Source organism: Pholcus phalangioides, unplaced genomic scaffold (assembly GCF_987345545.1).
Source record: "Pholcus phalangioides strain wild (caught in Gottingen) unplaced genomic scaffold, Ppha-v1.0 ptg000008l_1, whole genome shotgun sequence".
NCBI classification, from domain to species: Eukaryota; Metazoa; Arthropoda; class Arachnida; order Araneae; family Pholcidae; genus Pholcus; species Pholcus phalangioides.
This window is the reverse complement of record NW_028301601.1, coordinates 43825795-44114152: the sequence shown is the minus strand read 5'-3', so window position 1 is coordinate 44114152 and position 288358 is coordinate 43825795. Positions and strand designations below refer to the sequence as shown.

Genomic DNA, 288358 nt, shown 5'->3' with positions numbered 1-288358 from the left:
AAAGTTTTACTGCTTATATGTTTCTTAGCATGAAAATTATACAAAGTCAATAATATCAATCATAAATTTCAGTTTGAAATCATCACACACCCACATATACATACAGGATGTTGCAAATTGTTTGCATTGTGGATAGCTCTGCAACTGTTCACTTTAGTCGCATACTTTCAACTACAAAAAGTTTTCAAATCACGATAAAACTTACCATTAGTGAAATGTAAATGCGGCTCGGAGAGATCATTTACAAAAATTTCATATTTTCAAATGCAGTACTGACAGAAATATTTGACTTTGAAGCTTTCAGCATTTGTCGCCAATGATTGAGGGTGTGGTTCACAAATTTTAAAACAAATGAAATTCAAAGTTGTAGAAATTCTGTAATTGCCAAAATAATTGTGAAAAAATGTAATTGTTATTTATTTGCGAATAAAAAAATAAAATAATAGAGTTCATACTATTTATGTACAGTTGCCAAAAATAGAAACTTTTTAGTCAATAAAAATTTGCCAACATGAACAGTGATAAGTTACCAAAACAAAGTGATTTTATATATTTAATCTATCAATAAATATTGCATTTAAAAATATGAAATTTTTTGCAAATGAATTTTTGGAGGAGGGTTTACATTTCAATAATTAGAACTTTTAGCACAAAGAGACCATAAAAAAGTTAATTTCTTTATTTTTTCATGTATACGGCCCCCTCAAAGAAATGTTGAGTGAATGCATGTCATTTGAAAACTTTTTGTGATTGAAAGTAGGTTTGTAAAGTCAACGGTTGCAAGATATCTGCCGTGCAAACCATTTGGGGCAGCCTGTATATAGAAACAACATAAACATACAAACTAAAAGAAATTTCATGATATGAGAGGGATTGAAAAAAAAACTAGTTTAAAAATTGAACAACAATACAGCTCTTTTGAAAATAGATGTTAAACAAATTCAACAGTTGCAGGGCTCCCACTCAAAAAATTAGAAAAAGTAGGAAAATGCAGGACTAAAAAGTAGGACGTGGTGGGTAGTCATCGCATAATGAAAAAATTACAAAATTTTTATTTTTTATTTTTTAATTTTGAATTAACTTTTTTTTCATAGCACTATTTCAGTATCCTACAAGATTGACTCAAGCCAAAGCCAAATTAAAAAAACAATTTTTGGCCAAAACAGTGTACTAGCATCCACAGATAATTCTTTTCTGTCTCTTATATAGTATGAATTACGTTCTTTTTTTTTTTTTGGAGTCTTTCAAAGTGCAGAGTTTGTCAACTCTCTTTGACAATGCACACCAAATTTTGACAACACATGTTTTTAAGAATGACGCTCTTTCGAGACCACTTTCAAAAGCACAGTGCAAAATGTGTAAATTACAAGATCCGATATAAATAAGGCAAGGTGAACCAGATTATTGAGGAAACCCCATCCTTTTTTAAAGGGATTTGTTCACATTTTACTGTTCAATGCCAGTGTAATCATTTTTGACAAATGTAGCACTTTCATTTCTAGTGCTTCGCTGAGCATTGTAAATATTGTTTTATGTCTCTTCATGCCTTAAAAATACAGAAGACAATTGACAATGCTATTGGGTAGCATCGAAATCACCAAACCTAGAATAGGCCTATGTATCGAACTGCTTTGTAATGCAAACTGTTGTTTCACCTATTTGCACCATAATTTTGAATGCTAGTCCAAGGCCATGAAGTAATAAATACAAAATTATTTTTTCCATCCAGACAGAAGTTTCTAATGACTACTATATTTGTTGAACCCTCAAACAAAGCAAATGAAAAATTAATAAACCAAATGGTCCACATACCCCCCCCCCCCACAAATAACCTTAAAAACGATACAATTTATGCTTTGGCAGAATCATTAATTGCTATCTCCAATATTGGGCAATATATCAATGATTCCCTGCTCAATTAAAATCAATTACACAAATTTTGTTGATAAAATTTTTTAAAAAGTAGTACAGAAACTAGAAAGTAGGACATTTTACCAAAAAGTAGGAAAAGTAGGACGAGTGGGGCCCTACAGTTGCTTTTATTGCAGTAAAAACAATCTTGGATTTCTTTGAAGAGGCGTCAAAAACAAAGTTGGAAAGGTTATGCCTGGTAATATGCCTTAGTAGCTATGAGTCACCTCGCCAGAAATAGGTTTTTTTTTTATGATCCAAAAATTATTTCATTTATGCTTCTCCAATGTAATTTTATGCACACAACAGATTATTAGACCAGAACCCACAGTTTATAGCTGATTCTGAAAGTTTTCCCCCATGTCTCTCACTGAGAGACAGGCGCACAAACGACTGAGTGTGGGAGCTTATTGCAACAGCCATATGCTTATGAGGTTGTCTTGGTGCTTTCTAATCTTCTACAAGTAAAGTGTGCAAAGAAATATTCCAACAAGGACTGAGTGAGTTTTGAACTCACAAAACTTCACGACATTCTTTGGTACATTAGAAATATGTGTAATGAACCCCTGCTACTTTGCTCACTCAAATATTCCCTCGTTATGTTTTCCTTTTTAACTGAAGTAGCCGATGAGTCAATAAAAGTGTTAAAGTGTTTCAAGTATCCATTATACCCGATAAAACAAATATCTGTGGATTTGAATTAAACTAAAATTCAAGATAGGTTTTGTCCGCATTTGATTGATCATACCACAAAGTATTGTCATGAACGAAATATTATATCTACACATAATTTATGGATCTATTTGGTATTTGTATGAACTCTACTACTCGATATTTACAAAATTTGGACACATAAATGATATTGCTTGCACTTGTTCTGTGAGAACAGCATTGCAATGGCAGGTGAAAGTGATTTAACTTCAATCTACGTGAACAAATCCAAATTAAAATTACTCAAGACTATACACCAGTGTTCGAATATTGCACAATATAATATAAGCACCAAAATCAAACACTTAAAATCAGTGTTTTTAGAAACATGAGTGAAATGTGTAAGGTCGGTATGACTAAATGATGCGAATGTAAGAGTTATCAAAACTTCATCCTTTGACCCTGTGACAACCGGAACTCATTGATTGCAGTAAGTGACATTATACCAGTTTTATTCATTGCAGGTTTCTTCTTCCACGGTATCATGCTGTCACATTTTGGATGTTCTGAGCATTTGTATGAATGATATGCTGACAGTTCAGCACCCGGATACTTCCTTTTTATTGACTGTCTCAATGATGTCATTTGCTTAAATGTTTCTGAATGGATCGTTCCACGTGAGTGGTAGTAAAATTTAGAACTTTCAGAACATTTTGTTGTTGTTGGAGGAAGCATACCAGAGGAACTTATCTCGCAGAAATCTATGCTAGTGCTTGAGGACTGATTCTTCTCTCTTTGTTTGAAGTGAGATATGCTTAAAGCATTCTCATTGGAACTTGATTCTGGTTGCATATAAAATGTTCTGTGAGTATCTGGAAAGCTGAATCGGCGCCAGCTCACCAATTTGCTCCAACTAGCAAGCTTCAACAGACTCGTCTGTCCAGAAGCACTTTTGCTCCATCTAGGAACTGCATATGGCATATTTTCTGATCCCTCTGCCTCGTTTCTTAGTTGACGACTAGAAATGAGAGGGAGATCGTATGAAATGTTCAGTGACTGCAAAGGACTTGAAGTCAATCGCTGGTGGCTAGGAACATCAAATGTAGTGGTAGTATTATTATTATTCTCATTTGTCGAGCTGCTTTGGGATGTAAGTTGTTTCATCAACCCTAGAATCGAAACAAACCATGTTTTAAAATCTTTATGTTCATTTATAAATGAATTCAAAAATATATATATATACTTGTTTACATAAACAAAGACATGCACAAATTTCTACATGAACAGTACCTGAAGAGATACGTGATTCAGGATCCATAACACCCCCTAAGTTCTTGCGGCTGCATAATTGTTTGTCATCACATTTATCAGTACAGACAGAGCAATTCTTGCTTCTTTCACAAGAGTTGCAGTGCAACATTGCTTTTGCAAAATCTTGTTCAGCATGTAGAGCATTTCTGAATGATCCCAAAGGTTCAATAAGCACTGTTATAACACTAGTATTATCAGCCCTCATGTTCAATTTATTCCAACGTTCAAGGGCACAGCTAACTAAAACTTTCGAGGGATTGCTCAACAGTGGATCCTGTTAATAAAATAAAAAATAAATATTTAAAAACGATCCACAACAAATATCTGAGATGTTTTATAATAGTCAAAATGATGCAATGTTTTGCATTCAAGTTTAGTAGTTGTTTTGAGTTGAGTAGTTTCATTTCAAGACATGTTATTTACTATAATTACATACAAGCTATTAGAGTTTCTCTGAGCCTTTCCTCTTAAAAAAAAATGCCTTAGTAGATCACAACCGAAAAATACATAGAACTCTCATTCATTCACCTTCTGATTTCAAAGATAGATGGCATCACCAGTACACACATCATTTATAACACAAGACATATACTACACTGTAAGATCGCGCAATGACACGTGGTGGTGCACCTTGGTTAAATCCACCACACTTTGCCTGCTGTGGCTATAGCCTTTATGGTTATAACAATGAAATTCTCATTTGCAGCATCTCGATTTTTTGTCCATATCAAACTATTTCTCATTTGATATTTCTTATAATATATGGTCCTAAGGCCGGGATTACACTATAAAAAAGTCTTATAAAAGATCTTTTACAAAATATGAAAAAAAAGGAACCAATAAAAAAATTAGTTACATTTACTCGAATGTAACTAATACGCTTATTGGTTGCATTTTCCAGTTTTATAAAAGAACTTTTATAGTGTAATCCTGGCCTACCAAAGACTTATCGAGTGGGTCCACTGTAAATTCTATTTTTTGTAACATCAAAATTTATGGATATAATGTTTCATAGAAATTCCACTGTGTATAAAGAGTTTTAGCATGTTACTACTGTTTTGATTTTTAAAATCTAGCAACTGAATTTTGGATGATCAAGTGTCATCAGTACAAATTATAGACTTAACTAGTCCTAAATTTTGTCACTTGTTTTTAGAAATAGTTAAATAATATCATTCAAGTTAGGCATATAAAAACATGAAAAAAAATCAAACAAACATTTTCATTATATACCTTTGGATTTGATATGCCCAGCTTTTTCACCACTTTCTCATTTTCTCTCTCAGCATCCTGAACAAATAGAACGGCGTCACAAGGGGTCAACATATTCCACAGTCCATCGGATGCAATAACCAAACACTTATCTCTTTTTGGATTGAGAGTTATGACATAAACATCTGGTTCAGGGCTGACGACAAATTCTTCACATAGATAATCATAACTCCACAAGTCCCCTGAAAAAAATACAGGAAAAATAAAAATAAAATTTTCAGAAAGTTTATTCAAATTGAACATCAGTAAAGTTAACTGAGTTACTGAAAACTAATAATAGCACTGAAAATATACAACAAAATATACAACAACTGAAAAAACATACAACCTGATAATGGGATTATAACCATTCAATTTGAAGTAATTTTCATTGTTGATATATTCAATAAAGGTTTTTTCCATTTGTATGTAACGACTTATTTTAACACTTTTTAAAAAAAAATTTCATTCACTTCATTTACTTTAGCTTCTTTGTTTCATTGAATGATAATCTTCTTAATGAACAGCTTTTACAATCACACACAAAAAAAACCATCATATATATTTACCCAAGGAACGAGCAACAGCCAAAAATGGTATTCTGTCAAAATCTGTGCTTCGCCTAACTGGGCCTTGGTGACCAGTCTTGGGTCTTTTCCAGACAACTCTATCGATGCCCGATTTCTTCATGATAAGTCCTCCACAATCATAGATACGTTTTTTCTCCTCTGGAGTATCGGGTTTGTGATCCACAGTCAAGGATTCTGCTTGCCATGTTTCTTCACCTGGAGAGAAAAATATGTAAATTATTGCACCAATCACATAAAAAAAATAAACCGTGGTATCAAACCTGATTTTGAAAATAAGAAAGAGGCAAAAACTTTCCAAGTAGATAAGAATTTTTTTTTTAAGTAAAGATTTTATTAATGAAAAGGTGATCTTTATCACCATTTATTAAATTTTAAGGAGTGGCAGGAATGTTTGTCAAGGTTATTTTACAGAAAAAAATGTCAATTCTTTTACTTGAACCAATATGGCACTATTTGCTGATAATCAAAATTTTTTACATAATAAAGAGAACAATTTAATGAGAAAATAAAACAGCACATGATGTTGTTATTAGTTTAAAATAACATCATCATGTGCTGTTTTGTAATTTTTTTACTGTTTATAATGTATTGTAATGAGAGTTTGAAAAATCACTGCGATTTAATGATTACCTTCAGGAGCATGACCAAGAACAATTTTGGAGTCTCCAACATGACCAATATAAAGTTTTCCTTTTCGAATGAATCCAACACTAGCTGTTGTACCTGCCGTACTCGGTAAACCAGTAGGTGTTTTTGGCCATGTGTCTGTAATAGAAATGTAATATGAAAACTTCAGATTCATATTCATTTTGCAAACATATCACTCACATCCTAATGTCATGCAATGTGTGAAAAATGCCTAAATATGATAATATCTTTAATATAAAGAGGAAATTTTTTCATTTGATTTTTTAAGTAAAATAATTTTACAATAGAAGAAATGAAAATTGTTTATTGTAATCAACAGTGACACCATTTTTTGTTAAAAATAAGAAAATACAGACATAGCTGTGCCATAGTTTACTGAAGCCATGCTATTAGCCTATATGGGCAAATAAATGCTTATGAACTATTAACTGAGAAGAATTTCATTGAGAAGCTTCTTAATTCAGATTTTTGAAAAATATTTTGAAATGCACAGTAAAATCTCATAATGACAGACTAATAGATGCTGAAGCATGGGCGAAGATACGGTGTGGGGGGGGGGGCCCACCACCAGCGTCAAAGAAGGAGCCTACTGATCTAATGTATATGCGACATTGTGTGCCCCCCCCCCCCCAGACTTTCACATCTACCTCCACCTATGTGCCGAAGGTTCTGTTTTGATGAAAGTCTGGTTTATAACAAATATAATTCTGATAGGGTACAATACAAGAGTGCATACATCAAAATGGAAGTGCAGTAGTTAGTTAGAAAAAACGTGTTTATTATGTCAAATAAAAATCTTTCAACATAGGTTGAATTGAAGAAGATGTGTACAAATGCTTAAAACAAGTTTTGAACTCGTCAGATATGGAGCATTAAAAATATTCTTTATTGTTGAATAATTATTATTTATTATTATTGTATGAAATTATTATTACTGTATTAAACAAAATTGATATATTTCCATTTTTTTTAACTGTCCATTATAATGAGATGTTCTACTGTAAGTCATATTATTTAAACTTACTTGACCTGCTCACAATATAAAAAACTCCAAATATATGCATAAAGTACTTTTTTTTAATAAAAATCGTGCCACTGATAGTAAATATAAACAAGAAAAAAAATTTGATTTATAAAACCCCATACAGTGGAATCTCCCATATCTGAAGCAAGAGGGGTAGGACGACTAAAGAGACAACTAAAGTGCACCTCATTCATACATTCCTCTAAGAATTTCTAACAAATTTGTACATACAGGGGTATGTTGTGTGTGTGTGTAGCACTAGCATATTTGAGACATTCCCGTGAAATTGGCCCGAATTATGTCCTCAACAGTTTGCATTTAATTTGACACAGAACTTTTTTTCATCACTTCCTATTTACCTTCCTGCTTCTAAAAAAAACTGCCACTCTATTTATAATTCTTTCATCAATAGAGTTTTTGAATTTGCTCGAACACATTTCCATTTGTTAAGGAAATGTCCTTCTCTTGACTGTCTCCCAGTCAATTTTTCAAATTTTAAAATGATAACTTTCTATCCTAAAAGAACAATATATTCTTCTTTCAATAATACATATTTTTAGGACCAGTATATATAGTTTTTCATCAGTTTTGCAAAACTTGTAAAATGTCTTTATCCTCGCATCAGGTAACCAGAGGTTTGATCAAAAGTTAAGGGGGGGGGGGGGGGAGTAAAAAAATCCAAATTTCTTGGTTGCAACATCAAACTGCAGTTTTGTTTCATTTAAAGACTTTGCTTTGAGAATGCAGCTTGTGCAGGTAAAAAGAAGTGGCCTCAAGAGTTTTTTCAATTTTTTCATTGACATTTTCTTTTTTGTGCGATTTCATGAGAATGACTCATTTATGGTGTCAGAGTTACGCTTGTTTTGTTTTATAATGGTATTGCCATAAATCTTGCATATAAGTGAAAATAGCAAATCTTCAATTTTCCTGTTATGTAAGTATTGTGTTGAAGGCCTACTTTACTCTCTGTGGCGAGAATTTTTCGAATGGGAGGCTGCCTCACATTCACACCTCGAAGTAAGAAAATCCATTATCTTATATTGAGTATAATTCTGTTAAGCAATGGCCACCATTTTATTGGCACAGAGGGCCGCAGTGCTGGCCTAACACATTGGTCCATCAGAACACAGCCTGATGGGAGCCTCATAGTAATGTGATCTAGCACTAATTGTCATTTCGAACTGGTAATATTAGAAAATAAAGAATTTCTCAATTATGCTAGTCTGCCAGGATCATCATTGTGAATTGATGATATAATATGGCTTCAGAAGCAGATTTATGCTGCTTGTAGGCTACACAAATTTTGCTGTCCTTCTCCCATAAAAATCGCGGATTTTTTACCACTCATCCCTCTGATTCGTCACCCAGTGCTATAACTCCACCCTATAAATATGCCTCTAAGTCTTTCTTTCAGTCATTTACAAGCTTGCATATATTCTTTGGTTACACACCACTGGGTATCACTGGTACCACTCATCCCTCTGATTCGTCACCCAGTGCTATAACTCCACCCTATAAATATGCCTCTAAGTCTTTCTTTCAGTCATTTACAAGCTTGCATATATTCTTTGGTTACACATGCTAGCATTTTTTTAAGTCACTCCCACGTTCACACATTCTTTTAACAATTCACATGCTTGCACACTGTTTTGGTTGCTCATGCTTTAGGTAACTCTTTTGGCCATTTACATGCTTGCACACACTTTATGCCGAAAGATACCCAGGCCACATCGCCATATGGCAATATCGGCTCACACTCTATGCCACTTTTTCACACTTTTGGATACTCACTGACCTGGTCACTCCCATGCTCACACACACTCTCTCTGGGCCCCTCTTTTGGTCATACACATGCTTGCACACGCTCTGGGTCACTTACTGACCTCGTCCCTCACTCTCTAGGTCACTCACAAATACCACAAGAGGCAAATTGTCCAATGAGGTTGCTGAACAAAAAACAAATGCTCATAAAAAAATATGGATGTCAAATATAACTCCACTACAGCAACCAAAAATAACAGCATATATCATGGGAAATAGAAAAGAAAAAAAAATGCTTGCAAACTCTCTAGGTCACTTACTGATTTAGTCCCTTGCTCTATAGGCCGAGTTATGGTCTTATACCCATCTAATGGGCTATACACATTTTTCTACATTTCTCCAATTCTACTGATTTTCTTTACCACTACTTGCTGCCCCTCTGTGCTTGACACCCTGGGCTATATCCCGCTATATATATAAAGCCCCTCCGTAAATAATGATAAAACCATTAAATTAAATAACCATTTAACTATATCAAAGCACTTTGACGACTTTTACAATAAACTAGAAGGACGTTTGTCCATTATTTGCCTTGCCTCACTGATGATCACCACATATCTTGAAATATGCGTAAATAAAATGGTTATTTGATAGGACATAGGAATTTTCACAGTATGCCCATAATTGAATGATATTAGTAATTAAGAGGAGATAAATACCTAATTCTTTCCACATAGCGAGATGCGTCATGAGGAATCCATCTCGAATAGCCTTGAGCACGAGATCGTCGTCGTCGGACCAAAAATTCCTCAATCCGATGATGTTGGCCATCAGGTGCTGTTTCGCGAAAAGAGCGGCTTCTTTGCCCCCGTGGCCATCGTAAACGGCGAAAAAAGCGTACTCCAGGTCTTGGCCATCTTCAGTCTCCTGGGCAGCAACCACCAGAGCATCTTCCATATATTTCCTCCCGCCCTGGCTGCTGTAACCGCTAACGCGTAAATTCACACCTAATAACGTCATTCTTTTAAATTCAAAACAAACCTTTTTTTTTTCTCACCCCACTTTAATTAAATGAGGGAGAAAAAAAAAAACAACGGGCTCTCGAAACACTCTCAAGACAACGCCATTACGTGGTGTGTCTGCCTTCCCTGCACAGCAAGGAAACTGCGGACAAAAAATGTCAATCAAGATGCTGATGGTGATGATGATGAGATTTCTTCTGGAAGCAAACTATCTTATTCTCATTAAAAATGCTAAGAGAATTATCGTAAGTGCAAAGAAATCAGGGTCATGCAGTGCTGCCATCTGCTTATCGTAGACGGAAACGAAAACAAGCATGAATAAAACAAGCAAAAAAATATATATATGTACTCATGCTGACCATTACGGGAAAATACGGGACAGCCAATTATTACCAAAAAGGATGCCAAAATTGCCAACCATTGCTAGAAACACTGAAAAATACACACAGTGAGAAATGAAGCACTACTGCAAATTACAGTGGATAAAATGAATTTTACGAAATATAGCATTCAACATTACCAAACTGACCATATTTCTTCGAGAAAAATGTGGAATGTTCGTATCACAATATCTATCTAACTATTCTGAAAAGCCTCAGATGAACCATGAATTGGGCAAGGGAGTAGCTGGTGAAAAAAATTTGACAACCACGGGCTTAACACGACAAATGCGAGATGAATATTCTTATTCATAATCGTATAGTTATCATAAATTTATGAAATGAGAAGATAATTTCCACTCTTGGTTTCAATAAAGAACAAATATTCAAGTAGGCTTCGGTGAAAATAAGTTATAAAAAAGTTTGGATGGCCAAAATTACGTAGAAATGCGGAGATGTCCCTGGAAATACGAGACGCATGTTCTTCACCCTGTGTGTTTGTATATTGGGTTTTTTTTTCAACTCGGAGAACGAAAGCAGGTGCGAAGAGTGTAACTGCTTCGGACCGCAAAATATGCTAAAATAACTACTATATTTTTCTGCGTATATAATCCGCAGATCATAGGTACGATGAAAACAAAAATTTTTGGAACAAAAATCGGAATTTCCCCCTACGGGAGGAATGGCATGGCTCCAACCCAGAGCACAGGACGTATCCTATAATCTTTTATTGTTTTCACACTATAAATTTTCTTTCTCTGTAGTGGCTGTGAGTAATAGTGACATGGGGACCGCTCATATAGCCATAAACATGAAGATGTGGACATTCACTCCCTCTCCCGTTCACTAAGCACACACCCTCAATGATTTCCCGTTCGAGGAGTCTATCAACTTTAAGTCCCACGAATTGGGTCCGGAGTGGGATTTTTTTCGGGGGGCAAACGTAACTTTGCGGACCCCCTTCACCTTAAATTCGATGATTCCCTCTAGTTCCGATTCTGAATTTCAACAACTACAAGACAACTATAGTCATAGCTTCATTCCCACACAACTAAGGAACCTAATATTGTATTTCTCTCTCTCTCTCTAGGGCTCTAATCAAACTTCACCTTTCCCATGCTGACTACCTTTCTTTTAGAAAAAATACGGGAAATTGGCGTCCCAAATGGGTAATGGCCAGTTTTAACAAGGAATTATGCCAAAGGAAAGCAAAAATGCTAATTATTACTTAAATCACCGCAAAATTTCTAACTGCGGGGAAAGAAGCTACAGTAAACTTGGAAAAAGTATAAAAGACTACTACTTTAACTGTACACACATCTTATAAACATTCCTCTACGGAATTTCTAACGAATTGGTACATACCGGAATGTGCATGTCCGCGTTGTGAACCTAACGTTAAGTCTGCTTTATGTAATGCTTGTTATTTGTATAGTGCCCCCATCTGTCCTGAATTTGTCTAATCATGAGTGAAATGTAATGATTGAATAATTGTACCGTTGTATGGTATGTATAAAGACTATTACTACTAAACCGCACATGCACCTCGTCCATATTCCTCTGCGGAACTTCTAACGAATTGCTACATGTTGGAATATGTGTGTACGTGTGTGAACCTGACGTGAAGTTTGTTTTCTGTGAAACACTTGCTATGTGTAATGCCGCCATTTGTCATCAGCTATTCTAACTATGAGTGAAGTGGAATGATCGAATAATTGTACGCCCGGTGTAGGCCTGTTGCTCTCTGTGGCGAGACTTTTTAACGGGAAGATCGGCTCGAATTCACGCTTTAAAGTTGAGAACCACAGAAAACCAACTTCAACCGACCACCATTGTGGTGACGGTGAGGTTTTAACTCGGGTCCTAACGATGCGAGTCCGTCACTATGACAATACGATCACCTCAGTGGCGGGTATAAAAGACTGCAGATCGCACAACAGAGAGGCTCAGAGGGCTTTTAAAAAGAATTGCATGCAAAGTTGTATTCACGAGGGGGGGGGGGGACTCTAAATGGACTGCAGCCCAGGGCATCAACTTCGTAAGGGTTGAAAATTATACTAATTGGTGTGCAAAACATTGAAGTCTACCGGAGAACTGAAACAAACATTGAATGGTCCCACGTGGAAAAGCCGCAGAAGCGAAATCCGTTTCTGCGCCTCCTATCAACTTCCTGCTTCACCCTGGAAATCTCCCCCCCCCCCCACACACACACACACGGCTTGAATTGTAGGGGCCGTAAAACGGGATAAAATACTTTGTGAATACATTTTATATTTAACTTCTGTTTAAGTACTTTGCTACCAAGACAGGGAGCCTTTAATATTCAGACATTGAACTCTCAGGCCTAAGGTTCCTACTGACCCTTTCCCTCAATATGAAGAAGGACGGAGAGGAAGGGGGTCGTATCCGTACGCCAGGAGAAACCCCCCCCCCCCGAACCAAGATTATAGTGCTATTTTGCAGGAAAAAAGTAAAAACCCCTTCCTCAGAAGGAAAAAAAATCCGACTCCCCCCCCCCCGAGAAAATTCTGCGTACGCCTATGCTACAGTCGAATCCCGTTTTAACGAATACCGTCATAGCGAAAATCTCGTTTTAACGAACACTTTTCTAATTCCTCAAATAAGTTTACATAGGAACAATGCAAACAACCTGAAATTTCATTATGACGAAGTGATTTCTCCTGTCTCTTGGAGTTAGTTATAACGGGATTCGACTGTACTATTAAACCAGACATGCACCTCGTCCATATTCTTCTGCGGAACTTCTAGGCATATAGATACTGTAGAGCAGTGGGCCCTGAAGACAGAAAATATTACAGGACAAACCTGTAACATTTTTGGTGGGCAACGGGAACTATTGTCCAAATTTATTGTCAAATGGCTTTCCTTATTACCATGAAATAGTAGTTTGATAGTGATTCTCGGGTGCTAGTGTGCAGTGTTGTTTGATTCTTCTGAATTCCCGGGTATGGAGCGCGGGGCCTCACGAGCAGAGAAGGCCTCAAGAGCAGGTAGCCAGGTAGGGCCTCAAAAATATCACTTTGTCTGAGAGAACTTGACGTTTTTAAGACGGCATTGCCAGTGTGAACTTGGCACACACCAGGATGCCCAAGGACACTGGAGGAGAAATGGGAACCCCTTCCCCCAGTTTTAGAGGGCCGCAAAATACTTAGGTGCGTCTTTGCCCCCACATCCTGGAGCAGGACCCCTATAGGCTGAGATCTTTAGCGAACCTCCAAGCCAGACTTTTTAAGGGGTCCTTATATACAGTGCCGTCTTAAGGCATGGGCCATCCGGGCACGGCCCGGTGGCCTTAAGCGAAGAAGGATCTCACAAAAATGAGATCTGGTTGAAATTTTTGAGAATTCGTTTGGTAGGGGCTCAGAAAAATCAATTGGCATGGGGGCGCCCATGATGCTCTTAAGACGGCCCTGCTTATATACTGAATTTATGGCATGAAAAAAACAAAAAGAATGATTGTAATTGTCCCGGGCAAAAGAGCTGGAGCCCTGTCAGCCCCACCCTTGTAGAGACCATGCCTAGACACCCTCATGTCAAAGGCGGGCCATGTCTAGAACGTTGATTAAAAATATTTACTGAAGAGAATTATTTATGCGTATAAAATTTGGATATTAAAAATCCCCAGTGAACAGCCGGATCAATCAAAGATATCAACAGATAGCCATACACTTTTGTAGTGATTTTGACTTATCCGTCAAGATTGAACATCAACAAATGGTTTACTTCCGCTCATTGTTGACAGGATATAAAAGGCCTACGCCAACCATTGTTACTCATATTTGAGAGAATTGCGGCGCTATCTAAGTGATTCTCTTGCGATTTTTTTGTAGCAATGTTTAGGGGAGTTGAATTGTTAGAGGTAAGTGTGTGCTCGTTCTCCGAAACTAAAAACTTTTAGTATTAGTATTATATTCCCGGAACCCCCTTCATAAATCTCTTGGTACTATATTAAATATTAATAAAATTATTTATTCATCTCAAAAACGCTGATATGACTCTGTACATTTATACTAAATAGTCTTAGTGGTATTAAAAGGACTGAACCATTGTTTCAATTTTTCTAATTAGGAGGTCGAGCAGGTGCTCGAGTCACTGGTAGATACCGTGACTGTGGTATTGGGTTTGATCGAGCGAGCCGTAAGTACTCCTTTTGGTGTTACATACTTCTCATTTCTTTGAATACTTGTTTTCCCTCGTGATTTTTCAACCTGGCCGTAAGCTATGCCAGTGGTTCAATCTTTTTAACCTTTTTTCAGCCCATGCCCCCCCCTCCCCCACCCAGGAGCGAAATCCTTTTAACTCATTAAATTTATTCAAAACTAAATTTATAACGAACAGAAATTGTATTTATATGGTGGATCTGAACCAGAAGCGGGTCCGGGAGAGGGGTTGCGATCATCAGCCCAATTAAATGGGAGAAAAGGGCCTGCCCCATAAAATACAGAACGAGTGATCCGATGAGCATACACAATTTATCGCCGCTCCCGACCCGTGTTACAACCTTAAGTTCAGTGAGCTTCCTTTTTGTGGACGTTCTATACAGGTCCATCGGAAGTATCCAGGTAAAATGATGTTCTGTGTGGGACCTCATATTTTTAGCAGGAAGCAACAGTTAATATATTTGCCTACTTACTCGCGAAGATCACCTAGATCTCATTATGCAGGCCTTCTATGGCCGTGATGTCCCCCGGGTTATGTCCTGATGAGCTCATGCATTAAGAAAGTTCTGGGCAGTTCTGCTGAAATTAGTCACAAATTTCACACTTGGAAGCTGAAAAGCACTTAGAGAAAGAGTTCACAGCAGATTTTTTTTTTTACAGCTCTCGGTAGCTGTCATTAAAAACCTTTCGTGACTCCCCTTTCACCTTATTTTCATGTATGCGTCGCGGTATTAATGGCGGTATTTAATCACGCGCCACCTGATTTTTTAAGGGCATCGCACCAAACTGAGACCATGAGCCTAGAGTGGCCAGATCATGCAACTGAGAAACAGACAAATCTCTGAATTCATTTATAAAAGCCGGGACAATGCAAATTCCTAAATAAAAAATATCATAAATTTCACTGTTAATGATGAAAATAAATCCAATAAAATACTTACTCGAAAACTTTTGACACTGATATCCTTCCCTGATTATAGAAGCAAGTCTTTGATGTGATCGATCGATCGTATTCTTTAATAAATTAAAATAAGGAAAGTCTCTCTCTGCCTCTTGGCATCCATGATAGGCACGATTAATTAAAATTAAAAAAGAATATATAACACAAAAATAAATTTTAAAACGTATCTAACAACTTTAAAAAACACTAACACACCAACAGATAAAAAACACGTGCAAACAATGGCCGGTGGTTCACGGCTTCGTCTTCCTTCGGCCTCCACCTACCTAAGACGCCTTCATATACTATATTAAGGAGTGTATTAAGGAGTTCTACACCTACCTACGACACTAGTTGTGACGTCAGCAGTGTGAAGGCTTTCTTATCTAAGACGCCTTCATATACAGTGTATTAAGGGGTTCTATTCTTATCTATAGGGGGCAAAGCAGCACCTCCCTCAGAATCTATAGATAGATATCTATCTCTAGGAGGTGCTGAGCAAAGCTGCTTGAAAGTTAGTAAAACTATGCCTTGATGTATGCAGCTTTGATAGAGGGTGTTGGCAATACTCGAAAGTCTGTACTACTGCCTACTGTAATACTACTACTACTTATTACTTAGGCAATGAGCCCATCGCTTCATATAACTTTGCTATCAAAATGTGCAATGGTGTCATATTTTTTGCCGTTGCAGGGGGTGCTCGAGGAGCTCGAGTGGCTGGTGAACCAGCACGGTGTACCCGACGACACCGTCATTGATAATGACGAGAACGAGGAGGACAGGGATTCCTCTGAGTCTGTAGAGGAGACGAAAGCCGCGGGGCTCTTGGAGGATGCAAGCTCGAAGTCCTCGGATGCTAAGGTATGAGAATTCTGTGTATTGGTTTCTAACAGATAATATTATCTTCAATGACGCCAAGAATTATGTTGTAATCGGTGTAAGAAATCAGAATTGGTTTACGAAATCAGTGATTCCTAACCTCTCATGTTTCACCTACCCCGCCCCTTCCCTGGAAATGCATATAATGTATTACTTGCATACATTGGCGTACGCAAAGGGAAGGGGGGGTTTGGGGTTCTAACCCCCTTGAGCCGAGATTAAAGTGTTATTTTGCAGGGAAAAAAAAGTAAACACCCCCCCCCCCCCAGAAGGAAAAAAAAATCTGAACCCTCCCCCCCCTCCTCGAGAAAATTCTGCGTACGCATATGCTTGCATACCCTTGTGTATAGCTATATAGTTTTGCATTCTCTATTATTTTGCTTATTTTCCCGCCATCGCTGATTATTTCCTCGGGTACCATTAATAACTATTAACATAACACAGATTGGGCATCACTGTTTTAACCCTTTAAGCGACACAGCAGAAATCACTGAACATTCCCTTCTCCCCTTCAAAAATGTAATATCGTTTTTATTTGAGTTGGCATTCTGCCAATTTTCAGCAGGTGCAACGTAAGGAAAAATGAATTGTAAAGAGGGTGCAGGAAAAAGTGTTCCATTGAGAAATCAACTTTACAGGCTTTTAAAAGGGCGAGATATTTCGTTAATGACGCTACCATTAAAAAAAATTGAAGTGATTTATACGTTATCACACACACATTCTTAAAATGATGCGTGTTATGCTTTGTATTTCAGTCGGTCCGAAGTGTCACCTTCAGCGATCGTCTTGGCATCTGCTACTTCGTAAGTAAATACACATTTATATACATTTATGAATCAATCTCGCTCTAGAGATTCATTATGCAATACCCATTACTGGGGCTACTGTCCGGAGGAGCGATTTATTGTGTAGGTTCGTTGGATCGTCCAGTATTTTACGGGACAGACCAATTTTACCCATGTTATTTGCGGTGCTTGGGAGGGGTGATAAGCCCCATTGCTCTCCCCGGATCCGTACCTGCCTTGAGGATATGTAAACAGGCAATATTTAGCGGGCATGGCTGACACTTGGTGGTAATTAGCATGACGTCCAGATTTCGTAGAGAGCGTGTTCCTTTTTACTCATTACGCACATGCAGCTCTACATTTTGAGCAGCCATATAATTACTCGTAAATTGGGAAGGTATGCTTACAAAGCATTTTATGGTGTTTAACAAGGTACACACAGGTACCTAAACATCCCAACATTTTAACGATAACATTCAGGTTGCATTAGAATAACCATACGTCCCGTATTTTCCGGGACAGTCCCGATTTTTTGTTTTTCTGGCTGTCCCAACTTTTTTGCAAAAATGTCCCGGTTTTTCACTTATTTTCAACGAAGCCAATTTGACGTTTATTCTTCAAATCGACGATTAAAATTATCTTCCCAACTCAAAAATTACATTACGATAATTACGACTGGGAATAAGAATATGTATTTTACATATTGCCATGGTTTTTTAATTCACTGGAATGTGTGAAGTGGTACTTCATTTACCTCGATTGGCGACTTTTTTGTGATTTTAGCACGAGTAAGCAACTTTGTTCACTTTTGGCATCATTTTTAGCGATTATTGGCAATGTTTTCCCGTATTTCGCAGTCCATTCTCATGTATTTTTTTGGAACAAATTATGGTCTGTCTAGGTTGCATGAAATTTTATGTGAACTCTCTCACGTCTTTACTACAGTCGAATCCCGTTACAACGAACTCCAAGAGACCAAAGAAATCACTTCGTTATAAAGAAATTTTAGGTTGTTCCTATATGTAAGCTTATTTGAGGGATTAGAAAAGTGTTCGCTAAAACGAGATTTTCGCTATAACGGTACTCGTTAACACTGATCCGATCCAAAGAAAACACACATCCTTTGGTCGCACGAGTACCCTCTATTCCCATTACTAGAGAAAAAGTACTCATATGACAAGTATATGAGCTCAAACTCGACACCATAATGTTAATATGCTCATGCACATGCCCCTTAAACGCACACCCCCTTTCTTAAAATGCGTAGGAAATACGTATTCCTAGAAATATCTAGAAGAAACGGGTTCATATTTAAAAATGATTCTTAACTGGACTAGTCTGGATTAACGATGAAAAGCCAAGGGAATCGAGGGTGGAAAAAGTGTGAGAACCACCGCTACATAAATAAATAGGAAGCTCACGTGTACGTCTTTATATATATTATGCCGTAATATTAAATTTGTTTTTTTAAAAGTTCACTCGTTTTTTCTACCGTTGCTGCTCATTTTTCGCGTACCCCCGGATGGCTCATCACGTAATTCCGTACTCCCCACTTCCTGGAGCAGGGCTCCTAAGTTCAAATCTTTGGCACCCCCAAGCCAGACTTTGCACGGGTCCCTTTATATTAAACTTATAGCATGAAAAAAACGAAGAAATTGTCTCAGGTGCCAGGCTGGAGCTCTGTTGGTCTCAACCTTGGGAGAGGCCATGCGTACTCCCAAAGATACGCGCACCTCCTGACTCGACCCAAAGAACCGTGGCTAAATCAAATGAACTAAGGGTGAACGGCGGGCGATGAATATTTTCATCTCAATTTAACGACTGATATTCGGTGCCGTTTAGTTCATCGACAAAGTCGTTTATATACAAGTCGAAAACGTTTATATATATATATATATATATATTTTTTTTTTTTTTTTTTCACTTCCCAGGAAGAGTCACAACCTCCGAGCAGCCTCGAGACTCTCGACATCGAAGCAATCTTCATGTCGAGTAAGTAAACATTATACTCAATTTTAACGTTTATTTTGTCCGTTCAATAATTGTAGTTTTGAGTTAAGTAACGGTCAGTTGCTGTCATGTACAATGCACACACCCCCATCTCTTAGAAAACATAAAAGCAGTTTCTCAACCCATTTCAATATTCATTTACTCATCCTGAATATTTGATATATCTATTTGCAGGTGAACCATCGGAAGAGACTCAGCAACAGCCAGAGGAGGCTGGGGGACCACCCTGGTCGGGTCTCCGCTATGGCACAAATATCGAGATCGTTCCGGAGCCTTTGAGCTACCGCCTCGGCGAGTGGCTCAAGCTCCAAAGGGCTCGGTGCCGTCGTCGGGTACGTAGGGGTTGCCTTACTGTACGTCGTTGTCTTAGTCGGTTATCCAGGTGCTGTCGGGGGGATTGATTTTTTTTATTTTTTCCTTTGTTATCGTTTGTATATGTACGTCTATATTCGTTTGTCCGCGTGCTATATGTTGGGACTCGCGCAGCCACCTCCTCGTGGTGAGTCCGGGGAAGTTTCGTGAAGAAACTTGCTGAGAGCTGCAACATTCATCCGTTTGATTATTATCAACCACGGAAAAACAAAATTCCATTTCACGCATGACATTTTATATGATGTATCGTGCGACATTTATACCAATCTCTGTCTATTAGGTAACTATTTTATAAACTATCAAAAATCTATTTTGTAACACTGAAAATGTACTGTACCATACTTTGAACTGCCCATGGCTCGTCACTAGGTGCCCATGCACCCCTCGCTGACGCGATTTTTCTTTCAGTATGTATGAGAAATGAACTGCAGCACTAGTAAATGTACTGCACCATATTTTTGTACTGCACATACTAGGCCCCCATATCGAAATGGCTAAAAAAAAGCTTTATCGACAAAAAAAAAAAAAACAAACGCGGTCAGAAGGCGCCAAAAATAGGCCCCTCACGGGTAGAGATTCTTTCATTACGCCGCCCCTGCGACTAGGACTTCCTAGGCACCCACCACAAAGTTGGCTATTTTCGACCAATGTGTAGCCAGACGAATTGAAGATCGGAAATTGTAAGGCGGCTCCTTTGACTTGGGGTGGGGGTCTAGAAAGACCTAGTCGCAGGGGCGGCTCGCTTGAGAAAAAAATCTCTACCCATAAGGAGCCTATTTTTGGCGCGTATGCGTGTGTGTCGGCGTCTCTCCTCCAGCGGCGCACTAATCGTACGACCCAAGAACCTCGCCGGCCTGATCATTCTCTTCGACCAGCCTTCCAATACCTTCCAGCCTCCAACATTTGACGATTATATCGCCAATTGTAAAGCGGCCACACTACTCACTCATGATCAACCTCCGAACGTATTAAGCCAGGATAGACCAACACCACCTATATAACAAGACCTCCGCCCAAAGCTTGTGACGTAAATGAAGACCATTTCTCGTATTGCCATTTACTGAAAATTTACTGGAAATGATACATTTACTGCCCATTCAAGTATTACGTAAGCATATTTTAGCCATTCCCCCCCCCCCCTCCTGTCAGCAAAATTTCGTCAGCAGCCTAGAATATTTCATATTTTCATAAAGGGGTGGTTGATGACGTAAGAAACCTTCAAACCCCCCCCTCCTTGTCAACAAATCCGAACCCCCCCCCGATGCTAACGTAATACTTGAATGACCCCTAAGCGAATGCCTAACCTCATTCAGGTAGAATCATATGGCACCATGACGTAATAACTCGATCAGAGTCGGTCAATAAGAAAGATTCATTCAACTATGCACCGGCGAATCACAAGGCTCATAATAGAATGAGCGACCAAGTGCGTAGACTTTACGGAGTTGGAAAAAATAGGGCCGAGCTGGGTTCCAGGTTAGAAAGTGCACGCCGTCGCCGTGAATTTAAAAAATAATAATAAAAGTGAAGCCGTTTTCAAATTATAAAAACTGCGGCAATAAATACCGCGTGTTGTTTTTTGTTATTGTGATACCGCTGTTGCGTTTCTTTCATTTTCCTTCGTGTGTAAATAACATATCTTTAATTTTCGTTTTTGTTGGGGCCATGAAGCTTTTGAAACCTAACTGGGTGTCACACGATGGCAAGTCTCTCATTGTTTTTTATTATTATTATTATTATTATTGTTATCTTCTGTGAAAATTTAATGAGCATCGATCACCCTTTTTTTTCACCATTAAATATGCGAAGAGTTAATTCCTCCGTTCCAATTAGTAAAGTTGTGGAATGCACGGGAACTCGCATTAACAATTTCTTGAATCACAATTGTTATAAGCAGGATCCCGGGGCCGCGATCTTTAGTGGCCCACAGGCCCCTATATATATAAAGTAGAGTTATAGCGTAAAAGGAAAGAAGAATAGACGAGCCCTGTTGGCCTCCACATCCCTTACATGCCAGGGAAGGCGATCCGGCTAGGTTACAATTAATTTTCTCAGCATTATTTTTTCAGAACATTGAGCTGTAGATGATAACACAAAAAGTCTACAAATTTTTTTACTTGAGTGCATCACGAAATTCTATAAGTACACTATACCATACATTCCATAGGCGCCGTGAGCCTCCCCCCCCCCCAATAATTTCTGAAAAAACAATGCAATGCACCTTACATCTCCTGTGTATGAGCTTGAGTCCCATATGTATGGGGCGATTATCGGAGTCTCCCTCAATGTTTTCTTCATTCAATTGCCTGTGATACATGCTCAACCTGTAGCTCAGGATCTCAAACTTAATTTTGTAAAAAGAACAGCTATAGTATAATCCCGATATTTCCTTGGCGACTTTTTTTGGTGGATTTTTTTTCCCGGACTTCTATCAATTGATACTGGGTTGCCATTTCCTCTTTTTCCTCCAGTGACACAGGTGGTGCTGGTTTGAATACTTCTTTCATAACCTGTTCACTTAAGTGGTTTGCGGCACATTTTTACCTCGCTTAAGTGACCCGCAGAACATTCCGAGACAACTGTGACCCACGGCGTACTCCCAGACCACTTGAGTGCCCCACAATAATGCCCAGACCACTTAAGTCACATGTGGCACATGTACAGATCACTTACGTGGCCTTTACATATTTTCAAACCAATGAAGTGACCCGCACTCTTTAAAAGGTTGCATTTCTGCACCCTTGCAGAATATACATAATCAAATACTCTTGGGGGACCCCATAAAAATGTCACTGAGTTTTTTTTACATATCAAGGGCTGGATTTTGGTTATACCTAAAATTATACTTATAGGGCGGGGAGAAGCTGTCTAGTCCCTTTCAAACTGAAATCACTTCATTACATGTGTACTGCGTAGTATTCCTGGGGAAAAAAGGAAGTCTGGTTCTTGGAATGAGAAAAGAAAAAGGAGTCTCAAGGGAAGGAAGTTTAAAAATTTTCATTGCCTGGTATTATTTGGGAACTTTCAAAGGTTGGATTTTCACGAGTCTACTATAATTACATAATATGAAGATTCAAGCATTTACCATCCTTGCTTCAAAATATGGAAGACAGATGACAGCACGAGTAAGAACGTGAAGCAAACTCAATTCGGACAACTTAAATATGTTGGGGACACACACACTCAGAACATGCATTTCAACATGTACCTGTTCATCAGAAATTCTCTAGAGGAATGTTCACAAAGAGCATGTACAGTTAAGTAGTAGTACTGCCACTTAAATGATTCATGGCATGTTTCTGTGTCATTCAAGTGGGGGCGGTACACATTTGGATAATTTAATGTGGCACATTTTCAATTCACTCGAGTCACCCGTGGTACATTCACAAATCATATAAGTGACCCATAGCATATTTCCAGATCACTTGAGTGGCCAGCGGCACATATCCAGATCACTTAACTACTAAACCAGACATGAACCTTGCCCATATTCCTCTGCGGAACTTCTAACCAATTGGTACATGTTGGAATGTGTGTGTACGTATAGTGAACCTTCCGTGAAGTTTGTTTCTGTGTTATGCTTGTTATGTGTAGTGCTGCCATCTGCAGTCAATTTTTTTAAAACTGAAAAGACATTACACCTACCATTATAGGCCTGTTGCTCTCTTTGGCGAGATTTTTTAACGGGGAGATCGGCTCGCGAATTCGAGCCTCAAAGTTTGAAACCGCAGAAAACCAACTTCAGCTGACTACCACTGCGCCAACAGTGGAGTTTTAACCCAGATCACTTAACTGGCCTGCAGTACATTTCCAGATCACTACAGTGACCTGGGACATGTTTCCAAACCAAGAAGTGGTATGCACTCTATAATAGGTTGAACACCCTTGTGCTATAGCATGTAATACATCCAAAATTTTGGAGAAGGACAAGTAAAAGTTTTGATTCATCCTTCCCCATTATTCATTTATTATACAAATGGGTGGGAGGGGACTGTCTCTCATTATACGAGTCTACGAAGAGCAGGCAGACCTGACCTCCAACACAATTCTTACATAAACACTGATATTCAGACAATCTTCCACTTTCAGTTCTAATATGGAAGACTGCAGCACTTCTCAAACATAGCACTGACATAATAATTACAATCACATATTCTCCGCAAATATAAAAAATTATTGGATGTCAATAAGATATGCAAGTTATTCAGTCCTAATTTCTTTTGCTAATTGAGAGTTTTGATATGTTTTATTCAATTTTAACACTGAGTTGTGATCTTACAGGACATCCAATTTTCTCTGTGGACATTCATCCTGATGGCTCCCGATTTGCTACAGGTGGCCAAGGTAAGATAAATGAAAAAAACTGTCATTCATTATTATACTGTTACACTTCTCTTGATAGAGTTGAAGCCCCTTGAAATGAACATCAATATTAATAGAGTTTTTCTGTGTCTCTTGGATTTTCTATTTGCTCACCTATTTGTGTCTTTATAATTTTTTCCCTCTCTCTGGACCAGCAGCAGCATAGTTTAGACCTGGTGCCTTAAACTATTGATACAGTACAGGCCACACACATTTGACAATCTGCAAGTCATTAACCGCTTTAAGCGGCAATGACTAGATATCTAGCCTTGATAAAAGCCTCTTATTTTAGTATTGACACCCAGATATTTTGTAAAGCTGATTCCTCAATGGAATGCCTACTTCATTAAAAAATATATGGCATTTTGAAGGGGTGTTTAGTGATTTCTAATTGCTGCTTAAAAGGGTTAAGCTATACTACACACGTTACTAAAGATCTCTAAAGAGAACGGCCATGCACTGAAGACACCCCCCCTCCCCCGGTTTAGGCATTGTTGGATTTTGTTTTGTTTTTTTGTGCAAGGACCAGTTTGGTCAAACTGTACCAAAACTTAGTCTTTATTGCAGTAATTAAACTGGACATAAGTCTCTTCATATTTTTGAGTTAGTTATTGTTAGATCATCTTTGCTTTGTTTTTTTTTTTAATATTTTACTATTAGAGAGCAGATAAGAGTTTTCTCTTTGAAAATTTAACCTTGAAAACACATTTAACTACTCTTTAGACTCGAATGTTGGTAGTTGTGTTGCCATCCTGCATGCTTAAGTGTTAAATACAATGTATTGCTTGTTAAAACTGAAGCTATAGGCCTACAGTTGGTAAAAATTGCAAAATGTGAAGTGTCTAAAAATTTTTGTACTCTGCACAGTTCATTATCAGTTATATCATTCATTAATTTATTGCATTAAAGAAGGAAGGGCAGCTGGGGTAGGTTTCTTATGTCAAGGTGAATACAGTGTTTTGCATTTGTATTTTAATTTTGTGTCATTGATGGTGATTTACTTACATTGATGGTGATACTTTTGCTTTACAGGTGCAGATACAGGACGCATTGTCATATGGAACATGTCACCTGTTATTGATGAATCTGATGAAAAAGATGAGAATATTCCAAAGTTATTGTGTCAGATGGACAATCATTTGGGTAAAGCTTTTTATGTTTGTCATGTTTGGAGTTTGCAGTAATTTCAAGAAACTGAATAGCATTATAAAATAAAAAAACAAACAAACGTGTAGGCATGAATCCAGGATGATGGGTTAGGAGGAGCAACTTAATGAAAGCAAATATCAAATACAAATACAACGCCACAACAGGCAAAATGCCCAACGAGGTGGCTGATAAAAAGATGCCCATAAAAATATGGATGTCATATGTTTCAAAAATACAGCAACCCAATTAAAAATGCAATTAACACTGCAATATCATAGGCCTACAATGTGTTATAATTTAGCATAAAACTGAAAATGTTTATTTAAGCTCTACATATGAAAAAACTACAATTAACTATTACATTGCGCCATTAAACCTAAAATCCAATCCAATTAACTATTACTAATAAACTACTAAAAATTCTGTGCTCCAGCGGCAAAATCTTGTGTCACTTTTCCCAAAAAATTGAGTTGTTCTCATTCCAGTCTCTCATTCGCCAAATTTTTGGAAGATGGCAGAATTTCATCTTTCTCTTTCAGTTTATGAGGAAAGTTGCTATGGTGGTTGAATGGCATAGTGACGGGCTTGTGTCATGAGGACTCGGGTTTGCACCCCCACTGTCACCATTGTGGTGGTCAACTGAAGTTGGTTTTTGTGGTTCCCGCCTTCGAGGCGTGAATGTGAACCGATTTCCCCATTAAAAAGTCTCACCACAGGGAGCAACAGGCCTACAACATTACAATTATTCAATCATTACACATTTTGGAGATATTTTTTTATCTCACTGGGGTTTTTTCAGTTTGGAGGAAACATTGTAGACGTCTCTTGATATTTATCATAACTACAAACATTAAAAGATAAAAACAGTCTAAATAGTTGCTTTTGTCATTTTTAATCAAGTTTCTTTTTTGTGTTTTTTGTGCAACGGCATCGAAATTCATGTGTTCCCTTTCCTCTCCATACACACTATGGTTTTTGGCCTAAAGGCCTGTGTGTTAAATAATTTAGTAGTTAACTAACTTTAAGTTGACAAGTACTTTAAATGCAGAGGAACAACATCTTAGGGAAAGTCTTTCTACAATGCAATTAATATTTGAATTTCTTTTAGCTTGTGTCAACTGTGTTCGGTGGTCTGACAGTGGGAAATATTTGGCTTCTTGTGGCGATGACAAGGTCCTCATGATATGGCAGATCGGAAGGTAATACAAACTGTTCTATTAGATAAATATTATTTATTTTATAATTACTTCTTTTTGAACCAATAGAGTTGTATTTAATGAAGCTACCATACATGCTATCCAAATCCAAACTTGGCAAATTTCCAACATATAAATCTAGATAAGCTGTGTTTATTTCAAGTGGTCAGTACCAAAAGTTATGGTATTCATGTTACCGCTAAAGTGCAGAAATCAGTTATTCTACAGATTATCCAGGTATTGTGCAGATTAACTAGGGTGATCCGTAAATGTGCTGAAAATTGTTTCATTTGTCAAATTACCTAGGTAATCTGCACATTACCTACTAAGCACTCGTTAAAGTTAGAATAAGATCTTTGCTAGAAAAACAGCAACGTTTCTGTACGCTTAAATTGGTTTTTGGCAAAACGCGATGGCTTTTTTCATTAGTCAATTGTTACTAACTGTGCAATTTTTTCTACAAGCATTACGTTATACGTAAAAAAATATTTTTCTCAGAGTGAGATTGGCAAGAATCGGCCATACCTTACTGAGGCCGTGCATCGATACATTGGTTAAGAGGCTTTCGTTGTCATAGCAACACGTGTAAAAGTGGAGGGAGAGGGGAAGCAGTAGAGAAAGGAGATGAGAGAAATAAACTTTTGAATTTTAACGATGCGGAAGTCGTTAATGTGCACATTACCTCGGTAAAATGTGGAAAACTTTTGATTCTGCACATTAACAGAACAAATCAGTTAATCTGCAGATTATCTGGGTAATTTGCACATTAACAGCTTTCAAACTTTATCGGTAACATTGACGTGGCATAGCCCTGTGTTGATGTAATAAAATTTCTTTCTTCATAAATAGTTTGATAATTAACTAATAAATATATAAAGAAAATATGAAAAATCTATATTTGTTAATTTTTTTGTGATTTTTTTAAAAATTTGCACAGTTGACTCTCGTTATAATTCCCATGTGTTATAGTCACCATTCCATTACAACGATAGGTATGGTAATTCTCAAATGTTCCATGTTACAACTATCCTATGTTTTCATTTCAATATAACATGTTTTTAATGGAAGGATGAATGTCATAACGAGCATCAACTGTATTATGGTTTTCTTAGAGTTCATTAGAAGCAATACATTTCTTTGTGTTTCCCCAAGTTAAAAGCAATACCCACACTGGCTGGAGTTGCTGGAATAGACCCAGTGGTGGAAAACGCATAGCATCCTATGTTAGAAAGTGGTGGGGGGTGTGATAATTTTTTTCTGAGGATAGGTAAGACAGATAAGTTTGAAAAACTCTGGTGTAAATTGATTAACATATTTATAAGCCACTCAAATTTTGAAAATATTGAATTGGCATTGATGTATATTCAATACTTAAAAAAAAATTAGTTTTCTTCACTTAAGTAATATGAATTCAAAGCATATCAACACACTTATGCTTTATTAACATTTTCTTATTGAATCTGTGCAAAAATAATGGGAGAGGGAGAAATCTGTGAAACAAGGCTTTTTATTTTTTGATCTGTATCACAATTATTCATTTTATACTTATTTATACAGTCGAATCCTATTTTTAACGAATATCGTTATAGCGGAAAAAATCTTGTTTTAACAAACACTTTTCTAATCCCCCAGATAAATTTACATAGGAACAATGCAAAAAAACTGGAATTCTTGCATAACGAAATTTTGTTATAACAAAGTGATGTCTCCATTCTCTTGGAGTTTGTTATAATGGGATTCGACTGTACTAAAAATATGTGAGAACCACTTGTTGTGCATAAGCCACCCACCCTAACATGGAAACAATTATTTTTTCATATATGTCCAAACAAATTGAAAATGACAAAATCAAATTTGCATGTTGATCAATGATTGTACAAAAGAAAAATTAAATGAATGAAAAACAACATGGCAACACTATTGAACTGGTTGCTTGGCCAGAGCAACACAACACAGCTTTAGGCTTATTGTCTCATATTTTCTGGATTAGGATTTCCATGAATGGTGCACATATCCATGGAAAGGTAAGAATTGTTAAAAAAAATATATATATATTTATAACTCAAAAGTTATACACCCAATGTACATATAACAATATACATACAACCAAATATAGTAACAAATACACAAAAAAAAGGAAATTTATTGGCAGGATTGACTTGGCCTTTCTCCCAAGGGTCCCTCTCATTTTCTGAAACAGATTTCATGTTTGGGAATCATTGCTTTGTAAATGTTTTCCTGAAAGTTTAAGTGAAATTTTCCTCTCCAACAGATATGGTACTGCTTCTACAACTTTTGGCAGTGGTGGTAAGGCAGTGAATGTAGAGCATTGGAGATGTGTTAGTACCTTGAGAGGACACTCAGGAGGTCTGCAGCATTATATAATTCTTCTATGTATAGGTGGATCTAGCATAATGTGTAGAGTTTTCAATGTTTCATAATACTTTTATTATTTTTCTTTCAAACATAGATGTTTTGGACTTGGCATGGTCACCACGTGATGCTTGGTTAGCATCTTGCAGTGTGGACAACACGATTGTCATCTGGAACACTTTAAAGTGGCAAGGTAAATAATATCATGAATTATTTACCATTTGTACTTAACTGATTTTCTTAATGATTCATTTAAGGTTTTCAAAACATATTTTTGAATTATAAATTACTATTCAGTGTTTCAATTTTTCGAAATGCCGTAGTTTCACACAACTATGGTACAACATAACACCATTTTCTAGATTCATCATCACAACTTCTGTATTCCAGCTATTCAAAAATGTTTTTTTTGCTCATAATGCTTGTAGAAAGATCAAGCATTAATATGAAACTTTTTTTATTCCTTATATAGCTCAAATATGGATTTTTAAAAAATTAAGTTTGGGATCATAGTTGTGTAACCATAGTAGTCCATAAAATATTCTGTGTTATAAATCATTTACGAACCTAGTTGAGAGAATGTATTACAACAATCATACAATGTTTAGTAGTTACCAATAAAAAAAACTCAGATTTTCAGGAAACAGACAAATTACATATTTACTTCAATGCAACCACTTATTCTTACAAAAAAAAAAAAAAAAAAGCCACAATTTAAATAAAAATAAAATCGATGAACATTCTTTAAATTACATAAAATTTACATTGCTAAGATTTACATTTTTTTTATATTTTTTGCTTAACTCCATATGTCCATGCTCAGGAACATGGAAGAGTCTCTTGGGGTGCTTTGTTGCTTTGGTTTTTATATTGATTGTTTAATACCCTTTTGTAAGATGAAAAGGCTTAATTTTCTGGCCACTTCCCTAGGTTGCCCGATCTTGTCATACATTTTACATGAGCTCCATTGGCCTCCACTGTCACAACTTGCCCGGGCCAGTATTCTTCATAATTTACAGTTACAAATTCATCATTTGCAGGCATATAACCATCACTCGGGATCTCATGGTTTGTTGGGTCCTGAAAGGCCTCATCAGTGTTTGACAAGTTCAGTGAAACATCTGAAACCCAAAAGGAGTGTCCATCTTCATCTCCTTCACTAGAATTTTCTAAAGGCTTTGATTTCCGAGAAATTTTCTTTTTATTTGGGGAAGTTGAAACTTGCCCTCTACTTCTCAAGCTGCAATCTTTTCTGCTGAAATACTTTTACCTGGCTCAACATCAAGCTTCTTCTTTCTTCTATTTACGGATGTCTCTTGTCCTACTGCTTGTTTTCTCGTCATTTCAATATATTTTATAAAAGAGTTTGAAACAGCACTTTCATCTTGTGACTTGGGAAGAACTTTATTCTACAGCTTATTTAATAATGAAGGAAATACATTTCTGGGGACTGTTGGCATGGTGATTAATGACATTTTCCATTCATCAAGTATTTGCTGTGAATGGCATTTTAATGGCCGAAAATAAGCTATTATTGTAAAGAACTGGAACAAAAAGTTGGAACACAACTATGGTCCTTAAAAATCATTGGACGATAGTTGAAAACAAAGCACTATTTTCTATTATATTTCCTATAAATATGGTAATACACGTGCAAGTGTAAAAATATTTATTAAACATATGTAAATACTAAATTACCTGTAACGTCAAGGGTTCAAAACAGCTTGTTGTAGTAGCTCGTAGCTGAGAAAGTGTGCAGCTGACAAGGTAACGTGAAAAGCATAACCCTAGCTGATTAGCTGGGTGAAGTATCGGGAACAGAATGTGTTCTAACCACGTCAAAATATACTATCTATGCTCTTTGCTTTAGTATTTAAATAGTCGACTAGATGTTGGCATTTCAATTATCGATACTTCAGTGAGCATGAGTGTTTGTATAAATGTAAAATTCTCAAGAATAATATATCTCTTATAAGAATATTCTCTTCTTCTTTAGAATATTCTCTGAAAGAACTACTGCAGTAGAACATTGATTATCCGAACACATCGGGACCGAAGGGTGTTCGGAAAATCTATTTTGAAACTAATTTGATAACACAAAGGAATAAATTGAAATTCTGCAACAAAAACCTTAAAATAATTAAAATTAACCGACTTATTCTGAAAAGTAGATGAAAAAAAGCAGTGCATCGCAAAATAAAAAAATGAATCCATCTTTAATTGCTTCAAAAATTGCTTTTACATTTTGCCGTCCCATCCCGTGATAGTTTCAACATTAAAAATTGAAGCGGATCAGTGTTAGGCCGTGATTTTAAACACGCGAGACATTTTGTGAAACACTATTCTGCCTCACTGTGGTTATTACATCTGCCTTTGGTTCATCTTCATCACTTTCACAGTCCTGATCAACTTGATCGTTCACTTTCGTAATTATTTCTCCGTCATCCAAAAAAATGATATCCCAGATCGTTACTATTAATTTTCAACCACTGTGACACATCCTTTCATGACAGGACTGGAATACAGGGAATTCCTGAAGCATATCTAAGCATTCTTTTGAATCTGGAAGATTTCAATCATCTTCAGTGGTTACGTTAAAATCATGAAAATACGGGCATAACTTTCTAAACCTTTGCGAGACTTTAGTCCATCTGCTGATTTCAAACTGGCTACAAAATTTTCTATTTTATCACAATTTTTTTTAAATCACTGAGGGTTGCCACACCTAGTCCGTATTCAGCTGTAAATTTCCACCATCACCCACTTTCAATATTTTTTTCAATATTCCCACTTTTTTTCAATGTTTAAAACAACAGGCTTTTGTTTTGTCGCCATTCTGCACTTGAGAGAGATGAAAAGTATTGACACTGGCAAAGCTGAAGAAAAATTGAAAAATATCTGTTTTAAGCAAACTAGGAAAGATACTCCTCCCACCCCAGACAAAACCGTGATAAGAACTGTTTTGTTGTCAAGAAGACCCTTGGCTTCCTTTCATTAAATCACACCCACAGGATTAAGATGAATTTGTAGACGAGAAAAAAAGATGACAGCTAAATCTGCCCCTATTCACGCGTTTGTTTGCTTGTCAATTGTTTGTAACTGCATAGACTCTACCCAGGTCCGCCATTGTTTACATCTATAGCTCACAGGTATGGTATGTACAATTGTTTGGAAGTGGATTATTGTATAATAGTGTTAACGGGTGGCCTATTCATATATTGTTTCATTATTTCATTTCACCAACATGCGATGTCTTGGTTAAATAACTGCAACATTGAATCTAATCATACCTCTGATGAAATCTTCCCTACTGCCGTGATCGAATTAATTTATAAACATTTGAATTTTATGCTCCATAGATACAATTGCGCTGTGAACTAAAGCTGCTACGCTTTGTGCTACGCTGCAAATTTATAGGTTTCTTTCATGATCCATATTTTTTGGGACTAATATATGAAGGTGATTGTATAAAAATTGCTTCCTTTATCAATCACCTTTTGGTTTAATTTTTTGTTCTGAACCTATTTCTGAAAATTTACTTTATTTTAAAATAATTTTTTAAGGTTTTAATCTCAAGATTTCAAAAATCTCCATAACCAAAATTTTAAAACCTCTCACCATGACCAAGAGAATATTCTTGAATTAAAAGTTGCTATATTAAGGGTGATTATATCAAAAAAAAAAATTTCATGTTTCAGGCAATGAAAACTAATTTATACTAATACTAGGGGGGGGGGGCAAAGCCCCCCCGACACCTACGGCGTCCAACCCCCCTCCCCCAACTCCTCCAATGGAGCTAACTACTCGTCACATCTTTAATTATAAAGCAAAATATTCCTCATGCACTCCAAATGCCTGCGAAATAGTTATTCATTGCCAGTTTCCCATTCTGATTTCGATAAGCAATGCACTGCCATCATACATACAACAGAATACTCGATGCACCGCACTACATACGTGATACATACATACACCACGATAGGCACTACAGCACAATAAGTAATGCACCACCATATCAACAATACAGCAAATTAAGTAGCGATTCACTATATGCTGTGTATCACAACACGCAAAGCACCAGTATCGGCAATAAAGAACAATACTCAATCCACCACTATATGCAGTGCACCACAATACAACACAAAACGCATTGTACCACCATCGGCAATGTAGCCATTAGCAATGCACCAACATCAGCAATACTGCAAAATAAGTAGTGTACCATGATAAGGAATGCACCACAATACGCAATACAACGCAATATGCGATGCATCGCAATAGGCAAAGTACCATAATATGTACCACAATATACCGTAAGCACTGCATTACAATAAGCAATACAGCACAATATGCAATGCACCACAGTACGCAATGTATCACATTCAACAAAACACAATAATACGCTATGCACCACAATACGCAATAAGCACTGCGTTGCAATAAGCATTACAGCACGCGATGCACTACAATATGGAATGCACCACTATCTGCAGTACGCCACAATAAGCAATACAGTATAATATGCAATCCACCACAATACGCAAACGCGATGTATTGCATCAAGCAAAGCAGAATAATACGCAATAGGAACTGCATTACAATAAGCAATACAGCACGTTATGCACTACAGTACGTAATGCATAACAGTAAAAATCAACAACCAGCAAAATCCGCAATGCACTGCAATCAGCGAAACATCGCAGTAAGCAATTTACCACAATACGCAATACAGACTGCATTATAATAAGCAATACAGCATGCGATGCACTAAAATCAGCATTGTATTGGCAGTGCACCGCAATAAGTAATATAGCACAATAGCAATACCCACTGCATTACAATAAGCAATACAGCACAATACGCAATACAGTGCACCACAATAAGCAATACACCACAATAGCAATAACCACTGCATTAGATTAAGCAATACGCTACAATAAGCAATACAACACAATACGCAATGTATTACAATAAGTAATACAGCACAATACACAATGTATCACAATACGGAATAAGCATTGCATTATAATAAGCAATACAGCATGCAATGCACTATAATACGCGATGCATAACAATACGCAATGTACCAAAATCAGCAATGCACCCTATTGCAGTGCACTACAATAAGGCCTACAGCACTATAAGCAGTAGACACGGCATTATAATAAGCAATACGGAACACGGTGTACTACGTAATGCATACAATAGGCAGTGCACCACAATACGCAATACGTACTGCATTATAATAAGCAATACAGTACGCGATGCACTACAACACATAATGCACTACAACACGTAATGCATAACAATATGCAATACACACCATAATAAGCAATACAGCCCAATACGCAATGCGCCACAATACGCAATAAGCACTGCATTGCAATGATAAATACGGTACGCGACACAATATAATACAATTAGCAACACACCACAATAAGCAATACAGCACGTGATGCACCACAATACATATAACTATATGCACAATACAGTACAATACGCGATGTACCACAATACATATAACTATATACACAATACAGTATGCGATGCATAACATAAGCAATGCATTAGAATAAGCAATACAGCATGCGATGCATTACAATACGCAATGCACCAAAAATAGCAATATACCACTATTTACAGTGTCCCGCAATACAGCATAAAACGTAATGCACCGCAATACACGATGTATCGCAATAAGCGAAGCACCATAATATATGCAAAAGTACTGTATTACAGTAAGCAATATATCATGCGATGCGCTGCAATGTGCAATGCACCGCAATAAGTAATACAGCATAATACGCAATGCTATGCCATCTGCGATTTGGTGCAATAAGCAATGCATCATTTTAGGCAATGCAGCGCAATAAGTAGTGCAGTCTTATATTAAGGGTACCACAAAAAACAATGCAATACTATATCAGGGCACCACATTTAGCAATACAGCACAATAAGCAGTGCACCACAATATGCAGTGCACCACAATACGCAATGAACCACAATACACCATAAGCACTGCATTGGAATAAGCAATATGGCACGTGATTCACTAAAATACATAATGCATAACAATGCGCAATTGGCCAATATTTACAGTGCCCCACAATAAGCAATGCAGCACAATACCTCATGTACCTCATAATATGCGATGCATCGCACTAAACAAAGCACCATAATACGCAATGAGCCAAAATAATCCATAAGCACTGCATTACAATAAGCAATACAGCACTCAGTGCACTACAACACGTAAAGCATCACAATCAGTGATGTAGTAATGTGTGTAATCAGTAATATTGTACACCACAAATAAACAATGCAGCATAGTATGCGATGCATCGCAATAAGCAAAGCACTATAGTACACAATGCACCATAATACGCATTAAACACGACATTACAATGAGCAATACAGCACGTGATGCACTACAATATGCAATGCACCATTATTTTTGCCGTGCCACAATAAGCAATGCAGCACAATGCGCGATGAGAAGCAAGTATTCATCCTCGACTCAAAATGAAACCTGTCAGTTTTCCCATAAAGAGATCTGTCCAATGTCCCGCCCTGGGTACCCGGACCCTGTGTGTTGGGAGCACTGGTGATGTATACATACCTCTGAGTACATGCACAAAACGTGATCCCTACAGGTCAAGCGGTTCCCGATGTCCTCAGGTGTTAAATGAAAACTCAACCCAAAATCGTAACCGACTTCCGTAACACAAAAACGTAACAGATTTCCGTCACTCAAAAATTTCACCCACTTCCGTCACTCAAAAATTTCACCCACTTCCGTCACTCGGTTGCTTAGCAACAGGCCTCTTCGAGTTTGTGATTTTATATTAAAGAAAATTAGTAAAAAATGTTTCATTATTCACAAGAAAAATGAATATTCTCAATTCTCCAATTTTTACGAGAATATTCTCACCTCATATCTCTAGGTGTTTGGACCATAGTTGTGTGAAATTATAGTACATGAATTCATAATTAGTAAATTGATTTTTATTAGTTTTTCAGTTTATTTTCGATTTCCTCATGCTAACATTGTATGTACAGTAGATTCTTGACTATCCATCTCTATACTATCTAGCCTAGTTTATTAATTAATACATAATTATTCTCCATGATTCCAAGCTGCACAAAAACCAGATTTAGGGTGTGGTGGAGAGTGAAATATCCCATGCTATGCTAGCCACCTCCTCAAAACCAGACCAATTTTTGCGTGGGTTAGAGTGTAAGTGGATGGCCACTGCATCGTGGAAAAGGGAGAAGCCTTCAGTCATCTACATCCGTGTTTCTCAACCATTGGGCCGCATCCCAGTACTGGGCCTTAACACTAATCACACCGGGCTGTGAGTGATTTGCAGTTTCATTTTTCCCATTTATTTCTCATTAGTTGTGTGTATGATCGGGTCTTTCACTCACGCAAAAAAAGATTTACCAGGCCACACGCTTCCAAAGGTTGAGAATCACTGGTCTACATGAGAGACTTTTAAAAAACTGGAAACTGTGAGTTTTGACTCTTTCATTTTAGACCTACCTTTTGACATTTGCATCATTTATTAATGAAGAGTGAAATAAGTTTAAATAATTGTTGTAAGAATTAAACTTATGCTTTATGTTAATGTTTTGTTTATTTTAAAAGCGAATGGTATGTGTTTATAATGTAAAGTGTGCATAATTTTATGTTTCCTCCAATAAAAGATAGACATAAAAAAAATTACCCTAATATCTAGGACAATGGCAAAAATATTGTCCAATATTTTTATTCTTCAACCATTAATTCTGTAATTAAATTTTTAAAACGTGTAGTTAGTTCAATACATAACAAGCATTTATTAAGTAATCATCTGTACTTAGAGGTCAGAAAATATGAATAGGAGCAGGTTTTGGTATAAAAAGGGTTTTTTTTATGGTTTGGGGTGGAGGTAGGAAGTGAGCATTTATAGACTCCTGGCTTTTCTGTTATCAGGCCCACCCTTCTGCCACATCAGGCCAGATAGCCCAGTGTATACTGTACTTGATTTATTATTCTGTAATATATATATATTTCAAAATATTTACTTTACAGAAATAATAGCAGTTCTAAAAGGCCACACAGGATTGGTCAAAGGTGTTTCTTGGGATCCTGTTGGAAAATACATTGCTTCCCAAGTAAGTTTATCAAATTAGCTGATTTATAGAATTTCATTTTTACTTTTTTTAAAATTATTTTTACAAAAAAAGACTTTAATTTGACTTTATTTATAGTCTGATGATAAAACATTACGAGTGTGGAGGACTCATGACTGGGAGCAAGAGGCTATAGTTACAGAGCCTTTCCTTGAGGTGAGAAATGTCTGTTTATGCTTTTTGAATTCATCGTAAGGTGCCGTCTCCGATTTGAAGGTTGGCAATCATGGCTCTCCATTCTACTCAATCTTGAGCTTGTCTCTTTAACAAATGATACTGTTGTCCACTCTACTTCTTCAGGTCCTCTGTCCACCACATTCTTGTAACCTCTCATGTATCTAATATCAGTGCTTTGTCCTCTCCTGTAGACACTCTTAGAATTCAAGTAATGTAACAGATATAAGAAGAGAACACGTCACAATTTTTGTTTTTTTACTTAATTCATTAACACAGATTACCTGTTGTGAAAGATGGCATTAGTATCTTCCCACATAAACTAATTTTCTGGTACAGATATAATATGCACTCCTTTTATGTATAAATTTGCTCAAATGCATTTGGTTACAGTGTATAAGATTTTACATATATTTTCAAAGAAAAAGTTTGTCTTTAAGAAGGTAAATGTGATACTTTTCTAACATATAATAGCAGTAGCAAAAATAAAAAATAAAAAACTGCTTTTCAAATTGGAGCAACTTGCTTTTTTTTTTATAAACATCAAACTATTAAAAAAAACTCTTCAAAGATGCTGGAAGGTTCTCTGGAAACATAAATATTATTAATATATTTATAATACTCATGAGGAAAGCTTTATTTGTAGTTTGTTCTGAAATGTCTAAATAAAGTATAAATGATAAAATTCTGTACCCGATGAAGAAAAGATTCATAGAGAAATTAATATTTATTTTTTTTATTTATTTTATTTATTTATTTTTTTTGAAAAGAAAAATAAATAATATATATTTTATTTGGTTTTTGGTTTATAGAGTTGGGTAAATTTTACAAAAAATATTATTGGTGATTATATTACACATTTTTTTTAGTGTGGTGGTACTACACATGTTTTACGCCTGAGCTGGTCTCCCGATGGCCGTTATTTGGTTTCTGCCCATGCCATGAATAATTCAGGCCCAACAGCCCAGATTATTGAGAGAGATGGATGGAAAGCCAACAGGGATTTTGTAGGTCACAGAAAAGCTATTACTTGTGTTGTAAGTGGTTATAAATTCCTTTTTAATTGATTTTATATTACAAATTCATAATTATGAGTGATGTGACTTATTTTCATTAAAGCAACATTATGCGCTTTTTTTAATTCACAGAATTTATGGAAAATAACTGATTTGTTTAGTAGTATGACAGTAATATATGTTCTTATAGTTAAGCACTCTATGCAACCTTAATATTTATTTTCAGCAAACATCTTAATTGCGTTTAAGGAACTCCAGTTAGTGTATCTTCAACCTTTGCTTTATTATTTGTAGAATTTGTGTTGGACTATGTCATTGGAACTAATCTCTCATTAAATAATGTTTGAAAATATTGCTTAAAGTAAATAATAGTTTTGCTATGTTTTTAAACATTGCAAAGTACTAAAACATGTGGGAAAATAATTTCAGTTTAAAAGTATCTGATCTCATACAAAGTACATGGTTTTATATTAATGCTTTCTTTTCAATTAAAATGAACTTTACCTCTCTATCGAGCACAAAATCCAATTTAAAGCAATGTTAAAAGCAATCACAAAATATTATAAAATAGTATTTATTTAGGTCAGTGTTATTTGACTTTATGATTAGTGTGTTTTTAATTCTGATTTTTATATTTTACATTAATCATGCAATGCATACAATTTATTAAGATTTAATTTTTATATTTTCAGCGATTCAACCCAAACATACTCTGTAAAGTTAGCAAAGACACAGAAAAGGTATGCATTTTTTTTAATGAATCAAATGGATATTTTTCTGAAAAAAAACTGTTGAAAATAAAATAATAAAAGCACCAGGGGAAATGACTGGAATACATTTACACAATACGTATATACAAATACAACGCCACAACAGGCAAATTGCCCAACTGTGTGTGTTCAAGACTGTCATGATCTCAATGAAAAATGCAATTTTAGCAGCAAATTTTATCACCAATAGTGATATTAAGTAATAAAAGGGGGTTGTATTGACTACAGCTTTGGGGGGGGGGGGGGGAATTTGATTTTTGACAAAAAGAGATTTGATATTTGAGATTTGATACATTTTTGAAAGATTTTTTTTTTCAAATGAAGTTTTTAAAATATTTATTTCTGTTCCAACCTTTCAAAATAATAATAAAACATGATGGCATATAATCTGCATAAAGAAATTCAGATGTTTTTAAAATGTATAAATAATGGATGATAAGCCGGAAATCATATGACACCACTAACAACCTACTAAGGCTATGCAAACAGAAACAAGGTATCCTTACCTTTAATAAGAAATATTTTAGGTATTTTTCCCTGGTAAAAAATGTAATTAAAAATTGTGGAAAAGTTTTTAATTTCTCCCCAAAAAAGTTTATGGATTTGTTTTACTGATAATTGACGGACAATTAAATTTGAATCATGAATAAGTTGTGTGGGCAGCTACACTTTCTGTCTGTAAAGTGGTGTGAATATTTAAAACCTAAAATTTTGTTTTTGGAAAGTATAGAAACTGGCAAATAACTTTGTTATGCAGTTTCATGAAAAATATATGTGTATATGCAAAATATCTAGTTGCTGTTAACTCGTGATTATTTTTATTTCAGGTGGAACATTTTTGTTGCTGTGCCATTGGTAGTCGGGACAGATCTCTTTCTGTCTGGGTGGGTTTTTGTCCTGTGTTTGAAATACGTATTCTTCCATATAATTGTGTTTTTTACATAAGTAAAAAAAAAACTGAACTTTCAGGTTAACTTCTTGGGATTTATGCGATATAAGGAGTCCAATGAAATTAGGAATTCTATATATAGTTTGGTTTGGCCTGAAAATGCTATATTAATGCATAATATAATCAATGTTGATAATTATTAGGATTTTTGGAATTAAAATCTGCTTCTCTCTCTCTCATATAAGTAATATGAGTATGTGTAAATAATTGCCATAATTGCCCAAATCATATTGTTTATGTACAATTGTTTAATTCTGTAAATATCATATAAGCTGTGTTAAAAATAGATAAATTTTATCGAATTTTAATATTGCATTGAATTTTTTCCCTAGTTGACTTACTTGAAGCGCCCCCTTGTTGTTGTGCATGATCTGTTTTCAAATTCGGTTTTGGATATTTCCTGGTAAGAGCATTGATTCTTTAGCAGAGAAATACATTGTGCTCTGATAATGTTGTGTTCGAGTTTAAAAATAATTGTACATTTTTGAAACTTCAAGGAGCCAAAGTGGAAAGCAAATTATTGTCTGTTCATGGGATGGTACAGTTGCATACATTGGCTTTGGTGATGATGAAATAGGAAAGCCGGCATCTGTGGATGAAAAAGTGTGTATCTAATCCTGTATAAGTCTTTTTTTTTTATTTAAATGATTTTGCCTCATTAAAAACAATCACAATTTATTTGCTTCATTAAAAGATTGTCATGAACTTGTCAAAGCTGTTGTCAGAACTGACAACAGCTTTGAATGATTGGTATAGAAGTTTGAATGGTTCAATTGTAATTCTTATGTTGAATCAGGATTTGTATATCTTCTGCATTATTCCTTATTGTATTGTATTTTTGCCACATTGCTTATTTTTGTTACATTAAATTTTCTTTTTAAATTTCGGTTTCTCAGAATCATTTACATCAGTCCCTATATGGTAAAAGTATGGCAATGACTAACCACACTGTATCATCTGCACTAACTGTGGTAGAAAATCCAGAAATTCTCAAACTTCAAGAGGAGATGAACTTCAAGCACGACGAGAAAGAAATTGAAGAAAATAATTATCACAACAATATTTCCCCACCATCTCCTATCAGAAACCATGACTCTTCTCTGCCAAAGCTTGAAACGCTATCATCCAGTCCTCAGAATAGCAGGTCCTTCCCTCATGCTAAGGTAATGAATGTGTTCTTAGATTAATATTTACTTATAGCTTCATACTTCTCTCTGTATCTCTTGTCATATTTCTTATTTTATGATGGCATGGAACTATTGTTATAAAAGCCTTTAATTTATACAAGGTTGAACTTAATCCATTCATGTATAAAGTAAAGTTTCTCTCTGCAGGGTCCTATCGACAAGCAGATAGAGACTAGATTGGCTGATGGTAGAAGAAGAATAACACCACTTTTCATTCCACCACCACCAGATATTGGGTACATATTTTTTCCTCCCCTCAGATAAATCCTTCAGTCAAAATTTTGTAATGTCCATATTTGTTTTTTCTTGAATCTTTTAGCAGCTATACATATTGAATACCAATAATAGTTGCTTAAATTACATCTGTTCACTTTCATAAATAAATTTTCTCACCAGTGTTGATAAGACATTATATTTAATCTGATACCTTGAATAGTGAATGACCCAGTGCAGTCATGTGAGTATCGCAGGGGTCGGCACGGGTCACTTTTTTAGAAACTAGTCACTTTTATTACGTATTTTCAGGCCCAGGTTACTTTTTCCACTTTTTTTAGCAAAAAAACCTCGGTCTCGCGCGCTTTTCTGCTGTCAGTGTTTTTCTTTTCTTCAAGGAGGAACTTTACCGGTTCCAGGTCGCTAATTTTCTCCCTCCCTTCATTGAATTATGATCGTTAGCTCCATTCCCGTATAACCCCTATACATGAAGGCGTCTTAGGCGACTAGATAAGGATTATAGTGGCTATAAAGGCATCTTATCTTCCTCATAGCCACTAGAATAGGGGCTTATCAAGTTGCCATAATCTTCCCGGGAGCATACCGTGTGACGCCAGCATAACTTGATTTCAAGGCGCTTGGAAAGAAAGCTCCTCGGTTAAAGAGTCATTTTATGGAGAAGCCGGTCGGAAAAAAATAGCGTAAAAGGCGTACTTATAACAAAAAAATGTTTTCCCCCCCCCCTCTACTACCATTCTTTCTTATTTCCCCATGCGTGCTCACTCGTTCTTTCATTTTTATCTTATTTTAAAATTGATCCTTTATTTTATTTGTTTTAAAAAGTTTTAGTCCTAAGGGCCGAATTCCTTTCTTGGAGCATCGTTACTTTTTTTAATATTTGAAATGACAATTTAAGAGAGCCCGTGCAGAAACTAACTTACGCGCAGCGGGAGAATACCAAAGCGCGCGTATTAAAGATGCGTATTATTAATATGTATTAAGTGTATTATTAATATAACTTTGGAGAATACTCTTGTAGCTGGCCAAGGTTAAAGAAGCGCATAAGTATTTTGAATTTACTTACAATAAAAAAATAATCCGACTGAAAACTGCGATCTCTCTAGAAATAAAATTTGTACTATTTTTCTAACTGGATTTAAATCTCAGCAAGAAACCATAGCCCCAGGTATGATCGAAAGGAGAAATGTTTATGAAAAGATCACAGAATCCTGCAATTCAACGTTTAGTTTAACACAAGGATTTCTAAATCAGATGAAAATTGGTCATCAGGCTAATAAAAACTCAGTTAACGTGCATGCGAGCCGCAAATAGAGGCGGATTTAACGGTGGGCACACCGAGCGCACCTTTGCACTTTACTTTACACTTTTTTTCCTAATTTAAGGGGCCTAATATTAATTTTTTTTATGCCCGGAGCCATCAACAACTGACCTTTATCCGCTTCTGGCCATAACTTAATTTATTAGAGCATCTTCACGATACTGATTGTTGACTTAATATCGACATATTGCGCTCCATTCTTGGTGTTGTGTAAAAAAATCCCCTTTTTAGACCTCGGAAGTTATTAAAACATTTTTGTCTCAAGTCGCTGTTATGGCCGCAATAGGAGAGGGCGGGGTCTGGTTCCACGGGTTTTGAATGAGGAAGGGTGCTGAGTTTACTCCTTTTCCGTTAAAAAAAATGGATACCGACCCCGGGTGATAGTAAATTTTTGTTTGTACTTGTGGCTCGGATTGCTACATACCGTGATCAGATCCAAAACTGGGAAAGGGGGGGCAATGCCTCGAACGGCATTTTTGATGGAATGGTATATTTAAGAAAAGGCAATAAATTCCTTTTTCAAACTTATCGAATTTCACAGTCAAGGGGCAATAAAATTACGTTTTCCCTCCAGAAAAAAATATTGTATCATGGCCATGGTAAATTGGGTGCCCTGGGTGGGGGGCGAATTCACTGTTTTTGTTTGTTGAAAATTACGGGAGGAGTCAGAGCTAACTTTTTTTCGGGCTAAAATAGGTACCACTGACAACAGCATCCATAAACTCAGTATCAACCGCATTTATAAAACCTGTATGTCGTTGATTCGATTTTTGTGTTCATTTTATCTTAATTTTCCGTATTTCCCGATATATTTCTATCGATTTTCGCATATTAGGTTGATTTATATTATAAATTATATATTTTTTTGTAATTTTATGTGCCCTTTTTCAGCCATCTTGAATTGACCACCGCAACACGGTGATTGATGGGCACGGAAAAAATTTGCCACGTTGGTGCTTGCAAGGTTCATGGGAAATTTACCGGGGAAGGCCGCGGAGTCTTTTTCTGTTAAAAATTTCGGGGGGAGGGGCCAAAATTATACTGTTTCTGGGTAAAGGAGTAAATGTTTTTTTTGCAGGGGTGTATGTTATGTGTAAAAAAAAGAAAAATATATATTTACAAATTTTTCTCTCAAAAACCAACAAAACTGGTTTATTTTCTCCCTCACCCAAGGGCAATATTATTTTGGTGTGTCTCCCCCCCCCCCCTCCGCCTGTAAAAGAGCAGACTCACCCACCCTTCCCAGTCCAGCCATAGGTGGAGATAGACTTGAAGGTCTTAGGGGTTCAGCAGATAACAATTGATATACATCAGTAGGCTCTGCCATTGACGCTGGGGGGAGGGTGGATTGCCCTCCCTCAACGTATAACAAAATAATTTAGTTAATTTAATAATTAAAATAATTTACTTAATTTAATAATTAAAATAATTTAGTTAATTTAATAATTAAAATAATTTAGTTAATTTAATAATTAAAATAATTTAGTTAATTTAATAATTAAAATAATTTAGTTAATTTCATAATTTAAATACTTTATTTAATTCAGTAATTTAAGTAATATTTTAATTTAATAATTTAAAATAATGTTAAAAATGTAATTTTATAGTTTTTTTTTAATCATTATAGTAAATTTCTTAAAATTTATTGGAGCGTATTATGCAAACCTAGGTATGTAAATAAAATTTGTACTAGTTAAAAAAAGTTTGAGTACATATTGCATACTGTCATTCATAGCATAACATGAATGAAAAATCCACTAGAATGTAGATGGGACAAATTCTCTCATCAAATTTTGTGTTATTTCATTTTTTCCCCTTCTTTGAATGTGAAAACTTTTTTCCGTTTTTGAAGTTTTTCCTGCTTAAATTGATTTTAAGATGGGTTGTGGAATGCAGCATGGGGGAAAGGCATTGCTACTGTTACTTAAAAAGGATGTAATGTACACATAGTTTTTGATAAATTTGATAAGTTATTCAAAACTTTTCTGGTTAGCAGAATGCATTGGGTTTGATTTATTTCTCTCTCTCACACTATTATGTAAAAAAAAGCAATTTTGATGAGTTCCATTGAAATACAAAGTTTAGTAAAAACTAAATTCAATTTCAATTCATTCAATTTGGTAATAATCAAAATTCAATGTCCATTTGGTCTCTTTCTAAAAATATTTTGGTCACTATTTGGTCACTTTTTTAAACATTTTGGTCACTAGTTTTGAGGCCATGATCCGTGCTGAGCCCTGGTATCGGGATGGTCTTTCATCACTTCAAAGGCCCGGGTTTGGATCTGCCATGCAACGTAGTTGCAGTCAGCTGAGCTAGTGTTTTTTTTTATGGTTTTCCAACTTTGAGGCATAGGACATCAGACTTTCAAAGACACACTTTCCACAGAGAGCAATCAGGTCAACACCATTTTAATTTTATCATTTATGCATACAAGTAATAACCTGCTGCAGCATGTAGTTTTCAAATTTGGAAGATAGATAGCAGTACTTCTTAAACACATAACAGGTGCAGCTCAAAACAATCATGTTTGTATATTAGAGACTACAATATCTACAACACTCTTCAACATGCACCAATTCATTAGAAATTCTTCATGGTAGGGGTTCTCAAACTGTGTGCCTCTAACCTTTGTCAGGGGTGCCGTGGAACATCGGCCTGACAGAGGTTTTTCGAAGACATTCTTTATTAAACTGCTCTGAGGATCCGCACATAAGCATTAATTAGGATAAGGGGTGCCACACGGGTGGAAAAAGTTTAAGAACCCCTGCTTCAGGGGAATGTTTATGAGTCACCTTATGATCAAAACCTTGTACATAAAAATTCCCGTAAGAAAAAATACAGGAAGAGCAAAAAAGAAAAAAAATATGGGATGTCCGATTAAGTAACACGAAAGTTCTTTTTTTTCTCTAGAGAGCAGATTGTTGCTAATTTTTTTTTTTAAAAGCTGCAATAGGTGAGATATGTTCTCAATCCAACTGCTAAAAAGTCATTTTTGAAAGAAAAAATTGATGTACAAGGTTTTCATTATAAGGTAATAATATGCAGTTTGGTCGTAATGAATCCTGCCTAATATGTCAATGTCATCAATACTGTACAATATAAACTTAAGTGGGAAAATTTTAACATGAAATATTATTTAAAAAAATCGTGACTCAGGAAATAAGACTTCTCAACCCTCTGTAAAAGGCCTTACCTGTTTTTGTAGTAGGCTTCCGATTTTCAGCAAGTGCAAAATAGGGTAGGAAAACATACTCCATTGAGAAATCGGCTTTCTGTAATATTTTGTCTTGTTGGCTAAATAAAAAGCTGGTAAGAAAGTAAGATATCCTGTCAGTACCTGAGAAAGGGTCAAATGAAGACTTTTTCAAATGTAAACTAAAATATAAGTGTTACTAGCTATAATGCCCAGCTCTGCCCAGATTTTCTTCAATTACTGGGAGGATTGAAAAAATGACAAACCATTATAAAAGAATGAACTGTTGCACATAATACTGGCAGGATTAAAGAAGAGCCCAACCATTGTAAAGGCATATATATGTCTGAAACACATTGCTTGAGAACCACGGTAACCAAAGTAAACATTCCAATAAGGATTGTTGATCCCAGGAACAAGTGTTGCATGGCAGTTTTTTGCCATTTTGGGTATTTGTCCAGCTCTGACAAACTTTTAAAGTAGCCTATTGTTCAAGTCGGGTCCCCAAATATATGCAAAATTTGGTGACGATGGACCTAAAATTGTAGATTTGTATAGAGAACACACGCAGACAGAAAATCAATTTTATATATTTAGATATCACTTATTCTAGCAGTGATAACCCCAGATATTTTGTGAAACTGATTCTTCAATGGAACATTTCTTCCTTCCCCTTACTTTGCACCTGCTGAAAATCAGACAAGAGCCTTTATTAAAAATGGCGTGTCATTTCAAAGACGAGTTTAGATTTATACTTATTTTTACATTTTCAATGCAGAATTATGCTGTATAAAGAATTAAAAGAGATGAATGATTGGAATTTCTTAGTTGGGGAAATATCGGCCTTGTGACTATCATAAATTTAATGTTTTGACAAATCATAATTTTTTTTAATCTAGTTGTTGAATGTAATAGGAATTTAATGAAAATATGTATTTGAATTACTTTTATAAAAAAAAATTGATTTTTCAGGGAAGTCCCACCACCATTCAACAGTCGAGCCCCGCCAACATTTAGTTCATCATCAGAGAGTAAAAGCAAGATCATTATTGAAAAACGTGAAGAATCATCTGATGCTCACAGCATGGGTAGCACTAAAGCAGAACCTACTGTGAATTCAACAGCAATAACTGTTTTGCCAAAGCTTGAAGCAGCTAACGTGTCAAGCACATGCATAACTTCTACTAATCCTGTGCCTATAAAAACTGAAAGTGTCACGGCAGCTGTTAGTACATCAACTAATACTGTGTTGGTCACTGCCACTTCTACAGTTTCTTCATCAAACACTCCAACATCAATTAAAACATCTGTTATTTCCAGTGTGTCTACAAACTGTGTTGTTAGTACTGATAATTCTGTAGCAGCTGTTTCTAACAGTGATGTTAAGCACCCATCTACAGTGCCATCTGTTTCAGAAATCGCTGCAGATGAAAAAACTATGGTAACAATTTCAAACTTATTTTTGCCATAATACAATATGTTGAAAATGGGGTGAATAAATTGGAGAAATTCACTGTCAAAAATTCATAATATTCTAACCTCAGAGTTATGAACTATTTTTAATAATAGCAATTACTAGAAATACTATAATAATACTAAAAAGTTGATCAGCTATATAATTGTAATAGAAAAAACATAGGTGCCAATGTTTCTGACTAACCTGGAAGCTTTCCCGATTTTTTTTGCCCTATTAGAATCTCCCAGTTGGAAACCAGATTCTTTCGATTTTTTTGTATCATCACAGGGACATTGCTAAACATCTTCAAATTGCAACCAACATAGTGAAAAACTTCCCTAAAGAAAATTCCTCACTTCTGGCAATTCCAGCTGAACAATTAGGTGATTATATTTCCTTGAAAAATACAGGTAATTGCCAAAAATTATACTAAAAGTAAACAAAGTTGCCAATTATTGCAAAAATTGCTAATGGCAAAGAATGAAGCACTACTGCAACTTACAGAGGATTAAAAGAATTCTGTGGGGAGAACATTTAACATAACAAATGCTTGAAATAAATATTTGTATTCATAGACATAATTATCATACAGTGGTGTCTCGATAATCCGAGGTGGAATGGAGCCGAAGTTACCTCAGATCATCAAAAAACTTGAATTTTCTAAAAAAGAGTTAAAAATACTTTAAATGTTTTTATTTTTATAAAAAAAGAAAAAAAACAGTATTAGCATACTTACTGTATTTTTAATTCTTGAATGAGATATAGATGCCATGCAATGTGTTTCGAAAAATAAAGAATGTGAAAAAAGCGCAAAGATGAGAGAGAGTGATTGAGAAGAGTTGGGGATGGTAAACGACGCGGAGACACTTATTGATAGCTTTCAAGTACTTTTCGAATGATTTTACATAAGCAATTAGGGAGACAATATCATAGTCCACCATCACAAAGGAAACTCACGATCGAACTTGCTCATCTTTTTCAGCAGCTGCCCCCCCTCCCGCCCGAAAGTTAAAATGGTCTATGTCTATTCAAGGGGAAGTCTAATATTTTATCACACCAATTACCCATTATAGGGTTGGGGGCTTCCTAGTCCCTTTCAAACTGTGCATTATGTACGTTCTATGTAGTATTCCTGGAAAATAAAAATGAGGTTGGGTTTTTGGAGAAAGAAACAAAAGGTCTGAAGAAGGAAATTTGAAATTTTTCAATACTTCAGATTATCCAGAAACTTGAACTTTAGTTTGGGGCGCAGATTTTCGAGACTACTGTAATTTATAAGTTGACAAAATAATTTTAATCGCCTGATTTCTATAAAGAATAAAAATTCACGCACACTTGAATCAACAAGGAAAAAAAGGTCATTATTTTTTTAAAAAGTCAGAATGGCCAAAATTGCAAAAAAAAAAAATCCAGGAAATATGGGGTCATATGGTCACCCCTATGCAATCTCCAAAAATCCCTAATTTTTTCTGTTCTTCAGCAGTGGAATATTTCATCTCGTGACATCTGATTTTTCAGGTCTGGGAATTGGCACTGAGAAAAAAGTAAATTTTTTTTTTCCGATTTTGGATTTTTTTCTTTGACATTTTTGTGGTGTGATTGATTTTGGAAAATATTGATGTTTAAAAAAAGCTTAGAATATTGAATTTGTACATTAAGATTTATCAAATTTTCCAAAAGGAGAAAGTTTTTTTCTCTCTCTCTCTCTCTCTCTCTCTCTTTAATCATTGACTTTATTTTAGGAAGAACCAATTGTTAATGCAGATGTCATATCAGAGCCACCATCTGTTCCACAGCCATCAACGACGGACATGCCAAAGTAAGTTTACACTTGCATTTTCCATTCTGCCAATGATGATTTTTCATTGAGCAAAAAATGTATAGGAAATTAATTAATGGAGTAATAAAAATAATTTCAATGGGTCAAGGGCCTGTGTGCGGTTTTTTTATTTTGTCAGGTTGGTTTATCTTTTTCTGCTTTGTTTTTTCTTTTCTGCTTTCTTTCACACCCATCGCACACATGGTTTATACGGTCCTTGAAAAAAGTTAATTTTCAAGGAGTTGAAAATCCACAAGAGTTATTGAAAAATAATTTTTTTTTTGAAAGCCTTAAAATTCTGCGAGCGTCTTTAAAAAAAACTTGTTTTCTGAAATAGCTTTCTCCCCCCCCCCTTTTCTTTACTTCGTAAGTGACGTCCTTAAAAAAGTGCAACGCACAGGTAAAAAGCTTCAGCAGCCAATAACCCTGGATAATTGGATTTAAAAATTGAAAACACATTTTTTTTTCCTGTTCTTAAGCCATGTTCCCCTTGGAGCAGGTTTTCTGTGCTGCATGCAAAGTGAATCACCCAGCACCATCCACTCACCAATAAGGAAACAGGTTTGACTGTTTTCCTACAGAGGCGAAACAAGCCTCATGCCAGTGTTTTATGTCGAGCGTGATTGGCTGACTGCTTCTAGAGGAGTCAAATGCGCCATTCGCCACACGTTTCGCTGATCTTCTCTTCATTTTTGTTTTCTTTCACTTCCCTTGCGTTCAAAGCGGAGCATGCAGACAACACAGTAGCTGATACCAGGGCTTTAGGCTATATACCCGTCATGAGCTGATGCACCACAGTAGGAAACCACAAACGCGTAACATGATTATGTAACACGTTTCTGTCGACATGAAATAATTCAGTTCGATTCATGAGGCTCTAAAAATTCATGTTGGAATGTTTTTCCCCTTTTTGTTCTCTGTGCACATGGAACCAGTTGGCCTAGACAGCGGCGCTAGAGGTGAAATTCTTGGACCGGCGCGAGACGAACTACTGCGAAAGCATTTGCCAAGAATGTTTTCATTAATCAAGTTGGCCAGATACTGTGTAAATCGGCAGTGGCGTGCTCTCACCCTCACGGGAGCATGATTTTATACTGTATAGGCTAGTTTTTCTCTGTGTGTCTGTTTTTTTCCGCATGTATGTCGATTGTTTTTTTTCTCCCTGAGATTTGCTGGTTGTTAGAGTTCGAAATGAACTACAGATCATTGTTTTGTTCTTCAACTCAGTCGGCACGCTCTGCCCCCCAACAACCCACTTTAGGAGGGCATAAAAATATAATAGTCATGAAATATATAAAATTTATGAATATGAGATAAATTATAATCCTTCAATTATATATTTATGAGATTGAAAAGAACTGAACAGATAACATAAACAATCTGAGTCATTGGCAGGATTGTTGAATTTTTGGTTTTTAAATAAATTTTTTTGATTTAAATCAAGATTTTTTTTATTTTAATGATTTTTTAACAAAATATATATTTAAACCAAGGTTGGCAGGTTTTTGACACATGGCAGTTTTTGACGGTTTAAACCGCTGTTACGTCAAAAACCTCAAATATTGCTTTTCGATATAAAAATTTCCATTGGAAATGCACACGTTAATTGCATGTAATGTTTAAAGTGACTATGTTTTACAAAGAATAAATATTTAATGATTCCAAAATAATTGTCTACTCTCTACAAAATTATTTTGCACAATATATATATATATATATATATATATATTTTTTTTTTTTTTTTTTTTTTTCTTATAAAATATACAATTTGAATAAAGCATAGCATAAACACGGGAAAACTATGGAATGATTTGACATTCTCTGATTCAAAATGATTCTTAACCTTCCAAAATTTCTTCAACTGCTTATATATGTGTGCATTGATATAAACCATCTGCTGTACTCGTTTTACAGCAGATAAGAGTTTAAAAAAAGGTTTATTACATCATATATGTATGGTGATTTTTGTTATTAAATTATCTAGATAACCACTGATACTTAAAGCTACACTCTTCTTGTGCATAACATTGAAATATATCTAGTGATCAAAATACTAAATTGTAGGACTAAAATGTCATTTAATTTGGCAATGCTAGCTTGTATATGTTAAACTTGGTTTATTCTTATTTTTTCACTATGATATGGTACATTTACTAGCATTTATAATGCAATGGTTTTCCAATTGAAGCTGTATTCAAACGTGCAAAACAAATGCTTTGGGTATCAAGTCTTGTCAGCTCTGCTTTGGTTGAAAATACCCTTTAAAGCTCTGTGAATTTATACACCCTGATCTAAGAAATTTTTAGATGAAAATAAATGAGTTTAATTAGTGCATCAACAGATGCTGCATGAGAATTTTTATATGGAATAAAATTTTGGGCAGATCAGAAAATTTAAAATAACAAAATAGATATTTTTACCCAGTAATTATCATTCTGAATATATAAAACCCTTTAATCTAAATAAAAGTGAGTGTTTTGTTATTTAACATATCTATCAAGTTAACAAAAACTATTTGGCATCATTGACAGTAAGATTTTGATAGTTTTAATACCAAGTTAGTTTCTGGGGTCAAAAACGTAACCCTGATGCCCTATTATACATATTTTGAATAAGTAGCTCTATTCCACTTAGCAAATTGAACACAGGTAATGAGTAGCTTAGATAAATAAACCATAAAATTATATTTTATATGTTCTAGACTCTTATGTTGAAAACTTCAAAATTGCAAATTATAACTAATAATTTGTTTTAATTATTGTAATAAATTAATGTTTAAAAATAAAACATTGTAATATGCCAAAAAGTAAGTTTTTCATCATGTTGTACACCTATTGTGTTCAAAACATTATCAAAAGGCATTCATTTAGGTTTTTGATGGTTTTCACCAGTTTTTGATAGTTTAAACCAGTTTTCGACACTTGTCATGTCAAAAACCCAACCCGGATTTAAACATATAACTAACACACTAGTCATTAATCTATATTTTCTTGGAATATATAATGAAAGAAATTTTAATTTATAACTACTATTTAAAAATTAGTTGCAAACTAAAGATAAAGAATCATATACTTGTGAGATATATTGGAACATTTTGTTAAGAAAAAGAGAAAAAAACTTGCATTTCTTGAATAGATATCTTGCATATATCATATTGAATAATTTTACCCTCAATAATTGTTCATTTGCTTCATTAGAAAATTTAGAATTAGAATTACATTAGAATTTTGCTTCACTGGTTTTGATGCTTTGCCTACTCCCAGGGTTGTTTGGTTTAAACCACGTTGGTTTAAACCATGGTTTAAACCTTGGTTTTAACCAAGTGGTTTTTTTAAAAAAACCACTTCGGTTTTTTTCAAAAAATCAAATAAAAGTTGCCTAAATATAATTTTTTTCCTTGAAAAATATCATATTGGTTCATTATTAGCCAAAATGCTTCATTTTTACCACATTTTATATCCTTGGGGTACATTCTGATGGTATATCTTTAATTGACATAAGATTTTATAAGTGGTTTTTTTTAAAAAGTCTCATAAAAGTGGCCAGAATATATATATTTTTTTCATATGAAGTATCTTAGTCATTTAAAGTTAGATATAAAAGACATAATTTCTCATTCTTACAACATTTTCTAACCTTTGGCTACATTCTGATGCTCTATCTTTAGCAAATTCATGAATAAGGATTGCATCACACATCTAAATGTAATGGTGTAGGGTTTCTTTTTCCCCTTCACAAAGAAGCAGCTACAGTAGTGACACCATCATGCTAGGGGCAGGTGGTCCTATAATCCAATAAAGACACCAGCTGTCCTTAAAGGACAAAGACTAGTGTACTAGTTGTTACATTATCTCACATACATTTTCATTCCCATAAGAAGTAGCACATCTCCTACTGTATATCTCCCAGTCTTAATATTCAATAGTTGTTTTTTTTATACTTTCACACACACACACACTGTTAAGCCCAGTTAATCAAGGTTCTACTGTATAGTAGTAACAGAATTTTAAAAAATAATCAGCTATATACAGGGTGATTATAATTTAAGTTTTGATTCCAAAACTATACAATAAGTACTGATCAGAATGACTTGAAAATTTGCATGGATACTCCTGAAGCAATGGAAGTTTCTTTCGCAAAAGAAAAAAGTGCAAAATGTGCAAGTAGACGATGCTGTACTTGGCCCACAGTATAATCTATTTTGTGCAACCACATCATTTCGGCACTTCCACAGCATCAGTGTGTGATAGAACTTCTATCAAGATGCACATTGCAATACCAGCAAAGCAGCTGCTGAAGACCCATTTTGACAGGATGCACCTTAACCCTTGCAACTCCTGGCTGTGGGGGAACCTCAAAATGTTATAAACAGTGGTCAGATTAAGTGGTTTAATAAAACTGAATTGCAAGAACATCCACATTATGACCATGGCATACTCCGATTTCATTGTTGAACAAGAATTTTTGTGCTTTCAACCTCATAGCCAGAACACGTGGTGGACAACATATTTAACATTTCTTAAGTAAGTTGTAATTATTTGTTCAATTACTTCGTTTTTTGTGATGTTTCCATGAATTATGAAATCGTGAAATGCTATAATTAAGTTACCATTTTGCCATGACTGGCTATCGTTTCAATTCTGCAAGCAAATTTCCCAAGTGGTGGATGATGTCATTAATTTTACATTTTTAATTCTCTTTTTCCCCTTTACCAAATAAAATTCCATTTTTTCAGGAACATTCATGTTAATTTTCAAGTCATTCTGACAATCACTCTGTTTTTACAGTGCTTTGAAATCCAAACCTTAGTTATAATCACCCTGTATATAGTAAATCATCGCTAATTAATCTGCATTATTTATGCTTCATTAAATACATTATATTCACCTAATTTTTATTATAGTTTTTATTCTGCCATGACTGTCTATTGTTTCCATTCTGCGGGCAAATTTCCCGCATGTTGGATGATGTCATTAATTTTACATTTTTAAGTATTTTTTCCCCTTTATCAAATAAAATTGAATTTTTTCAGGAATATTCATGTCAATTTTCAAGTCATTCTGACAATCGTTCTTTTTTTACAGTGTTTTGAAATCAGAACCTTAGTTATAATCACCCCGTATATCGTAAACCATTGCTAATTAATCTGCATTATTTATGCTTCATTAAATACATTATATTCACCTAATTTTTATTACTTTTTGCGAAATAGCTTCCTAATTAAGCATACTGAAAGTAACTGGAGAAAAACCTTTATATATTATATGATTAATAATAACATTAAAATAATTTTCAAACACACAGTAATCCATTGAGTTAAGCAAAAAATAATTAAATTGCAAAAGTTGGTTTTTGTTAAAATGTAATAAATATTTATTGATTAATTAGCATGGGAATAGTGTTAATTACATTAATAACCATTTTATTTTAGTTAATTATTGGAAGTTTGAATGATTTTTCAGAAATTTTATTGTTTTTAATGTTAATACTATTTAAAACAAAAAAACCGGTTTAAACCAAAAAAACCTGGTTTAAACCAAAAAAACCCGGTTTTTTGGTTTTTTTCAAAAAAACCGGGTTTTTTACCAACCCTGCCTACTCCTAATGTTTCCCTATCTGGAATGAACTACACCAAATGTTGAAAAAATTCTTTCTACATAGGCAGTCGATGCTTTGGCTGTAGTTAGCGGGTTCAAAAATCGCATATCACTCTCCGTAATTACATCTTTCGAAAAAAATAAATAAAAACTATTCGACTACTCAAAATCAGACATTGTACCAACCACGTTAGGGTAAAAAAACATTTTTGGCATGAAATGGTTCCAAGTTCCCCAAAAATTTTAATTTAATTACCTGGAACCTAGAGCCACAGTTTTGTTTGATAAATTCAAGGCCCTTATTTCTTTCTTCTTTTGTGACATTGATTCCCATATTAGAAATTAATACTGATTAGCTTAGAATAAGTGCAGCAAAGTGTGCGTCTATTAATATGATTGTTCATATCTATTTTTATATGCTGAAGACAAACATTTTTATTGTTGGATGTTGATGGTTCTTTTATCTTCAATTGCAGCTTTTTCCATGCTAGTTAGGAATATCCATTCAGCTAGGGAGCAGTTGTTCCTTTGTACAAAATCAATAGTTTTGACTATGGATTTCAGAATTACAATCGTGTCCTCAACATTTCTTTTTAAACCAATATTTACAATTTTAATGGAGATGTCACTATCTATTTGAGATCTGTGGTCTTCACAAAATTTGGTAACAACTGACCAATTTTAACATAAATTCTAGAGAATGATAATAAGTTTTCCATCATGCACTTCCACCTTCTGCATGATACCATGCTTTCGAGAGATGATGATTGTGAAAATATTTAAATATACTGTACTTGTGACATGCTTTGTTAGATCAGTTTTAACCAAATCTTTGGCTAGCAGGTTTAAAATGTGGGCACTGCACCCATATGTAAGTCCTGTAAAGCTAAGCTCTTCATCCAGAGTCTTTCGGGAAGAAACCATATTTGCAGTTATTGTCTGTAACAAAACTTGGTATTTTACATTTGAAGTTTTCTTCTGTTGATTTCACTGAACTAAAAACTAAATTTGCTAAATAATTTCCGGTATGTGATGAACTGTGCCCGTGTGGTGCAGTGGTAAGATCTTCCACTATGAAGGTCCATAGATTTGAATCCAGGCATAGAACGTCAGAAGCAAGTATTTTACTCACCAAACCTGGGGCAACCACCGATGGACGGAGCCTTCATTTCCCACCCAACTCTCCTGGTTAAAAATTGCCATATGGCAATATATGACTGGAGTTGGTGTGCGGTACAGTAGTATGTGATGAACCAGATGTGTCAATAGTATCAATATGGATGACTACCACAGTGTTTGATAACACACACACACAATTGGTTCATTATGGATATTCATCTATCCATTGATTGCGGTGCAAACTGTCTGATTTTCTGTCAGCTTTACATCTCATAACTTCATTGTAAATCTTCAGCAATCATTTGTCAGTTAAATTGGCACGACTATGGTATCTCTGATACATAATACAAATACAAATACAATGCCACAACAGACAAAATGCCCAATGAGGTGGCTGATAAAAAGATGCCCATAAAAATATGGTTGTCATATATTTCAAAAATACAGCAACCCAATTAAAAATGCAATCAACATTGTACATATTACAATATACATAATTATGCAATACATATTATGCAGTTAACATATATATACATAAATACAACGCTATATACATACAACGTTATATACATAAATGTATATATAAAGTGCAGGGGGAACATAGGATTATCTAATTTGTTAAGTGAAAAATGCTTTTGTTTCAAATTGGGACTGGCTTAATTTAAACATCAAAGTGTTTGAACCTTAGAATATTAAACTAGTAGAATTAGTTGAAATAATAGATAAAACAATTTTTTTTTTTTCAAATCTAAAGTGGTAGAAACTTTATGAAGTATGTTTTTGCACAATGCTTTTCATTTTATGAGATGCCAGTTTTTTTTTCTCATTGGATATTCTGTTTGAATTTTTATTAATCTTATTCAGTATGGTACAAGGAGATGATGTGAATCCTTATCTCTAGATTTCTTCTCTGAGATTATAAAAGGCGTTCATTATGGGGGTACTAGGGTGCATTATATTTTGCAACATCATAATTAATGAGTAGACATTCTTTTTGTAGAATCACTGGGATTTAAAAATAAGAATCTTCAAAATATTAATATTTTGATTTTCTATTGATTATTTTGAAGGCTTGACGAAATAGTCGAATTAGAAAAAGAACAAAAGCCAAAAGAAAATTCTCAAGTGCCAGTACTGTCTGCTGTTACAGCTGTGATTACAACAACATTATCAACAGCAACAGCTGTATCTACAATTACAACAGCTGTATCTACAACCACCACAGCTGTATCTACAACCACAGCAGCTGTATCCACAACCTCAACGACAGTTTTAACAACCACAGCAACATCAACAAACTTAACAGCAACGAAAGAAAGTGTTGTAAGAGAGAATGTGGTGCAAAAACCCAGTGTCATCAGTGAGACACCCCTGACTCCAACACTCCAAGTGAAAAGAAAAGCAGACGTTCCCATTCCGAGTCAGAGACCTGAGAAAAAGAGGCCCGGGCGTCCACCACTTAGTCAAACGCTTCAACCATTACCCAAAGTTGTTAGTAATATAGTCAATTTCTATTTCAAAATTCTTATAGATCTTTTTATCCTTAAACAGTAAATTAATCTAAATCAATGTTCTGTCTGAGCTGTGTGCACGTGCTGTAAAAATATTTTTACATATGTAAAATCACCATTGTTGCATATGAAATATTATTTTACTGCAAAGTGGAAAAATAGTTCTGTGCAAGTAAAATAAAATTAGTGAGTGTTGGTCATAATTATGACAATCATTGTGTATTTTTGCCGACAGATTTAAAAAAAAAATTATATATATATATTTTTATATAATGGGAATAACACAAATTCCCAAGAGATGTTTATGATCTGCCCAGGGAATTTGTTAGGGTTGGTAGACATCCATGCCGAATCAGAATTTGAACCCAGACCTTCACAGTGAGAAGCTAGCTCCCTAACCACTCTACTGTCAGGCAGCTGAAATCAAGTTAAAAAATGGGTAGGCTGTGTCGTAGACACGGTCACAAGTTCTGATGCGAATGCGTTCTTTGTGCCTTGAATCGCGTAGTATAGTTAAGCCTACTGACTTGGTAAAATGTGTATCCCTGGATTTGTCTCAATATGTATAAGATGACATCATTGGCTACTATTATAATGTGTTGCAAATTTCTTAAGATATAGTGTAAAACATTTTCATTGAAAGCAGGCTGTGCGTCTTGTGCCTAGACCAGAAAAGGTATTAAAACCAGTGTGATAGCATTAGGTTTGTCTCAACGAGATCTATTCGCAGACATCCAAAAACACGGGTATATTCTGAATACTTCCTGAGATATAAGCATTCAAAGAAAGCATTTGGTTATGCAACTTTTTGTAAATGCATCCAGTATTATTAAATGATTTAAAAAGCGTATTTTCACATCAAAATAAATAAGGCCAGGAATGTTCAGTTGCCACCAATTTCTAGCACTTGAACTTGGATTACCCAAAATTCTATATCTCAAATTTTGAATGAATTGAATTTCTATGGGGGGGGGGGGGGAATTTTCAATAGCTTGAAGCAATATCAATTTCTATAAACACTTTGAGATATTGAAGTCTGACACTATTGCAAACAAATGATGAGTAATAAAAATGAACCAAAAAATCTTTTTGTATAATATTGTATGTCGAAAATGCTATTGATGAATTTTGATTAGATTGGGAAACTTTTTTGATGACAGTTATTTGTGAAGAAATATATCTACTCTATCATATTTCAATAAACTTTTTTGTAACACAACAATTTTGGTTTGCAATTATATCCTTGAGTTGTCTGAATATATTCTTTTTGTGAATCGCTTGATTTTCATTTGCTATATTTTAGGTGCCACAATCTCCTGAAATAATGGACATTCCAGAAAGACTTGTTCCACGAATGGAATCACCTATCAATTTACCAGTATTAAGGATAGATAAGACTGCTAATAAAGTGGTAAACATTCTTATTATAAGATACCTGTTATTGATAGTTTGTTTTTTCTATACAGAAAAATGCCCTGTAAGTTCTGATTCCCCCTTTTTCCCATAAACCATTCGTCATATAGGCATGGTTCTAATTTGAAAAATGCTCAAAATGTGTTCAGAAATTCCTCTGCACCAGTTTCAAGAGTCAAAATACAGTGTATGTCATAAAATAAAAGAATCTTAATTTTTAAATGGTCCCCTTTCAACTTCATCCTCCATCTTTCAATTAGAAAGTTGTCTGGTTGAGAGCAATATTAGCCAAGGTATTTGAATTGAAAAATCAAAGAAAAGGTGGAAATGACCGCATAAATGAGGGAAAAAAGCAGTCTGTTAGTTTATGATGTTCTATTCCTAACTTTTCTCCAATTTTGGAATTGAAATTTCTCAGTGAATATTGCACATAGAAACATGAAAATTCTTTTGTTGGCTTCAGAAAAGATGGCAACAACTTTCTAATTGGAAGTTAGAAGACTGGGAACCATATAATAATTTAGATTTTTTTTTATTTTATGACACTGTATTTTCACTCTCGAAACTGTACAGTGATTTCTAAACAAATTTTCAGCATTTTTTAAATTGGAACCATATCTCTATGACAACCGGTTGAGATAAAGACTGAATTAGTACTTGCAGGACACCCTGTATATATTTACAGTATATCCCTAGAAATATTGAAACACTTGAATGCAACTCTTTTTTTTTTTTCCATTTTACAGAAATTAAAGAGTGAAATTATTATAAACTTTCTGGTTGTATTGTTTTTGTTAATTTTTTCCCTAGATATATTATGATAAAAAAATGACTGTGCCCGTTTGTCTGGAGGTAGAAAATAATATTGCAGCAGGAGCTGGTATGAGGGTCCATAAATTAAAGTGTCTTCATGGGTCTACAATTTCTTGGGAAGTTGTTCTGTCTAGTAAAGGTGCTGCTATAAGTGGAAGCAGGTGACTGATGCTTTAATTTATGATTTTGTATACTAATGTTTCCTACTCTTGATGATTTTTGTTTGAAATGTTTTTTTTTTTGAAATTTTCCCTCTCTTTTATTCACATCACAGTTTTTATGCGGTTTATGGTCTGCCGATATTCAGGTTTTTTTTTTTGCCATCTCAAAAACATTCAAGTGCAAGGTTTAGGGTGAAGATGGTGAAATTATACTGAATTTTTTTTTAGCAAAATGACCTGTTATGTGTTTGATATTTCTTTATTTTTAAGTATTCTTGGTCAAGCTTTCATTTTAAAATAACGTATTCATTTCTTTATTATGTTTCATGTGTTCCATTTTTTTTTTTTTTTTTTTTTGTAAATATTTTCAGGAAAGTAGCATCAATTGTCTGTGATGATAATACAATGTCGTTATTTTCTCCTTTGGGTCGACGTTTATATCCTCCAATTGTTCTTAGATCCCCAATTGCATGTTTGACCTGCAGCAATCAATATGTAATGGTCATAACATCTAAAGGCTATGTATCTGTCTGGTAAGTTTTCTTTGATATTGTTATGCAGGGTGATCCAAAAATCATGCAACCCTTTCTAAAATATTTTATTTTTAAAGAAAGAAAGAGAGAAGGAAATAATCAAGAAATAAATGAAAAACTGTATTAATTCTAATGAAACAACAGTCATGGATACAAAAAAAAAGTTTGTTTCAAAATGTCAACATATGCTTAAAATCCAAGACTTTTTCGTGAATGCAAGTGCATATTTTTTTGCCAGGTTTCTGGTCACTTTTCTCCACACACCAATTTTTATTTTTCGTACACCACGCACCAATTTTGATCCTTCAAGGCTCTGTGAGCAGTCCCATCTGACATATCCATCTGTGACACAAACTTCCTAACACTGTTTGAAGGGGATTTTTCAATTTTGTTCTTTAGTTCATGAATTCCATGCTGGATCAGTAGAGACAGTCACCCACTTCACCTATGATCTTCGAAATTTCTAGTTTCTCAAAAACGTGATATCAATCAGAAGATTGCTGTCTTATTGAGCACAGAAACATTTGAGAATTTATTTTTTAATTCCTCAATAACGGTTTCAAGCGAATGAGTTGAAAAATATTGTTAAATCACAACATTTTTTTCCTTCTGACAAAAAAAAAACAAAAAACCAACGTCCTCACACAACAAAGAACCACTGAGAGTATTAGTGTGCATGGAAGAAATGAAGAATTCATATCTTGAGTATTATAGTGCTTCTATCTATAAAAAACGAGTTTTCAGTTACAATCAATAGAATTTGATAAATTAATTATTTTATATTGGGTTGTGTGACTTTTAGATCGCCCTGTACCATCTTACTGCCAAATACTGCTACTATAAAGGGTGTCAAATGTCCTATTCTTAATCAGGTCCTACACTTTACGAGAAGTTGGAAGGTATGAGAAAAGTATATAAATCAAAAGTAACACAAAAAGTTTTGGAAAAAAAATTGGTATACTTCCACTTGTACTCCCTTTGTTTGCCCTAATGAAAAATGCCCTATGACCACACATCGCGTGAAAGTGCCCACCACACATTGATTTTGGGATTGTTTTGTTGCACTTAAAAAATTATATGGGGATTTTCAGAGTCTCTAATTTGGTCATTGTGCTAACTCTTGGACACATGGAAGAATGTTGCCTCGTCTGAAAAAATTATCCTGGAGTACAAAAATCAGATTGACCATCAATACATCTCCACAAACCATTTTACCTTAAGTGTATGTGACACAATTTATCAGTTTCATTGTAACAATGGCAGAGTACAAAATGATGCTTTCAGAAAATCGTCAGCCTTTTTGACATTACTGATTTTTAATCACTGTGTTAAATTAGTAAGTTTGAAGTAAGTTTGTACTCAGAGTAAGTTTGAAATTTACTTACTATTTTGTTTACTGTAACTGCTGTGCTCTTCACAATGAAATTAAAGTTTTGCATATAAAATAAGCTTAGGGAGGTTGATTTTTACATAACTTTTATGTTTGCAAGTATCATTTGAGGGAAGCGGGGGGGGGGGTTAAAGTCAGAGTAATGTAAATCACATTTTCAAAAATTCTGGCATAAGTCCATAAACACAATTTAGAAACACTAAACTGGTGAAAGCTAAAATGAACCAAGTCTCAGCTTTAGTTTGCCACTAGATTGTGAAATCATAAAAGTTTTAACATAGGACTCAATTAAAATAATTCTAGTAAAACCTTTTTGTGGAAATGAGGATTAATCGACTTACACCACTGACCTTAACCCCCTCATTTGCTGTCCATTATTTTTTTTTTGTTTTTTTTGGCATGACTCCACAGATGGGATGATAATCCTCTCTTAGCACTGTCTGTATATGACTCGGAGTCTTTTCTTTGAACAAGTCTCTACATTCTGTCTCAACCACATAAAGACTCCACCCACGCTTGTCAAACACTGTAATAGAAAGAGGAATCAAGTCCACTCATGCCAATGATCAAAACATGTGATCCCCCTCATGCATCTGTTACTGAATGTGACAGGCTAAGATTAGGTCTTTTGTTATCGTATATTTTGAGATTATTATTTCCTCTCCAATAAACATTTTCATTCTTCTGATAGATGCAACAGAGCAGCTATCAAATGACTAGTCAGACATCAAATGACAGTAACACTTCGTTATATGTGCATTTTAAGAGAGAAAAAAATGCAATGTAGCTGTCTATTTTATCTAAGTTCTAATGTTACTTAAATTTTTAACGGTGGTTCTGATGAGAGGTGCAAAATAACCAAGATGCTCCTTATAACAAAGCACTGTGAAACAAGGGGTTACTGTATATGAATTTTATGCATCTAGATCTCTCATTTTACTTGATTTATGAAATTCTAAATGTATTTTTTTGCAGGGATTCTGCCAAATTCAAGTGCATTGTGCAAAATGAGTCACTTCTTCCAATAATGCAAGGTTAGTCTTGTGTGAAAAAAGAGAAATACTGGTTTTGTGTATGTCCACTGTTGAAAATTAAAAATATAGAAAATATATGCCTAAAATGCTTACATATTTCTTGAAAAAAATAGCAATGTGTTTGAGAGTTTTATTTGAAATAGAAGAAAAAATCTTCAGAAACATTCAAATAAAGCGTTTGGCTAGATAGTAGTAAATGTATCATTTTTGCAAAATTCGTTTTTGACAATGTTTCATGTAGCTTCTGTTACATGTTTCTTAATTAGTTCCCCACGTATAAGAATGTGAGCCAATCTCTCAGTTAAAAGTCTCACCACTGAGATCATCAAGCCTACAACAGTGCAATTATTCAATCATTACACTTCGTTCATAGTTAGAAAAATTGATGGCCGCACTGTACATATAACAAGCAAATAACAAATACAGTACAGTAACAAATTTTGCGTTAGGTTCACAACATGTACATTTCAGCATGTATCAATTCATTAGAAATTCTGTAGAGGAATGTGTACGAGGAGCGTGTACGGTTGTGTGTGTGACAACCTACATATATCATTGCTATGCCATTTTAAGCAGCTGCAATCATGAGTTCTATGATTAAACAATGGTCTATGTCATCATTGCCTCTCAATTACCTTCCCAGACAGAATAACTACCTGTTACTTTCAGGAGAAAAATTTCATTTTTTCAGGGATAACTTTCATCCCATCCCCTCTAAAGTTTGAGAAAACTATATAGACTGTTGTTCAGCCAAACATTTCAAATCTGTATTCTGAAATTTTACATAATTTTTTATTGTTTTATTTAAGAACAAGATCTTGTGGAATATTTGTAACTTTTGTCTTGAAAAAAAATTCCTTGTCTTCTGTGGTTAATTATAGAATGCCAGCAATCAATAAATGCCTGCTTCTGTTTTTCGATCAGAGCCTTATTGTACATTAAAACTTAATTCATTGTTATTTTCTTCCTTCCTCTAGAGGATCCTAATGGGGATCTCACCGTTAGAAGCACAGGATTAACTGATAAAGGCATTCCAATGATCAGTTTATCAACTGGGAGGTCTTATATTTTTAGTCCAGAAATAAAATCGTGGTAAGAATATATATATATATATATATATTGTGAAAGGGAAAACAATGTTTCATTATTTTAAATTCTTTTATTAATAAATTCTATCAAAATGGAAATTCCTGAAATACACATGTTGGCCTGCCATCAAATAACTCTTACCAAAGGTTCATGAAAGAGTACACGAAAAAGCCTTTTGCTGTCAGAATTGCCCCCGCTCTTCTCCAGCCAAAGTTTTTACACCCCAAAGTTTTGCTCAGTTCAGCACAGCAGTGCACAGTTGATCTGGACTTTAAGAGCAGCATTTATGATTTTTTTTAGAACTGAAAAAAAAAAAACACCACAATGTTTGGTTTGGGTAATACATTGTGATAAATGTGATGAGAATAAGTATTGCAAATATACTATTGGTAAAAAAATAATGCACCAAGAAGAAAACTTTGGATTTGAATGAAATTAGGCATGTGTGTAATTGTGATAGTAAAATGTGTAAATTATATCACAGAATCAGAGCACTGTGACACTAAAAAGAGTAGTACCCCTTGTCGAGCTGTCTCAAGGGTGGGTAAAAGAAAAGATACGATCTGGCATATTGATGCTGGGTTCTGAAAGTTGATCTGAGCCAGATTCATCTATGTTTGTTCTAAATGAGTCTCTAATTCCTGCAAGTTTGCAGGTTGGTGGAATTGGTCTTGTATCACGATGAGTTAGTTGAAAGCCTTACTATGAGTGATAGAACATGTGTTCTGCTACTGGTGAAGGAACTTCACATAGTTCCGAAACGCTGTAATTCATTGCTGAAGATGATATGGGGGCCAGTCTACAGCTGTCCAGGTTTTTCCTGATGCCATGACTTGACTGCTGCGAATGAAGTTGACGATGTTGTGCTGGAAATGGGAGAAGTTGAACAGGTGCTGTGACAGCAAACCTCCTCCTAATTGTCTGAAAATGGTTTGTATGACATAAGCAGGGGTGGGAACTCTGTGCCAATTGTGCCAAAATTAACATCTTGCACCATCCTACTCCAATAGTGGATTTTCGTATTTTTCTGCACCAAAAAATTGAAAACTTATAGAAAATTTTTTCAGGCCATTTGAACTGCTGCTGTTCCAGACAGCAAATAGTGCTCTCAGTAAGCAAAAATCATCTTAAATAGACTGGTGTGAAAATTTTTATGGCAGCCGCTCTTTCAAACAAGGTGTAAAAACACCAAAAACAAAAATTAAGCTCATGAAAAGATGTTTGATAACAAAAGTCAGTGCAGCTTTATTTTGAAATTGGTTAACGAAAATATTCTTGGAAATTAATTTCGCTGTTCCAATTTATAAATATCTGCTCTGAATCGTATATTTTTGCTGCTCCAAAACTTACTCCGAAATGAACTTTGTCACTTCCCACCCCTGCATAAGGTTCTTTGACAAATGTGGCATCTATGATTTGATAGTTGGTTCAGTCATCATTGGCTCTGCTCTGGCTTGCCTACAGATGAAGCAATCCTCTCTACTGTAGGGTGACCTGGAGCCTGTTTGATGCATGTGCATACCTTCAATGCTTTCCATCTCCTAACAGCCTGGTCAAAATGACCAAGTTGATGACAAAATATTGATTTATCCACCCTGCTTGGCTCAATCCTTAGCAACCTCATTTTAAAACTTGCAGTTGCAAAAGAGGTCCTTGAATGTATCTTAGAGGCATCTTCAGCAATCAACAATACTTTATCAAGCGAAAATTGATGTACAATTCATAAAAACAAGTCTCTAAGGCTATTTTGAAGAGCAGTAAGAGAAACACTTTCATGCCTTCTGGTGGTGGAAATATTGGCACAATTCTTTTGACACTAATCATTTGGCAACATGTAATATGTATACCTGCCTGCCAATTTTCATAGCGATTTGACTTTTTTCTTGGTGTGCTATTTCTTTTGATAGGAGAGTATATGAAAGATATTGCAGCAGAACCTTTCTTTAGTCACCCATAAATTAACCCTGTTTTAAATGCAGTGCTTGACTGTCTCCCTCATATGCAGTCAGACATAATTTTCATCATTTGTTACATTAGATTAGAATCTGTCTGAACACAGTATTTGATTGTACCTTTTCCTTATTATTAATGGATTTCATAGACATTGCAAAAGGGATTTCATTGTGTACACAAGTTCTCTTAGATTTAAAAATCTGAATTTTATGTATAGTGATTATTTTCAAAGTGTTGTTCTTTTCAATCTTCATTATTTTTCTACCCTTTTTAAGGCTACTTGTTAGTAGTATTCATGATGGATTGCAGCAGTGTTCAGATCAGCAGTTGAAACTATCTTCTCGAGATATTGCTAGTGGAGTAATTTTACCTCTTGCCACATTGCAAGGGCAATCGCAAAGGTAGAATACAAATAATGTGTATATATTTTTCTGTGATGTAAAATATCTATTAAATGTACAACATAATAATCCCCTAGTTATACAAAGTATAATGGCCTTGATACCTAGTGAAGATGAATTTTAAAAAATTTCACAATTCATCATTGTTTGTATCCAGGCAATTGTACTTAGTGTCTAGTAAATGTTTTTAATTTGAAATTAAATGACTTTTTTTATGGGATTTTTTTTTTCCAGTTAAGGTTTTAATCAGTGTCAGTCTTGAACACTGTAGAACTTTTCTATCAAAACTTTATCTCAAAGAGAGGAAAATAAAATTCCTTGTATTTTTAATGTGTTGAAGCAATGCACTTTCATCTTTATTTTGGAAGTCAAATCATGTTGATAGTGAAAAGAAACACAGAAATTTGTGATGGAATTACAACCCTTCATGGTGAAGAATATGCCACTAATAGGTATGCAATACTTGGACCTGCCAACTTTCTGGATTTAGCTTGGCAATGCAGTATTTCAGAATGTTCACAGGGCTTCCAAATTCATATTCCTGAATTCTTATTTCTGGTTGTCAATCATTGCCATCAACATGAAAAAAATAAAACTTGAAAAATGAAGAAAAGTAATAAAAAGTAGCCCTCTACCCCATTGACATGAAAAGCTCTTGCGACATCACATGAACTTGTGGTGCAGTACCCTGTATGAACACTGGTCAAAGCTGCCCAAATCTATGAACAAAAACAAACATGGCAGCCTGTTTATGTTGAAAGTGGGTTTTTTTATATATGTTTGACTGCAACACAGCTGATAAATAATTTAATAGGCTTAATACTTAATATTACACTATGCTGGCCAATATTTCATAGTGAAAATTATGGAAAATTAAGATCTGGACATCAGTCGTTTTGGGCAAAATTCCTAAATTATTGCTAAGAACTGCTGAGGGCTTCTATAAATTTGTGCCTATTAGAATTTCACAGAAAAATATTTAACACAATTAAAATATCCAGTAAACGTCATTTAAGGAAGCATCATTGAAAAAATGGACATTCTTTTAGAATATTCGGATGACAAATGCTGTCACAAAATATTGGGATGTCCTGTAAAAAATATGGGTAACACAGTCAGATCATGTATTACTTATGTTGGTTTTTATTATCACCAAAAAAATTTGGAATGTAAAGTTACGTTTGCCAGATTTCAAGTAAATTGCTGGATTTTCTTTCTTTAGGGAAGATTTTTACCTTCTGAAGGTTGGCGGGGTCTGGTTACTGATAAAATAAAAGGGGATATGAAGTAAAAATGAGGATTAACTCTGAATAAAACAATGGAAGTGAGACACATACAGGTCAGGAATTGTGATGCCATATGGAGGCAAAAAAGAAATCAGCCATGTTTCATTTTTTAGTCATCAGCAGATGCATTGTTACAAGTACACAAACATTGAAAAAACAGCTGAAAACTACAAACCCAGGGTGTGTCATGGGGGAAAATTGAGATTTCAAAATTTTTAGGCTTAAATTCTGTCATGAATTGATAAAGTGACAGCAAAGTTTGGAATTCCCTAAGGGTATCTGACAACAACAATACAGAGAAACCATCTGAAACAAGTATGAAAAAACCCCCACAACCAAGAGATTTTCCTGTGTATAATCTGTACACACTGTGGAGTTCCACTTTGGTGATATGCCAGCAGATATATGTTTGGAAGAAAAGGGTTCTGCAAAGTCTGCTCAATTATCAGTGTGTGATTAAACTGCTGCATTACCTGGAGAGCAACTTACATCTGCTGTATGATAAAAAAGGTGACCACCGACTAATTAAACTTTCTGATGCCAACTACATGCCATCCACTCACGTATTAAGATCCACAACTGCGCATACTCATTTGAGGTCATGCAGACGTAATTAGCAGCATTTTTGTGGCTGGAACTGACTAATCGTTTACAGCTGTGGCAGTGCATGAATGTGGTGGTCTATCAGTTGCTAGTTGTGTGTCCCATACGTTGGGCTTGACTGTGTTCGATATTGAGGCAATTTATATTGCTTTTATCAATAAGATATCCAGTAAGTACATATATTTCTACATAAATGCAATCAGCGTATGATTTTTATTTGTATTTACAATGATTACAGTGATACTCAATTATGCCACTGAGATTCCAGATTTTCCACTGCTAGAGTAGGAGATCTGCTCATTGTAGTTGTCTTTTTGTGATGAATAAAGGAATGAAGACCTTTCATCTAAACGAGGACGAACAGCATAAGCGGCGGTGCAAGAACCTGAACTGACTATATAACCATGAGTGAAATGTTGACATACTAAGTAACACAAGATGCCCACTGAACTTCAGGATGCTCCCGGTGCCGAGAGACAATCTACATACGTTATACGCAAGATTTCTAAATTAATCATTGTTATTGGGCCTGATTGCCCTAAATCTATAATTATGTTTCGAAGTGCATCATTTTGTTATGTGGATGATTGCTGAAGACACTAATAAATTTACTTTTGTTGCCTTCGTCGCAAGTAGCTGTTACTTGTTATTCAATAAAATTTCCAGACACGTCTACCCTTCCGGAACACTTAGATATCTCTCTGAGAGATGTGAAGTATGGTGTGTCCGGCCCTTCAATATCAATGTGTATAATCTGTCAATTATAAGTTGAAAAAAACATCTTTCGTGTTCCAAGTTATATACCTCTTCAGACTAGCTGCGTTTTTTTTCTGAAAAAAAATATTTTTTTAAATAATGCACTGTGGATCTCTGTTATAATATTCCTACTTAGAACATTTTCAGATTTAGTATGACTTCTTTCCAAATGGTCCCAACTCTCATTAACACTCTTCGATATTTCCCATTCCCTTTGAAGTGTTTTCCTGTTAACAATGATGGTTTTTTGAGAAATGTTTTAAGCAGAATTCACTGTATTAAAAAAAATTGACGTATGTATGTGAGTAGAAGAATTCTGGTATTTTTTTTCCAAAAACCTGTGACCAATAAATCCTTTCCGTCCCTTGAGATTTCATAATATGAGAATGAAATTTGCCTCATTATATTTTCTCTAAAAGCATTGAAATTTGCACATGTTCATTACGTAGAGAAAATTACAGTATTTGTAGATTTTTATGATCTTAAAAATTAATTTTCATTCTATCTTCTCGATTGATATTACATTTAATACAACTTTTATAAAAATTAATGTTGAATCATATGTAGTTGCTAGTGCAGCAAAATGTGTTGTTTAGTCTCACAAAATAATGAAATTGGTTATTTAACAGCAAATCAATGAAATCAGCGAGAACAATATTCAATATGGATCCCAGCATCAGAACAACAGCTACTTTAGGACATTTAGACATGCAACTTGCCTCATCGTTATGCTTGAGTTCGACCAAAGAGTATCATTTCTGGTTGCTTGCACTTGTTAGATATCTGGTTCAAGAAGGTAAGTTGAGAAAAGAAATTATGAATGGAAGTAAAAAGAGTTTCTCTTTTCCACAAAAATGCATAAAATAAGAATCTTAATTCATGATTTTCTTTAGATTTTCTTTATTCAATGTCAGTTATATCAATCACCTTAATCTTTGTTAATTACCTGATATTGTGAATTGCAGTATAATTGTTCCTCAGTAGCGAGGTTTCCATGTGGGTGGGAGGGGGGTGACAGCAAGTGCAAAAATTTGTGAATAACTAACCATAAAATTGTTTTAGGCCTTTTGTTTGCATCTGCTTTGTGTGACAGAGGCAGAAAGAGCATCTAGTGATTCTTTGCGATGTTTTTAAAAGAATTCTATAATGTCTGTTAGCTGTTTAATATAATTGAATAATGACAGATGACAGTTATAATGCATAACTTGCGTATCTTTTTCATCACACTCACGGAAAAACCACTTTCTACATGAAGGACATGTGGATATAGGGGTATATAGTAGCAGGTATAGCTATAGCAACCGTTAATATAATTTTGAGTTCTTGATATATGTGGCTGCAAATTCATAAATGCAGTAATAACAGGGAACAGCAGCAATGAAACCATCCTTTGTAATAGTTTGAGTTTTCCTTGAAAGTTTTTCATTTTCAGAAACATTGAAACAAGTCTTTTTATAAGTATTTCTCTACACAAACATTTTCAGAAACACCAGAGAAACTTTCGAAAGTGGTTTTTAAAACATTTGTTTAAACATGTATAGCTTATATTTTGTTCCGATACGAGAATTATCATTACAACTGTTTTCCAGAATGCTGGAGAAGAGATCGCGAATGTGAAATCTGTGAATAGTGACGGCAGACTGTATTTGTTGGTAGTTGTAAGTCTTAGTTACTCGAACTATAGAATTTTTACTATTTTTATTTTGTTTTTGTTCTGATATAGGGCTAGAATCGAGATTGCGGGACTTGTGTAATGAAATGCTGGGACCCGTTGTAGAAACTATTGGTAGTTCTTGGCATTCCAACATTCTGGTAAGTTCTGATGTTGAGGATGAATTGATTTAATTTTTCATTGAATCGTGCGAGTGAAAAAATGAGCAGTTTAATCTCTTGTTGCATAGGATGGATTTCTTTGTCAACAAAAAATAAAATTTAAATGCTTATTGTATGTTATTGATTGTATTGCTTAAACATTCTACAACCTATGGTATGCTTGCTAAGTATTGCAAGGAAATCAATTGTCAATGGTGCTGCTTATATAAGAAGAATTGAACTATATTATGAAATTAAGTGTTGATTATGGTGTTATATGTATATAATACCAAGAAACGTTGTAATAATACCTGATATAACTTCTACAACAATATTATTTTTATATCTTATCTGTATCTGCCTTTAATGTTATGTTAAACTCCTTTAGATTCAACAGTATATTTTACTACAATGAATTTTTTATGAGCATATTCTTTTATAAGAAGGTATTAAAGTTAGTAATATATAGTAATACCTCTGAAGTTATGCTATAGGTAGGACTGAAAACAACTGCATAAGTTGAATATCCAGGTATTGATGTTGTAACATCAATATATGTCTTAAAACATATAAATATTTAATTGGGACCAAATTTTTGGAAGAACACCTGTTTTTTTGTTTGAGCTACTTGTGTTCGATGACGATGCATCTGCCTTTTCTTGTTTCCAAAGAGCATCACATTAAACAAATTACATACAGTGCAAGACATAATTTCAAGACACCATGAATATTTACGAAAAAAAAATGTAGAGAATATTTCTATAATAAAATGAAACTTAATTAGTTTAAAAATTAGTCTAAAATTAATTTCAGACACGTTGTACTCCAGGTATGAAATTGTGACCTGTGTAAAAATGCCAGGTACCAAACAAGCCTTGGGATTCCATTTCCGAATCCTGGCAAAGTTCCATCCTTATATACTGTAATCTCTCAAAAATCAGTGCAGGTTCATTATATATTACGTTCTGATCAAGTAAAACAATTTTTTACTCTATCACACTTAATAATCTCTATAATCTTGTGTGCCATAATCATGATTATTGCCATTATGATTGAAGTTCAGAAATGTGAAGTGAATTTTTCAAAGAAAATCATGAAATTCGAGTTATTGCAAGTCTGTATTGCTGTACAAAGAATAAGGCCTATTGGAATAAAAAAAATATAGGTGGGGAAGAATATATATATTGTATATGTATAATTTATGTAAACTTAATTGAGAAAAAAAAAGAGTTGAAGCAAAAATAGTTATTGAGTATTTATGAGCAACTTCATTTTTTTTTTGCCTGATAATTTTATAAAAAAAAATTGAATTTTTTTGACACAGGGTCTCAAGAAAAGGGATTTACTTGCAGAGATGCTGCCAATTATCGGTTCGAATCTACGATTACAAAGGATTTACAAAGAGTACAAAGATCAATTAGATATGATCAATGGAATGCCTTGATGTAAAATGTGATTCTTTTTTATTATTTGTGTTTGTGTGCGTGTGTGCTTCTTGCCATACTTTGTACAGTATAGGAAAATGAACTGAAAGAAATAATCCTGCAGATGCCTTGACATTGATAGGATTTCGCTGCCAAAGTTATACCCATCATCATTTTGTGGTTGAATTGCTCAAATTAGAGAAACAGCAAGATATTCGTACATATATGCATATATATATAGATAAGTATGAACATTACTTATATTACATTTCATGCACATTTCTAATTGTAGTACTGCTTTTTTTTAAATTAATTTTTTTTCCAGTGAACCCCAATTTTCATTCGATTTTAGCTTGTCAGCAACGATTGTACAAAGATTTTAGCCAGTATCTTTTATATACATATTATATAATTGTATAATCTATATAGTATGATGTATCATAGCAAAAGAAATGTATATATATTTCATATGGACCTCATCTCTCATCAACATAAGCCATGATTCAGATGTAGTGAAGATGATGTTGCACTATGAGGAAAGCAAAAGAATATCATCAATATCTTGAGAATAATTATGCACATTTCTTGTTCCTACTTACTGTGATGTACAAATGTATATAGAGATTATGAGCACTTTTCAAGTGTGTCCATTCAGTCTAGCTTTTTTTTCACATGCGAAAGTTTTCATTTCTGGTATGTCTTCCACCATGTATTTCCATTGCCTTGGATTTCTTTTAATTGTAGTAGTAGTGTCAGCTTTATTTTTATAATTATAAGCATAATAACTTTTTCTGTTATGCCTAAAGCATTGAAAAAGAGGTGGATCAATATAGAGAGCTTATAAGGGGGAATGACTAAAATTGCATAAAATATAATTGTTTAAATGTTTAAATTCCTGACTGAATTCCAATTATTTTATAAATTATTCTATCACAGTCTGAAACTGGTACATGTTTTGGTAAAGCACATGATTGCAGTTAAAATAAAATTTTCCGATTTGCAGTTCTTGTTACATGTCAACATTTACTAAAATTATTTTTCAATAATGGATGGTACATAACAAACCAAATAACATTGCATTTAGGAAATATATTTATTTGGATTCCCATAATACTGGGATGCTGTAGTTAGCAAAGATAATTTTTTATGAACCGGGTTTATTAGTAGAAACAGGATTTCCCACAGTAATCCCTATGTAAGCTCATTTAATTTGTTCCAAGTATGGTCTAAATTTTAAAGATACATTTTATAAAACTTCAATAAGCACTATAAGGAGGAAAAGAAAAAAAACGACGTCTGCATTCTTTTATGTCAGTTGTTCTTAAAGTGTGCATCGTGGCTCCTAGGGGCATCTCAAACCTTCAGCTTTTTGCCATAAAGGCATCGATGTGAGCTAGCAGGGTTAATATGTGCTTGAAGCTTATTCTATCTGCTACTTCGGGGTGGTTTTTTGTTAGACTATTAAAGAGAGTCACGGATGGATGTGGTTGCACAAAATAGATTATACTGCTGGCCAAGTACAGCATCATCTACTTGCACATTTTGCACTTTTTTTTGCCAAAGAAATTTCCATTGCTTTGGGAGTATCCATGCAAATTTTCAAATCAGTCTAATCAGTACTTATTGTATAGTTTTAGAATCAAAACTCTTTAATTATAATCACCCTGTATATAGTTGTATGTATATATTATTTTCCATAAATCTGTTACTACTATACAGTAGAACCTTGATTAACTGGGCTTAACCATGAAAGGTTATGAAAGTATACCATACCATGGAAGTATTAAAAAAACTATTGAGAATATTAAGATTGGGTAATATAGGCCTACAGTGTGAGATGTGCTACTTCTTATGGGAAAGAAAATGAAAATGTCTGAGATAATGTAACTACTAGTGTGTACACTGGTCTTTGTCCTTTAGGGACAGCTGGTGTCTTTATTGAATTATAAGACCACCTGTGTGTGTGTGCGCACCCCTAGCATGATGGTGTCACTACTGTTGCTGCTTCTTTGTGAGAGAAAAACCCTGTGAGATAATACACCACTACATTTAGATGTGATGCAATCCTTATTAATGAATTTGCTAAAGATAGAGCATCAGAATTTAGCCAAAGGTTAGAAAATGTGGTAATAATGAGACTGGTGATTTTGGTTTCTGTATATAACTTTAAATAACTAAGATACTTCATATCTGAAAAAATATATATTCAGGTCACTTTTTTTATGAGTCTTTTTGGAAAAAAACCACTTATATCATCTAAAAATATACCATCTGAATGTACCCCAAGAATATAAAATGTGGTAAGATGAAAAAATTTTTTTGGCTAGTGATGAATCAATGATATTTTTAAAGGAAAAAAAATATTTAGGCAACTTTTATTTGATTTTTTGTGGTTTAAACCAAACAACCCTGCTGAAAACATTCAAGTCTTGGCTCTTTTCTCCTTTTTTTTTGTATATTTTCTCTTAGCTTAATCATTTATTCTATATAAAACTGCTCAAAAGCTTTCTGTGCGTGGAAGAGAAGTAGATGTATATCTAGGAGTGGTTCCGAGACACAAATAAATTGATCATACTCAAGTAACGGTAAATCTGAGGATAATTGCACGAAAGTGCAGCTTGCAATGCACGTGGGATATGTTAGTGATTACATCCATATCACCTAAAATCAACTATGAAATTTCTACAAAATTTGAACTAAAACATGCATTTAGTGTTTGTTAACCAAGGCTGAAAAAACCATAAATCACGTAGGTTCAGATGTTTTTTGGGGAATTAGATTCTTATCTTAAAGCTACCTCTTGGTCCACCTCCGGCAAAATGTTATCTCTATATTTTTGACCTCACTACTCTGGAAATAGTTTCTTTCTGGAAATAATTCTTTTGTGCCTTTATATTCATTTGTATACTATAATTAAATGAATTGTATCTTGTTCTTGTACCAGACTTCAACAATCACAACGGCTTATTTCAATTTTAAATAATATAGTCATTTTTGAAGCATAAAAATTAAATTATTAGTTTTAACAAACTAAATGTACCAATTAATTTTCAATCAGATTTTCATAATTTCCTGTGTAAAATCTAGCTGCATGTAAATCACTCATGCAAATTTTGCTTACTTTGAGAAAAAAAAATTCCTATATATGTAATTTGCAGGAATGTATAATCCACATTTGTGATTTCTGCTTATTTGGAGGTTGAAATTCCTTGTATAATCTGCAACAGCATTTAATTGCCACCAAAATAATGAAAAAGTGAATGTTTTCTAGTTCAGTGTTTTTCAACTGCTGGACCCCCAACATCAGTCAAACTGGACAGTGAGTGATTGGCTGTTTTTCTCTTCGTTCATTTCCCATTAGTCGTGTGGGAGGCTAAGCCTTCCACTAACAAAAGAAATCAACCAGACTACAGACTTCCAAAGGTTGAGAACCACTGTTCTAGTCTATGAACATGTTTTATTTTGTGAAATGGAAACACTACCAACATTTGAATCCTGGTAGTGATTTATCTGTATTGTCACTAATATAATCTCAAGGAATGAATGGAAGATGCTTTTGGTCTTTTTTTTTTTTTTTTTTTTTTTTTTGTTGAAAAAAATGTTTATTCAAACTTGTATCTATATAACTTTTTTCAGGGTTATTTCACAAAATATTTACTCTATATATATTTCAGCACATCAAGAAGAAAAGTTATAAATATATTTAGAAATTCAGATGGTTTTTAATTAAAATTCTTGCATTATAGGTAGGAAATGACTATAATTAATTAAAATATATTTAATCATTTTAATTTATTCAATTATATACAGTCGCCCCTTGGTATTTGAAGGGAAGGGGTTGTTTTCATGGGGCCACCGTGAATATGGAAAATCTGCAAATAACTCAAACCATCAACTTTTGTTTTTTAGGCATCTTTTTACATCTGCTTTGTGCAGCAGCATTAGAAGGGGAAGTCCAGTGATTCTTGGCGATGTTTTCTGAAAGAATGTTTGCAATATAATTGTCTGTTAGCCGTTTCTTCTTTATTTTTCAGTTAATTTTTTAGAATATGGTAATAAGACTTCTTGTATTAATTTTTCTAGAATGTACCATAGATGGGTCTATGTCATGGAAACAATTCATTACTGATTTGAACTTACAAAGCCCTTGCATTATGCTACTCATAATGAAATTGTCCTCTACTCGTTGATCTTGATCATTGCCTGTGCAATCATCATTTATTCAATTGATATATAGTTGACTTATAAAGTGAAGTATGTGTATAGCAAGCCATAAATGTTTGTATTCTATCTGTTCAGGTAGCTGAATGCCAGATGTTGAGTTAAGAGCATTTAAACCATATGGTGTTGAGGGACATTACCCAGTATCCAAAGAGCTATGAACATTTCATGTCTTTACTGTCAAGGTACCTTCTGACTTCTGGAAGGAAACACCATTTAAACTTTGAACAAATCCAGGAAAAGTTTTCTTTGTCCAAGCTTTTTTTCTATTTATATATTCTCTCTTGTTTGCGGAGCGGATTTGCAGATTTTACCAATAATCTTTATAGTATGCAAGTGATCTAATACATAACTTTCATATCTTTATTACACCCATAGAAAAACAGAATTTTAGATTATTTGATCATTTTTGTCGCAGTACAGCCATTTTCTGCACACGAGGGCTAATTAGACTGGAACCTACAATTTATTTTCGATTTCGAATGGCAGACTTGTTTTTATAATCATCGAGAGATTGGTGTGCTAACCCCTTGACGGGGATTACTATAGATATAAGGAACATGTGGATCCAGGACTATATTGTAGCCAGGTGCAGCTACACCAACGGCTGATAAAGTTTTGAGTTCTTTTTTTCTTGAGAAATCTTATTGTATTGATATCTTTGATATTATTGTCTATGATAATCTTACTGCAATAAAAGAGAACCGCAGCGATGAAGCTGACTATATTGTCAATATTTTAATTTTTGTTTTTCATTTTCAGAAACAACACATTTAATTAAGGTTCTAATAAAAACATTTCCAAAAGCACTAGAAAACCCTCAAGAAAAGGTTTTTAAAACATTTACCACACACAAGTTATATTTTGTTCAAATACAAGAATTGGCACTGCAACAATGTTTTCCTGAAAAATAAGGAGACCATCAATACAGAAACCAAGAGAAACCAAAAATGAATGCCAAGGGCGACTGTCTTTTCAAATGTAAAATAAACAATTTTTCCAGTGAAAAACACACCTTTATATTTTCTATATTTCAACAATGAAAACCGTGAGGTGAACTTGTTGAGGTGTTGACCCATTTTATTGAATGTTGACCTGTGTTTTTTTATATTTGCCTCTGACAAGAGCTATAATTTTCTTGTTTGCCTTTCACAAGAGCCTCTAAACCAGTGTTTCCCAAAGTGGGCAATATCGCCCCCCTTGTGGGCTATGGAATGGTCTGGGAGGGGGGGGGGGGAAAGATAGAAGCTACGGATATAACATAGGATCCTATGCGTTTGCTTGAGTTGGTGGGGGGGGGGGGGCAATGGAACAAAAGGTTTGGGAAACGATGCTCTAAACATACCCATTTCCCTCTAACTGGATTTAAGTATTGGCTGACCTGAATGCTAAAGGGTTAAACAATTATTGTGCATGTTAATTAATTTTCAGTTCCATGGTATGGAAAAAAATTCTTGAAGTAAGTAGAGTTATTATCAGTGTAACCCAGTGAATTAACATTTGGACATTTTGGTCACAAATATTTCATACTAATGATTGTTTTCAGAATATTTTCCCTTGATGCATATTAGCTTATGTACTAAAACCAGTGTTTCTCAGACAGGTGTGGCTTTCTTTTTTGCCCAGTGATAGTATACCAGTTTCCGTTATAGCTATATCAGACATATCTATCAAACTTTTGATTCCTTATAAAACAAATATTCTAGGCTCAGAATAACACCCAGGACCAAGTTTGATATCCCAAGAAACCGTGACACACTTTGATGAATAAAACTAGAAATGCTAGTTATTGTTTTTAACTAGTGCAGGGCTTAACAAATCGCAAAAAAATCTAGGCGCCAGAACAATTTTTTTCTACAAAATGCAGGTCAAAAATAACATTTCTTTCGACTTTTCCAGGACATAGTTACTGTCTTCGTTATTGATAGATATGTTGATATAAATTCCAAAAATTTTGTATTGTCCTCAGATTGCAATTTAGTAACCACACATAGAAAACTTCCGCCGCCAATACTAAGTTCTTAGTCTCCATGATGCCATAAGTTAATGTATTGTTTTTAGTTAAGGCTGTTTTTCAAATTATTATATTTTGGCAAGTAACCAGAAGTTTTGTTATCCTTCAAATGGGAAAAAAAGAATCTCTATGATAATGTTTTTAAATTATCTTTATATAGGTGAGTGAAAATCTGATTGGAATGTTGATTCTATTCTTGGTAACTTAAGATTTATTTACAGCCTTGTTTTATTTCAATGTTGCGTTACCATTTCGAAGAAGTTGGTCAAATTTCCCAAAAAAGCCTATTTCAAAAGTCATTTACAATTAACATCAGTTTAATTTCTTCTTAACCCATTTTCTATCATGCTCGAACAGGGAAAGTCGATGAGCATTAAAGGGTTAATTACTGAAAATCCTTGTGAAGTACTGTTCATGAAAGTATAATTGTTTGAAATTACGAGATTATAATACATAATAATTTTCCGTGTTATTATTGTTGGTGGAAAAATACAGGTTTGACTTTCATTACCATTATTAGTATTTTCCTACCAAGTGTGATTATATTACGTTTTAACACTACTATGCAATGTAAGTGTATGTAATATATGTGCGTGTGTGTCAAGACACATTATTCATCATATAAATATCGTACCATTTCCGAACAAATTAAGGTGATGGAAACTTGTTTATTCATTTGCTACAATGAAGAAATCAATGTGCTTTATATTTTTTCCAGTCCCTGTTTAATGCTCACATACCGAACTTTGAAACTTACTAATTTGTTTTATAAATTTATATGCATGAATTCCTGTTTTCTAGTCATTTTCTTACATTGATTGATGTTTTCGTGGTTGTTTTTTTTTTCTTATGCACTTATAATCTTTTTGTATTTAAAATAAGTATTCATGTTTGTTTTTATTTTTTTTTAATTTGTTTTTAGTTGTGATTAGGCAATTGTTAATGTAAGCAGCTTAAAATACCTTTATGCTTTGCTTTCCTAATTTTAGAAAAACAGTACAAAATAATTTTTTTTCTACCATATATTCATCAATTCTAAAAAAATAGGCTGCCAATTTATTTAATGCCAGTCACCTAATGGTTATTCTGTTTTGACTGTGTTGATTTTGCAACTGCCTAATCAAGCTAAAAAATGTGTGTATATAGGTTTTTTTTTAATTTTGTGAATCAAGTTTCCTAATTTGAGATCGATAACTATATAGAACATTCCATTTATGCTCCAATGAGAAACTTTCAATAAATAATGAAGAAACACCAATCAGTGAAACAATTTTACTATTTATTCCTGGAATTAATGAGAAATCGGGAAAATTATGAACGAAAATTACATCAAAATTCTGTTCAGCCTTATAAGAAAATGTATCAAATCCTTCGATTTATGAAAGATCATCGCACTTCCCCCTTCACCTTATATGGGGGAGGGGATCTACAGAATATCTTATATGTGCAATCAGTGTGCATTGGCACGTTGAATAGATCCATAGCTGCCAGAATAAAAGAACATGAAAGATTTGTAGGGGACTCTGCATCTCTTTTGTATCACATCCTTCTAGATATACAGATGATGCTCATGAAAAATCAGACCCACAGTGATGAGTCAGGGCAAGGCAACACCTAAGAAGATGGGTGGGGGGGGGGGGGGGTACCATTAGTACGCCTTGTGCTCATTGATCATTCAATTGTTGAAAATATTTGGACTTTCAGCTAAAAGTGAATCTTTGTTCAACAACCATTAATGCAACTGACTAGCATTGGGAAAACATTGAGAAGGAAATTAACTCATACCGATGACTGTCCTTTGCCTGGAGAAATTCTTTCAATTGACAACATCCATGAAAACTCTCAATTCTATGCTGTGTGTTAATAATAACTTTCCATAGTAATTCAATCAGCTTGGAAGTTAAACGGCTATTAATGTTAGAGAATTAACCAATATGTTTGTTGTAAATGGTAATTCTTATTGTACTTTTAGCAATTTGTCCCGTTGATAATTTTAATTTGCAATCATTTGCTCTGTGGTTTTAAGAAACTTGGTTCATGTGCATCTCTTTCAGTAAGTTATGTTTACTGTTCATTTTTATTTTTCACCGTTTTGATACTGTATTGAACACTTTCAAAAGCACTAATTGTCAATTTTGTGTTTTCTAAGTTTTTTAATGTCATTTCCAGGCACGATTATTTATTTGTCTTTATTAAAACTTTTTTTGTACTTCACTCATGCTCCTATAATTTATGATGTGCCTAAAAAAATTTGAATTTTTCACTATAATACTATGAGCACAGTTGATATGGGATATGTTACATGTCATTGGTTTTTTTTTTTAAATTTTCAAGTGTTAGTGGTTTTTTGTGCTATATTCTTCAATTGAGTAGTGTGAATTGTCATGCATATTTAACAATGGTTCTAATTCAACGTTTTCCATGGTAAAATTCCATTGTGTCAAATTCTCTGAACCATTAGGAAAAAGTAGGAATTGTCCTCTGATTAGGAAAAAGTTTTCTGCGACCATTACTTTAATGCAGCAGTTCTCAACTTTTCTTTATTAGGTCAAGAACTTCACACCCCCAGTCAATTTCAATTCAATTTCTCATTCCCTCTCTGAAGAGTCATTATGTGGTCACCTTGTACATCAATACTTTTTGAAAATAGCTTTTTGACAGTTTTGGATTGAGAGCATATTTCACCCAATTATAGCGTTTTAAAAAAATGGCATGGATCTGCTCCCTCTTTATGGAGAAAAAATTAACCCCTTTTATGCGTTACTCAATGGAATGCTCCTCCCCATGTTTTTTTTTTTTGCTCTTCCTGTAAAGTTGAGAATTTTTTATGTTCAGGGTCTTTATTATAAGGTGACAATATGTCTAATCAATTCAGGTGTTAGTCCAGCCAAAATTAGTGCTGAGACTTTTCTTAAAATTTCACGTTTAGAAAACAGGCCCTTCACAAAATACAAATCAATGAAACCATAAATTAGACAATTCATTGAAAAATTAACTTGATTGTTTCACTTTTCAACAAAATTAGCCACCATCTTCATAGAAATAAGAAACATTCTCACAAAAACAGGACCGTCTGGACAGACACGTATCATGAAGTGTTGCCAGCTTTCACCCTTAAAATTGCTTTCTGAAATGCCTGGTTAAACAGAGAAACAATGTTGCTCTCTGCTGTTCATATGAAGTATGAAAGACCAGCTACCAAGCAGAGATGGCTATGAAATTCAAAAAGAAAATTCACATATCTTTATAGAGAATCAACCACCAACCTCTTACAGTTTGGGTGAGTGCTCTACCGTTATACTATGCTACAGAGGACTGACAATTTCTTCTTCTAGAGCAGGGGGTGCACAACCTTTTTAGTACGTGAGCCAGAATAATTATGTACAGTGGATGAGGCTTATAATGTTTTCCGAAAAAAACTGCTATAAAAAAAATTGTATGTGGGAAAACTCTTTAAAAATGGGAAATCTTAATGAGAATTAGTTGAGGGGCTCACAAAAATAAATTGTACTAAGTGGAAAAACATTCTAAACAAGAACATTATAAGCAGGATTGAATGTAAATTATCTCGCGTCTTTGTCAAGCATATTTTTGGTGAATTATATTTTTACCTATTGTACTTGCAGTAACTTTCTATTTTCGGTGATTGCCAATTTTTCAGCAATTTTAGCAATAGATGCCAACTTCACTTGCCTTTGACAATTTTTTTTTTTTTGCTATAATGGGCAGCTTTACTTGCCTTTGACTATATTTTCAGCTTTAATTAGCTCTTTTACTAGCAAATGCAATGATTGGCAATAATTAGAGATATCTTGTATGGGGCCTAATTTCTTGTGTTTTTATGAAGAATGTAATGGTCAGCTTAGGTATTCATCGTGTTGCGTGTTGATACTTTTTTTACCAGAACACCTTTCATGGACAGGAAGTTGTGCATGCCTCCGCTTTAGAGCATATACGTATGCTGAATGGAACTACACATGGTCAGCCTCCTAACTTGGCTAATAGCACTTAATGACAATAGCCTCTTCCCTGGACTATGAAAAAAAGAGGTTGGTAGTTCGATTATCTGCTGAAGCATGTGAATTTTCTTTCTCATCTTCATCTTTGGTTGGTATCCAGTCTTTTGTACTTCACCTGGTTAACCCTTCAACTATGCAAATAGTCAGAAATATTCCTTTCTGCATACGCGAGGAAGAAAAATACTTCCCCATTCACCGTATCGTAAATCATCAGGAAGCAATTCAAATGGATACTATATTCATCTGTTTTTGATAGAACCATATGTGAAATAAAAACAAAACAACATGTTTTTTATGTGAAAAAAAATATTGTTTCTAATATTGTATGCAATGCCTTTGTTTGATTACTGTGTGCCATTTTTCTTGGCCTGGCCGCCATGACATTTCCCAAAAAATATGATTTTGGACACGTGGAGGGAACATTTACACTGATGTGATGCTTACGTTAATTTTGTGTTTTTATGAATGCAATCTCCAAGACATTGACTGTGAAAATTAGTGTATAATTTTTACTTGCCAATAACTGTATTTTGACCATTCAGAATTGGTTCCCAGCATCTAGCAAGCAATTTCGGTCAAATATTTGTTTGTATAATGGAAGAAAACAGTATTTACATTAAAGCAAAATTTTATTCTGGAAAAAAATTTGCCAATGTGGCGATTACATTATACTCACAAATACATTTTTGTTTTGTTTTTTTCACACTGTAGTGCTTATTCCAACGAATTTTAACTTTTTAAAAGTAATTTACATGAATAAATGCAGTAATTTTCATTGATTTTTGTGTTTCTAGTCATCTGAATGCAAATTGACAGTTTTAGTGACGAGAAATGTCAGATTTTCATGAGCATATTTCACATGAACAATGATGTGTGTGTGTGTGTACCTTGTTGAATGTTCCATTCACACCATGTACGATTATTCAATTGGGCCAAATTCATTGTAAATCACATTTTATTGTTTTTTAATTCTGTAGAATTGTGTACTTTTTATTTTGTATTTTGGTGCCTCTGTGAGGTAATAAACCATGTAATTTCCAAGCAAAAACTAACCAGACTCCATAATTTTTTCATGTTACAAGGCTTGATGTTTCTACGTTAGAATTTTATGTATGTGTGTACAATTCATATAGTACAGTAATTTGATTCCTGCGGCTATAAATTGCTAATCACATGATAATATATGGAGGTCGTGTGTGATCTAATAAAATCTGTTTGAGTGGATTTATTAACCCCTCTCAGTACGTGGTACATTATGGGATGATGGGTCCTATTTGTGGATCACTGTATGTCTCGCCCCACTTACTTCATTGGCATTTTTTTGCTGGGCCATTGCACTTTTTCAATATCTATGGCTAGCCTTGGCCTCTTAGAAGATTTTTTAAGTCATTGTAATGACCTTTGACCTAGCAAAAAGATACTCTCTAAGCAAGATAAGTCTAACAGATGAACAACTGCTGCCAAAGAAGAAAGAAAAAGACAACGAAGGAGGTGAGTGGGAGAATCGCAACTGACCGAATAGAAGCCAGTGGATGGAGATATTTATGTTTCTTTAGGATTGATAATGCTGATGGGTGTAGCGCAGAAGCCTAGCATTTATACTTTTCAACAAATCTACTTCTGGAAATAAATTTTTCCTAAAACTAAGTCTTTCACACTGTGAGAAAAGCATCTGTCATTCAGGCAATACATCCCTCTGGCCATCAAAATTTGGCATAAAAGCCTTTTAAATTTGTGAATCTGACATTTTGCTATGTATGGATTTTTATCGTTTATTCCAGTGATGATTCAAGATTTTCAGTTACAAAATCCAGATGGGCTCAAGTCATTTTCAATTGTCATAAAATCAGTTTAAGCTTCATTTAGAAATGGATATTAGATGGGCAATCATATCCATCTAATTTGGCAAATTTTAATTGAATTGCAGTAGAAATGCTGCTGGAACTTTATGGCCATCTAGAAATTCTGAAATAGGTTAAAAACCACGAAACTGAAAAATTGGGAGTATATTTCAAAAGTTTGTGACAAAATTATGGTTAGAAGTTGATGGATTAAAAGCCAGTAGCATTTATTTTAATCTTGCTTCTGCAATAACTTTGGAATGAAAAATGTAAACCAGAATGCATTTTAAAATATAATGAAGCGATAGGAGTTGTTGATTTGGAAGATCAAAAGCTTCAGCCGTGCTTATTAAAACTGAAAAAAAGAAATGGTACATGAAATTGTTTTGGCAAACTACTAAATGTCTCCATTCATAACGTACTAGTAATATTCAATAGCTGCCACTGTGATGGTCGAGTGGTCATAGTGACAGACTCGCATCGCGGGGACCCGGGTTCAAGCTCCACCATCGCCACAGTAATGGTCGGCTGAAGTTGGTTTTCTGTAGTTCCCAACTTCGAGGCGCAAATGCAGCCGATCTCCCTGTTAAAAAGTCTCGCCACAGACCTACAAACAGTATAAATATTCAGTCACTAGACATCACTCACTTCACTTCTGAGATGTGAATGGCAGCACTCGGTTTGGAAAAAAAAATATTCAATAGCTGTGAAAATAAGGTAGATCATCTAAACTTTCACCTTGGGCTAATTTGACAGCTCCTTGAGAAAAAAAGAACTACCACAAACCTCTCAAGTATTAGGAGGCCACCCATAAACCTGTCACCACACCATTTGGTTGAGAGGCACTTCCTTGAGAAGATACCACTGATCTTGAAGTCCTGGTCTCGAAGATGCTAAGTGTGCTGCTCTGCCAGAGGTTAAGGGGAGTGAGACACTATGTACTGGTGCCCGGACTGCAATGTAGGCTTATGTTTAGAGGATTGCTTCAAAATATATCGCAGAAACTTCTGGAAGTTCATGTTCCAAGTTAGGTACTTGGAAGCGAAGGAAGAAGTGCGATTATGAAATATGATGCAAGTAAAATTTTTATTGCATAAAGTAGACATTTTACTATAACTTTTTCTTTACAATTTTAGAATTAGGATCGAGAAAGATACGGAACCGCACAAATTTAATTTTTTTTAATTTAGTTACCGCGAATAGGGTCTCTCCATTTAAATTTCTGAACCTGCTGGAAGGGTCAAGATATGAAAATGTATTTTTAATAATGTGAAAAATTAATATGAGGTGGATGGATTCATTCATCAGAAGTCACTGCAGGCCTGGATCCAATTTATTGAGAAGGTAAATACTGTCTGGGAAGGAGGAGTTTAGGCCCTTCTGCTATAGTGATAAATTATCAAGTTGTATAAAGCCATCAAGATTAGGCTAAGCCACTCAGAAAATTCTTTCCTGTGGTGTGATTTTTATTTCTTCATACTCTAAGAAAGTTCCAGGGCTGTCTCATCCCTTTGTTGCTCTTGTCGCCTTGGCTCAGTAGAGGTGGTCTCGAATCAGGTTCGTGATGTCATTGCTCTAATATTTTTTAACTAAAGCACGACTATGAAATACCAGAATAGCCAATGGTAGTTAACTGGTTTTGTCAGTCTTTATTACAGAATTTTAACATGTATAAGGAACCCCTCTTTGCCAAAAATGGGAGAGGGTTTCTTATACATAGATAGTATTATAAATATATTTTTTTAACTTTTTTCCAAATTTTAAGCCCAAAAAAATCGGACTTCCTTACACGTTAACTTTATGATCACTGGCTTAATATTACGTCTAAACACAGTGTTTTCTTTCCTCTCTCTTCTTCATCATGAAACTTTATAGTAACCCTATCTCTACGAAAGTTGCTCTTTCTCTCTATACGGAAATGTTAAGTGATTTTTTCCCACACATATAATGTATCTTGCTACTATACATATGAGCAAAACAAAACACACAGAGTGAGGGTGAAAATAAGACTATAAAACTCTCTCGTATCTATACCTTAGGGGCCGTTCAAGTATTACGTAAGCAAATTTTTAGCTTTTTTTTGACCCCCCTCCCCTGCCAGCAAAATTTTGTCGTCAGCTTTACCCGTATTTTCATAAGGGGTGGTTGTTGACGTAAGCATTATCCAACCCCCCCCCCCATCAAAAGACAGCAAATCGGAAACCCCCCTCCCCCCCATCGATGATGACGTAATACTTGAACGGCCCCTTATCTATTATACTTTTCCCTTATATTATATATATATATATATACTTTTTTTTTTTTCGTTTTCTTCCTTTTGCTTTTTATAACATGTTAAGGTTATATAGCTCAAGGTTGCCAAATTTATCACTGATTTATCAAATAGAGATAATCCAAATTTCTTGAAAAAACCTTTTACATGAAGTGGTTATGGCTCTGCAATGTTCACCTTATCATCTTTGTATTTCTTTAGAGCAGTGGTTCCCAAATACTTTTAATCATGGATCCCTGAAAATGTTTGTGTCTGCCATGGACCTCTGTTTATAGTTTCAGAAACTACAGCCATCTATCAGTGAGAATGTTCTCAAACAATAAAGTACATTCTATCCATTACTAGTAAATGTGATGGGACAGCAATACCTGGGCATGCCCTAACTAAAACAATGGTTCACACATTTATCGAGAGATGTGACCACAAGTAAAATTTTTGCAGAATCATAATATTACTGCTGTGATCCATCAACCTTGCAACAGTGTTTTTGCATGTTAATTTTCTTAAACGTTTCTTTTTCAATCATTCATTTTATTTCCACTTCGCAGTAATTATGTTTTTTATAATTCTAAAATTGGGTCGTGGCATCCCCAATTGAGAACCGTTGCTTTAGCCTAAGAAGGAAATTTAGAGTAAGAATGGGTTTTTACTGCATGACCACCACCAGCAATACAAAACATGTGGGATGCTTAATGTTGATTGTTTTACGTAATTTGAATAACGAGAGTTCTATGTAGCTAACTGATCAAAACTCTTCATGGATTGTATTTACTTTCTTCTCACAATAAATTGGAATTTAAAAATGCTTAGTGATTTCTTATGAACACAAGTGCAGTGATGCCTTATTGAACTGTTCTCACATCACTAACAGATGATGAGCTGAAAGAGGAAATAGTTTTGTTATTTATGCTGCAAGCATAATCTTATACAACCTGGAGGGGAGAGGAAAAACATCTCCCTTCGGTTATCAGCAGACTTTGAACAGAAGCTGACTCTGCCCACTGGCAGTTGATTGACAGGACGGGGAGAAGGAAACTTACAATGGTATCTTGGCTCCAAGTTGCCGATATGAGAGTTCTAAGAACCTTAGATATCTCATGATTGCCGTGGTAAAGGTTAATTTTGTACCACTACATTTAACAATGACAAGCCACCTGCTCCTAACCAGAACAAGGCCCACTACAATGAAGAAATATAAGCATTTGTCACAAGGGCGTAGGAAAAATTACTCAGTGACCTATTTTGCACTTGTGGAAATATAAAAAGAGCCTACTTTTTGTAAAAATTGTATATTTTAAGAGTGTTTAATTATTTCTTAACCTATAAAATAAACCTACTTGAAGAGGTTAAGCAGTTGAAGTACACTTGTACAATCTAAAACCCAACATTAAACGTAGTGATAAATTCAAACACATTTAATTATTGCAACACAATCATGTACAACAGGATTTTAGTTATTCAAAACAATTGTTACATGCCTGCCACAAAATTTTTACCATGCTGAAAATTTAGTTCTCCAACAGAACATGTGATTTGCGATGCAAACACAAAAATGACTAGGTTGTTGCAACAGTATTCATATGTAAATGCAGTGTGATGTGTAGAATGTACAACTAGATACAATAAGATGAATTGTTGAAATGAAAGTTTACAGGTCTCCAGGGGGGGGGGGGGGGGGTAAACCACCATCCTTTGCAATCCAGTTGAATGTGCTAACCACTACCAAAGCATTGTTTTTCTCCCTCCTTGGAGTATATAGATATGTTCTTGTGTGTGTTACCAGGTATGGACAGTCTTAAAACGGGAGAGAGGAATATGGACAAGGTGCATGTCTGGTTTAGTAGCAGTGGGTCTCAAAGGAAACAAATAGTTCTGTGTAGTGTAGCGGTTATTACTTGCCAGGATTGCAAGATGGTGATTTAGTTCTCCCGGGGGAGGGGCTGTAAATTTTCTCTTTGCTTTGATTCTTCAATTTGCATGAATAGTGTAGAGCAATATCATTTCTCAATATAGTGTGTTGCGGAAAAGTAGTTTGGTTTAACAATAAGAAATGGCATTCTTGGAGGCAAAAATATGAAAATTTCTTTGCTGTCACATTTTGTTTTCAATTTTGATTGATGATAACAAGTTCTTCCTGTTCCCTTTTCTCACTGAGAGTGCTCATGAGTCTCTGCAGGAAAGCGTTGAATTCCCTCCTGAGCATGGTCCCGTTCTCTTCTATGTTGGTGCGGATGCAAAGCAATTTTGAAAAGAGTCCTGATAACTGGACGCTGTGGCTATGAGCGCCGTCGGGCTTCTGATGGCAGAAAACTACGCACTGGGCTTCTCTGAGTCCCTGGGACTGAACAAAGTTCGTGTACCACATGTCCATCTCTCTTTCGACGTACCTCGCTCCGCCCCCACCGGTGGTGTTGCTGTAAACCAGGACGACCCCGTTCGCGTCTTTCATCATCGCCGGCCAGCAGTTCTCGAATTTGGTGTCGCCGCTGCAATCCCATAACTCGACGTCCGCCTTCACTACTCTACCGTTGACGTTCAGGTTGTCGCTCTCGAACTCGAGTATCCTTACGCCCTGGGTTGGATGATATATTCCAGACGATATATCCGTCGCTTCCGCTAAAAAGTTCGAAATTATTGTCTTACCGCTGTCCGTTGGCCCAACTACTAATACTTTTACTCGATACATGATAGGTTTTAATTGGAAATCGTGATGTAAATATAGCCGTCTTTGACTTGAAATCACAGAACAGCCATCCACACAGTTGCCAGACCCTTAAAAAATTTTGACAAAATATTTGACCTCTATATGGTCAGCTCATACTAAAGCGATTTGGAGTCGATGTCGAAATACTGTAGCTTTTGCTGCCATCTATGTAGGAATTGAAGAGCTTCATTAATGAATCACAAAAAAAAAGGATTGTTTGCTGCTGTCTATTATCTAAAAAGCAAACGAAACATTATCAACTAATATGATTTTTGAACCATAGGTGGCAGCAAATAACTAGATGTAGAATATTTTTCTTATTATCAGTAAAGCCGTCCAGATGCAGGTTGCAATCGATGTAAGACTCTCCCTGAATACAGTCACTTCAAGAAAAAATGAGCCAATAGTTGTCCAGACAACCGACAAGTACAAAATAATCTATATGGACATCATCGAGCTTATATTAATAATGTGTAGGCCGACCATATTTATTCCAGAAAAATACGGGAATTTGAGTTTCGAAATACGGGACATCGCCGATTATCGCCAAAAATGATGCCAAAAGTACGCAAAGCCGCCAACTCGTGCTAAAATCAGAGAAAAGTCGCCAATCTCGGGAAATGAAGTACAACTTCAAATTGCAATGAATTTTAAAAAAAAGAAAAAAAAAAAAAATGTGTGAGATGCATATTCTTGTTTGTAGTCGTAATTATCGTAATGTAATTTCTGTGTTGGAAAGATAATTTTAATCGTTGATTTGAAGAATAAAAAGTCAAGTTGGCTTCGTGAAAAACCGGGACATTTTTGCAAAAAAATCGGGACTGTCCCGGTGTCGTTTCCGACGATAATTGGCGTATTTTCCGTATTTCTCTCGAAGAAATATGGTCAGCCTACTCCTAAGGAACATGCACTGGATGATCCCCATAGAAATCAATTTTAAAAAAATTGCCGATTTTAGCGTAGAAATGTGGAAATTTAATTTAATGGGGTTCTCCGCTACATCAATAATTTTAAAAATTGAATTGAATCTTTGGTTTTGGAAATATTGAGTACGAGGTACGAAGCCTAGAAAATTAAATTTTAAATAATGAGCCAGACCCACTTTTGAGGTGGATATTCATGCAATAACATTGATTTCAAATTTTTATTTATATCTTCTCAAGCGGGAAAATGAGAATTAATGTCTCCGTATTGTCTTATATTATCCAATTGCATCAATGCATATAGTTTAGGATGTTTTTAAATTAATTATGGGCCCATATAAATTAGAAGTAAAAAAAAACACTATTTCTAGCTGCCATTAAAAAAAGAAAAAACGATTCAGTTCTGTTTCTTTAATTTCGATTTGTTTCTTTCATGAATCTCACAGGAAGTCGCCACATTGGTTACCTTGTATGTCCCTCAAAAAAAAAATCACGTGATCCAAAAAACCTGATATAAGCTCGATGAAAAATATACGTCGCTAAGGTAAATGTCAGTTTTTGCTCATTGTAGTTTCCCCCGAAAACTATGGCTCTGACCTACATGATTTTATAGTGTGAAAAATATTCGACGAAGATTTAACTGCCATCTAGTTTTCAAGAATAAATAAGTTTTATTTTCTATTTTATAAATATCAGATGGCAGCAGCTGCTGCATGACGTGTTTCATTTTGCTGATGACGTTTTCGTCTCCCGATAGATGGCACTAAGACGCCTTCATATACGTCTTAATATTCATGTATTAAGGAGTTCTAGATGGCACCAAAGGTCCCGATACTTAGATGCTAAATTAATATTTAAGAACTGAGCGAAAAAAGAAACTATTAGTGTGTTACCTTAAAATTCAAGTGGTCTTTTAATTTAAACAGCCAAAATTCAAGGGTGACTAACCAGACACCTAGGGAGAGGGCACAGGTAGAAACAGGGACCTCTTTATTAGGAATTAGGTCAATGATTTTGGAGACAAACTACAGGCACCTTCAGGCTAGTTAGAGCTCCTAGTTCTGTTTAGAGGGTCCTCACGGTTACGGGGGACCTACTAAGGCTCTAAAAATAGTCTCATGTTTTCTTTTTTTTTTGCCTCAAATGCTTCACAGCTGTTTCTTTCATGTCCTTCCCCCATCCTGCAGCAGGGCCCCTTGACTAGAATTTGTGGCGGGAAACCACCCTATAGGGCAGCACAAAAAGTGTGGGAAACTGCCAACCCCAAACTTTTTGTTCTACCACACTCTGCTTTTTTGAAATTTTGTTCTTCTCATTGCCTCCCACCAACTCTTAAGTCAACCCATATAGTATCTTATGTCATACTTATAGCATTCTTTGATGCCAACTTCACTTCTGTTGCCCCCTTCCCCAAAAAATTATTTAATTTATCTGGGAGGGGGCGATATTGCCCACTTTGGGAAACACTTTACAAATAGTGCACCTATAAACAATGTGTTGGGATGAAAATTCTATATACAGTATCCACGACTTCCATGCATAACGGGGATGGGTGAGCTGCAGGACCGCAACTAGCTGGTTGCAATCAGCTAATATGGGCAGCTTGGGTAAGTATGCATTTTGCCCCCCCCCCTTATAATGTTTAAGGACAATTTAAAGGGGGAAATTTGCACACCTCCACTTCTAATCCGGGGCACCAAACTCACCAGCTCCCTTCTAGTTGCGACCGTGGTGGGCTGGGCATCTCCCCTTTGAAAAGAAATGCCACATGAAGTGAAGTATAAGAAAAACTTGTTTGCTTTCACAAAAACAAAATAGAATTCTGCCACAAATGCTGTTTGCAAAAACAGCACAAAAACTTCCACCCACCAAAGCCATAAATTTCCCGCCGAAACTTTTTTAAACTTGCCCGATTTGGCAGTGAAACCACTCAAACAAAATCATAGAACTGGTGACCAGACGTTCGATTTTTCAGATGTTTTGGAAGATAACAGGGGATTGGAATGTTAGGGGATCCCATTCAGTGATTTTTCCATCCTATGGATGTTATGAAACTGGCTATAAATATTTATCTTGGGATTATCTAACGCAAGGTGTAGTAAAGTTTGAAGTACAATACGATAGGCATAACTAATTATTAACTTTAATTATAAAGTGAAACTTACATATAAACATATAACTTACTCTCCGCGAGTACAAATTTCTACTGCAACAAAGCGAACCGCTGATTTGGGGGGTACAACCAACACCTTCTAGAGCACCTTCTGCTTTAGAAGGTATTGGTACAACTTACGCGGCCGCCAAGGTTGGCGAGATATCGTAATTCACACAACACTCCTCCCCCGATATGAAGCCCAATATTTTCACGAATGCAATTGAATTTACTTTTGACAATCGTTTCGTCATAATATCCGCTCTTTGAAATCGAGACGGTATATGCATCACAGACATTGCGTTACTTTCACATTTTTCACGCGCTGAATGAAATCGAACGTCAATATGCTCTGATCTGTGATGAAATTCGGATTTTGCACCAGCTTTATAGCACTTTGGTTGTCTACATAGAGAACTGGAATGCCACAGAATCCGATTAGCTCTTTGAACAACAGCTTCGACTAAACCAATTCATTAGCAGCTTCACCTGCGGCTACATACTCAGTTTCCGTCGTGGAGATGGCTACATTGTGTTGAAGTTTTGACCACCAGGTGATAGCAGCACCTGAGTACAAAGAGACCATTCCAGATGTTGACCGTGGAGTTTTCTCATCACCAAGTGATGATCTCAGAGAATACTTCAGGCGTAAATCAGTGGTACTACGAAGGTATCTGTAAATCCTTTTTACACAAATCCAGTCATCTTCTGTTTGTTTACACATAGCTTGAGACACAAAGATTGTAACGAAAGCTATATTCGGACGAGTAGCTACTGCTAGATACAGTAAACACCCAACTGCTTCTCTATAAGAAACATCGACGGGATCAGCTCCCTCCTGAGCTTTAGCTCATGTGGGTAGCTATCGCCGATTCCAGCATCGAGGAGCTTGCTTTTGCCCTCGAACATATAAGACGACACACTCTACCCGAGCCACTCGAACATATAAGACGACACACTCTACCCGAGCCACTCGAACATATAAGACGACACACTCTACCCGAGCCATCACCATATCCCTCTGGTTGTTCACATAAAGTGATGAAGATACAATTTATGTGTGAAGCCACATCACTGAGAACAGTACGCGGGGTAGTACTGTTAGTAGGAACGAGCAACATGTGGAAGCAGATCATCGTAATCTTGACCTTTTCTTTGAGCAAAACCTCTTGTGACAGCCTAATTTTCACTTCCTCAAGTGATTCGTCTGCTTTTGTTTGATTCGGTACACTCACTTGTGTCGAGAGCTCTTTTCCCGGTCGAAATTTTTTTCAGTTCCCAGGTTCGATTCTTTTCGTGAGACCTCATCTCTTCTCCCGTAACATGATACCACATATTCGCTTCATATGAACTTACAGCTTCGCTATAACTGGTAGGGGTGCTAACACCAGTGCAGATGCTGACCAAGAGCACATAGTTTTCCATAAAAAAAGGAGGTGGTCTGCGTTCTCGAAAAGAATACCGCCTTTCGCATAGGCTTACGCAGAATTTTCTTAAGGGGATCGACTGGCGAACCGATTTGGTGGTAGAATATACGCTCAAATCGGCCCAGCTAGGGGATATGGGTATGTTTTGGTGGGCTTTTGTCACCTTGGAAGAAGATGAAAGCTCTCGTCAGAGGCGGGAACGGAAAAAACAACTGCAACGCCCTATCAATGGGATTTTAAAAGCTGATGTACTAGAATGCTCCTTGAGAATGAACTGATTATATCCAAGTAAAGTTACTGTCTTCCTTACTGACACAGTAGACCCTCTCACACAATAGACCTGTACGGATCCTCCTTTCACTCACACACATGTATACCAGTCTTTTCATTTATAGAAAGATATATATATATATATATACATATTTTTTTTTACACACACTCACATACATACAAATTATCTCTCGAAAATCCATTCAAATGAAAGGGTAAACGTCAGTGCAAAGGATGGCATGAATATAAACTCATGGAGAGAGGGAAAGTGGCCGAAATTTGGACGATTCCACTTCGAACACAAAAAACTTGGTATTTTCACGAACCTCCCCAGACAGGAAAATATAGTAGAGTTACGCTAATTATCGTAAAAGCTGAAGCAACATGAATCATGTTACATGATTGACTGCATGGAAAAAAATTACGGAAAAAATCGCGGAATAGCAGTGCATTTTTACGAAAAATGCTGTCCATATTTAAGATCTGAATTTCCACATTTTTTTTCGTATAAATATGGTCAGTTCATCAATAATAATCAAAATCATGTTGATTTATTTACATGGACTTTATTTTGATGCACAAAACTGAAAAAAACTTTTAGCAGACTATTTTCAAGTTTATATTTTTACCCTCAAATTAATAGTTAATATTAAAAAAAACAAAAACATTTAAAAACGGGGGGAAAAAAAGCCATAAGTCATTGGTTAATATCCATGGTTCATGGGAGTTAGCTCCTACAGCTTGACCAATCACTACAAACCTATTATTTATTATGTATCATTCATAAATATGAAATCCTCTCCAATTGGTTATTGCGACATGGCATTTGTCACTATGCGCTGGTAACTCAGCAGTTGTGTGTTAGCTCATGCTTGTTGTTGAACAACTTCTGGTTTTTCATTTCGCAGTCTTATTATTGCGTATTGTACAATTCGTCTGTGTTAAAATCGATTGAATCGGGGATTGTTCAAATTGTTTCCGGCATTTTTGGGCGAAATCGGATCCGCGAAACATCCTCCGAGATGATGTGTCACAGTTTGGCCTTTGGTAAATGTCAACAAATGTTTTTGATTGTTACCCCGTAAACAAAGCACCACAGTTATGTATTGATTGCAATTAATCGCCTACACGGAAAAACTGTTGCTATTTATATTCTCAATGGGTGTGTAATTATTCTCTTTTAAAAAGTATTTTTCGTATCCACAAAGGCCCACACACACTCATTGACTCCCCAAATGTGTTGCAAATTGTAAGCGTTCTTAGTTAAAGATATAAGATGTATCTGAGATAGGAGTCATATTCATAACAGCGTTAATCAATTTTATTTTGTGGTTTTGTATGAATGAAACAAATTTGAAGGGTCTGTTTTTCATCTCTGGAATTTTGTTTGACAGACCCTTGGGTAAATAGCCCCGCTTAATAACCGTAGACCCTTGGATAGACCCCTCATGTCAAAAAGTCGGGCACTGGACGAAGCTTTACCCAAGTGTCTTTGGAACAGATATGAAAAACGGACCCTTCACGAAATACAAATTAATGCAACCTTAAATTTAGAATTTCATTTCTTTTTTGTGATAGAACTAGATTATTTCGCTCCCCTCAAAATCACTTACTTATTTCTCACGAAATTAATGACCCTTTTCAGATTAATAAGGAAAATTTTCATAAAAACAAGACCCTATAAAAAATGTCTGGGCAGACCCCCGCTTTACAGCAGTGGATGTAAAAGTGGGCGGCACTGTCAGACTAGAGTAGTTGTGAAGGGTACGGCTGAACCGGGCAGCTAAATTTTAGGGGTCGCCAAATGTGATAAAAAAATACTTCAGTTTTAACTGACTTCTTAAACTAATAGGTTAAAAGGCTAAGATTCCATAATTGGGGTTGCAACAAATTTTACGACTTCCAATTTCACCAAGTGTGAAATTACGCCTTGGTGTAATAGATTTTTTTCCCACCAAACATATTCAACGTGGTAATTTCCAACATTTACTGATGAAAAATAAATTCTGTAATTTTTTGCCAGCTACAACAGCGTGAGAAGAAATTCTGGAACCACAGAAGAAAGTATTGGCCATTGGATGTAAATCGACATCAATCATCATCATCACTGGATCTAATAACGACCCATTACATTTGGATTTTGTGTTCCTATTTTGGCAAACCCAATGCTGATGGAATTTCTTAACAAAAGTGGAAACCAACAATAATATTAAAAATAATAGTACAAATAAATATTCTCAGTATGAAAAAAATAAAACCCGGACTCTGTTCGAAATAATAAATCGATCTAGAGAAATCTGTTCCCCGAGAGGGAATTGTTGTTTACCTGTGGCCTCTCCAAAATAGTTTTTGCTTTCAAAAATGAGCACAGCTCTGGTCTATGACCATGGGCAACTAGTATGGACACTTATTACAGAATGAGTTGTGCCAGAAGTGTGCAAGTGTACCTAAAAGTCTGAGTGCATATCTAGTCAGGCATCTGTCCAGATTTTTTTGCGGTTTTTTTTTTTAAAAAGGTCCCGTTTTTGTGAAAATTGTCCATATTTTTGTGAAAAGGGTTATTAATTTTGTGAAAAATAAGTACCGTGGGAAGCAAAATAAGGGAGTTAATTAATCACAAAAGAAATGAAATGTTTAATTATGATTTCATTAATTTGTATTTTTTTGTGAAGGTTCTGCTTTTTTCAGATCCAGAATTTTGTTAAGGGTCCAGAAAACAGACCCAAACTTTTGGCTGCACAAACCCCTGCTAGTGTTGTGCAAAATACACTAGAAAAGCATGAATGGTACAAATCATTACATCAACTCTTCGCGATGCCCCTGACAGAGGTTGGTGACACCAACCAGGGAGGGGGGCTTAAGTATTTTGCTGCCTGATGCAAAAACATCTTTGCAGCCCTCTGAAACGGGAATTCCCATTCTTTAGTATCCCTGGCATGTCAAGTTTGCATTGGCACCTGAGAATGACTAGTAAAATAGGGCGCGGTGGCCCGGTCGATAAGATGCTTGCCTAATGTACCAAAGGATGTTTAGAGGTATCGCGAGTTCGATACCCAGTTCATCCTTGTCAGAAAACTTTACTGACAATGGGGTACAACAAAAAACAGCGACTTGACCGCAGGGAGTCCCCATCGAGGGGTTAGCGCATCAACCTCTCGATGAATATAAAAAACAAGCCTGCCGTTTGGAATCAGCCATAAAGTGTAGGTCCCGGTCTAATTTGCCCTTGCGTGCAGAAAATGACTGTGGTGGGACAAAAATGATCAAATGACTAGTAAAATAATATTTCATTGTTATTAAAAAAACTATTCAGTAATAAATTTAGACATTAATGCCCACTGCAAAAATTGTCAGTGTCCCATTAGAACCACTGCTTTAGACTATCTATATGCAGGGAACCACTTAGTGGAAGGATTCATCTGAGCTATAGAACCAAATATCTACCCAGGGCTGAAACTAGACAGTATTTCAGCTGGAGCAAGCATGGATTTGACCTCTTTCAGGTAATTTTGAATAAGTGGTTAAGGCAGAATTTAGAGCCCTAGCTGCTCTGAATCCTGAATTTTGCTGCTCCAAAATGGACTTTGTCACTTCCCATCCCTGAGTAATACTTGCTGGGGTCAAAATGACTCCACGATGCCAGTTATGCACAGCATTTTCACAGTGCTAGTTAATGGTTAATAAGAAATTTAAAATACTTTTCACATATATAACCAGAGCTGGGTTTCGGACATGATGCGTCAAAAACTTGTTTTAACAATCAAAGACCTAAATGAGTGCTTTTGGATAATATTTTGAACACAATTAGGTATATAACACGATGAGAAACTTACTTTTTTTATGTATTGAGCTTTATTTTTAAACATTAATTTATTACAGTAACTAAAACAAAATATTAATTATAATTTACAATTTTGGATTTTTCGACATACAATCTACACTGGTGTAAGAATTTAAGAGAATTTGCAGACTTGGTCGATTATCTCTAGAACTACTGTACCGATTTTAATGAAATTTGACATGTACATACATTGATACAATACAAAACAAATAATCATTCAATATCTGTAATACACACGCATGATCGTGCATAACACTCATTGGAGTTGGAAGGTATGAAACAGCGGTTGCAGAATAAACAAAAAAATGAGTTAATGGGGGGTATGGTCCCCTCTTACAGATATACAAAGGTCTCGCAGCGTGATTTCATACTTGAAATAAGGCAGTTTATCATTTCCTCTGGCAATTGGTCCCACTCGTTCAGCAATGCTGTTTTCATTCCCTGGATGGTTCCTGGGGGGGGGGGGGTTGTGAGTTGCAATTGCCCTCCCCAGATCGTCCCAGACATGCTCTATAGAGTTAAGGTCTGGAGATCTGGCTGGCCAATCCATCCGGCGAATATCCTCACTCTCTAGAAAATCGTCGAGCAGAAGAGCTCCATGTGGCCTCGCGTCGCGTTATCGTCCATTAAAATGAACTCAGGGCCAACTGCACCCCTGAAAAGATGAACATAGGGCTCCAAGACCTCATCCCTGTACCTCACACCAGTCACAGTGCCTCTTTCAAAGACATGGAGAGGTGTGCGGCCATCCAACATGATGCCTGTCCAGACCATTAAACCTCCTCCGCTATAATGGTCGATTTCGCGGACATTGGAGGGTAGGTAGCGGGTCCCTGGTTCTCTCCATATGAACGTACGGCGAGAATCGGTGCTTAGGCTGAGCCGGGACTCATCAGTGAAGAGAACGATCGCCCATTGATCCATACTCCAATCTCTATGCTCTCTGCACCATGGTAAACGGATTCTCCTGTCAGTAGAAGTGAGCGGGACACACACAGCAGGTCTTCTTGCAAACAACTCTCTCTCATGAAGTCTTTTGGAAACAGTCACCCTTGATACACGGGTTCCTGTGGCTGCATACAAGTCACGAGAGAGCTGAGAAGCTGTAGCACTCCTGTTACGCCTCACTATAATCGACAAATGGCGATCTTCTCTGGCTGTCGTGGCTCTTGGACGACCTTGCCCAGGCTTTCTCTCGATAGATCCGGTATCCTGGAACTGTTTCCATAAGTTACACACGAAGCTGGGCGTTAAATTGAACTCTCTACAAATCTGGACTTGAGATTGGCCTGCTTCTAGCCTCCCCACAATTCGCCACCTCATTCCATCATTTAAACGTTGGTGGTTACTCATTTTTACTGTTACAATTTGAAATTAACCGATTGCTGCAAAATAACGCCAAGAAATTCGCATAGGTGTGCTAGCGAACGAAATGTGTCTTAACTTACGCGCGCTTATAAAGCCTGTTTCTCTACTGGCTCCGCTTACACACACATGTACGCTTACGTATTCGACGTACAAGATTTGCATTTTTGTCTACAAGCAGTGGTTTTACATTCAGTTCAGTTCTTTTCATGAAATTTGATAAAATATGCAAATTCTCTTAATTTATTTCACCAGTGTAGAACAAATAATACGTATTACTTGGGCAATTTACTAAGCGAAACAGAGCTGTTGGTCGAATTTATGTTGCATGAAAGGTCATTGAGCCCAAATTAACTTCATGGATTAAAATTTTTCTTGTAGAGAAAAGTACTTTTATTCGTGAGAGTCTCTCCCGCCATTGAAGTGAATGCCTGGTAGCAACTCAGTATCACACATATGGTGTAGGTTTCTTGATTTACTCTATGTACAACCAAAGGATCATTCAGCATCAACCAAATAAATGAATTTTATTGACAAGATTGTTTATTGCTTAATTGATAGAATTGATAGATGCATTTATTATGATGTGTTTTCAACTTGCATGATGTTGCTAAATTTGCTCGTTATTCTTTTCCAGGTTTAATGAGTTTTGGTAGGAAAACTTGAAATTTTAATACGAAAAGTAAAAAAGTCTAAAGCTTAACATTATTTATGTTGGTACAATATCTATTAGGCTATTATTTTGAATCGGTAATTACGGCATAGAATTCAAGGCTTTACATAAAATGGGTGGAAAATCTGCTACAATTGCTACAAACTACTACAATTTCTGACGTCTGCTACATTCTGCTACAATTTTGATAATTTCTGACATCTACATTCTGCTATAATTTTGATAATTTCTGACACCTACATTCTGCTATAATTTTGACACTTTCCCCTTGTTTGTTACATTCTGTTATAAAAACGTTGAAATTCTTCAATTCTTGCGGCAAAAAAAAAAAAAAAATTCCCTTAAGAAATTTAAATTGCATTACAATAGAAGCTGACTTTTTTTTCAATGACATCATTTGTCCTCCCCACAATTTTATTTCTTGGGGCTGCAAATGGGATTAATTTGAGGCTCCCTTTCCAGGACTCTGTGTCTTAGGCTTCTGACAACGTATAAAATGGGGTCAAACTATGCGAATTGTCGCTCATCCTTAGAACAAGAAAAAAACAAAAACCCTTCAATCGCTGTTTTAGCTATTTTTCCAAGAAAAAGTTGACTCTTTTGATTTATTTTCACAAAAAATTCAATCCAAATACATCTGTTTTCACTCCCTATTTTTAACTGATTTGTGATTGTTCCATGTAGTGTATTTTCCAGCATCTTCAACAGATTTTCATTCTCTCGGTTTTACTTTCAAGTTTTCTATTATTCTTTTCTACTATACATTCTCTTGATATGCTATTTCCTTTCACGCCATTCACCAACATGTTTGGTGTTCAATGGAAAATGGTTTCCAGAGCATTAATTAAAATTGCTTTGTCTAAACAGTAGTCGTGGTGGTTTTAAAGGAACGAAAAGATAATTCATGTGAGTGTTGTGCTTGTGGAAAATGGAAATGGAAAACCATTTTCCATTGAACATTAAACATGCTGGTGAATGATGTAAAAGGAAATGGCATATCAAGAGAATGAATAGTAGAAAATTAATAATAGAAAACTTGGAAGTAAAACAAGAGACTAAAAATCTGTTAAAGATGCTGGTAAATAAAATACATGGAGCAATCACAAATCAGTTTAAAATAGGGAGTGAAAACAGATGTACTCGGATTGAATTTTTTGGAAAATAGAATAATTCTATTAAATTTCTAATAGTTTAATCATTATTTTATAGTTTTTATTTGTGTAATTTGAATTAAAAATAATTTAATTCTGTAGTTTAAGTTGAAAATAACAAGTCTACATAGTTTTTAATCACTATTAAATTTAAAAGTAAAAATGAATCCTGTGTACATGTTACCATATATATGTATATAAAAACTGTGTATTTTATTTACCACTACAAAACTGATAAATGCTGCTACAACAACAACATTTTTGCTTCCACGAAAATTATTTTTCCTGCTACAAAAATCAAATTTCCACCCCTGCATAAAAAGTAATTTCTGTGGTTTTTAATCAGGGGAACCCTAGTGTCACATTGTAATGCACTAAAAATATTAAATGCAGATCTAAGTTTAGCTCCCCATATTTTTCTGTAATTTTTCCCACGTACAAAATCTAGAAATAGGCCAGCTTTTTTTCTGCACTGTATCTAGGGATTAAGTTTAAGTCTATATTTATCCCAAAGATTTTCTATATTTCTTTTAAATCACGAACTTATCATGTATCAATAACAACGTGCCTACCATACCAGGTTACTTTTACTTCAATATCATTAAAGTTGTGTAAAGGAAAAATGGAATTTAAATTTTGTGATTTAAATGGATGATTTAAAAAAAAGGTAGAGCTGATTTAAATTTGTGTACACTGTATATCGACTGATGCATATCAACAAACCCTTGAAGGTCCTATGCTTTTTTGAAATAAAAAAGTTCATCGAAAAATAATATCACTGCATTGTAGCCTGATTTTGACACCTTCTATAGTGGTTCTATACTACACCTATCCTAGTGGTAACATGATCTATCCTACAGTTTCTGAGAGTTTTTCTTATTTGTATACATCAGTGTTTCTTGAAGTGGAAAATATTGCTTGTCATATATATAGGAGTGAACAGAATCAACTAGGGATGCAGTATGCAGTGGATACTATAGGCTCTGTCAATAAGGAGGGGGGGGGGGTACTACTGGGATTTTTCTTTCTTTCAAGAAAGGGGGTGATGTAATGTTGTGGCATATTAGTATACAGTCATACCTCAGTAATCAGTGCTGCCAAACTTTTTGAATTCACAGCACGCTAGATTTTGATGAAAATAATAGCATGCTCAGAACTTATCACCCTATTTATAAGGAAAAAAATACTTTTGGCCTTTGTTATAAGATTTAGAACTAATTACAGATAATTGCTGTATTTTAAAATTTCAGTAAACTAAATCAGTCAGCGTCATGTTGTTTTTATCTGTATTTATTTTCAGGGAATATCTAGACTTTGCATGTAAATCACCAGTATTCAGTGAAGAAGACTAAAAAAATGGCTGCTGTAGGTCACCAATCTCAGCCTCAACAGCAGAAACAAAGAAATCGAGAAGGGCCCCCGGTTACACAGCTGGAATTCCATCAAGCAATGAATGACTTTAAAGTAATGTTTCCAGAAATGGATGAAGATGTCATTGAAGTGGTGCTCAGAGCTAATAATGGCGCTGTTGATGCTACCATTGATCAACTGCTTACCATGAGTACGGATAACGAGAATGAAAAGTTGCGAGCAGAACTGGATGCAAGTGAAAATGACGAACTTCCGCCTTGTTATTCCCCCGCTACTCCACCTCCCTCATATCACCAAGCTGTCCCGTTTGGTCGTAGTCCATCTCATCTAACTGGTGTTGGTTTTGGGAGATCGGGTCATAAAGGTGGACCCCAGCAGTCTGTTGCTCTCCGCCATCAGCAAGTCTTTGGTCCAAGACACCCATCTCCCCAGCCCAACACATCGCCTCAAGCATCTGCTTTGAAAAAAGAAGAAAATCTCACGAAACCGACAGGAGTTCCTCTTCGTACTCAGAAAAAGTGGCACCCGCCATTAATTGGACCTTTGCCTCCGATGTTTTTGAGATTAGAGGGGTACGAACATCAAAAAGAACAAAACAAAGGAAAGGTAAGGAATTGAAATATTCATTAAAACATAGGTTAAGGGGTTTAAAACTGAAGTAAAAAAAACATTGCATGGGTGAATAATTTGCATAACTTTGGTAATCCATTTATCTATATATTCAGTCAAAGCTCGTGATAATGGTGTCTACCATCATGGAAAAGTCATGAAATGAGAAAAAGTTCAATTCCAATTAACTTTAAGTAATATTAATGATTTTACTAATTGTCTATTGTATTTTTGTAACTTGTTATTGAATATCTAGTCATTAAAAAAAAATAATTTTTTTTTTGATGAAAATTGTTTGCTCGGGTTCAAAGACCGTCGTCTGTTTGAGTTAGTTCTTACTGTTTCCCCAACACTAGTGGTTGGCATCATCAGGAGAATTGATAAAACTGGATCAAAAGTAAAGTTTTCCGGAGTCTCAGGTTGTATTTACGTACATGAGTAGCTTGACATACACTATTGTTTTGTGATTGGTCAGTCTGCCTATGGCTGGCAGTAAATTGAAAACAGTTCTTATGCTGGGAGAACCTGATTGGCCGTGAGATGTGGAGTGATGCCAACCACTAGTGTTTGGGAAATGTTGAGAACTAATTAAAACGGACGACTGTCTTCAAATCTGAACAAACAATTTTCATCAAATGATGGCCGCGAAAACCTTATCAACTATTCACATTTTCTTTTTGTTTAAATTAAACATTTGTGCTGATATTAATTAAAATTGCATGTTTTTATTTTGTAGTATGTGACGGTCTTAAGCTCCGCCATATTGCAGCAGCGTATGGCTGAGAATGAACGTCAGCGAAGAAATACCATTGGTGCTGAGGACCCAGAATTGGCTCAATACCTTGAAGATGAGAGGATAGCTTTATTTTTGCAGAATGAGGAATTTGTTCGTGAGCTGATGGGTAACAAAGAATTCATGTCGACTTTAGAGAAAGGTATTTTCTCAATTCTTTTTTTATTCTAAATAAATGGAGTTCAGTTTGTTGCCACCACTAAAGCATGTTTACTTTCTGAAACATGAAAATATCAAGAATTTTTTTCATGTTGTGTTAGAAATCATAAAATGTAATTCAGTTTTGTAATCAGTTTTGATGGTCATGCAATATTTACTTACTTTTGCAGAATTTTTTTTAGTTAGAGAAGTTATTATTCTTCATTTTTCATGTATATATTTTCAGATAATATTTTTGATGGCAACTCGACCATTAGACCTCAACAGGGTGATGGTATGATCAGTTCTGGTTCTTTTAACATTATCATCAATACAGTTGATGTTTGATTTTTTTTGAACTGCACGTTTCTACAAACTAATTTTCTGTGGTCCGAATTTTTTGATATACTATTCCTTTAATTCATGAACTAGTTTTTCTCATGTTCGTAGGGGTTCATAAAAATGAGCATCAACCTCAATATTTTATTTTTATTTTTTTGGCAATAATGTGGATCGCCCTTTCTTCTAATGTAGATTATCAGAAGAAGTCATTTTGGTTATTTAATAGATCCAGTATGCTCGATTTTTTATTGATGATTTTGCTTGAATATTCTATTTATTGCATGTACATTTATGTAGATGCAAAACAGCAAGAGAAAGAAGAGGACTCTGAACTGCAAGAGAATTCAACTCTGGCTAATTACATGCGATCATCTCTAACTGATGATTCTGATGCTGCTTTCAGAGAAAAACTGAAGAACATGGGCAAAAGTCAGTTCATTTTTATTATACAGTGAAAATCCCTTATCCCTTTATTATCATAATCGCTTGTGTAATGCTATTACTCTCTGGTCCTGATGTATTGACGTCCACATCTACAGTGCTAACTTTTTTATAATGATATGTACAAGTATCTCGAAGTCCCTTGAGTATCGTTATATAGGGGTTTCACTGTAGTAATTGTGAGTAGTAGTGTAGTCATTGCAGAAATGGTAGTTTGCTAGTTTATGCTGTCTTGACCTTTTAACATTTTTAATTATTAGACAATTTTTTTAATGGTTTTAATTATTGGACAAAAGAAATTTTCATATATGAAAGCACTCCATTTTTTTTCTCTTGAAGGGGTGAGATACCGAACTTAGTTTACAAAACAAAATTTTCATTCATTAAAGCACTTACACCATAAATTAAAAAATCTTTAAATTGTCTATTTTCAAGGATGAATAAAATTTAATTTTTTGTTTTTAATTTTAATGTTTCAATGGACATGCGCAAGTCTAGAAGACATGATAGAAAACGTTTTTTCGTCAACTTTGTGGTTGATATCTCTAAACTGAAGGATCAGAAGGGGAAATTGAAGGAAATAATTAAGAAAATCAATCCAAATCTTAATTCAGCCAATAAAAGGTTAACATTCATATTAGTTGCCAGTGATTTATAGATCAGCCAAAATTTTGTTAAGAATTAGATAATTAACAATCTCTTTTGTGATCGCATTAGTTTAATTAATGTTTCATTTTGTTTTTAGTGTCGCGGAGGAAATTTGCTCAGTTGGCCAGAATATTCTCCAGGAGGAAGAGGCCTTTCAAACCCATGTATCTTTTTTTATAAGCTTGTACTGTGATTGTAGCTTGTTCTCATGCATCTTGTTGTTTACATTTTTTAATTATGGTACACCTATATTTAAATTATGCTTGCATTTGTTAGATACATGGTATTTCAGCAAAACAAAGAATGGGAACTCTAAGAATTCATGAAGTTAAGAAAAGTTATCAATTATTCTTGATATCTAGAATAATTGATAACTTTTCTTAACTTCATGAATACTTAATTAATGCTATCTAGTTTTTGTATGTAATTCTGGGAATTAAAGCAAAACATTGAGTTTTATATTTTGCTTTAACTTGTTAATTTTTTAATTGTCAGATTTTATTGGTGCGAGATGTCATCAACTAAATTCTTGTATTTTATTTATGTAGTTGAGTAGGTTTTTGTTCAAAGATTCTTTCTTTCTAAGGAGCCATTGCGCGTTTGAGCATTTGACTGCATGATATTAGATTCCAATTTCCATTGATGATGCCAAACTCTGGTGTTAGAGAAATGTCAAGTTAGTACTCAAACTCATGACAGCTTCTTAGCTTGAAAGACTTGTATCAACATATCCATATGCTTTTCATTTGGATCTAGAACAATATTTTTGCTTTATCATCAGTAGCCAACATAATTTCTTCGTTCATTATTGAAATCATAGATTTTTTTCATCAAACTTTACCTTATTCATGTCTCAATTTTTTAATATGTGCTAAAATTAAAAATTTGTGGATGATAAATCAGTTAATGAATTTTTTTAAACGTTTTAGGAGCATTTAAGGGGCTTCGTATCTTTTAACATGGTAGCAACAAACCCAGTTTTCTATGCTCTAGTAGAAATATCATTAAAAAAAATATATATATACACTCATGTCCATAAATTGAAGATAATGCCAGCTCCGGCAAATAAAGGTTCAGAAACAAGACAAACGTTACTTATTCATAAAGCCCATTTATTAAACAAAAGATAAACAAAAACGATGGTGTATGTATGATACCGTTCATAAAAACTATGATTTTTGCTCCCTGGAGCAATTGTAAAAAATATCTCCTTTACAAAAACTTACTATCACATGGTTGGTATGATGGTTAATACATTGTATGTCTCCCATGCGATGAAATACAGCCCGTACAACGCCTAGGCATGCTCAGTATCAAATTATCGATCTGATCTTGGGGAAGATCACTCCACTCAGCAAGTAATGCTCTCCGAAGTTCCGGTACACATGTAGGAGGTGGTTGACGGGCTGCAACTCGTCGGCCAAGCATGTCCCACACATGCTATATCAGATTCAAGTCAGGTGAGAATGCTGGCCATTCCATACGGGTTATATCCTCAAATTCAAGGCATTCGTTTACAATGTTTGCTCGATGAGGACAGGCGTTGTCATCCATAAACACAAATTCTGTGCCCATGGCACCCCTAAACAAACGTACATGTTGTTCCAGAATGATGTCCCGATAAATTTGGGCTTTCATGGTTCCGGTTTGAACATGCCGATCTGTTCAGGAACCCAGTATAATTCCACCCCAAACGAGCAATGCTGCACCACCGTAATGGTGTCGTTCAATGATGTTGTCTTGGTGGTAACGGGTACCTGGCGTTCTCCATATGAAAGTCCGACGTGAATCAGACTGCAAGCTAAACCTGGACTCATCGGAAAACATCACACAAGCCCACTGTGATGATGTCCACATTGCATGTTCTCTACTCCAGGCTAATCGCTGCCGACAGTGAGTTGCCGTGAGCGGAACACATCTGACAGGCCTTTCGAGCATATAGACCAATATCTCCCAAACGTCTGTACACAGTTTGCCTTGAAGCTGTGGTACCCGTGGCTGCAGATAGCTGACGAGACAGGTCGGATCCTGTGCTCCGTCTGCTTCTTTTGGCAGTTACTGCCAAATACCGGTCTTCATTCGGCGTTGTAACTCGGGGACGACCTGTACTGTAACGTCTACTGACATTTCCGTTATCTTGGAATTGTTGCCAAAGCCTAGAGATGACACTTTGGGTAATTCCAAGTTCCTCGGATACTTCCATCTGAGTACGCCCACATTCCAGCCGGCCGATAATTCTACCACGTAAAAAATCATCCACATGCGTCCTCTGTGTCATAACTATTCGCTTATGGCACTGAGCGCCTTACAGAACTCTTGTGAACAATTTTACTTCTTTGCCACCATTCCTTATATACCCCCCCTCTTACACTCTCGTCATTGTGATGTACTATCGGCATCATCTGGTGGCTTCCTGAAATTTGCATATCATTCTTGCAGATGTGTATGATAATTCTACAGGTGAAATTTTTACTTTAGATTTCGATTTCCGTGTGATTCTGAATTATCCTTAATTTATGGACATGAGTGTATATAGCTATATCCGAATATCTCGTTTTTCTTCCCACTTAACTGGTTCCAAATTCACAGACATTGTGAATTTTTTTGCCGAGTTAGGTGCTACTGTCCATATGTACGGACCCGTTTGGCGAACACAAGTTCTAGCTTCTGCAGCGTACCTATCTATGTATCACTCTCGTCCGGCATGCGAGAAGACATGGGGTTCGATTACCCGTAGAGACAGTTGAATTTTCTCTCCTGAATTAATATTCGCATCAGCCAGATGTTGAAACCATCGTAAGAAGGAGGATGCCATGTAAGTAAATAAAAACTGGTTGGGTTGTTATACAAGGACAGACGAGACAAGCTGTATAAAGCCCAGCAGAATTTCGCGTGGTATGATTTTGTTGCATAATAGGATGAAGTAGGTGAAACCAAATTTACTCCCTACATGTAGAAAAACCTAATTTTATTTCAAGTCTAGGAGTCGCTTACACTCTGTAGGACTTTATATAGTTTAAAGTCCTAGAGTAAAGCGTTGTCGTGAATCAAACAAAGACTTTCTTTTTATTCACGGATGGTATCAGCTTTCGCTTCAAGAAACTGAATGGTTGAAAGAAACTAACACACACGAACACGATTGTCATCACTGCTCAAGTTGAATCTCGATTTGTCGCTGAAGACGACCTGGTTCCATTCCGTTGCAGTCCAATCCCGTCGTGCTCGACACCACTCCAAACGGAGGCGTTGGAGGGTGGGTGTCATTGGCAGCACACGTAATGGGCACCGTGATACCAGATGTCCTTCAGCCAGGCGCCTTGGGATGGTTCGGGAAGACACGGGGCCCGTAGTGAAGCTGCTGCCTGTGTCTGGATAGCGGCCAATGAGGTAGTTGGCTCTAAGCGTGCGTTTCGGATGATGTAACGGTCTTCTCGACGACTGGTCTGTCGAGGGCGTCCTGAACCTGGTCGCAGTGTAAATGACGTCTCTTCTGTCCACTGGTCCCAACACCTCCTCACAGTAAAATCAGAACGGCCTAGTTGACGAGCTACTCGCAGAGCTGACCACCCAGCTTCCATCATCCTGATGATTCTTCCCCTATCGAACTCTGACAACTGCTCACATGGTCTTCGACGGCGGCGTAACAGCATGTCTACCTCAGCATTTCCTTTGCAAATGATTAAATACACTCCAGCAAGCTCTGCTTACCTGTTTTATATTCCAAGGAGAACAAATTTCAACGCCCTCTAGTGGCATTATGCAATGCGCAATCATGCTGCATTTCTAATCATTTGCATATCTGCCCGACATGTACCTTCAGGCCAACTTTCGTTTCGATCCCACAATTATTTCTTGGTGCGCAAATTTTTATGGCAATGAGTGTATATATATATATATATATTGATTTATTTCAAAATTTTTTATGCATATTTTTGATTGTATATGCTATCCTGTGCCAGCATCAAGTGTTACATATCTTTAATACTAAATTTTTTTGTAAATTAAAAAAAAAAGAACAACATTAAAAACAGCTTGTGCGTATGATTAAGTAGCATGACATCAATGTAATTGAACAAGAACTGATTCAAAGTTAAGAAGACTGTTCAGTTCATGAAATGAAGCAAAAGATTGAGATTTCATTGACTGTGATTGAACTTCAAATTTTAAAATTCTTGTTAATTTTAAATCTTGCTATGTCATGCTATTTTATTATACGCACAAGCTGTTTTTAATGTCTTTTGTGAAAATTTGCAAAAAATTGAGTATTAAAGATATGTAAAACTTGATACTGATATAGGATAGCATATACAATCAGAATTATGTGTAAAGTATTTGAAATAAATAAATAAATGGTTAAATAGTGTTTTTAATATTCTTACCAGAGTAATATTAATATTCTTACCAGTTTTAACCATGTTAAAATGTACAAGACCCCTTAAGAATCGTCAAAGTATTAGGAGGGCTGGGAATTTCAAACAGTAAATTTGTGTCTAAAAAAAAAACTATTAGAAAAAGATCTAGAAAATCTAGCCAAATCGATTGAGAGACCTCTTTATTTTTTTATGTATAGATTTTCATACTCACAATTGTGGGAGTCGCCTTATGGAAAATCAGTAATGGGTAATGGGTTCATGAGCATGACTAGTCTACACAAGTTTTTGCATAAGTTTAGCATGTACCTGGGCAGCACACATCAATGTATATTTTCATGGACAACTATAAATTTTTTGTGAATTTTAATTTTAAAACTACTTGAATAGTAGCATTTACTCAGGGGCTAAAGTGAATCTGATAGTTTTGAGTACAACTCATTTTAAAGTGTTGGGGGGGGGGGGGGGACTTCTGTTATATGAAATTGAAAGCAGTTATTGAGAAATGATTATAACAAGGTCTGACTGTATTATCCTTGACCCAAACATTCACAAATAGGTTGGGAGAAGGTGGTTCGAACCCATCTCGTGACAACTTGCTGCTTCACGAAGATGAATACTCCGAACTTTCAGAAGATGAATCAGATAATGATTGGAGCAAGAAAGATACATGGAATAGTCATGTATGTATTTTATTTATTTTGCATTCCTAATTCATGCTAGAAATGCATTTAATATTTGATCATGGAAATTCAAATTTTATAAATGGGGAAGAAGTGGGTTATCAAAATTTGAGATAATGTGATCTCTTATACTTGTGGCGCTACTTGTATTTTACAATTTTTATATTTTTATTATATTTTTTATGCCACTTACTAGCTAGGCATTATCTAGTGTGTTCTTGTATTGGAGTTCAGTCTGGCTCCAACTGTCGACCGAACATGTCCTAAAAGTCTCTCTCTCTTCTATTAAATAACTAAAAAAAGAAAGGAGTCATGACTGTATGTTTCCGAAATAACAACCAGACACATCCACCAGCACTAGCATTACCACAGAATTGGTGACCCACGTAAAGCAGATGTTTGACAGCCACGAACTCGAAAGCAGACGAAAACAAGTACTCTTTCTCGCTTCGTAATATGTTACTTGCTGCCTTTCTTTTTTTTTCCCCTGTGTGTGGTGCGTTTGCTGACTGATTGAGGGGGCATCTCCTCAGTTCTCTTCCTGGATTGTGCTGAACTTTTTTTTTGGATATGCCGAACGCTACCGAAGAAACAGGTATGTCTTCTGAATTAGAACTTTCGCGTGTTTCTTTTCGCGCGCCTTCGATTTGGAAATCCGATGTCGATCTTTGGTTTCTTCAGATTGAATCGAACTTTAAAATTGCCGGAATTACTGATCCTAAAACGCAATTTCACTGTGTTGTGACAGCTCTCGATGTTGAAGTGTTATCATATGTTAGCGATTTGATCAGAGCTCCTGTTACAGACGATTCTTACAACCAGTTAAAAACACGCATTTGTCAACAGTTTTCACTGTCGGAAACTTCCCGCTTACGAGTTCTACTCCAAGAGCTCACTCTTGGGGATAAGCGACCTTCTCAGTTGTTTCATGAGATGCATACATTAGCTGGCAAGAAAATTTCAGATGAAGTGCTTAAAACCCTTTGGTTACAACGTTTGCCTATCCATACACAGCAGATACTTTCTGTTAGTAAGGATACATTGCCGGATTTAGCAGAAATGGCAGATAAAATTACCGAAGTCACTGGGCACACACCGACTATTTCTGAGATCAGCCGTAATGAAACCATCAGCTTGCAATCACTTCAAAGTCAAATTTCGACTTTGACCGTTGCTGTTGACCGCTTATCCCGCTATAGAGAGAAAAATTTTAACAAAAAGGGAAGAGTTCGTTCAAATTCTTGGTCTAGAGAGAGGTCTAGTGGTGATGGTACACCCAAACGCAAACCTTATTGTTGGTACCATTTCAAATTCGGTCGAAAAGCATCAAAATGCATTAAACCCTGTGATTGGTCGGAAAACTAACTGGCCCATCTGTTTTGGCGACAGCAGGTGATGGCCGGCGTTTAGTTCGCCTTTTTGTTCATGATCGAAAATCCGGTACTGGTTTTTTAGTGGACACAGGCGCTAGCATTTCGGTTTTCCCACGAGATACACAGGTACATAAAGCAGCAAATACAAACTTTTCGCTATACGCAGCTAATGATACTAAAATTTCTACGTATGGTTGCAAATCTTTATCAGTGGATTTAGGGTTACGCAGACTATTTAGATGGTCCTTCGTTATAGCTGATGTTAATCGCCCGATATTAGGTGCTGATTTCTTAGAACATTATGGTCTATTAGTTGACGTAAAAAAGTCTCGTTTGATTGACAGTTTGACTTCACTTTCAATCAAATGTAGCAATGCCAGTTGCCCTACATTAGGCTTAAAGACCATTAGTGGAGATTCGCCCTACTTGAAAATTTTATCTAAATTTCCTAATCTAACGAATCCTTCTATGCTTGGGGCTACTTCTAAAAAACACTGCGTTACACATTGCATTACTACTAAAGGTTCTCCTGTCTTTACCAAAGCCTGCAGACTTTCTCCAGAGAAACTTGCTATTGCAAAGCGTGAAGTTCAAACGCTAATGGATCAGGGCATACTGAGACCTTCAAAAAGTCCATGGGCAAGCCCGATACACATTGTTCCTAAACGTAATGGAGAATACCGTTTATGTGGGGATTACAGAAAACTTAATTCTATAACGTGTCCAGACAGATATCCTATACCACATGTACATGATTTCAGTTACGGTCTGCAGGGAAAAAACATTTTTTCTAAATTAGACTTGGTTAAGGCTTATCATCAGATACCTTTAGATCCCGAGTCTGTTGAAAAAACTGCCATTATTACCCCATTCGGACTTTATGAGTACTTATATATGTGTTTTGGATTGTCTAATGCGGCACAATCATTTCAACGGTTCATAGATATTGTCTTAAGAGACTTGAACTGTTATGCATATTTAGATGACGTACTAGTTGCATCAGCAACAGAAGAAGAACATCTTAAAGATCTAGAATTGGTTTCTGAACGTTTAAACAGTTTTGGTATAATTCTTAATCCTGATAAATGCATATTTGGGAAATCTGAGATAGAGTTCTTAGGATTTTTGGTTAACAGCAACGGCATTTCTCCTTTGCCAGAAAAAGTCGACATTCTTCGTAATTATCCGCAACCAAAAACGGTTGATGAACTTCGAAGATTTCTAGCAATTCTCAACTTTTACCACCGTTTCTTAAAAAACGCAGCATCTGACCAGGCTCCCTTACACGATTTGTGCAAAGGAAAGAAGAAAAAAGATAAATCTCTCATCGCCTGGTCGGGGGAAACTATTGCTGCTTTCGAAACGTGTAAACATGCTATTACCAATGCCACGCTTTTGGCTCATCCTAAACATGATGCTCATCTTTCGTTGACAGTCGACGCATCAGATTTCGCTCTCGGAGCTGTTTTACAACAAACTTCCGATGGTGTCGTCGAACCACTCTCATTTTTTTCTCGAAAGTTAACGACAACTGAAAAGAACTATAGTACTTATGATCGCGAGTTGCTTGCGGTTTATAGTTCTATTAAACATTTCAGACACATGTTAGAAGGCAGACCATTTACGATCTACAGTGATCATAGGCCTCTAACTTATGTTTTTCACAAAGTTAATGATAACAGCTCTCCCAGACAACGACGTCATTTAGAGTATATATCACAATTTTCTACGGACATTCGTTACATTCAGGGTGAGCGAAATGTTGTAGCGGATGCTTTTTCCAGATTATCCGAAATTAATTTACCTGACTCGATTGATTACGCAGCTATTGCTACTTCACAGAGTACAGACGCTGAATTAACAGCCCTCCGACAACCAGATGGGGTGCTCGATATAAAACCTATCAAATTCGGTCCTCAGGGTACAGAACTTTTTTGTGATTTATCCACTGGAATTATCCGTCCCTACGTACCAGAAAAACACCGATATCACGTGTTTACGGTCCTTCATAACCTCGCCCATCCAGGCGTTAAATCAACTGTAGACCTTATTCGTCAACGATTTGTGTGGAGTTCAATACGCAAGGATGTCACACGATGGGCCAGGGCGTGCATCGAGTGCCAACGCTCAAAAGTGCATCGCCACACTCGATCTTCCATCGGTGCATACCCTTTGCCCCAATGCAGATTCTCACACATTAACATCGACATTGTTGGTCCTCTTCCTCCTTCTCGGGGTTTCACCTACTGCCTTACCTGTGTGGATCGATACACCAGGTGGGTAGAGGCTTTCCCGATGGAAAACCAAAAAGCAGAAACTGTCGCAGAGACATTCTACTCTGGCTGGATTAGCAGATTCGGAGTTCCGGAATCGGTTACCACCGATCAAGGGAGACAATTCGAAAGTGATTTGTTTCGCGCATTCGTTCGTTTTCTTGGAACTCAGAAAACACGCACGACAGCGTATCATCCGTCCTCCAATGGCATCGTTGAAAGATTCCACCGGCAGCTCAAAGGCGCCATACGCTGCCATGCCACGGAACGTTGGACTGAAGTGTTACCTACCATACTTCTGTCCATCCGAGCCAGCATCAAACCGGACATCAACACTTCTGCTGCTGAGATGGTTTACGGATCACCATTGCGCCTACCTGGTGAATTCTTCCGTAGTTCCGACCCTCAGCCAACACAGCCGGAATTTCTACGTGCTCTACGAGATCACATAAACACTTTACGTCCGATCCAAACTTCAAGGCATGGGACTCACAACGTTTTCGTTCATAAAGAACTTGCTGTTTCTTCCCATGTGTTCGTGCGGCTGGACACCGTACGAAAGCCCCTTCAACAACCATATTTGGGGCCATATGAAGTGATTGAACGATCTCCAAAAGTATATACAGTGAACATGAAAGGCAAACTAGCGAAAATCTCAATAGACAGATTGAAACCAGCATTTTTGCTTGATTGCACTTTTAATGAGCAATCACCGTTCACTGAACCGAAACAGCCTTATGTAACTCGATCAGGGCGTACGGTTCGTATAAGAATTCCTTGATATTATTCTTATTTGCATATTTTTTCAAATGAATAACATAATTTTTTTTTTTGCAACATTTTTTGAAAATTAGTATTATGTTTTGCAAAACATTTTCATTTTTCAATGTTCTTATATGTATATTATATATGTCTATTATCTATTCTAGTAATCGTTTTTGCATATACATACATTTACTAATTTTTGATCATTTGTAATTTATTTTTTTTTGCTCGACTATTAATTTGTGCATAAGGTATTTTCGTATTGCGTATTTTTTGAATTTTTCGAACAAAAATTTTTTTTTGCACATGTCAATGCCATATTAGTTGCCGTAACTATATTGTCAAATCATCGTAACTATACTGTCATATCGTCGTAACTATATTATCATATTTTGTACATTGTGCCATATGCCGTCCTTCAGACTCGTGGGGGAGTACTGTGGCGCTACTTGTATTTTACAATTTTTATATTTTTATTATATTTTTTATGCCACTTACTAGCTAGGCATTATCTAGTGTGTTCTTGTATTGGAGTTCAGTCTGGCTCCAACTGTCGACCGAACATGTCCTAAAAGTCTCTCTCTCTTCTATTAAATAACTAAAAAAAGAAAGGAGTCATGACTGTATGTTTCCGAAATAACAACCAGACACATCCACCAGCACTAGCATTACCACATACTTATGCAAGAGTTATTGTGCATATTACCACGATTTCTTTGTTTTTTCCCATTGCATTTCAGGGAAACCAAAATATAATGATACCCTGCTCGGAGGTTATATGAAACAACATATATTAAGAATGATTTTCACTGCCCAAATACATAAAACAAATAAATTATTTTGCAATGTATTATATAAGAAGGTCTTGTCTTTTGACTCATATTGCATGTGCATTTGTTAGATAAATGGGCTTTTCATAAATTACAAGGGAAGTGAATGTCTTTCCATTTTTCTTGTAATAGTTAGAACCAAATCATTTTTTATGGATTACAATACTGTTTTATGTACTATCTATTGGTCTCTTGAGAAAGTCTTTCAGCGGAGAAGCTTCGAATCTGGTCAATTGAAAGGAACCGACTAAGAACTGAAGGAAGGTTTTTTTTTCACCTCTTATCTGCTTTTACAATAATAGCTCATTACGAAAGATGCTCCATGTGTACAAGGATCATAGTGGCTGCTATGGTCCAAAATGCATATTAATCGAGCACTGATATGCTTGTCAATGTCTGACCTTCTGCATAGTGTTCATGTTCGATAATTTATGGGGGGGGGGGAAATAAGTCTGGTCCAACCTTAGCTTCAAAATGCACAAAATAAAACACTTTAGACTAAAAAAATAATCTAAATTAAAATTCTGATAACTATAAACAAAGTTTTCCCATTTTATGATATAAGCAGTGATGCATGCCTTGGCAAGAGCAGTCGGACAAGAATAACTAAATGATAACATTCTCCACGATTCCAATAAGTAATGGTAGTGTATGTAGATATTTTATTTGCCTTTGCATGTTATACGTTGTACAATGCTATTAATATTGTTGTCATTTCAGTACGGTGGACCAGGTGAGAAGTCGAACAATCCAGATCAAACCAAAACAGATCAGTCATGAAGAGAGTTCCTTTGTGCAGTGAATACTTTTTATGGGAAAGAAAGCTATGTATTATTTGTTTCTTTTTCCCCAGCATACATTTATACTATTCTACTGAATAGCTCGAACTTTGTTCCTCCGTAAGCAAAGTAAGAATTAAGTTGAGTGATTTTTACGCCTGTCTGTGTAAATATTTATATATTTGAAATCATTATTTATAATCATTATTAGATGTGGTTTGAGCAGTATTTAATATTCGTAGTGCCATTTATATTATTTTACAAAAAATTTCAAGTGTTCATGTTGGAAATCCAGTTTTAAGAGTGATTCATATTTTTTTCAATTATTACTTTTTTTTGCTTAAAATGTGTTTTTACCATTATACGTATTACCATTTTGGGCATTGTTGTTGATGATTTTTTAAATTCATTTTGGCAGTTAATTTTTTTTGTCTGATTAACATTTTTACTTGTTGATTTTTGTTTTGTTTTATCACTTGAATCCAGTATTCAATTTTTCTATGAATGGAAATCGGGAAGGGGGGCCTTAAAAATACAAGTAAATTTATAGTGCAATAACACAGAAATTGAGCAACAATCAGCTTTTAATTATTCTTCCCAGTGTAATCAGTCAAGTCTTGTGTGTAAAAAAGACTGTGGTGCGACCAAAATTGAGAAAACCGTGCTCAAAAATTATTTATGAATACTTTTAAGTTTTATAAAATATGTTCCATAACTTTTGAAATGGAAAGTTGTATTAACATGTAAATTATTTATTTAAACTTTCAAAAATCTTTTAAAAATCATTGTTCCAAAAGTATTGGAGACTGACTTCCAAGAGTTACTTGAATTGTACAAATCTTAAATTAGACTTGCCCATTTTAAATAATGGAGATCTCATTAATTTGATCTACATCCTTAAAAATTAAGTGAAGCTTATAAAACAAAAACAGTACACAATGTACAATTCAATGACACTGTTGGTTGTGACTTGTCTAAAGCATTTGAGCTTTTTCTCATATGTTTGATTATCATGAGTGAAATATTTGCTTTTTTGAAAGTTGTAGTATCATCACCACATTTTGCAGACAAAAATCCAACTAAAGACTTTCTTTGGGATCATGTGAGGAAAATGCATTTGCCACAGAAAGTTATTGAACCAAAAAAAGAGAGAGCATTTACGTTTTACATCCATCAAATTGTGATAAATTTTTCGGATTTAGTGTTCTTGTAGGAGGTATAGGAAGAATAATGATTCGTGACCTTTAATTATTACTTTGAATTCCTCAACTAATGGCTTTTTATTTATTGATATTATCATTATCTAATAATTTGCAAATATTGTTAAAAATGATTGAAAATTTTAATTCTTTTATTCATGAATGAACTCATTGCAGAATTATTGATTTATTTACTTAATAAATTGAAAATTTGAGTATCCCTCTCTAGTTTCTCAAATTAATCAAAGCAATGTAATTTGTGTGAGTTTACCACAATGGCTGAGAAATTTTTTCTTATTGCACCCTCTTTTTCTGAGCTATCTCGTAACATAGTTGCATCTCTTAAATTTCCATTCCATCTCCCTCATTCCCAAAAAATTCTTATATTTCTTCTGAATTTCGATGAAGATTTTATAAAAAAAATCCATATTGTTTTAGGGGAAAAATTATGTTCAAAGAATTTACTTGGAAGAAGCCTTGCTTTTATTTTTTATCCTCTAAATGACATCACAAGTGTAATGTAAACTGTAGCCATTGCATCTAATCATGAAGAAATATCTATTTTTCCAGGGAGAAAGATAAAATTCACCAAACAGTAAGGTTCAATCAGGCCTCTCGACACAATTGGCTTGCTTGTGTTTGCTTTGACCATATGTCCCATTTTGGGCCCGCTGGTCATTTTTTTTGTTGGTGAGAGTTGATTTGAGAGTAGTAATGGCAGGTAGTTTAATCTACTGGTTGGTGATGATTGGTGACTTGGCGCTAATCAGCGATGGCTTGCATGATGTCATGTTTTTGAAGAGGAAAAAATTCTTGCAATTTTAATTTTTTTTCAATGGAAAATTATCTTTATATTCATTTTTTGTATGGAATTGGCATCCGCTCGAAAACCTCCCTAAGTATTATTCTCCAAATTGGTAGCTATGTCATAAGATCTTATATTGTATTCTCTGATTATTATCACCCCTCCCCTGGTTTTTCTCATCGGGGAAAAAAAAAGGGGGTGATATTGCCTAGTTTGGGAAACCCTGCTTTAGATAGTATTCCAGTTGCTCTCAAACATTTGCCACCTGCAGCTCTCTTACTCCAGTGATCATGTCTCAATATCAAACATCTCTTAGTGAAATCTAAATCATTCTAAACCAGGAGTTCTTAACTTTGGTGTGTCCACAGACCCTTTGAGCCAATAAGCATGAAGGCCAGGGACCTCCTTCAATGAGATGAAATCCATGGATCATTTAGCATATAACAATTCAGAACAATAAGTTATTTGTTTTCTTATCTGAGCTGAAAGATCTCCTGAAACCTCTTTATGAACCCTCTAGAGGTCAGTGGGCCCTTGATTGAGAACCACTGTTCTAAACACTGAAACACTGACTAGGTGTACATCAATATCCTTGGTCCTGCGAGGAGCTCTTGATAGAGCATGGCAATAGTCCTTTTAAGCTATAATATGTACTTGCAGTACCACTCAGATGTGCAAACACAATATCTGGGTTATGGCAGTATAAATGTTTTGAAACTTCACTGCAAGATGTTATTGATGACTGTTGGACTTGCCCTCTTCCCATATTTTTTATATTGCTGGTATCAAATTCTAATGTTTTAGTCTAGTTGTTTTTTTTATTATTACATAGATGAAAATGACTGTGGCGCGATAAATTAGGCTCTGCCACAAAGCCAGGCTAGAAGGGATCTCATCAATTTGATAGATACAATGGCAGAGTTCTGACACTATTCGGCACAAAAAAGTGAATGCTTTAGTTAAAGACTTCTTTGCTCTCACTTTTTTTCATAAATTGAAAGTAGCAGAATACATTTAAATGTGGACTGACTCTGCTCTTTAAGCACTTTAAAATTTTTTAAATCAATCAGGGGGTTACATAGTTCTTCCACAATCTGATCAAAATATATGCTCTAGTTATAATCATAAACAATGTGTGACACATTGTTTGTGCTCTTGACACATTAGCCCAGTGCAACTTCAATAAAAGTTTTCAAGGTACTCAATGATCTTTTTGTAATGCCTCTGTCTTTTCTTGGATCATAAGTACCATATTTTAATGTTTTTTAAATTTTGATTTCTAAAAATTTGCAAAAACCTGAAGACAGATCTCTTGTATTTTTCTGTGTCATATCGAAGAAAGAACAGACATAGATGCGAATAGTAATAAGTAATAATGTACATAAAATAGATTAAATTGTTGGTTACTTGACTTTTGTACCTACTTATTTCTTCTGATCACATCATATTCTGTTTCATCAGATGAAACAAATGTATGGAATCATAGATTTTTTTTTTATCAACTTGGGTGTGCTTTGTAATTAAACACAGTTATGTATATAATTCGTTGTAATACTCCTGTGCCTCCTCCAAAGCGACAATTTTTGATGCAAGTTAATACATATACATTACCTTGACACACACACACGTGATATGAAATATAGATGATACTGTGAAGTTTTTTTATGAAATGGCAGGGGGTGTGGTATGATATCGTCTCTACACACTGGCTTCCTAAAGTTAGCACATAGCTGTACAACAAAAGAAAAGTTGAAAGTGAAGCTTTGATTAACACTAAATTGCCCATGAAAGTAGCAAATGTGTTTATTTGCATCAAGAGAAAACAAGAATTATGTATAAAGAGATGAAAACAATATATGATGATGTCTCACGTGGGTCATTAACAAATGTATGCTTAAAGCCAAAAACAAATAACAAAAAACTTAATAAAGCAAGTGACTACCCCCAAACCTTCACACAAACTGTACAGCTATGGCGCCTATTCTTTTAGTGAGGTGATCAACCATTGCAGATAGTTTGGTCACAATGACCATTCTTCCATTAGGGCAGTTTCCAACATTCAACTGGTTGGAGGAGATAACCACGCATAGAAATCACACTCGAAGGCATCCCAAAGATTTTTAATAAGAGTAAGGTTGGGGGAATACACCAGCCATTCCATGTGAGAAATGCTCTCACTGTCCAGGTACTCATCAATGATGTTGGCTTGATGGAGTGAGAATTATCGTCCATAAGGAGGAAATCTGGACCAACTGCTGTAGCATAGAGTTTCAGGGGGGGGGGGCGGTCTAGTACTTCATTTTGATACCACGCAGCCATCGCAGAATTGCCTTTGAAGATGTGTAGCTTGGTGGGATCCCCCGTTGAAAATTCCTGCCCACACCATGATGCTGTCACCTCTAAATGCGTAATGTTCTATGATGTTCTTGGCCTGATTGCACGTGCCTTTTTCTCTCCAGATCCGTACATGCTTATCATTTGATTCCAGGGCAAATCTGTACTCATCCATGAACAGGATGTTCTGTCAATCTGGGACAGTCTAATTCAGTGGTTCTCAACTGGGGGCCCTTGGTTATTCCGGGGGAGGGGATCACAGATGAAAATCTCGCTAAAAGGGAGCCATGGCTGCTGATAAGAGGGCCACAAAGGAATTTTTGAAAAGAGTGACCAAAAGTGTTGCATACTATCTGGGTGGTATTACGACATACTTTTGGGGCTGACAGTAGGCCCTGACACAAACTATAGAAGAGGCTTCAGCAAAATTGGAGCAAATGTAATTAGACAGGAAATAGTGTGTGTGTGTTGGAAAACTTATCATACAAAGAGGCTGCCATTAAAAAATCAAAGATTTTGTGACCATTCATTGACATTCCTTTGAGTGATGGTAGTAAATCAATCCTAGAAGTTCATGGGGGAAAAATTAAACTTTGTCAACAGCATAACAGTTACAGACAGATAACCATTTACTATAGTTCAAAGCTATACTCAGCTGAATAAAGTCGTCTGTCGGGGGTCAGGAAATCGAATAAAGAATGATTGCTGTGGGGCATTTTTTATGATTTTTTGAGAGGGGGTGCCAATCTATTGCCTCTGTTGCAAAGAAATAGTGTGCTATTACTGCTGGAAAAATAAAAGAATGGAGGATGATACCACCTATTTCCTAGGGATATTTATTAACCTCTCTCTCCCCCCCCCCCCCCCCACTTTGTGCTGAGGCTGGCCAATACGCTTCTTAAGGCAGGGTCATAAATACAGATTAAGAAAAATAATTTTGATTTTTGATTGGCGGGCAGGATATTTCAAGGCCTGCCATAGGATCTGAGTAGTTGAAAGATGAAATTCAGAGATTTCAAGAGTTTCACGAAAACAAGCATATAATGTTTTTTTTTGTATTTATCCTATTTAAACTTACATCATTATAAGATTTCGAGACCAATTTATATACAGGGTGCATTGGTAGCAGGGCTATACCTACTTACTACAGTAGTAGGTAGGGCCTCTAAAAAATGGCTCGGGGATCCATGATGTTCTTAAGTCAGCTACCTTGTTGGGCAATTTGCCTGTTGTGGCGTTGTATTTGTATCTTCCAATTATAAAAGGTATCCAAATAACTTGTACTACTCAGATATGTCATTCATGTTACAAGGGGTTATATAATTATTAAAATAAAAATGCTAACTTTTTATATGAACACCCTGTGCTTAATAACCCAGTTACAAAGTTGTTGCCCTGTCTCCTGATACCAAAAAAAGTCATGTTTCGAAGTGCAATATTCACTGTGATATTCAAAAGCGGGAGAGAGTTGGAAAAAAATAGAATTAAACATGGGTAAACCATTTTTTTTTATCTGCATGTAACACTGATTTTCCCAACTGTTCTTTGTTTTTCGAATTCAAATACCTTCGCAAATATTACACTTGCAAATGTGGAATTTTTTTGTTGGCATCGGGGGGGGGGGGGGGACAACCACTTTTTAATTGGGTTCTTGAGTATAGGATGTCTTTATAAAAAGTTAAAATTTTTATTTTAATAATCATGCAACCTCTTGACACATGAATGACATATCTGAGTTCTACATGATATTTGAATATTATTTTAAACTAAAAGTATGCCTCTAAGGATCAGCTATTTGCCAGTAAAATACCATGTCCGGTTATCTATGCACCCAGTATATACAGTGTCACTTTAATGAATCTGATATAATATTTTGCAATCTAAAAGAAGATAAGCTTTTTTCCTCAATTTTAGTTTAAAATAAGTCAAAAACTTATTTGGTTACTGCTGGCAAAAATTGAACAAAAAATTTGCAAGCTTTGTTTTTTTTAATTGCAATGATAAATTAGTGCTGTGTGTTTGTTCTGAGCCTGAATAAGGCAGTGTGGAATGTAGAGCTTGATAATAATTTGGGAACCCTATCCCATCTCTATACTTGTATGGAAAATGCTCAGCTATGCAAAATATGTATATCATTCATTCATTACATATGTGTGGTATGCCAAAATTCAAAGCATACTTCAAGGCCCTAGAATACTGGTTGGCCTTAGTCGTAGCAATCATCATTGTATTTTGTGTATGTATCATTCAGTATTTAAACCACGTGTTCTACTCAGCTACTTTCCGATGATTCTTATATCCACTAAGTAAATTTTCAGGCAATTTCAATGAAAATGACGACAAACTTCTAATCAGATCATTTATTCAATTACTAATCATAAATAGTAAGTTACATTAAATTTGTTAATTCAATTTTATCATTAAAGTACGTTAGCCATAATCTTGATATGTTAACTAATAATAAAGAACGATCTCACCCAATTACGTCGATGACAATCCACGTGACCTAATAGATCATCATAACTTCTTTGCTGAAGACAATTGAGGAATCAAATCATTCCAGTGGGCTAGAGTTCTTGATCTTAAGTGCGAGATCAATCCAACAACGTTGAAGACATAGACATTAGCATCTTAGTAGATCAGCAAGATAAATGTATGCTGGGGACCTGGGAATCTCTCTCACACATTTTCCAAATAATCTTATTGGGTGATGAGCATCATTACCTGTGCAAGTAGTTCTAAAGAGAATCCTGGATGGCCCACATAACAGTTAGACATATGTCACAACGTAGGAGGACGTCACTTATCCAGGTCGAATTGCTTCATCTCAACTAGAACATTGATGAATTGATCAAAGAAAACACTATTACTAAAGACAAACCACCCGGACCAGCCAGAGCAGTAACTTGCTTTTCACCTTGAAGATATTAGTTTCACATAGTTGAACTACAGCAACATTACATATTGTTAGTAAGTTCAGTGAAGAGCATCTACCACTCAATACGCGAAGCTACCACCAAAGCGAGATTGGGTCGAGAGACAAATGCAATTGCTGTTTTCTTCCCAAACTGTTTATAAGTGACAATAAAAATTCAATTGTTTTAATTGCATGTTAAACTTTGTGATATAAAAACCATACATGAGAAAAATACCACATAATTTAATTGTTTAAGACTATATTGCTGTATAAGTGTTGTAATTGGCATAAAATTACTGTTTCAATCTCAAGATCTGCACGAAGAGAATAAAAGTAATAAAACTGTTTGCTACCACTTTTTGTGATTTTATCAATATAAGAATAAAGCTATAAGCATTTATCCAAGAAAAACTAATTTGTAAAAAATATAAATTTCATGTAGTACAGTAACTTGATAACATAGTACCGTCTTCAAGCACAAAGTTCACATTGATTAAAAATAATTAATTGTATTATGTTTATTTCTTTTTCATAAATTGAAAATTAATAAATTCAAACATATTTGTATTTTAAACAACAATATTTGAATAACTATCTTCTCTTCTATCGGGAAAAGTGGGGGATTAGTAAATCAATCATGGTCGCAAGGGAGCCACTGGAATGGGAAACGGTTGAATTGGGGGGGGGGGGGGAAGAGAGAACCACTGGTCTAATTGATATGTTGACAACACCACATTAATCTTGCCTTTCTGGATTTGATGATTAGTGGAACACAAACATGTGGTACTCCATCATACAGTACTCGCAAACGGATTTCGTTTGGCTACTATAGCAATATACCGATTATTGGGGGTGTGACGCTTGGTCAACTGGGCACAGGTCTGTAGACAACTGTTTGACCATAATGAAGAAATTACAGAATGATTAATGCTGAAGAAAAGAATGACATCTTTGATCGACTGTCCTGCTTCAATGCATCTGTCAGCATTCTAAGTGCTTACTATCTGCTATTCGTTTTCTTTCAGCTATAGAAACATAAATATAATAAAAAATTGTCAAAAATTAAAAACACCAAAATAGTCAGCATTTAAAATGCACCTCCTTAATCCCTTCAGGATGTTGGCATCTTCAACGACTGTCTAATTAGCATATGCGTCCAGATAGTTAAATGGTTGATGGCTGTAACATACAATATTTGCATACTGCCATCATCTACATCCACAACGATTTTCAGCCATTCAAATTCAACTACGCTTTTGAAAATTTGCATTGTGTACTTAACTTTTGGAAGCCAGTGTATCCCACAGGGTTTACATGAGATTCACCTGATAAATTTTATGGGTCATGATTTTTCTCCTTACTGTGTTCATATGAGATCTGCTATAATTTTGTCAAATTTTTGTTTGATCTGATGCATTTAATAATGAGTGTCTTTTGTTTCTTCTGATGCTTTTGATATTCCTAAGAAATCAATATCGCACTAGAGTTTTTGTGTGCAGCCAAAGTACGTTTTTAATGCTGGGCTGTTACCATGTGGATGAAATAACGTATTTGAAACTTCATAAATATTTTATTGATGTAATATTGTAATCTTGCTGTTTTCTGTTAAATTTTTTTTTTTTGTCGAGTATGTATCTACATTGCTAGTCAAGAAAGTGCTAAATAAAGATGTATGCTACTTACCACTGCTCTCGTTCTTGTTATTGTACAGTCTATATTAATATATTGGAACTTTGGTTTTATGAGCATAATTCATTACAAAGTAGTGGTGCTTTTATTCAAAATGCATATACATTGAAGCAAATATCCTCATGGAAATTATTTCCCATTTTTAGGATTCAATAATCATTCTCCTCGTGTCAGTCATCATTCTTTTCTATGATGCACTTCAGGTTTATTTATTTATATTGAAGGGATAAAATATCTCTGAAATAATGTAGAACAGCAATAGGTTTCACTTTGGAATTCCTGCTTTTAATGCCTAATAGGGTTAGGCTATCTTTTAGTGCTATGAATAAGTCCAAAGGGATACAGAAGAGGTATCCAAGTCAAGCGAGTAGATAGAATCACCAGGCTTCCTCTTTTATGATGCCATTTTAGGCATCATCTTACGTTTGGAAAATTTGTTCTCCTTTTCAAGTTTCCAAAATTTTTTTTTCACTCTGAAATCTCTTTATTTATTTGTGGGTTTGTTTCTTCCGTTTACAGGCTTTGACCAAATTGTTATAATTATAAATTCCCAGAATATAAGAACCCCAGTTTCCTCTAAGCAGGGCATTTGCTATTGTAACCATGGCTTAACTTGTTCCAGGATAATAATTATAAAAAAAGACATTCTCCAAAACAGCTCTACTCTGGAGGAAGAAAACTACAACATCCATTTTGAGAATACCATTGTTTACTCATCAACAGCTATTGATCTATAAGTGGGAAAGGATGGGGGCGAGTGTTACCTCTTTCATTCAGAAATGAAACGAATAGGATGTAAAAATACTCTGTGCCGATTCGTATGGTGATTTACAAATCACCTCTGGTAAAAAAAACCAACTCCCAAAAGAAAAAAACCCTCAGGAAAGAGTAATAAAACTGACCAGAGAGTGGGAACAATTCTTTATATAAGAGAAGGGAGACAAATATTGTTATTCTTTTTTAGTTGGGAAAAATTATGTGGTAGTGGGTTTTCTTATCAGTATAATGGCACCATTAGTGGAAATTGCAGAAAATGGCATTATTAAGGGTGCGTGCAGGCATCCTCTTTTCTCAGTTTTTGAATCTGGTAAACCTATACAGGCCTAAACTATTGAAGGTTTTGTTAATCCACATACAATACCTAGGTATATATACATATATTTATTTCAATTTGTTCTCTCATGGATTAAGTATTTTTTTTTCTCTTTTTATTTTATGCCCTGCCCTGAACTCGTTAAAATGATTCCACAATGAGAAAAAACAAACTGTCTACTAGTTGTAATCACGTGACGCACAATATGAATATGCAGCCTCTTATCTGGGAGGCTTTGGTATTACCCACGATGCAAGATATTGTTATCACTCATCCAAACAAATTTTCAAAATTTTTGCTTGTTACTCATTAACCTACTTATTCTTAATCCACTATATATCGAAGAGATATTCTCTAGTTCTAATGAGAGTGCCACTTATAACAATGTCACTTTAAGCTCAAGGAGCTTTCCCACAGCAATAATTGCACATTAAATTTGATTCACTCAGTAAGGATAAATCCCTTATTACAATAATTTTATCTGGGGTAACAAAAATTACCATACAGATGTATTACTTTCTCAATTTATGTTTTGTATAAATGTTGGTAATTTTGTATAGGAACTGTCTCAAGTGAATTATTTTAAACAAGCATCCCATACTTTTGATCCATATAAAATTTTATTTCACAGGCAAAACTTTTCAGGGGACACATTCTGCACATTTCACATAAATATCAGTTCTGTTTCTTGTCTGGTCATAGTGACAGACTCGCGCCGCAAGGATCCGGATTCGAACCCCACAGTGGTGGTTGGTTTAATGTGGTTCCCAACTTCGAGGCTCAAATGCAAGCCACAGAGAGCAACAGGCCTACAACGATAAATTATTCAATCATTACACTTCACTCATAGTTAAAAAACTGGTAAAAGATGGCAGCACTGCACAGAAACGAACTTCACGTCAGGTTTCACTACATGTACATGCACGTTACTGCATGTACCAATTCGTTAGAGGTTCCGCTGAGGAATATGGATGAGGTGTATGTGTGGTTTAGTAGTAGTTCTGTTTCTAGTCGAATCCTCTTGAATGTTTCAAATTGAAAATCTATGTATATAAATTTGATTTTCTGTATGCATATTCTCTAGCTGCAATTTTAGATCTATCGTCACCAAAATTTGCATATATACCAAATGGGATTGACTTGAACAATAGGCTACTTTAAAAGTTCCGCAGAGTTGGGTGAATGCCCGAAATGGGTAAAAATCTGTCGGGCAACAATAGTTTCTGAGCCTTAACAATGACTTTTAGAATGTTTACTTTGGTTACCGTGGTTCCTAGCAATGCTCTTCAGACATGCATATGCCTTTACAATGTTTTGTCACTTTTCAATCCTCCCAGTAATTGAAGAAAAGCCAGGTATTATAGCTAGTCTTAAATAAATGAGCTCAGTGTTTATACTGGATCCCAGATTATTTCTTTTTCCTTCCATAGTTTTGATATTCACTCATATTAGGCGAAAAAATATGTTTAGAAACCTGGATGAGATTATGCTCTCTCATTATATTACAATTTTCTTTTGCACCATCGCAGCATTATGCTGAAACAAAATCAAATTTTCATTAGCTTTAATAGCTTCCTCCTTTTAACGTGTTTTAACAAGAAAATATTTAATATCCATTGATTTATTATTAGTATTGATTTAAAATTGTTCGTTATTGATTAAAAGTTCCGCAGAGTTGGGTGAATGCCTGAAATGGGTAAAAATCTGTCGGGCAACAATAGTTTCTGAGCCTTAACAATGACTTTTAGAATGTTTACTTTGGTTACCGTGGTTACCGCCGCTGTGGTGGTCGAGTGGTTATAGTGCCGGACTCGTGATGCGAGGATCCGGGTTCGAACCCCCACAGTGGTGGTCGGCTGAAGTTGGTTTTCTGTGGTTCCCAACTTCAAGGCGCAAATGCGAGCCGATCTCCCCGTTAAAAAGTCTCGCGACAGAGAGCAACAGTCCTACAACGGTAGATCATTCAACCATAACACTTCACTCATAGTTAGTAAAACTGGGGGCAGATGACAGCACTACACATAACAAGCATTACACAGGAACAAACTTTACGTCAGATTGCACTACACGTACACGCACATTCCCGCATGTACCGATTCGTTGGGGGGTTCCGCGGGGGGGGGGGGTGCATGTGTGGTGTAGCAGTAGTAGGTAGGGGCTCGGGGATCCATGATGTTCTTAAGTCAGCCACCTCGTTGGGCAATTTGCCTGTTGTGGCGTTGTATTTGTATTTGAAGCTTTTATGGAAATTATTTGCTAGAATTCAGGTGATAGTCAAGGTATATAAGAAGTGATCATTGGGATACATTTTGTTTTTTTTGGTGTGGTGAGCACATTTACTTCAATAAATTAATTTTTGGTAAACTCAACTCTTTTTCTATTTTTCATTCTGTGCCTAGTATATTGTGGTGAACCTGAAGAAGAGAGAGAAGGGTAGACTGGGTACTCTCTTTTGAAATTTCTCTAAATGTTATTTTTTATACATATCTTCCCCCCGCCCCCACCCATGCTAGAAGCACATATGTGCAATGTCTTTGGAAAGAAAATAATTTGGAAAAGGTTTGACTATCTATTTCACCCATATACTCTTGTGATGTACTGTAATTTCACGCAACTATGGTCCAAAATAACACCATTTTCTAGATTCATCATCATAACTTCTGTATTCAAGCTATTAATTTTTTTTTTAAATGATATTGCTCGTAGAAAGATCAAGCATTAATATTGAACACTTTTTTTTATTCCTTATGTAGCTTTAATATGGGTTTTTTAAAAATTAAAATTTGGACCATAGTTGTGTGTTATGAAGTCCCAACTATAGTCCAAATCTTTTGTGTTATAAATCGCTTTCGAACCGTAGTGAGAGAATGTACTACAACTATATCATATATCCATCTTTATCCTCTTCGCTAGAAGATGAAGGGTTTTTCTAAATTTTTTCATGAATTTTTTGGTTTCATTTCATGATATAATGTCTAACTATGAAGAGCTTTTTTCGAAATTAGACCACTAAGGGGGGGGGGGTGTAAGGGAAATTAAAGCGGGGAGGTCATATGGAGAAATCATGGCAAGCTGAAACTGCTGAAGCTATAAATATGAAATTTGGTCAGTGTTTTTGTATTGTAATGTAGAGATTCACTGAGAAGGGATTTTTCAAAATTAGACCCCCTTGAGGGAAGTGGGGGTTCAAAGGTTATATAGAGTAATCATCACTGAGCCGAAATTGCTGATGAAATAAATATGAAATTTAGTCTACATTTTATACTGTAGATACAGGGTTTAAATGTGACATGGGGAATCGAGTAATTGTCAGATTACCAATTCATGCAAGCAAAGTTGTGGGTAACAGCTTGTGGTCCATAAAAATGGTTGGACCATAGTTAAGAGCAAAGTACAATTTTCTGACATTTTTCCTATAATTATTTTTATATGCAAGCAACAGTAAAAATGTTTATTAAACATGTAAATACTAAATTACCTATAATACAGAACATCAATAGCGCAGAACAGCTTGTTGTAGTAACTTGTAGCCAAGAAAGTTTGCAGCTGACAAGATGTGAAAAGCATAATCCCAACTAACAGCTAATCCGCAAGAAAGTGTCAGGGAGAAGGTGTCCTAACCACATCTACACATTACATTACTATCTGTACGCTTTGCTTTAGTAATCAAATAATCCACTAGCATTTTGATTATCAATGTTTTAGTGAGCACGGGTGTTTGGACCAGAGTTGTGTGAAATTACAGTGCCTTACTTAGTACTGTATTATAAATAAATTAACTAAAAATTATCTTGTGTTTGAGATTATAACTAACTTTTCAACTTCAATTGCTAATATTATGGTTATGAAAATATAGTACAAATATTCAATATCATTACACTTCACTCTAGTTTCCATTTCGGGAAAATAAGCAGCATCCAGATAAGTAACAGGAAGCAATTTTTTTTTCAAAAAACTTTGCACTTATTACAGGCTGCAGCTTTGTGTAACTTCCATGTTTTTCTTTCAATCAAGAACTAAAAAAAAAATTTGAGCAAAACTAAATTTTGCATATATCTTTTGAGAATTATCTAATATTAAACATTAGACAATATCCTGAAGTGAAAAATTGTTTCAACTGAAATTTTTTTTAAAGTAAATGTACTGTTAATTTTGTAATTTCAAATACAGTGGTACATCGCCCAATGAAGATAATTTTAATAATGTTGGAATCATTTATGTGTGTGGAATATCATTTATGTGGAATCATTGTTAGCTGAAATGCAATTTCACATTGGTTAAAAGAAACTTGTAGGTACTTGCATAGATATCAAAAAGCTTTAAATTCATTCCAGCTTCTTCCCAAAATTTAAAGATAAGTTTTTAAAACCAAGGAATGCTATATAAAAAAAAAACTGATCGAAGGCTAAAACGAAGTTTCAAAATTGAATAAATGAGAATTTACAGGAAGATGAGAGATATTTGACTATACGTGAATTCGGTATATGTCAACTGAGTAATTTTTTGTGTTTGTATTTATATATATACATGTATGTTTTCTTTGTTCAACTAAAAAAAAACTAAAAATATGTATGACTTAATGTACTAATTAGTTAAATATTTTATAAACAAAGCTGTTGCATAATCCAACTCTTTAATCTAATTTCCATTGACCTACTGGAAGGACTTGCAGTCACAGTTGAGTATAGAAATGAAATTTTTCCAAAAATCGGTATTTCCCCCCCCCCCCACATAAACAGTAAGTTTTTAGTATATCTTGTATTAACAAATGGAAAGTACATACATCAAAATGTGTGTTCAAATGTTGAAGATAAATTTAAATGATATTACCATAAATTTGCATAAGCGTTACATAATTTTTTCTACCTTGTTGCCCTAGGTTCTACCCTATTCATTGCATTAACTGATTTCATACAATTAAACTTCCTCTATATTACTTGCAAAAGTACTTAATCGTACATGCACCTTGTCAACATTCTTCTGATGATTGACTAACGAATTTGTGCATGCAGGAATGCATTGTGTGTGTGCACTTGTATATAAACAAATATGAAATTAAGAGTTGACATAGATGTACACAAGAGTTGGGATGGTTAAATACCTTCTGTATGCTTGCTTTCTGTTATACTGGTGTGTACTGCTATCTGTTTTTCATATTTTGAGGTGAAAATGACAAAAATGCCTGAATTGTTTTTGGAGTTTTTTTTTTTTCAAATCAGAGACAACACACATTCACACCTAAAAGTTGAAAACCATAGAAATGTGTTTAACTTTACAACTTGTGACAAAAATCCACATTTCGCCATATTTTCTCACACACACACAGCCCATATTTATACTTCCTCTCAACTTGAAATGCACTACCATGCTGGAATTGCTCACTGTACTGAGGTTTGCTGTACTTGTAAATTTGAAGCTGGGCTGGAAGAGATCTCGGCAACGGGATAAGACCAGTGGCATTCTTTCATTCATTGTACTTGTATATTGCAATCCGGATTATCATCATAAGCCTCTCTTCTATGACCAAAAGATCAATGTTAACAAAATCAAAAACCTGTGAGAAATCACTGGTTCAGACAGAGGGATGTGGGAAATAACCATGAGGTCAAATATTAAAGAAACCAAAGTGCTAGCAAACAGATGGTTTTTCTCCCTTACATACACAGGGAGGCGATAGAAAATTTCAAAACACTCAAACTGCTAGAATAAGAGAAGTGACCATTATGGATTCTGACATTGAAAAGCATAAGACCCTCCCTATTCCATGGTCAAATAGAGAATGAGGGAGGCCAACCAATCTAGTAAAGGTCTATTTACATACAACTGTTATGGCCTATCTCTCTGACAGATCCGTCAAATTGATGTTTAATAATCTGTTCATTCACACTAGTCAGGAGCAGTTCAGAATCAATTTAAATCACACTGGGGCTTAGTATCAAACAAGGCTTAAAATCATTGCAAATTTTATTGAAAAAAATTGGAAACAGGTTTATATAAAAAATATTTATTTCCAAAGAAAGTCTTTCAGATAAACAACAAATCGAGGTCATAAAAAATGTTGACCAATTGTTACAGAATGATGCGAGCTTTAATTGCAACATGCACATTGTAATTCACATTTCCCAAAATATTTATTAAGTCATTTTATATTTAAAAAAATGAGAAATATGTTCATTAAAAGCATGAAAGCAAATATATATATAATCAGAGTTGGCTTAGTATTTTTACAATGTATTTCCACGTTGAATTGTGACATTAGTATACAGGTTTGAGATTAGATATTTATAAATGGTCCCAGAATTTTCATTTACACGAATTCATTGCACTGTAAAACTTCAAAGGTCGAAGATAAATTTAAATGATAATATATACCACAATATATATTACATAATTTTTTCTACCCTGTTGCCCTAGGTTCTACCCTATTCATTGCATTAACTGATTTCATTCAATTAAACTTGCTGATTAATATAATCTCAGATAAGATGCAACAAGAAAGAATTTTCTCAGGAATCAATAAAATTTCATAAACATAAATACAGCATACCTACCATAGTATTGATTGCACATATTTTGAGGACAGCAAAACTAAAACTAATAAAAATTACAAACAATAATAGTTTGAAATCAGTCCTTTTTATGCACAAAAAACATGCATAAAGTCCGTAAGAAATACATTAATAAAGAATATCAAAATAACTTTCACAGCTTAGCTAAAGTTGGTTTTGGTACAGGCTTTTGCAAAAATTCTTCCCACCAATGAGGTCTTTCCATTGTTCCAGGCGTGCTCATAATGGCTTCCTTCAAATTTTTGTAAACCTGTAAAACCAAAAAACACTAAGTAGCTGCATGCAAAGAAATCACGAAAAAAAAGATAAAAATTATCTTTTCTATCTGCAATTTCAGATATGTACACATGTTAAATATAGATTAACTCTTTGAGGCACACAATTTTAAAGAAAATAAAAACCCTAGTTGCACAGAATTTTTTTTATTATAAAGAAATGGAAAAAAAAAACCATTTCGATTATTTAACATTACTCAAAATAAGAAAAAAAAATTTCAATAAGTTCTTTTTTACAGGGTGGGACATATATAATTCCACCATGCAACTAATGCTTTAAATGATATTCATTGAAATAACTTTTTACAACTTTTCGAGGTGGGTTAAAATATATCCTACCAATGCATAAAAAGCTGAGCAAAAGGTGGGACAGTTTTTAACCCACCTAGCCCCAAAGAGTTAAACAAACATACAGGGAAATCTCAATACAATGATATTTTCTCTCAGTATATAAAGTACCTATTGTAATAGAGGGATTAACATTATATCGAGAGACAGCTGTTTTACATTAGAATACAGGCATTTCCAAACAAGATTTGAAAAATTTTGTAAAGGGATTTGTCATTGTATTGAGTATCATTGTAGTAAGGTTTCACTATTTTATCTTCAGGTCATAAGCCACAAATATAGGGCTAGTACAAAGTTTTGAAACATACAATAAAAGAAAAATTGGCATATACTAGTACTGAAATATGTTTTCTACATGCGCAAGAAAAGCAAAAGAAAATCATAAGTAACATCATAATGCTTCCTTCAATGTGTTAGTATATCACTTTCAAGGGGTGGTATCTGATCTAATAGGACAGGATAGGAGTGACCAACTGTTGGCCTGTGGGCCACATGCGGCCCATGACAAGATGAAAAAACGATTATATTTTTTACATTAACCACAATTTTGTCATTCGAAACTACTGTAGAAAAAAAATTTGATTTGACAAAAACAATATGTATTTTCATCACACAAACACAAAACCTCTTTAAATACACAGGTCACATGATTGATTTCAAAGACTTACTATGGGAGTTATGGAAGTAGCAGTAGCAGATTTTCCTGCACAATCATCAGAGGTCAGTAATGACCTCGACGAGTGAAATATCCCCAAAATGTTTTTTTTAACTAAGTGTTCCATAAAAATTCAAAACTAACGCGCTGTTGTCTATTGGTAAAAATATTCGGTAAAGTACAAACTAGAAAAGCATTGCACAAAATTCAGAAAAATTTCAAAATATCAATTTGTTTTTGATACACTTTGTGTTTCATGAAGTAACATTCTCGACTCTAGTTACAGCATTAAGATTTATAATTTGCAAAAAAAAAAAAAGAAAGATCAATCCATTTTATAGACAACTAAGAAATCGCAGTCAACACAACTGAAAAAAAAACAATGAGGCACTGAAAAAAAGATTTGGTGGAGCAACTGACATCAACTCAAGGATTAAAAAACCAGAAAAATCTCAGGAGAAGATAAAAGTTCATCACGTTTGAAAAATCTGGAAAAGATCACTAACACCACATTCTTATAGCGAAGTGCTTGAGAAAAGTTTTGCAACCATGAAGAAAGCAAAGTCTAAAATCCAGCCATCAAGATATTTATAAGATAATTTCCTGAATAAAAACATTTGACAAAAAAATTTATTTTCATCTTTTAGAATGCGAGTATAAAAAATACATGTCCCTAGGTTCCTAATACATGTTTTAATAGATACTGTCGCACATTTCATTTTTTCAGTAGAGTTCAGGGAAACCTGCATATATAAAATCAACAGAAATCAAATCCAAAAACTATTTGGAAAAAGTTATAGTGTCACTTTTAGTTTGAATGAAGTTAATTATGGCAGAGGGAGGGGGGTCATTGATGAAATTATTTTAGAAGAAAAAGAGTGGTCCCATTTCAAAAAAAACTTAGGAACCACTACTCTCAAGAGATATTTTTTTTAATTCAGAATTCCCTTTGTCCAATCTGCTTTTATATCTTCAGTAAATTTCTTCTGAAGATAGTTGCAATTTGAGCTATTCGCTCTCTTCGCAATGGTCAAAGTAACATTCTGCTCTCACACATCATCATCTAAATTCCTACTTGGTCATTTAGCATCTTTTGATAAATCGGGGAAGAGGCTTCCACACAAGAGTGGAAAAGTTTAAGGTTAAGTTTTGGCACCACTCTCTTGGTGGTTGTTATTTATGATGGACAAATAAGGTGGAGCTCATCGTTACATTCCAAAAATGGTCTTTAATTCAGCAGCAGCAAAAAAAACAAAACAAAAGAAACATGGAAGCTTCAGGCTACCAAAGATGATGATGGTAGTGAATGTGGCATGAGGTTGAGCAAGTTCTCTATTTTGAGATATATTGTTTTTTTTTTTCATTATAGCAAAAACATCTGAATGTTCCTCACCTGTCCATCTGATTTACCCAGAGCTGAATTCAGAATAAAATCGGGAGGTGCTATGACATCCACTAATGTGACAGCCTCGTCTTTCAATTCCCCGCACAATTTGAGAATGCCATCTTTTATAAGGAAATTCAGCTCTTTGCCTGTGCAGTAACCACCTGTATAGGAAATAGAGTATGCTATTATCTTCTTTGACAAATGTCTAAATAAAAAATCAGGCATTTAGTTCTTTTTTATTTAGAAGACACCAACGAATAAGGCAAATACACATGTGTATTTGCCTTATTCGTTGGTGTCTTCTAAATATTCTTGGGCAAAGTGGATCAACTCTTCTATTTAGTTCTTTACAAGAAAAGGCTAGGATTGGGAATCCTAAAAGAAAATAATGATGAGATTCATCCTAAAACTTCATGTACAAAAAAACACACACACGTAGTGGAAGAGGGGGAAAAAATAAATACAAATATTAGCTTGAGAGCAAATAATGCCCATTAAATGTTGCAATATAATCATTTCCTAATGAACTACTCCATGTCATTTAAAATTCTTTCAATATCATTGGATAATCTAGCAAACATGGTATAATTATTCACCTTCACAAACTGGACCACTCTCACATAAAATTCACTGTACCCATTTATAAAAACTTGAAACAAGATATGTGCTATATGAATATAAATTATTGATATATCAGGGAGTCTGTCCAGACTTTTTTATGGGGCCCTGTCTTTGTGAAAAATAAGTAATTTTTAAGATATACAATTTAGTTAATTTCATACAAATGATTTGAAATTTTGAATTCATTGTTTTGCTAATTTGTATCTTGTGAAGTGTCTGGGAAACAGACTTAAATTTCTGCTCTTGACAGGCCTGATAAAACCTCCCATACCTGAATATGCAAAATGAACACATTTTCAAAGGAATGTGTGGGCTGATATGGTGTAAACAAGATCAGTAACATAATAAATAGCGAAAATAATTTGAAGTTAAACTTAGAAATATTTGAGTACAAGCCATACATACCACTGTACAATAATGCCAAGTGCTTGTCAATAGTCCATAATCCATAAAGTTCACCCAATTTGGTCAGCACATTTTTAATTTGTGGATTATTCTGTTCAGAGATGAATCTGACAAATCTTCTTATGGCTGTCAACTGAACAAATAAAACAGGATTATCAGCAAAAAAATGTGACTAAAAACACAATTTTAATGATTTTCAATCAAGTGATCCATTAACCCTAGGGAAATGTGTGAGGTCTGAATTGAAATTTTATACCTGTACAGTAGAAAATGATTGAACACTGAAAGTTTATGATTTAGTGTAGTTAAGTTTATAGTTATATTCAGCATGTTTTTGAATGATTTCATGTGAAAGTGTATCCACAGCTATAGCAGTTAGTCATCTAAAGATGCATTGCTCGCAGAGAGAAAAGTTTTTATAACTTTCACCATTTTTCATTTGCTACATCAAGTAAAAGCTTTTTACATGACAAACTTTTTGTATTACGCTTGAATGAAGATTTCCTCAATGAAAGTGGGTACTTTCTGATTTTTTCCCTCACAAAAACCGAAAAAAGGACCTCGTGACTGTGAATCAGTTAATGTAGAGCACCAGACCGAACAAGGGCCTACATTTCCATCATCTTGAGGATCACTAATGGTGTGATCTCTGAAGTATGATAATTAGAAAATTTTAATCTCTGTTAAACAACTCCAAGAAAATTTTGAAAATGCCCTCCCTCATTGCACACCCAGCCATGACATATAGGACCAGTCAATCACTCTCTTCCATACTTCCCATCATGGCAACAATAATCATCATGGTACAGAGAAGCCCCTCACGAATTGTGCTAACAGATCTTGTGTTTCAGCTGCACATTCAGAGAAATTAATGCATGAATATGTGTGTGTGTGTTTGTTGTTATTTTTCATCCTAAATATGGTGTTTCAAATATAAGGAATCAAATATTTCTTCCTAAGTTTCTCTGGTCTTTAATTTCTTTTTTTAAAGGGAAAAAACAAGGGTGTCAGCTGTCATGCATATTCTGATGCTATGTTTCTAGTACACATTCCTACGAGAGTCAAATGTTTTAAAAAATACATATATATTGGTAAAATAGAACATCAATTATCTAAATACCGATCAACCGAAACATCAGGTAACCTGCAATGTGGCCGCTTAAATCTTACTGTTGCATTCCCGATTCAATTAATTTATTAAGAGTTATCCCAATATAGATTTCGCACCACAGATGACAACAATGAAATAACAACAACAGTTATAACTTAAAACATTTATTTGAATTATACTGAAACTAGATCATACACAGTTAAAATTTCGTTTTAACGCAGTTATCAAATCTTCGTTAGACTTTTTTTTTAACAAAAAAAGTTCAAAAATATGGTTTGCATCCATTTCTGGATGTTGAGGGACCTGTTAGCTATCTGATTGCAACTTTGTCACCTAGAGGTCAAGTTCACACAGGAGCTGCGATAGATTGGAGGAGGAGGACCTCGACAGGCATTGATACGGCTGCACCAGGAATTCCGGTCAAACCACTGGAGAATAAATAATTTTTTCCCGTGAATGATCGGTTAACCGAACACCCCAAGTCCCTAATTGTTTCGGATAATCGATGCTCTTATTGGTAAGATATCTGTGGCGCTGCTTGTCTTGTACAATTTTTATATTTTTCCTATGTTTTTTATGTCACTCACTAGCTAGGCATTATCTAGTGTGTTCTTGTATTGGAGTTCAGTCTGGCTCCAACTGTCGACCAAACATGTCGTAAAAATCTCTCTCTTCTATTAAACAACTTAAAAAAGAAAAGAGTCGTGACTCTGTATGTTTCCGAAATAACAACCAGACATCCACCAGCACTAGCATCACCATCGTACTGGTGACCCGCGTAAAACAGATGTTTGACAGCCACGAACTTGAAAGCAGACGAAAACAACTACTCTTTCTCGCTTCGTAATATATGTGACTTGCTAAGTTAGATATTATGTAATTATAAGCTAAAAAAAATGGACCAACTTGAAAAATTAAAATCAGTTTTTTTTAAATGAAATTCTTCAAAATATTAGAAAATAAATTATAGGTGGTCATGTGCAACTGCAATTAAAACTGAAGCACTCACATGATAATAAGCGATGGACAATGTGTGGCAGAAGTAAACCTGGGAATCACATCTAGCTGTGAATATACATTCACTCTTGTCAAGTTCGGATTGATACTTAGATGCACTCTCTTTTAGTAAGTAACAGACCAGCCACTCGTACATTTCAATGAGCACTGCAAACATGGATAAATACATAAAACAGTAATTATCATGACAAAACACATAATATCGTTGTTTATCAATTGTTTTCAAGTAAATTCAAATAAGAAAGCTCAAAAAGCATTAAAAAAGAAACTCACTGTTCAAAGTAATTTTACTCATAGATGCTTTAGTGAAATGAGAATTTAGGATTGCATCAATATGTTGCAAGAATGTAATGTCCCTCAAATCTGGCAGAGGTTGACCTGTAATGAAAACATCAATTTTTTACATAGCATGACACAAAAATTAAATGATTTCAAAATGATATAAAAGAAGAATTAAGCAAATTCAAATTAGCTTTCAGCTCATCATATTCAATTCACTTAATCTCTTTATTCCAGAGGTGCACTTATGTGTACCTTCAACGGTTTTATCATTTAGGTGTTATGTCAGCATCAATGGGGGGGGGGGGGGGAAGGTGTGGAGGTGCTCTGGTTTGCTGACTTTTGATGACAAGGAGGAGGAGGGGTTGAATGATGGTCCATTATCAACCACCCTTTATAAAAATACGAAATATTCTTAATGGCATCTTTACCAAAAATGAGAAAACCTTTCCCTAATTTGTGGACACCTGAACTAGCATTCTCGCTATTGATAAGTCCTCTACAGAGCTACTTTAGTGATCTCTAAATGTTCCGTGGATCCAATAAGTGCTCTGGAAATGTGTCGCGGGCTGCTTAAGTGCTCTAAAACTGCCATAAGGGATCTTTAAATGTACCCCAGATCACTTAATCTGTGAATGTGCTGAATGAACACCAGAAATTTGCCACTGGACTTATCCCGTTGTCGAGATCTCTTCTCCTGTGAATGTGCTGCAGGTCACTTAAGTGATCTGTGAATGTGCCATGAGCCCTACTTCAGTGATCTGAGAATGCACCACAGGCTGCTTAAATGTTCTGGAATTATGCCATGGGTCACTCAAGCAATCTGTAAATGTGCCGCTTAGTTCATTTTTACAAAATTAGGTTTGGGGATGACTGGTCAAGATTACCCAGAAGGCCATAGGTTGAGCATATATGGCTTAGAGGGTGGGTCACAATGAATTTCTTAAAAATAAATTTTGAGTTCTTAGCTTTCAAATAGCATTGAAATTAAGAAAAACTTATCATAATAACATATAATTATCCAAAAAAAATACCTTTATAATTTTTTTTTTAATTTTTTTTAAATTATCAAAAAATAAAATTTTGATCTGGGGGGACATAGAGGAGCTTTGATGTGCATTAGGTGGTAAGGGGACAGAGTTGATGAAATTTTACAGATAAGTGGGGGGGGGGGTTCACTTTGAGATACAAAACCCAGAAAATTAAGTATGAAGTAATTAGCCGGATCTACTTTTGAGTTGGATATCCATGCAATAACATTGATTTCAACTGTTTATTTACATCTTCTCAAGCATGAAAATTAATGTCTCTGTATTGTCTCTTAATATTCAACTGCATAAATTGATATAGTTTAGGATGTTTTAAAATTAATTATAGGCCCGTAAAGTACATCGAAGAAATTCCACAGCTTTAACTAAGCATTTTTTGAAGCAGAAACAGGCAGATGGATAACTTGAAGTTCAAGTGAGGGGATCGCAATACCTAGCGCCCCTTAAAAAATGAAAAAAATGTATTTATTTCTACATCTCTTTAAATCCAGATGTTTCTTTCATGAGTCACGCATGAAGTTGCCATATTGGTTAACTTAGACACGGTATGTATGTCCCTCAAAGAAAGAAGGGAGAAATCACGTAATCAATCACAAAAGCCTCATTGAAGAAAACCCAGGCAACGCCGGGTATTATAGCTAGCACTATATAAGAAATACGGGCCACATTGATGTATATGCATATAAAAAAAAACATAATTCTAGGACTTGTGATATCTAAGCCAATGTAGGCAAATGCAGGTTTTTATTTTTGGAAAACACAATTTTAAAAGAAATTATATCAAATATCAGTAGAAAATAATGAGATATTTGTCATTATCGGTTGATTGAATTGCTATTCAATAATCTAGAATTGATACTGATCATTCAGAAAATATTCTCTAATAAATACTTGCTTTTTAGAAACAGAGAAAACAGACACTATGTGGAAATTGTTATTTTATTATGGAAATGCATCATTGACAATGATGCAGACACTTATTTTAAGTCCAAAAAATATTTCTCAATATTTTTATTTTGTTACAAATTACAATTGCCCATTTAATCAAATGAAAAAATAAAAAATAAATAAAGTATGGGCTATTTTCCTTCTTATTGCATTATGTTGTGAAAATACTTGCCTGAAATTTGCTTCCTGTACATGGCGAGTAAGTAGTTGCTAGTTTGTTGCAAGATGACGTTATTGTCTCCCTCATATGTACAATTAGCATCATTATCATTCCTTGAAGTTCCAAAACCAGAAGCTTTATGTTTGAAGAAAAAAAAAAATCTAATTGCTACAAACACAATGCAATAAAGAGTGAAAATTATTTTTTATTTTTATTGCATCAAAGTATTTTAACATCCAAACCTCTTCAATTCTTTATATAGAGGATTTTGGCTACAAATATTGACGATATACAGTTAAACTAGTAGAGATAAGTGTCAAAAACTGGTATCATTGTTTACATATGAGAAATGAAGGAAAAATATGAGAAGAAAGCAGCTTTCTATCCTTTTTAAATTGAATCCATATTTGTTAGCCAAAGCAGAAAAATCTTTTTTAACCAAATAATTCATAAGCAAAGCCTTTGTTAGCCAATTTATCACTGTATACCAATAATCACTTGCATATCACTATTAATGTCTGGCCCCAATGAACTTTCTGTAGTATAGTAATGAAAGAATTGCTTTGCGAACAGGATAAAATTCTTGAAAGGGCCAGAGTTAATGTATCTGTACATACAGAAACATTTTAAAGGGGTTAAATGGGTTAAACATTAACTATTGAATTTTAAGAGCAAATGATGTAAAATTTGTTGATAGAATCAATTTATGGTTTCTTACTTCCATTTTAGCTGAATAAATATCATTCATTTTGATTTAGCTTCGAATCCCAAACATTTACCTTTAAGGTAACCATGGCCTCCACATGCTTCACGGGACTCCTGTATACAATCCCGAGCAATCCAGCCGCAAACAGCTTTTCCACAACAACTTAATGCATGTATATGAGCCTTCTGTTCAGCCTTGAAGAGAAAAGTTTTGTTTTGATGTTAGCACATAAAAACACTAAGATATGAAGCTTGTTTGGATATAAATCACATAGAAAAAAAACACAAACAAATATTTTGTATCAAGTAACATACCATTCTGGGGGATTTCTCACCAAACAAAGTTGCAATGAAGTATTCAATGAAGTCTTGACGAAAATCTCTTGCAAAATTATAACACACGTAAGTTGCAGCAACATAAGGCAATAATCTCCATTGCTATAAGAAAACTTTCAATAAGATTATTCAAGCATCTTTATTTAAACAGCTCTGATTAACTATCACATGATACACTTCGATCACAGATATTTGACACTGAATGAATAACATCTGAGCAAGATTCATTTTGATCAGAAAGAAATTAATATGCAGGGCTTTAAGTTAATTTATTAACTTTTTTAATGCATCATAATTTAATTTTTACATATTAATCACATTAACAATCTGTGAGTTAGCTAGAAGAGAGTAAGATTAATGTACTTGCATCAAATTTATTTAGTGTATACATTCCACAGAAAAACAACAAATTTTATCAAAACAACAAAATTATCTACCTGAACTTGATATTCTATAACTGGCAGCTCTTTGTCTGGTGATGGTCCAAACTGTCGTCTTACTGCAGAATATCTCACAGAAATAGGAATGCTCAGTCTCAAAAAATTAACACAGAGCATGATAATGCTCATTCGGCCCATGGATAAAGCACCAAACGATTCACCAAATCGTTCATTCACATTCTGAAATTTTATAATGTAAAATTTCATAAGCAATTATTCAAATAAGTTATTAAAATGTATTTGGATAAAAAATGTTATTCAATTTTTTTAAACTTGGAAATAAAATTTCATGCATCCAAAGCAGGATTTTAAAAAAAAAAATAGATCTAGGAACTGAAAAAAAAATCAGATAATGTTGTCAAATCATTCAAATAAAGAGAGATATTGGATATGAACCTTCTTTTTAATGGAACATTTTTTTAAATGTTTTTATTTTTATAACAAATTAATATAAAGTTTGAAAAGAAGGATAAAAAGTCATACATGCCCTCCACTCCCAACCACTCCCAAGATTATCAAAAACTAAAAATATTTAACCACTTGATGCACAGGGTGAGATATCTCGGCAGAGTAGATAGGAAAAATATGTTTGAGCTCTCCCCCCCCCCTTCTCCTGAAACTCTTGATCGGCGACCCTGTTAATGGGATTTTTTTAAAAAAAATATCGCATACATAGGGAAAGAATAAAAATCACCTTAATTTCCTAAATGTTACAAATAATATTTGAGATTTATCTCTGGTACTTCAACTGTATATCGCACAAATTTATTGCCAAAAGTCTGTACATAAAGGGGTTAATGGAACTTGAGAAATGAGAGATTTATTATTGTCAGCAAATGAGGTGATATTTAATATATACATAAACACCTTAAGTATCCTCAACAATAAATTACAAAAAACATGATTAAAATGAATATTATCATCAATACTGATAATTACTTTGAAAGGTGATACATATTTTCCTTCGGGAGTCACATCACCCGTTTTGTTTAGAAGACTGTCACGTGGTATCCTGTAGTGATCAAACATGAGGAACCTGGCAAGGGCAAAAAATAAAATAGTTTTTATCAAAAATGATAATGTTTTAAAACAAACCAATGTTTTAGTAGTTTACCCATTATCTAAAGTTGAATTTTTCATACAAATAAGAAAGTGCACTTGGTATCATGTGTATAAAATGTAGTTGAGTCTTTAACTGAAATCATTACATGGAAATTTCATCATAGAGAAATAATCATAGAATAAATAAATAAATTATAGAAATACTTTTCATTGTTTAGTGAATTTTAAAAAATGAATAATTCAATAAAAATTTTATGAAATGGAAAAATTTCTTAAACAAGGCTATCAACTTGCATATAAAAAAAAAAAACCACAATTTATTTTAATGAGTATAACTGCGTATTTGAAAAGAGATGGATTACTTACCCATTATCTACTCCATTTAAACCTAATTTAGGACCGAGGTCTCCTAGAGTAATTCCTTTAAATGGAAGTAAGGTCTTTGGATCTCTCAAAGGAACAAGAAAAGAATGTAAACCGTGGCACTCGCCATCTGGAGTGAACAACTGAGCATAAAGAATGGCATGTGTTGCAAGTTGCCCAACGTTTCCAGCCCAAGCTTTACTGGCTTCGAAATCAGGAGTGTGAAGGACAAATTCCTGAAAAATTAAATTCACTGTAAGATTCAATTATGCATTATAAATTTGCTAAAAAATCAATAAAAGGGGCCCACTAAAAGTCCTGGCCTAAGGACCTCCATTCCAAAATGTAGATGGAGAGGTAGGTAACAGATTACTCTATATTTTGGTTGAAAGAAATAGGGATAAAATATACATCAGCCTCTAACTATGAAACATAGTGGTATGCTACCAGACAAAAGAAAAAGAGTTTATAGAATAGATTATACTGAAACTTTCGAGAAACTTTATGAAATGTATAAAAATAATAGTCAAAACTGTTTTGATGCTTTCTGACGATAATATTTTCTCTTGAATGTCTTGATAATATAATCCAAGCATAAAAATGAGTATTTACTTGTGTTTCTGGATCATAGGTTGCTCTCGTACGCATTCCTTTTGTGTTGGTCCCATGACTGATTTCAGTAAGAGCAAAACATCCAATGACCTTAACAAAAAGGGGAAAACATAGAGATAATTATCTAGTTTGACTCTTTCGGCATACCTAGAACTGCAGACTGGGTCAAATTGACCCAAACTGTGAAGAAACGGTATTCTGTAGCGAAAACATGAATTTTTTAATTTCCTGGGTTTCTCCCTGTCCTCCTCATTAATGTTGTTTGTGTATTCAATAACAGAAAACTATATTTGTTTATGAATGTAAAATGGGCTTCAAAATTAGCTAAAACATTATGTAAATCAGTAAAAATAAGATTTTGTATACAATATATACCATTCAATACAACTTTTTTCAGTAATCCCATAATATGACGAAGATGTAAAATAAGCGTGCCAAATTAATTGTCAAATTAAATACGAGATAGTCTATAATATGATTCGGTCAAATAAGCATTGATTTCTCCGATAAATAGAATTTATGTTGAGCAGTTTGGAGCAAATTTTCATGATTCTCGTACATTTCCCATAAGTTGAAGTTGCACAACCCATGCAAAAATTATCAGTTTTGTTTCCACATTTTGATGCTACTTAAAATCAGACTCATTTCTTTTTTTTTAATGGCTCATGAACAGTTACATGATCAAGAGTGCACAGATGTTCCATCTTGTGCAAGGGCAACATGTATGATGAATGTAGCTCTTCAATAAGATTTTAGAGGAATTGTGTTTGGGAATTTGCTGTTCTGTACTATTTACTACAAAACCCAGAAATTTCTTATAGTGAGAATTAGGGTGTTGTAGAAAACATAGACAAAGGCCACCTCCATGATGCTACCTTTATTGAATATTTTTTTGGTAATTTGATCAGCTACATCTACAGTAAATTTTGTTGAACTGTAGTGTGAAATAACTTCTGGGAAAGCTTTTTGGGGTCGATATCGACTGTCAAATGAAGAGTGCTGACATAAAATATTTTTATATTTTCTTCCTTGATAAATTTTCATTATGGCGTCATTGTATTCCAGTAGCGATGTTTCATGCAACTGTATTTTCACTATTTCTATTGTGTCAGGTTGAGTTTTCACTACTTTTCCGAAACCTTTCTTGAATCCCGTCAGAATACCAGATAGTCAAAGGAAAAAATATTTAGTTCTACTTGCCATTCCTTCATTGAAAAAAAAGATAATCTCTCCTGGGACAATAAATTTGCCTTGAAAGACCTGTATTTTTCTCTATTCAGAAGTGCGTTTTAGGAAGGGTAAACACTTCCAAGAAAATTATACACCCCTTTTTCCTATAGAATAGTATGTTGGGTCAAAATGACTGAAACTGCGGTTCTAGGTGCTTATAGCTCTGAAATACGAAATGTGAAAAAAATTAAATTTTCATGAATTAATATTCATATGATATCATGAAAAGTCTCGAAATTCTTTTATCACCTGTGCTTAAGTTATCGAGATAAATGAAAACAAAGTTTGATTTGGGTCAAATTGACCCACTTCACGGTTCTACTGTCAACATCTATGTGCGCACGCACACACACACACACACACATGGTATAATTAATTTTAACTATAATGAAAATGCTTCAGTGTATTCAAAATTCCAAAATTTACTATTGCCATATATGTAGAACAGATTGCCTTACTGGGAGAAGAAAAAGAAAGCAGGTCTGAGCTGATAAAAAGAAATTAGATAAACATTGCAGTGCACCACATCAGGTTCACAACACATCCACACACATTCCAACATGTACCTATTCATTAGAAGTTCCACAGAGGAATGTGGATGAGGTGCATGTGTGATTTAGTAGTAGTATACTTTAGTACATAAAATTCTAGGTTTTAGCTTTTACTGGTGAAACCTATGAATTACAAATCCCTAGACTTCTATAAAAAAACCCATTCTACTATGAATGGATGCATATATAACTGATTTTAGAAATACAGTTTAATAATTTTCTAAAAATTCATTTTTTGAAATGAGGAAAAAAAATCGTAAAGAACAGATTTATCAAATTATCTCAACATTTTTATATCAAAAGAAGAAATCGAATGAGATATAACATATTAACAAAACAAAGCCAATATCTCATAGACAAGATAAGGAACAGAGAAAAAATCTTTTGAAATACGAGATAAAGATATAGAAGAAAAAAAAACTGTTATGTCAGCAAGGGTAAAAATATTAGTCCTAATCAACCTTATGTACATAATCAGTTAGCAATTGATACATTCTTCCAGCTTATCTGCAAAAGACCTGGTATTGTATGATAAATTTTTGAGTTATCGTGATTAGATTACAATAATGCTTACTCGTGATGCTCATCATTTAAGAGCAATACCCTAAAAAAAATGTAAAAGTTATAAAGAAGAAAAACATAAAAATATTGTTTTACCTCGGCCTTATTGAAAGATGGTAATAGTTTGAGATGCTTTGACTTCCCATTTGACCTCAATGTATGAGTGATATACTGTAATAGGGAATAACAAACTTTTAAAAAACTGATACACAGGATCCATAAATCTGCATTTTGTTCGTGAATGATAATCAGTACTTGTTAAAATGTGAAATTACCTCAACAGCAAGAGACTTTTTAATGCTCAGTGACAGATCATACATGGCTATGGAGTTATGAAAAGCTGCTGACAAATATGGTTTTTGGGCGATGAGTTCAGGGGTTATAAAATCATACTCAAAAAGTCTCATCATTCTTTTGAAAGTCAAATGATGTTCCTCTTGCCAAGTTCGCTCTTCAGTCCATGATTTCTTGAATAACGGATCCTTTTCTAAAGTCTTCCATACATGAGCCTATCAAATAAGGAATTTTTATAATATTGTTGTATCGTACAGGAGAATTTATTTAAACAGCATACAGTTTCAGAAAAAAAAGTTGAAAAATTCAATCGCTTTCAGTTAAACCATACTTTCAAAAACAATACAAATCAGCATTTTTCAACTTTTTTGATCTTGTGAAATCCTTAAAATAATTTCCATATTTTTGAGCAATGCTTGACAAAAAAAAAAATTACACTTTTGAAAATTGAGAGCCTAGGTTAGTAAACGTGCTGACATAAATGGCAAGAATTTTCTGTTGTCCTCAGACAATTAGCAATACAGATATAAAAATTTAGATGCCACATTTCAGGTTTTTAGCTGGCATGATGGATTTGTTTTGAACCAATCTACAGAACCTTTTAAAAATTATTTGTATTCTAAGCAGGTGCAGATCCAAGGCGATATGTCAAGAAGGGTGATTTATTGTGTAGGTTTTTTGGATCCAGCATTTTATAGGATGGGACAGACCATTTTTTTCCATATTTATTTGGCTCTTGGGAGTGGTGATTCTAGGGAAAACTAACCTTACATATTCTAGGAATTAAGCAGAAAAGTTGACCCATAATCTAGGAATCAACCCAATAATAATTTATGATCTAAAAATCCCTGAAATAAATCATATTCTCAATTCTACAGTGTAATGCGTAGGAGGTACATGAACGGCCAAGTAGTAGTTACTATTACACTCCCATTCATTACTACGTCTTGCAGCACCTCTAGCAATGATTTAAGGAACCTTATGGTTCTACTACTACTTAACCGTGCATGCACCTTGTACATCATTCCTCTCCAGGATTTCTAACCAATCAGTACATTGTAGAATGCATGGTTTCTCAGCTTATTTGTGACCCCTAATGTATTTATATAGTGGGAGTTGCGCTTGTTTAATGTTCTTGCTAGTGCAGCCATCTGTCTTCAGTATTTTGAAATAAAGATGGTAAATTCTTTAATTTTTCAAGTATATGTAAGTATCATGTTGAACGCCTGTTTGCTCTCTATTTTTCAAATAGGAGACTGACAAACCAGTCACGGCCCAGGCTCTGTTCCTCCAGGGATATAAGCCTTTTACCCTTGCGGGTTGGGAGGAGACCAGCTCACATCTGTGCCTTGAGGTTGGAAAACTACAGGAAACTAACTTCAGCCACCCACCACTGTCATAACAGGGTTCGAACTTGGATCCTCAGGATGAGAGTCTGGCATGATGACCACACAGTAGCCAACAATATGGTTCTGAAGAACTTTGGTAAATGTGAGCTGGTCTCTCATTTGAAAAAGTATCTCCTCACAGAGAGCGGGCAGACTTACAGCACGATACTGACATAACATGAAAATTCAAGCATTTCTATCTTTACTTCAGAAAATGGGAAACAAATGGCTGCACGAACACGAAACAAGCACAACTCGACAATATAAATACGTTACGGCCACACATACACTCAGAACTTACATTCTGGCATGTGTCGATGTATTAGAAATTTTGTAGAGGAATGTGTACGAGGTGCATGTATGGTTAAGCAGTAGTAGTAGAACTTTGGTAAAAAAATGTTAATATAAAGACATGGCTTTATATATTTATTTGCAACCTCCTCCTAACCAGATCATGGCTTACCACTCTGTCTCCATGAAGGGATATAGACAGATTGACCAAGGCCATGTTGGAAGCTATGCATGCATGTGTTGTGAACCTAACTAATTTTTTTCTGTGTAATGCTTGTTATAGTGTTGTCATCTATATTCCAAACTATGAGTGAAGTGTAATGATTGAATGTTTGCACCATTGTCAGCCTGTTTGTCTCTGTGGCGAGACTTTTTAACAAGGAGATCGACTAGCATTCATGCCTCAAAGTTGGAAGAACCACAGAAAACCAACTTCAGCCGACCATCATGGTGGCACTGGTAGGGTTCAAATTGGGTCCTTGTGATGCGAGTCCGTCACTATTACCACTCGAACACCACAGCAGCTTGTGAGTAGCCTGAATATGAAAACTTTTGTTTGTATTAATACATTAAACAACTATTACACATGGTCTAGTGGTAAGAATGACTCTAGTGAGTCCTGAATAACTCAGGAGTCTGGTATCAATTCACTGCATGGGAAGCTAATATTTTCAACTTGATCAGTAGTAGATTGATGTATGGTGATATGACCAAAGTTGTGGTGTGAAAAAGTACATGTAGCAAAGTAGTATATTAAACAGAAAAATAATTATTGTACGATATGGTTTTTCTTTGCTGAATGAACTAGTAAAAAAAAAGTTTTTATATACTTGTATTTACTTGGTGACTTGATAAATTATTTTTATTCAAAAAACTTCAAAAAGAAAGGAAATTTATGTGCACCTGTTTTATTTTATATAATATAAATTAATGTCTTTAAGACTAACATAGAAGGAAACAAATAAAAAGCCATAAAAAAATAAGCATATGTACATGCTATATAAAAGAAAAATTACTACCTGTAGTCGAGCAACATCTTCTCCTTCTAGAAGACATTTCATTTCACGCCAATCAAACGTTGCTTTTTTTCTATATTCATCCAGAGGACCCGGGGGAAAATCTGGAAAAACTTCATTTAATGGTTCCATAGTTGAAATTTGGTACAGCTAAAAGAGAATAAGGATTAATCCCATGAGAATAGTATTCTTTTGTATCAAAATATTTTCAGCTTAACTTTCCTGAAGCAACATAGGTAGGGTGGAAATGGTATGTTCAAACTGAGGAAATGATGACTACGATTCCATAAGCAAGGTGAATGTCAACTTGGGAAGTTGCAATGACGCCAAGATTTTCTCTTTGGCGACCAAAAAATGTGTTCTGCCAGTGAGAAACATCCTCAAAGAACATTAAAAATGGCAGGCAGAAAGAATAGTGTTATAAATTATGAAATATTTTAATGTTCACAAAAATAAGAAAATAAAATTTAACCAAAGAAATAAAAGAAAGCGGCAACTATAAAGAAGACTGACTGATGTCACAAAAACAGTATAATGCTGTGGAAATCGAACGATTTAAATTGAGGATGAAATCGATTATGAATTTTATAACCGATTTATTATTGATTTCAATATGCAATTTAGGATTTTACATTTCGAATTTTGATTTAATATGGATACAGGATTATATGCTTGATTTCTGATTGTATACGTAGATTGTGATCTTGCAACTGATTTTATACTTAGATTATGACTTTATACTTAGACTATGATTTTATACTTAGATTATCATTTTATAGTTATGATTGTGAAACATATTTTGTAATGTATGTTTTTTGAAAATAAATAAATTGCCAGAGGTATCCAGTCTGTGAGGACAATGAGCCGATATTGCCATATGGCGATGTGGCCTGGGTATCTTTCGGTTTGAGGGTATACTATATTGGCATTTGAGAAATTTCAAGACCATAACAGCCTTAAAAATTTCACTCCTCATTTGATATTGCTCAAGATCTAATAATCTTACCACACTTGTGGGTGTATACAGAGTAACACTTATGGTTTTGCTGCCTGTGGGCTGTACAAATTTTGCCGCCCTTCTCCCATTCTAGTCTATTTTCCTTGACTACTCTTTCCTTGAATTCGTCAAATGTGCTGTAAACCTGCTTCGCTTCCCCCACTCCTGCAAGTATATCTGTGCCTCTAAGTCACTCTTTTGGTCACTCCCAGGCTCTCTCTCACATACCCTCAAATTCACTCTTTTGGTCATTCACATGCTTGCATAATGTTTTGGTTACTCACATGCTTGTACACTGTTTCGGTCACTCATGCTTGTACACTGTTTCGGTCACTCATGCTTGTACACTGTTTCGGTCACTCATGCTTGTACACTGTTTCGGTCACTCATGCTTGTACACTTTTTTGGTCACCCACACTTTTTTACATTGTTTTGATCACTCACCTGCATGCAAACTATTTTAGTCACTTACATGGCTGCAAACTGTTTTGGTCACTCACATACTTGCACACACTCTAGACCACTCTTATGGTCACTCACTGACACAGTTTCTTTGTTTATAGGTCACTCTTTTGATCATTTACATGTTCACACATGCTCTATGTTGTTTTTTTGTTTTGGTCATTCACATGCTTGCATGTGCTCTAGATCAGTCTTTTGGTCATTTACATGGTTGCACACACTCAAGGTCACTCATGATCTAAGTCGCTCTTTTGCTCACTCACTTACCTAGTCTCTCACTATCTAACTCAAAAGCACTCTAATAATGAGATACTTCTTTAAGCAGGCTATGCAATAGATTCAGTATAGTTCAACAATAAATTGTATGTAATTAATTTTATACTGGTTTCAATCAACATTGTTTAATTTCACAATCACCATTGTCAACTCATCGACAACTCAGTCCCAGTTAAGAGAGGTTCCATTGCAGGTAGATCAATCTACCCATCAATGTGATGTTAGCCAAGAAAACCAAGAATTCATAATATTTGCAAAAACTGCTTGAATAATCACTTTATTTAAAAGACTTAAAATTGTCTTCTCTTTTCTTTTATGATTTCATCACCAAGAAAGGAAATACACCATGCAAATTATGCTGCTCTTTTCAATGCTATCTTGAAGAAGAAAAAATGCTGTACAGGTATACCTCACTTTATGCCATTTCGCTATAACACAATTTTTAAAAGCTAATTTTAGAAATTCCAAGTAACTACAAAATTTGGCTTGGAGTTTAACTTTCATCCTGAAAATTAACTTGCAAATTCATGATATAACATAGTTAAATCCTTTGATGATGAAATATGTTAGATCTGACAATGTAGCTGAGACAAATATGAGAGAAATTTCCGATACAACTCATCAGATCTCTGATGAACAATGTTTATAACATATTGACAATGCCATGAGAAATTTAATTGGCAAAAGCAGTTCCAGTGAAACATCATGTTTGCAAGAAATGTGCAGAATTCTCTGGCTTTCCGCTACTAAAGTTTTTATAAAGAGAAAAAATGTTGCTTGTCAGCCAAATTGCGACAGTTTCATTAAAAAGAGTTATCAGTCCAGCATACTACGCTCTTCAGGAAAGAAAGCGTTCACACTCACTAGAATCAATCAGAAGTAGTGAAGACAGAAAGAGTATTAATTTAATTCATTCATATTTGCTACATTTACAGGATTTATTCATGTTTTAATAATTAATTCCTTAGAAAAGAAAGTTCCTCTGTCGTTGGGTTGAATTTTTTTAACACTTCTGAAGGAAAGTAATCCCCCTATCCCTATCTTTTCCATGTTAAATTCAACTCACTTTACACAATTTCATCTTACATACATGACTATTTTGTGGAAGAAATTAATCATGTAAAATGAGGGATGCCTGTAATTAATAAATTTTAAAATTACTGAGTATTCAAAGATGAAGAAAGATCTATAAAGTTCACTTGAATTACTAAATTTATCCCAGAAGAAAGAAAAACAGTATGTTTAAAGTTATAAAAAATTGTTTAATCACAATGAGTTACATAAAATATATAGCACTTAAAACATAGAAAATTATCTTCACAGTAGAAATAGAATAGTCACCTGTACTAGGGTAGGAACCACTGCTTGTTTATAACAAACTATTAAGATAACCAAGTTGATAAAAATACTTATTATATTTGCCACTCTTGATCCATAATATACAATATATCAGTACTCCTTTCTCCAAAGTATTAACATACATCATTTAAGTCTACCTGCCTAAAAAGACAATATCTCTGGGATTTTGTCACTAAGAAAAAAAGTCATTTATACAGAAATGCCTTTTGTAAAGACTCTTTCCCTCAACTTTATCTGAAAAAAATTATTATTAGAGCGAAACAGTCACTCCAATAATATATTTTTAATTACTGAACTATGATTTCAATGATAGTCAATATCATTGTATACAAATACAAACACAAAGGCCACAACAGGCAAATTGCCCAACAAGGTGGCTGAAAAAGATGCCCATGAAAATATGGTTGTCATCAGACTACAATTACATTTTACGCTCTTGATTGATAACAGTATATTTCTTTCTTCAAAATATTTGCTTGCATTCGCATCACTGAAGTCTATTTGTCTTAAGAGATGGCTTTAATTGCCTCTTTATCAAATAATAAAAAAAAATTATTAGAGCAAAACAGTCACTTTAATAATGAATTTTTAATTACTGAACTATGCTTTCAGTGATAGTCAAAACTAAAAAAGTTATTAATTTATACTAGATTTATCTCGTGAGAGAAGCAAAACAGTGCGTTCAGAGTTACAAAAATCTTGATGCATTAAAAAAAGATTTAGTAACAATATGAATTTGAATAACATTCAAACAAGTGAAATGACTCAAAACAACAGAAATTTAGAATAAAAACAGGTAAACACACATATACTAAGATATGAACCAAGGAACCACAGAGTGTTTAACAAAGAGAGACATACTTAGATCACCAAGTTCTATTTAAATGGCTTATTATCAAACTTTTCTTTCTTATCAGTCATTCCTTTTTTTAAGATATTTGCTTACAAACCACTAAAATCTACTTGTCTTCATGGCCATTTTCTATGATTTCATCACTTAGAAAAAGAATAATTTCCACAAAAATTGCCTTTGCGTCAATGTTACTGAGAAAAAAAATATTAGAGCGAAACGGTCGCTCCAATAATAAATTGTTAATTATTGAACTGTGCGCAATGTGACGGCCAATAATAAAAAAAGTGTAAAGTTCACTTACTAGATTTATCCCACAGGAGAAAAACAAAATAGTGCGTTTAAAGAGTTACGAAAATCTTAATGACACATTCGTAAATGATTCGAGTCACAATAGAAAGAACAGAAGGAAAAAACCCCTTGACCAATACCTGTAGGGTAAAAAGAACAAAAAAAAAATCCCTGGTCCTTCAAATGATAGCCATCGAGTCGACTAGTGAATATCGAAATGTGAAGAAAAAAAACAAGCTCGTCAATGATAAACACACAATTCAGCGGGTTTGCGAAATTCCCTATTTTCCTCTCTATCATTATCGAGAGATTTCCCTATCCTATAATCGGTCACACAGACCCAAAGCCGCTTGATGCAGTTTTGCACAGACCTGACACAGATTTGTTTTTCCCTCGCACGTGGGTACTATTCCCTATGAAATTCCCTGTGTGTGCCCTATACGATGGTAAACAAATGATGCCATTTAAAGCGCACGAGTAACTTTTGGGGGAAAAAACGTGTTTGACCGGACGGGACTAGGACCGCAAGGTTGAATCATCATTGCTTTCATTTTTCATACAGGAAAGAAAGAGTTGTTTTGTGCGAAGCTAATTAATTAAGCATAATTTGTTCATGTTTGACTAGGTTTCGATCAATTACTTTCGATAAATTATGTGTTAATTACAAGTGTTAATTATGATTTAATTTCATAAATTTATTGATTTACAATTTACGTGGCCAATTTTTTCCTAAAGGAAAATTGAGAGAATGGAACTTCCATATATATATATATTGTGTACTAAGAGAAACATTTTTTTAAGTTCTCCAATTTTTTTCTTCCCATGTAAATTTTAGAAATACAGTCGGATCCCGTTATAACGAACTCCAAGAGACTGAAGAAATTACTTCGTTATAACGAAATTCCGTTATAAAGGGATTTCAGGTTGTTTTCATTGTTCCTATGTATACTTATTTGAGGGATTAGAAAAGTGTTCGTTAAAACGAAATTTTCGCTATAACGGTATTCGTTAAAACGGGATTCGACTATAATTTATATATATAATGGGGTTTTTTAAATAAAAATCCATTTCAACAGTTTTTGAAAAAAATGATTTTTAATATTCCAAAAAAATTTTCTTCTCTTGGAATAAAGAAAAAAAAAAATCATTATTACAAACGATTTATTGTTATCATTAGCCAGGAAGGTCCGGCCCCCACGAAATGTGAAAAAAAGGACTAATATGCATGTGTATATAGAATTACATGGTTAAATATATTCTCTTATTACTGAAAAAAATAAAAATATCTTCTTTCGATATTTTAATTTTTTATACGAAAATATTTAAATTATTTTCAATTTTGAGAGGCACGAGCTCCCTACTCCGCCCACTCCCTCACCTTCCCTGCGTACGCTTCTAAAACACGAGTGCAGTAAAACTTCGATTAACCGTCATCGTCCGGACCAGGCTAGCCAACCAAATAGACGGATAACAGAAATCATTTAAAGGAATATGTGTAGTAACGTGATTTCACTGCGGGCTTCACTTGCGAGAAAAATGAAAATAAAATACTTTAAAAGTGAATAACACATACATATTTTGTATTTAATTTTACTAAACGATCAATATAAACTTCAATATAAGATCAACCCAGGCACTGGTGACATTGAAAATACAGTCCTTTATGTTCAGAGCCGGACTTAAGCAGGTGCAAAGGGTGCGGCCGCGCACCGGGCAGCTAAATTTTAGGGGCCGCGAAACGAGATAAAAAACACTTTGATTATATTTTTGACGTTAATGTTCTTAACAAAGCAAAGCTTAAATTTTGTCCAAGACCTCTGAAATTCCTACATCGAACCCTCTGGGGAGGAGGATTTTCACAGAATCCTCCTCCCCAAAGCCAAGGGAAGGATGCCGGGGGATCTCGCACTCTGGGCGCTGAATTAGAGGTGGAGTTGAATTCTGTTTTTAAAATGGTTCAAAATAACACGAGAGAAGCATAATGCATGCTTTTCCGGCTGAAAGAGTGTCCAGTTGCGGCTCTGGGTAGATAATCGGTACTCTACCCCCGGCAGCCCTCCAACATTCATACAGACCCTAGCAGTGATCCTATATTTTTGGACTTTAAAATCCGGGGTCGGTTTTACCGTATTTTTTTAGACGATGACGGTTAATAGAAACTGACGGTTAAGCGAGCGACGGTTAATCGAAGTTTTACTGTTTAAAGAATTCCGACCTTAAGTTATTGAAGTTTTTTTTTTTGAGGAACCGAAACTGTTGCCGAAAGTGATTGTGACATTTGTTTTGGAAAAAAAAGGGGCAATACAAAATTGCGTAATATATCCCAAACGGAACTCTCGCTTCCCGTAACGATCGTAATTTCCTCCGCGGATGCATATTTCACTATACTGAGGAAAAATACAATTGTATCATCAGTAATGAACTCTTTAGAAGCAATGGGGGTTGCCACTTTTTTTTACAGAAAATGTCAATTTTTCTACTTACATCTATCAATTGCATATATGTCTTTAAAAAAACCATTTCTTACAAATTAATTTCAGAAATATTTATTTTTTTTCTAACCTCTCAGGGGAGAAAAAAAAGATGGAGAGAGAGAGAGAGAGAGAAGAGGCAAGAGTGGCACACACACACACACACACTAACCTAACTCCTGGCTAATTAGCATAGCTAACCTAACTCGCTACAAATTACTACCGAACCGTTGATCCTAGTGGCATGTTTCCTGTTAGAAAAAGTATCCAAATAACTGGCAGACCTCAGATTAGTGATTTATATTACACAAGGGGTTGTAAAGTTATTAAAATAAAAAAAATTAACTTTTTATATACCTTGTGCTAATGGGCATCTTTTCATCTTATTACCCGATCGAATGCCTTCTGGAAATCAAGGTAAACAACGTCGACATTTTTGCTCTTACCCAAAGCCTTAGTCACGTAATCATAGAAGCAAAGGAGGTTAGTTACACATGACTTCCCCTTCCTGAACCCATGCTGATTATCCGACAATACATTATTCTCGTCTATCCACTTCACAAACTGCCTTTTGATGATAATTTCCAAAATTTTCGAGAGGGAGCTCGTCAAACTCACTGGACGATAATTAGACACCACTTCTCTACTACCCTTCTTAAATATCGGAACAACGTTAGCCAGTTTCCAATCTCTCGGGACGATACCCTCAGCAACACTACTCCTGTATATCTGTGCGACTGGCCCCAACAATTCATTAAGCACCTTCCCTGAGAACCCTGGGATAGATATCATCTGGTCCTGGTGCTTTGCTTGCACATACATTTCTTAGAAGATTTAGGACCTCCACGTCTTCCACTTGAATATCGTTGAGCGTTTTATTACCCCATGCAACACCCGTATATCGAATATCATTATCTCCATTAAAAACCGACGCGAAAAAGTCATTGAAAGCACTACACATGCCTACATTGCTCTCTACTTTTGAGCCTCCTATCGAGAGGGGGCCAACTGTCCCCTTACATCCATTATTGACGTATCGAAAAAATGATTTTGGGTCAGAGCCAATGTTATCTGCCAACCTAGATTCAACTTGCTTTTTACTATCCCTTATCGCTTTCTTCAACAGTCTTCTTTTATCAGTAAACAATGATAGGTCACCTCGTCCACTTTTATACTCTCTGAATGCTCTTTTCTTTTCAAGATAAAGGTTCCGCACGCTATCCGTGAACCATAGAGGGTGTGATGTACAAACACGCTTTTTTCGAACAAAGGGTATGACGTCGATGCAGGATGTCACAGATTTATTGCACAGAACAGCTATTTACACGTATTCGCAAGCAGAGATATTGACGGAACGTGACCTATGAATAGTGTGCGATCGACAAATAAGGTCTCGTCTTCCCGATTCAATTTTACAACTCCTAGACATCGTTCCGTTGTTTTAGTGGCGCCACTTTATATAGGCAAAAGAGACCTTCTATAATAATTTCGATGATTCACGTGACATCTTTACACTTCTCGTTTGATCATGACATCGCTAACTTATAGCCGTCGCCGAACGTGCCAACTCGACGATGTTTACAGAGAATTCCATTAATGGTTATTTACAGGCGAAAAATGACGCGTAATAAATGATAAATAATTATTATTTAAATCATTTTCGTAACAATAAAAATATAGTAGCCTACTTAGTTTCACCGTATTTTCAACCTATTTTAGTAGAGTTTTTGTTCTGTACTTAAAAAATTGGTATTATTTTCATAACTTATAATAATTATAATATACAGTAGTTATATTTTATGATTGTCACCATAAGCACACTACCGAAATTTAAAAATGTAGCACCTTGAACGCGTTGCGTTATATGTTTGAAATTTTCATTAGAGATAGTATTAACATATGCACTGCTCAAAACAATTAGGGGAGCAAGCAAAAAAGTGAAGAAAACCTTGCGAGACAGCCACGTATTGGCATACAATGGATAGTACACGCGTATCAATGCGCAATACAGCGCAATACAGAAAAAAGACGTAAAAAAATTTGGAATTAAGCTTTAATTCTTTGAAAATATGGAAAAAACATGAAAAGATGATTTAGGGCAACAATTTGGTTACACGTAAACGATAAAAAAAAGTACTGTTTAGACATGATGCATGAGTTTTAATAGGGCGTGTGGTCTCCTCGAACAGCTAAGACTGCTGCACACCTGTTTGCCATGGATGCGATGAGGTTATCGATCAGACTTTGGGGAATACTGTTCCACTCCTCAAGAAGTGCAATCTGCAAGTCTCGGACAGTAACAGGCGGCCTTGGTCGCGCAGCAATGAGGATTCAGGTCAGGAGAGCACGCTGGCCATTCCATACGCTGTATTGTTTCAGCTTCAAGCATGTTCTCCACCAGACGAGCTCTATGCGGTCGGCCATTATCATCCTGGAAAACAAAGGAATCTCCAATGGCTCCAGCGTAAGGGATGACATGAGGTCGCAGTATCTCGTCTGCATACCTTCGGGCCGTCAAAGTGTCATTCCGAATGATATGCAGGTCTGTACGTCCGCCTATGCTGATTCCACCCCACACCATCCAACCAGCTCGTCTGTATTGTGACCTTTCATTATTTCGAGTGCCCTGTCCCTCCATACGAGAACACGTCGGGTGTCACACTCCAGACTGAATCGGGACTCGTCTGTAAACAGCACTTGGCTCCAATCACGTTGCTCCCAATCTCGATGTTCAGCAGCCCATCTTCTTCGGGCCGCACGGTGGCGTGGGGTCAACGGAATGCAGACCATTGGCCTACGTGCATAGAGTCCTCCCTCATGAAGCCGATTACGTACTGTTTGGCTGGACACCCTTCGTCCTGTTGCCAAGAGCAACCGTCTTTGCAGCTGCGTAGCATTCTTTGTTCTGTTTCGACGGGCTGTTAACCGTACATACCGGTCATCAGTTGCTGTAGTGGCGCGTGGCCGACCTTGCCCTGGTCGACGTCTAACATTTCCTGTTTCTTGGAATCGATTCCACAGCCTTGCAACAACACTTCTGGCGACTCCAACAGCGTCCGCGACACTACCTTGTGTTTGCCCGGATTCCAGTCTGCCTATAACACGCCATGCCATGGATTCCGGTAAATCACGTTGTTGAGACATCCTCAAGTCACCTTGTCTCAAAAAAAAAAAATGCGCAATCGAATTTCACAGTTACGGCAGTAAAACAGACGTTTCTGCAACATCCCGATTTCTGCCCTTATCTCCTTTTTCTGGTTTTTGACGTCATGAACTTTAATTTGCGTATGAAGTTTTCTTCTTCCGTTTCCTGCTAGGCTTTAAATTATGGATGATTCATTTAATGTTACTTATCGGTATACATCTTTGCGTAATTTTGTTAAAACCATGTGCTCCCCTAATTGTTTTGAGCAGTGTAGATTTGAAAATGATCACAAAATAAAATATTCTTTATTTAAGGTTTTACCGAGGGGATTCTTTCTCTCCACAACAAATACACCACAAAATTGAAAGTCAGTAGCATGATCGACTCGGATGTGTTTTTCATATTCGGAACACGTACAGGTGCTGTGGAGTTGTGAAAATGCCCAAATTTTCAATGACCTGCTCAACATGTTTGTGGAGCTACATGAATTAAAATTTTGCTACAAAAAACAAAACCATTGAAAAAAAGGGAGTTTTGAAAAAAAAGTCCGTCATGCTATTGACTTTCAAGTTTTTTGGTCTATTTGTTGTGGAATGGTCCCATCTGTAATCAGGGCCATCTCAAGACCATCATGTGCCCCCGGGCCAAGTGACTTTTGTGAGGCCCTACTTGGTCAATTCTCGAAAATTTCAACCAGCTCTAATTTTGTGAGGCCCCTTTTTCGCTTGAGGCCCCTGGGCAGGGCCCGGGAGCCTCAAGAGAAAGGCCTCACAAAAATGAGATCCAGTTGAAATTTTCTAGGATTTACCGGGTAGGGCCTCCGAAAAACCACTTGGCCCGGGGCCCATTATACTTCTAAGGTGGTCCTGCCCATGCGTTAAGACGGCGCTGTCTGTAAGACATGAAATAAAGCATATTTCATTGTGATTTTGTGATCATTTTCTAATCTACATGTTTACTCTCTCTGGTGAAAATTTGAAACATATAGCGCACCCCATTGATCATTTTTGTCACACTACGGTCGTTTTCTGCACACGGGGGCTAATTAGACCGGGACCTATAATTTATTGCCGATTCCGAACGGCAGGCTTGTTTTTTTTATACTCATCGAGAGATTGGTGCGCTAACCTCTTAACGGGGGACTCCCTGCGGTAGCAATTTTTTCTGTGACCATGTCACCGTTTCTGTTGTACCCCTGTGTCAGGAAAGTTTTCTGACAAGGACGAACCGAGTATCGAACTCGCGACACCTATAAACATCCTTTGGTACTTTAAGCGAGTATCTTATCGACCTGGGCTACTGCGCCACCGCATTCAAGATGTGGTGTTGAATTTTAAATTTCCGGTAGTGTAAAAACGCAGTATTCAACATATTTGCTATGCTTTCGTGAAATTTTAATTCAATTGCTATTTGCAATAGCAATAGTGTTGATAGTAACTGCTAATAGTAATTCATTTTTCGCCATTGTTTATTTTTCAATGATTTTAGCCAAAATTGGCATCGTTGTCGTCCTTTGACAACTTTATTGGAGACAATTGGCGATATCCTGTATCTTCTTACATTTAGGATCTCTTCGTATTTTTCCTCAACGAAATATGGTCAGCCTGTTTTGGACGAACCAGCCTTCATTCATACTTAGGGTTGGGAAAAAGGTAAAAAAACAAAACCAGTTCCTGTGTGTTACTTTAGTAGTTTCCCCCTCCTTAAAATTAGCTGCCAAAAGATGAATCGAGTTGAATTGTACCGCGCAACAATGCAACTAAATTCATAAAATAATGGGAGGGGGAAAGTGGAAAAAGGAAAACACAAAGATTTTGAAACATGGTCTGTGGGGGGAAACAATTATTTGCTCAAATAACATCCGAATGAAACAATAAATTACACTGATGTTCGAGCAGATAATTTCTTTGTATTGATTTAGAATTATACAGTGAACTAGAAAATTTACATATAATAGGAAACTTCATTTCATGGTGAGAACAAAGGGTGTGTCCTCTTTTCCAGAAATATAACTAAGGAAAAACTTTTTTTTTTAATAAGGACTACGTAAGGATTTTGTGTTTCGAATTGATTGTTATCATGCACGTGTACCATTGTATCAAGAAAGGGAAATTTCTTAACAACCGCCTGTTTCTTTACCTCGACCTGGCGCATTATGAGCATTGAAATTCGGATTTTATAAATGTATAAGTATTTATAAGTATTACTACTTAATCATATATTGCACCTTGTGAACATTCATCTGAGGAATTTCTAACGAATTGGTACATGCCGGAAAAACGTGTGTGTTCTGAGTGCATGTGTAGTCCTAACATGCAATAATGTTGTCAGAACATCAGACAGCATGTCCTGTTTCTCTCTTTTTTTGAATTGAAAATAGTAGTATTTCCGCGTTGAAGGTCTGCTTACTTTCTGTGGAGACATTTTCAGATGGGAGACCAGCTCACATTCGCGCTTGAATAGGACTATTAGATGCAAGACACGCGGGGGGATGTGACGGGGCAGTTGCATCGGATGCATAGGAGGATATAGGCTTGGAAGTCTGGTGGAAAGGGGGGGGGTGCACGATGATGATTGGCATGAAGATTGTCATTTTATATATCATATAAATGAGATGAGTCGGCTCTGACTTTGACGCTGGGGAACCACCCATGCCGGTATGGCAAGCTTGAGTTGGTGAAAGTTTTGGGGGAAAAATAAAGCCCTAAAAATCATCGATGTTTACTGTGAAGTGGACTGGGACAAAATTACGTTTGACCCCCCTCCAGAAAAAAATCCTCAGTTCTGACCACAGAGTAATAATACTATAGAGTGCGCGCGAGGGGTTACAATGTGAAGCAAAGATCCGGAGTCACGTGACTCCGGTCGAAAGGCTGGTCAGGGAATCTCGCTGGCAATGCTTTCCTTATGGCTACTCGTATGACGATCTACACGCGCTGTCTTATTTTTGATTAGAATGGCCAACACTTGCGCAGCTTTCGGATGTTCTGAGCGGTTTAGGAAAGGGGGACCAGTATCCTTTCACAAGGGAATACTTTTTTGCTTATTCCTCTTCTTATAAATTAAAAATTGGAATATTAAATTGACGATGCAATGGATTTCTGACGTAATCTCAGTTTTTAACGACTCCATTTTGGATTTAATTCAATTAAAGTTCCAAGTTTTGGTAAAATTCAAATGTCATGAATCATTATTAAATGTTTTAATAGAATTTTTGGCAATAAATGATTGAAATTGTGAGTTTTATGAAGTTTTAACTGAAATATACGTCTCCGCAAGATATGGCGAGATTTGGCGAGCTAGTGAGTTCATTCGAGTTTTGCTCAACTTGGAAGAAAATATGCTTTTCAGAAGGAGAAATTTATGAAAAATATTCTATTTAAATAGAATGTGAGCAAAACTTCCCCCCCCCCCTAGACAATTGCAGTTTTGCATAAAAATGCATAACAACCTCTAAAAATAATAGTATTTTTACCCCTCTTCACACCTGAGATAAAACTATTACAGAAAAGAAATTTTTTTATTCATTAATTTATGTTTGTTGTATGTGAAATTGCCTCTTCAAACAAGAAAATTAATTATTCAATTGATTTTTTGAGTCAATATCTGTACTAAGACCTGAAGTCATATATTGTGTACCTCAGATGTTATCTTGAAAAAGAATCATTCTAAAAACGATTTAATACCTTAAATTAAGATTAACATATGCATACTTTTGGAGCGAAGAGATTACATATGTCACATATATATATATATGTGACATGTGTAAATATTATATTATATATATGAAATATTATATCCTAAAATATTATATATATATATGAAATATTATATCCTAAAATATTATATATATATATATATACACAATTTAAATTATTACATATATACTCTACATGGAATTTTAATTCTTATAATTTAGAGAAATTGATGATGATATTCTGTAATTTTCTTGAGTAAAATCTATTTTAATCCTGAAATATTATGTAAGTGTTTACAGTTTTGTGTGATGAGGTTATAAAAGGTTTTTCAGGAATGTTAGGAATGAAACTTTTTCTTATTGTTTGAATATTATTTCATGACTGAATATGGTATGAGTGTGAATGTGTTACATTACATAACATAATATGATGCATTATAATTAATTATACATTAATTATGAGTATATAGAGTAATTGTAATGTTCTGGAAAGATATATTTTTGTTTTAATAACCCCTAGTATAAATAAATTTTCGAAATTAAAAGCGACAAAGTGAATGAAGAGAATATTTAAAAATATAAATGAATTAGGCTTTACAACATATACGTTGTTCCGTTTTCCAATATTTGTTTATTTTATAGAATTTATTTTTTCAAATCTGATACTCCCTAAATATTTCACATAAAAATGAGTGAAATTCATTGAAAAAATGAAGGAAAGTTTTCATCAACTTGATCGAATTGAGTCAAATTTCGTTACAGCAACATCCTAGCTTCTGCGAAAACGCGCCAAATGTAATAGCGCAGAACCTGTTCTTTCCCCGACAATACTGCTCATCTTTTCTTCACGTTCGACAAGTTTTATGAATAGCGTGCGCGGTCTATTTATATCTTAAGTCTATGGTTCTGACCCTGGCCAGACGTCCTATGTAAGACGTTGTACAGGATATCGCGAGGGCTCGGGTTCGATTTCCACCAGCGTTCGAAAATCACTTTGTTTATATCCATTTATATCTTCACGAACAAACTTCCTCTACTGTAGCAAGCATCACATTTTCATACTAGTGCTTGTGACGGAAACTAGCTGATCCCCCCACTTTAATCCATACATAATGCATACAGTACTTCCTTCTTGAATCCTGTATATGCACGGGATGGCTCTCAACTATAGTATTTGTATCAATGGTTTCTTCGTATCAGCTCATCTACAACTCTGAAATACCACTATCGGGGTCACAACTAGGGGTGAGCGGGGGGGGGGGGGTTCTGGTGTCCCGGGTGCCGGAGCAAAGGGGAGCACAAATTTCACCCTTTAACCTCTCCTTCAATAACAATAGGGGACACCAGATGTCTCAATTCGTGTGTTCCGCATTTCGCCATCATCATCTCTCTGTCTGGATAAAAGATTAATATTTCATCTTGTTTTAAGAAATGCACGACTAATTTGATGCCATTTTTTTTTTCTCGATTGTGAAGATTCGTGATTTAATCGCAATAAAGAGCTGGGGGAAAAAGAATCGCTTCAATGAAATGAAACTGGGGAAGGGGGGGGGGGTAACTTTTATTATTACGTATATCCACAAAAATCATTGTAGGTTGCATGGAGACAAAACGTGAATTCGGGGGAGAAAAAGGTAAATTTATTTTCTTGTCAACAGGCAGAACCGATTTTAGGATTATGAGAAACGAGTTCTTTATTTTTTTCCACTTGTGTTGCCCAGAATTCTTTGGAGTTGAAAGGAGAAGAAATATTCATGGGCTCAATTCATTTCCTTATTCGCTGCCAGTGTGTTTGTTTCATATTCTTGGTGAAAGATCCTTGACTTGAATACCTTGGACATAGAAAACATTGTGAGTTTGTTTTCCTCTTTTTCTTGTCCAGGTAAAATTCACCTGCAATTTGATAAAACAACTCGTAAAACTTCCTTGAAACGTTTTTCAAAGATAAGAATAAATCTGGGTAAAAATCGAATTGCTTTGAAAACAATTAATGTACGTGTAGGTAAGTAATTAAGGTGACTACATGACGTTTGTTCTACTGGACCTTTCAATATTTTTCGCCATTCTTACTTTGTTGGGGGAAAGTTTTTACAAGAAAGCTTTTTCTCAGCCACCTCGTTGGGCATTTTGCCTGTTGTGGCGTTGTATTTGTATTAATTGATTTTTCTATCTTCACTGTAATCAGAAGACATGAAGAAAATATTAGGGGAGGTCACTGAAAGTTGGTAGTTGACCCCTATATATGAGGCTTAAGCACGTGAGGAGGAGGAGGGTGCATTGCATTGCATTCATTAATTATTGGTGGGATAACCCTCTCACAAAATTTATTGAGGTTGGGGGGCAACTCAAATTGCTTTAGCCCCCAGGTTCTGGCATTCATGACTGTAATTACGGGTGTAGAAAATTTGCACAACACTTTATATCTACAAATATATAAATACTGTATATTTCACATGAAATACATTCTAATTCAATGCAGTTTAGCTCCGGGATTTTGCTTCAGTAAGTAAAACAACTGGAAAATGCCAATCATACTCACAGATATAACGAAATATTAAAACGGTTTCCGGAGTTAAATTAACAATTCAATTGTATGCCAAAATGAAATTATTATTTTTTTTGAAATAGAAGCTTGAGGTTTCGATATTTCAGACACATTTTCTTCTAAGCCAAATTAGAAGTTTCACATGTAATGTCTCATTACATTGCAAAGTAAATGCAAAGTCGGGAGTTAAAAGAAAAACAAAATACACCTGTTTATGCAATCCAAGGGTGTCGAAAAAACCTGCGGTCCGTCAGCGGCTCAGAAGAGATATAATGCGGATCAACAAGCACTTCAAGTTTATTTTACCGTCAAAAGAAATGAAAAGAGCTGTCATTTTTCCACACTTGGAATGGTGATTTCAGCTTCCAAATGCTTTCATCTAGTGTCATTTTCATTTCAAGTGTTGCTCAAAACAGTTTTTCCTTCTTCTAATGTGGTCCCGGAAACGAAAAAGGTTGGGCATCGTTGATATAATCCATAAAATATATCAGTTCAAGCAGGGGAGGGAATTTACATGGAAAACAATTAAGGCCATCTTCGGGGCATTTTTACAAGAAATTCAAAATTGACTTCTTCATAAAAAAGCATTCAATCGGGATTCCACTTTAGTGTTTGTGAATTATGCAGTCAAAAATTTTTTAGTTTATTTTCTTTTCCTGGGAATTTATTTTTATACAATTTATTGGGGTTGTCACCCACCAGATCAGATAAATTGAAATGAGGGACACGTTTTCCTCGAGGTAATTACATGAAAAACAGATGTTAACATCTATTGAGATACATTTTTATTTTATATATGCGTATTTTACAATAACCCAGAAGGTATGAAATGCACTTACACTGGAAAATTAATAATAGAATAATAACAAATAATAAAAATAATTAGAAATAATAGTCAGAATGGAAAGTACTTCGTATACGGAGCCAAGTCGAAATCCTCAATAGCGGAAGAAAATATTGCGTAAGAGACGCATACAAGTTCTGATGGCAGACAGTGCCGTCTTAACGCATGGGCTCACCCGGGCACGGCCCGGGGCCTCACAAAAATTAGATCTGGTTGAAATTTTTGATAATTTGTTTGGTAGGGCCTCAGAAAAATCAATTGGCTCGGGGGCCCATGATACTCTTAAGACGGCCCTGATGGCAGACTGTTCCATATTGTCGCCTCACGGCATCCGAATCCGTGGAAAAAGCAATCTCTTCTTGCCTTCTTTGTTATTATTGCCTTACTATTATTTCTTGTATTCTTATTTCGAAGCGATGCCTCCGTAGGTTAACTTGTCTGTCTATGATCTCGAAGAAAGATTCTCTCGATGGTAGATAAACAATTTGGTGGACTAGTTTGTAGCACATCTTCAGATCTGCAGTGGTTCTACGCCATTCCAGTGAATGCAAACCCAGAAATTGAAGCCTCCCGCAATAAGACAAGCCGCTCATGCCATCTATTCGTTTTTGGTAAAGGACCTCTGTGCAGGGCCGTCTAAAAAGCATCATGAGCCCCCGGGCCGAGTGATATTTCTGAGGCCCTACCTGACAAATTCTTGAAAATTTAAACCAATTCTAATTTTTTTGAGGCCCCCCCTTTTCTTTTGAGGCCCTTAGGCCGTGCCTGGGTGGGCCCATGCCCTAAGACGCCACTGCCTATGTGGCTTTTCAAGCAGCTTCGTGTCCTTAATTTTCTAATGGCCCCATACTTGAGAACAGAACTCTAGAGTTGGGCGAACGCACTCACAGAAAGCATACGATATGAGCATCACACTTGCGGTATGCCGTACATAACATGTATGAAATTCTGTTAGCTTGCAGACAATGCCATGATAATGGTGAGCAAAATCCGGGATGCGGCTCTATTGCAATACCTAAATCCACTCATGTATCTAATTGCTGTTATATTTCATTAGGTAATATAGTTGATAATATTCAGGATCGGTGCACCTGCTTAAATGCATTGATCCGCTTTATGATGTCGAAATAGGGAGTTTGAACTGACAACTCCATTGGAAAAGATGTTGGCATGCAATTCTTAGAGCCCTATTGTTTTCTATCGCAGAGAAAATAAATGGGAGAGCCCAAACCTAATATTTCTATAGTACTATAGAGATGGTGGTAAATGTTGGGGGGGGGGGCTCAAGCCCATGGGCCGGATACAAGTTCACGCTTATGGGAATATTTAATCATTTTGCGAGTTACACACCTTTTCATAGATCCAATAAATTATTATCCAAGAGGGGACCTTTTCTATTTTTCCGAAATTAAGATCATTCTGCATATAGTAGGGTTACCAACCGTCCTCCTTCAGGAGGACATGTCCTCGTTTTTGATACGACATTTCAAGGGTTCTTCTACGTTTCGGAACATTCGCCTTTTTGAGGTTTCCGGAATTATTTTTCTTTTTCCACTTTGAAACATATATTTTTTCATTGATATGAGTGTTTTTGTTTTTTTTCCCCACACGTATTCACTAATAGCCATCGAAATCCTGTTTCTGCATTTTTTTAGCGGTTCTATTTTGGACACTGAGCTATAAGTAAACTTTAGTTATAGCTCAGTGATTTTGGAGTTGGGGAAAATTATTGTTGTGCCAGGCTTTATTGGTTGGAATAGTGGTGCCATCTATTGGGGAAATAAATGGCACCGTAATGTTTGTTAATAAATTAAAAACACTATATAAATATATTTATGTAGTGTTTACCATAACTATGGCTATGATCGGTGAAAAACTATCTTATAATTCTTATAGGCATTTCCCGCTTATAACGTGTTTAGTTGAGATTTTTGAAAAACGTTATAAGTGGGATCGACTGTAAATACACCTCATATATCGTGGAATCAGTGGGCTTTTAGGCCACATACCCCCACCCAAAGCGCTCTGCAAGCGCTTTGCCCCCCACCTCCCAAGCAACTTTGGGAGGTCGCCGAATTCCTTAGTAATTCAGGAAGAGTCAATGGGCCATCATACGCCCTTATTGGGGGCGTATATACGGACGTGCAGCAACCCTAGAATTCCCCTGTTTTAATCGTATCAGGGCACCTACGCCGAAGCATTCTCTCCGTAACAAGTTCGGCGGATTTGATCAGTACTATCGGTCAGTAGTGTATTTACAGGAGGGGGGGGGGGGCTGAGTGGGCCATAACTTAGAATTGTCCTTTACCAATCGATACTGGTGTCCCTTTGTAAAAGCAGTCGATTGACGGTGTACTAATATTCATAGTCCATCCTTTTCATCCCGTTGAAAATTTTGAACACTTCGATTATATCTCTCCGACACGTGCGTTCATCCAATGTAAACAGACTACAATTTAAGTGGCTATAAATTGAATGGATGAATTAGCAACAAAACGGAAAAAAATCTCCTCTTGATTTTACGCTTTCCTGGTGAAAACAAAGTAAGTGAATATCAAATATAGCTACTCATTTTTCATAAGGGGCCGTTCAAGTATTAAGTAAGCAAATTTTTAGTCATTTTTGACCCCCCCCCCCCTGTCAGCAAAATTTCGTCATCAGCTCTGCCCCTCTGAATCCTAACCCATATTTTCATAAAGGGTGGTCGATGACGTAAGTATTATCCAAACCCCCCTCCCTCCTTGTCATCAAAAGTCAACATATCGGAAACCCTCCACCCCATCGATGATGACGTAATATTTGAACGGCCCCTAAGGTCATACATTTTGTATTCTGTGAGAGTTTTCTTGAATGATAATTTATGAACAATCGCCACAATTCAATCTTAGGTAATTTGAAATCCTCTGTAATATTTGTATTCAATTAGGGGCGTATAAGACTCATATTTTTTTATACGATACGTTGATAAATTGAAAAAAGTTTTATTTAGTGCTCATTAAGAAATTAAAGTAAAAAATTAATATTTATTGCATTTCAGTTTCATTTTGGGTGCAAAACCAGATGAAGTTGACTCACATCCTGGTGTTAATACAGGGACAACAATTAAATCCTGTTTTCTCTGCAATCTTTATTTTGTCTTTTCTTACTTGCTTCTCAGATGAGTAACAAATACGGCAGGTGAACAGTTTACCTTTTACATTTGCGGTTTGAACTATTGTTCATTTTCGTCTCAAAAAACACGATTGCCTAGAAATTCGCCTATTGAATTTACATGATATTCAACTCTCAATTAACCGAGTAGTATTTTTGAAATTCGCAAGCATTTGACAGTGATTACTGAGCATTCAGCAAGTATTTCTTAAATTAAAAGTAATCATTTAATAAATTTTATATCAGAAATGTGCGGCGGATGCAGGGCCATAAACGAAATGTCATATATTGAATGGTTCTTTTTTTCCGATACAGCGACAAATACGTTCATGTGGTGATTATTCCAAGAAATGCGGTACTGTATTGAACTACACGCACCGCAATAAAAAACATACGCAATGAAATATAGAAACAAAAGGCCACAAAATTAGTTATTGCTCATTTCGTTTTTAATTCTAAATAAAAAAATTAATTATCACTCAGCAAATCCCATATTAATTCGTATTTAGAATCAATTTAATATAACAAATTTGATTGTTCAGACCTGTAGAACTGAAATTTTGGAAAATTGTCTGGAAACTGATGAACGCAATGTTTCGGAAACCATGTAGTTTCGTGATGCATTTTGGTCACTGATTTTAAACGTGGCTCATTTTTGACTGTCATGCAAAGATTTTTCACAAAAAATGATTTCTGTATAGCAGGAGAAAATCTATACAATATGTATTATTCTAACATTTTAAATACTAAATTAACTTTTCAAAGAATTTTTTACATAATCTTTGCATTAATATTATATTCTTTTTATTATGTAGCTTTCAATAGCATAGGGAAAAGAACAAAAGCAGTTTAATTAATAAGAATTTCCTTGTTTCTAAGTATTTACTGAGATATTTGAATTTGAAAATCGGAGGAAAGTCGGGAAAAAAAGCAGCAAAAACTAACAGACAACGTTTCTTTCCCAACTTTTCTCTGATTCCTGAATTCCGATATCTCTGTGAATATTGCAGTTAGAAACGTGGAAATGTCTTCATTGGCATCAGAAGAGACAGGGCAACAACTTTCTAATTCGGTTTTTGGGCACAGGTTGTCCATATATAAAGTTAATTTTTTTTTATTTTAATAGCTATGCAATCCCTTGAATCATGAATGAATTAGCTGAAATTCCTGACTTCGCACATTTACATTCCACCAGGATGACTTTAATATCTGTCACTGTTTTCTTGCTATTCCCATTTTGAAAACCGTCAGCCGATTGTGGGACACTCTGTGTATTCAAGTAATGCAAGCATTTAAATCACGCGGGTGAACAAACCACTGTTGGGCCCCGTCTAGTATTTTAATCGGTCCACGAAACAATTTTGTAAAAGTATTTCATTATTTCAAAATACTTTAGGACGTGCGGTTAAAGATAATATTTATAGATCAGAGGCGGATTTAACGGTGAGGGCCCCGACATCTAAAGGACCTCGAAAAACCCAAATTCACACTTTTTTTATAATTTAAGGGGCCCAATATTTTCTTTTGCACCCGGGGCCCTCGACCGACTTAAATCCGCCACTGGTATAGACATTATGTAATGCATTATTGGTTTTGTTGGCTAGACTATAACCAAGTGCACACAAAGTACCCGGAAAGTATCTCGACACCATTGATTGGTGCGGAGATACTTTCACATTCGAATGTAAGCACCATACATTCGAATTAAATTTATCAGTGTTGTAGACGCCTACAGGCCGGAGCAGGGGCGTCGGAAGTATTTCGAACCTGTGGGTGCTCGTCTTGAGTTCCATATAGGAAATTTCGATTTCTGAATCAATTCTGTGGGTGCTCGGACCTGTTTTACAAATTTTCGTGGGTGCTCGAGCACCCACAGCACCCCCGGCTCCGACGCCACTGGGCCGGAGGTTGAGCACCCTTTCCCCGTTATATGGAAATCATTATGGATCGGAATACGATACGAATACAGGAGACAGAGAAGTAACATTTAGGCGCAACTGTAAGAAGTAATACTTTTTTGTCTTTTGTTTGATGATTTATTAGTAATGGCATGAAAGGCGGTGGAGGGCGGGGGGGAAGTTAGACTGAAACGGGAGGGGGCGGCAAAATTTGCATAGGCCACATAAAAAACATAAATACGGCCCTGCTGTCGGTGCAAATAAACCCGGGTCCAGACCTGCCGAAAAGCTGTTTTTTTAGCGCGGGGTGATTTTGACCGAGAAAACATTTTTTTTTGCGCATTTGGGCATTGAGTAGAGAGGCGGGGGAATCCAATATCGCTTTTACCAGACGTGGGGGCCAGCCACGCAAGGCCGTAACTATTTGCCACAACAGGCAAAATGGCCAACGAGGTGGCTGAGAAATCAAATTTCGTTAATTTTATAACGGAGTTCCTTGTTCCCACCTTAAACTGCCGCCTCCCTATATTTTGGTGAACGAGGCAGTTGCCTCATACAGTTCCGGCCCTGCAACCACGGACTCTTCCGGAGGACAGATTTCACATATATTCCTTATACTTTTCAGATTTTTCGAAGTTCTATATTAGATACTTGTTATTCGCCCTATCGTCATGCTCTGATGTCAACCTGGATCCAAGCTTGCCATTCCTCTAACCTTCCAGCGAGAGCGCGTGTGTAGGAGATACGTAAAGGAAAGGAGAGAGCTCTCTTTTTACTGGAAGGAATGATAACCGACCCTCTACACGTCCGAGTTTGTCTTCTGTCGTATAAAGGAGACAGGATATGGGGGAGGGGTGTCTTTTGAGGTCTGAGAGTTCTACTAGAGAAGGTGATGTCCCGATTCGTCCTTTCCCGTTTCATCCTTAGGTCAAAATAGTGCCGTTTCATCCGAGGTGATAACGTGATTTTATCCGCTCTTATCCCCCTCTTTGTTATCAAGATTACACCTTCATGGGAGTGGGAGAACATGTCGAGTACCCGTTGTTCGTTGTAGCTATTGTACTTGATGTGTCCATTGGCTACCTAACCAAAGTAAAAAAAATCGTACCAGAGTGATTATATTACATTATTACATGCAGTACACAGTGGCTTCATAAGCGAGATACATAGGTGAATCTTGCTTAACTCGGAAAAAAGATATTTAATTTCCAAAGAATAACGTAGACTTTATCAAAACCAAGACGGTACATTCCTGTATAATATACTATGTATTTTACTCCTGAATTTAAATATCCTGTAAAAAGTTGAGAAACGCTGCTATTTCCAGGGTATTTCCAAACGAAGTATATCCAGGAGCTCTATCAATGAGAACTTGTGAAACCACGGGGTGTTTTATCTTGATTGACAGTAATCCCCCTATCGACATGGGGAAGGGGAGGGGAAAGAAGAGATCGGATGAAACGGGAAAGGACGAAACGGTACCTAGCCACTACAGAAGGAGGACTGGCCACTAATCTTTTGAGGACTTATCAATAGGGGGGATGTTTGTTCAGGTGTCCACAAACAAGGGGAAAGGTTTTTCTGGTTTTCCGCATTCCTAGTAAAGATACCCTTAAGAATATTTCATATTTTTATAAAGGGTGTTTGATGACGTAAGCAAATCAATCTTAGTAATTTGAAATGTAGTAATCTGGAGAGCCGTGGTTAAACGTTATAGCAAGAGAACAAAACTTTGAGAACCACTGCTTTACTGCCCTCCCAATAATTAATTAATATAAAATGCAATGCACTCACCCCTTTCCCCTCCTGCGTGTGTTCTTGAGTCCCCATATATACAAAATGACTTTCAGCTCCCCCTCAATGTTTTCTTCATGTAGTTACTTTTGATACTGCACCTTTATGCGAAACACAGGTACCAATGACGTTCAAAACAACCCAATTTTTAACATGCGAGCCGCTATGAAACATACACTAATTGCATTTCATTTTTATGCCACCATAACCAAAGCTAATTAATGCCCCATAGAACCCCGTGGTATACCAACGCGGTACGTCAAGGTGTCTCAAGGACGCCCCCCCCCCCAACAAAGAAGAGTAAACTTATCATCCATCTTTGAGCAAAAAACAAAATGGCAGATGAGTCAGCCTATTATTTCATGGAGCTCTAAATCGAATGACTGGAACCTCGAAATGGTTTCATGTTATTATTTATCAGTTCTTTTTAAATGTATTGCAATCAAATCAATCTATGAAATTGAATCATTTAATGCTTCCTTCAACTGCCCAACTAGGAATGACGTAAGCAACCTTCAAAACCCCCCCCCTCCCCCTTATCATCAAAAGTCAGCAAATCCGAAATCCCCTCCCCCCCACTCGATGCTGACGTAATACTTGAATGATCCCAAGTGAAAATTTATTTAAAATTAGTCTGGCATAGTGGCCATATATTATTGGTGCTAATCAATTCATTATAACAACCACCTTATAAAACTAATAAAACTGAAAACTTTGTGACAAAAAGAGTGACACAAGGCTCATGATAATCAACTTGAATTATTACGACAACATGCATATAAAGTGCCACAATAGCAAATGATGAACAGTCATTTCAAATAGAAACTATAAATCACTATACGTTCAACAAATTCTCTAGCAATAAAATAATTTTTTGAAATCAGATAATTTCCAAACAAGAACTCTACAATGTATTACTTAAATAGTTATAAAAACTATGCAAAAAAAAAAAAGAAATTGATATATTAGTAACAAATTATATAAACAGGATTGTAAAATAACAACTCGTTACATAGACTTGCAAGAATATTGTAAATATAACTGACTGACATTTTTTTATATTTTCGACGCTATAGGTTTTTCAAGGAATTCCTGCCACCAGTGTGGCCTTTGGAGAGCACCAGGAGTATTCATAATAACTTCTTCGAGACCCTTGCATACCTGAAAGGAAATTAAAATATCATGCATGATGTAAATAAATCAGTCGCAATCTCACCGACAATTTATTATTGTACATTTTCAAAGACCAAAGATTCCTCCCTCTATTCTTTTGGATCAAATTATTCAGATTTGTTAGAAAAAAAACTGGGGGGGGGGGGAGTATTACACACACTTACATTAAACATAGTGTTAATTAAAAGGAAATACATAATCAAATCTTCGTTTCAAATACAGTATCGCATAAAAATTGCATATACTATGCAGTTTTTATAGGAATTTTTGTATTATTTTTAGACGACAGATCAATTTTCGCATAGTTTCCCTTTAAGGGGTGGACCAAAATGGGTTAAGGGAAAAGTGTAACCTGTCCATCTGCTCTCCCAAGAACTGATTTTAGAATAAAATCCGGTGGTGCAATGACATCAACGAGAGCAACCGCATCATTTTTCAATTCCTGGCAAAGCTTCAGTATGTTTTCCTTGAAAATCAGATGAGGTTTTTCTCCTGAGCAATAACCACCTTAAAAACAAACAAATAAATCATTGAAAGAAGTAAAAACACACACACACACACAGAAAAAAGTACACCTAAAAACCATTTCCAAAAACCAAAATTAATTTATGTGAATTTTTTTTAAATTAAAAACTAATTAATTATGATTTTAACAGTATATATATATATATATATATATAAATACAATCTTTCAATCTTACAATACAACTGCTCTAGCGTATAAACCATTACGTTAAAAACAGTAAACACAGCAGTACTTACAAGCAAAAAATATCTTTAAAAACCTTAATTTTTTTTACATTTTATTCAACCGTGACATGCTATTACATGAAAGGGGGAAAAATCCACTAAAAGATCAACAATGGATTAATAACGATGAACACAAATAAATTACGATCGAAAATTCAAGTTAAGACACTGTATGCTGATGCATTACCACCGCATTAAAAGCTTGGGAACTTTCAATAAATCCAAACTGGACTGCAATGTGTTATGTATTTGCCGTGTAAGAGAGAGAGAGAAAAGCTGTTTTTATTCAAATACAAATACAAATACGACGCCACGACAGACAAAATGCCCAACGAGGTGGCTGATAAAAAGATGCCCATAATCGATATCCCATTCGTTCGATACACTTCGCAATGCTAATCGATTTTTATTTTGCTGCAATTTTCAGGAAGGAAATGAGATCGTTGATTGAGGTGTGTGTAGACCTCTGTATCATAATCTTTAGTTTCAATGTTAACCAGATAAAGATACAACTAGGAACACAAACAATTTCACCAATGTCTCGATGCAACATTTATACCCAATATACAGGGTTTGTTGCAAGTGCTAATGCAGCCTTTATTTCACGAACCGTTCGTGGTACAGGTATGATTCCAATTTGCAAAAGGCTCAAAAATGCGTTAAAAAACTATTCTGTAACAGTTTTGAGAATGGTAATAAAGTGTGTCGCAAAAAAAAAAAAAAAAAATCTGAATTTTTGTACGGTATCCATTTTCTAGCTTTCAAATAGAAAGTTGTTGCCCTGTATCTCCTGAGGCGAACAAAAAAAACATGTTTCCAAGTGCAATATTCTCTAAGATATTTAAATTAAAATATTTGAGAAAAGTTATGAAAGAACAACAAAAACCAACGGACAACGCTCCTTCCCTCCCCTTATGCTGATCTTTGCTAACCTTTCTCCTTTTTTTTGAATTCCAATATCTCACTCAATGTCTCAGTTAAAAACATGATTTTTTTTGGTTGGACTCAGAAGAGACAGGGCAACAACTTTCTAACTGGAAGTTAGAGGACAGGGGAACCGTATAAAAATGAAGATTTTTTATATTTTACGACACATTTGTATTGGTACAGGATAATTTTTAAACGCATTTTTTAAATTGGAATCATGCATCTACAATGAGCAGTTCATGAGATAAAGTCTGCATTATTCCCTTACAGGCCAGCCTATATATCCACCGTGAATTGTAGAAATGAATGTATGCATCAAAGAAAACATACAATTAATTTTGTGTTTGTGGAAACATACCACTGTAAAGAAAATTCAGGAATTTTTCTAGGGTCCACAATCCATATAGTGTGCACAGTTTCACGAGGACATTTTTGATGCTGGGATCATTTTGCTGGTCCAAAAAGCTTTTGAACCTCTTGATCGCTACAAGCTGAAAAAAACAAATTTGATGAAAAAAAGGTGATACATTATACTACAAATGTGTACTACTAGTGGTGGTACTACAAATAAAAGAATATTTAAAAAGCTCTTTACAACAGCATTTGGGGGGGAAACAACTGTTTTTAAAGGATTGCCGATCTTCAGTAGTAATAACATAATTTCGCTCATTTAATTCCGCATCCTCTTGTGTAGGCCTCGGCCAAACAATATTGTATAAATAAATAAAAATTTCCAAATGTTAACAGATCTAATGTTTCATATTGTGAGGAAATACAGATTTTTCTATATAAACCATGTTTTTTTCCTTTATCATGTTGAAACATATGGAAGTTTTGTTCTTAATTATTCTGTTAATTATTCCTCACGAGAATACAATTAGTCTCGAGGTTAAGGGTAATACAGTAAAACCCCTCTAAACAGTCACTCCCTCAGATGCGGTCACCATTGTTTTACAGCCAAATAAAACTATCCCGACAAAAAAAGACATTAAATGATGTATTTCGAACCCCTGTTTAACGGTCAGTCTGAGATACTGTCGCGGATAGCATTTTCATTATTCGTTCCATTGGATGAAATCCCTGTACGGACACCAATAGTTTCAATTTTGGTTCGAATTATGCTCACTACATGGCAGCAAAAGTTTAAATATTTGATCAACTTTTTTATATTTGGCTACTTTTGAATGAAATTTTGGCTTGAAGTTTGTTAATGTTTGGCACTTCTAATGTCCATTTAGAATCTGAAATCATGTGTTGCTGATTGTGCTTGTATATTTTACATTATTCCTCACTATTCAATATGACCAGCTCTTGTATAATCGTCACTCTCTATCTCTAGGAGAAAAAAATTGATGTCATTATGAAAAAAGATGATGTACAGTGGAAAACGAACAATTGGAGTCCGTGCTCTTTCAAACGAATTCAATGCATTGATTAAATACATTTTTCTATAAACGCAATGACGGAAAGTCATTGGAAAGCCTTTCAGCTTAAAATACATTTTTATTTTTGAAGGAGTTGAAAAGCTCCTCGAAACGCATCAAGCATCGATTGATCAGTTTGAATTTACATCAAAAGATGTAAATTCAGTATGCAAATTTGTATAATATTTCTTTTGTAATTTTAGTTTTGCCTCCATGCAATAATTATGTATTTTCATGCCTTTAAACGCATCTCATATTGTCAGAATTTCATTCATATTCAAATAAAAAACCATTTCAGTTACTGTTAATGTTATACAATATAATTAATACCGGAACCTCCTCTGATACTGTCACCCGTCTTTCACAAACAGTGTTTTTTTAACCTCAATATATTGAATCATGTAAGACTGTCATTTTTAATTGCTAAATCATGGAGAGTCATTTAATTGAGGTGAGGATGAACACAAACATATATATATATACAGGAAATTAAAAGAAAAAGTTATAAAATAGGGATTCATCAGAACTGGGTTAGACAGTACAGTAAAACCCCTCGTAACGGACACCCTTCAGATGCGGTCACCCCCTTCCTTTTACAACCAAATAAGAATTTTCCCTCGTGTAATAAAAGTATGCATTTCAAACCCCTGATTAACGGTCACCCATCTTCTACAGACGAATTTTTGTCCCACCGGTGGCCGAAGAAGAGAGGTTTTACTGTATATTAAACCAAAGGATATATATTGGTATTGTTATTACCAATATTTTGCACCCTTGGTTTTGCAAAATGTTTCATATCAGCAAAATATGAGATAAGGTGACTATGAGATAATTGATCATAAAACGGATGATTTTATTTTTCTATTTTCTGTCCTAATGAAAGATCTATATAATAGGAAATTGAATCATATTAATGCAATTTTACTTGGCGTTTTTTCATCAGACAAAAATACATTTAAAACACAAAATTAAGTACATCTATTCATTTAAAGAGGTGCTGCATGATTAACGGAAAGGGGGGGGGGAAGAGGGGACAAGGCAGAGAAAGTAAAATACGGTAGTTCATATTTGAGGTATAATATTAATGATATAACTACTTAGTGAATCTCGCGCACAATATTAACATGTTTTGTGATAAGCTAGACTAGATATGAAATTTCAGTTTAAAAAGTTGGCAAATGGAGGAAACTGAAATTGATCTTAATAGGATAATATAATTAGGATATTATAATAGGATATTACAATTAACAAAACTGTGAGGGAGAAAACAAAAAAATTAGTCAACCCTCTAGATTTTAGTAGAATTATTTTACAATTTTCGACAAAGCTATTAGTTTTAGTGACATATGGAGAATATTGTTGGCAATTGAAATATGGAAAAAGAAATTACATGGAAAAAAGCGATAGCAGCAGTTTCGCAATGATAAACCTGGGAGTTGTTTAAAGCACAAAACTCAAGTTGAGTCTTCTTCATCTCAACACTTAATTTCTCGGAACTTTGCTTTAATAAGTGGCAAACGAGCCATTCATATGCATCAATGATATCTGCAAGTGAAATCAGAACAATGGTTAAAACAACTTAGTAGAGACATAACATTTAAAAATATTAATTAATGCTTTCTCCATTATTTACAATGAAAACATAACAAACTAGCATTTTTTAATTTTAAGAAAGAAAATAAAATATTGTGTCAAAAAAATTATGCAACAAAAATTTAGTAGCAATCAAAATATGCTTGGGGGTCACTTAAATTTTAGAATAGAAAACTTTCTCAGATAAAAGACTAAAAAATTCCCTCACAGTACATGAGCAACAGTGTTGTAATAATGTCATTTCTAATGATCAAAGATGAGTAACGAGGGAAGCTAATATTTTGAACATGAATAATAAGCATAATGAAAACTTGATTAGAATCATGTTGAGATCAGATAGGTTTTGATTTCTTCATGATTTAAATGCCTTCTTTGTTATTCTTATTCATTCAGCCTCGATAAAAAATATAAATAGTTCTTATGGTTTTAGTTATTTGCATACAAATTCTTAACAAAGCAATCCCGACCTGTTTTTCTGTTTCCAATACATTAAAAAATATCTTTGGGTCCATGAATTTATACACACAGTCAACTCTCGGTTCACGAACAACAAAAAATGATTCGGCTTACAAACCGATTCTGGTTTATGAACGTGCAATGCGGTGTAAATCCCGGAAGAAGAATATTTCAACAGTCTGAAATTAAAATTTTTTTCGATAGAATTTCGTTGAAGAATTATATTTCAATATAGTAAAATTCCTGCCAACAAACACTAACAGCTCCTCTAATCCAGCCGATTTATGAGCAGGTCATTTTAAACTTTATGAACCTATGAAGAAAATAACTTTTTCAAAGATGCAATCTTATCTGACGAAGAACTAACAGTCAGTAACGTCTGGAAAAATTATTTTATCATCATACAGTTGCAAATTCTTATTTACAAAGCATCACAGCAAGTGTCTTACTGAACCATCAAATTGGTTTGGAGCACATTTCATGTCCAGATAGTGTTGCAAGCAAAGGTTTTGAGGGCTTCTACACTGAGATTATAGATGATTCATATTCACGACATCCGACTTTACCCTTGCACAGTTTTAATTCTGTTTGCGTTTCATCTCTTTCAAATTATAGTAGTTTTTTGTGTTGGCTTGATGATAACCATATTGGTTATGCGCAGGAGCAGTAGAGCAAAAGTTAACGCAAAAAATATTCAGAGTCCCAGAAACGGATTAATTCATTTTGCATTGGTTCCTATGGGAAAAATTATTTCTATTTGCGAACGAACTGGCTTTGGGAATGAATTAAAATCATAAACCGTGGGTTGACTGTACATACATATATACTTTTGTACAGCTCACCATTGGGTGACATTTCACGAAATGAAGAAAACTTGGTCTTAACAACATCGTCATAGTTTCTGATGAATTCCAAATCTGTCAAGTATTCTGGAGGATCCTCTTTATCTAATCAGAAAAAAAACTCAGGATCAAGAAAGACTTATAAAGTATGATTTTTAAATAGTGTAATAATAATGATAATGATGATGAGAAAAGATCACTTTTTATAAATTATTTTTCACTTCAATAACATGCGATAACAAAAAATAATTAAAATTATTCTTTTTTTGGAATTGGTAATCGATTCAACAAGCCTGAATCACAAAAATTTAACATAAAAAAATTAAAGTTCATTTTTTTTGAACGACTGTTACATATATTTAATATGTAAATGCAAAAAAAAACCTGCTTACATAAAGTTTTCTTCCTGTAAACAGAAAGAAGATACTTGCTGGTTTGCTGTAATATCACATTATTAGCGCCTTCATAAGTGCAGCATGCATCACTTTCTGTTATGAGCCTTCCAAATCCAGAGACTAGCGACGTTGAAACAAATAAAACATCAGTGGAAATGAGTGAGAAACCAGTGTCAAAAAAGAGTAGTAAATTTATTGAATTCCCAAGAAGAAAATTTGTTTTCCCTCACACACTTAAATATATCTTTGCTTTTTTTCGGTTAAAAGAGAAAAAGGTCATACTATAATAACCTTTTAGATAGCCATGGCCTCCACAAGCTTCTCTGCATTCCTGTGCACAGTCTCGGGAGATCCAAGTTGAAACAGCTTTGGTGCAGCAGCTTAAAGCATGAATATATGCTCCCACTTCACGCTACAAATAAAACACACAGTATAAATGGAGGGCTCAGAAGCCACTCAGGGCAAGCCAATTTTTTAAAAATGACTTTCGTATCACAAGTGCCTCTTTGTTGTTAAAGCTTTCAGTTGCCAAAATGTTCAAGTCGTTATTTTTGTATTGCAACAGCAGATATGTAGATATATACAGTCGAACCCGGATATAACGCCAACATTTGTCTCGTAGATATCTGGCACTATAGCGAGTTTGGCGTTATTTCGAACCTTAAATTAACATGTGTAATCCCTATATATGGAAGATTTGTTCACTGAAAAATTTTGGCGCTAAGCGGGATTGGCGCAAAATCGGGGGGGGGGGCGATACAACGGGGTTTGACTTTATACATTACGGGGTGATTATAAAAAGACTATCCCGACATATGGGCCCCTAACTATCATACCATTCACAGAAACTGAATGAAATTTTGGCATAAGGTATTTTGAGGTATGCGCTCAAGAATGATATGGAAAACAACAGTGTCACTCTAACAGTTACGGTTACAGTGAGAAAATTTCGAAAATATCAAATGGCAACACCAAGTTTTTTGTATTGGAATGCGATCTCCATACTGAAAAACACTAAATAGCGTTGGAATGGCACCTGTAGCACGAAAATCCCCGGAGCTAGGCAAGGAAAAAGTAAAAAGGACTTTGCCGTGCACCATTAATGTTCGTTTTATTCGGCTGAGATCCCAGCCTGATTAGTCCTCCACAAGGTCATGTGGAAAATTTGTGAAACACAATAAAATGCTTTATTTTATGCTGCTTCTCTGTCCTTATTGGTTGTCCTCACTTTTAGCCTATCTACCGCCGGTGATTTTCATGCTACAGTTGCCGTTCGAACGCTATTTAGGGTTTTTCACAATGGAGATCACATTCCAATACAAAAAACTTGGTGTTGCCATTTGATATTTTCGAAATTTTCTCACTGTAACCGTAACTGTTAGAGTGACACTGTTGTTTTCCATATCATTCTTGAGCGCATACATCAAAATACCTTATGCCAAAATTTCATTCAGTTTCTGTGAATGGTATGATAGTTAGGGACCCATATGTCGGGATAGTTTTTTTATAATCACCCTGTATATATATAGTTATATATATATATATATAGCGCCACTTATACCGACCCCGTAATAAGGTCCTTCTATCTCATTTTTAATATTTATTGACTTCATTGGCTACTGAGCCCCCAAAATATACAAATAGAAAGCCACCAATTCATTGATAAACATTAATCAATCTCAATAACTACTGAATCAGAGACGTGCACCTCGTCCATATTCCTCTGCGGAACTTCTAAAGAATCCGTTGTTGGTATGTTGCTCTCTGCGGCGAGACTTTTTAACGGGGAGATCGGCTCACATTTGTGCCTCGAAGTTGGGAACCACAGAAAACTTACTTCAACCGACAACCACTGTGGCGATGGTAGGGTTCGAATCCGGGGACTCTCAATAACTGAAAGTTGAAAAAAAAAGTTGAACTATTTATGTATGTAATACAGTGGAATCTCGATAACTCGACATCCCAAGGAGATCGCAAAACATGCCGACTTAAGAGGGCGTCTAGTTTACTGAGGTTTTATTTCCTCTCACCTTCTATGATTTTTAAAAACCGTTTATGTGTATGTATATGTGGCTGTATAAAATTGAAAAATTCTATATTGCATTATCTACAAATTCATAAAATGCTGTGATCTGCAATTTTCTATGGAAAGTTTCCGTACCGAGAATAATTCCAAATTAGGTAGAAAAATCATATTTTGATTGGCAGAAGAACTGTTATTTGTGAATAAGTAATGCAATTTGTGTCCAAAATAGCGAAAATTTCCTCCTCCCACTTTTAAAACATTTTGATCTAATTTTTTTGACCATCTTTCGCTCAAAAATTTCAGAAATCATTCACATAATTCTAGCTTTTCTAGTCCACAGGTCGAGTTTTTAGCTTCAAAACTGCTGGAAGTATGGGAAATAAGCTTACCCAAAGATGTGAGAGAAAATCTTCGACACATATTACAATATTATAAATCGCAAATAAACCAGGAAGTTGGGGGGGGGGGGGAGAAGCGAGACATGATTATTGAAATAAAAGTTAGTAATGTCTCAAAACTTTCCGAATTTATCAACAAATGGGCAGTTTCTGGAAATTAGTTTTGATAACGCAGTTCAAATTGTAGTTGACTTTATAAGTGGGATTTGGTCCCCATGTGTCGAGTTAGGCCGAACACATACTGGGGAGGCGACAAAGAGAGCGATTTCAAAAGAGAAAATACATCGATGCTTATCTCGATGTCCCCTCACATACTGACGAGGCGGAGAGAGCGAAAATGACCGCAGGCGTTCCGAAGGGTAAAGAAGAGAAGCCTTTGAGCGGGAAAAGTGGCATCTCGCCAACTAGTAACCCTACCAGCCTGTTCATGCCAAATCAATCAGTTTGGCAATATTGGAGGATTCCAATAAACCAGCGGTTCTCAACCAGTGCTCCGTAGAGCCCTTATGGCCCCGTGTGAACTCCCAGGGGCTCCGTGGCCACTCGAGGAAAATAAATAAAAAAAAACAGTAAATTTGAAAAAAATAATTAATATTTTTGAATAATAAAAATAAGTCAGAAACTTTGATGAATAAATACAAAAAATAGGCGTCTGGGGCTCCGCCATAGAAATTACATGCCGGAAAAGGGCTCCGTGGGTCAAAAAAGGTTGAGAAGCGCTGCAATAAACCCATTAATCCTCAAAAGACTACAAGTCCTGTTTATATATGTTTTTAATGACTTCTTGTATCAAACCGTTGTTTCGAATATTATTATTGCATAATGTTATTATATTATAATATTATTGCATAACGATTTAAATAATTACACTTCAATCAAGATAGAGACAACATAATTAGTTAGACACTGAATAAAAATACATGCCTATAATCCGCAGAAGATAATTTCGATACTTTCTAAACAAAATATCACCGTTAATGAGATGAAGTGAGAAGTTATCCATACACCCCTCGATGATGAAACCGTAATTTTTTTATGGCCACCGTATCATTATGAAAATGATTGTTATTAGCGATAAATGTATACGTGGTCGTTAAGCACAAATTATCAGTGTGGATCCATTATTTATGAAATCCCAGAATTACAGATTCCTCCTATATGCAGGGCCGTCTTAAGAGCATCATGGGCCCAAGGGCCAAATGATTTTTCTGAGGCCCTACCAGGCAAATTCCCGAAAATCTCAACCACATCTCACTTTTGTGAAGCCTTTTTTATCTTTAGGTCCCACGGTCCTTGCCCTGGTGGGCTCATGCCTTACGACGGCACAGCTTATGACCGCCATGTTCTGTGCATAACCAATTTCAATGAACGCACGGATGCTGCAATCAACTGGTTTCGATTTTTTAAGAAATACAGAAATATGTATTGCGTGTGAGATGTTCATTATTTGCATCAGAAAAAATCTTGTGCCTCTTTCATAACACACGACATTCCAATTCAAATCCACGGAAATAACAGATATTCAGTACAATAAAATAAAAGAGAAAAAAACAGAAACCGTGTTTCGACAATGTTAGTAAGCGATGAGCAATCATCACGGTGTTTATCCGTTTTCCTAAAAAACGGGTTCTCAATCTCAAACATTTTCCACCCGCCCCGCCCATTTCTCTTATGAAGAGCCATTGGCGTACGCAAAGGGGGGATTTGGGGTTCTTACACTCCCCCCCTTAAGCCAAGATTATAGTGTTATTTTGCCGGAAAAAACGTAAACCCCCCCAGAAGGAAAAACAAATCTGAACCCCCACCCCCTGAGAAAATTCTGCCGTACGTACGCCTATGTGAAGAACAGTTGTAAGCAAAGCATTTCTTTGAAAAACCTTTGTCAGGACCACTGCGAAGCTGCACCCCTGACGAAGGTTGGCGTGCACAGTTTGAGAACTCCTGCTAATCCATCAACGTGTTGACAAATACGGGGCCGTCATTCGAGGGAGGGGGGGGGGCTTTGGAAAATACACTAAAAATGGTATATATACATACAAATATATATATACTAGGGGGCTCTGCCCCCCCACCCTGTCGCCTTTGGCAACCAACCCCCCCCCCCTTTTCTCATCACAACATATCTTGTTTATTTCGTCCCACTTCATCAGCGTACTATGGAAAGGGACATGTGAAAGCACCAGCTTACTGAAGAAACGAATTTTATAATAAGAAAACAACAAAAAACAAATGTGATTCATCAAGTACCCCCAGAAAACTTGCCCATGGGGGTCCCCAGACTCCAATTTGCTAAATTTTAGTGGGGCCCAGACTGGATTTATCTCGGGCTACCGATGTGTTGCAAATTTTACATTGTTAAACAACAAAAATCAATGAGATTCATCAAGGGACACCCAAAATGAAACCTGTCAACATTTCCATGGGGCCCCGACCTGGAGACTTGTCGGACATCTCCCCGGTGAGGAGCTACGAAAATTTTAAATTTTTATCAATTTTACAACGAATGAAATCCAGGGCCCCCATTCAGCAGCAGGGACCCAATATCCGACATCCCCCCTGTGAGTGCCACGGCAAATGTTCATTTGTATTCATTTTACCAACGAATAAATTCCAGCCCCCCCCCCCTCAATTACCCGTGACCGAATTCGCAAATTTTATGGGGTCCCCAGACTGGATATAGCTTGAGCTTCCGCTATCGCAAATTTTTCAATGTTAAAGTAGCAAGAAAACAACGAGATCCATCAAGGGCCCTGGAAATCAAACCTTTTAACTTCCCCATTAAGGTATATGTGCAATCCCCCCGGGTACCCCGACCCTGTGTGTTGGGAGCACTGGTGTTATATGTATATGATACATATACATACCTCTCAGCATGACCCCCCCTTCCCCCACAAGGGCAGGGCTGACAGGGGCCGGAACGATTCTTATCACTTTTTGATTTTTCACACTATAAATTAACCACAGAGGGCCCCCGAAAAGCTGGTTTGGGGGCTCGCCATCTATTCCAGTCCAGGGGCCCTGCTGTAGGATGTGGGAGCCTCTCAGTACATTCACGTAACTTGGTCCCGATGGGTTAAATGGGTCCCGAATATGCTAGAGTTAAATGAATACTTGACCTAAAATCGTAACCGATTTCCATCACTCAAAAAACGTCACTCACTTCCGTAACATAAAATCGTCTCTAATTTCGGTTGCTTAGAAACAGGCCCTTTTCGAGTTTGTGATTTTATATTATAGAGTAGATATACATAAATTGAGTTCATGTTCTTTGCCTGCCCCCTTCCCTGGAAAACGTTGAAATGACGTTCCTGGAAAAATCTCTACAAATTTTCGTTGAAATTCTAAGAACATGTTCAGTATTGAGTAGAAAATTAATGTCGACCAGCAATTCTCAACCTTTTTTCTGCGTCACGGAGCCCTTTTTAGAATATAATTTCTACGACGGAGCCCCGTACGCCACGTTTTTTTTTTTCATTTGGCCATAAAATTTACTGATTCACTTTACTTCAATTGAGTGAACGTGGAGCACCCTCAACCAGTGCACGTGGAGCACTGGTTGAGAACCGCTGGTGTAGACAGTACATAGATAAAGTTTTCTTTCTAAAAGATTTTTGATGTGTTTGTGGGGAGGACAGGTTTTTTCCGCCCCAGCGACTGCATAATGATTTATAGTGGTATATAACTTATGATTTTATAGTGGTTTTCCAGTTTCCGACAGAAATTTGCCACCCTTTACATTTTGCAGCCCAGAGCAAAGGCGTGGGCATGAAAAAACATTGAGGGGGCTGAAAGTTTCCAGTCGTCCCGTGACGAGCCTCGAGCCCGTATGTAGAAGGATGCAGTGCCCCGCTTTATTTATTCATTAATTGGGGAAGGGGGTTCTCAGCCCCCCAACACAAAATTTATTGGGGGGGGGTTGAAATAGCCCCCCCCCCCGCCATGTTTTGGTGCCTACGTCCCATGGCAGTACGGCAGTACGTTTCTTATTAAAAGCTATTCAGAGACAATTGAAAAGATGAAATTTGAAGGATGGAATTTGCGTCCCTACTGATACTACGCCCAGGAAACCAGACCAACCCCACCCCCTAGTTGCAGCACTGTCCGTTTATCAGAAGGAAGTTAGTTCTCTTGCACATAGTGTAGTTTTCCATGCAAAAAGCGCAATGGGATGGGCGGAAATTTGAGAAATATCTATCTCGTTAGTCCCAGTAAAATTTTGAAAAATATTCACGTCTAAAAAAATGACGGGGGGAATTAATCCGTAAAATGCTACCACAACAATCGTCAAACTTTTAAATTAGGATACAAAATTAAGGACAAAATTAATTAGGATTTAAATTAAGCACAAAAAATGGGAATCGAAAAGAAGAGAGAGCGCCAAAAGTGAAAAAAAATCCGAAGCACTCCCCCCAAACCAAATGGGTGTGATGATGATGATCCCCCCTCAGAAGTTCTCTTTTTTTTCCAAGAGAGTGAGGAGAAAAAAAAAGGGGAGAAAACTGACCAATCCCCAAATAGCGTCTGATTTTACCTCGCGATGAAAACAAACCGGCTTGAAAGAGTCGCGTACCTCTTGAGCCGCCTCTTTCTCCTTCTCGTCTCGCTGCCCGAGTATGTGAGGCGCAGAACAAAACAGTACATTTGTTTTCGCCGCTATTTCGTACCTCTCCGCTCACATCCCCAGTATGTGTTCGGCCTTAGAGGTTTCTCTTCATTGAATTTAGTATTGTGCCAACCATGGGACAAGACTCATAGATGTCGAGGTTCAATTGTAGCCATGCACGAGTTTTATATAATTAATCTTTTCCCTTTCTGTCACTTGACTTTCAGTTGCAACAAATTTGAGAAACTCAATTAATGAAACAAATGCACTGATACATTAAATTCCTGTGGCATTTGTTACGATAATTATGATAAAGAAATTTCTTCTTTATAGAAAGTTTCTTCCCTGTTGTTCCACATAAAATAAATACCAATTCATACAACACACAAGTTACATTTATTAAAAAAAATCTGCAGAAATATGCTACCTTTTGAGAACTGTTTGTGTCAGACATAAGAGCATCCGTATAAGATTTAATATGATAATCTTCAACACTCAAATGGAAGTGGAGTAAAACATATGCAGCAGCAAGGTATGGCAAGAGTTTCCATTGCTGCAAGATTTTCAAGAATTTGAAATATATTAGCCAATGTTTAAAAAATAAATTACAGATATATTTCTTCAATATAAATGTACTTGATGTGAATGACAAAAAATATACACATTAAAATATATAAATTCAGTGAACCCTCAATACACCGATACTGTACGGATAAGAAAAAATATCGCTACTGAGGGATTATCGTTACAGACGTCCCTCGCTTTAAGCGATTGATTGGCTCTGCAAAATAGTCGAAAAACGAAATAACGTAAAATGAGTTCAATTTAACATGAGAAGATAGGGAAAGGCAGGGTTGGCACCAGGGCCGCAACTAGGTGAAGCAGGCAGGCCTGGTGCCCCGAGCGCTGGACTAGAAGCGGGTGCGGAGTTCACCTTTTAACTGCTTTTTCTACATGGCAAGGGGTGCTAAAATGCCGGTTTGCCCGAGGTGACGAAGTATCTAGTTGCAGCCCTGGTTGGCACGGTATTTACCGTTGATAGTTTTTACCGGTACTTTTTTTACCATGGTTTCTACCGTTGTGGTAAAAACATGTTTTTTCCATAGCTTTTACGAACTTGGGAAAAATCCACGCTTTTTACCACTTTCAGGGTAAAAAATAATTTTCTGCCACTATTTAAAAAATTCATCTACTCATTCTTCGTTTTTTCTGAACAAAATGCATAATTTTAAGCCACTGAAAACAGCAAAAGTAATCTTATGCGTTCTTAGCGGTAATAAAAAAAAATTGGGAAACAAGTGCAATATATTGATTAAATTTTTTATCATAATTAATAATTTGGAAAGATATTAAGCATCAACCGTAATCGCCAATAATTTCTATGCAAGTCTATCTCTTTACCAAAATAATATACTATGTGTATGCAGTGTTCGCCAATACGCATCTAGATGCGTGATTCACGCATCGAAACAATTTCATTCCTCCAAATTTTAGGTAATTTTTTTTCATTAGGGTTATTTTTCTTTGATGGGGAAAAAACTATCCCTCTCTTTGAGAAAATACCCCCTAAAATTTTGGAGAGGAGTGAAATTACTCCGCAAAATTACATTTTCGGATAACACCGTGTGTGCGTATGTTGCACAAAATACAAGTTTTCGTTTAAAAGTAATTTATGTTTACATAAAAAGAGGGGTAAAAAAGTAGCAATAGGGGTTTTTACATCGGCTCGAATTCAAGGACTCGTGCTGATGAAGATCCAAGCATTCGTCATGTTACAACAGTGTTCTTTCTACCTTTATGAAAATAATTCTCGTTTTCCTTTTCGATTAAGGAAAACCTATATGTTTTTGAACATTTCTCGTGTTTATCTGCTATATAAGTCATATATACATTACATATATATATATATATATGTAATAAACTAATACCTTATTGCAGGGCTTGACGAGTACCAGGCATCTAGTCTCCATTGCGACTAAGAAATTGATATTGGTGCCTAAAATTTTCTGTGTGATTACTAGCTCGGGCAAAAAATTATGCTTAGTGATTCAATCATTTTTGTCGCATCATGGCCATTTTGTGCACACAAGGGCTAATTAGATAGGTACTTACAATTTATTTCCGTTTTCGAACGGCAGGATTCAATATTTTGCCTTTTTACACTCAACGAGAAGTTGGTGCTTTAGTTGGTCTAATCCCCTCAGTGTGGAACCCCCTGCAGCAGCAATCTTTTTCTATGGTCATGTTGCCACTGTTTCTATTATACCCTGCGTCAGGAAAGTTTCTGACAAGGGCAAACTGGGTATCAAACTTGCGGCACCTCTTAACATCCTTTGTTACTTCAGGCGAGTATCTTATCGACCTGGGCTACCTCACTCAATTGCTCTTGGCTCCTAAAATATCTGGTTGGCACATGTAGATTTTTTCTTCATTTTTCAAGCCCTGCCTTATTGGTGAATAAATAGTCTGGTAGCATTTAACCAGGTTTTTACCAGTCGAAACTTTCCTGTGAAAGACCAACTGCGAAGCTTTATGATTTTGTACAAACAGGTTAGCAAAAAAAAACTTGGGAAGCATTATTTACATTCTAATTGAAAAGTTCTAGCTAACAATGGTAATTGCTCTTATGGTTTTATCCATCTTTTTTTCTACTGATATATGGAAATAGAGCAGAAATATTAAAAAAATATATTAGTATTGAATTTAATTTGTTCACTGTCAACTATAGAAATCCAACTGTATGCATATACAGTTTGCATGGACTCACGGGGGGATTAAGGCAGAACCGACTGATTTAATGTATATGCGTATATATATGAACTGACAACATCATTCTCTGTATCCCCTCCCCCAGCAATCATTATCGTGCCCTCCCAGACTTTCAAGTCTATTTCCACCTATGATGCATATGATAAAATACACTAATAATTATTTATTAAATACTGTAAATACAGTCGATCCCGCTTATAATGCTTTTCAAAAAACAGTCACGAAGAAACGTTGTAAACGGGAAATATTTATGAGAATTACTTAGAATTGAGAACACGGAAATAAGTTGTGCTAAGTGGATAAACGTTATAAGCGGGATCAACCGTATTAATATTTATTCGTGAGTTAAAAACAGTTACTTTACGTGTTAATTATTATCAACACATAAAGGCTAATTAATTTATTTACCAGGTTTTTACCATTTTTATCATGGTATTTACCAGTAAATACTTATAGTTTTTACTATGTCCCAGTAAAAACCCAACCCTGGAGATAGGGAGGCGGTTGGTTTTCTTCAAAAGGATTTTTAAAAAAATGATCCCAACAACAAAGGAACTTTTTCTTTAGTAAACTAATTATTCAAATTTATGGATAAATCCCGTGAATTTAGGTGATATGAATGGATTAATACTTTTTCTGTCCTCACTATTTCTGATTGATTCTAGCGAGTGTGAATGTTTTCTTTACCGAAGACCCTGGTATGATCGCTGATAACAATAGCCCGGAAGTTTAGGCACTAATACTGATCAAAATAGGCAGGCAAAAAGGCATTAAAAATGCTTAAAATAGGCACTAAAAACACTTTTATAATAAATGGAAGAAATTAAAAATAACTAAAAGCCGCTTAGGTATAAAGTGTCCAAAAACTGGCTAAAAGTTTATTGCACTTACTCCGTTTACTTGTTTCACTTATAGCTTATGATAACTGCATATTTTCAAAATTAAATTGATTTTATGCCAAAAATAAAGAACTTGTGGTCCCTCAGGCAAAGTCGTTTTAATGCATGAGCTCACCCGGGGGGTCTTCAAGAGAAGGGTCCTCACAAAAACGAAATCTGGTTGAAATTTTCGAGAATTTGCCAGGTAAGGCCTCAAAAAAAATCACTTGGCCAGGAGGCCCACGATGCTCTTGATACGGTTCCGGGACCAGCACTACCAGACACGAAGCCAGTAGAGGAAATGATTCCGGGGCTCCTTATTGTTACGAATACTTCAGTTGTGTGTTGCATTATTTGGAAAATTCATTAGCGTGTTTATAGTTGAAACACTGCTACACACCATGTTTTACTGTTATAAAAAATTGACATTTTTTTCCAAATTCATATTACCACATATGCGGACATATACCTTAAGGCAGGGCATTTGTGGTGTAAAAAAATAAAAATGGGTTCTCTAATGCAATATTGGCCTCAGGACCAGAGCCCTCTCAACTCCTGCAAGTTCTGGGTGAGCCAAGACATCAATTTATGTCTTCTTGGGACAGGGATTGGTTAGCTAGCTATACATAAATAATGCTACAGTTACGGAAAACTGCTCAATGAAGAGATATCGGTGTTACAGGGAAAGAAAATTCATCTCTGCCCTCATGGGGACCCTTCCTTCCCCTGTAACACCAATATCTCTTCATTGAGCCAGTTTTCCGTATTTGTCGTATTAACAGGGAGAGTAACGTCTTTCTGCATAAACAATGCCGTCCAATACATTAGCAAGATGTTATTAAGGAGAAACAAACTTCTAATTTTTCTTGTTTTTTTTTTCATACGTAGGCTGCGTTCTTCTGAAACAAAAACATTAATCTGGCCAAAGAAAAGTTAATACAGGGCAACACCAAGTTCTCTATCTCTATGCACTTACACATATTTGCGTTTAAATGGGCTGGGAGAGGGGGGGGGCATTCTGGTAATAATTAATACTAAGAGCTAGAGATTTTAAAAAGATAGTGTCTCTTTTGAAGTTCTCCATGTTCAAAATATCCAAGTTCTACAAAATATGAGTTCTGAAATTTACGAATGAACTTGAAAAAAAAGTTAAAATAGGCTGGAAAAATTTCAATTCGGCGTTTTTTGCAAATAAAGTCCGAAAATAGGCATTTATGGCATTTTGCCTGAACTCCTGGGCTGATAACTCTTTTTTAATGAAACAATCGAGATTCGGCTGACAAGCAGCATTTTCCATCTCCTTACAAAAACTCCTTAGTAGCAAAGCCAGAGAATTCCGCATATTTCTCGCAAATATGAAGTTTCACTGGAACCGCTTTTTTGATGAAATTTTTCCGCTAAATTTCTCATGGCGTTGTCAATGTGTCAATGTGTTACCCAACGTTGTTCAGTGAAATATGGCAAGTTGTATCTGAATGCGAATTTCTCTCACATTTGTCTCAGCTACATCACCAAATCCAATAAATTTCATCGTCGAAGGGTTCAACTATTTATTTATCCAATATTGCTTGGCCGAGGCCTATACAAGGGGATGCGGTGGTGAAGATTGACAGAGACGATTGATATTACAAAGGAAATCAGAAACTGTTGTACAATTAATAATGTTTGACGGGAAGTTGTTCCAGTCAGGTACTGTTCGAGGAAAGAAACTAAATTTGAAACAATCTGTGGATGAAAAGATGGGTTTCAATTTTTGTGAATGGTTAATTCTTTCTGAAAAATATGAAGCTGGAGTTAGGAAATTCGAAGTGTCGATAATGAAAATGGCCGTGAAGATAATGGAGAGATATATTTACGGGTAAAAAGCGGCTGCGTACTGAGTTGTTGCTTGAGTTCAGTGACGGAGGCAGAGGACGACCAACAGTTAAGAATGAAGCGGGCGGATTTATTTTGAAAAGACTCTAATTTGTCTATATTGGAGAGAGTATGGGGGGTCCCAGATTTCGTAGGCATATGAGAATACAGGAAGGATGTAGGTTTGGAAGCAGAGATGTCTGATGTGACGGGGGGGGGGGGGAAGAGTTTTTGAGGTTCCGGCGAAGAAAAAATAGTTTTTGGAGACACTTATGAAAGACATAATCATCATGGAGATTCTAACGGAGGTCGGAAACGTCTATGCTATACGTCTTCAATTTGCAAGTAACTAATAAACTAATGTTTAACTAATAGACAATAAAAATATATTAAATTCAACATATATAGGCACTGAAAGGCACATTTATAGAGGAAAAACAGACATTTTATTGCAAATTTTTTTTCCGAATGAAACATGAAATTATACTAAAAAATTATCTAATTTTTTTACCATTTTATTGTCATTTCAAAATGATATCAATTTAAATAATGAAATTTTGTATTTACCTGTGAGCTGAAATTCTGTAGCAATTTTACGTATATAATAGAAATTATTTTTCTTATTTCTTTGTTTCGATTTTTCCTAACCCGGTTAACAAGATAGTACCGGAAGATAAGAAGGAAAACTATAGATTGTGCTGTTTTTACTCAGTTTCCCGGGCTTTGAATATTTTTTTTAGTAGCGCCGTGTGAGGGAGAACGGGAAACTCGACTCGTTCTAGTCGACTCAACTCTCAAGTTGAAGCAACTCTAGCTCGATTTTAGTTTCCCCGTGTGAGGAGGGCCAACCTTTCACAGGCGAGTTAAATTTCCTTTTCTATGTTGCATTAATAGTTATTAATTGCTTATTTTGTTCCGCAAAGTGTCCCACTGATAGAGGATTGGCCCCACAATTTCGTTTTCGATAAAGCTTTTTTTTTTACTTTGTTATGCATTAAAACTGTAAGTGCTGGGAAGACACTACATTAGCACTTACGAAATACATTATTCAGATAAATAAGAATGTTTATTGTCATCGTATATTAATTTACTGTGATTAACATTTTTGAAATTGATAATTTTGGGTCTTCGAATAAGAAATATGTTTGGTGCGCAAATTTGGCGAGGTTTTGACAATTTGTCAGACATTCGGGGTATGGAATGTCCATGAAAATTAAATTTTCAGCTTTTACGGTTAATTCATAGCCGTGGCCCATCCAATTTTTTTCTTGGTGTTCTGACCATGGCCGGCTCCAGCTCGGGAAGCCGGAACAATTACCTTTTTTTTTTAGTTTTCGTCATTTAAAATCACAAAACGGGGTCGCGTGAAAAATCTGGCCTAGGGCCCAGAGGCGTACGTGGGGCGTGGGGAATTATCGGGGGCTCGTGCCCTTTCCCCACAAAGGCAACAAAAAATTACAAAAAAAGAAATTAATATTTCGGTTAAGAAATTTGAAATATCAAAAGAAAAACCTACGCGCTATTTTAACCGATTTCTGTGAATTTAAATGAATTTTGAAGGGTGATAACTCTCGCTGATCCTGCGTATGCCCCTGTTAGGTCCCATCATTTAACTTGAACCGTGCCTCCTCAACCGGAGATTAGGGCCATGGTTCAGACTTTAAGAAGTTCTAATTAATTCCCATCATGGAAAATTTTCATATATTTCTTTTTAATCCACCCGAAAGATAAATTTTTTACTCAAAATTGATGTCTAATGTCGCTAAATGTTATAAAACTCTCAAAGGGAACTAAAATTGGGGAACTAAACGCACATTATTTTATTTTATTTTAATGTTGAGATAATTTTTTTTCCTAGTTGTGGGTAATATGAAGCTTCGCGTGTAATTACTAATATTTAATTTTGGTAAAGCCGGGTGATTTTCCTTGAGCAAAATACCATACTTGGCTCCTAAGAAATTTCACTGGTACCCTTAACGCATGGGCCCACCCGGACATGGGCTGGAGCCTCAAGAGAAGAGGGGACTCACAAAAATTAGATTTGTTTCAAATTTTCTAGAATTTACCTGGTATGGCCACAAAAATAACCACTTGGCCCGGGATCCATGATGCTCCTAAGACGGCCCTGCTTCTACCTAAATATTTTTCGATTTGTCAGGCCCTGTGATACAGTAACACTTGTTATGGGCTGTCGTTTGTACTGATGTTTTTTTTTTCTTTTAAGTTGCTGTATAAGTTTCAAGAAAAATGGGACTAATAAAATTATTACTGATTGCAATTGTTATCTTCTAGATTTCCCAAAGACAAAAGTACAAAAGAATTGTGGGAGAAAGATTTACTAAAAGATTTTGTTGCAAAGGAGAGACCATACATTTATATGCTCCAAGCATCTCGATAATGACTGTTTTGACAGAACCAAATCGAGTGGAATATGGTTAAAAAAGAGTGCAGCATCAGTTTTAAATTATTTTAAATTTGTGTGAAATGTGTTCAAATTTATAACACAGAAATAGAATTACTGCACTAATTTTGATTAGAAATTTCATCAATGAAAATTAAGTACCGTATACTTATGGCTCTCGTATAATAAAATGCGCTTTATTTCTGCTTTTAACAAAAGCCATGAATAACGCGAATCTAAATTTTTTTTCACTCGTCATGCATTACAAGGAATGTGACACCAAGTACGAAGATAGCGTGCCAAGTTTTATGTCTTGTTATTCAACTCGTCACGAGGGGGTGCGTGCTTCAAAACAAGAGGAGACTGGAAAATAGGATGCGTAGTCTAGTTAATCATTTGTCTATGCACTCTTAAAAGAAAAATACATCATGTGTGAGGAAAAAAAATCACTATATCAGGGCATACAAAAAACCAAAACGAAAAAAATTGTAAGGTTGCAACAAAGCTTCGGGATGATCAGGAGAGAGAGAGAGAGAAAAGAAAACAGAGTGAACTTGTTTGAATTCCTTCCATTGGCGTTTGGACACAATATTACGTCATTTGATCGTAAAGTGGTTAAATCTTACCTTAGTAACATGTTTTCCATTAATTCCAAATGTTTCAATAAAAACATTATGTGTATAGTTGTTGATGTGTATTAAAAGTTGACGTGTGAATCGTAATATTCGATTACGAAGGGAAAGTGTAGTTTAAATTATCATATTAAGCGAGGAACTTTATCATTGTCTTTATGGGAGATATTTTAATGATTGAGGATTTTATCCATTTAACCCTTCGAGCGGTTTTTTAAATTTTTTCTGATTCGCATTATAACTGCCACATTGGAAATGTGGCAGTTATGAGTTAAGAGCCCGACATATTTCGGGGTGACCGAAATAAAGTAGACCAGGTTTGACGAGATATTTCGGAATTGCAGCGGTAAGGGTTAAGCGGGCCGACTTTATTATGATGAAATGACACCAATATTGCTCTAGATGACGCTAATGAATAATTTATATAATGCTAATTAGTAATAATTTTAAGACAAATCTTTTGAATCCATGAACTCAAACCTGCCAAACTGGAGGTTGGTGCATGGACTAAGCCATTGATGGACAAACTGTTTTTAGTAGCGGAAAAGAAAAACAAAAAAGAAAAATTTTGATGGACCAGACATATTTGGATCTTAATACATAATTGGAATTTTATGCGAGCCGTAGTTTACCCATTACTAAACTAAGCAGTTTCCAGACAGCCTGGCATTATATACATAGCGTAACATTTACATAGCTTACATAAAAACAATGCTAAAACTTGAGAAAAGAATTTCCAAGATTACATAAAATTACAATGGAAATATTGCGCTTGAAAAATTAAGTAACTGATAAACACAGTTTGTTATAAAACTAATTGAGATTAGTTTTCAAGAAAAACCCCTCTAAGTTAGATTAAATGATTACTTGAGTCTGGTATTCAATGACAGGAAGTTCGACATCTGAAGTTGGCCCGAACTGACATCTCACTGCTGAGTATCTTAGAGCTATAGCTATGGCATGCTTCAAAAGAATAACACTTTGACCAAATATGGCAATCCTCAGAAGTGATAGTGATGAAAAGACTTCTTTTGATTGTTTTTTTGACTTCTGCAATGGGAAGTTGGAGTTAATGTGGAATCGAGAATAAAAAGTTATCCAAATAAATATATTAACAACACACTAAAGCTTCATAATTTCCCTATAACTCCTTTTTAGGGCGATAAATACTAATAAAAAAAAGCAACCTCTCAAGTGTGAGTTTCACATGAGAAAAATTATGCAGATAGATATAAAAGATGCAACAAATAAAGGATATGACATTCATGCTAATAAGGAAAAAACCATGCTATTGTGAAAAAGAAAATTGCTCTCACATCCGAAATTTTTCTACCATCAGCATCGAGGATTTTTGATCTCATTAGCAAGTTTTTCTTCGGTATCCTATAATTTTTGAACATTATGAACCTGTAAATGAAAATTAACGCAAAACATTAAAACGAATGTTCCTTTAAAATAATTTCATTTATATTTCTTTTAAGGATTTCATATCTGTATGTCGGAAATAAAGAGAACCATGTCACACAAAAGAGAAATTTTACAGGAGAGGCAGCCGTTTATACGACTCTAGTTTATGATATTTTCCTCATTTATACGACGTTTACGTTTGGCCTGAATTATTCTATATATTTTTAATGTTAAAATATTTTATTTATGCACCACATAACTTCAACTACGCGACGTTTTAACTCCGACGCGAATCCCAAATTTTGGCGAAAGTGTCATTTCACTTAATTGATGAACGTGTGAATTTTTTTAAATGTCACTTAACGTATCATGTATATAAAAGTAAAGTGTTTTTATTCATGAGAGCTTCCTCCCCCCCCCCCTCCAAATGCCTGGTTGCGACTCAGTATCAAATATGGTGCAGGCCCCTCGATTCACTCAATGTACAACCGCAGGCTCATTCAGCATCAACTAAATGAAAAACGTATTCTATTGACAAGATTGTTTCTTGTGCAATTGGTGGATGCATTTATTATGATATGCTTCTTACTTGCACATGATGTTGATCAATAATTCACGCATTGTTATTCTTTCACAGATTTAATCAATTTTAGTAAAGAAAAACGAGCAAACTCTAGACTTTCTCAATTTCCATATTAAAATTTCAAGTCGAATAGCATTTATGTTGATACAGTATCTGTTATTATTCAAATCAGCAATCAGCAAATAGAATTAAAGGCTTTATACAAGAACTAATTTCACTGTTTTTTTTATCAGAACTCTCGTGCCTCAGTGTAATTCAGTGCAGTAATATTCAAGTTCAACTGCTCAAGGCTGCAACTATATTCTTAGTCAGCCAGGGCATGCGCACATTTTGGTGCCCCCTTGTAATATTGATAGTGGGGTTGAAGGGTGAAATTTGCGCCCTCTCTGGTCCGTCGCTGGCGTGATATACTTCTGTGTCGTGTAACCAAAGTAAAGTAAATCAGTATTTGCTATACGTTTACTTGCATATCACTTTTATGTACATATTTTACTTTTACATATTTTTCATTATTCGAAAATTGAAAATAAAATGAACCCTTTACCACCGGCATACAGATATATCCCACACGTGGTCTTAAATAATTGCCAGTACTATTTTTATTGAGGTAAACATATAAATATTGTATGTCAGAAGTAAGTCACTATAAGTTAAAGAAAGTTTACCTTTAATGTTAAATGCTTGTGTTACAAGTCTAGGGATTCAGGATTAATTACTCTTAATGAAACAAACGACTTGTATCAGTTATTATGTTATTATTAACACTAGAACGTTTGGAGTTTTTCGTACCTGTCAGAACAACTTTTTATAACTTTTTAGGACTAAGAAGTATCTAAAATTTTTGAAACAGGGTATGATGCGAGACCTCCGAAATTGATTAAAAAAAAATCACAAATTTTCTAAGCCTCAGAGTAAAAACAACACCAGTTGTTTTTAAAATTCAAGGTGTGCCGAAAATGATACGTCTAATGATATCATGCACATGATGCTTATTTTCATCAAAAATGAGTTAGTATGTTCAAATAATATGCTCTAATAATAATATATAAATGCTCTAAAAAAAATAAAAAGTTGAAAATACACTAACAAACGAGTACTCTGGACACTAAAATGTTTAAAACATTTCCCTTTTGAAAGAAGTGTTTATAGAGAGCAAGCATACCCATTGTCCAGTCCATTCATACCAATTTTTGGCCCCATGTCCCCTACTGTGATTCCTGGGAAAGGAAGAAGAGTTTTTGGATCTCTAATAGGAACAATGAAAGGATATGGACCACAACACTGGCCATCAGAAGAATACAGCTGAGCATACAGGATCGCATGAGTCGCTGATTGTCCCAGATTTCCTGCCCATGCTTTACTGGCTTCGAAATCGGGAGTGTGAAGGACAAACTCCTACATTAAGAAAACCATTGGGTAAAATATATAAATAAATGAGGGAAAAGAGCTCCATATATATATATATATATATATATATATATATATATATATATATAGAGAGAGAGAGAGAGAGAGAGAGAGAGAGAGAGAATTGAGCTGAAACTGCACATCTCCATACTATAAGAAATTCAATGTTCAATACTTTAATTAAAAGTTGGCAGATTGAGCTAATAAATCTGGTTGTTATCACAGTTTTAAGGAAACTTTGTCCCTGACATCTCACCCCCAGCACGGTTCGTCTCGGCTTCATTTCACCCCCGGAAATTTCGCCCTGAACATTCCCTCTTGACATTTCATCCCTGACAATTCACCTCTCCATATGAGCGACCATATGAGCGACCCAATGAGTGACCATATGAGTAATCCTATGAGTGATCAAGTGAGTTAGACATTTACTTCTTGACATTTCACCTGCCCTGAACGAATGAGTGACCGTATGAGTTAATATACAGGGTGATTATAAAAAAAACTATCCCAACATATGGGCCCCTAACTATCATACCATTCACAGAAACTGAATGAAATTTTGGCATAAGGTATTTTGATGTATGCGCTCAAGAATGATATGGAAAACAACAGTGTCACTCTAACAGTTACGGTTACAGTGAGAAAATTTCGAAAATATCAAATGGCAACACCAAGTTTTTTGTATTGGAATGTGATCTCCATTGTGAAAAACGCTAAATAGCGTTCGAACGGCAACTGTAGCATGAAAATCACCGGCGGTAGATAGGCTAAAAGTGAGGACAACCAATAAGGACAGAGAAGCAGCATAAAATAAAGCATTTTATTGTGTTTCACAAATTTTCCACATGACCTTGTGGAGGACTAATCAGGCTGGGATCTCAGCCGAATGAAACGAACATTAATGCTCTGGTGCACGGCAAAGTCCTTTTTACTTTTTCCTTGCCTAGCTCCGGGGATTTTCGTGCTACAGGTGCCATTCCAACGCTATTTAGTGTTTTTCAGTAGGGAGATCGCATTTCAATACAAAAAACTTGGTGTTGCCATTTGATATTTTCGAAATTTTCTCACTGTAACCGTAACTGTTAGAGTGACACTGTTGTTTTCCATATCATTCTTGAGCGCATACCTCAAAATACCTTATGCCAAAATTCATTCAGTTTCTGTGAATGGTATGATAGTTAGGGGCCCATATGTCGGGATAGTTTTTTTTATAATCACCCCGTATGAATGATAGTATGAGTGATCAAGTAAGTTGAAGACATTTACCCCGACATTTCACCTGCCCTGAGGTGAAATGAGTGACTGCCTGAGTGAATATATGAATGATAGTGTTGGTGACCGTATGAGTGATTGAGTTGGACATTTACCCTGCAACATTTTGCCTGCACTAACCATATCAGCGAGTATGAATGAGCGTGTTATTGAACATATGAATGATGGTCACGGATATGGTCAATCACTCAATCACTTTCTTGGACACTCATTCGGTCACTCACTTGATCACTCATACGATCAATCACTGAGCCAATCACTTGGTCACTCATACAGTCAGTCACTCACTTGGACACCTACGGTCTGTTACGTAATTTGAAGAAAGTAAGTCTCTATTTGAAGTCAAAGCCGTACATATCTGGGAGAGTTTAGAGTTCTATGGCAACGAGAGAGTTATTATATGGCTGTTGTTATGGAAAATAAAAAGTAGTATCGCTCTCTAAAGATGTCTCTCTATGCTCTCGCCTTTACTTTTTTTTGTTTAAAAGATACAAAACACACACAACGTGGTGGCAGCGGTAAAAGAAAGAAAAAAAAAACGTTTTCTGAAAAGACGCAACAACAACTCTTTTACTGAAAGAAGTTTCTCCATAACAGAGAAAAAAAAAGAAAAATCCGATTATCGCCATGACAGATGAAAGCGTGACAACAAGTCCTCCGATAACTGGGATTAGGCCTCCCAGTATGTTGTTGATGTTCGACTCGCAATTAGTTTCTAACTGGAAAATATTCGCACAGAAATGGAAGAACTATTCGATTTTGACTAGATTATAGGATAAAACCTTGAATGTGCGATGAAGCTCTCAAACGATACTGATACATTTCGATACTGATGAGGATGAAAAAACTGTAGCAGACATCAGTTTGATGAATACGTCGTCGGCGAGACGAATGAAATATATGAGAGGTACGTGAATCAGCATAGTCGAAAACCCAACAGAACCAACTTTCATTCTAATCTGACCTCTATTTCGCGAGATATGAGTGATTATTGGGAAAATTGGGAAAATGACCACTTTTAGGGACCGTGTACAAGATATAAATTTGAAACCCATTGAAAAATTTCTCATGACAAATTATGCGAAAATGTTTAAATATGAAGCTCATAAAACTTTACTGAAATGGGCAATTATTGTTTTACGTATACGGTGATGCGATAAATAAGTCATGCATCCAGTTTTTCAAACATTTTTTTTTAAGTATTCGAGTAAACAAATAAACAACAAAATTTTACAATTTTTCACTATTGCGGAAATTTGTTTCATTCCTTAGACAACGTTCATGAGCTGAAATGGTAAATATAATTATGTGCAAAGAATTCACAAATTAATACCATACAATTATATTGATGTTAATATTTATGGAGATAATAATCTCCCGATAGCGTAATCATCATAGTGTGAGCCAAGTTTAGGGTAGTGGCAATTGGTGGAGTCGTCTGTGCTAAAACCACGGCATTTAGTTTCATCCGTATTTTTTTATTTTTTAGCATTATTAGAAATTGGAGAATTGCAAAATAAAACAAAGTTAGAGTTTGCATATAGAAACGTCCTCTCTCCACTTGTCAATTCAAGATTCATCGAAAGACTGGTTATTTGTGGAGATGCAGATTACAAGGAAGAAAATTCATCACTGCCCCCACGGGGAGTGGAGAGGACGTTTCTACACTGCTCAAAACAATTAGGGGAGCAAGCAAAAAAGTGAAGAAAACCGTGCGAGACAGCCACGTATTGGCATACAATGGATAGTACACGCGTAACAATGCGCAATACAGAAAAAAGACGTAAAAAAATTTGGAATTAAGCTTTAATTCTTTGAAAATATGGAAAAAACATGAAAAAATGATTTAGGGCAACAATTTGGTTACATGTAAACGATAAAAAAAAGTACTGTTTAGACATGAGGCATGAGTTTTAATAGGGCGTGTGGTCTCCTCGAACAGCTAAGACTGCTGCACACCTGTTTGCCATGGATGCGATGAGGTTATCGATCAGACTTTGGGGAATACTGTGCCACTCCTCAAGAACTGCAATCTGCAAGTCTCGGACAGTAATAGGCGGCCTTGGTCGCGCAGCAATGCGTCATCCGAGCATGTCCCAAACATGCTCCATTGGATTCAGGTCAGGAGAGCACGCTGGCCATTCCATACGCTGTATTGTTTCAGCTTCAAGCATGTTCTCCACCAGACGAGCTCTATGCGGTCGGGCATTATCATCCTGGAAAACAAAGGAATCTCCAATGGCTCCAGCGTAAGGGATGACATGAGGTCGCAGTTTCTCGTCTGCATACCTTCGGGCCGTCAAAGTGCCATTCCGAATGATATGCAGGTCCGTACGTCCGCCTATGCTGATTCCACCCCATACCATCCAACCAGCTCGTCTGTATTGTGACCTTTCATGACCTCCGCAATCATGTTGCTCCCAATCTCGATGTTCAGCAGCCCATCTTCTTCGGGCCGCACGGTGGCGTGGGGTCAACGGAATGCAGACCATTGGCCTACGTGCATAGAGCCCTCCCTCATGAAGCCGATTACGTACTGTTTGGCTGGACACCCTTTGTCCTGTTGCCAAGAGCAACCGTCTTTGCAACAGCGTAGCATTCTCTGTTCTGTTTCGACGGGCTGTTAACCGTACATACCGGTCATCAGTTGCTGTAGTGGCGCGTGGCCGACCTTGCCCTGGTCGACGTCTAACATTTCCTGTTTCTTGGAATCGATTCCACAGCCTTGCAACAACACTTCTGGCGACTCCAACAGCGTCCGCGACACTACGTTGTGTTTGCCCGGATTCCAGTCTGCCTATAACACGCCATGCCATGGATTCCGGTAAATCACGTTGTTGAGAATTCCTCAAGTCACCTTGTCTCCAAAAAAAAATACTGCGCAATCGAATTTCACATTTACGGCAGTAAAACAGACGTTTCTGCAACATCCCGATTTCTGCCCTTATCTCCTTTTTCTGGTTTTTGACGTCATGAACTTTGATTTGCATATGAAGTTCTCTTCTTCCGTTTCCTGCTAGGCTTTAAATTATGGATGATTCATTTAATGTTACTTCTCGGTACACATCTTTGCGTAATTTTGTTAAAACCATGTGCTCCCCTAATTGTTTTGAGCATTGTATATGCATATGGCCATCTGGTTGGCCTTTGTCATTCACGAGCTATTAATTGATTGTTGATGCCGTCCATGTACGGTGCCTTTCAACATATATATACGCTCCAAGGTTGAAATATTCTATCTGCTTCCATAGCTTAGATGGTAGAGCACTCGTTCGGCGAGCGAGAGACCGGGGTTCGAGTCCCCGTGGGGGCATTCTCAATGTTTCGAATGTCCCCCCAACACATTTTCACTCATATCTCTTTTATTTTTATACTTACAGCAATGAAATTTTATTTTAATTAAAAAAATAAGGATTTATATTGAAGTTTGAACAATAATAAATATATGTAGATGAATTGCACGAAGTCGGGTAGAAAATCACAAACCATAATTTTTGGTGAAAACCGCTTCATTCTACAACTTTTAGAACCCAAGATATCGCCATCGTTCGGTTAAAAGTTGTGGGTACTGTACCTACATGTAGTATTTTGGATAAGTGACCATATTTATATTTAAAAATATTTGAATCAATATTTTTATCACATTTTTTGGCATGAGGAAATGTAATTCGATTCCACGGAAGCTGATGACTTCAGTTTAAAATTCAGTTCAAGACTAAAGGTGCCGTTCAAGTATTACGTAAGCAAATTTTTAGCCATTTTTGACCCCCCCCCCCCTTGTCAGTAAAATTTCGTCATCAGCTCAGTAAGGTTCCGGGACGAATCGTCAGGGAAGCTGCTAAACGAAGAAGCGAAAGAGGGAAAAACTACCCTGAAAAAGATAACGCGGGAGCCACAGAGAGAAGAAAAGAGAAACGCTCCCCCTGGGGTCTTTTTTTTTTTCCTTATTATTATTATTATTATGAGTGTGGTGTGGTAAGGTGAATGTGCTCGTTGTGTAGCACTTTTCTCTATCCTCCTTAATCAAAATAAATATGATTATTGTTTTGAAAGACGACTCATCAATGAGTACGTGTTCAGTTACTCGACCACGAAGAGGGAGGATCGTTACTGGCGCAGTCGGTAGGATAGAACTAAAAAAAAAAATCGGGGGAACATTTTGAAGAATAACACTTATGAAGAAGGACAAAATGGCCACAGCGTTCCTCCATTGTCAAGCTATGAGAAAGAGAAAGCATGGACTGCTGATGACGGGTGGTTCCTGAGAGCACCATTGCTCTGCAGTTGAAAGGTGAAGAGCATCATTTGCTCCAGAGGCGTATGTGGCGAGCATCAGTTCCAGTGGTGTATTCAGCGACCAGAGGCGTAGGTGCGAGCATCAGCTCCAGTGGCGTATTCTGCGAGCATCATTGCTTCAGAGGCCTAGGTGGCGAGCACCGAGCATCAGCTCCAGCGGCGTATTGAGCGAGCATCAGCTCCAGTGGCGTATTGAGCGAGCATCAGCTCCAGCGGCGTATTGAGCGAGCATCAGCTCCAGCGGCATAGTTGAGCATCATTGCTCCAGTGGCGTATTCAGCGAGCATCATTGCTCCAGTGGCGTATTCAGCGAGCATCAGCTCCAGCGGCATAGTTGACGAGCATCAGCTCCAGCGGCATAGTTGACGAGCATCATTGCTCAAGAGGCGTAGGTGGTGAGCATCAGCTCCAGTGGCGTATTCAGCGAGCATCAGCTCCAGCGGCATAGTTGACGAGCATCATTGCTCCGGAGGCGTAGGTGGCAAGCATCAGCTCCAGCGACGTATTCAGCGAGCATCAGCTCCAGCGACGTATTCAGCGAGCATCAGCTCCAGTGGCGTATTCAGCGAGCATCAGCTCCAGCAGCGTAGGTGGCGAGCATCAGCTCCAGTGGCATAGGTGGCGAGCATCAGCTCCAGTGGCGTATTGAGCGAGCATCAGCTCCAGTGGCATAGGTGGCGAGCATCAGCTCCAGTGGCGTATTGAGCGAGCATCAGCTCCAGTGGCGCATTGAGCGAGCATCAGCTCCAGTGGCGTATTCAGCGAGCATCATTGCTCCAGTGGCGTATTCAGCGAGCATCAGCTCCAGCGGCATAGTTGACGAGCATCAGCTCCAGCGGCATAGTTGACGAGCATCATTGCTCAAGAGGCGTAGGTGGTGAGCATCAGCTCCAGTGGCGTATTCAGCGAGCATCAGCTCCAGCGGCATAGTTGACGAGCATCATTGCTCCAGAGGCGTAGGTGGCAAGCATCAGCTCCAGCGACGTATTCAGCGAGCATCAGCTCCAGCGACGTATTCAGCGAGCATCAGCTCCAGTGGCATAGGTGGCGAGCATCAGCTCCAGTGGCATAGGTGGCGAGCATCAGCTCCAGTGGCGTATTGAGCGAGCATCAGCTCCAGTGGCGTATTCAGCGAGCATCAGCTCCAGTGGCGTATTGAGTGAGCATCAGCTCCAGCGGCATAGTTGACGAGCATCATTGCTCCGGCGGTTCGTGTGGCGAGCATCAGCTCTAGTGATATAAGTGAGAGCATCATTGCTCTGTTGTTTATGAAGTGAGAGCATCATTGCTCTGTTGTTTATCAAGTGAGAGCATCATTGCTCTGTTGTTTATCAAGTGAGAGCATCATTGCTCTGTTGTTTATCAAGTGAGAGCATCATTGCTCTGTTGTGTGTTGAAACGGCGGTAATTACGTGAGTACTGATTTTTTTTTTTTGGAAAGATACGTCAGTATTATTCGCTCAGAAAATGATATCTTTTTTTGAAACGTCAGTTTATTATTGAGAATGTGATTTTTTTTTTTTTGAACAGCAGTATTATCGCACTTACTAATTTTTTTTTTACAATTATCTTTGAATGTACGATTTTATTTTATTTTTTTTTTTGGGTTTGTTTGAAATACGTCAGTATTATTGAGCATATATCTATCTATATATGTATATTTTTTTTTTACGAATGATTAGTCATTAACATATGACGGTGGACGTATACACGTAGACTAAGTGTGAACATTTAAAAAAAAAAAACCAAAAAAAACGATATACCAAGCAACATGGCATATCTCGGGCGTGCAAGGAGGGGTGATTTGGTGGTTTTGGCAGAGGAGTTGGGTCTGGTGGTCAAGGATGGATCGAACATATTGGACTTGAGGAATAGCATCCTCAAATGTGACGGCTATGACGCGGAGTTCATCCGAGAGCAGTTAGCTGTCATCAAGGGAGACAGGGAAGCACGAGAAGAGCGTGACCTAGTTGAAGGGAGGATGCGTGAAGAACGAGAACACCTCTTTCGAATGGAAAAACTCCGCCTGGAGATGGAAAGGACGAACGCGTCCACAAATGGACGACAGAATTTAACCTCATTCAGTACGGAACTGACGAGGCTTGTTCCAAAATTTGACGCCAAGGAGGATGACATCGCCTTATTTCTCATAATATTTGAACGCCAGGCGAATAGAATCGGGGTGGACAAAAGAAACTGGGTGTCAGCTTTGCTGACCTTATTGCCGTCAGATATAACCCAATTAATCGCCCGAGAATCGGAAGAGAAGTTTGATGATTATGAGTACATTAAGGAGATCCTCCTTAGGAAATTCAAATTAAGTGCGGAACATTTCCGTCAAAAATTCACCAAACATCAACGCAACCCGGCGAAATCATGGCGAGAATTTGTCTTCGAAATATCGAATTTCTTCGAAGAGTGGATCCGGGGTCTGGACGTTGGTGACTTCGAGACACTGAAGAGCCTTGTCATTACTGACCAACTAAAACGACGAGTTCCCGGCGATATACGTGACCATTTCGTGGACGAATGGGCCGCTTTCATATCTCCGTCTATCCTAGCTGACAAGCTGGATGAATACGAAAGTGTGCGATCAAACTTCAAGAAGGTGGTCTCGGGCAATGATAACGTGAAAGATGAAGCAGGCAAATATGGTAACAGTAGAAGTTTTCCTCCTATAGCACCGAATTCCAGGCCAGGACTCAAAACCGAAACACGTAGAACCTTTGTGAAGCCAACTTGCTATTCTTGTGGCTCGGTTGGGCACATATGGAGGGTTTGCAACAATAACGCGAAAGGGCATGCCGTTGTGAATGCACAGAGTCAATTAACGACGGTGGAACCAAGTGAAGCCTCGAATATTTTGACGGTGAAAGTTTCGGTTCCTGTGTCTTCTGCGAAGGTCACGGGGAAAATCAATGAACTTAAAATTGCACCCATCAAACGCGGAATGAAAAAATTCAAAGCGATTATTGATAATGGAGCTCAGATATCAGTTCTGAGAGAGGATTTGGTGCCTTCGAACTGCGACGGAGAAGGTACTATACGAATAATATCTGCGTTCGGGGAAACTGAGGTAGCGGCACTGAAAGTTATCCCGATGAGAATCGATGATGGTATGCACAGCGACATTCCTGTAACTTGTGCCATGTCGAAGAAACTTGTTAACGACATGTTAATATGCTCAACTGCGTACGAGGCGCTGTCGGAAAGTGTGCAGCTCACTGGGTCCATTCGGCATACCGGAGACTCAACGATGTCGGTCGTACAACTCCTGGATTCAAACGTGGAAGGAGGGAACTGCATCCCTGATGCATCACAAGTCCCCGATAAAGGAGACAAAGGCTTTATCGGTTTGCAAATTGGAGACGGCGATCTCAAGGAGGGCTGGGACTTAGTACGTCTGGGGCAAAGATCTTATGGCGTAAGGAATGGTGTTCTCACTCACTCCGAGAACGTAAACGGCGAAAATATCGTACAGGTTGTCGTTCCCACCTGCAAACGAATGGAAATGCTTCGGACGGCCCATGAAATACCTTTGGCAGGACATCTAGGGGAGCGCAAAACGAAACGACGCATGAAGTATTCGTCCTACTGGCCCACCATCAAAAGGGATGTTCAGAAGTTTCGTAGGAGTCATCGAGAATGCCAAGTCAGACGCACCGTCACGTATAGAGATCGCCTACCCATCCAACCAATCGTGAGACCCGAAAACCCATTCGAGGTCTGGAGCATTGACTATATTGGACCCTTAGAACCCAAGTCAAGCAGAGGCCATACATTGCCAGAGTACAACACGTGGGACTGATATTTGATCAGGACGTAGAATTTGGAGATGTGGACTACGCTCCTGTTCACATAAAATGAAATTAGTACAGGACATTCAGAACCACGTAATGGGGTTATCTGATAAGCTGGAAGTTCACAGCAACGGCAATTATTCGAAACCGAAAGAATTTTCAGACGTGTTCAGCAGCACGCCTAGACAAGCAAAAGTCGGGAAATGTATATATTAGGAAAGTACACGGAAAATGTTTGTAAATGTGAATGCATTTCAGTGCATATGTATTACTAATGTGTACTCAGTATGGTATTTTCATTGATCCCACGATGGTAATTGTTGATTTTGTGATTTTTTTTTTGTATGTGTGCTTGAACATGTTTTTCTTTGTTCATTTCTTTTCTTAAATGTGGTAAGCTCAGTTGTCTTGAAAAAAAAATAGACAATGAGCTCCCAAGGGGGTACGAGTAAGGTTCCGGGACGAATCGTCAGGGAAGCTGCTAAACGAAGAAGCGAAAGAGGGAAAAACTACCCTGAAAAAGATAACGCGGGAGCCACAGAGAGAAGAAAAGAGAAACGCTCCCCCTGGGGTCTTTTTTTTTTCCTTATTATTATTATTATTATGAGTGTGGTGTGGTAAGGTGAATGTGCTCGTTGTGTAGCACTTTTCTCTATCCTCCTTAATCAAAATAAATATGATTATTGTTTTGAAAGACGACTCATCAATGAGTACGTGTTCAGTTACTCGACCTCGAAGAGGGAGGATCGTTACTAGCTCTGCCCCTCTGAATCCTAATCCTAACTCATATTTTCAAAAGGGGTGGTTGATTACGTAAGCATTATCCAACCCCCCCCCCCCCCTCGTCATCAAAAGTCAGCAAATCGGAACCCCCCGCCATCGATGATGACGTAATACTTGAACGGCCCCAAAATTTATTGTCTTCACTATGAACAGTAGTTTTTCGTATTTTCTTGGCAGCATCAGCTTCTATTCTCACGTGTACCATTTGGGGGGTTGGGGTTCTATGTAGTAAAACAAGCAGCAACAGTACAATAGAAATCAGTGATCTAAAATAACAGATTAAAAAAAAAACAAGAAAAAAACGACAAGATCTAAGGGTTACACCAGGGGCGTCATTTCAACTTTTTCCGGGGGGAGGGGCAAAGCACATGTACTCAATGTATGTATATATATATACCATTTTTAGTGTATTTTCAAAAGCCACAGCCCCCTGCCCCCCCCCTAAATGACGAGCCTGGGGGAAACTCCAGAATTTGGCAAAATATGCTAAGCATTTTAAATTGCTTCAAATGGGAAGTTAATATCTTAATCTACGTATAAATCCCCACATTTATTTACATCTGGCGAATAGGTGCATTGAAAGGAATAAAACATATTTTTAAAGGATCAATTAATATTATTAGTTCCAACAAAAAACATTCGACTACAATTTGATTTAATCGATTAAAAATTTTTGATTAACCAGTTAGAAATTTTAATCGATTCCGAGCCCTACTTAAAATGTATGCATATCATTTTTGGTTTATCACATGCTGTGCAAAATTACATTCATACCTCAGTGCTCGGATCAAATGTGGCTTTTGTCCGCATTCCCCAAGCGTTACTTCCATGGCCGATTTCTGTCAGTGCAAAGCAACCTAAAAACTATGGATTTTATGATTAGAAATGTGTATATTTTTAAAGATTGAAAAAGTTTGAGCATTTATATTTAGACTTTTACTAATATATGAAAGACATTTTTCAGAAGTAATCATTTGATCATTTTTGTCGCACCACTGTCATTTTCTGCACACGCGGGCTAATTAGACCGTGACCTACAATATATTGCAGAATCCGAACGGCAGGTTTGTTTTTTATACTAATCGAGAGGTTGGTGCGCTAACCCCTTGATGGGGGACTCCCTGCGGTAGCAATCTTTTTCTGTGGTCATATCGCCGTTTCTGTAGTACCCGTGTGTCAGGAAAGTTTCTGACAAGGACGAACCGGGTATCGAACTCGCGACACCTCTAAACATCCTTTGGTACTGCAGGCGAGTATCTTATCTACCTGGGTTACCGCGCCCCTTTTCATAAGTATTTGAACAGAAAACATCTTAGAAGAGTTGATCAACTTTGCGCAAGAATGTTAAGAAGACACCAACGAATAAAGTAAATACACGAAAATAAAAGTCCTAATGCATTTCAAGACCAATGGGTGCCGTCTTCAGAGGAAAATATAACCACTAGTCACGCTGACCGAGTTTCCCACTTGGGTTGAATACCAAATCATAACACTCGGTTGCTCAGCGGAAGAAGTACGTCTGTTCACTTCAAACGTCGTGGGCAGAGTATTCAACCCAAGTGGGAAACTCGGTCAGCGTGACTAGTGGTTATATTTTCCTCTAAAGACGTCACCCATTGGTTTTGAAATGCATTAGGACTATTATTTTCGTGTATTTGCCTTATTCGTTGGTGTCTTCTTAATAGAAAACATCTTGTGCAAAAGCTTGGGTGGATCTTCAACTGGAACAAATACTATGAAATGAATTTAATAATTAAAAATAAGGACAAAAAACAGGCAGTCGTTACAGCTCAGTTCCGCTAGCCTCACCTCAGAATTGCCGATCTGATTGGAAATCTATAACCAATGTTCTACATAAAGATCGATTCACACACACACATAAGTCTGTTACGATATAAAAGTGAAGCTTTTATAAAATGGCTGGTTATGCCAAAAGCATGAAGAGTATTGTAGTTGACCTCTTGGCAACATGTTAAGTAGAATGCCCCCCCGTAAATAATGCTGAAAGACGTGCGTTTCCTTGTGTGAAGAGTGTCTTTTACTTATAATCGATGTATCCAGTCCACCCACCCAGTTGTTTCGCAACACATTATTAGCACGAAGGTTTCTGGATAAACGTTCCATCAGTAAGTGTGGTAAGTAGATATTCTTCTACTTAATAGAAGCAGATATTCTTCTATAAGATATAGTATTATATATGATCTCTCAGAATGAAGATAAGCAGTGACTGTTGCACGAAAATACCTTGATCTAGCATGGGGGAGTATTTCAGTTTTTTTCTTTAGAGCATGCATTCTCAACCCAAGATCGGGGGGACAAATTTGGCTCTCGGAGTCATCTGATGTGGACAGTAAAATCAGACCCAATTTCATACAAATGAAATAAGCCATAAATTTACAGATTACTTTAGTGAACCGCTGCATTTCCATATCACTTGAATGACACGCAGCACAGTTGCATAGCTCTCAACCCTTTTCGATGCGGTGTTCGCCCATAGTGAGACCATCTGTTTGCACACTGTTTTCTATGGGTTTTGAAAGAATTTCTGCCCTTCAAAGGGCTAAATGACCCATGTCACATTAACAGATAATATAAGGGACCAGCAGTGCATTTTGAGATCACTTTAGTGATCTGCGGCACAGTTCAGAGCACTTAAACGGCCCACAACACAAATCCTTATCAATTAAAAGGCCTATGACACAGTTTCACATCACTTGAGTGACCCGCAGCATATTTAAAAATCACTTAGGTAGTCTGTGGTGCTGTTCCAGATCACTTAATTAAGTGGCCCGCACTCTCGTAAAGGTTGAACACTATGGTGGGTCGAAAAAAAATGAAGATTTTATTTTCAAATCGCTATGATGCGGAAAAGTTGCCTCCTTTAATAATAAGAAAAACGACCCGGTTAATATCTTCCGTTCGCGCACCGTACTTGAAGTTTATGGAAATCGACAGAAATGAACATTTTCCTTGAATTTCTTAGTATTACTTCTACGGTCGACACGCAAAAGTTTGTTATGCTTATTTTATGGTTCAATAAATTGAATTAAATTAAAACATCATTATATATAACATTTCAATGTTTATTGGTCGCGCATCTTGTTTGAAAAAACAGAAATTTACCAAATTTTTGCAAGTTTTATTGCGCAGCTCTTCGCCCCGTTTGTAACAACAAAACGATCCAGAATTCATCACAGGAGGTCGCTGCACGTCGAGTTCTCCCCCACACCCTACCCAATCAACCATCTAAAGTAGGCTTGTGTGTGTAATTTACATTATATGTCAAAAGTCGTCACCGAAATTGATTAGGATTCGGTGGTTTACAATTTCTTCTACTGTTTCTTTTCCAAATGTACAAGTGCGAAGTCTGACTTATGGGATAAATCGGGCATGACTGATTTTGATAACAGCGTAGATATGATGTAGCATCTCTATCTTCACACTTTAGTTGAGGCCTCGATAACAAGTTGGGCACAACTTGACTTGGGCACACTCTCGACTGCCTGACGGCCGTCGTGCTTTTCAGCATATAGACGGTGCAATGAATCAATTGTAGGAAGCTATTGAACAGCCGCTGAAAAGGAAGAAATGAAACGTGACTTTGTGCTCGAGCGAACGAGCGATTTGTAAAAACGTCAAATTTAAAAACTATGAGAGGCAGTAGTATTGGGAGAGATTTGATTGAGTGAACGGTAGAGGAAAGTAGTCGTATTTAGGCTACGCTTGTTAATGTTCTAAATTCGAATAAAGTTTGTTTTTGAAATCGTTAGAAAAGCCCGGAATATTTTGATTTGAAGCCGCGGCCATTTCCTTGGGAGCCAAAAGATTTCTCAGAAGCAGGATACAGCACAGGACTGCGATAGAAGAAAAATGTCATTTCTGGTGAGAGGACGAAAGAAAGACTTGGAGATGTTGGAGTTGGGAGAGAAGCCGTCTTCAGGAGTCGCCGATCTGAAGAACCTCATCGTCAAGTCGAAGAACTATGAAGAGGACTTTGTTAGAAGACTCCTCGAACAGATCATCGAAACCCGTCAAGAAGAAGCCGAAGCCCAGCGGCAGGAACGAGAGACCGAGCGGCAGTTCGAACTGGAGCGTCTTCGGATAACACGTGCGACGTCGCGAAATATTTATGATGACATCGAAAGCCATCGCATCGTACCGTGTGATTCGACGAAGAAGATACAGAAGCTCGGTGCGGATAACGGAGATTTAAGTCTGTACTTTTACAGAGTACTTCGAGTGTCAAGCCGAACTTGCGAAAGTGCCAGAGGAACAATGGGTCACTAGCTTATTAGTGTTACTGCCTAATGAAGTTTCCGAAATCGTGATCCGTGAACCCAAAGAGAGGATTAACGACTACGGTTTCGTCAAAGGACTGTTACTGAATCGATTCAAGTGTCGACGACAGAGAAGATACGGCAAAAGTTTATCCAGCACGCCCAACGTCTGAAGTCGACTTGGAAGGACTTTGGGTATGAGTTGAATGTCTTCTTCTCCGAGTGGCTATCTCTTCTGAATGTTACCGAGTTCGAATCCTTGAAGAAACTGATTGTCACAGAGCAGATGAAATCGCGGGTACCGACGAACATTTGTGAACATTTCATCGATCTAGTCTTGTGAACCCTGATGTATTAGCGAAGAAGCTCGACGAATATGAAATCGTGAGATCCGAGATCGAGGATGTAAAAAGTCACAAGTTCACCGGGACTGATGAACGAAGATCCGGATTTTGGGATGACCAAAGGGTAGATGACCGAAGAACTGTTGTTCAGAATCGAATTGTGCACGTGCATCCAAGGAGAGATATGATGATGAGAAGGATTTTTAACCGAAACAATCGACCTCCTATGAGTGAAGTTGTCCGTGACGGCGAGGGACAACGTGTCATGCCAACGGTTCCGAGAGACAATAAGCGGCAAGACTGGGAGCACAGATGTTTTTCGTTTGGATACCTGGGTCACGTGTCGCGTGATTGTCCAAGAGAGAAGAATTTAACATGCCGCCTGTGTGGTGTGGCCAGTCATATTCAAAAACACTGTGATCAGACTACAACGAAGAAAGTGAATTTGGCAGCAAATGGTTGTGCTGAGGCATATCCAAAATAATAAAGTCGGGACATTCTCCATTGCAGTATTTATTTGCGGTATTTATTTAAAGTTGTTAATCCAGTAAGTGAACGCAATCCGCTCTTTGCACACCGCACCCTGAAAATTTACTGTTGGCTATGATCGTTGATGACACAGAACACATTCGAGAGAGCTTGGATATAGAAGAGTTTTAAAAGTAAGATAATCCGCATCTAAAGGAAAAACTATTAGACCCTTGCTGCTACCTAAGATAAACTTTGAAACTACCGATACACTGGGATAATTTACTTTAATACTTGCCTGTTGTATCCTCACCCAATGCTACGGGAATACATGATGATATTATACATATACACTGAAGAGCCAAAAAAACTGGTACACCTGCCTAATATCGTGTAACGCCCCCGCGAGCACGCAGAAGTGCCGCAACACGACGTGGCATGGACTCGACTAATGTCGGAAGTAGTGCTGGAGGTAATTGACACCATGAATCCTGCAGGGCTGTCCATAAATCCGTAGGAGTAAGAGGGGGGTGGAGATCTCTTCTGAACAGCACGTTGCAAGGCATCCCAGATATGTTCAATAATGTTCATGTCTGGAGATTTAGGTGGCCAGCGGAAGTGTATGAAGTCAGAAGAGTGTTCCTGGAGCCACTTTGTAGTAATTCTGGACGTGTGGGGTGTCGCATTGTCCTGCTGAAATTGTCCCAAGTCCGTCATAATGCACAATGGACATGAATGGGTGCAGGTGATCAGACAGGATGCTTACGTACCTGTCACCTGTCAGAGTCGTATCTAGACGTATCAGGGGTCCCATATCACGCCAACTGCACACGCCCCATACCATCACAGAGCCTCCACCAGCTTGAACAGTCCCCTGTAGGGTCCATGGATTCATGAGGTTGTCTCCATACCCGTACACGTCCATCAGCTCGAAGCAATTGGAACCGAGACTCGTTAGACCAGGCAACGTGTTTCCAGTCCTCAACAGTCCAATGTCGGTGTTGTCGGGCCCAGGCGAGGCGTAAAGCTTTGTGTCGTGCAGTCATCAAGGGTACACGAGTGGGCCTTCGGCTCCGAAAGCCCATATCGATGATGTTTCGTTGAAGGGTTCGCACGCTGACACTTGTTGATGGCCCAGCATTGAAATCTGCAGCAATTTGCGGAAGGGTTGCACGTGTGTCACGTTTAATGATTCTCGTCAGTCGTCGTTGGTCCCGTTCTTGCATGATCTTTTTCCGGCCACAGCGATGTCGTAGATTTCATTTTTTACCGGATTCCCGATATTCACGGTACACTCGTGAAATGGTCGCACGTGAAAATCCAAATTTCATCGCTACCTCGGAGATGCTATGTCCCATCTCTCGTGCGCCGACTGTAACACCACGTTCAAACTCACTTAAATATCGATAACCTGCCATTGTAGCAGCAGTAACCGATCTAACAACTATGCCAGACACTTGTTGTGTTATATAGGCGTTGCCGACCGCAGCGCCGTACTCTGATTGATTCCATATCTCTTTACTTGCATACGCATGCCTGTACCAGTTTTTTTGGCTCTTCAGTTTATATCTTCATCAGTTCCGACAATAACCACATCAGAGGTATCGAAAAGTTTCCCTGTCACACTCAGACAGCCGAAAAATGTACAAACTTGTTAGCTAGAAACACGAAGGCACATCAGATCTACGCTCTATTACCAAGATCAATTATTCCTGATATCTCCCAAAAGTCAGATTTTGAACGTGTCAATTTTGGTGATTAGTTTTGAAATATAATGCAAGTTACACACACACGCCTACTTTAGATGGTTGATTGGGTAGGATGTAGGTGTAACTCGAGGCAGGCTCGACGAAGTGATGAATTCTGGGTCGTTTTGTTCTCTCTTACAAAACGGGCGAAGAGCTCAAATGAAACTCGCAAAAATTTGGATAATTCCTGTTTTTCGAACACGTTGCAGAACCGATAACATTCATTTTGCTTTATTGAACCATGAAATAAGCATAAAAAACTTTTGCGTGTCGATTGTAGAATTTTAACTAATATTAAAAAAATTCAAGAAAAATGTTCAATTTCCATAAACTTCAAATACGAAGATATCGACCGATTTTAAAATTTTTTACGTCGTTTTTCTTATTATTAACGGAGGCAACTTTTCCACACTATAGCGATTTGGAAGTAAAAACTTCCCTTGCTTTTAGTGTGATTATCCAGCATGAGGGAAAATATGCTACTTTGTCTTACAAGAAAGTTTTTCACACAAGAAAGTTTGCCAGTGCTTTTGAAGAAAAATAAGAGAGGAGAAGACAAAATATAGCCAATAATTATAACCCCTCTTCACATGTTCGCTGAAGAGAATTAGTCATAATTTTTTCTCTTATGGAACCAAAAAGTACACATGCTGAGTACCATGATTTTATGTGAATAAGTATAAACCAGAAGAAACATTAATTGAAGCGTTCGGCTGAAAATATTTTTGAGATATCGGTTTTATGACTACTAGTACTAAACCAGACATGCAGCTCGTCCATATTCCTATGCGGAACTTCTAACGAATCGGTACATGTTGGAATGTGTGTGTATATGTGTAGTGAACCAACCGTGAAGTTTATTTCTCTGTAATGCTTGTTGCTTAGTGCTGCCATCTGCCAACCATTTTTCTAACTATGAATAACGTTCCTTGTAACTTCTATTACGTGTTAATAAAGTAAGTTCCTGCAGAAATCTAACAACAGATGTAGTTGCTCTGTATCATTACACAGCTTCAACTTATGCAAAAAAATAGTTTCCCTTATTCGGCAATGACTTTTATTGTCTCCTCTCTAAAGTCTGAAAAACGATATAGACTGTTGTCTAGCCGAACGCTTGAATTATACAATCATAAATGATTTTAAATAAGGTACCTCGAGACTTTCGAATTTTTCAATCAAATCCACAATATCATCATTCAGATTGGAAGACAACACGAATTTCGGAATCTGAAATAAAGATATGGCGCAATTAAAATATTCTAACAAGAATGTATGTGTAGAATTTCATACAGATTGTTTCCACAACAAGTCACCATTTTGAATGGAAAGAAGTTGCAAATTGTTCCTAAAGAATAAGATACACACTCACCATGCAGGATAGGCCTAGTTTGATTGTTGAAGTTGGATCAGCTTCGAGTAAAGCCCTAATAACAACTAAATACAGTCTTAGATTTCGGAATTGTTCTTCTAAAGTGAGAAACTGGAATCCTTTGCATTTCTTGAGTTTTTTAAAAGCTAGGTGGTGCTCCTCTTGCCAGCTCAGATCTTCAGACAGAGGCCTTCGAAACAAGGGCTCTTTTTCCAATGTTTTAAACACCAAATCCTAGAGAAAAATGGACATCTTTCAATGTCAGTACCTATGTTAGGAGGCTGTTTTGAATGGAAAGATAAATAACATCATCAAGTTTGAAAAAGTTATGCCTACACTGTAACTTTTTAGCACTTTCTCTGTTAAAAAAAAAGACCGATAAGTGTGCAAAACATATTCTAATGTTTTATAAAAAGTTAAAAGCGTTGAAGGAAATATAATGAGACACTTCAGAGTAAAGACCTTCATTTTACAGTCAAAATGGAACAAAGAGTAACAGGCCTACAACGATACAATTATTCAACCATTGTACTTCATTCGCAGTTCGAAAAACTGATGGCAGATAACAGACATGGGTGGATTTAAAGCTTGCTGTTGAGAGGGGTGATTTTTTTCCCACATTGCTGTGAACGTCCCGCATTTGTTGACGAAAAAAAATGCCCCGGTCTTTCCCGTTTTTTAGTCGAAGTTTTCTTGAATTTGTTATTTAATCAAAAACGTTGATACAAGTAATTTTCAACGGATTTACTGAATGCAATATTATCATATTCGCATTTAGCTTCATCTGTGGAGATAGGTCAGCACCTCCTAGAGATAGAAGGTCTCCGCACTGTTTGCCATAAACGTCATTCAGACTACCTAGCAAGTTTGCCACATTTTGAAACACAGCATCCTATTTCGTTTCTTCTCATTTTGTCGTAGAATCTTCTTGATTGGGTCACAAATACCGAATAGTGATTGGATGTGGGGCATAGAAATCGCTAATTCTGAGCCCGATCATTTTTTTTCCTCACAACGATGATACTGGCACGGTCAGGGATTTTGTTTTCCCCGAATATTCTATTCTTCAATCAAATGAGGGAAAATGAACTACTTACTGACGTCACAAGCAGACTGCGGAGGCATTCTATCTCTGGGAGGTGCTGGATAGATCCGCGATTGATAACATCACTACACATAACAAGCATTACACAGTAAAAAAACTCCCCGTTAGGTTCACAACACGTGCACGCACATTTCAGCCTGTACCAATTCCTTAGAAATTCCGCAGAGGAATGTGAACGAGGTGCGTGTATGGTTTTGTAGTACGGTAAAGATTTAGGACACATCCTACCGGTCGTTTTAATGGATAGGTCGCTGTAACGTTGAGTCGTTATAAGGAGCGTCGACTGCAGTAGCAGTAGCCAAAATGGAAAAGCATAAAAGTTCAAGGTCACTTTTTCTATTTTTTTTTATTATACAGTGAAGTGTCAATAATTCGAGGTACATGGGACCGAGGGCACCTCGAATTATCCGAAAAACAATAAAAAAGGCTTTAAATGCTGGTTTTATTAAAAAATAAAAATAAAAAGTAAATAAATAAAATAAAAAGACAAGCAAAAAAGCACTTCTTAAACATAAAGTAGTGATGGGAAAAAAAGAAAAACTGACTGATGGCTTCAAAATTGTATAAACGAGAATTCACAGGAAGATGAGAGATATTGGAAATACCTTTTTTAATTTTTTACATACACACACAACCAGCTTTGGTCTACTAATGCTGTGTTGTTGACGCATCCCATAGGTGCCCTATCCGTTTGTGATTTTGTTAGCTTATTTCTGCGTCTGATACATGCAGATGGAAAAGATAAGCTCCTAGAACAGTGTTTTTCAACCACCGGGCCCTGATATCATTCATACCGGGCCGTGAGTGATTAGCCATTTTATTTTTCCTCATTCATTTTTCGTTGGTCGTGTGTTTGACCGGGCCTTCGACTCACAAAAATTAATGAAACCCGGCCGCGGGCGTGAAAAGGTTGAGAACCACTGTCCTAGAACGTCCAGACTGTTCAGTTTGATGCTAAAGAGCCTTGCACTGAAAGAACGCGTGCTATAAAAACATAGGCTTTTTTTTTTTTTAAGTGCATATTCTATTATAGCTGAGAGAATCTTACACTTTACATGGAACTATTCAAAAACTTTCAGAAAGAGAAGTGTAGGTGCACCTGAAAAAAGATTCCGAGGAGGTGGACATGAGTTAATAATGCTGTGACAATAACTCTGATGATGATTGGTGCAAAATTCAGCTCACATCACGCGGCTGTTTTTTTTCCCTTAGAGTGTGCATCCATATCCAGGGCTGGACTTTGGCAGGTACGAAGGGCGCGGCAGCTAAATTTCAGGGGCCGGAAAACGGGATTAAATGACTTGATTATATTTTGAATTAAAAAAAAAAAAGACTTTAATTTACATTTTCATTTGACAAAGCTTAAAGTATTGTACAAAACATAAAATTCAGACATTTAAGACCTAAAATGCAGACAAAATATGTAATTAAGCCCATCCCTATCCATATCATGAGAATGTTCGTTAGCCAAGGCAGAAAAATCGCGAAAAAATCATCGTTAGCCAAAAAAAATTCGTATCAATGTGTTCGTCAGTCGAGGTATGACTGTACTGGCTGAGAGCTGTAGAATGCCCCGAATAAGCCAAGACTTATTCTATATCTTCTTTGTATGCATCAGTTTGAAGTGAAGCAAAATCAGATGTAAAAATGAATAATATATATAAATAGGAAAAGCAATGCATATTACTTGATAATGAATATCCTCATCATTCCATAAAACATGTTTCATTTTGTGGCCATCGAAACTTGCTCGTTTACGATATTCATCCAATGGTCCAGGTGGAAATGGAGTATCTTCATGAGGTCTCATAGCGATCTCCGGGTGTCTATCGGATAGATTTATAAGTTCAAATTCATTAAATGTTTTCATTAATAATACATTCTATATATTATCGTTATCTAAATTCGTATGATTAAGACATCAATCAAATAACGTCCACTTTTCACCTCTTTCGGACAAAGATGACAAGATGAGCACATTTAAAAAAAATTAAGGAGAATTGAAATTTATGAAAAAATCTCTGTTTGACCATTACCTCCTGGATATAGAACCTCTAGGAGCTAATGGTTTGACCCGGAGCTCTAGTTCAGTGTTTCCTCAACCGCCAGGACGCGGCCTGGTCCTTTCCCAGGACGGACATAAGTCATACCAGGTCATGAGTTGTTCACTTTTTCAATTTTAACCATTTATTTCCCATTAGTTATGTGTATGACCGGGCCTTTCACTCACATAAAAGAAATAAACCGGGTCGCGTTCTTCCAAAGGTTGAGAACCACTGCTCTAGGCACTGTTTCTCGCATGGGCAAACAGGGCAAGTGCCTAAGGCCCAAAAACTTTCGGAGCCCATTCGGATGCCAAAACTTACATCTTTTTTCGATTCTTTAATTCGTTACAAAAATATTAACAAATATTTTTGATTATTTATCATCTTGGGGGGACGAGGACAGGTCCTTCATGCCCTATACCTTTGCGTACACCTCTGCCTCAAAGATTGTGGCCCCCCCCCCCAAAAAAAAAAAAGTCGCGTTTGCCCAAGGTACGAACTTATGAGAAACAGGCGCTGCGGCCTCAATCATTGCAGCTGCTTACCTTACTGCCTCGAAGGATAATAAAACACAAAAATAGTTGTAAGGATGGATTCCTCCCGGAAATTTCCCTACAAATGACAGCGAGGTTGTTACTGACTCATTAGTAATTAGTAAATGATCTACAGGAAATGATAACATGCACCAATTACCAATTGCGCAAACAACATAGCAGTTGTTGATATTCAGGAACTTATCCGAGGATGATGTCACTCTCTGCTACCCATACAAAGGTTTTCAACAGCTGGCTGATGCGAAGATATACTTTGGAAAGAGAAAAAAATTCAACTGTCCCTACGGGGAATCGAACCCACGTCCGTTCACTTTGCGGGTGAACGCCGGATGTGAATGCACGGTCCCGTTTAATAAACACGAGCTCCAAGGAAAGAGTGCGACGTTCGTTGCCTCTGTAGTCTAGTGGTCTAGGACGTTTGCTTAACAAATGATGGATAACAGTAACAGTATGCAATACCGATTACACAAATAAGATGGAAATTGGAGGTACACATAACTTAATATTAAATTTGTTCTACTTTACATTAAAAGATAGAGGATTATTTTAAAAATAACATAAAATTGAAAATGAATGACGGTTGCCATGTGCCAAAAGACAATAGATTATTTTTGTGGACCTACTGGAAGGACACTTTAGTCTCTTGGGGCCACAGAGTGAATGTTCCTAATCTGTATATTTATACGTGTTTTTTGTTTCTTTTTTTTGTCTTTTTGTACCAGTATTTTCTGTTTGTGTATCAGATTGTATTTTTAGTGCTATCGTCAAATAAAAAAATAAAATAAAATAAAGAGATTTTCGCTATAGCGGTATTTGCTAAAACGCGGGATTCGACTGTATTACAGAGGAATATAGTAAATGAATTGAAAAAAAACGTTTACTTCTTTTTTAATATCCCACCTGCGCACAAATCAGTTGCAACCACAGCTTTCCAATCATAGAAGAGAATTATTTTCAGGCGTAGTAGTTTCCTTTCTTGTCTCGTAAATGATCGCAGATTGTTTTCTCGTCAACAGAAGCATAGACGGTACAGAGGCGGGGGGAAAGGAGGGAGGGGAGGGGCGATCCGCCATTCACGAAAAATTGTATCATTGGCATTTGGGGCAGGGCGAATATAGACATGCCCTTCCCCCGATCACCATGCACACCCTCGGTACCCTCATGCACATCTCGAAATACCTTTCCCCCATTCGAAGAACGTGTATCCACTTATGTAACATGGAACGGCCGCTCTGCAAACGTTGAAACGGCATTCCTGTTGAAATTTATCGCAAGAAAAAGAACACCATGCATGCAAATGTAACCTGGGGAAAAAGAAGAAGAAACCGTATGCAAATCTGCATCACGGTGAATGAAAGGCCCCGGACGCCAGTCCTGTGAAGTTATCCCGTGCGTTACAACTGTTAGAACGGTTGCACGCTGGAATAACTTCCGTGGAACAAACTTCCAGTGAATAAAGGCTTCCGCGATCCTTGGCTTAGATATAGAAACCAAAAACAAAACGAACAAGCATAAGAAACCGTTTAAATAACACTTTTTTTTATTATAAATCTTGAAATAAACATAGTAAGGCGGAACACATAGTGCGGTGATCAAGAGGTACGAAAGTGCACAATATAGATTGGCGACGAAAACAATTGTATTGTTTTACATCGCACATACTGGAACAGCGAGGCGAAAGGGGCAACTCAAAAAGGTGTAAACAAACCTGTTTGTTTTCACTTCGATCTGCTGATTGGTCCGTGTCTCCCTTTTGTTTCTTTCCCTCTTCCGCGGAGGGATCATCATCATCATCATCATATAATCACACCCTTATATATCAGAACCTCTCCTCCTTTACTATGTGCGGACACTTCTTCCTCCACCTCCATGCATTTTTCTTCTTAGTCGCAATTATTGTCACTTGCACATCTTTGCTCCACTATGAGCGCAGCCTAAGCGTATTTGGAACTTTAGCAACGGGGCAATTTGAGCACCTTATTTCTAGTAATTTATAATATAATTTCGAATGGTTCCATTTTATAGATATTTCTTCTGAAGTATAACTCTGAATTAAAACCACTGATTTTTTACAAAATCTTCTTTGGAAAATGTCTGTGGGAGGGAGCGGGGGTGTCATTTTTGAAAAAGTTCCAGTTGTACGGTTTTCTCAATTATACGACACGTGTAGTATAAACGAGGTTTTACTGTATATAAAGCATGAGCACGTCCTATATAACCTCTATATAATATTATATAGGAGGTCGGGGCCTGAGCAACCCCCCGCCCCCAACATTTTCAATAAGTTTACGTTTATGCCTGTCAGTGCAACGAGTGGGGGGGGGGGCATGGATGTTGATGCAACATGTAAATCTTCGAGAACTAAAAAAAAAAACTTATCGTAAAAAAAATCTCATCTCGAAATTGTTAGAGTGATACGTTATTCATTTAAACGAGACCAATCAAATGAAGACAGACGTTGTGCAATTTTAATCAAAGCAAAAAAAGACATTTTTAATGTTGGGTGCAACAACCACTTAAAAATTTGAACACTACACACAAACGAAAGAAAAAACTGGTTTGCCTTTTCTTTAGGGTTATACTATTGTGTGTTTCAAAAACGCCAAGTTGTACGTTTGATGTGCTTTCGGTGAATTTGGCAAGATAAGTGACGTCGATATAGTTACCACCTTGCATATATATATATATATAATAGTATTTTCCTATTTGAACTCCGAGATTTTGCTTTAGTAAGTAAAACAACTGCAAAAATACCGGCCGTACTCAGAGATATAATGAAATATTGAAACCATTTCCAGTTAAATAAATTGACAATTCGATTATATGCAAATTAAATCAATCTTCTGAAGTGAAAGTTTGATGTTTCGATATTTTGGACACGTGTCCTTTTTGTAATAAAGCCAAATAAGCATTTTTTTAATGTCTTTATGTAATGATTCATTTCATTCTATGTGAATGCAAACTTGGAAATTACCGAGAAATTTCTTAAAAATATACATCTGTTTATGCAATCCAGGGTGTCCAACTCAAGGCCCGAGAGTGGCGTAGAAGCAGGGCCGAAACTAGAAACGAAAATTTGTTCTGCCGCCCCCTCCCAATTATTTTGAACGGAAAAAGAGTGAAGAGTCGGCGTCCTTCCTTAGTTGCTGTCCTACCAACACCATCTATAGAGGGCCTCCGCGCGAAGCTCGTGATGTAACTGAAGTTATTTCACCTGTAGCTATTGGATAAAGCAGGCCTACGCATGCGATATCCTTACCTTTTTTCCAGTATATCAAATGACTTATTTAGGGGAAATAACTTCTTCAGTGACGTCACGAGCTCCGCGCAGAGGCCTTCTGCTATTTACAGCGTGAAAAAACAAAAAAATTATGAGAATTGTCCCGGGACCCAGGGTTAGAGCCCTGTCAGCCCGGCCCTTGTGGGGGCCATGGATTCGAGTGTTGCTCAAAACAGTTTTTCCCTTCTAGAGTGGTCCAGTCCAGAAAATCAAAAAAGTTGGACATCCTCATAAAATATTGTATATCTGTTTGAACAGTGAAGTACATGGAAAATATTGATTTATGAATCAAGCCATTTCATAGGAAACTCGTAAAAACAAAAAAAAAACTTGTAAACATGCAGCCAATTTTTTTTTGACCCGGTGTTTATCAGTTATTGAAATTACCACTGGACAGATCAGCAAAACTGGAGAAAAGACACGGGCGTAGCCAGAAATTTCGTTCGTTTGGGAACCAAAATAATAGAACAATAGATTTGACCATCTTTTTCCATTTTTTCGGTCATTTTCTCACATTTCGGGGGGGGGGGGGGACCAGAGTCCCTAGTTCCGACGCTACGCCCTTGAAAGGACACTTTTTGGATTACGATCATGTTCACAAAACGAATTATATATATATACGCTCGCAAACCAAAGTTCTACTGTATTGTACGGCACAATAGAGTCATCTTAAAAGCCTTAACGCACCCCCCCCCCCCAGAGACGTATTAACCTCTTCGTTCCAAAGGTACACATGTGTACCTTCATTTTTAACGGTTTTAATGATTTTTTTTTTGAAGTTAGGACTTGAAGCATGAGTAAGGGTACCCATTTCAAATGGTAATAGTAAAGATATCGACCCTAATTAATTAATTTTTCTTTTTAAAGGGTATTTTGGCGTATAATAAACACAAATGAATTGAAAAAAAAATTTAATAGGTAGTTGTGTTTCAGGCTTGAAGAGGTTATGGTCAGTTGAGGCCCCGGGAGCAGAAAATATTGGGCCCCTGAAATTAGAAAAAGTGTAGAATTTGGGTTTTGCGGGGCCCAGGGTTCGCGTACGCCGTTAAATCCGCTTTTGCTTCCCCGGTTGAAAGGAAAGGTTTACTGCGATTTACAAACTAACCCTCAAAGAAAGTACAAGAGATCATCGTGGAGGCTCTTTTGCACCTGTGCCGGGTAGGCTCTTGTTTTCCCGGTCAGGCCTGCGGCACACCGGTTGAGAACATGTAAGTATTCTATCCTTGAATAAAAGCATATTCACCAGAAAAGCAATATTAGAGGTCCAGCTAAAAGTCTTGGTTTGTCTGACAGATGTGGGGACTTGGCCATTATCACAAGCTGGAACCGAAGAACCCTTTCTCTCAGAGCCCCTTACCAACAAAATGCACAGATTGTTGATCCCACCATTATGGTAATTTTGTCTGACTATAGTGCACGAATAGATAGTACCCAAATGATACACATTAGCTACATGAATAACCTTCAGTTGAACACAGAGCCAAACAATTTCTCAATGCTACTTACCTCAATGCCAGCCAAAATTGAGATTTGCAAATAATATTGAAATAAAAAATTGTGTATAAGTAAACTTTTTTATTCAAAACATTAATAAAACTATCAATATTTTTCAATAATTACAAAATAAAATTTAAAGTTCACAACAACAGTATAAAAACAATTTTGATTGCTAACGCAGTAGAGATTTTTGAGTATCTAGGGACTTTCTTCCATACAAAACTTTTTTTGGAAAAAATATATAAACGTTTTGAGTTTGGAATTTAGTCGCAACATCAGGACATCTTGTTTTATCAAAAATAGGTGTTCCATATCAATTTTAAAACTACTTCATTTTAAGTTAGTAAAACAAAATCAGTAGCTAGATTAAATTGTGGTATAAAATGTTTGAAGGAAATGCTTTTTTTTCGGACAGAAGTCTCTTATATGTTTCATTCTAAATAAGATGAGATTGCCACATACATTTCCACTTTTCAGACAACAAAACATATTTCCTCTGCACCATTTCTATGATTATAAATGTTTAAAAATATTTCATGAAAGAGGTGGTCATCTCGATCACAAGCTACATAAGTCTGGGATACAATTTAGACGTCGTACTGCTACTACTAAACCACACGCACCTAGTCTATATTCCTCTGTGGAACTTCTAATGAATTGGTACATGTTCGAATGTGTGTGTACGTGTAGTGAACCTTCCGTGAAGTTTGTTTATGTGAAGTGCTGTCCTCAATTTTTCTAAACATGCGTGAAGTGTAATGATTGAATAATATACCGTTGTAGTTGTACAACTGTTGCTCTATGCGGGGAGACTTTTTAAATAGGAGTTCGGCTCGCATTTGCACCTCAGCCCAGTTCCCAAGTTGGGAACCACAGAAAACTAACTTCAGGGACCAGTTGACCACCACAGCGGCTTAGACGTCATACTATACACCCGTGGCACTTCAGAAGAGTTTAAAAAATAACTTCAAAGCATAGATGAGGTAAATAAACATCGGCAGCTCTTCACAATGTCTTTCACAAATAACTAAACACCCTAGCAGCCATGAGGCACATTTTGAGAACCACTGCTATGCAGATATCAAAACCAAATAAAACTCATTTTCAAATGTTTTCTCTGTATTTAGCTACTCTTGGCAAGAGAGGAAATGGGAGAATTCCCTCTCCCCACCTCTTCCCTATTGCAAAATATTGTTACGAAGGGTAAAAATTTGAAAAGGCTTGTTAACACATGTAAGGTACGAGTGGCATGTGATTGCAAGAAGAATTTGAAGAGAGAAGATGTGTGTTCGAAAGGCTGCTGTAGTTTTAGCAGGAATTATAGTTGCTGTAAATAAAAGCATTTCTTCACTCTCAAATCCTCCATCTTGTCAGTTTTTAATGCGTCTTCAAGTCCCTGGTGAAGAACTACCTGAGAGATCTGTGTGACGGAACAATACTATCAACCAAAATAATATAGCATATTGAAGTGATCCTAAGAATTGCCTTTTAACAATTTCTGTGCCTTTTGTCCTCATCAGCTTCTGGCCAAGGCTGCCCTTATCAGATGCGGGGCCTGTGCGAAAATAATTTTGGGGCTCCTTGGCCCCGATTTTATATACAGATTTTGTGGGAAGAGGGGCATCAGGCTTGTAAAGAGATTCATGCGTTATTACAGAATATACAAGAATGCTGAAAAATATCTACTCAATAATGAAAATTCAGAATTAATCCAAGAGAAAAAAAATCCCAGAACTGATGAAAATTTAGAATTGGAGAAAAAACACAGAACTGATAAAAATTCGGAATTAATGAGAAAAACAAAACCCGGGGAATTAATGAGGAAAAACAAAACCCAGAATTGATGGATATTCAGAATAAAAATGAGAGAAATAATTCCAGAATTCATAGAAATTCAGAGAGAATTAATGAGAGAAATAATTTCCATAACTGATGAAAATTTAAGAATTAAATCAGTTGAAGCTCAGACACCTCGTTACTACAATAGATATATACCTGATAAATGTATTTTTTCTCGCATCAATTGCCATAAGTGCCGCCCAAACCACAGGGACTGGTGCGACCACACCTGTCACACACCCCAGAGTACGTCTCTGCTTCTAGCAACCCTATTATTCATTTAAAGTCTCACATGTAATGTACATATATTGCTGGCATAAAGTTCCTCTCTCCAACAATACAATCAAGGTAAGTTCACCAAGAGTGAGGCGTAGGTGGCTGCTTTTTGGCTTGGACTGAGAGAGAAGTATTCTAATGTAATGAAGAAAGCAATTAGCACACTTTTGCCCTTTTCAACATCATATCTAGGCAAATATGCCTTCTCTGCTATGGCAACAATAAAATACAAAGAAAGAAATAGACTGCAAGACCTTGAGGATGATATGCATGTTTCGTTGTCAACTGAAAGTCCTGATATCAAATATCTATGCTCTAAGCATCAATCATAAGTTTCACATAATTCTCTATTGATGTACTTTTATTCAGTGAGTTTTGTTATAGTGAACTGTATTCTGTATTCCATTAAGGGTGCCCCAAGTTTTTAATGTTATTCCCAAGGATGCTGCGTACTTCAAAAGGTTGAGAAACTGCTCTAGCAACAAAAAAAATTTCCTTGAAACTGGATCATTTTTAAACGAGAACTTTACAAGGCTAGTTATAAAAACTATGCAAAAAAATTTGATATATCAATATATAAATTATCAATATTCGATACATTATCAGTAAAAAATCACAAACAAAATTGTATAAAATAACTCTTAACATAGAACGCAACAACTTGCAGGAACATTGTAAAAAAAAAAAAAACTGTTTAACATTTTCATATTTTTGACAGTACAGGTTTTTCAAGAAATTCCTGCCACCAGTGAGGCCTCTGGAGAGCACCAGGAGTAGCCATAATTGCCTCTTCAAGTCCCTTGTATACCTGAAAAGAAATAATATCATATATGATGTGAATAAATGAAACATGATCTCACTGATAATTTGTTAATGTATATTTTTTAAAGAACTAATACATTTGAAATCAGAGAGATGGGTCTTACAATTCATTTATTTTTAGAAAATAAGAAAACATTACATACGGGCAAATTAAACACACCCATACATTTGATTACAAGCAAATAAATCATCAGATTTCTGTTTCAAATACACTATCTTATAAAACTGCAGAGTATATGAAATTTTTATAGGAATTTTTAGATTATTTTAATATGATATATGGATTCTCCCATAGTTTCCCCCCTAAGAGAAAAGTGCAACCTGTCCATCTGCTCTTCCAAGAACTGATTTTAGAATAAAATCTGGTGGTGCAATGACATCAACGAGAGCAACCGCATCATCTTTCAATTCCTGGCAAAGCTTCAGTATGTTTTCTTTGAAAATCAGGTGGGGGTTTTCTCCTGAGCAATAACCACCTTAAAAACAAATAAATAAATCATTGAAAGAAGTAAAAAAACAAAATACACCTAAACCATTTAATTAAATATAATTAAAATCAATTTCTGTTAATATTAAAAAAGAAAAAAAAACAATTATTCTAATTTTAACAGTAAATATAAAGTAGTACTTACAAGCAGAAAATAACTGCACAAAAACCTTCAATTTTGTTGTAAATTTTTTTCACCTATGACATGCTAGCACATGGAAGGGGAAAAAAATCCACCAAAAGACCATCACTGGATTTGTAATGATCAACACAAATTACAATCAAAAATTCAAGTTAGAGCTTGAAATTTACACAAAGACGATGTATGTGGATGCAGTATCGCTGAATGAAAGCTTGGGAACTTTCAATAAATCAAAGCTGACAGTTTCAGGACTACTAATACTAAACCAACCACACAAGCACCTTGTCCATATTCCTCTGTGGAATTTCTACGAATTGATACATGTTGAAATGTGCGTGTATGTATTGCGAACCTAATGAGAAGTTTGTTACTGTGTAGTGTTGCACTGCCATCCATTTTTCAGACTTCTGAAGTGCAATGATTGAATAATTGAACCCTTGTAGGCCTGTTGCTCTCTGTGGCGAGACTTTATAAGGAGAGATTGGCTCGAAATTGGGAACCACAGAAAACCAACTTCAGCCAACCATCACTGTGGCGATGATGGGGTTCGAACCCAGGTTCTCACAATGTAAGTCTGTCACTATGACTACTCTTCCACCAGTGGCACAGTTTCAGGACTGCAATATGTTATGTATTTGCCTTGTAAGAAAAGCTGCTTCTATTTAATTCACCATTCTCTGCAATGTAAATTGATTTTTATTTTGTTGCGGTTTTCAAGAATGAATTGAACCAATTGATTGAGTGGTACCACTGTATCATAATCTTTAGTTTTTCAATGTTAACTAGATAAACATACAACTAGGAACACAAACAAGTTCATCAATGTTTACCTATATCCACCACGGATTATAAAAATGATTCTATCACGGAAACATACAATTAATTTTATTTTTTGGAAACATACCACTGTAAAGAATATGCAAGAATTTTTCTAGGGTCCACAATCCATATAGTGTGCACAATTTCACGAGGACATTTTTGATACTGGGATCATTTTGCTGGTCCAAAAAGCTTCTGAATCTTTTGATCGCTACAAGCTGAAAAAAAATTTAATGGAAAAAAGGGATACATGATAATCATATAAAAATGATATTATGAATGACACAACAAATAAAAGAATATTTAAAAAATGTTTACAACAGCATTTGGAGTGGGGGCACAACTGTTTTCAAAAGATTGTCGATCTTTTAGCAATGGATGCATAATTTCTAAATTTTAACAGATGCAATATAAATATTGTGACGAAACAGATTTTTTGTCTAAAAAACACCATATTCCTTCATCATGTTGAAACATATGGGAGTTTTATTCTTCTCATTATTTTCTAAATTATTTCTCATGTGAACACAACTAGTCTCAAGATTAAGGGTTCAATAAAATTTAACATATTTCTCTTATCATAAATACAGTCAAATCTGAATTTAATGAATCAGATAAGGCCTTTATTTTTAATTTCTAAATCATGCGGTCATTTAATTAAGGTAATGATGAACACAAAAATAAGGTTATATAAACAGTTATAATACATAATATATATATATACAGGGATTGGACAAAATAATGTGAACACCTGTGCAAAAAACAACACTCGAGAGAACCTGTCGTATACGGCACCCTCTAGTGTGGAGGAGTTCCACTTAGTGGGCGATAATGTGCACACACCAGTCTAGTTGTAGCAGTGATAGCGTTCGGATGCGATGCATATTGGGGCGTTAAAACTTTGTTATGGCTGACCTCAGATTTTGAAAGAGGCATGATTGTTGGAGCCCTTCTTGCCGGGACCACAGTAATGAAAACGGCCACTCTTCTTTGTGTCGAGAGAAGTACTGTGTCGATGGTAATGACAGTCTATAGCAAACAGGGAAAGACATCATCTACCAAGCATAACAGTGGCCAAAAGTTGAAGATGGCTGATAGACCCAGAAGGGTTTTGAAGCGGATTGTGTGGCCAGAAAGCACAAGATAACAGCATCCCAGATAACATCTGAGATGAACACACATCTACAGGAAGGTGTATCAACAAAAACTATCCGCCGTGAACTGCATGCAGCAAACATACAAGGTACAGCAACTATTCCAAAATCATTGGTGACACCATGCAATGCCTTGGAAAGACAAACATGGTGCCACGAACATAGGAATTGGACGACAATAATGGTGGAATGTCTGGTCAGATGAATTTTCGTTCACATTATTCCAGATTAACAGATGTGTTTACCTTTGGAGAACGCCAGCACAAGCTTATGATGTTGACTGTCTCTTTTCTACTGTTAAGTATGGAGGGGATCAATGACGCTGTGGGGCATCATGTCTCACCATGGTATCGGCCCACTTGTTGTCCTGGATGGGCGGGTTAAAGCATCGGTTTATGTCAGTATTCTGGCCAACCATCTTCATTCAATGGTGCAATATTAGTTCCCTAATTCTCGACCTGTGTTCCAAGATGTAATTCGCCCGTTCACACTGCTGGAATTGTCGGAGACTGGCTTGACGAACACGATGAACTGCAACACCTCCTGTGGCCCACTCAGTTCCCTGATCTTAATTGAACCTTTGTGGGGTATTTTGGAGGCCAAACTATGCAGTAGGTTTCCAACTCCAAAGACACGTTCTGAATTAGTGACCTTTTTGTAGGAGGAGTGGCTACGTATCCCTGTGACTGGTGCATGACTTGTATTTGTCCATCCCACGACGGGTACAAGCTGTAATTAATGCAAAAGGAGGGCCAACAGCCTATTAATAAAGATTTTGTCTCACTTCACAGGTGTTCATATTATTTTGTCCAACTTCTGCATGTATATATATTATATATAATTGTTATTAACAATATTTTGTGCCACTGGTTTGCAAAATGTTTTATATTTGCAAAATAAGAGATAGCTTTTAATCATAAAAAATGAATGATTTTATTTTTCTACAGTCGGCCCTCGTATTCTTGAATTTCATCTTCACAGTTTTTGTATTCGTGATCTCTTTCCTAGTTTTTTAGAAAACACAGTTGCAGTGCTATACTTCTCATATTGGAACAATATAAATATTGAGTATTAAATAAATGTTTTGAAAAACCCCTCCTAAAAAGGTTTTTTAATGCTTCAGGAAATGATTCCAAAAATCTGTTTGTTTTGTTCTGGATAATACCTCTCACAAGCACTCGAGATGGCAAAGTACAAAGTAATTCAAAGGACAACAAAGATTCATTTCACAGAACAGCTATTTACAAGCAGAGATTTTGACGAAACACGATAAAATCAGAGAGCAACTTTTCTAACGTACAAGAGATCTCATCTTCAAGAAAACTCAACAGAACTCTGTATCTAATTCTTTTCTGGTGGTGCTTTTGTATAGTCACAGAAAAGTCAGGGAGCTTCAAGAAAGATCTTTTGGCGTCATGACATTCACAACTTATCGGCACTGTTGCCAAATGTGCTAAGTTTGTCGTCAATTTGGTGAGATTTACAGAGATGGCTATTTTTTATTTTCACATAAGATAATGACTATTTACAGATGAGAATGATATAATAAGTGATAAATAAGGACTATTTACATAATTTTCATAACATTGCCCCCCCCCCTCAGAATTGTTCGTCCCTGGTAATTCAGTCTTCAAATCAGCAGGCCGCATTTGTTCACTCACCATAGTAAGGAGCTAGCCTGTTGAAGTAGACCAGATGCACTTCAATAATGGTGTCTTTTGAATCTGAACTACGACATTCTTTAGTTTTTTTCACAACTTTGTAGGGTCCTTCCCACGAGGTCTGCAGTTTCAGGCAGTCCTTTCTGGTGTCTCTGATTCCAGAGCCCCATGAGGTCTCCTTCCTTGAAGTGGTGAGATGTCACCTTTACATCATAGTGGTTCTTCATCTTCTCAAAGCTGATGTTGAACCAGTATTTGGAGATTCGATGCACATCTTCGAGGCGCTCCTGGAGTCCCTCAACATATTTTTTCGGTGGAAGAGAGAGAGGCATTTAGCGGTTGTCCAAACATCAGATCACCTGGCAGCCGAAGATCTTGTGTTTGAACATCTGTGATGGCTAAAATGCAGTGCTTTCACAGGCGGTTCTCAGTAATGGTAATAGTATGTCTAGGGTGGTTCTCTTGAATGATGCACCAACATTGTAGGTGAAGGTGGGACTGGGTGCACTTCGGAGGCCACTTGCAAGCGGTGCAGGCATCACAATTCCTGCACCACTCCTCCACATCAGTCCTGGACATGTCAATAGAATTGTTCACAAACCTTCTGGAGAGTCTTAATTAGCCGAAATGGCCACAGGTTGCTGCTTCCATGCAGCTTGTTCAAAATCTCTTTCACACAGCCTCTAAGTAGGGTGAGTTGCCATCTGAACGTCTTTCTGTCTCTGACTCCCATTTGTGGTACAGCACACCATCTCTCATTTCCAGGGAGCTCCATAGCACCCAGTATCTTTTGGTTATCGGACTGGAAGAGGGAATGTCTTGCCACATTGTTTTCTTCCTGGTAAATTCTTTCAAGTCCATTATTGGTCGTATGTTAGGTCTTTCTAGTTGAAACTTCCGGTGTTCTCGTTGCTCTAAGGATCATTCTTTGCTTGAGACTTAAGATGTTATCTCTGTCTCACTATAGGGTTCATTGGCCTTTACTTCTCTTCTGCCTTGAGACAATGGTGACTGTTCTGTGGACGTGGTCCTCTCATCAGGGCATCAGCATTTCCATGTGCTGTTTTCTTACAAGGTTGAATCTTCCTCTTCATGCCTTTTGACTCTGGTAGGAGAACAGTTCCGATTCTGGTCATCACTAGTGACGGTTTCAGGGGTGAACTTTTCTTCTGTTTCTGGAATGGCCATCACTTTCCGTGGAAGAAATTCGGCATGACCAGATCTAAGTAGTATGCAACTGGTCATTCTTAGGGTGACCAGATGAGGTACTTGCAAAACCAGGACAAATCCCAGAAATCGTTGTGAAAAACTGGGACACCCATCAATAATTATTGGGACATTTTCAAACTCTCATGTGGTGGGTATTAGTGAAAAATTGCAAACTAACAATATATATTATGAAAATATTATCACAGTACTTCTACACAGTGACTCAAAACAGAGTAAAACATCAGTATGGGAGCCGTCGTTGTCAGTCGTTCTGTATATATATATATATATATATGTGATTGAAAGGCATATGCCATGAGTGGTGAAATGCGTTACATTATGTACTCATAAATTACTAGGGGGGTGACTTAAGTACTCTTAGTTTCATATTATAACGTCTATGCTTCTAGGAGTAATCGACCCTCGGTTTACAGACTTACTAATTTGTTCCAAAAGTCTGTAAACCTAATTGTTCAGAAGCCAAAATTGATTTCTATGGAAAAACAAAAGCAATGTTAAATTAATTAATTCGTTCCAAGAATTCTGAATATTTTTAGTAAAAGTTCACAGCAATGCTTTATGCTGAAGTGCATAACGTAAAACCGATTGAAATTATTAGACTAACACTGAAAACACTTTTCCCTAGAAGAGACAATCCCAACCTTACGAGATATATATGGGCTTATATTCCATATCAGAGCAAAGGTGGAGCTATGTCTGGTTTCTTTAATATTAACTATAATCTTAGTGTCACAGCCCTCAGTTTTTCTGCCTGTAAAGCAATCTGGTCTCACAATTCCTCCAAAATTGAATTCATACATTTCCGTAAGTCCCTTGCCTTTACTTGTGACTGCCATATCAATGAGAGTTATCAGCAACATACTGTACATACTTGCTCCCTTCTAATTCCAACCCTGGTGGTGGCACAATCAATTTTTATTAATTAATTATTTACTAACATACACACATTTTTCAAACCACCACTCAATGCATTGCCAAATTGCGCAGCAGTGAGCAAAAACAACCATCTTTAGTATGCGACAGTAATGAATGGAATTCTATATGAACTCACAAAATTCTTTCAGGTCTTCCATTCATACTGTGTATATGGAAAAAAAGTTATACAGTTTAATTATCATATTTTCAACGTTAACACCCAAAACACTGGTAGTAGTCTTTGCGAAAGTAGTCTTGTTTTGAAATAAGCTGGACTAGATATGAAATTACAGTTTAAAAAGTTGGCACATGGAGGAAGCTTTGAAATGAAATTCATCTTAATAGGATATGATTAACAAATCAAACAGAAGTGTGGGGAGAAAACAAAAAAATTAGTCAACCCTCTAGATTTTAGTAGAATTACTTTACAATTTTTGACAAAGCTATTAGTTTTAGTGACATATGGAGAATATTGTTGGCACTTGAAATATGGAAAAAGAAATTACATGGAAAAAAGCGATAGCAGCAGTTTGACAATGATAAACCTGGGAGTTGTTTAAAGCCCAAAACTCAAGTTGAGTCTTCTTCATCTCAACACTTAATTTCTCGGAACTTTGCTTTAATAAGTGGCAAACGAGCCATTCATATGCATCAATGATATCTGCAAGTGAAATCAGAACAATGGTTAAAACAACTTAGTAGAGACATAACATTTAAAAATATTAATTAATGCTTTCTCCATTATTTACAATGAAAACGTAACAAACTAGCATTTTTTAATTTTAAGAAAGAAAATAAAATATTGTGTCAAAAAAATTATGCAACAAAAATTTAGTAGCAATCAAAATATGCTTGGGGGTCACTTAAATTTTAGAATAGAAAACTTTCTCAGATAAAAGACTAAAAAATTCCCTCACAGTACATGAGCAACAGTGTTGTAATAATGTCATTTCTAATGATCAAAGATGAGTAACGAGGGAAGCTAATATTTTGAACATGAATAATAAGCATAATGAAAACTTGATTAGAATCATGTTGAGATCAGATAGGTTTTGATTTCTTCATGATTTAAATGCCTTCTTTGTTATTCTTATTCATTCAGCCTCGATAAAAAATATAAATAGTTCTTATGGTTTTAGTTATTTACATACAAATTCTTAACAAAGCAATCCCGACCTGTTTTTCTGTTTCCAATACATTAAAAAATATCTTTGGACCCATGAATTTATATATGCATTGCATACAGTGAAATCTTGCTATAACGATACTTGATATAACAATAAAAATCCCTCTAGAATGATATTTTTTCAAGTCTTGTTTGGAAATTTCTATACCCAAACATTAAATGGATGCCTCTGAATATAATGATAATCCCTCTATAGCTATATTTTTTCTTGGTCCACAGAGTATCATTGTATCAAGGTTGCACTGTATACGTTTTTGTACAGCTAACCATTGCATGGCATTTCAGAAGATGAAGAAAACTTGGTCTTAACAACATCATCATAGTTTCTGATGAATTCCAAATCTGTTAAGTATTCTGGAGGATCCTCTTTATCTAATGAGAAAAAAAACTCAGGATCAAAAACTTTTATAAAGTATAACTTTTAAATACCGTAATAATAATAATGAGAAAAAAGATAACTCTTGAGTAATATACAGCAACAAAAAAAAAAAAAAAAAAAAAACAAATGAAGAAAAAAAATAATTTTTTTTGAAACTGATAATCTCTTCAACAAGAAAACTTTCTTACACAAAGTTTTCTTCCTGTAAACAGCAAGAAGATACCTGCTAGTTTGCTGCAATATCACATTATTAGCGCCTTCATAAGTGCAGGATGCATCACTTTCTGTTAAGAGCCTTCCAAATCCAGAGGCTGAGATGTTGAAATAAATAAAACATCAGTGAAAATGAAGGAGAAACAAGTGTCACAAATGATAGAAAGCTAATTGAATTTCCAAGAAAATTTGTTTTCCCTCACACACTTAAATATATCTTTGCTTTTTTTCGGTTAAAAGAGAAAAAGGTCATACTATAATAACCTTTTAGATAGCCATGGCCTCCACAAGCTTCTCTGCATTCTTGTGCACAGTCTCGGGCGATCCAAGTTGAAACAGCTTTGGTGCAGCAGCTTAAAGCATGAATATATGCTCCCACTTCAAGCTAAAAATAAAACACAGTATAAATGGGGGGCTCAGAAGTCACTCAGGGCATTTCTTCTTTCACATTGCAAGTGCCTCTGCGTTGTTAAAACTTTCAGTTGCCAAAGCATTCGTCACTAACTTTATATTGCAACAGCACAACTTATACTGATCACACAATAAAACGATCCTTTAAAAGATTCTTCTATCTCATTTTTAATGTTCATTAACTTACAATGATTGGTTTCGGAGCCCTCCACATATACCAATAGAAAAAAGTCAATTCACTGATAAAAATTAACAAGCGTTGCATAAAACATTTACCAAAAAATCAACTTATAGGACTCTCAATAACTGCAAGTTGAAAAAAAAATTGATAAGTTTAACTACTTATGTATATAATAGAGAATGAACAAATATTATATAATTAATCTTTTCCCTTCATGTGACTTGATTTCTAGTTGTAACAAATATGAGATTTTCAATAAATAAAACAAATGCACTGATACATTGAGAATTCCTGTGGCATTTAATATAACAATTAAGTTGAATGAATGCATTCTTCATAGAAAGTTTCTTCTCCCTTGTTTTACATAAAATATATAACCACTAATTCATAATACAAGTTACATGCACAAAAAAATCTGCAGAAATATTTATTTTTATGTACTTATGACAACCCCAGAAGACATGAAATATGTTACCTTTTGGGAATTCTTCGTATCAGACATAAGAACATCTGTATAAAATTGAATATAATTATCTTCAACACTCAAATGGAAGTGGAGTAAAACATATGAGGCAGCAAGGTACGGCAAGAGTTTCCACTGCTGCAAGATTTTCAAGAATTTGAAACATATTAGTCAATGTTTAAAAAATAATTAATAAATAATAGATAAATTTTTCAATATAAATGTACTTTATGTGAATCACAAATATATACACTCAAATATAAATACAGTGAAACCTCAATATGACGATACTCTATAGACTAAAAGTCCATAGAGTGTAGAGGGATTATCATTATATCGAGTATGGTTGTAGTGAGGTTGCTCTGTGACTACTTGACTCTACATACTTTTCAGACACATTCCTCTGCAGAATTTCTAACAAATCGATACATGCTGGAATAAGTGTTCTAAGTGTATGTTGGCCTCTAACATATTTATGTTGTCAGGGTTGCGTTTGTTTCATGTTCGTGTTGGTGCTGCCACCTGCCTTCCATGTTTTGAAGTTAAGATGGTAAATGTTTGAATTTTCATGTTACGTAAGTATCATGTTGAAGGTCTGTCTGCTCTCTGCGGAAAGGCTTTTTTAAATAGGAGACTGGCTCACATTTGCATCTCATTGTTGGAAAACCATAGTCAATGCAAGGACCGTAAAATTACAAGGAATAAAGAAAATGTACATTCGTTTGTTTTTTACGCTGATTGTTTATTCTTCTGATGTAAATCATAAGAGAGACTATATAGCGAAAGTACATTTTTGCAACAAACTACATTGAACATTGAAGGACCGGACACACCCCGCTTCCCATCTCAGAGAGATATCGAAGCTTTCCCGGGGGATGGGTGTATCCGGAAATTTATTAATTTATGTGAAAATAACAATGATATACATATATACAATAAATAATCTGGAATAAATAATCGTACAAATTGTGATCATATAGCATCCTCCACAGATAATCAGTCCGTAATCGTAATAGTCCTTATATAAATAATCAAAGATAATTTTTGTCTTGTATGTGATAGAATCTGGAAGTGAGTTTATCCAATCTAGAATATAACAATCTCGGCAATCAAGCTGTAATAAGATATAAATTGACGTCCATATGTCCGGCATCTCCATTTCATTCACACCCGCCGGAAAAAGGATGAAACAGTTGACACTTGTCTTCTTGGGCGTAAATTGTATCGATTATTAGATGTCGGTGAAACAACCGATGCATGTCTTCTTGGCCGTAAATTATACTTTTTAATAGGTAACCGTGTTACCTCTCTTGTTGGCTCGTAAGACGGGTCCTCCGAGCGCGAATTGCGTCCCCTTGATCCCGCAGCTCGTGTCTTATTGTGAAGTAGATGTAGGTTGCGGTCCAGGAATCGAATTAACCTCTGCAAACGTTGAAAGTTCAGAGGGCTATCTAGAATTCTCATTTTCCAAGCAAGCATTCTCGACTCTGGCAGTTGGCCAAAGTGGAAGACTCTCGTCTGGGGACACAAACTACAGTGAGAAAAAATCTAATATAGGTTCTTTCAAAATTCTCATTTGGATTAGAAAAAATCACTTGTAGGCAGGCTTCACATAACTCGAAGCCAGGCTCATGGAATATTTTTTTTGCAAATTATAGCAAATTTATAGTGTCCAGACACATTGTTTATGCCCTTATAGCAAATTTACAGTATAAAAAACTACAAGTTTCACTCTAGGTCTCGAGATTTGAGCCCTATCAGTCTTCCGCCACCAGGAAACAATGCTTGTATGGCTATTTTAAACTCACATATGAATAATCAATACTCTAGATCACTGTCTCAACCACTGGATCCTGATATCAGTCACACCAGGCTGCAAGGGGTTCACTGTTTCATTTTTACGCATTAGTCTTGTGTATCACTGGGCCTTCCATTTACAAAAAAGAAATTAACTGGGCCATGGGCTTCCAAAGGTTGAGAACCATTGCTATAAATGATACCAATGAACAGATTAGTAATCGTTTTAAGACAACAATCTATGAAACCTGTTAAACTGGAAGTTAGTTCATGGACTAAACAGTTGCCAGACAGTCATAACATTTACTTAGCCCATATAAAAACAATGCTAGAACTTGAGAAAAGAATTTCCAAGATTACAATGGAAATACTGCGCTTAAGAAATTAAGTAACTGATAAACACAGTTTATTATAAAACTGATTATGAGTTCAGTTTTCAAGAAAACCCCCTCTAAGTTAGCTTAAATAATCACTTGAGTCTGGTATTCAATGACAGGAAGTTCGACATCTGAAGTTGGCCCGAACTGACATCTCACTGCTGAGTATCTTAGAGCTATAGCCGTGGCATGCTTCAAAAGAATAACACTTTGACCAAATATGGCAATCCTCACAAGTGATAGTGATGAAAAGGCTTCTTTTGATTGTTTTTTTGACTCCTGCAACGAGAGGCTAGTGTTAATGTGGAAATGAGAATGAAAAGTCATCCAAAATACTAAACATCAAAAATACTAAAGCTTCATAATCCCCAAAGCAGAATGTTTTGCATTGGTCTGCCATGAGCCCTCAGTTAAATGGAAATGTTCTGTTGTAAAAATCTCCATAACAGTGTTTCTACATTTTTTCCTTAAAATTCTTCCAAATTGTTCTGCAGTAGCACTGATTGTTCTGCAACGTATGTCACAGATTTCGGTATATTCTGCTTTGGGGTTCATAATTACCTAATTACTTTCTTTTTTTTGGGGGGGGGGGAATCAATACTAATACAAAAAAAAGCAACCTCTCAAGTGTGAGTTTCACATGAGAAAAATTATGCAGATAGATATAAAAGATGCAACAAATAAAGGATATGACATTCATGCTATAAGCAAAAAAAAAATGCTATTGTGAAAAAGAAAAAAAAAATTGCTCTCACATATAGAATTTTTCTACCATCAGCATCGAGGATTTTTGATTTCATTAGCAAGTTTTTCTTCGGTATCCTATAATTTTTGAACATTATGAACCTGTAAATGAAAATTAACGCAAAACATTAAAACGAATGTTCCTTTAAAATAATTTCATTTATATTTCTTTTAAGGATTCCATATCTGTATGTCGGAAATAAAGAGAACCATATCACAAAAGAGAAATTTTACAGGAGAGGCAGTTCGATTTTTCTTTTTTTGTGTATCTTTCTAGAGTTTCCAAATTCCACACACTTTGGAGTTATCAGGATTGGGAAATCCTATTTCTCGAGAATTTGGGAAATCACTTATTTGCAGTAGAATTTCGTTTATACGACTCTAATTTATGATACTTTCTCATTTATACAACGTTTAGGTTTGGCCTCAATTATTCTCTATACTTTTAGGCAGTTGGATTTTTCTTTTTTTGTGTATGTTTCTATACAGCTTGCTTGTTTTATAACAGAGTATAAAAAAGTCATGACTTAAAAAACATCTAATTCTTTTATTTAAATCAGGTTTTTTTATTTTATTTTACTGACTACTTATTAATTAAAAAAAAATCTTGTTAATCATTAAGAATGCATATTTTTTCATCTAATCTCTCAAATTTAATTCAGCATTAATGAATAAACTAACAAACAAACAATAAGAAAGGAACTGCAAGCACGAGATATGAACACCAAAAATCATGTGTTTATTTAACATGAAAGGATGTTGAGCACGAATCCACTAATCTACAAGAAAAATATTAATTTTTCTAGTAGAGTGCTTTTATTCATGATAGCTTCCCCCCACTCCTTAAGTAAATGCCTGCTGGCGACCCAGTATTAAATATGGTGCAGGTTTCTCAAGTCATTCAATATACAGCCAAAGGATTATTCAGCATCGCACACAACTAGATGAAAAACTTTCCATTGACAAGATTGTTTCTTGCACGCACGATTGGTGGATGCATTTATTGATGTGATTCCTACTTACATGAGGTTGATCATGTTTTTGATTAATTCACATATTTTTATTCTTTCACAGATTTAATCAATTTTAGTAAAAAAAACGAGCAAACTCTAGACTTTCTCACTTTCCATATTAAAATTTCAAGTCGAAGAGTATTTATGTTGATACAGTATCTATTATTATTCAAATCAGCAATTAGCACATAGAATTGAAGGCTTTATACAAAAACTAACTTCTCTGTTTTTTACCAGAACTCTCGTGCCTCAGTATAATTCAGTGCAGTAATATTCGTTTAACTGCTCAACGCTGCAACTATATTCTTAGTCAGCCAGGGCATGCACACATTTTGGTGCCTCTTAGTAATATTGATAGAGGGGATGAAGGGTGAAATTTGCACCCTCTCTGGCGTGCTATACCTCTGTCTCGTGTAACCAAAGTAAATCAATATTTGCTGTACTTTTACTTACGTATTACTTTTATATACATATTTTACTTTTACATACTTTTCATTATTCGAACATTGAAAATAAAATGAACCCTTTACCACCGGCATACAGATATATCCCACACTTGGTCTTAAATAATTGCCAGTACTATTTTTATTGAGGTAAACATATAAATATTGTATGTCAGAAGTAAGTCACTATAAGTTAAAGAAAGTTTACCTTTAATGTTAAATGCTTGTGTTACAAGTCTAGGGATTCAGGATTAATTACTCTTAATGAAACAAACGACTTGTATCAGTTATTATGTTATTATTAACACTAGAACGTTTGGAGTTTTTCGTACCTGTCAGAACAACTTTTTATAACTTTTTAGGACTAAGAAGTATCTAAAATTTTTGAAACAGGGTATGATGCGAGACCTCCAAAATTGATAAAAAAAAAATCACAAATTTTCTAAGCCTCAGAGTAAAAACAACACCAGTTGTTTTTAAAATTCAAGGTGTGCCGAAAATGATACGTCTAATGATATTATTCACATGATGCTTATTTTCATCAAAAATGAGTTAGTTTTGTAGCTACGTTGGAACAAAATACATTGGTATTGTAAGTGCATGGCTTCCAAGGATAGTGATAGAACCAGTAGACTACACCCAATGGTCTGACTTTTTTTAAAGTTAGAGACCTAATTCTTTCATCAAGAGCTCAGCAATCATACAAAAATATTTTCATTCTGCTGTGTAATAAAAGCTACATGAAAAGCAGATGCTCGAGTATAAATGCTCTAAAAAAAGTTGAAAATACACCAACAAACAAGTATTCTAGACACTAAAATTTTTGTAAAATATCTAAACCATTTCCCTTTTGAAAGAAGTGTTTATAGAGAGACAAGCATACCCATTGTCCAATCCATTAATACCAATTTTTGGTCCAAAATCCCCTACTGTGATTCCTGGGAAAGGAAGAAGAGTTTTTGGATCTCTAATAGGAACAATGAAAGGATATGGACCACAACACTGGCCATCAGAAGAATACAGCTGAGCATACAGGATCGCATGAGTCGCTAATTGTCCCAGATTTCCGGCCCATGCTTTACTGGCTTCGAAATCGGGAGTGTGAAGGACAAACTCCTACATTAAGAAAACCATTGGGTAAAATATATAAATAAATGAGGGAGAAGTTATAGAGCACAAATAAATAAAAAAATTGAGCTGAAACTGCACAGCTACATACACACTATAAGAAATTCAATATTTAATGAAAATTTTGGCAAATTAAGCTAATAAACCTGGCTGTTATAATGACAACTACTACTAGTTGTACTAGCATCATAAAAACTAGAAAGTGTTTTATGTATATGTTTTTTATATAGTAAACATGTTGATGAATGTCTGAGATGTGCAATTATATATGTTTGCTATTTGTCTCTCTGCACAGATCAGTGCAAATGCAATTTCACAAATTTCCAAAAACCGAAAAACTATTGGAGGTATCCTAAATTTTTTCTTGCTTTCAAACTAAGCACAACACCGATCTATCACTATAGATGATTTGAGTGAGTTGTGTTGGAAATGTGAGTGTGCACATACCTAACAGTCTGAGTGAATATCCAGTGTTTTGATTTTTCACTGCTGCCATCTATACTTCAAATTTTGAGTGAAGTGTAATGATTGAATATTTGTACCTTTGTAGGTCTGTTGCGAGCCTTTACTTATAATGGCAAGATCAGGTTGCATTCGCGCCCCAAAGTTGGGAATCACAGAAAACCAACTTCAGTCAACCACCAATGGGTTTAAAGAAAAAAAAAACCTAAACACTAGCAATATTTGAAATGCACATATCATTTGGTTGATTAGATACAGTGAAAGAATTGAATTCATACCTGAGTGCATGGATCAAATGCGGCTTTTGTCCTCATTCTCTGAGTGTTACTTCCATGGCTGATTTCTGTCAGCGCAAAGCAACCTATAAACTATGGATTTTAGGGGATTAGGAATCTATATATTCTAGGATCGAAAAAGTTTGAGCATTAATATTTAGATGTTTACTAGCATGAAAGTAAGTTATTATAAATGTTTTGAATAGAAAACATCTTGTGATAGAGCTTGGGGGGAATTTTCAACTAAGTCAGTTAGAACAAGGCTAAAATAAATGTAGTTGATTATTCCATGCCCATTTCCCTTACCTTCAACTTACATTATCTCCTTGTCATGACAGGGAATCTATACACAATTTCCTGCATAATCCCTATGAAAGTAAATTAATCGCTTTATCATGTAGAAAGTTCCTCACACCAATCATAGCCACTGCTTTGAAAAAAGAAGATTAAAGAAGGCTGTAGCTCTCTTCAAACACTCCTTTGAATGTTATATCTTCAATTAGGGAACTCGTACAGTGCCTAAGAAACAGAAGTTACTGTCTCATATTTTATCTACTACTACTACTTAACCGTATGTATGTTTAGAGATGTAAGGTGAGAATATTCTCAGAGAAGAAATGGATGTAAAAATTGAAAAATAATTGAGAATATTCATTTTTCTTTTAAGTAATTTAATTTATTTTTGCTAATTTTGTTTATATTATGAAATATAAACCGGTTTTCATTGCCTGAAACATTTAAAACAAAATTTTTTTTAACATAATCACCCCCAATGACAACTTTTAGTTTGAGAATATTCATGATCATATATGATTTTATCTCATATTCTGTTAGTAATGATGAGAGGTTTTAAAAGTTTGGTTATGAAGATTTTAAAAACCTTTAGATTAAAACCTTAAAAAGTTATTTAAAATTAGATAAATTTTCAGAAATTAGTTCAATGCAAAGTGTAAAACTCGAAGTTGACTGACAAAGGAGACAATTCTTATTATTCTTATTCAATTCTTCATTCCAAGAAGATACAGAACTGTTTTTTTCTTCAATCTACATACACTTAAATTCTGTATCATTCGCATTTCTTTGCACAAGTTGTGCAATTCATCCATGTTGGTTTTATTTTCTTGCTTTAAAACTTTAATATCGTGGACCACATACTTCAATATTCCGTCTTCTTGACGGGAAGAGGAATGGGGGACATAAATTACCAGAGAATATTCTTATCCTAACATAATAAGAATTATTCTCAAGTTATTTATAGAGATTATTTATTATAATGAATGTTATTACAAATATTCTTGAGAGTAATCACTGGAAGGAATACTATTATAAACAACTAAAGAATGTTTCATCCAGGAGAATATCCGAAAATATTCCCTGGAAGGACTATTATAAATAACTTGAGAATAATTCTTATTATTTTCGATAAGAATATTCCCCAGTAATTTGTAAAAGCAGTCCTTCCAGAGAATATTTTCAAGGATATTATACATATTTATATTATAAATAACAGAAGAATGTTCTCATCAAGAATAAGAATATTCCCAAGTTATTTATAGGTAGTAGTCCTAATAGTAGTCCTTCCAGATAATATTCTCCTTGATGAGAATATTCTCCAAGATTATTCTCGAGAACTTTACATCTCTACATACATTGCACCCCATACACATTCCTCTACAGAATTTCTAACGTATCGGTACATGCCAGATTGTGTATTATGAGTGCATGTGTGGCCCCTATTGAATTTATATTGTCAGAGTGATGATAGTTCAGGGTTCATACTCATTTTCGTAAAAAAATTTCCCTGACTTTTCCAGTCGAATTTTAAAAAAATTCCAGGTTTTTTTTTTAAATCAAAAAATTTATATAAATTAATAAAAATTTAGAAAAAATTAATTATATTATAAAATTATTTATATTATAAAATTATTTATATTATAAAATTATTTATATTAATTATAAAATTATTTATATTAATTATAAAATTATTTATATTAATTATAAAATTAATAATTTTAATTACAATATCATAATGACATCATTATCGCAGATTTTTTTACACACATTCATGCTTTTCAAATACACCTGATGGAGAAGAAAAATGGAGCACAATTAAGGAATGAAAGATTTCCCTTTTAGGCAATTTCAATGCCCACAAGATTTACAGTTGTTTCCTTTGTGACATAATTAGTCAAAGATGTAGTTGGTTTCACTGCATCAAAATTCTTTACAGTTGGCTTGCACTCGCGTAAGCGCTAGAATCGAGAAGCTACGCAATTGGGGGTTGTTCACTGAACTCTGATTTCACGTGCTTGGCATAGTTCTGGATGACTTATCTGCCCATGTTGCGAGTTTTACCGCAAAGCTGCCACCATACGGGTCATTTTTGACTGCTTCGATCCAATCATCCTACTGACGATCCGCTCAGACAAGTTTTCTTACAACGTATTGTTTTCAAATAAAAATACCCACGTGGAAATCAAAATATGCACATGCTTCATTCACCGTTCCTAACTGAAGTCAACTTACGAAATTATCGCAACTGCGCTTTGCACCCATGGCTTTCTACCATGGAGGAAAGAATAACAGGAGGTGCGCCTCCGTTGAGAAAGCATGGGGAATCTGGGTTGCCAGATGAAGCCAGTGATCGCTCTATTAAAGGGACCAAGTAAGCCCAAACAAACCGTGGCTTCCCATGCTTTCCTATGAGAAACATCCCCGTTTTTAAAAATCATTTAAAAATTTACTATTCACTTTAGGAACTCGATTTTTTTTTCTCAAATTCTTTGGATATATTTATACAATTGAACGAGAGCTTTTACAATTTTAGTTTTTATTTGTTTTCGAATATCAACTTCTACAACATGGAACCTTTTGCAAAAATAACCAAAATTTACCCATATCTTGTGCCACAAAATTTCTTCTTGGCATTTTAATTAAAAAAAAATTAGGCCAAAGTATGTAACACCTCAGTGCTGAGAGAAATACAATGTTTAAAGACACTTGAACAAGCGGTGTTTGAAAAAAAATCTGCCTTTTTTTGCGAAAAACATATTATATATGCAAAACATTAGCATATATAACGCTTTTCAGCTGTTTATATTAAAATATTGTAGAAAAAAAAGTTTATTTTTTAATATTTTTTTCTCAATACATCTACATAGCGGAAAGTTCGGATGGGTGGCATATATTTTCAGTAATACGTATTCAAGAATATGAGAGTGGAACGGAAGATGGCGAAATTCGTACAGCCTACAGGCAGCAAAACCATAAATACACAGTGGCGGAGGACGCTCGAGCACTTCCAGCACTTTGAGGCCATAGGCGGAGATTGACTTGGAAGTCTGGGGAGGCAAGGTCATTATTGCTGGGGGGGGGGCACGATGATGATGATGTCAGCTCATATATACATTAGATCAGTCGACTTCACCTTTGCCCCCCACGGCCCTCCCCCTGTATCTCCGCCCATGTTTGAGGCACGGGGGCGGCAAAATGCTGTTTGCCCCGGGTGCCAAAAATCCTAGCTACGGCCCTGTCAGAAGGTGCTCCAGCATCTCAGGATTGATTCAGAAATCAAAATTCTTCATGTAAAGCTTAAGACGAGCGCCCACGGGCCTCAAACACTTTCGAAATGTCCCGGATCTATCATAATGATGAACGAAACAAAAAGGCAAGATAAACAGTTAAAAGAAAAAAATTATGAAATTACATTTTATTGCAGCTTCATATTATTTTAATTAATCATATTCCCATAGACATTAATGTCTATGGGAATACATCGACATACATCGAATTTTTAAAATAAATTGAAGCACTGAACTTATGACGAGTTGAGAGTGAAAAATGATCTTCCCCTTTCAAAAATAAATTAAAAATATAAATACCCCTTATACAAGGATAAAGTTTTATCTTTCCCCATTATTGGATCATGTAGATCACCTGAAGACGCATTAAATGGTCATGGTGCTTAAATTTATTTAGTTATTAATATTTTAAGAGAATTCGATCCGGCAAAACACATGTTAAGTATAGGGAAAAGAGCAGTTTGTTTGGGCTTACTCGTCAGCCCATAGGGTTGCCACAACGGCTTCAATTTTCGTTCCTGATGTCACCTCCTGTTATTCTTTCCTCCATGGCTTTCTACAATGCGTAGTTATGATGTTTCTGGGGAAGCACTAGGAAAAAGTTACGATAAAGTCGTAGCAATACGCTTTTCCAAGCGGACTTACGAAATCCTCCTTCCTCCTTGGCAGTATCTAACGTTTTTTTTGCGATATATTGCAATATTTTACGGATTATCAATATTTACGATGTTATCGGAATTCCCTTTTTCTTCCCCACGGATTTTTTCCCCTCATTATTATTTTTGATCAATCTTTTTTCCCGATCAGACGGCAGTCGTGACGATTTTCCAGGTCGTTGTCTGAAATTTCCAGATTTTAAAGCAAAAATGGGCCATTTTCCCTGATTTCCCTGACTTTTTTTAGTAAAATTTTCTTCCCCTGACTTTTCCAGGTTTTCCCGGTTTTCCCTGACCCGTACGAACCCTGTAGTTTTATGACCTGCTGGTGCTGCCATCTGCATTTTCCTATTTTTTAAAATATTTTCCCGCAGCAAGGAATTAGGAAGATTGTGGAGAATCCAATAAATACAACTATATGCATCAAAATATGAATGAAGCAAATTTAAAAAAAAACAGTGTCACACGCAGTAAAATGATGTTTTGCTAATAAGTATGAACCAAAAGAGACATATAAATGATAGAAATGATAAATAATCTTAAATGATGTACCTCAAGACTTTCGAATTTTTCAATCAAATCTATATTATCCTCATTTAGATTAAAAGACAGCATGAATTTTGGAATCTGAAACAAAGATTTGGTAATATTCAAACAAGAATGTGTGTATCATTCATCCACAGTTTCAATGATGTTCCCTATTCAGAATGAAATGAAGTTACAAATCGTTCTTAATGAGTAAAATTCAGACTTACGATGCAGGACAGTAACAGTTTGCCTGATGAAGCAGAATCAGCCTCATATAAAGCCCTCCCAACAGCAAAATATTGCCTTGCATTTCGGAATTGTTCTTCTGGAGTGAGAAACTCAAGTTCTTTCAATTTCTTGAATCTTTTAAAACCTAGATGGTGCTCTTCTTGCCAGCTCAGATCCTCAGTGAGAGGCCTCTGAAACAAGGGCTCTTTTTCTAATGTTTTATAAACCAAATCCTAGAAAGAAAAGTATACCACAGAATTTCTATATCAGTCCCCCTATCTTAAGGAACTTTTTTGATGGCAAAATAAAAGACATTAATTTGAAATATTTATTTCATTCATCCATGCTATAACTTTTTAGAATTGCAGGGGTTCTCAAACCTTTTACACTCACGGAGCCCCCTTTCAATAATCAATGCTTATCTGCAGCTTTCCAGAGCAGGTGAACAAAGAAACTACAAAAAACCTTTGTCAGGGGAGCTGTGGAGAAGCGGCCCTGAGAAAGATTGGTGGCGCACAGTTTCAGAACCCCTGAACTATAGCATTAAGCAATAATTTTTTTACCCTCTTTTATAGAGAAATCCCAGTAAAAAAGTTAAGATAAAGTATTAAAAATCTATTTTTTACACTTGCATAGAAATATTAAAAAGCATTCAAAGAAACATACTAAGACATTTCAAAGGAAAAAAAAAACACCTTCTATTTCTTCATTGTCCTTTTTCTTGTCATATTTTTTTCTTTGTAATATTTAATATTTTTATTCTTTGACCTTAATTCATTATTAAATTGATAACCTATTTAACGCTCAATATGAATTTATTTTTAAGAAAGGTAATTTTTGAATTTATGTTAATTTATTTGGTGGGCATAGCATCAGTTGTCCTAACCAGAACAACTTAAACAAATAGTCAAATTCAAAATTAGACTTGAGCAGGTGCAAAAGGTGCGATCGCACTTGATAGCAAAATTTTTAATTTTATTGCATTGACTGAGCACAATATTTTACGATAACTGCTTTAAAAAGCAAGAAATTGAAATTATATTGATCTATTGATGAAAATATATTGATCTATTGATGAAAATATATTGATCCATTGATGAAAATATATTGATTTATTGATGAAAATATATTGATTTATTAACAGACACACATATGATAGTGAATTCACAGTGTACCAACATCCTTAACGTCTTGATTTTCGACATGAGGAGGGGAAATTAGCTTGTGCTTATAATATAAAAAGCAGCCAGTTTTGGGGCATTTGCCCATGCGAGAAACAGTTAAGATTCAAATAACATGAATTTATAATGGAGATTGACTTTCCAGGATGTATATGACACTAGAATGTGAAAAAAATATTACAATAGACTCTCGATAACCCAGTTATGTGCATTAGTACAGAGTTTTCTTGCCAGTATTTTTGTTTTCTTAAAAGAGAGGTTTTTTTTGTTTCAGACCGCTCTTTTTAGAGGAAACACATATATGTACAAACATGTTCCACAAATGCACAGACAGGATAAAAACACGAAGACAAACAGAGGAACACAAATGAAAAAAAAAATCAACATATGCTGTTGGCCTCAAGGGACTACATCAACGTTTTTTAAGGTTGGTTTAACAACAGCGTTGGTTTAATTCACTACTGCACGTAGGTCTCCTCTGAAGTTTGCAAGAGACTATATAATCACCTATAAATATCTTATTTATGAAGGCTGTTGACTCCTTGCAGATGTGGAGAAATGGAAAATGTGGCCACATGTGTCTGCTGCTTAAAGCGAAAACAATACCAAACAACATTCTGTATTGTAATCCATTCATCATATCTATACAATTCAGTTTTTGTTTCAATTTGATTCTCAGTCTCCTTCATTTGTGATAGTGTCTTGTCTGTATCTCTGTTGTTTCGCTTGTGCATGCAATGTCTGCACAGTTGAAATGAAAGCATAAACCTAATACATATTAACTGTCATTAAAAAAATTAGATTAATTAAAAAGCTTGAGAAAGGTGAGAAGTTGGTTGACTTCACCAAGGTATATATATATGCCCACCCCCAAGAAACACTAGTTTGTTTACTCAAATGGAAAATGATACAAAATACGCAGTTACCAGGTGTCATTGCATTTTTTTATGAAAAAAAATGTAGAAAAATGAAAAGATTCGTTATGAAAAACTCTTTCAGTAAATTTATAAAATATACAGCCCCCCCCCCATATTCACGGGGGTTACATTCTGGGGGTGACCGCGAATATGGGAAATTCGTGAATAACCAAAACCATAGGTTTTTTGTATATCTCGTTTATTCAACAGCATGAGAACAGCAGGGTGACACAGAGGTAGAAGGGAATTTAAAAGAGGGTGCAGCGATTGTTGGCGATGTTTTCTGAAATAACAGTGATTTCTGTGTTTGCCATTTCTTCTCCTTCATATCATCAAGTATGTTGGAGTATGATGACAAGGCTTCTTATACCAATTTCTCTACATGTGAAAAACGTACCATAGACAGATCTATGTCATGAAAAATAAATAAGTGAAAATGCAATTGACAAAAAAAATTATTCAGAGTATGCCTATGAAGTCCAAGGCAATTTTGGCAGCTTGTGTTGACTCCAAATGAAGTGACCGCTGCTTCGAATCAATGAATTCCAGGCTTACTCTCTAACGATTACAAAAGCAAACTTTATTTTCGAACTTAACACATTAACATGTGTAATCTCAATAGGACTACATTCCTACGTCATTTCTCAATCCAACCTCTCTCTGTCTCACAGTTTGACTAGCGTTCCCCCAAAAGTTGCTTGTTCACCTCGAGCACAAAGTCAAGTTACATTTCTTTCTTTCCAGCGGCTGTTTAACAGCTTTCTACACTTATTTCCAATTGTCCAATTTGAAAATAAACTACTAAAATACTGTACATGGAACATGTTGCGAGTGTGAAGCATAAATATCAAGTGTTGAAGTAGGCAAAATACCACGCCAGATTTGTCTATTTGTTAACATGGTTAAATTTTAATGAGTTCTTCCCCCGTGAAATTTTGAACAAGCTTCGCTGCTGACTATATTTCATTTATTACTAATTAAAGAAGTGTCCTTAAGAATTTTTTGGTTGACATTTAATTTCAATTTTTTTTCTTTCCAATTATAATTTTTTTTTGGTCAGATTTCATGTGAATGACCCACATACAACTAGGAAAAAGCAATACATATTACTTGATAATGAATAATTTCATCACTCCATAAAACATGTTTCATTTTGTGGTGATCAAAACTTGCTCGTTTACGATATTCATCCAATGGTCCAGGTGGGAAAGCTGATGGAGCATCTTCACGAGGTCCCATAGTGATCTCCTGGTGTCTATTGGACAAATTGAAAAATTCAAATTCATTAAATATTTTCATTAATAATTTTATCATTTCACCATTTATTGTTCTCAATTCATATGATTAAGACATCAGTCGAATATAGTGTATATTTTTCTCCTCCTTTGGACAAATTGAAATGTATGAGCACATTGAACAAAAATCATTGTTGGAAATCTAGAATTGATCCAAAACCCCTGTTTGACCCGGAGTTCTAGATCCCATCGGCCCTGTTCCCTCCCTTGGGCAAACGGAGCACGTGCCCAAGGCAGGTCTGTTTGCTTTAAACCAGGGTTGGGTTTTTGACATGACAAGCATCAAAAACAGGTTTAAACTGTCGAAAACCTAAATGAATGCTTTTTGATAATGCTTTGAACACAATAAGAATATAACATGATGAAAAACTTACTTTTTGTATATTACAAAATTATTTTTTTTATGTAAATGCTATTCAAACCAAAAAACAAAAAAAACCCTTTCCGGCTTTCTTTACTAACCCTGGGCCGAGGTCCAAAAACTTTCGGGGCGAATTCGGATATCGAATCTTTCCCCGATATTTTAATTCTTCACAAAAACATTTATCGTCTTCGGGGAAAGGGACCCCCCCCTTCATTCCGCCTTTGCCCCCCTTCCTCAAAGAATGAAGGGTCCCCAAAAAAGTCCACGACCTCGAACTTATTATGAGAAATAGGCGCTGGGGCCTGAACAATTGAGCCCACAGCTGCTTACCTTACTGCCTTGAAGGAAAATAAATCTAAGGTTGGATCCCTCCCGGAAATTTCCCAACAAATAACAGCGAGGTTTTTATAGGCTCATTAATAATTAATAAATGATCTAAAAGACGTAATAACACTTACTGATTGCGTAAGCAACAGAGCACTTGTTGACATTCGAGGACCTCGGCGCACGTGATTTTGAATTTTTTTCTCCACATGGAAAACAACACCCACGCAGCGTCATCTATACTTTGCGACGCATACTAAATGTACACTTCCAACTACTCACGGCTACTTTGACCATATTTCTTCAAGGAAAACTACGGTTAGGGGCCATTCAAGTATTACGTACGCAGATTTTCAGCCATTTTTGACCCCCTTCCCCCCTTGACAGCAAAAGTCAGTAAAACCAATACCTTCTAGAGAGATACCTTCTGCTCTAGAAGGTATTGGTAAAACACACTAGCGGCTAAAAATCCGACATTCCCTGGTGAACTTGGCCAATCACAGAGGAGCGGGAGTGGGTTACTCTCGAACCGGTCGTTACTTCGCGTACATACATTACGTATATTTTTTTTATTTTTCCTACATTAAAAGTACATTTTCCTGTTATTATTTTTTCTACAGTAAGTATACTTTCCTGCAAAGAAGGATAAAAAATCTGAAAATCCTCTCCTTGAGAAATATTTACGTACACCTATGCTTTCTTGCAATTAACTATATGTTTAATTTCTGTCAACCCCTTTTAAATATGAATCAATAGAATTAAAGAAATCTTTGGGATGAAATAAAATAGAATTTACAATGTCTAAGTCTCTTCGCGCATGCCGTTTCCATGATTTATTCAATGTGGGAATAAAAAAGGAACCAAAAACAAAATAAAGCTGTCTAAATTCATTAACATTTTTCGAGCACTTTCAAAGTGGTTTACTACAATTTCTGCTTGTATCGCTGAACTTATGTGACAAGCTTATGACTTTTGAATTTAGAAAACTAATCATTTCCACAACCCTTAAGGTTTTTCTTGACTTGGTACACACTGTGGATACAACACATCCTCAGACCAATATTTTGGGATTAGCTCATGATTAGTGGTAAGTTATTAAAAGTTGTTTTAGCCCCACTGTTTGGGATGGCCAGCTCAAGTTGGTTTTTCAATTTTAAGGTGCAAATCTAAGCCAAACTCCCATTTAACCCTTTAAGTGGTTTTTGAAATTTTCCTGATCAGCATTTGAAATTGCCATATTTGGAATTGCAAAACCTTGCCATTATGTGTGTGGCTTTCTATGAAGAGAACCCTTTTTGTATTATTTATATATTGAGCATATATTTCTCTTTTTTTCCTCGCTTCTTCTTCTTATCTAACCTAGAACAATAGCTAACTCTGCCCACTAACAGTTGATTGGTTGGAGGGGAATGGAAAACATTTTATTGTAAAAACAGTTTCACTGCATTTTAATAGAAGACAAAATATTTCGGGGTGACAGAAATAAAGCAGATCAGGTTTGACAAGATATCTCAGGATTGCCACTGAAAGGGTAAAAAAGGTCTCTTTGGGCAGAGCAACACGGTCTATAATATTAAAAATTTAATTCATGATCGTGTTTATTTTTAATATTGTAGAATCGTGTCTGCAATGTCTTATTGATGGCCTTATCCGCTCCGCTGTTAGAATAATTGTTTATTCTACAGTTTATATCTGTTTATCTACTGTATATATATGTTTATCTTCAATGTTATAAAATGTCTGATCTCATATTGATTTTGATGGTCTGATCCTCTCTGCTATATCAGGAAATTGCTTATTCTATAATGTACAAAAATTCAAAACACCACGTACATCTGCACAGTATTACAGAATACTATGAAAAATAGCATTTTCAATCTATGGAAATACAAGCAGCAATTAAAAAGAAAAATTTAAATTTCAGAATATATAAAATCATGTTTATTTCTAATTGCCTTTGGGACTATGACATAGTGTGTGCAACTTTGTTTATTTATGTTAAACGTCATTCAATAACATATGGCTTAATAAAAAATTTCGTGTTCAAAAATTTTTTCCCTCTCACTGCGTATAATTATTTACGCATTTCTATTATTCTCACAACCGTTCAAATATTACGTAAGCACCAATAGGGAAAAATAGGGTTTTATATTTGCTTTTAATAGCAAGGAAGGAAGGGATTGGAATGAAGATTATCTAAGCATTTGGATGAGAACATATTGGCGTGGCTTTCTTCAAATCGGGTTTGAAGAAAATTGAATATATCAGTTTATCGAGGATATATAACTACAGTACCTTGGCTAACAATTTTTTTTTTCATAGTTTTTCTGCCTTGGCTAACGGATGTGATTAATGAACATTTTCTTTCATACAAATGCAAGCAATGACATAAATCAGCTGCATCATGAGATGAATTTAAGCTAATCATTGTCACTCGAGCATTGATTTACTCACATCCCCTTTTGTGTAATCTGTTCTCCAGATGTACCAAAACACAAATGGATGGGGGACACCTACACACTCGACTGTGTTAACACTGGCTTAAGCAGAATAAAGCTGGTGTTTGTGTGCACAGTTTAAAATAAAAAGATCTGTATCTTATACTCCTATAAATTCCCATTATTTCCATTCATTTTAGCGTTTGGTCAGTTTTTATCGTCTTTATAACATTCCTTGGTATTTTAAAAAACAAACTTGGTATTTTAAATTTTGAGCCATACCTGGAATAAATCAAACGATATTCCATAGAAACTTATGGGAAATTGTGTTTCAACAAACAAAAGTGATTCTGGAGCGAATTTCTTCATACAGTACTGTATCCTCATTCAGAGCTGCAACTAGATACTTTGTCACCCAGGGCAAGCTGGAATTTTGGCGCCCCTTGCATGTACAGGAAGCAGTTAAAGAGTGAATTTGGCGCCCCTTCTGGTTCAGCACCCAGGGCACCATACCCGCCTGTCTTCCCCCCAGTTGCAGCCCTTTCCTCATTTCCAACCAAATCTAATACAGTATCTCATACTACTAAAGACATAATTATCAAAAATTTCCTGTTAATTGAGCATTCATCGCGTTGATATAGATTTTTAATAGAATCATTTTTCATCCTTTTAATCAAAGCATTGATATGTGATTTGGAAAATGATGCATCAGTCCTTGGACCAGATTTTGACCACATTTGACATTTTAATGAAATGAAACTCACAGGGCACTTAGATATGCTACACATATTAGTAAACAGCTCAGCAAACCATGCATTGAAGATTATTGCTTAGATCAGTGGTTCTCAACCTGGGACCTTATGGCCCCCTTGCAGTCCTGGGATATTCTAGGGGGGGGGCAAGGGAGAAAATCAAAAGAAAGGTGATACATGACAGGTGGTGAAGGGAGTCATAGAGAGCTGTGAAGAGAAAATCTTTAAAAGTGAAACATAGTTGAAAAATATTACTACTTTCAGAATCCATCAGATTCGTCCATAGAAGGGGGCGTCTTAACCCTTGGGTCTATGTGGGCATGACCCGGATCTTCATGTCTATAATGGAGGGAGGGGGACTGCACTATATGAGATCTGCTACTATGATTTTCATATGTAAGATGTTACTTAAAGCTAAGTATGGAGGGCCGCCAGAACAACGGTTGATATGTTGGTAGGGTGATTTATCGTGCAGGTTCGTATCGTGTTGACGTTCGTTGAATCGTCCTGTATTTCACACAGACCGTTTTTTACAATATAATTTGACTCCTGGGAGAGATGATAATCCACCATTTGAATCCGTGCCTAGCCAGGATTCCAAAGATTGATCTGATTTATTAAAATTTCATTCATAATAAAAAATAGAAAGTATCTCACTCTTGGATGAGGGTAGAGGGGGCTCTGGATAGGACAGGGGGCCACGAGAAAAAAGTGTGATCCATGGGGGGGCCATGAGCTGAAAAAGGTTAAGAAACACTGGTTTAGATGAAAGGGGTTTTGAAACCAACTTGATCGATGCTCTTCTGGGCATTCAAAATGTACATGCACTATTAAGGAATCAAAAAGTTATTTTTTTAGTTTTGCTGGCAATAGATGATAGTAAAATATTATAAAGCACAATGGCAATTGATGGTTGTTTTGTTGATTGGTAGAGGTGCTCACCTCAGCAGTGCAATGGCTTGAAATCCCGATCTATTCTACTAGGTTGCTTCAGATCAACAAGAGAAGTAAAGAGGGCCCGGGGGGGGGGGGGGCTTACACAGGACCTACCTTTAAAGGGGGGGATACAGGGTAAAATATTTCCTCTCATCACAAGCTTTCAAAAAACATTTTAAATTTACAGAAATTAATGAAAAGAGTACAGATATTTTTATATGATATTTCATTAAAATTATTTGAATTTAAATTTTTAAATTCAATTTTTATCTCTTTGAGGTCACGAGGGGTCACCCATTATACAATATATCATTATATCCCCCCCCCCCCCCCCGCGTATCTCTCGAGAATGGGGAGGGCAGCCGAAGGTCCCTTGGTTAATAACGGTACTAATCTAGAAGGTTTTGGTCCAGTTTACTTGATTTTGCTGACAAGTGGGGTTGGGGAGGGGTAAAATCCCATAAAATTTTGCTTAAGTAATACTTGAACGGTCTATAGGTACGGCCCAACCACTTCCTTCTGGAACTATTTAAACTTTTCTCCGGCTCCGAAGGTTTCAATCTGTTGTTTACACTTCTCTTATAGTGCCGCTAAATTTACGGTTCGAGAGTAACTCTTTCCCGCTTCTCTGTGATTGGTCGAGTTCACTAGGGAATGTCGGATTTATAGCAGCTAGTTAAAACACTGACCCCCCCCCCCCCCTGTCAGCAAAACTGTTCCTTGAATTAATTCTGGAACCATTTGTTTCTTTAATTCTGAAACTATTTCTTACAGCAATTACAAAATTATTTCTGGATTATCATTCATTTTTTAAGTATAAGCGTATTTTTGTTTCAGCATTTTGCAGAATTTATGTATATTATGTACTTTGATTTTCCCCCTCCAAAAAATACCGTATTTCCCTACAAAAACCAACACACCGAGGAAACGCGAGGGAGTTGAGCATGACCGGATTTCCGGCATGCCGGGAAATTCGAGTCATACATTCTGCATGATTTTTATACCTTGATTCTAAAAATCGATGGAATTGGCTGAATGTGCACTGTGATCTTTATTGAACTTCGATTTTCCAGTCATGCCCAAGCCGACCGTGTTTGTGTCACAGAGAAAAATACGGGAAATTGCCAATTATAGCCAAAATGACGCCAAATGAAAGCAAAGATGTCAACTGTTTACAGAAATCAGTAAAAAAAAAATGCTAATGCGGGAAACGAAACTGTAATTCATTGTAAATTGCAGTGTATTAAAATGAAAAAATTCCACGAAATAAAACATTTTTCATGACAAGTATGAGAAGTGAATATTCTTATTCACAGCTGTTTTTTATCGTAATATCATTTATACGTTGAGAAATAGTTCAAATCCTGATTTCAATAAAGAATAAAAATTCAAGTTGGCTTCATTGAAAATATGTGAAAAACTGGTACATTTTTACAAAAAAGTCGGGACGACCAAAATTATGTGAAAATGTGATACTGTCCCGGAAATACGGGAAATACGTATAGTCACCTAAGTCATGCCGGAGTGGACCAGATCCCAACACTCAAAATGCTGGTGTTCGTCGAGTTTTACGGCATGCCGGCTAGTGCAGGGAGTACAGTATATGAAATTTACGAAAGGCCTTAAAACTCCTTTAGCCTGCTCTGGGGGAATGACGTATTTTCGCTGTTATTTTTTGATTCCACTCGTCCTCTATAATTTGTGTCAATTGCTATTCAACACTCACCCTAAGCATTACTATTCACGTGTATAGTCATTGGAAAACGTGTGACACGTATACTTACCTGCAAAAATATATGTCTATAATCTATTTATATAATTCCATTAGAATATTCTTACCGGGTTTCGGTCTAATTGGGTTAAAAAATTCCCTCTTTTTCAATATCTATTATTTTTTATGAGTTTTTTCTTATGTAAATAGAGAAATAAAGGCACGGGGAGAAAGAATCTCAGAGGATTCCTCATCTTGTACTTGAGCACGTCTCAAATACACGTAATTATTGATTTATTTTTTTGAATTAATCGGAGACGATGGGATCGAATTAGATTTCGATGAAGAGATTATATTCACTGTCGATGGAGGGGAGATTAAAAGTAATTGCATTTCCAGACATGATTTTTCTGGGATATGTGTGGCAAGCGATTAAAACAAATTGGGAACGAACAAAGAACAAAAACAAAACGGTGCATACCCAAATCCTTCTAGCCTGGGGCATCTTTGTCTGGGACATCTAAGAGACTTTGTGCGCTTAACTATAGGCCGATATTTCAATATAAATCCAAGCAATAGCAATTTCTCATCGTGTTTGTTCAGTTCACTTATTCGTGCGATTTAGGTAACATACATAGTCTACTTTGCCTACAGTGGCGTCGGAGTTGGGGTGCAGATGGTGCTCGATCAACCACAGTATTCTATACCACAGATTTGAGCACCCCCATTGACTTAGGACATCAGAAATCAAAATTCGCCATTCTCCAAGCCAAGCCTCGGAGGGCCCTAAAATTATGTGGGTCTCGTCAATTGCTCCAATTTCCGCTTGAAAAAATTAGGAATTTGCCCAAAAGTGACATCTGCAATTTATCATAGTACCTGATCCCATTATATGGAGTGCCCCTATGCGCACGAGAAGGCAATTCACATCGGAGCCCCGGTTGCCCCATCTTAGTTTCGGGCCTGTTGGTGGCCCCTGGGCTTCATCGGAAGTTTGAATTCGGCCCTTAATGTCTGAAAGGTTGGAGCCCCTGAATTCTAGACTATACAGTATTCTATTACATGTAAGAAACATCATTGAACTGTAACTTCTGCATGGGCAGAGATACGGGACCAGACACGCCCCCCCCCCCGAGCGTCAAAGGTGAAGTCGACTGATCTAATGTATATATGTATACATGAATTGACATCATCGTGCCCCTCCAGCAATAATGGCCGTACCCCCCAGACTTCCAAGTCTATCTCCGCCTATGTGACAAACCTATATTTAGTGTGGTAAACACTCTTAAAATAATAATTGTGATGACTTTCTATTCAATACGATTCTGTTCAATTTTTCCTCATTGAGCATAATTGCTGAACGTCGCATGTTCACGAGATTCAGGATCGTCCACATTGGGGAGATGCACTGTATAATACAACTACATTATGCATCCACGAATTCTTGCCAAGAGGGGGCTAAGCCTCTCACGAAGTTTATTGGGGAGGAGAGGGGCCTAAGCACTCTGAGTCTTCAGGTTCCGGTGTCTATGTCTAACATGGTGTAGGTAATTTCTACCAATATACTTACACACACAATCTGCATTGTGATAATCGAATTCGAAAATTCGAATTTTTCAAAACTAAAAACAAATTATAAGTAAAGAGTGACATTTTTACAAAAATAAAGGGGCGGTCGAACAGTATTTTATATTAATGGAAAATGCTCGTGTCCTATAAAACGGGATATGTATGTAAAAATACTTAGAGTGCATTGAAAATAATCTTGATTATGGCATGGCTCGGAAAAACATTGGTTAATTCTGTCCTATACATCCGAGGACTCAAATGTCATTTTTTTTCACCTGTAAATAATAATTAAATAAAATAATAATTAAATAAAATAATAATTAAATAAAATAATAATTTTATATTATTAATTTAATTTAATTAATTAATTTTATACTAACAATATTAATAAAAATAATAATTTTTTTTGTAAACTCCTCGAAATACCGCCAAGTTGGAAGGTTTGGCGACAGCTCCGATAAAGCGACGTGATGATGCAAAACCAGAAATATGAAGTTGTGAAATTGTATCGGGAAGATAAGTCGTTGTTTGTCGATAGCATTTTTGTTAAGGTCTCTGCTTGTAAATAGCTGTTTCTGCGTATAAATTTATGACGTCCTGCAAATTGTTTCATCCTGTGCTTATTTCAAGGACTTGTGTGGAAAATTATCCGGAACATCATGATTCTAAAAATGTTGAAAATCCCCGTTTTCATCGCAACCTCTACGCTCATCTCGAAAAAGTCAAGGAAAGCACCGGAGTGCTTACCTAAAAAGAGTACTTTCACCAAAGAATTCTTGACCTGGAGCATCTAAAGTATATAAGCATAGGTGGAGATATACTTGGAAGTATGGGGGGGGGCACGATGATAATGCCAATTTATATATACATTATACCAGTCGACTTACACATTATATCCTTTGACGCTGGGTAGGGCATTGCCCCCACCACACCTCGTATCTAGTAATGTACAGGGCGTCCATAATTAAAAGACCCTATTTTAAAGTAGCCTACAGGCGAAAGTCTAACTAGTCATTAGAAAAGTGTGAAATTTTGTAGAGGCTTTTGTGAAGTGATGGGAATTCGTTTCGGGGAAACACTTTAGTTGGATATGTCGCCACCAGAGGGCGTTTCACTTTGAATACCTGTAGTAAACATGTAAATTTATGTGATATCTTGGAATATCCTCTGCACAGACGCAGCGCATTTTCACTTGGATGGTGCAGTCAACACTCACAACTGCCGAATCTGGGAACCAGAAAATCCGCACGCTATCTTACATGTTCGATCACCGAAAGTGATATGCATTGCTGTTACAGAACGAAATTGTTCCGCCACGTCACTTCCTTGCAGACACAATCTTTATGCAAGATGGAGCTCTTCCACACATTGCAGTGTATGTTAAGAATGTTCTTAAAACACATTTTACAGAAGAGCGTGTCATCAGCCGGCACTTCCCTAGTATATACCCTCCCCGATCTCCGGACATTAATCCATGCGATTTTTGGCTTTTGGGCATTTCAAACGTCTGGTAAGTTGTGGCAATCCAAGAACTTTACCTGACCTTAAGGCAGCATTTCACGCCACGTGCTGAACATTTCCCCGCACATAGTGTGGTCAATTGTGGAACATGCCATCTTGCGATTTCATACGGTATCTGAAACGATGGCATCATGTGGAACATTTTTTGTTGCAGTAACAATTGTAAAAGTGTTTAATTGTTAAAATTGTAAACGTTTGCCTAAATGTGTCATTTCTTAATAAAACATTTTCTGGTGGCGACACGTGCAACTAATCTTTCCCCCCGGAACAAATTTCCATCACTTTATGGAGTTCACAAAATTTCACTTTTCTGATGACTGGTTTCGTCTGTAGGTTACTTTAAAATAGGGTCTTTTAATTATGGACGCTATGTATAAGGCCGGTATTACACTATAAAAGTTTGATAATAGTCCTTTTATAAAACTTGAAAAATGCAGCCAATAAGGTCACAAGTTGCATTTTCTAGAATGTAGCCAATAACCTTATATTGGTTAGATTTTTCAAGTTTTATAAAAGATTTTTTATCAAACTTTTATAGTGTAATACCGGCCTAAGGGAAATAAAGATGGAAAAAAGTCCTTATTTTTTTAAAAATTAAAATTTTACTTTAGCTCAAATTTAATTTTCTGTTAAACGTCCAGATACGTAACTTGTATCCTAAAAGCTATTTACGGTTTTTAAAGTAATTATCAGTGGAAAAAGTTATTTTTTTTTTTTCAATTTTAATGTATTTCAGCCCAATGATAAATGGTCAAATCACAAATATCGATTCCCCTCACGACAAAATCAAAGTTTAGGTGGGGAATAATAATCATTTTCATGATAATTCAGGCCAAGCAAACACAGAAATAACTTTTCCTCAAGGAAAATGATTTTTTTTTGTTACAAAATAGTGCAATATATGATAATATTTTAGTTGTTTAATGAGATGGTTTCGTTTATATACACACAATTTATTTGCAACAGATATTTACATACTAGAAACTGGAGAAACCGCGGGACACCCAACCGCGAAACATACTAGAAACTGGAATATTGAAAGAGAAAAATATGACCCGAGCGCGGAGAGACAGACATGTGCGTCCGTGACCAGGACAAAGTGAACAACCAACCAGTGATGGTAACCTCTTTCAGCAAAATTTCCCTCAAAAATTTCCCTTTTGACTAAATTTTTCCCACGCATTAAGAAAAATGTGCTGCCATTTAGCGGGGAAAATATGTAATCAAGTATTTTACAATATACAAAAGTATTGCACCGCAATTAATTTCTTTATTTTTTTCAAAAAAATTCTTTTGTTTGATGAACTCTCGAAATTTCCCACATGGACAAATTTTGGCCAATTTTTCCCACAAATATGGGAAATTTCCTACGAGTTACCATCACTGCGATCAACATGCCGAGCCAAACGCCTTTGACTTAAGAATTTCTGTGATGTTGCGACCAGCAGGAATAGAATAACAATTATATAAGCTGTGGTGTAAAGCTGGTCTTTTCACATCCCGTTTCGGCACTTCGTACGGTCCGTTGTATGTGGGGGACGAATGATCGTTTCACTGTGTCTGACCGCAAGAAAACATGTGCGGTGTTCTTCAGTTCCGAATGTATGTACTCTTTTCACAGTGCGTCGTTGCTCGTTGCAGGAGTTGGTTGTAGCTGCTGCATCTGGCCCATTAGGATGGAGGCGAATTCTGTGGGACAAGGTATCTTGTTGCTAATGTTAGTGATCAGATAGCCAGGCAATCGGATCTATGTGCCGTATAGGAGTTGCACTGGTGTATGGCTTTGAGATCTTCTTTGTAGCAGGATCGTAGCCCTAACAGGACTGTTGTGTGTTCATCCAGTCCATGTTCAGCTTAGCTATCAGAGCTGCTTTTATAGTTGTCGATGAACTCTTTTTATCATCCCGTTTGCTTGAAGATGATAAGGTGTCATCGAATGCCAAGGAGTTTGGTGAGTGGCCAACTCGGGAGTGTTTTCACACATAATGAACCATAACAAAATTTGTATCACGTCTGGTGTCGTCAACCTTTAGTTGTTTAATGAGATGGTTTCAATTTATTTGCAACAGATATTTACAAACTGGAATATTTAAAAAGAAAAATATTACCAGAGCGCGAAGAGACGGAGACATATGCGTCCGTACAGATACAGATAGATTAACGTCCTCTATGCCTGCTTAGGGCTCTAGGACAGCTTTAGTTCATAACGTCAGAGTGCAATATGCGTCCGTAAGCAGGGCAACGAAAACAACCAACATGCCGAGACAAACGGATTTGACTTAAGAATTTCTGTGATGTTGCCACTAGCAGAAATAGAGTAATAATAAGCTGGAAAAACACCATAGCGCGATCATGCGAGGCGCATTACAATATGTTTGAAACGAATAAATGATTAAAATTAAATATCTTTACATGCAACGTAGATGTTTGATAAGTCTTTCAATGTGTTTACAATGTTCATGATCCGGCTTCGCGACAGGTTCTCAAATCATTTCTCCTATTTATGCTGGTGCACGAAATTTTTTACTAAATTTGACCGGCCATGAATATAAAAAAGCCGAAGAGCACTGCTCTAAGGAACTTGGACCGTTGCTATTGTGCTGGTAGACCAACGTGTATTTGACGTTGCATGACGCATTTTTGAGTTTACTCACATGTGAATATTATATATTCGCATATTATCACGCGAATGACGCAGTTTCGCACAGCATGATGGGATTCATGAAAGACCTCTTCGAGTTCGCTTGAAATAAATTACTGCGAAAATTGAATAAAAATTCTGGGGACTCGTGATAAAAAGTTCTAATATAATTTTGTGAAAGAAAAAAAAAACCAGTGTGATCTTATTGTATGTCAAAGAAATTTACCTCACGCGAAGTAACGAAAATGATAATGGAAAATAAGTAAAGTAATGAAAAATATAATTTGTGTATTCGAAAAACAGCAGGGCAAGTTTTCCGTGTCTTCGAAAATCCCCTGGGAATTTAATGCTGCTTTAACTCATGTCAAGTTGGATAGATGTCGTATCGGAAGCTGTCTCAATTTAATTAGAAAAAAACCCCCCAATATACTATTATAACAAATCGGCATAAAATAAGGTACTTTCGCTTAACACATGTCCAATAACACATATATTTATTTAAAAAAAAGGAAACTTTATTTTCCGCTTGATTTAATGCGGAAATAGTTGAAAGGAAATTTTAAATTAAATACTATGATGTATAGGAATAGAGAGAGAATTCCCAAGTTTTAAATAATCTTCCTTATATTATCTGCTTCTTCGTTTTCATAAGTTAATTTACATATCGCTTTCCAATCAAAAATTCCTTGCAGAAAAATATACGCAGAATATAAATGAAGGAATTTACTGGAAATGGGAAGACTTTTTCTTGCAAAGTTATTTTTTGAAATTAAACTAATAATTTAAAAACAATTTTTTTAAAAATTATTTCTAGAACTCTTGTTAATAATGTTATGATATTGCTGTTGCTCATATGCACTCTTTCGCTGAAGAAAAGAAATCATTTCTATCAAAATTGCTCCAAAAATTTGCATATTATTTATGCAGCGAATGTATTCCATCTCAAGTTGGAATCACGAGATGTTATTACTCTGATATTTATTTATTTTTTTAAAGGAAAATGTTTACGAATTGAACTTTAAAATGGTCTTTCCTGTAAAACGGATTTCTTTTCCCTTTCTCCGGGTATTAGTTACGCAATCTTGAATGTTGAAATGATCATGCAAATGATGAACACGTGTTTCCATTTCCTCATATTTCATGCAGATAACATATGGACGGTTTAATATATCGCCGTTTCATGCAATGAATAGGAGCAGAACGTGGTACAACGGGAATTTATTTCCAGCAACAATTACTATGTGCGTGAAGCATCTTTTGTGTGTATCTTTTATAATTGTCATACTGCATACATTGATAAGTAACATGTCTTCGCACTGTTAACATCACTGATTTAACTATATATGAAATGTTTTTCAAATAAGTTAGTATTGTTTTCATTATTTTTCCTGATCGTTCAAAGCGTCGGTCACACAGATCGTCGATAACACAATCTAGTACCGTTTTATTTCTGGAAGAGATAAATTGAGTTGAAATATTTTGTTGATGAAATCCAAAGGAGCGTTTACGCAGCACATCGTCTTTGAGTGATATGCTGAACTTCCAGGTGTTGCGATGCGGTTGCAATCGGTTTGTGCGCGAGTGGAAAAGATAAGAAAAGGAAAAAAAACAGGCGTATCTCTCTCTATACAAGATAATACTGATTTTAACTACGACCTCGTTTTCCGTAACTAACTGCCTTCCTGACTCACACTGTACCTGCTCACCATTAGTGCAAACATCCACCATCAAATATCTCGGTGTCTACGTTGACAAAAATCTAAAATGGAAATCAGATGTGAAGTATATATATTCAGTGAAAACTTCGTTTCAGTCTCTGCAAATTTTATTGCATCAAAGACAATGTAAACCTTCCTTTCCTACTATTATTTTACTACTAGTTTTTTCACTCACATTTATTGTATGGTCTCGCTATCTGAAGACAGTGATTACATTAGTACGATTCACCCACACATATTGCACAAACACAAAAGAGAATAATTAGATCTATTACTAGCGATTACACAACCCCTATGAATGAATTTTTTCATCATTTAAATATACTTCTACTGAGATATTTGTTCTTTCATAAATCTATAATTCTTCTAAAAAAAAAATAAATCAGATTTACATACCATTAAATACATCGAGATCATCAGCCAGGTTCAACAATGCTCTACAAATTCCTCTGATACACAAAACAGTAAAGAAAACCATTTGACTTACCCCAAAATTTTATAACACTATCCCAAACGACGTCCTCAGTTGTATATCTTTTCCTTAGTTAAATAAACGGCTCAAGAATTACCTATTACCATAAACAACATCGAAGACCGTTTTGAAAATCTCGGTATATAGATACGTGTGTGTACATTATATATGTATATACACCCAATTTTAGAGCTATAGATAAAATACACTCATTGCCATAAAAATTTGCGCACCAAGATTGCGCACCAATAATTGTGGGATCGAAACGAAAGTTGGCCTGAAGGTACATGTCGGGCAGATATGCAAATGATTAGAAATGCAGCGTGATTGCGCATTGCGTAATGCCACTAGAGGGCGTTGAACTTCGTTCTCCTTGGAGTATAAAACAGGTAAGCAGAGCTTGCTGGAGTGTATTTAATCGTTTGCAAAGGAAATGCTGAGGTAGATATGCCGTTACGCCGCCGTCGAAGACCATATGAGCAGTTGTTCGATAGGGGAAGAATCATCGGGATGATGGAAGCTGGGTGGTCAGCTCGGCGAGTAGCTTGTCAACTAGGCCGTTCTGATTTTACTGTGAGGAGGTGTTGGGACCAGTGGACAGAAGAGACGTCATTTACACGGCGACCAGGTTCAGCACGCCCTCGACAGACCAGTCGTCGAGAAGACCGTCACATCATCCGAAACGCACGCGTAGAGCCAACTGCCTCATTGGCCGCTATCCAGACACAGGCAGCAGCTTCACTACGGGCCCCTGTGTCTTCCCGAACCATCGCAAGGCGCCTGGCTGAAGGACATCTGGTATCGCGGCGCCCATTACGTGTGCTGCCAATGACACCCTCCCACCAACGCCTCCGTTTGGAGTGGTGTCGAGCACGACGGGATTGGACTGCAACGGAATGGAACCAGGTCGTCTTCAGCGACGAATCGAGATTCAACTTGAGCAGTGATGACAATCGTGTTTGTGTGTGGAGGCCCCGTGGTGAACGCTTCAATCCTGCCTTCGCTTTACAGCAACACACCGCTCCCACAGCTGGTGTCATGGTATGGGGTGCCATTGCTTACGATACACGGTCACCCCTAATATTGATCCATGGCACAATGACAGCCCAGCGGTACGTCCATAACATCCTTCAGCCACATGTGTTGCCACTCATGGCAGGGCTCCCAGGAGCCATTTTTCAACAAGACAATGCTAGGCCACACACAGCAAGGATGTCACAAGACTGCCTCCGCCACATTACCACCCTTCCCTGGCCTGCTCTATCCCCAGATTTGTCACCAATCGAGCATATCTGGGATCATTTGGGACGGCAAGTTGGACACCCTACGAGGTTGGTCGAACTAGAGGCGCATTTACAGCAACTGTGGAACGAGATGTCTCAGGACATCATACGGAACTTGTATGCCTCAATGCCCGCTCGTATCGCATCGTGCATTCGCGCTAGAGGGGGTCCAACAGAGTACTAAAACTTCTGTTCATCTGTACTTTTTTCTGCAATAAATGATCCTTTTTCTTGGATTTTCTAATCACTTACTTATATCAACGTAGTACTTACATGTGTAAAATTTCGTTTCATTTTGACGACTTCTTCTGGGTGCGCAAATTTTTATGGCAATGAGTGTATAATTATGTTAATTGATACATTCATACTCCTCCGGTCTTTGCCTGCTCATAATAAAATGTTATTATTATTATCATTATAATTGTTTTTTTTTTTGCTAATCATGATTGTATACTAATTTCATTGCATACACCAGATTCACTAATAAATATCAATATCAGTGCAAATCATGACTTATATACATATCGACCTACTTGTTCATAGATATTACTCTGTTTTCTTCTCCTCCCCCCTTTTTTTGTTTCTGTATTTATATTTATTTTTTCTCGATAGCTTTTTATTTTAATGGATTTAATACACATAAATTATATACTTGATTTAACTATTAAAAATGGCCATACTCTTATGAAATTGGTGTGCTCACCAGTATGGATAATGATCCCTTGATGGATTTTTTTTGTTTGAATTATGTTTTGTAACAATACTAATGACAATAAAATTGAATTGGAATTTATTTATTACCCAAAGAATCCGAGCACAAATAGTGTATAGGCACCTTGTGTCTAGTGTTGTGTGTGCGTCTTTTTTGTCTACTACTACTGGTCAACTGCACCTTGTTAACATTCCTCTGGGGTATTTCTAACGAATTGGTACAATATGTATGCGTGTTCTGTGCGTGTCCCCTATCTTATTTATGCTTAATTATCAGAGCTGGGTATATTTTATTTTTTGCTAGTGCTGCCATCTGCCTTGTATATATATCGTGAAGAGAGGAAGTCGTCTTGCACAACAGCTCTGGGCGCGAGCGGTCACCAATCTGTCTTGTATATTTTGAAATCAAAATGGCGAAGAGGGTGAATTTTAATGTCATGTATAAGAATCATGTTGAAGGTCTGTCTGTTATCTGCAGAGAGATTTTTCAAAAAGGGGGACCGGCTCACATTCGCCTCGCAATGTTGGAAGACCGCAGAAAACCGATTTCAGCCAACCACTACAACTGTACAGTCAACGTGGATCGAACTTGGATTATAGCGATATGCGAGTCAATGTCCACACCACCACACAGCGGCTACATATGTGCCTTGCTGTAGTTTTGTGATTTGGGTCTTATTCTATATTATAGCGGGAGACACTATTTTTGAATAGGAAAGACAGCTCGCCGTTCGATGTTGAAAAAGCATATGAAATTCTCTTCATCTGGCAAATAATGGGATGGTATGAATTTCACTTGCATAGCTCGATGGGAAGAACATCGATTTTTTTTCTCTTTGTAGGACACGCAGTTATCCATTAATCGGATCCATATTTTTAAAAATATGTACGAGTATCGAAAAACAAGACAAAGAAATAAAAAGTTTTCACTTTAAGGGAGAGGGCTTTTTATTACTTAAGGGGCACTTGTGTCACTTAATCTTCTTGTTAGAGTCAGAATTCATTGGAAAAATTTGACATTTTGAATGAAATTTTAGATACTATCTGGATAATCCGATCATAAATAAAGAAAAATATTTACGCCTATCCGAATTGCCCATATTACCATGCTTGGAAATAGTTTGAAGGTACTTTTGACAGTTTCTTTTCCAAAGAAAATACTTATCAAGCAAAAGACTGAAAGACAGGCTAAATTCATCAACTTTAAAAACATCTTTGGGTTAGTATACAGGGTGATTCAGAAAAGATGGGAAAAACTTTGAGATGGTAGTACATAAAATAATAATAATATAAAAAATAAATAAATAATAATATAAAAAATAAATAAATAATAATATAAAAAATAAATAAATAATAATATAAAAAATAAATAAATAATAATATAAAAAATAAATAAATAATAATATAAAAAATAAATAAATAATAATATAAAAAATAAATAAATAATAATATATAGTAAAATAATTATCATATTTTCATTTAAATTTTTAAATTTTTTTTCAATTTTTAGTTTTTTATTTGTTTTGTGTATACTATAACCCCCTCCCCACACCTCTTACAGTTTTTTCCATCTTTTCTGACCAACCTGTATATTTGGCCAATTTTTGTTAGATCTAATTCTATCCGGATTATTCGCGAATGCAAACTTTTTTCGTGTTAGAAATTGTATATCCTGATAATTCCGTTAGTCGAATAGTTGAACTGTCAGAACTTGTCTCACTTCAAACAGAAATTTGGCTCATTTGTCGAACAACCAGACAAAATATTTGTATTACAGTAAAACCTCCCAGCAACGGCGGGACCGTGAAAATGTGGCCGTTATTGGGAAGTGGCCGTTACTAGGAATGGCCGTTTTATTTCTGAAAAAAAAAACTAGCTAAAAATTTGCGATCTATGTAACATTTAAAATGATAATCCGTTCTGTAATTGATTACGATAGTTATAAAATTGATTATATTAGAATGTTTGGCTATATTGATATAGTATTTCAATTTAATAATTAATTAATTACTCGACAGGGCTGTAACTAGAGGGGATCGGGGGGGGGGGGAGTCTGGTGCCCCGGCGTCGGACGAGAAGGAGCACAAATTTCACCTTTCAAACTCTCCTTCAGCATTACAAGAGGGAGCCAAGATGTCTGCTTGCCCCGACTACTATTAAACCAGACATACCCCTCGTCCATATTCCTCTGCGGAACATTTAACGAATTGGTACATGTTGGAATGTGCGTGTGCGTGTAGTGAACCTTCCGTGAAGTTTGTTTCTGTGTAATGTTTGTTATATGTGGTGCTGCCATCTGCCATCAACTTTTCTAACTATGCATGAAGTGTAATGATTGAATATTTTACAGTTATAGGCCCGTTGCTCTCTGCGGCGAGACTTTTTTAACGGGGAGATCGGCTCATATTTGTGCATCGAAGTTGGAAACCACAGAAAACCAAATTCAGCCTACCACCACTGTGGCGACGGTGGGGTTCGAACACGGATTCGCATCGCGAGGACCCGGAGACACGGCGGTGTTCGGTTAAAAATGGTTTTCTGTTGTTCTCAACTTCAAGGCATGTATGCGAGGTGATCTCCTCGTTAAAAAGTCTTGCCACAGACAGCAACAGATCTACAACGATCTGACCGAAAACATTCGATTTTTTATCGTAGCTTGCGCTGCTAGGTTACAACCATCGTCTACGATAGGTAAAAGTTCAACCAGAGGTCGCGGTCGCTACGTCCCCCCCCCTAGTGTCAACAAGGTGCTGTGGTGGAATATTTGTCGGGGAAGTGTACATGACAACCGGAGCGAGTCACAGTTGCTGGTACTGTACTTGTTGGACGAACGAGCGACGTCGAAAGCACTTGGGTGTGGTGGTCGCTAAGTAAAGCTGGGATCAAATAATCGTTGGAGAAGTTGTAGGTCTCTTGAAGTCAATGCCGAAGAATTTATCTCGTCGATTTTTGACCAGAAATGAGCCTTGATAAGTATGTTGCAAGGCAGAGTGTGGTGCTTCGTTACGCAGGAAGACATGCGGTGCGGATTGTAGATTTGTAGGAACATATGTTGGCGTAGATCCGCGAGTTGTTGTAGGTATGGGTTTCATTGAAGGCATTGGTTGTTGAAGTTAATGGACGAAATTAGATTGTTTGATGCCTGGTATTGTTGAAAAGTGCTCGCCAGGCAGTTGCAATGGTGATTCGTAGAGGATTTCTGCACAAGATCATCCCAAATCATCTTTCACTGCGGATCTTAGGTATAGCAGCACTAATGGAAGAGCGTCAACTCAAGCTGAATGGGATTGAAATCGGCATATTTGGCAGCTTTCAGTGATCGGTGTTGTCTCCCGACGAATCCATTCGCCGGCGCATGATATGCGGTCGCCTTGTGATGTCGAAATCCGAGGTATCTTCTCAAGGTCTCGAAAACGTGGCTTTCAAACTGTCTTCCTTGGTCGCTGGTAATCCTCTGCGGTGTGTAAAATCTGACAAACCAGGTTGCAATTAAGGTTTTGTGACTGTTTCGGCAGTTTGGTCTGCTATAGATAAGGCTTCAATCCATCTGGAATATCTGTCTACCATCGTTAAGAGGTACCGTGAGCCCTGTCATAATGGCAGTGGGCCAACTATGTCGACATTGATGTGTTGAAATTGATTGTTTGGTATTTGAATTCTGCCAGAGGGGAACGAGTGCGTCGGTGAACTTTCGAAGGCTGGCATGCAACGCATGCTTTAGTACACGTCTGACAATATTTTTTGATGTTGCGCCCGATGAAACCGTGAAGTATCGTGGGGCGAGTCGTACCAGGGTGTTATTATTTATTTATTTATTTATTTTATTTATTTATTTATTTTATTTATTTATTTATTTTATTTATTTATTTATTTTATTTATTTATTTATTTTATTTATTTATTTATTTTATTTATTTATTTATTTTATTTATTTATTTATTTTATTTATTTATTTATTTTATTTATTTATTTATTTATACAATATTGTTGGCCCTTGGGCCTATACAAGAGGATGCGATTGAGAATGACAAAGATATTGTTTGATGTTGGATAAAAAACTAGCGATAGAGGGAGATTCAACAATAGAGCTTGGGAGTTTGTTCCATTCACCAATGGTATGAGGAAAGAAGCTGTATTTAAAGCAGTCAGTGGAAGCAAAAATAGGTTTTATTTTAAGGGAATGGTCGAGTCTTCTAGAGATGTAGGATGGTTTGGCTAAGATACCAGAAGTATCCATGTTGAACTGACCATGGAAAATTTTATAAAGCAATGTTAATCGAGAGATGAAACGAAGAGTAGAGAGAGGGAGGAGATGAAGTTCATTTTTAAGTTCGGACACAGAAATGAAAGATGACCAGCAGTCGTGAACAAATCGGGCGGATTTATTTTGAATAGATTCAAGTTTGTCTATATTACTGGAGGTGTAAGGGTCCCAGATTTCAGCGGCGTAGGAGAGGACGGGGGATATATAAGTTTGGTAACAGAGAAGTCTGATATCCCGAGTAGAGTGTTTAAGATTGCGGCGGAGGAAGAAAAGTTTGTTAAGACACTTCTGGTAAATGTAGTCGATGTGTTTGTTCCAACGTAGGTCGGCTGAAATAATGACACCAAGGTATTTGATATGTGAGACTTGGGATAACGGTAAATGATTGATGGAGTAGGAGTATTCAAGAGGAAGAAGTTTACGGGTAACTTTCATGTGAACCGTTTTTGAGATATTCATTGGCATTTGCCATAGGGAACACCAGTCGGCGATGGAAGCCAGGTTATGTTGAAGAAGTTCTTGATCAGATTGATGGTGAATGATACGGTAAATTACACAGTCATCAGCAAAAAGTCTAGTGGTGCAGTTGAGGGATTGAGGAAGGTCATTGATATAAATTAGGAAAAGTAACGGGGAGAGGACCGATCCTTGAGGGGTCCCAGACTTTACGGAGGCGGATGACGAGTTATGATCATTAAAATGAACAAACTGTTTACGGTGTTTTAGGAAAGCCTCCACCCAATTAAGTAATTGAACGTTAAGGCCAAGGCGGGAGAGTTTGAGAAGAAGTTTATCGTGGGGAACTTTATCAAAGGCTTTAGAGAAATCTAGGAATACGACATCAGTTTGTAGGTTTTTATCAATGGCTTCAGAGAGGTCGTGGATGAAGAGGGCCAGTTGAGAGGTAGTAGAGAGAGATTGTCTAAAGCCGTGTTGGTTGGGGAAAAAGAAGCTGATGGAGTCTAAGTGGATACGGATTTCTTTTGCTACAATATGCTCGAAGATTTTACAGCAGGAGGAAGTGATTGCTATTGGCCTGAAGTTAAGGGGATTGGAAAGTGAACCCGTTTTGTGGATAGGAATAATTTTATTGATTTTCCAGTCGTTCGGGAGGGTAGCAGAATTTAGTGAAACATTGAACAGGATTAAAAGATAGTCGGCGACTTCATCAGCACAGAATTTAAGAATAGAATTTGGGATGTCGTCAGGGCCAACAGAATGGGGTTTCAGTTTTTTCAAAAGTTTTAGGATACCTTGTTTGGAGAAGGATATAGGGGGTGAGTTGTGGATAGAATCAAAAAAAGAGTATTGGGGAGGAGAGGGGTCTATTGAGAAAACCGAGCAGAAAGCTAAATTGAATTCGGTAGCCATCTCTGAAGGAGAAAATGTATATTTATTTGAACTTCTCAGGGAAGTGGGACCAACAGATTTAGGTCTAAGATAACTCCAGAATTTTGTTGGATTGGTTTTTAAGTAATGGGGTAGAGAATGAGAGAGGTATCTGGACTTTTGGACGGAAATGAGGTTTCTGAGGTCTCGGGTGGAGGCTGAAATTATGGATTTGAGTGAATTGGATTTGTTAGTTTTATATTTGAAGGCGATTCGGCGGATTTTCCTCTTTAAATGAATAATATCTCTGGTGATCCATGGATTAAAAAAAGACTTAGGAGAAACATTTTTAATTGGAACTGTAGTTAAGCATTTGTCTATAATACATTTAAAAGAGGTCCAGAGGGTGTGGATATTGTTAGAAGAGGATATGGATAAGAAATCATTGAAGTGAGAGCGAAAAATATTTTGCATAAGTGGATAATTTGCCTTGTTGAAATTACGTTTAGGGGCGAGTTTGTAGGATGGGATAGAGTGGCGGAGGGAAAAGTTAATGAGTGGGATATTATGGTCGGAGCAACCCTCAAAGATGGAGGTGGAAAGGACTGAAATTCGATTGGAGGTAGCAATGAGATCTAAGGTAGAGCTGGAGTAGAGGGTGGTTCTTGTGGGTTCAAAAATGGATTGGACCAAGTTAAATTTAAGGAAGATATCTAGGACTTTGTTATTAATTCCGTGATTGCCGGACAGGGATTCCATATTTTTCCAGTCAATGCCGGGAAGATTCCAGTCTCCGGAGATAAGAATAGAATGTGTTTTATAAAATTTTTCAAGAATAATTTCCAGTTGTTCAAAAAGGTGGAAATCAGGAGAGGGAGGGAAATAGACAGAAAAGATGGCAAGTGGGGGACAGTTGGGTTGAAGCCATTCGGCTCCAACAATTTCGAGTTCGGAATCTAATAGAATTTCAGTTAAAGGGATAGATTTTTTGAAAATAAGTAAGACCCCGCCCCCCCGAGAGTTTCTATCCTTTCGAAAAGCATTGTAATCGGGTGGCAAAATTTCGGAATTAGAGATTGTATTATTTAGCCATGACTCTGTAACACCAAGAAAATGGGGATTATGGATGAGTAAGAATGATTCTAGAAAATCAGTTTTGTTTTTCAGGCTGCGAGTGTTAATAGTTCCCAACTGGTAGGTATTTTTTAATTTGGAGGTTGTGTAGACGGAAGGGTTGCTCGGGGGGAGTAGCCTAAAGGGGGTACCGAGGAAATATGGGAGGAGAGGGAGGGCATAGAAAGGTTCGAAGCAGTATGAGCGGGGAAGATGGGGCGGATATCATTAATATCGGGATCCCAGACATATTTGGTATTATTTATGAGTGCAAAATTGTGGATAAGTTTTACTTTAATGCCTTCGTCACGGTATTTTTGACTGGCTCTCCAAATTTGACCACGAAGCTTGCGTGTATCGAAAGAGAAATCTTCTGAGATAGATATGTTGCTGTTTTTAAGTTTCGAGGCATTTTTTAGAATCTCACTTTTTATTTTAAATTTGTTGAATTTTATTATGGTAAGTCTGGATCCGTGGGTCTTTTTGGAACCTAATCTGTGACAGCGGTCTATCTCACTAGGTGTAATATTTACGTCAAGGTGATCAGAACAGCATTGGATGATTTTGGATTCGAGGGTGGAGGAGGACTCGAAGTCAGATTCTTCATGAATGTTTCGGAAAATCAAGTTATCCCGTCGAGAACGATCCTCAAGATCGATGACTTTATTGGTAAGGGAGGATTGGAGTTCAGAGAGATTAGAGGAGAGGTCGTAGACTTGGCTTTGGAGTTCCTCTACTGGGGAAAGTTTTTCCTCAACTGCACTAAGACGGTGGGATAGATCACTTAGCTGATGACTGAATGAGTCCTGTTTTTGGGTGAGGAGGGTAAGTTTGTCAAGAATGGCTACTTGGGTGTCTTGAATATTACGGAGAATGGATGAGTTATCCGAAAGAGTCGAAGATTCAGACGAAGGATTTGATCTATTTTGAGAGCGTGTTGGGGAGTGGCTGACCCTAGGCCCAGGGTTGGATTCGATATCTCCCGCCAGTAGAAGCAAGCTAGCCAAGTGGGTAAAAAGGACAAGAGGGAAAAAGGGAAGAGGTTTTGAATGGAGCAATTTCGAATGGTGGTAACAAGGACCGGAGCGAAAAGGGTTTTTCTTTAAAGCACACATATATTTTAAGTAAAAAATTGATGGTTGAGCAAAAAATAGAAACACACAGTACATAATAATTTTAAACGTCGGATGCAGGATCGACACAAAGAATATTAAATTTATAAAGATTAAATAAGTTGGTATGAAAATGTGAAGCGAACTAACCTGTAAAAATAGACTTGAATATAACATTTTTTTTGACGAAATGTCGATCCTGCATCGTGAAAGTCCATGGGTAGCGACACTTAAATACAAGCGGTGAAACGCCCACTTCGACAGCGAAATCCAGGTGGCAGCAGTAGTTGCGAGACGAGACCACTCTCGGGGAGGGGTGGTTTGGCGGCTACGTTCCGAATCGAATGGTGACGTCATACGGCTCTTGTATCGGGAGGAGATGGCGGAGAAAAACCCAGAGACGGCTGCGAGACGAGACCATTCTTGGGGAGGGGTGGTTTGGCGGCTACGTTCCGAATCGAATGGTGACGTCATACGGCTCTTGTATCGGGATGAGATGGCGGAGAAAAACCCAGAGACGGCATGACGAGTATTTTTTTCCTCCCAGAAGTGTACAGTAGAGTAGAGTCGATGGTTCCCGCAGGTTTATCACCAAGAAAATCTGTAAAAATAGACTTGAATATAACATTTTTTTTGACGAAATGTCGATCCTGCATCGTGAAAGTCCATGGGTAGCGACACTTAAATACAAGCGGTGAAACGCCCACTTCGACAGCGAAATCCAGGTGGCAGCAGTAGTTGCGAGACGAGACCACTCTCGGGGAGGGGTGGTTTGGCGGCTACGTTCCGAATCGAATGGTGACGTCATACGGCTCTTGTATCGGGAGGAGATGGCGGAGAAAAACCCAGAGACGGCTGCGAGACGAGACCATTCTTGGGGAGGGGTGGTTTGGCGGCTACGTTCCGAATCGAATGGTGACGTCATACGGCTCTTGTATCGGGATGAGATGGCGGAGAAAAACCCAGAGACGGCATGACGAGTATTTTTTCCTCCCAGAAGTGTACAGTAGAGTAGAGTCGATGGTTCCCGCAGGTTTATCACCAAGAAAATCTGTAAAAATGGACTTGAATATAACATTTTTTTTGACGAAATGTCGATCCTGCATCGTCAATTAAAATTGAAAAATGTATGCTAAAATAATAACGTTCGTCAAGATTTGAAATTGAAAAGTGTGTGAACTGTATGTATGCTAAATAATTCAAAATTGCTGAAATTAAAAAATTGGAAAGTGTTCCTTGAGAAGCTTGCTGTTCAGATTACGACCGGTGGCATCAATGTAGGCACCAAATTGTAGGCGCCTATCTGTAGGACTGGGTATTGGGCACCATTATAAAAGATGAATGACGATCAGAAGGTATTAATTTAAAACATAATTTATTTGGCACGGACATATAGAAAAATATAGGACTTCACATACGCATGATTTTTTGGTATCTGACCGCAAACATTTGATTTTTTTTATCGCAGCTTGCGTTGTTAGGTTACAACCATCGTCTACGATTGTGCAAGTTCAACTAAAGGTCGCGGTCGCTACGATAATGATGACGACGTCTTAAAAGTGAAAATCCGAGTAAATCTAAAATCGAATTATTGCAGAAATTAAAAACATTTCTAAAAGTTCTAAAAAATTTATTGGAACTGGTTGGAGAACAACTGAGATCGATATTAAGTTTACTGCATGCTTCGGATACGAACCAAAAATGAGCGAATTTTTCTTTGTTCACCAGAAATGACTTTCATGAAATTGACTGGGTTTTTCTGTCACATTCAAACTACTGACCAGACGTCGCATCATGTTACGTTCTGTTTTGTTCCACTCTAATGAAAATTCTATGCATAGATAATCATTCGTCGAATTGATACTGTCAAAAGCTATGTATATTTTTGCCCCAAGCCAGCGTTTGTATTTCTAAAAAACGGCTTAAAACTTAGAAAAAAAAGAGGATACTCAGAAAAAATTGAAGGTAAATAAAATCCTAAATTTCATTTATTTGCTCAAAACTCATGGAAAATAAAAACCGGAACAACAAAACCAATTTCGAAATGAAAATGTGAAAAAAAAATATTTCACAGTAACATTCTTCATATTCGATGTAAATAAGGCGAGAACCAGATTTTCGAACAATTGATGTGAAAGAAGTAAAAAATCGGATACAGAATATTGACAGGAGAAGTCGTCCCCATCACCACTCTTCGCTGCAATTACCCAACATCTCCGTTGACCCTCCGAAATAACAAAAGGGGAAATAAGTGAAAGGAGGCCCCCGTTCTCATTTCTATTTATTTCTGCTTTTGCTTTCATGTTACGACAGATTAGTTAGCTTTTACCCCACATTTTTTTTCCTGTCCCGTATTGAGTATCCGGAGCCTCCTGGATGAAAGCAAGCAATCATCCTTAATGGAGCTATTCTGGGAGAAAATGGCCAAACAAAAGAGGGACGACACGCAAGGTGAAAAAAAAACTGACCCAAGAACAAAAGACCAGAAATAGCGAAAAATTGACCCTCATGCATTCGGGATCGGGGAAATGAAACATTTGCAGTGTCTTCTATTTTGTGGCCCACAGTCATAATCATTGAATGGTATCATAAATAATATAGGATCGAATTTGTCGTAAGTGGTGTAACATTTTATTATTTTTCCGCACAATTTTTTCATGTTCCTCAATAACGTGAGTGGGTTTCATAAAATCTACGTATTATTATCAGACAACGATTTGACACCGGCTTTTGCAGGTTTTAATTTGACCTTCTAGCACTATAATTGCACTTCCTTGCCCTCATGACCTAAGAGCTTCTTAAAAATACATAGTCATATACACCTATATAGCAGGGAAACGAAATACTGTATATACCGGCATATTGCAGCATTGGAGCACGTGGATTCTAGCGGGCACGAAAGAGAATTACATTTGCGAAACAAAACAATGTTCGCAAAGGACATAATCTACATGGACAAATTGGTACAAAATTTTAGTGTGACAGGTAGAGTTTAACACCGACGCTACTCACACATTTTCTGCGATAGAGTGGTAATAAATTAATCATCTGTAATAACCATAAGCAGCACATCAACCGTAACAAAGGACTAAAACTGTCGTGAAAACAAGTGGCATCGACGTATACCATTCGAGGAGGGGGGGGGGTGTGAGTGACAGAAATTTCGGCAAGAAAAATGAATGAAAAATTCTAAACTTTTCCGTATCATTATTATTTTGTGCTATTAAATTTGCTGCCGTGAAAACAGAGTTAATCTGCTTGTTCTTATTTTTTTTGATTGGCTTCAAAAATTTTATTTAACGCTCATTTTTTCCATATAAATTGAAAAAAAAAATCGCCAAGTTTTTGAAAGCCATGGTTAACATACAGTATTTTAAAATTATACGTTGCTTTCATATTTATTGTTTGGAATTTTTTTATAAATAAATTTCAGCTGAGGGAAGGGAAATATTGCAGAAAAAGATTACTATGTTTTTCGAAATTTTTAGTGTTACTTATGGCACATCAATGAAGAGCTGATATAAGATAATGACAATCTATTATATAATATAATTGAAACGCTGATATAAGATAATTTTATGCTTGAATTAAAAAAAAGAAAAAATATTTTTTCTAAATTTTAGAACAATTTTCGATAAAAAAATGATTTCCAAAACCTCACTTTAATTTCTGTCCCGGTTCAATGACAGGTTGCACAATAAATGACAAATGACGCATTTAAAGGCGAATGCTATAATGAATGACAAATGATACAATAACTGAAAAATAACACAATAACTGATAAATAACACAATAACTGATAAATAACACAATAACTGATAAATAACACAATGAATGACAGGTTGCACAGTAACTGACAAATGACGCAATGAATGAAAAAGGATACAACAAATCACAAATGCCACAATGATGACAAATGACACAATTATTGACAAATAACACAATAAAAAACAGACGACAAGAAAAATGATGTCATAATAACTGACAAATCACACAACGAATGCCAAATGAACACTAAATAACAAATGACACAATGACTGAAATGACAAATGACACAGTTAAAGTTCAATGCCAGAATGAATAACAAATGATACACTGGATGATAAATGGCACAGTAAAAGCCCAATGCCATAAAATTCCAATGCCACAATAACAAATGACTCATTGGATGATAAATGTCAATAAATGACATATGACATCATAAATGACAGCTGATACCATAAATGACAAATGGGATAATAACCGGCAAGTGACGACACAGTAAATGGCAGATGACACACTAAATAAAATGAAAAATGACACATTAAAGGATGAATGCTACAATGAATGGCGAATAACAGGATGAATGACAAATGACAGATGACACATTAACTGACAAATGACGCAATAAATGACAGATGACACATTTACTGACAAATGACACAATGAATGACAAATGACACGGCGAAGGAAAATAGCCACAACGAATGAGAACTGACACAGCAAAAAACAAATGTCACAATGAATGACAAATGCCACAATGAATGACAAATGCCACAATGAATGACAAATGCCACAATGAATGACAAATGACACAATGAATCAGAAATGACACAATGAATGACAAATGACAAAATGAATCAGAAATGACACAATGAATTACCATTGGCACAACTAATGACAAATGACACAATGAATTACCATTGGCACAACTAATGACAAATGACACAATGACTCACAAATTCCGCAATGAGTTACAATTGACACAACTGATGACAAATAACAGAATAAATGACAAATAACTCAATTGATGACAAATAACAGAATAAATGACAAATAACTCAATTGATGACAAATAACAGAATAAATGACAAATAACAGAATAAATGACAAATAACAGAATAAATGACAAATAACAGAATAAATGACAAATAACAGAATAAATGACAAATAACAGAATAAATGACAAATAACTCAATTGATGACAAATAACAGAATAAATGGCAAATGACACAGTAAAAGCCATTTGCCAAAATGAATGAAAAATGACACAATGAATGACAAATGACGCAATGAATGACAAATGACGCAATGAATGACAAATGACACAATGGATGACAAATACCAAGTAAATCGTGCTAATTGTGCTTGTCGAGCCACAAATCTAAAAGCAACCCTAGATGCTATGTGGTTTCAAAGTCCTAAATGTTACTAAAGGTTACCGGTTGATCGAAACGTCTGTGAAATATAACATTTAATAAAAAGTTCAAGTGAAACCCAAGGAAACTTCATTTCATCAGATTCACGACAACATCGAAATACTTGCCTCAACACGCTGTCTCACTTGACGAAATGATGGCAGCCTCCGAATAATGGTGGCTCTTGATCAACCAAGGCCTTACCGTTTCGAACGAGAACTGGAGGATTGTGTCGTACTTCGAGGATCAGACGATGACATTCCTCTCAAATGAGCCATCCCGCTGACGACCACCAGAAGCACCAGCTGCCTTTCGCTTATAAGTTACACATTTCTTTCCATCAACTCGATGAAGTCAAATTCCTTAGAGCGTTTCCCAATCTTTAGGAGTTCGTGGCACCCTCGGGAATAACATTAGAAACTTGGGGCACCCTTCCTTGAATACACACAAAGTACAGTTTGCTACAAGACAAATCGCTGAGTAAAAATACATCAATAAAATTTTGTTCGATTAACAATTAATATGAAACTTGTGATTGATGCTTAGAGCACAGATACTTGAAATCAAGCCTTACAGATGGCGACGAAATACGTAAGTTGTCCTCAAAGTCCTGCAGTCTATTTCTTGGCGGATGGCAGCACTACAAATGAGAAACATTACACAGAAACAAATTTCACGTTAGATTCACAAGACATACACGCATATTACGGCATCTACCAATTCATTAGAAATTCTGTAGAGGAATTTGTGAGAGCTGCATGTACCGCTTGAGTAGTAGTAGTCCATTTCTTGCTTTGTATTTCACTGTCGCACATAGCAGAGAAATCTTGCTCGTACAGATATGATGTTGAAAAGGGCAAAAGTTAATTGCTTCCTCCATTAGATTAGGATACTTCTCTCTCAGTCCAAGCCAAAAAGCAACCACCGAGGTCTCATTCTTGGTGAAGTTACCTTTGAGTGTGGAATAGGGGAAAAGATCAATAAATTCATCACGTTCGCAAGCAGTGAAATTTAATTCCTCCGCACTGTCTGCGAAATCAAATGGTGAGACAACCCAGTTGAGATTCTCCGTGGAAAGAGATGGAAAGTACATACGTATTGCATCTTGCAATCTTGAAAAATAACGTCACTCTCCGCTATTACTAAGAAAGTTTCGTCAGCTGGCTGATGCAAAGATAAATCCAAGAAAGAAAATTCAACTGGCCTTGCTGGGAATCAAACCCACGTTCTTTCACTTGCCGGGTGAGCGCCCTAGACCAATAAACTACAAAGATAAAGAAAACTCTTTCCTTTGAACTCGTGTGTGCTGACCCATTACCATCTTCAACAGAAAACCTCCGCGCGAAGCTCGTGACGTCACTGAAGAAGTCCATTTCACATGTAGCCATTGGGCATAGCAGGCAGATGAATGCTATATCATTACCTTTTTTTGCAGTATATACAATGATTATAGGTGAAATGGACTACTTTAGTGACGTTACGAGCTTCGCACGGATTCTTTCTGCTATAGATGATGTTGGCTGAACTTGGCAGTTCATGGACAGCCAGACTTAACTCAAGCCAAAGCTCACATTGCTGACACTGCTACCAGATGGCAACTTATCCGATGAGTCTGTCATGCACGAGAGAAATTAATTCGACTTAATTTATTTTTTTATTTTGAGACCTTAAATAGACTGTAATATTTTTTTACTTACCTCTATAATATCTCGCGGCACCACTTAGGCGATATCGTTGCCCTCTAGGGTGCCGGGGCACACTGGTTGGGAAACACTGCCTCAGAGAAATCTCTACTTAACTGATAAGGAAACAGAATCAGTCAACCTTTTGAAGTGACCCTCATTGTCAGAACTCCAGGAAACCATTTGAAAGATGCTCTTTATATAGAAATATGACAGAGCCTACTTTATTGGTCACTTTGCCGTAAAAGAAAAAAAAACCTCGAGACTAGAGCAGAAATCGTCATACAACAATGAGTAAAACAGACTGATATTCCATAAAGCCCCAGAAGAGCATATGTGAAATTTCTTTAGGGCACATAAGAAATTTATCCAATAACTTATGTGACGGTACAGTCACATTTTCTCCCGTCACAAGTGGATTACAGACCACACGTGTACGGACAGATACATTTAGAAGCACCTATATAATAGGACAATCATAAATCTGAGAACATAAACACGTTACAGTCACATAACGCACATTCCGGCACGTACCGATTCGTTAGAAATTTTCCAGAGTAATCTTTACAAGGTGCATGTGCAGTTAAGGGAAAGGAGAAGACTGTCTTAAACGGTGAATCTCGTTCGTTTCACTGATGTTGATATATTCTGTGGTTTCACTACTGTATGAAAAGGTTTGTGTTATAGGAAAAATTTGCACACGAAACAAATGATAGTCCCATAACATCCCAAACATACATTAATCAATTAGAATCGATGAATCAAGTCTAGATCAAATATACAGACCGTTATTTTTTATTCCTATACCTAGAAGTGATATTAGATATTTTTTGCAGATAATATTTCTTTTGTAAACACCGCATTTTTGTTCTTGATGATCGAATCTTTGAGGTGCTCTAATTTTTACTTGGTGTATAAGAATACTAAATACTGTACATAATAAGCGACTTCTTCAAATTCTGTATTTAGTTAATATTTTGGTTCTTATGAGAAAGAAAAATAAATAAAGGTATATCACCATAAGAAGGTTTAATTAAAATGACAATGAACTCTTTTTTTTTCCATCAAATATTTATCGCGAATGTTTGTGACACATTCCAGAGTTTTTTATTCCCCCTCCAAACTATTTCTTCTGCACCTGCTAATGACAACTTCTTTTAAGTTATTTTTACAAAACTATTTTTTCTTTTCATTTTTTTACAGCGTCATAAACAGATTTTCCACTTACGGACTCACAGAATTATCTAATAGCCGCTGTTTCGTCTGATGCACTTAAATATGTTTGTATACATTCGTAGGTACAATAGCAAAAGCTGGATGAATTTCAATATATTTTACAAGGTGGAAGTTATGTTTATATTTATTAATACCTAGATATATATTGTACAAGCTGTTTCAAGAATTAAGAATAAAACTCCTAATGAGACCTGCAGGAAGGACTCGGGGTCCCAAAGCGTGTGAGTATTGTGTACATTGTACAGTGATACCTCGGCTTACGAATTTTCGGTTAACGAAGAGTTTTTTTCGTGATTTCACTGCCTCGGCTAACGAACGAGGCACCAGCGAATTCGACTGGGTTGGGTCAACACCAGCTTCAGTCTATTAAAGCTAGTGTTAACTTACTAGTTTCGTACATAATGTAAAATAAAAAGATCTTTCGTATCCTATCATGTAAATTCTTATTTATCTAATTAAATTTTGGCCTTCGGATAGTTTTTGTCTTTTTTATAGAGTTCTTTGGTCTTTCAAAAAACCCATCAGCAAATTTCGGGTGCATCTGGAGCAAATGAAACGATTTTCACAGAAACCAATGGGAAACCGCGTTTCAGCTAACGAACGTGGTTCCGGAACGAATCATCTTCGTTAGTCGAGGTGTTTGTATAATCCATGTTATATATGTATGATTGTTTGTGAGATGTTTGATAAAAGGATGAATGTATTTGCCGAGGAAGTTGTTTAACATCAGTTTATTACTGAATGCATAATGTTGACAAATTCAGTACTAGTAAAGGTACTACTTCACCAAACACTAACTCTGGCCATATCGCTATATTGCAATTTACTGCCATTAGTGAGATGGGTTGGAAGTGAAGGCGCTGTCTATCGGTGGTCGCCTCGAGTTCGTTTCGGGAAATATCTTATCTATATCCCCCCTTGGGATCTAACCCGGGACCCTGACAACAACCTTCACGATGGTAGACGAGCATCTTACCACCATGCCACTCGGGCACCAGTAAAGGTACTGGCGTGTGAACCACGCACAACCATAATGTATCGCTTTTGGGTAACTTAATACGTTTTAATCTTCCCTGGAGACCGTCCCTCCAACTCATATGCGTGTACAGTTTCCTCGAACAGGGGAGGGGAGCGAATCATCAAGAGTGTGTATACTATAGTGAACGGGGGGGGGGATCGATTGCCTCCTATCATTCCCCTCTACTATGCCACTGCATTCCTGTGAGGTCTCTTCCTGGCTGGAAGCACCTGTTTAGCACTTTAGATACTTGCTCTCAAAAATCAAAGCAACAGATCTCGTTATCATGAGGTCCACTACCCGCTTGAGACCAAAGGGCCAGGCCCAAGTGGGCCCATTCCTTTAGATGGCCCTACCCGTTGCCTAAGAATATTACGGCCAAGAAGTTAGCGCATCTGGGGATGTGTATATGATAAAAGGAAGTGGATGAATTCTCTATGCTGGTCCTGTTTTTTCCTGCATCGATTTTCATAGGCGGGATACCTGAGCATTCAGAATAATATTTTTCAATCCAAATCGGAATATTTCTGATTCAAACAGTAAGAAATTTTTTTATTTATGTAAGAAAGGGAGGGGGGTAACTTTATAATATCGGTAAAACGGTAAATGAGGAGGTAACATTCAAAGGGAATCTAAGCAGAACCAATAGTATTCAGAGTCAACATAAAGACCAGATAGAACCAATATCAGATAGGTCAGCCCGGCATTTCTAGGAGTTTTACATGTGATATTGAGTACTAAAGGGCAATAGTTAACTTTTTTCACCATCAGATCCCTTGCTCAATTCATAGTTCATCCTTGGCTCCCCAGAATGGTGTGGTAGATTTTTTCAGTTATAGTAAAATAACCACTTCAAAGCATAAATAAGCACACAAATGAATATGCAGCTCACCGCCCCTGAAGGAGGTCGGACACGCGTAGGAACATTGATACAGGGTGTGAATCAGCTGGTTTTGTGTGTGTGAATTGTGTTGAGCCACACACGCACGTAGACACAGAAAATCAATTTTATATATATCGTGCTGTAGCGACGCCTTAAAATGGACCCAGGCCATGTCGGTTCGCAA

At 36.1% G+C, this 288358-nt stretch overlaps 7 protein-coding genes across 11 annotated transcripts; 2 read left to right on the top strand and 5 right to left on the bottom strand.

The window, feature by feature from the left end:
- Positions 1–1124: 1124 nt before the first annotated feature.
- LOC149084334 (protein phosphatase 1D-like) lies at positions 1125–10389 on the bottom strand. Its single transcript, XM_089234704.1, has 6 exons — positions 9867–10389; positions 6345–6479; positions 5694–5909; positions 5107–5327; positions 3853–4147; positions 1125–3731 (listed from the first exon to the last, which is right to left on the bottom strand). Exons 1-6 carry the CDS (start codon positions 10165–10167, stop codon positions 3004–3006), a joined length of 1896 nt encoding a protein of 631 aa, XP_089090830.1. The 5' UTR covers positions 10168–10389; the 3' UTR covers positions 1125–3003.
- Positions 10390–21161: 10772 nt separating this feature from the next.
- Positions 21162–73608, top strand: Hira (histone cell cycle regulator-like protein). Its single transcript, XM_089234703.1, has 27 exons — positions 21162–21418; positions 23998–24060; positions 25111–25221; positions 26336–26426; positions 28696–28790; positions 28894–28989; positions 36871–36953; positions 37050–37127; positions 38015–38182; positions 38854–38901; positions 39759–39815; positions 40213–40283; positions 40378–40483; positions 40777–41043; positions 41215–41303; positions 46788–47256; positions 49014–49090; positions 56877–57297; positions 58621–58728; positions 59541–59704; positions 60076–60237; positions 62603–62661; positions 63639–63753; positions 65979–66104; positions 69379–69545; positions 70473–70561; positions 71886–73608. The coding sequence occupies exons 1-27, from the start codon at positions 21382–21384 to the stop codon at positions 72003–72005; spliced, it is 3537 nt and encodes a 1178-aa protein (XP_089090829.1). The 5' UTR covers positions 21162–21381; the 3' UTR covers positions 72006–73608.
- Positions 73609–87769: 14161 nt separating this feature from the next.
- Positions 87770–89099, bottom strand: LOC149084332 (intraflagellar transport protein 22 homolog). Its single transcript, XM_089234702.1, has one exon. It carries the CDS (start codon positions 89036–89038, stop codon positions 88457–88459), a length of 582 nt encoding a protein of 193 aa, XP_089090828.1. The 5' UTR covers positions 89039–89099; the 3' UTR covers positions 87770–88456.
- Positions 89100–94647: 5548 nt separating this feature from the next.
- LOC149084331 (CUE domain-containing protein 1) lies at positions 94648–117413 on the top strand. 3 transcript variants are annotated; one of them, XM_089234699.1, is made up of 8 exons: positions 94648–94875; positions 102159–102835; positions 103575–103773; positions 104017–104064; positions 104409–104540; positions 105298–105364; positions 110130–110253; positions 116215–117413. In XM_089234699.1, exons 2-8 carry the CDS (start codon positions 102215–102217, stop codon positions 116272–116274), a joined length of 1251 nt encoding a protein of 416 aa, XP_089090825.1. In that variant the 5' UTR covers positions 94648–94875; positions 102159–102214; the 3' UTR covers positions 116275–117413. The 3 variants fall into 3 exon arrangements, with proteins under 3 accessions (XP_089090825.1, XP_089090826.1, XP_089090827.1); XM_089234700.1 differs by having other exon boundaries at positions 94648–94990; XM_089234701.1 differs by lacking the exon at positions 104017–104064 and having other exon boundaries at positions 116215–116398.
- A 14885-nt stretch (positions 117414–132298) lies between these two features.
- LOC149084330 (peroxisomal acyl-coenzyme A oxidase 3-like) lies at positions 132299–154553 on the bottom strand. 3 transcript variants are annotated; one of them, XM_089234697.1, is made up of 16 exons: positions 154359–154553; positions 149987–150133; positions 147270–147503; positions 147091–147165; positions 144653–144742; positions 144044–144276; positions 143555–143651; positions 142613–142795; positions 142155–142277; positions 141914–142034; positions 141147–141269; positions 138972–139076; positions 138691–138845; positions 136571–136703; positions 135551–135705; positions 132299–133129 (listed from the first exon to the last, which is right to left on the bottom strand). In XM_089234697.1, the coding sequence occupies exons 2-16, from the start codon at positions 150113–150115 to the stop codon at positions 133013–133015; spliced, it is 2073 nt and encodes a 690-aa protein (XP_089090823.1). In that variant the 5' UTR covers positions 150116–150133; positions 154359–154553; the 3' UTR covers positions 132299–133012. The 3 variants fall into 3 exon arrangements, with proteins under 3 accessions (XP_089090823.1, XP_089090822.1, XP_089090824.1); XM_089234696.1 differs by having other exon boundaries at positions 154232–154545; XM_089234698.1 differs by lacking the exon at positions 154359–154553 and adding an exon at positions 153939–154280.
- Positions 154554–174502: 19949 nt separating this feature from the next.
- On the bottom strand, positions 174503–222381 carry LOC149084329 (peroxisomal acyl-coenzyme A oxidase 3-like). The gene is made up of 16 exons (XM_089234695.1): positions 222333–222381; positions 221430–221568; positions 218638–218871; positions 218421–218495; positions 211206–211295; positions 200036–200268; positions 198200–198290; positions 197751–197933; positions 188777–188902; positions 181614–181734; positions 181320–181442; positions 180928–181032; positions 179427–179581; positions 176971–177103; positions 175288–175442; positions 174503–174923 (listed from the first exon to the last, which is right to left on the bottom strand). The coding sequence occupies exons 2-16, from the start codon at positions 221550–221552 to the stop codon at positions 174819–174821; spliced, it is 2052 nt and encodes a 683-aa protein (XP_089090821.1). The 5' UTR covers positions 221553–221568; positions 222333–222381; the 3' UTR covers positions 174503–174818.
- A 4795-nt stretch (positions 222382–227176) lies between these two features.
- Positions 227177–254317, bottom strand: LOC149084328 (peroxisomal acyl-coenzyme A oxidase 3-like). Its single transcript, XM_089234693.1, has 16 exons — positions 254296–254317; positions 253737–253881; positions 250528–250761; positions 250325–250399; positions 245539–245628; positions 244554–244786; positions 242226–242316; positions 241567–241749; positions 239309–239434; positions 238506–238626; positions 238217–238339; positions 237917–238021; positions 236970–237124; positions 231589–231721; positions 230377–230531; positions 227177–230041 (listed from the first exon to the last, which is right to left on the bottom strand). The coding sequence occupies exons 2-16, from the start codon at positions 253863–253865 to the stop codon at positions 229937–229939; spliced, it is 2058 nt and encodes a 685-aa protein (XP_089090819.1). The 5' UTR covers positions 253866–253881; positions 254296–254317; the 3' UTR covers positions 227177–229936.
- Positions 254318–288358: the final 34041 nt, after the last annotated feature.

Coding starts and splice junctions, on each gene's coding strand:
- LOC149084334 (XM_089234704.1), bottom strand. CDS start 10,167: ATGACGTTATTAGGTGTGAATTTACGCGTTAGCGGTTACAGCAGCCAG. Junction 5,910..6,344: donor TCTTGGTCATGCTCCTGAAG/GTAATCATTAAA, acceptor TTTTCTCTCCAG/GTGAAGAAACATGGCAAGCA. Junction 4,148..5,106: donor TGGGCATATCAAATCCAAAG/GTATATAATGAA, acceptor TTTTATTAACAG/GATCCACTGTTGAGCAATCC.
- Hira (XM_089234703.1), top strand. CDS start 21,382: ATGAAGCTTTTGAAACCTAACTGGGTGTCACACGATG. Junction 38,183..38,853: donor GAAAAGCTATTACTTGTGTT/GTAAGTGGTTAT, acceptor TTATATTTTCAG/CGATTCAACCCAAACATACT. Junction 63,754..65,978: donor AGTCCAGAAATAAAATCGTG/GTAAGAATATAT, acceptor ACCCTTTTTAAG/GCTACTTGTTAGTAGTATTC.
- LOC149084332 (XM_089234702.1), bottom strand. CDS start 89,038: ATGTATCGAGTAAAAGTATTAGTAGTTGGGCCAACGGACAGCGGTAAG.
- LOC149084331 (XM_089234699.1), top strand. CDS start 102,215: ATGGCTGCTGTAGGTCACCAATCTCAGCCTCAACAGCAGAAACAAAGA. Junction 104,065..104,408: donor TAGACCTCAACAGGGTGATG/GTATGATCAGTT, acceptor ACATTTATGTAG/ATGCAAAACAGCAAGAGAAA. Junction 110,254..116,214: donor AAGATACATGGAATAGTCAT/GTATGTATTTTA, acceptor TTGTCATTTCAG/TACGGTGGACCAGGTGAGAA.
- LOC149084330 (XM_089234697.1), bottom strand. CDS start 150,115: ATGGAACCATTAAATGAAGTTTTTCCAGATTTTCCCCCGGGTCCTCTG. Junction 142,796..143,554: donor AATATGTATCACCTTTCAAA/GTAATTATCAGT, acceptor ATAAAATTTCAG/AATGTGAATGAACGATTTGG. Junction 142,035..142,154: donor GTGAGAAATCCCCCAGAATG/GTATGTTACTTG, acceptor TTTCTCTTCAAG/GCTGAACAGAAGGCTCATAT.
- LOC149084329 (XM_089234695.1), bottom strand. CDS start 221,552: ATGAGACCTCATGAAGATACTCCATTTCCACCTGGACCATTGGATGAA. Junction 200,269..211,205: donor CATTTGATCCGAGCACTGAG/GTATGAATGTAA, acceptor TTCTTAATGTAG/GAGTTTGTCCTTCACACTCC. Junction 188,903..197,750: donor TCATTGAATACCAGACTCAA/GTAATCATTTAA, acceptor AAAATCTTGCAG/CAATGGAAACTCTTGCCATA.
- LOC149084328 (XM_089234693.1), bottom strand. CDS start 253,865: ATGGGACCTCGTGAAGATGCTCCATCAGCTTTCCCACCTGGACCATTG. Junction 238,340..238,505: donor AGGCCATGGCTATCTAAAAG/GTTATTATAGTA, acceptor TCAACATCTCAG/CCTCTGGATTTGGAAGGCTC. Junction 231,722..236,969: donor CTGCTATCGCTTTTTTCCAT/GTAATTTCTTTT, acceptor ATTTTTTTTCAG/CTTGTAGCGATCAAAAGATT.